Below are 288,358 nucleotides of genomic sequence, written 5' to 3'. Positions count from 1 at the left end.
AGAAACAAGGAGCAGGAAATTACTTTTAAAATTATTAAACAGTCTACAATCATACAATATTATTTCTCTGTTTCATTTTTTTTTCTCGAGACTTTCTCAAGGGGTTGTTTGTTCTCATGATTTCTCATTCCTCTTTCTTTTTCTTCTAAATCCTCATTCCAATGACCCCACATCGCTAAATCAAAACAATGGCCAATTCTCAGTTTTCAGCTTACTTAACCCCATCAGAGTATATGACACAATCAACAGGTTAGTCCATTTTCCTTGAAAATTTTTCTTTCTTTTTTTAAAATATTTATTTATTTGTTTTTGGCTGCATTGGGTCTTCACTGCTGCGCGCGGGCTTTCTCTAGTTGTGGTGAGCGGGGCTACTCTTGGTTGTGGTGCGTGGGCTTCTCATTTTGGTGGCTTCTCTTGTTGCAGAGCACCGGCTCTAGGCGTGTGGGCTTCAGTAGTTGTGGCTCGTGGGCTCTAGAGCGCAGGCTCAGTAGTTGTGGCGCACGGGCTTCATTTCTCCACAGCATATGGCATCTTCCTGGACCAGGGCTCAAACCTGTTTCCCCTGCATTGGCTGGCAGATTCTTAACCACTGCGCTACCAGGGAAGCCCGAAACACTTCATTTAGCTTCCAGACATACTTTCTTGCTTTTCTCCCTAAATCACTGGCCGTATATTCTCTAGAGGTTCTTAGCCTTCTCCCTAATATTTATCCAAGGGCTTAAGACTTCTCTACACCTGTTTCCTTCTGTTCTCTCTACACTTATCTAATATCATGACTTTAAACGCCATCTCTATTCCGATTACTCCCACAGCAGTCCAGACCTCCCTTGCAAACTACAGACTCATATTCTACTGATAACTCCAATGGGTTATCAATATATATATATCAGATCAACATTTTTTACACCTTAAATTTACACAGTGTTATATGTCAAATGTATTTCAGTTAAAAAAAAACAAAACATTGCACTAAGTACCTTAGCTAGAGAGAAGAAACAAAGATAAAAATTGTGAAAGGAAAAAAATATTTCATTATTCACAGATGGTGTGACTGTGAACACAGAAAATCTTAAATACTCTAAATACATTATCAAATTAACAGGAGAATTTAGTGAAGTATCTGGATACAAAATGAATATATGAAAAATCAATTTTTTCCTATACAACAGAAGAAAACAGGGAAAAAAGTATCACTTACAATAGCGTTAAATCATATCAAATTCTGAGGAACAAATAAAAGATGTACAAAATCTCTATGGAGAAAATTAGAGTTTTTATTGAAACTCTATAATAATTAAATTAATTAATTAACCTAATTAATTATATAATTAATCTGTTAGATAATTTAAAAAACCAAAATTAAAAAGAGAAGTAGACCATGTTTGTGGATACAATATTTTACAGATATCAACTTTATCAAAATTGACCTATGCATTCCACGTAATTTTATTCTAAATTTTGTATGATTCTAAAATATATAGGAAAATGTGAAGAGCCAAGAACAGGCAAGCCCTTCTGGAAGAAGGAAAATGTTAGACCAGAACAATCCTTTACCAGATATCAAGATTTATTTGAAGCAATGTTAATTAAAAAGGTATTCTTTTAGCACAGAGAAAGGCAACAGAGACCACTGGAACTGATCAGGAGTTCAAAAACAGGTCCATACTTACATCGATCTGAAATATGATGGAGACAGCATGACATATCAATGGGGAATTGGCAAACTTTTCAACAGATGGAACTAGGACAGTTAGTTGGATGGACACACACACACACACACAAGGATATTTCCAGGTAGATAAAGAACATAAAGACAAAAGGCTAATCTATCAATGTTTAGTCAATAACATAAGATAATATCTTCATGAAGTCAGGGAAGAAGAATATTTCTTAAAGAATATGCAAAAGTCACTAAGTATAAAGGAAAGATCTGTTAACTCAACCACATTCAAACGAAAACTATGTCATGCGTAAAAAAAATTCTGAGGAGAATAAACAGATAAGCCATAGAGAAGGAAGTTGTATTTGCAACATATATTTTAAACAAAGATCTGGTATACACACACAGATCCTAAAGTTATTAATGAAGACCCCCTCCCAAAAGAAAAAATGGCGAAAGAGACTTCAACAGCTTCTCTTCAGAAGAGGAAATCCAGTTACCTGTTTGGGCTGAATTGTTTCGCCCCAGAATTCATATGTTGAAGTCCAATACCCAGGATCTCAGAATGTGACCTTAAGTGGAAATAGGGTTGTTGCTATATGTAATTAGTTAAGATGAGGTCGTACTGGAGTATGGTGGGCTCCTAAATCCAGTACGACTGGTGTCATTATGAAGAGGGAAAATTTGAACACAGACACACACAGGAAAAACACCACGAGAGCATCAAGGTAGAGCTGGAGTGATACATCCATACACCGAGGAATGCCAAAAATGAGCCAGTAAACCGCCAGGTGAGGAGAAAGGCGTGGACCAGATTCTCCCCACAGCCCTCAGAAGGAATGAATCCTGCTGGTCCTTGATCTTAGGCTCGTCACCTCCAGAACCATGAGATCATAAATTTCTCTTTAAGCCATCCATTTTGGGGAATGTCATTTTAGAAGCCCTAGCAAACTAATGTGTGGTCAATAAACCTAGGGAAATGGGATCAGACTAGTGATTAGGGAAATGAAAATAACAATGATCTATGTCTACACATCGACTAGATGGGAATAGTACAAGATCAATTAATAGTGAGAATATAGAGCATGAGGGACTGTCATACACTTCTGCTGACTGCTATTTTCAAACTAGTTTGGAACAACAGTTCGATAACATCCAGTAAAGTTAAATGTATACATAAGTCCTTAAACCAGCAATTCCCCTCTTAGGCATACACCCTAGGAACTAATCAGTGAGCATATGACTTCTCTGCACCAGGATACATACATTAAGAATGTGTAATAAGAAGCAAAATGAGAAACAAACTTGATATAGATATAGATATATAGATATAGATAACAAAATAAATAAACAGATCAGGACAATCTTGTTTTTCATTACGTCATATCTGACATACAAACTTATATTAGTTTCAGGTGTACAACATAGTGATTTGATAATTTTATCCATTATAAAATAAGCACCACAATAGTCCAGTTACCATCCATCACCATATTAGATCAGAATATATTCATACAATGAAATACCTTGCAACGATGAAAAGAAATAAACTAAAGATACATAAAAGAACAAGGATGACTCTCCCAAACAAAATTTTAAGTATCTGATGGGTATGATTACCCAGGTGTTTGCTTCATAATTATTAAACTGAATATATATATATATATATATATATATATATTATGTAGTTTTCTCTGTTTAATTCTATTTCACAAAAAAAAAAATCTAAATTTTTTTTATTAGGCAGAGAAGAGTCATTCGACCACCTTAATTGCACAGAATCTGAAGGGGTAAAAATACGATAATAGTAGCAATGAGATTCTGTTTTAGGAGAAAGAAGAAAACAGGTATTTGGTAAGGCGTTAACAAGTGTCTGCTGAACATATGCTATTCATTATTTGAGATAGCTTGAGTGCAATTATAGTTTTAAAGGTATGTATTTTTTATACAACTGTGTGCATAAATGAAAGCCAACTACTTCATCTGATGGTCAACCAAAAATAAAAGGAGATCTGTTTGAAAACTTGAAGTAGAAATTTGCTACACTGAACTTACTAAGAACCAATATGTCCGCGGCTAACTTGACTCATTTCTAAAGGATTTTCAGGAGACAGTGTGCATACTTTAGGGCTAATCCCTGTGTGAGACAGATGTAGACTATCCCACTTTGTGGATTTGGCTTTTTACCCAACTTGGCATAGTGTTCTGGAGGCTGGCTCCTGAAGTATTTCCTGACTGCTGAAACCCTGAGGATATAAAACAGGCTTACACTTTTCAGGACTTGTCATTGAATTTTCACCCCTTGCCCACTTTTTCTAAATTCCAGAGGTTTTTGGTAATTCGCTTTTTGTAGGTTGTCTGAGTCGACACTTACCCACCATCCCCTTCTCCCTAGTAACCTTCTCTCTAGGGGTGGCCTCATGGGAGTGGAGAGAGACACATGCAGAAGTCTCCTATGTGGGGCTCCTTGGAAAACTTGCTTTCTTGGTACGAAGGGACCTTCTCTTTGTATGGAGTTCTGTAGATACACTGGCAGATGTATCCTTCCACGATGAAGCAGCAAGCTTGAAGACCAAAGCAAACATACCACAGATTGTGGAGCAGAAACTTGGATCAAACCGTGCTCCCTATCAGCACTGCTGAACAGCTGCAGGGACCACCCACCTCCAGGCTCCTGACATCACACACCATCAGTTGCAGAGGTGCATCTCTAAGATAAAGTATTTCCAGAACTATTAGAACGGTAAAATTATTTCTCTTCAGGGAGATAAACAGGCCCCATCTAGAACCCTGTCATATAAATTATTGAGTAACTGTCATTTGAAATTTGACTTAAAATCAATAACATACCTAGATAAAAGATAACTTCAAAAGCAATTTTGAAATAAACTCAGTGAATTATAAAATTGTAATGTCTTATATTTTTTTTAAAAAAACAGTGAAAACTAAAACTAAACAAAAATGCTAGCAATGAAGAAGACTTCCAATGCTGAAGAAATAACACTGGTTTCGAAGCAGTTGTTTCTGAAATTCATTCCAGATCTTTTTTTTTTAACCTTGAAAAAGTTACTTAACATCTTAGTCTCTGTTACATCATCTGTTAAATTAGTTAATAATTTCTTCCTTACAAGATTGTTGTTTTATGTGGAAAATAGCAATTCCAGTCCTGTTACATGCTACTTATTCAATAAATAGTGGCTATCATTGAAGTTTATAAAATCAAGTCATTTTCTAAGGTCACTAGTTATGTTATCTTGAGGTTATTGATTTTCTTCCAAAAAAAAAAGTGGATTGAGTAAAATGACTCCCTAACATAACACGCAGTTGGCCCCTATCATAAACCCACATCACATCAGTGGAGCTGTAGAGAAAGAATATCATCACTGGGTTCAAGTCTCAGCTCTGACCTTGCCCAGCTATTTGACCTTGGGCAAGTCAGTGAAGAAACCTCAGAAATCCTTTTGTGTAAAACTCTGGAGTTGAGTGGATATGATCTCTGATATGACGTGAAAATTCCCTTTGAATTTAAGGGACCAGTTACTTGAGGCAAAAGCACTGGGTTGCAATCATGTGAATGTAAGTAGCTAGCTAATTTCAGAGGAAAAGAGAATCTGAGAAAGCTCCTACTCACATGACAGTAAAAAATGTGACCATGCAAAAGAGCCCACGGCAACATAGCTTGGCTTCGTCTAGTTGTTCCTAAGGAAGCATTATGATGCCCTGTGTGTGTGGTCTGGGTCTCAAGCTAGTTGAACTGCTTAGAAGAATTTGATCTACTATGTTGTACATCTGGTTTATTTGATTTACAAATTCAGTGCTTAGCAAGATGTTATTAGATCTGTATTTGGGAATTTAAAATAAAATCTGTATGTGTCTTGGGTGATTAACCATTTGAGACAATCCAGATATATTGAAATTGTCATCGTAGTTTAATACGTCCAAGGGAATTTGATTAAATATGGAATGATGTTTGAAAAAAGTTTGATATGATATGTCAAATTCAAAAAAGCATCTTTTTCCAAATCCCTATATGTTAAAAATAAAATAAGATCTTATAGAAAAAAGAAAGTCTTAAAATTTAATTTTCAAATGGTAACTTTCACCAAAGAAATATTGATTAAAATCCAAGTATTAGAGAGAATCCTTGTTCTTGCACAAAGTCCCCATCTGTATTATCCCCTTCCGTATTTTTCTTTCTCTAGCTCTGGCTAACTCAGAGAAATTCCCACAGAAGAGGTAAATGATTCCCATTCTAAGCAGGTGGGCACACATCTTTGAAAGAGTTTTATTCCAATGCCTGCATTTGTAGTGCCACCTAGTGTTAAAGAAGGATAATGACATCTTCAGAAGTCAAGCAAGGAATTATTAGGTATAAAATAAGCTACAAGGATACATACAACATGGGGAATATAGCAAATATTTCATAATAACTATAAACGGAGTATAACTTTTAAAATTGTGAATCATTTTAATGTACGCCTGTAACTTATTTAATATTATGCATCGGCTATACTTCAATTAAAAAATTGTTCAAAATTGAAAACAAAAAAAATTCAAGCAAGGGTGGGGTCTAAAGCTCCCATTTTTCCCTCTGACGGTTTATGAAATTTTGTATTTCCTTTTTAATATCCCCATAGCACATTCTAGTTGTGTCACTGACTATATTTCTTGGCTTTAGGATTAGAAAAACTTCTGCCTTCAAAGAGCTTGTGTTCTACTGGAATTTTTATTTCTATCATGGTATTTACTACAGTCAGTTCCTATTGAAATTTTATATATATACATATATATATCCACCTCTCCTCCTGCCTGTGAGCTTTCTTTCCTCCAAAGTACTTCATTACTAAAAGGCTTTGCATAGAGTCAGTATTCAATAAATGCGTGTGGAATCAAATAGGTGTTCAAAAATAATTTACAAATCAATTCATTTGATAATTTTAATGAGCTGGCTTTTCTCTTTAGATCTTTGGTCAACAGCTATTCTGTTTGTCTATTGTATGCTGGAAATCACCCTGCTGTGCACTTTCTGACTAGAATAAGAGGTAAGATAGTGGAATTTCTCTTCCTTACCATGAGAATGACTTAATGCTTATAAAAGAGAATTGTAAAGTCTATGATTCTTAAAAATAATTTGATATTTATACCATTTCTTATTTCTTAATTTATCAAATGTTATGTCCCAGATGAGAAAAAAATATTCAGTGCTATGTTTTTTAAACATCATCTTCCACAAACATTGTCTTATTTTTTTTATAAATATCATTTAAGAATCTCCATCTTGTGTACATCTCATTAAAAGAAATTATAAATTTTTTTAAAGAAAAATTAACAGTAGATGACCTAGAGTAGACATAGAGATAGTAGAATTCTTTATTTGACCCCAAGAGTCCTGATATCACCTGCCATTTTAAGTAATCTCACTTCCTTCTCTTTAAAAAATATAAACAATCTCAAGTAGATTCACAATAAAGAACTTGGTCTGTATGGCTTTCATATATTTGAAGCTCATGCAAGTATAAGATGTAAGAATACCTTATGGTGTTTTTGTTCCTAAAACAATGTCTGCATCCTCACCCGTGGAATCTGTGAAGGTATTACATGGCAAATGGGAATTATGCTGCTTATCAACTGACCTTAAAATAGAGATTATCCTGGATTATTTAAGTAGGTGCAGTACAATCAAAACTGTCCTTAAAAATGGAGGAGAGAAACAAAGAGATGGCAACTTGAGAAGGACTCAGCCTGACTTTGCTGGCTTTGAAGATAGAGGAAGATGTCAGGCAGCTAAGAAATGAAAGCAGCCTCCAAACGCTGGAAAAAGCTAGAAAATGGATTCTGCCCCAAGAGCCTTTAGAAAGAAATCCTGTCCTGCAGACCGCTTTATTTTAGCCCTGTGACACATGTCTCAGACTTCTAATCTAGAGAACTGCAAGATAATAAATCTGTATTGTTTTATGCCACTAAATCTCTGGTAATTTGTTGTAGCAGCGATATTAAACCAGTGCATACCTAGACCTCCCACCAAAGAACAATATAAATGTTGTTATAAGTATAGTCTGTCAGATGTTAATTTTGTGTATGCTGAGTATTAGAACTAGACTCCAATAAATAGTCAAGGAAGGAATAAACAATCTAGTCATTTGATAGCAATGCTTGGAGAAGTTCATTAATTTGGGGTTTGCTAGCATAAAAATGATGATGTATTGAGAAAGGCTGAGAAGGATCACACCCTCCTTATGAAAGAAGAGTTACGTTCATTTTTTTTTTTAAATTGAACTATAGTTGATTTACAATATTGTGTTAGTTTAAGGTGTACAAACAAGTGATTCAGCTATATACATATATCTAAGTAATATATATGTATATAATATATATATAGTCTTTTCAGATTCTTTTCCATTATAGCTTATTACAAGATATTGAATATAGTTCCCTGTGCTCTACAGTAAATCTTTGTTTATCTATTTTGTATATAGTAGTGTGCATCTGTTAATCCCTGACTCCTAATTTATCCCTACCCCCTTTCCCCTTTGGTAACCGTAAGTTTGTTTCCTATGTCTGTGAGTCTATTTCTGTTTTGTAAGTAAGTTCATTTGTATTATTCTTTAAATTCTACATATAAGTGATATCATATGATATTTGTCTTTCTCTGTCTGACTTCACTTAGTACAATAATCTCTAGGTCCATCCATGTTGCTGCAAATGGCATTGTTTCATTCATTTTTATGGCTGAGTAATATTCCATTGTATGTACATATACCACACCTTCTTTATCCATTCATCTGTCGATGGACACTTAGGTTGTGTACATGTCTTGGCTATCGTAAATAGTGCTGCTATGAACATTGGGGTGCATGTGTCTTTTTGACTTAGAGTTTTCATCTTTCCCAGGAGTGGGATTGCTGTATTATATGGTGACTCTATATTTAGTTTTTTAAGGAACCTCCATAATGTCTTCCAGTGTCTGCACCAATTTATATTTGCACCAGCAGTGTAGGAGGGTTCCCTTTTCTCTACACCCTCTCCAGTAGACTTCTTTATGATGGCCATTCTGATCAGTGTGAGGTGGGACCTCATGACAGTTTTTATTTGCATTTCTCTAATAATGCTCAACATCGCTAATTATTAGAGAAATAGTAATCTCACTACAGAACTGTATCTGTATCTATCTATCTAATCTCTCTTTACTTTCCCACTGTTGAAAGCTTTGCTTCCTTCAAAGTGTTTCATTACTAAAAGGCTTTGTATAGAGTCAGCACTAAAAAATGGATGTGGAATTCAATAAGTGTGCAAAACGAATGTTGTTGGACATATATAATATAAATATAATATAATATAAATACATAATTTATGAGTAATTTATTTCAAAACCTCAGTATATAAAGTAAGGTTTTTAAATAAACTTCTCCTTCCTGATAAATCAGAAATGAGTAAAAACAACGTAACAGAGAGAAGAGCTCAGTTAGTTTGCCTTTGCTTTTCCCTTTACCTTTCTAAGTCATATTGACTTTCCCCCAATTTTCCTATGCTGTTCTCATTTGGTGTATGTTGTTGCAACACATTTTCCTGAATCAGAACCTTTACCACAATTTGTAAAAAGTTTTATCATCCATCGTTTTACAGGCTTTCCTTCCTCCATTAAGCTCAGAAAAATGCTAACTTCTTACTTTGCCTGTTATCCCAGGATGACTGCTTTCAGCCTTTCTGGTGTTGCAGCTCTGTGCTGAATTCTGATCTCTGTGCCCTATGTCCCCGTGAGCTTACGATGAAGTTGGGAGAACAAAGTCCTTTAGTATACTGTCTGGTCAGGAGCGTGAGCTTTAGATTTCTGTTTTCATGGGACTTGGAACAAACTTTATTATCCTCCTTATCCTTCCATTTCCTCATCTATACGATGGGAGATATTAAAACACACCTCACAGAGTGGCTGTCAGGGTTAAGTAAGAAAATGTATGAGAACTTCACAGTTAAATAATACCCTCTACTATCATATTAATGGTACACTCTTAGGAGAGAAGAATTTTTGATTATAGTCTAAACTGAAGAGATTAATTTTCCCAGAAACGTTGATGCAATATTATTCCCTGTGTGAAGCTATTAAACATTCCCTCTGGCTACAGAAGTTTAAGTGTGTCAGCATTTAACCATTTCATTCTCAGAGTCACGTGCATTACAGATGTGTACCTGTGTGGGGCTGCCCGGGGAGATGAAAATTCCTGGATGTTCATATTGTCCAAGTCCAGCTTGATGCTGCCTTTGCTTAAGTCCCACCCCCCTTTCACCACGCAAACTTCCAAGTACCTTAAATGTTATAAGGAGAAATTGAAATAATTACCAAATAACTCTTACCAGTAACTCTTAGCTCCTCCAGTAGAAAGCTGGTCCTGATAAACAAGATATCCATGGTTACAAAAAAGGAGGGGAAAATTGTCAACAGTCTGCTAGACAGTTGATCTCCAGACAATACACGAGGTGGACAAATTTTGCTATCTTGTCTTAAAATAGTCAGCCTCTTTCCGATGAGTTTCTCTTATTCTCTGCCGTAAAGGCTTCCTATTGTCTTCTTCATCTGCCCAGTATCCTCTTGTTACTCCTACTTTATTCTTGACAAAACATGCCCTTAGTAAATATCTGTGTCTCATTTCCTCTAAGGCTCAAGTAATTTATATTTGAAATAATGCCGCTGCTTCTCAAAATGTCACGTGTGAATCGCCTAATAAGAATCATTATTGCAAGATGTTTCATTGTTTGAACAGACCCTGATCTGTTTATTTACTCTGTTATCTATATCTCCATCTACTTTGTTTCTCATTTTGCTTGTTAAAAAAGGCAGCTTCCCAGACTTCACACAAATGATTCTGGTTCAGCAAGTCTGTAACAGGATGCACAGAAATCTGATTTTTTTTTTTTTTTTTTTTGCGGTACGCGGGCCTCTCACTGTTGTGGCCTCTCCCGTTGAGGATCACAGGCTCCGGACACGCAGGCTCAGCGGCCATGGCGCACGGGCCCAGCCGCTCTGCGGCATGTGGGATCTTCCCGGACCGGGGCACGAACCTGTGTCCCCTGCATCGGCAGGCGGACTCTCAACCACTGTGCCACCAGGGAAGCCCCAGAAATCTGAATTTTTTATCAAGTACACCAAGTGATTTTGATACACACTAAATTTTGAGAACCAATGAATGGGTTGGCATTTCTATGTGGTATTTGCATCTTAACAACTAATGCAAATTTTAGGTGTCAGGTCCAGAGGAGAGAAGGCTCCATTTTTAGGGAAGTAATATTCTTTGGCGTAAACAGTCCAGTAAACCTACATTTAAACTTCAGATCCACTACTGGAAAACAGAGAAAATAAAAGCTACTTATTTCCTATGAGAATCAAATGAGGTCTTAGGTATACATTAAGTGTTAATAAATACCAACTTCCCTTTCTACAGTTGTTGAAATCATCTCTCATAAGGAGCTGCTTGTACCAACTATCTGAAAAAATCAGGCCAGTTAGTCAGTATTTCTTTTTTTTTTTTTTTTGCTGTACGCGGGCCTCTTGCTGTTGTGGCCTCTCCCATTGCGGAGCACAGGCTCCGGACGCGCAGGCTCAGCGGCCATGGCTCACGGGCCCAGCCGCTCCGCAGCATGTGGGATCTTCCCGGACCGGGGCACGAACCCGTGTCCCCTGCACCGGCAGGCGGACTCTCAACCACTGAGCCACCGGGGAAGCCCAGTCAGTATTTCTTTTCTTACAATAGCAGTGAGTCGGACTTTAGCTTATTTTCTGTTGTAACCAAAATTAAAATGTAGTTGGGCCTTGGTTGGGCTACCAGGTGGAGGTTATGAGGACAAATGTGTTGGAACATAACTGTCTGACAAGGGAGAAACAGGCTTTTCTTTATTTCCTATATTTACCAATTTGGGGCAGTTTCAATAACATTTTGTACCACTTCTTTGATAGAGAATTGATTCACATTATGGTCTCTAATAAAAAAATCTGCTAACATAGCTGATGGAAGATAAATCATCAGGCGATGGCATGACGGACACATGAGTTGTTACTGATTTCTCTACAAGTCCAAAGTGTACATCTAAATACACTTAAATGTCAGGTGTAGGAAGAGCTTTATTTTTTTCTCTTCTATCAATCATTCATAGAGTCTTCTTAGTGAACTAAAATGGAAAGAAACGAACTAAGAACAGGAAGGATTTGTAGGATCTAGTCAGTTCAGTTATCTAGAGAGGTGATTCTTACCTGAAATCATAGAAACCATCTGAAATTCCACCCAAATATTTTTGCCTCTCCTTCCAATTAGATATCTCCCCTCCCCCATTAAAAAACGAGTATTTATTTTTATTGGGTCTGTGCTTTGAATTCTCACGAATGACCCTAACCCAAGGAAGACATGATAGGGGAAATTAAAGATGGAATGATTATAACACTTCTTCTTTTGATTCAAAATATACAGTTATAGCTCTTAAATTTTGCTTTAAAGTAGCTTTTAGCTAGATTACGATTGCTTTCATTCTGGCAATTTTCCCACTCCCTACTTACTAAATCTTGATGAAGTACTGAGAATACTGGACTAAGAAAGGGGAACTTAGCCCAATTCTGACATCAGTAAACTTTGAGACATTGGGCGATTTATAAATAACTCTGGGTCTCAGTTCTTATATGAAACGGAAATGCTAACACCTGACCTGCCTCCCGGTCAACATTGTACAAAGAAATCATTAAGCCTCTATTTACTGAGTTCTAAAGTTTTATGGAAGCTTTGATACCTACCCTTCCATTACCCAGTGTGAATGGCCATGCTGGCTTCTGGCACTTTCTAAGAGGCTCAGGTTGATACGTGGTGCTGCTTCTATTAATGAAGAGGGGGATATTAATATCACACTTCAATATCAGGAATGGTGTGGCTAGAGGCTGGAATAAAATTAAAGTGTATTCAGGGGTCTGCAGCTGTGATTCCTACTCAACCACAGCCACCGTCTCCGCAACCTCTTCCTTCTAGTGCTTTTGGTTTTTCTGGCGCCACCATTGCCAATTATATCTCAATAAAACTGGAAAAAAATTTTAATTAATAAATAAGGAAAGGAAGGCAGGAAGGTAGGAAGGAAGGAAGGAAGGGAGAAAGTCAATCAGGCTCTACATTCAGATCTTAGCTTCCAGGTGGCAAAACACAAAGCACATTGGGTTATACTTCTCAGTTTCCTATAACTATAATGAAGTAAAAGTTTCAAGAGAAATGTTCTTTTTCTGTAACTGAATCTAAGAGTTATTTATTGCATAAAACAGTATGTGAGGCACAATAGCTAAAACAATGGTCAATTCTTCAACGGCGAAATTGTATGAGATAGAAATGTAAAACACGTGCAACTCAAAGTCTATAAAAGCTGAGGTCATGAATTGCATTGTAAGTGAAAACATTTCTACTGGAAACTAGCGAAAAATTGGTCATTATCTAGTGAAACACAAGGATGAATCTCAGAGAAGGAAATGAAATTGACAGTTGATCTCTCCCCTGGCTTTGTCGCTATGCAATACCTCCCTAGAGCTGTTGGAACATGCTATGTCACCAGTTGGTGATTGGAATGTGCTATAACCACCAGCAGGTTGGTGGTTGCATTCTCTCCTAAGTGCCTGCAGTGCCCATGTTTTGTGCGCTTTGGAGGCAAGCTGGGCAGGCAGTGGAGCCTACATTCTGCTGAGAACATTTTTGAGACTAGCTTCTATTCTTATTTTGAACAAGGGTGATCCGTCCCAATTCCACTTTTCATGGAGGAATCAATTTTTTCTTCATTCTCAACAGGCCAATATCAGAAATGACATTGGAGCCAAGAACAGCCCATCGCTTTTGGTTTCTATTCCTTCACTTTTCCCCTTTAACATGTTTCATTGTTGTTTATGGATTGAAGACCAGCTGGGTCTCCAGAAACCATACAGGAAGTGCTTATCACAAAGATTTCCAAAAGGAGTTTTCTGGTTATTTATGGTCTGTTTCAGAATTCATCCCTCAAGTCTAATTCTCTGATGCTTTTTGGTGTTCCTCCAAGTATGTAGGGCCTTAAGCTATCCCCTCATGTTCCTGTACTTCACCTCTTCCTACACTTCATCATTTGAAATACTTTTCTAGACTATGATTAGCAAATAAGATTAGATTACATCAGCTTGGTGCTTTGTGACCACCTAGAGGGGTGGGATAGGGAGGGTGGGAGGGAGCGAGACGCAAGAGGGATGAGATACGGGGATATATGTATATGTATAACTGATTCACTTTGTTATACAGCAGAAACTAACGCAACATTGTAAAGCAATTATACTCCAATAAAGATGTTAAAAAAAAAGATTAGACTACATTTATCAATATTAATGTGTCTATTGTAGATGGTAAAGGGAAGGGTTTCAGACTTGTCAATGGTCCTATGCATTCAAAGAAGTAGGTTATTAGGTTTTCCCAAGCTGTTCACCAATTCATGAGTAAAAAAAAGATATAAAAATCTAGCTATTTGTAAGGATTTTCACTTCCCTGGCTGGAGAAAAAGTGATGGTAGTGTCAACAGATTACGTCCCTTTAAAATTGTCTCACGTGTTTGCCTTAAGTCAGCTTAACATAGATAACCATCCCTCCTTTATCTTTACCATCTTTCGGGTAATCAGATCCTTCACCTTAGAAAAGTGACTCTAGTTATGATCGTTTAAAAGAGTAGAACCTTTGGAGCTGCTCAAATCAATATTTTAAAATGTAAGCCTTTTGAGTCACTATTCATTGAGTGCTTAACAAATGAGGAGCACTGTGTTGCTGGCCACAGGAGAATTCAAAGATCTCGTTCTCATAAGGGAGACAAACATGTACCTATAGATAAAACTCCAGTAAATTCAGTGAATGCTGCCATGGACGTGTGTGCAACCCAGAAGTAAACTTCCTGGGAAATATAATAAGGATTAGCTACTACATGTAGGCTCCAAGTGCCAATATGATATTGTCAAGACTCTCTTCATCTCCTCCTTCTGCTTTTCCTATGCATTGATCTTATTTTCAGGCAAGTTTTCTCTTCCTGGCAGCAAGATGACTAACAATAGCTCCATCTTTTCAGCAAACATAGTAGAAAAAGAATACCTTTTTCAGTGTGTTTCTGTCAAAGTCCCAGGATGAGTTTGGATAGCCCTGGTTTAGGGCAGTTCCTCATCCCTAAATCCAATCACTGTGTCCAGGGGAATATGAGACTCTATTAGCCAGCCTGGTTCACGTCTCCCTGTGGTCAAGGGTAGAGTGAGCTGTATCATAAACGCCATGTGGACCTAGAGGACAGTCGCTGGAAAGATACACTGAGAGAGTGTTGCTGTCATTCTGTGAGAGGATGGGGTTCCCCCTCCCGGAACACACCATCACAGGTCAGTAAGGAGGATGAGTGCAGAGGATGGGGATACAGTAGATCCCCTATATCCAAACCTTCAAGGTGCGAATTTTCAAAGACGTGAATGTGTGTTCGCATGCCCAATCACGTAAGTTCACATGTCTGCATACATTGTCACGTGTGTGCATCCCCTACAAGTGGTTGTGTTTTTGTGTACTTTACTGTACAGTAGTACTGTATGTTTATTTCAAGCCCAGGATGTCCGGAAGCAAGCGTAAAGCTGATTGTGTTAGTTGAGTACCTGGGCTAACTTTGTTGGACTTAACGAGCAAGTTGGACTTATGAACGCTCTCTCAGAGCGGAGCTCATTTGTATGTAGGGGGCCTACTGTACTGCAATAAGTTGCCAGCTACAGGAACTTCAGGTTAGCTTCAGTCTGACTCCAGACTGGAGCTTTGTGAGATAGTTCTTGGGAAAATAGGCACATAACCCCTCAATTATAGGTGAATAAAGAGAGGGGTACCTACTTTTTGCCTAGAGAAACCTAAAGGCAGGAGGCTATGGACTTGCTATGATGACAGGGCAATGTGAGAGGGGACAAACTTCACCCCGACCATTTGTCAAGGCAAGGAGGCCCCCATGGGCCAATCAGATGCCCTGGAAGATAACGAGGACCCCAGTCAAAAAAATGCATCCTGCCAAAATGGGATGATAGAATAGAGAGGCTGAGGACATACAGAGAGTGCATCACCCCAGGCAGAATCCGCAGAGACTGGTCCAGTCGGAATTGTGCGCGAAGCGTGCAGAGTATTCAAAAAATTCATCACAGCCCCACACCAAATGGCAGCATTCAAACATGCGACGAGGTGGGGACCATCCACTGAACGACGCTGGTTGCATTTTTCTGGAAATACACCAACCACTTTCCCTTCTACTCAGAGGGGCCAGGAGCAAAAGAGAAAATGGAGAAGGGGGAGTGAAAGGGTCAGGACAAACAATGAAAAAACAAAACAAAACAAAATTCAGCTGCTTGGATCATTGCAACGGGGCCTTGTCAGGGGGCCCAACAGTGGCTGAAATCCAGCCAACCCACCATGACTGGGGGCTCCTCAAAAGGATCATTTTTAAATACTAAGGTGACTTTTGTGCAGCTATGCCCTCGATCACACCCTTTTGCCCACTACGGGCCCCCTTGCCCTGATTCAGGGCTCGGCTGGGTGAAGGAAACGAGTTTTGAACGGAAGGGGAGATTAAAGTTTTTATTTAGATTTGACTGAACATTTTCATACCTGAAAATTAATCATGTTCTTATAGTACCTAAAAGTGACTGCAAAACTGTGGAATCACCCAAATTAGAATGAACAGATGGGGAAGAGAGGAGACAGAGCAAACACGAAAGTAATGGTTGGAAAAAAAATCTGAAACTATGTTTAGGTTATGCCTTTCAAGTTCAGCTCATTCATTAAACTGTTTACTTGCAGGCATTTATGGTCTCTTTTCCCCATCTCTGGATTTATAAATTTGTATAAGTAATATATTCATCACTCGGCACTCACCGGGGGAAAAAAGTTTTATTTCTTTGAAAAACTAAAAAAATAAAAAAAGGCCCAGAAAGGAAGTTAATAATTACTGATGTATATTATGGATTGTGCAAAAGTCCTCTTTATCCCCTGAATGTTCACGGAAATCCTAAGGCATGAAATTGTTTAACAGTTGAGGAATTTGAAGGTCCAAGATGGTGAGAGATTTGGCCCAAGTCAAAGCAATTGTAAATAGCGGAAAGAGAATTCAAATTTAGTCCTATCTACAGTAAGTCCCCTACATACGAATGAGTTCCGTTCCAAGGTGTTCATAAGCCAAATTTGTTCATAAGTACAACAAAAGTTAGCCTAGTTACCCAACTAACACCATCGTCTCTAGAGTACCGTAACAGCTACATTGCTGCTACGTTTGCTTCTGGACATGCTGGGCTTGAAATAAAGATACTGTACAACTGTACTCTATACAGTACTGTGCAGTAAAGTAGACAAAAGCACAACTACTTGTAGAGGACGCATGCACGTGACAATGTACACCAGACACATGAACTAACTTAACGTGATTGGACACGTGAACGCACGTTCGCATCTTTGAAAGTTTGCAACTTGAAGGTTCATATGTAGGGGACTTACTGTGGGCCTTTAATTTCTGATACACCATCCTGTGAAAGTAACAGCAATTGTAAGACTGGCCGGCCTCGTCTACATCTCCATGGACATTTAGCACTTGTGTTGAAGCATACATATTGGTTCTTCAAACCTCAGTCTGCCTGGAATCACCCCATAGCCTTGACAAAGGCCAAGGTGACTAAGAGGAAAGGGGTGTGCACAGTTTGGTTTCTAATCCAAACAGCTGAAGAGCAGGGAATGTGCTTACTTACTGAACCATAAATCAATAAACTTCATAACAGTTACCCTTTAATGGGGAAGCAGTGAATTTCTTTCCTATTTGTGGAGAAAGACTCTTTTTTTAAGTAAAATTAATGTATTCAAATTCCATCCTCATTCCTGGGAAATGTATCCCTTCAGCTGTCTGTTCCTTTTCCTTTTCTCTTTGATCCACTGAAACAGTGTTTTTTTGATACTATTTAAAAAATGACTCTGTAACATCCTCTTTTATTCTCCTCCTGACAGTTATGTGATGTTTTCTAGGAGACAGGAGTTACATTTCTTCAGAGAAAGTTTTCATCTTCTGTTCCAAGATTTCTGTCTAAGTTGCTCTAGTAATTGGGCACTAGAATCTTTTTTTCGATTTCTCAAGTATGAAATAATATCTTCTGCGTTCTATTTCAGTTAGTTTAATTCTTTTACTCATTTATGTCAATTATTTAGGCCACAGTCAGGATTACAGAATATCAGAACAAAAGGGGCTTGGAAACTTTCTAAACTATGTCTTTTAATATATGAGGAAATAGGAAAGTTGACTGCTATGTCCCATATGACACAACTAATAAGTGGTATTACCTGGAGTGCTGTGCTAAGAGTGATTCTGAAGTCGTATCTGCAGACCTTGCTGAAGAGGGCACCATGACTTACTAGATTATCTGTCATGGGTGTGGTATAGGGTGTGACAAACACTTGCTGTATCCTTTCTACACCCTGCTGTCTCCTAAAGCAGTGCTTCGTAAACTTTAATGTACATACAGGATAAAATGCAGTCTGAGTCAGTAAGCCTGGGGTGGGTCTTAAGTGTCTGCCTTAAATTGGAGATCAAGGGTTAGCAAACTCCAGCCAAATCCAGCCCACCGCCTCCTATTGTAAACAGTGTTTCTCTGGAATGCAGTCCACATCCATTTGTTTACATATGATCTATGGCTGCTTTCAAGCTACAACAGCACAGTAGAGGAGGTGTGGCAGAGACCAGATGGCCTGCAAAGGCTGAAATATTTACCATCTGGCCATTTATAGAAAAAAAAGTTGCCAATCCCAGTCTTGGAGCATGGATTGCCAACCTTGGTCGCATGTTACAATCACCTGGGGAGCTTTTAAAATTCCAGATGCCCAAGCCACACCCCAGGCCAATTAATTCAGAATCTCAGAAGGGGTAGGGCATCATTTTTTTCTAAATCATTTTTTAAAAGTCTCTGAGAAGTTGAGAACTACTGTTCCAGAGCAAACATTCACAAATATTGGTGAGCACAAGAGTCACCTGACCTGACTTAAAAATGCAGATTCCAGGGCCACATTCCAGAGAGTCTGGTCTGATAGGCCTGACATGGGGCCCAGATATCTACATAAATACACAAGTGCATCTCACACAGGGCCCCCAGGACCTCACTTCAGAAGTAACCAAGTATAGCCTTGTCAGTGTCATAGAAACTTTCTTGAAAGTTCTGTATCAGCTCAGGTGTTTACAGAATTATGATTCACAGCAGTGAGTCATTATTATAAAGTACATCCAGTACCAGGGATTGGACTTTTTACCAAGAAAAACGATCCTGCACACAGAATATGTTTCACTGGCGCCCTGATTTTGCTTAACCTCTGAGCTTAACCTCTGTCATTACTGCCAGGTACTACAGAAGAAAAAGACAACAAGTTATCCCAGAATGAGTCACAATCTCTATGATTTCGCTCGAGTTTGCTTTTATAAATATGGAAAAGAGATGTGGATAACATCAAAATGATTCAAAATCTCTTGGAGAAATTTGGATTCCTGACTGGGTTTGGGGTTGTAAAGATTAGTTAGCAGGATTAATAGCTCATTTTCATTCCAATGCAATATTGAAAAAAATATAATAACCAGCTTCTAGGGTATCAGTACAAGTGAACCAAATCTTTAATCAAATATGATAAAAGTATGCTAGATCCCAGCATTTGGTCACTGCACAGTCTGCCCACTGGCAAGAACATCAGATCAGCAGTTTATATGCCCCTTCACTCTCTACGTGTGCAGGAGTGTGTGTGGCAACGGCTTTCAGAGAAAAGTTCCTCCCAGTTTGGGGGCATTACTTGGACAAACAAGGAGATGAAAGCAGGAGGACGATTCCCACTAAGCCTGGCTTTCTCATCTGCTGACAACCAATAGCATGGCTTCAGCTAGGTCTTCCGCGGTCTCATTGAAGAATCCCCATTTCATCACTTATTTATCCTTTGTTTACCTTCCTGTCTACTAACGGTTTGTTAGAATCCTCGTTGGTTTGTGTGTTTAGAAATCTGTTTCAATTGAGGGTGCAACCAGGCAAAGGGAAGAAAAGTGGAAGAAAGAACACGTGACGTATTGATCGTCTGCTTTTGTTTCCTGAGATTCAAAGAAAACAAAATATCTCCTGTATTTTGAACAAAAAGCCTGCCATACACCTTTCTGGCAGCAAAATTCACTGGGGTACGTGAATGGAAGATCCAGCCTTCCACTGGACAAACATTTGTGGAAAGAGTGAAATGTATTATTGTTGTTGTTTTTCAGAAGCAGAGATGCTGAGCATCAAAGGGTGGGGCTGGAAGGGAACAGGCCCCTGCACCCTGCATTGTGATGAAGAAGCACGGTTCTAAAACAGGCAATTGGCGGCGGCTTGCTTTTCCCCACGGCAGTTGCAGAATTGAGAAAATCAACAGATGTCATGCCTCTTTTGGCCACCAGATGGGAGGATTTCAGCACATTCCTGCAGATGAACCCATGCTCTCCCCGCCAGGGTTAATAGACGGTCATGATTTCGGCTTGACTCTCTCCTCTCAAGAGATTTCACACTCTCATAAATGAAATACAAATATGGTTCAAGGACTTACGTTTCATAGTTTTAAGATGTCAAGGGTCAGCCCTTCACATAATGTAGTTGGCATCCACAAACGGAAAGCTATGGAAAGGCTCTGGTTTTATTTATTAACTGGTCTCTCAACTCTCTCATGGCGTGAAGTCTGGGGCCGTTCTCCTCCACCAAGGCTTTCTCAGAAGGGGCAAGTAGTAACGCTGCCATTGTGGACACAGCTTTTGCAACTCCCACAGAAGAGCATGGCGAGAGAGGAGGGGAGGCAATCTTTCATGGTAGAAGTAAAGGTAAATGTGGGAGAGAGGATTGTGTTTGCAAGGGAATGAAGGGCAGACGTGGAAGTGGGTCTTACTGGACAGAAAACTATGAACACGTACAGCTCTACCACATCGATTCATCCGCGTGCGCAACCAATCTTTATTCAAAACTATTGATTTCGGGCTTCCCTGCTGGCGCAGTGGTTGAGAATCTGCCTGCCAATGCAGGGAACACGGGTTCGAGCCGTGGTCTGGGAAGATCCCACATGCCACGGAGCAACTAGGCCCGTGAGCCACAACTACTGAGCCTGCGCGTCTGGAGCCTGTGCTCCGGAACAAGAGAGGCCGCGACAGTGAGAGGCCCGCGCACCGCGATGAGGAGTGGCCCCTGCTCGCCGCAACTGGAGAAAGCCCTCGCACAGAAACGAAGACACAACACAGCCAAAAATAACTAAATAACATAAATAAAATTAAAAAAAAAAAACTGAATAGGACCTTAAAGAAAAAAAAAAACTATTGATTTCCTAGGCAGTGTGATGGTCCCTAGGAATGGAAAGATGGACAAAACAGGGTACTACCCTCAAAAAACTCATCTATATCTAGAGAGGACCGAGAAAAAGAAAATCTGCAAATGACAACTTGACTAAAACACAAAGAGAACCAATTACAGAGCAGTTGGGAAAGAAACTGGCCAAGTTGCAAGCAGGTTAAGAATAACGAGGGCAGCAGGTAGGGATTAACAGGAAGGGAGAGAGGACTGTGAGATCAAATGCAGGATTAGAAAACAAAGTCACCCTAAGGAGTTGAGGGTTTAACATTTGCAAGCCAGTTGGGACCCAATGTGGGACTGAAATAAAAAGCAAAAACAAAACAACATAACACTTAGGTTTTGATAGTGACCCGAGGACTGGCTAGCCATATAAACTTAGCTGTCAGGCAGATCTTTCTGAGTCCAAAGTCCTCCTCTGTAAGATGGAGCCTGCAATGACTAACTCAGGGGATTAGTAAGAATGTTAAAGGGAAAACATGAGTGAGTGTGGCTGGCACATAATTGGTGATTACAGAACATCTGTTGCTTTACTTCTCTGTCAAAGCTTTTACAAAGTTAGCAGAAAATACAAGAAGGGCAAGGGACCCCCAGGCTGGGCACCCAAACCAGACATGCGTTCACCCCAGACCTTCCAGATACTCCTCAGCACTTGGAACTGTAGGAAGAATAATGGTGACGCCCTGGGCTCAGGATCCTGATAAAGACAAGCATTTCACCAGGGAGGCATGGAAAGGAGCCACTTTGCGCATTTAACCAACATAAACATGAAGACACACTCCTTGTGACAGACAGATACAAAGAGAGGCAGAGAGAGTGAGAGAAATTAGACTGTGAATCTTCCTTACTTTGCCATCTCATGTCCCTTTCCAGCAGTCACCACGTGACACTTTGAGATGTATTTGTCCCACTTTGGGGTTGTGTGTGTGTGTGTGTGTCCCCATTTGCACATCTCCCCATAGATCTGTACATATAACCCAAATACTGCTTGCCTCCAGCTAAAAATCCTGTCTTTTCCCCTTTCCAACTTGGAAACTGAATGTAGCATTTTTCTATGGTCTACATAAAGGAAATTCACTCTCTGAAGTACTGGGGGGCTGTGTCAAATTTATCGACGGGTTCCTCTCCCATTTAAATTGTCTTTAAATGTTCTTCCATCACTACCACCAATTGGGGGTCCTCTTCTCTTTGACCTTCCTCCACACTGCACTGGGCCTGAACCTACTCAATCTCCCGCCTCTATCTTACCTCACCTCTCTTCCCTTCCCCATGAATTTTGACCCTGGGGCTCAGGCACTTTCTTAATGTACAGGGGTCTTCTCTTTCAATAAAGGTGGTCTCTTCCCACAAAATGATTCCTGTACCAGTAATTATAAAGATTAATAGTTTGGTTCATATTATAATGTCTATACAAATATGATCACATACCTAATTGTATATATTTATGTATACATTTGTTTTTTAACATAAAATGGGATCATAGAGTCATTTTACACACCCTGTTCTGTGATTTTTCAGTTGCTCCTCAATTTTATATCTTGTTTATCTTTCCAAGTCATTGGAAATAAATCCAACTCATTCTTTTTCATTGCTGCATACAATTAATACTTCAGTGAGAGACAAGGTAGATTTCTTTGTGCCCTACTTTGGTTAATGGAAAGATACAACATAACAATTCAGAGTTACGATGAGAATTCACCAGCTAAGATATTAGAGACGTTCAGTTGCTTAGAATTGAAGAACTATATAAATAATATAAATTATATTGGCTATATATATAATGCTAGTAATGAAAATTGCTAATACTTCATCAACATTTTGCTATGTACCAGGAGCTATTTCTAACCGTTTGTATGCATCATAGAAATAACCTACTACGGTTATTCCACAGGAGTAAGCTACTACGAAGTAGGTTATTCCCATTTTACAGATGATCATTCTGAGGCACAGGAAAGTAGATACGTTGCTCAAGGTAACACAGACTATAGGTGACATTGCCCAACTACAGTAAGTCTGGCTCTAGAGTCTGTGTTGTTAATCCCTGAGCTATATATCGTTATGTCCAACAGGAGATATGCTGTGCAGACTTGGTTGCCAGGGACCCAAATTGGTGGTCATTGACCAAATTTGCTAAATGTTCTCACTTCCAGGTGAGCTCCAGCTGACCATGTTGGAGCCCTCCGTCCTGCTCCAAACTCGGCAGCCAGGCCCCAAGAAGACAGGTAGCAACCAAGAAGAACAAAGGGGGCAAGGTCTGCTGAACAAGGCATGGCTGGAGGGTAAAGTGGGGCAAACAAAACCAAAAAGAACTAAGAGGAGCTGAATGCAAGAATGCAGAGGAACGTTGCCAGGCACCTGGCTCCCCTGAGACAGCCTCTGGGGTGAGCATGGCAAACCTCAGCAGCTCCCAGCTCCAATAGCTGCAAGATGGCGAGCTGCCAGAGAGGCACTTATGACAGCCGGTGCTGGGAGCACTTACTCAGACGCATCCGGTGTGTGTCTACGAGATATTAGGTGGAAATATGTGGTCAACGGCAATGAACTGGCATATGCCCCGAAGCGGGCCAGCCATCGCCGGAAGCCAGACCTCCTGCCAGCTGAAACCTAATCTCCCTTTCCTCTGAGTGCCTGCCACACAGCTAATTGATTCTGCGCGCTTTACCCCTTTATAACAGACTCTCTAACGAAGAGGAAATACTTCTTCCTTGTGATGATTGAACAGAAGTTCAGAGTATCACCTAGCGGGACCACATCCATGTAACACTAGGGCCAGGGATCCAGCAGACAAGGGCAGTGCCCTGCAGACTGCATGTCACAACGCTGCTAGTGTCATCCTTTGCCATCAGCCCCAGGGTGGCCAGCAGAGAAAGCATGAAGCCAGTATGGGGATGGTCAACGTGATCCTTAGAATTGACGAGATTCCTTTTCTGTGAGAAATTCTTACAGATGATGGATTGTCATTGTTGCCAGTTGGCTTCAAGATCTGAGGGGATTGTAGTCTACCAGCTAGCTATCTCAAGGTACTATGGGTGTTTACTATTGTTTTGGGTATTTGTTTTTCTCCCTATAAGAATGCATGACAGATGCTCTTGGTGTCCCTTCCAGATTCCCCTTACCAGGCCAGAGTGCCTATCTTCCAGGTACTGTGACTTGCTTTCCCCTCCAGAAGGTTGCCACCTCACCAAGAGATACCTGGGAAATTTTGCTGTTCCCCCAACTGGTCTATGGCCCATGACAGACTAAAGTGGGGCTTTAACAGCTGGGTCTCCTTGCCTCTGGGCAGGTCAAGACCTGTTGCATTTACACACACAGATTCCCTGTGGGATCTGTCTGAGGTTAAGATTCTCCTAACATTACAATTTTACTTAGCTTCTTCTCCTGCCCTTCCTCCCCTTCAGGTTTTTCCTGAAAGCATCCCCTTAATAAATCACCTGTACAGAAATCCTTGCTTCAGGCTCCACTTCTCAGCAACTTGGCCTAAAACAGCATATAGGACCTTTGTCAACAAAACCCATAGGTTATGCCTATGGCACTGCAAGCAACACAATGCAGTGTTACTCAAACCCTCAGCTATTCACCTACCACCTGCACTATTTGACCATATTTGCATATTACTGACACAACTATTTACCTAACAGTTGTTTTTAAAAAGTTTTCAAACTAACTCCTTTTTAAAACTAATATTTCTTCTTTTTCTATCTTCATTAATTAATTTTTTTAACATCTTTATTGGAGTATAATTGCTTTACATTGTTGTGTTAGTTGCTGCTGTATAACAAAGTGAATCAGCTATACATGTATACATATATTCCTATATCTCCTCCCTCTTGTGTCTCCCTCCCACCCTCCCTATCCTAGCCCTCTAGGTGGTCACAAAGCGCTAAACTGATCTTCCTGTGATATGTGGCTGCTTCCCACTAGCTGTCTATTTTACATTCGGTAGTGTATATATGTCATTGCCACTCTCTCACTTTGTCCCAGCTTACCCTTCCCCCTCCCTGTGTCCTCAAGTCCATTCTCTACACCTGTGTCTTTATTCCTGTCCTGCCTGTAGGTTCTTCAGAACCTTTTTTTTTTTAGATTCCATATATATGTGTTAGCATATAGTATTTGATTTTCTCTTTCTGACTTACTTCACTCTGTATGACAGACTCTAAGTCCATCCACCTCACTACAAATAACTCAATTTCGTTTCTTTTTATGGCTGAGTAATATTCCATTGTATATATGTGCCACATCTTCTTTATCCATTCATCTGTCAATGGACACTTAGGTTGCTTCCATGTCCTGGCTATTGTAAATAGCGCTGCAATGAACATTGTGGTACATGACTCATTTGGAATTATGGTTTTCTCAGGGTATATGCCCAGGAGTGGGATTGCTGGGCCATAGGGTAGTTCTATATTTAGTTTTTTAAGCAACCTCCATAGTGACTGTATCAATTTACATTCCCACCAACAGTAAAAGATTTGTTTGTAGATTTTATGATGATGATGGCCATTCTGACCAGTGTGAGGTGATACCTCACTGTAGTTTTCATTTGCATTTCTCTAATGACTAGTGATGTTGAGCATCCTTTCATGTGTTTGTTGGCAATCTGTATATCTTCTTTGGAGAAATGTCTATTTAGGTCTTCTCCCCATTTTTGGATTGGGTTGTTTATTTTTTTGATATTGAGCTGCATGAGCTGCTTGTATATTTTGGAAAGTAATCCTTTGTCAGTTGCTTTGTTTGCAAATATTTTCTCCCATTTTGAAGGTTGTATATTCGCCTTCTTTATGGCTTCCTTTGCTGTGCAAAAGCTTTTAAGTTTCATTAGGTCCCATTTGTTTAGTTTTGTTTTTATTTCCATTTCTCTAGGAGATGCGTCAAACAGGATCTTGCCGTGACTTATGTCAGAGTGCTCTGCCTATGTTTTTCTCTAAGTGTTTTATAGTGTCTGGCCTTACGTTTAGGTCTTTAATCCATTTTGAGTTTATTTTTGTGTATGGTGTTAGGGAGTATTCTAATTTCATTCTTTTACATATAGCTGTTCAGTTTTCCCAGCACCACTTATTGAAGAAGATGTCTTTTCTCCATTGTATATTCTCACCTCCCTTATCAAAGATAAGGTGACCATATGTGCATGGGTTTATCTGGGCTTGCTATCCTGCCATTGATCTATATTTCTGTTTTTGTGCCAGTACCATACTGTCTTGATTACTGTAGTTTTGTAGTATAGCCTGAAGTCAGGGAGCCTGATTCCTCCAGCTCCATTTTTCTTTCTCAAGATTGCTTTGGCTTTTCAGGGTCTTTTGTGTTTCCATACAAATTGTGAAATTTTTTGTTCTAGTTCTGTGAAGAATGCCATTGGTAGTTTGATAGAGATTGCATTGAATCTATAGATTGCTTTGGGTAGTATAGTCATTTTCACAATGTTGATTCCTCCAATCCAAGAACATGGTATATCTCTCCATCTGTTTGTATCACCTTTAATTTGTTTCACAAGTGTCTTATAGTTTTCTGCATACAGGTCTTTTGTCTCCTTAGGTAGGTTTATTCCTAGGTATTTTATTCTTTTTGTTACCATGGTAAATGGGAGTGTTTCCTCAATTTCTCTTTCAGATTTTTTCATCATTAGTGTATAGTAATGCAAGAGATTTCTGTGCATTAATTTTGTATCCTGCTACTTTATCAGATTCATTGATTAGCTCTAGTAGTTTTCTGGTAACATCTTTAGGATTCTCTATGTATAATATCATGTCATCTGCAAATAGTGATGGTTTTACTTCTTCTTTTCCTACTTGGATTCCTTTTATTTCTATTTCTTCTCTGATTGCTGTGACTAAAACTTCCAAAGATATATTGAATAATAGTGGTGAGAGTGGGCAACCTTGTCTTGTTCCTGATCTTAGTGGAAATGGTTTCAGTTTCTCACCATTGAGAACGATGTTGGCTGTGGGTTTGTCATATATGGCCTTTATTAGGTTGAGGTAAGTTCTCTCTATGCCTACTTTCTAGAGAGATTTTATCATAAATTGGTGTTGAATTTTGTCAAAAGCTTTTTCTGCCTCTATTGAAATGATCCTAAGGTTTTTCTCCTTCAATTTGTTAATATGGTGTATCACATTGATTGATTTGTGTATATTGAGGAATCCTTGCATTCCTGGGATAAACCCCACTTGGTCATGGTGTATGATCCTTTGAATGTGCTGCTGGATTTTGTTTGCTATTATTTTGTTGAGGATTTTTACTTCTATGTTCATCAGTGATATTGGCCTGTAGTTTTCTTTTTTTGTGACATCTTTGCCTGGTTTTGGTATCAGGGTGATTGTGGTCTTGTAGAATGAGTTTGGGAGTGTTCCTCCCTCTGCTATATTTTGGAAGAGTTTGAGAAGGATTGATGTTAGCTCTTCTCTAAATATTTGACAGAATTCACCTGTGAATCCATCTGGTCCTGGGCTTTTGTTTGTTGGAAGATTTTTAATCACAGTTTCAATTTCAGTGCTTGTGATTGGTCTGTTCATATTTTCTATTTCTTCCTGGCTCAGTCTCGGAAGGTTGTGCTTTTCTAAGAATTTGTCCATTTCTTCCAGGTTGTCCATTTTATTGGCATATAGTTGCTTGTAGTAATCTCTCATGATCCTTTGTATTTCTGCAGTGTCAGTTGTTACTTCTCCTTTTTCATTTCTAATTCTATTGATTTGAGTCTTCTCCCATTTTTTCTTCATGAATCTGGCTAATGGTTTATCAATCTTGTTATCTTCTCAAAGAATCAGCTTTTAATTTTATTGATCTTTGCTATTGCTTCCTTCATTTCTTTTTCATTTATTTCTGATGTTTATGATTTCTTTCCTTTTGCTAACTTTGGGGGTTTCTTTGTTCTTCTTTCTCTAATTGCTTTAGGTGTAAGCTTAGGTTGTCTATTTGAGATGTTTCTTGTGTCTTGAGGTAGGATTGTATTGCTATGAACTTCCCTCTTAGAACTGCTCATGCTGCATCCCATAGCTTTTGGGCCATCGTGTTTTCAATGTCATTTGTTTCTAGGTGTTTTTTGATTTCCTCTTTGATTTCTTCAGTGATCTCTTGGTTATTTAGTAGCGGATTGTCTAGCCTCCATGTGTTGGTATTTTTTACAGTTTTTTTTCCTGTAATTGACATCTAGTCTCATAGTGTTGTGGTCAGAAAAGATACTTGACACGATTTCAGTTTTCTTAACTTTACCAAGGCTTGATTTGTGACCCAAGATGTGATCTACCCTGGAGAATATTCCATGAGAATTTGAGAAAAAAGTGTATTCTGTTGTTTTTGGATGGAATGTCCTATAAATATCAATTAAATTCATCTTGTTTAATGTGTCATTTAAAGCTTGTGTTTCCTTATTTATTTTCATTCTGGTTGATCTGTTCATTGGTGAAAGTGGGGTGTTAAAGTCCCCTACTATGATTGTGTTACTGTTGATTTCCCCTTTTATGGCTGCTAGCATTTGCCTTATGTATTGAGGTGCTCCTATGTTGGGTGCATAAATATTTACAATTGTTATAACTTCTTCTTGGATTGATCCCTTGATCATTATGTAGTGTCCTTCTTCATCTCTTGTAATAGTCTTTATTTTAAAGTCTATTTTGTTTGATATGAGGATTGCTTCTACAGCTTTCTTTTGATTTCCATTTGCATGGAATATCTTTTTCCATCCCTTCATTTTCAGTCTGTATGTTTCCCTAGGTCTGATGTGGTCTCTTGTAGACAGCATATATATGGGTCTTGTTTTTGTATCCATTCAGCCAGTCTATGTTTTTTGGTTGGAGCATTTAATCCATTTACATTTTAGGTAATTATCGATATGTATGTTCCTATTACCAGCTTCTTAATTGTTTTGGGTTTGTTATTCTAGGTCTTTTCCTTCTCTTATGTTTCCTGCCTAGAGAAGTTCCTTCAGCATTTGTTGTAAAGTTGGTTTGGTGATGCTGATTTCTCTTAGCTTTTGCTTGTCTGTAAAGGTTTTAATTTCTCCGTCGAATCTGAATGAAAGCCTTACTAGGTAGAGTAATTTTGGTTGTAGGTTTTTCCCTTTCATCACTTTAGATATGTCCTGCCACTCCCTTCTGGCTTGCAAAGTTTCTGCTGAAAGATCAGCTGTTAAGCTTATGGAGATTCCCTTGTATATTATTTGTTGCTTTTTCCTTGCTGCTTTTAATATTTGTTCTTTGCATTTAATTTTTGATAGTTTGATTAATATGTATCTTGGCATGTTTCTCCTTGGATTTATCCTGTATGGAACTCTCTGTGCTTCCTGGACTTGACTGACTATTTCCTTTTCCATATTAGGGAAGTTTTCAACTCTAATCTCTTCAAATATTTTCTCAGTCCTTCTCTTTTCTTCTTCTTCTTCTGTGAACCCTATAATTCGAATGTTTTTGCATTTAATATTGTCCCAGACATCTCTGAGAGTGTCCTCAATTCTTTTCATTCTTTTTTCTTTATTCTGCTCTACAGTAGTTATTTCCATTATTTTATCTTCCACGCCACTTATCCATTCTTCTGCCTTGGTTATTCTGCTGTTGATTCCTTCTAGAGAATTTTTAATTTCATTTATTGTGTTGTTCATCATTGTTTGTTTGCTCTTTAGTTCTTCTAGGTCCTTGTTAAACCTTTCTTGTATTTTCTCCATTTTATTTCCAAGATTTGGGATCATCTTTACTATCATTACTCTGAACTCTTTTTCAGGTAGACTACCTATTTCCTCTTCATTTGTTTGGTCTTGTGGGTTTTTACCTTGCTCCTTCATCTGCTGTGTTTTTCTCTGTCTTCCCATTTTGCTTAACTTACTGTGTTTGGGGTCTCCTTTTTGCTGGCTGCATTTGTACTTCCCGTTGTTTTCGGTGTCTGCCCCCAGTGGGTAAGGTTGGTTCAGTGGGTTGTGTAAGCTTCCTGGTGGAAGGGACTGGTGCCTGCGTTCTGGTGGATGAGGCTGGATCTTGTCTTTCTGGTGGGCAGGACCGCATCCGGTGGTGTGTTTTGGGGTGTCTATGAACTTAGTATGCTTTTAGGCAGCCTCTCTGCTAATGGGTGGGTTTGTGTTCCTGTCTTGCTAGTTGTTTGGCATGGGGTGTCCAGCACTGTAGCTTGCTGGTCACTGAGTGGAGTTGGGTCTTAGTGTTGAGATGGAGGTCTCTGGGAGAGCTCTTGCAGATTGATATTATGTGGGGCTGGGAGGTCTCTGGTGGTCCAGTGTCCTGAACTTGGCTCTCCCACCTCAGAGGCTCAGGCCTGACAGCTGGCTGGAGCACCAAGACCCTGTCAGCCACATGGCTGCTATTTTGATATTCAGACTGGCATCCAGAAGCAAATTTTCAGCTTTTAGATCACGACGAACAGTATTCCAACACTGGCAAAAATAGACAGCTGCGACAATCTGTCTGAACTTCTTACAGGCCTCCTTTTCTGCCATTTTGCCATCAAGACTAACATTTCTGAAACCATAAGTTTGGAGTGCTAATTAAAATTTTAATACACACCGAAATGTATATATTCATCTAAATATCAATTCACCAACCACCATCCTATGCATATGGACCACATGTTTACAATGTGATAACATGATAAAATTAAACATTAAACATAAAATTAAAAGTACATTTCTATCTCACTTGAAAAATCTGTTTTTACTGGTTTATCATACTACTGCAGAGCTGTGCTCATGTTAGACATGGAATAATTTACTGTTGATTTTTTAAAATTCAATACATACTTTTAAATTTTATCTTAATTCCTGATCTTGCTAATAGTCCAAGAGAGAAGATGATGTCATAGAATAAAAAGAGGAAACAAGTATCCATTTTTAAAAAGCAGAAATAATTCAAAAATCCTTTGGTATCTGTGTCTTATCTCCAAAGTTTAAATTTTTCTGGGGTCATTTGACAACATGTTTCTGTTACATAGAAACATCTCATTTAATGATTAAATTGAGCTTTACTTAACAATGAGAAGAGAGCTTCTTGAAACTTGAAACACTTACTGCTATGATGATTATCTGACATCATGAAGCTCAGATGCTTTTCTCAGAGGAAGAAGAGGCAACAGTGTCCATCTGCTCAAGTTACTGGGCAACATAGCACAGACTCTTGACATCATGCATCTTATCCTCTGAGCTGGGACAATGCAGTTAGAATGGGTGCTCAGAGTCACAATTCTCACAGATGGAAACTGATGTCAAGGATATAATCTTCAAAGAGAGACTTGTGGTATGAACTTTATCACAGTGTGGGTAACCAAAGGCAAACAGATAACGTGGAACCTGGGATGGTGGCTCTACCTCCTGACTTTTCCCATCTTGACTCTATTGCCTTTGGAATTTTAATGGCTCTTTTGACAAACAGAGTATGTCAATGTGAAGGTGGTGAACCAGTTGTCAACAAAATACTTTAGGTCAGGACTTTGCACCTCATCTCCAGCATAATGGTCTTTCTCAACCATTCAACCTTCACATATTCCTCCTGGAACAATAGTAGCACTGAGGGGCTAGAAGCCTGAGGTCCACTCCATCTTGAAGAGCAAGCTTTGTACACTTGCAAAAATTGCTAGAATGATGCATGTTGAACCAGATGGGATAAGTTTAACATTAGAGACTGTGAAAAAGCAACCTGCACTACTTGATGTTTTTACCCATCAGTGAATGCCTCATTGAATGATAAAGTCTGCTGACAGCTGAACTTGAGATCCATTAATATATCAATTCATCTCTCTGTGTGTTTTCCTGTGTGAAAAAGTACATAATCTAGGTCTCATCCTGATATTTAATCTTGAAGTAGCAAGGAGTTTTTTTTAATAAGGAATTTGTTTTTATTTTCCAATAGTTACATAAGTTTAAATTTTTCAATATGATCCTTGTATATTCATTCATTCCTAGAAATGTCCTCAGTATTAAGGTTTTAGTCCTGGGTAGATATATTTTTCTTGCAGGCTCTTAATGGTTGCAGTAGTTGCTCACATGACCTGTCTTTGCTTCTATCACTCAGTAGTTATAACCTTGGGAATCTAATTCCCTCTTTTCTTGTAGCCCTCTAATTTATCTGAGTAAGGACCATAACACAAAGCCAAACCAGTCCTCTCTGAGTTGTGAGATATAGATCAAAATATGAGAATTTTGAATTATATATTTTAAATTAAAAAGATAGGCAATTAAGGTTTACTAACTTGTCATATGTGGATAGATACAGGTGCTCAAATTTACTCTGTATATAAGACAGGCTTGTGTCCCATGTGGTGACTGAGGTAAGCTGGGGGAAGGGCAGATTGTAAGTACAAAGAAGATCACAGTGCTGACTTCTTGCCTGAGACTTCATGCAAGAAACTTGGCCTAAACATAATAATTCATAGGTCAACAACAAAAATTGGCAGACACTTCTATTCCTAGTTTGAGCTCTTTATCAAGCACCTCAAGAGGAAGAGACAATGAGGATGTAATCAGATAAGACAAGAAGGAAGCCAAAATAATTCATGATTATTGAGACTATTTGATTCTCACATTAGGTGTATTTTCTGCCTTGAAATGTAAGCTAATGATTATGTGGAGCCATCACAGTTCGTAAGACATTCAGAATCTAAGCAACCAGAAAATGCAGACAAACCCTTACAATTTTTTCCACTGATGTTTCAAGCCACATAAAACCCAATTTGCTGGCCTTTTCAGTGAACACAAGTGACTTGCAGTGATATGCTACCCATAAAATCTGTTTCCTAAAATAAAAATTTTAATCTGTTCCTTCAAGGTAAAGATTTTAACAAGTGAGAACCTACCTGCTTTTAAAAAGAGCTCCTTGTCATGCAAAGTACATTTTGAGAACTGCTATCTGCTAGTGTTTGCATCACTGTGTGATTTTATTTCTAAAAATGATATGTGTGTCATCTATGAAAACTCTCATATCTGTACACTTAAAAATATGACCACAGATTTACTTAAGCTGTTTCAAAAAATTTCCGTTTAAAAAGTTTTGATGCATTTTAAATCGTTTTCTTAAAATAAAAAAACACAACATAGTTCCACTTATTTTCAAGAAGCATGAGTGCATCTGGGAAATACAACAGCTACGTTCCAAGAAAAATGTATGTATAATTGATGGATGGAACACAAAAATCAGTACCATGGTATAATAAGCATGGACGACTACGTACTTCATTCATTTGCATCTCTATATATTTGAAGGCATCTTTTTCAGATGTGATAGCCATTCAAATCAATTTTCAAAATAAAATGAATTTAGGAACTTCTATTTCTGGCAAAGACTGAGTAATAGTAACAAGATTTACCCTCTAGCTTGAAATTGTTTTCTTAATAAACACAATAAATAAAATTATCATTTTCATAACATGATATGCCTGGAATTCAAGCATAAAGAACAGTGTTTCATGACAAATGGTAAACAAATAAAATACACCTATAATTGTGCCAACTTGCTGCTTTAAGAGGTGTCTTGCAGGAGCTAAAGGAGAGGAAATCTAGGTGGAGCCAAGTTGAAGAAACAATCTGAGAGTCAGATTGACAGAGTCAGAAGACAGAGTCAGAAGACAAAAAAACTCTGTCAGATTGACAGAGTCAGAAGACAAAAAAACTCTGTCAGATTGACAGAGTCAGAAGACAAAATCTGACAGAGTCAGAAGACAAAATTGGCTAGAGTTTACAGGACAGAGTACCAGAGAAGAGAGTGCTGCAAAGTGAGATTACCCTAGAGATCTGCAAAAGATCTATTCTCAAGTGATCAGAAGAACACTTATCAGGGCATGCATGTGAGGAAACTACCCATTTCCAAGAAAGAACCACTTGAAAGGATTAGAAGGAACAATAGTCAGTGCTCAAATAGGGTTGGAGATAGTTCTAGTTCCCACTAGCCAGATTGAAAAACCTCATAATGAACAGTGCACTGGGTAGAGTACTCAAAAATCATGAGGTATTGCCTCATGATGGGGATTAATTTGCCTGCTCAGGTCCCACCTAACAAATCAAAACAGTTTCAACAGAATAACCTATTTCCAAATAACTTAATTACTTCCCAGACCTAATCCAAGAATATTTAAGTAGAAATCCAACATTTACAGTGCCCAGCAATGTAAAATTCATAATTTGTGATATCCAATAAAAAAATCACCAGTCACGCAAAGAAGCAGGATAAAACTCACGATAAGGAGAAAAATCAGTTAATTGAAGCTGACCCAGAACTCTAAGAGGTGTTAGAGTTATAGCAGACAAAAACACCAAAGCATTCATTATAACTGTGTTCCATGTGTTGAAAAAGTTAAGTTGATACCCAGAAGATACAAAAAAGACCCAACTCAAATCTTTGGAGGTGAAAAACATAATGTGTGTAATGAAAAATAAACTAGATGGGATAAGCCATAGATTAGACATTGCAGAAAGATTAGTGAATTTAAAGACATAGCAATAGAAACTACCCAAAGTGAAACACAGAAAATGAAAAGAACATCATTAAGCTCTGAGACAGCTTCAAGCATGTAAGTGGAGTCCCCAAAAGAGATGGGATGGTGGTACAGGAATAAATTTTGGATGACATATGGGCAAAATGTTTCTAAATTTGGGGGGCGGGGATATAAATCTAATAATCTCAACAAATGCTGAGTATGTGAAATATGAAGACGATCACACCAAAGCATATCAAAATCAAATTGCTCAAAACCAGTGATAAAAAAGAAAATCCTAAAAGCAATCAGATAAAATAAGAATTGTTAGATACAAAAGGACAAGGAAAAGAAAGACAGCATACTTCTTATTAGAAATGATTAAAATGAGAAGAGAGTGGAGAAAAATCTTTAAAATATGGGAAAAAAAAGCTACTGCCAGCCTAGAATTTTATACCCAGCTAAAATATATCTCAAAAGTGGAGGCAAAATAAAGACTTTTCAGACATAAAAATTAAACTAACTTATCTCCAGCTATCTAAACTTTAATAAATATTAAAGTTAAGTTCTTTGGGAAGAAGGAAAATTATATGACATGGAAATGCAGATCTACACAAAGATATGAAAATCACTGGAAATGTGCCAATATAGGTAAATACTTAAGATTATTTTTATTATTTAAATGTTCTTAGAGAATAGTAGGCTGTTTAAACAAATAGTAATGATGTATTATTGGATTTATAATATATACATAAAAGAAACGTATTACAATAATAGCACAAAGGATGGGAGAAGAAAAATGGAAGTATACTACTAAGTGGGATTGATAGGATAGAGATGTGTACTAAAAACCCTAAAATAACGACTAAAGTAACACAAAAAGAATGGTAGTTAATAAGTCAAAGGTAGATAAACTAGAATTATAAAAAATATACAACTTGTCCAAAGGAAGATAGAAAAAGTAGAAAAAGGAAACAAGGAACAGATAGAAAAAAGAGAAAACAAGATTGTACATTTAAATCAACTACATCAACAGTCATATTAAATGGAAATTATCTAAATACCCAATTAGAATCCAGAGATTGACAGGTTGGATAAAGTAAAACCTATCTATATGTTTTCTCTGAGAAAAGCCACTTTAAAAATAAAGACACAAGTAGATTAAAAGGAAAAGGCTGAAATAGTTTATACTATCACTAATCCAGAGAAACTAGAGCAGCTATGTCAGCACCAAACAAAGAAGATTTTTAGAGCAAAGAATATTGCCATGCATAAAGAGAATCATTTCATAATTATAAAGAACTAAATTCATCAAGAAATAATAATACTAAACTTTTATGTCCCTAATAACAGAGTTTGTATATACATAAAGCAAAAATTGAAACTGTAATGAGAAATAGAAAAAGCCATAATTATTTTTGGAGACTTCAATGCCCCCTTTCAATAATTGATACAACAACTGTACAGAAAATCAGTAAGCATATAGAAGACTTGAACAACACCATCAACAAACCTGAGCTACTATTTGACATCTACAGAGCACTTTACCCAATAGCAACAGAATATACATTATTTATAAGTACACACAAAATGGTTACTAAGATAGACCATGGGGCTACCCTGGTGGCGCAGTGGTTAAGAGTCCGCCTACCGATGCAGGGGACACGGGTTCGTGCCCCGGTCCGGGAAGATCCCACATGCCGCGGAGCGGCTGGGCCCGTGAGCCATGGCCGCTGAGCCTGCGCGTCCGGAGCCTGTGCTCCGCAACGGGAGAGGCCACAACCTCATGAACATAGATGCAAAAAAGTCTTTTAAATTACTTTTAAAATTCCTACGGTTGTTTATGTATCGAAAGGTTCAAAATTATTAAGACGTCCATCCTCTCTCCAGCTGATTTACAGATTCACCACAGTCCCTATCAAATCCCAGCAGGCTTTTCATAGAAATTTACAAGCTGAGATTCAAATTCTTACAGAAATGGAAGGGACCTAGAATAACAAATCAACTTCGAAAAAGAACAAATTTGAAGGACTAATACTATTCATACTATTAATACTAATAACACATAATATAAAGCTCAGTAATTAAAACAGTGTGGTATTGGCATCAAGATAGACAAATAGATCTTAGGGATCCAAAGAAATTTCATAACTGGATCCCTGCATTCATGGACAACTTATTTTCCACAAAAGTGCAAAGGTAATTCATTGGGAAAAGATAGTCTTTTTTAAAAATGGTGATATAAAAAATGAATATTCGTATACTTAAAAAATCTTTAATCCATTTCTCACATTGTATACAAAAGTTAATTCAAAATGGATCACAGACCTAAATGTAAAGTCTAAAACAATAAAAGTTCTGCAAGAAATCCTGGAAGAGAATCTCTTTGACCTACAGTAAGGCAAAGATTCTTAGCTACAACACCAGAAACATCATCCAAAAGAAAAAAGAGCATGATAAATTGAACTACATTTAAATAAAAGTCCTCTGCTACTTGAAAGACACTGTTAAGAGAATGAATTACAAGGAATAGGCTGGGAGATAATATTTGCCAATTGTGTACCTGAAAAAGGACTTTTATCTGAAATATATAAAGAACTCCTGGAACAAATAGTAAGAAAACTAGCAACCTAACAAAAAAATAGGCAAAATATTTGAACACATCACCAAATAAAATAAACAGATGGCAAATAAGTACATGGAAAAATAGTTACATTATTAGTCATGAAAGTAATGTTAGTATGGTAAGAGGTACCATAACTAATATTACAAATTATGAACATACTACGTTTTGGCAAGGGTATGGAGGCACTGGAACTCTCATACACTGCTGGTAAATGTGTAAAATGATACAATCATTTTGAAAGCCAGTTTGATGTTTCTTAAAAATTAAACATGCACCTACCATATGACCCATTCATTCCACTCCTAAAGTATTTACCCACAAGATATGAAAGCACATGTTCATTCAAAGATTTGTATATGAATGTTCATATCAGCTTGATTTGTAAGAAAGACAAACTGAAATTGACCCAAATATCCATCAATGGATGACTGGATAGACAAATTGTGACATGTCAATACAATGGAATTCTATTCCTCAATGAACTATTGACAGATGCAGCAACATGGATGAATCTTAAAATTATGATGCTGAAAGACAGAAGCTAGACAAAAAAAGGGTACCTATTGTATGACTTCATTTATATAAACTTATAGAGAATGTAAACAAGTGGGTAGTGACAGAAAGCAGATTGGTGGATGCCTTGCAATAAGGAAGGGCAGGAGAGAGGATTTATATACAGGTACATGGAAACTTTTGGAGGTGATGAATATCTTTATTATCTTGTGTGTATTCATTATTTCAAGGGTATCTACATATACCTACATCAAAATTTATTTAATTGCACATTTTAAATATATGTGTGTACCTTATGTATATTAATTATACTTCAACAATGATATTAAAAACATTTTAAAAATTAAATTTGGTACAGACATTGAATCACAGAGCATATCACAAAATGTTCAAACTATAATTTTTAATATTAGTGAAGCCTATTCAGTAGCATTGCTCTCACTAAAAATTATTGTTTGTAATATGTTTTCCTGAGCACTGAATGTTTTTATTTTATTAAAAACAAAATACTTAAAATACATTGTTATATTTAGCTATACCTCATCCTTAAATGTATATTTGTGTGTATTTAATAAAGTACATATTTTATTAGAATAGTTATACATTTATATAGTTCATAAATTTAAAACATAATCATACATTAATGTTGCAGTACTTTTTCTAACTCATGAAAGTGAGAGTTTAAAAAGGTTTAGAAGCTATTGCTTGAACAATGTAAGGTTACAATATTAAAGGCAATAAGGATAAATGAAGCTTCAAAGGATATGCAGGTAGGCAAGTGCTATTCGTGTGGCTAAGTACAGAATATAGCTTGAATGAGCTTAGGGAACTAATCTGTCTCTAAAAACAGACACCTCAGTATACATTAGAAACCAGCCTGTTTTCCATTTGGCTACATCAAAAGTTCTTACTTTCCTTCCACTAGTGGTTTTGATCAAAGTTGCCTTGAATTTTTCTGTACCCAAACAGGTATCTTTTTTCTAGCCAGCAAAATGTATTCCCAGTATAGTTTATGTTAGACACATGGCTCTTCTGATTCTCTTCTTCTACTGTGTTATCTTTCTCACGTAGATAACTACCTCTAAACTACATACCTTCACTTTCAGTTTGAGTCAGATATCTTCCATCTTTTTGTCCCAGGGGACTAACCTGTGCAGACTACATCAACCAGCTCACTTACTTTTGATTTGGTCTGCCAGTGGGAAGACTTGGAAGGAGGTTAAAAATTATGAATGTGCAATTAAGAATACATGCAGGGAGGGTGGAAGGGAGGGAGATGCAAGAGGGAAGAGATATGGGAACGTATGTATATGTATAGCTGATTCATTTTGTTATAAAGCAGAAACTAACACACCATTGTAAAGCAATTATACTCCAATAAAGATGTAAAGAAAAAAAGAAAATCAGTTGTAACCAATACAATAATAAATTTAAAAAAAAAGACAGTGAGACAAAGAAAAATAAAAAGAATACACGCAAAGATGTGAAAGTTTCTGGAATGTAATTCTGACCATTTAACTTGCCTGTTGGGCTGGTGCAGAGACAAATAGGTTCTGGGAGAATGGCAGTGAATTATTGCAAACTTAATCGGGAGGTGATGCTAATCACAGCTGTGGCTTAGAATGCGGTATCTATTAGAGAAAATCAGCACAGTTCCTGGTATGTAGCTATTCTGGGTATGGAAATGCCTTTCCTGTGTGCAGGGCTTTCATCCAATGACCAACTGTCTACTTACAGAAAATCTTATTCACTGCTGTGATATCCCATCCAACATCACATCCAGGTGGGATACCTTTATTTCCTTGGAAATGCAGCAATGGACTCTTCCCACAATTCACTGATGTTTCATACATCTCATTACCCAGAAAAACCAAGCAATAGAGTGGTCTGTTGAAGACTCATAATAGCACCAGCTGGCATACATTCCTTGGATGCTATTCTAGGATCAATAGCTTAGGTGCTATTCTGTTGTACATGGTATATATCTTCAGGCTACCAATAAACAGTATATGGAGCTGCGTTCACAATATCCATCAAGGATGGAGGTTAGCCATGGCCTCAACAACCTAGCTGCCCTTTCACCAAGACTGACCTGGCTATCACCCCACCCCTGAGTGCCTAACATGTCAACTACATGAAGTCAGTGCTGAGTCCCTCCCATGGCATTATTTTCCACACTTTGAGCTTGCTACCTCGTGGCAGGTTGATTACATTGGAACTCTCCCATCTTGAAGGTCAGTATTTTGTCCTCTGGGACTGGTTTCTTTTCCTTAGATCCAAATGTTCTCTATCTTCTTTTTCTAAAAGAATATTTTCTCTTTACGTCATTTTCAACATATTCCCTAATCTCTACACAATGAGAGTTTTCTGTAATGCTAAGGTGAAGCAGGAAAAAACGTGTTTGACTCCCTTTAGTGGAAAAGGGATCTTCCTTATTGAGGATCAAACTGAACATCAACCCACTTCAGTTGTGCACGTTTGTGTCTGTGTATTCTCATTGCCTAGCTTCCTAGCAGCAGGAGTTCAGGAATTCTTTTTTTTTTTTTTTTTTTTTGCGTTATGTGGGCCTCTCACTGTCGTGGCCTCTCTCGTTGCGGAGCACAGGCTCCGGACATGCTGGCTTAGCGGCCATGGCTTATGGGCCTAGCCGCTCTGCGGCATGTGGGATCTTCCTGGACCAGGGCACGAACCCGTGTCCCCTGCATCGGCAGGTGGACTCTCAACCACTGCGCCACCAGGGAAGCCCCAGGAATTCTTTTATGTTCATTATACAGTAGCCACAAAAGTAACTGGAAAACAGTAGTAGGCAGAAATATTTTAAGAAAAAAAAAATTGGGGATAAAGATCTAAAATGAGGACCATCTTAGTATTAATTAAAATGTGGTGGTTGCTATTAGTCATTTTGACTATGAAATGCCCACTCTAAGGCTCAGTGACACTTGGCTTTCTCTTATAATAAACAACCATTTGCCATGTTTTCACAGAATAGATTATAGTAAATATATGCCACATACAAGCACACATAATAGATGCTTCACTGCAATATTGAAGGTGATCTCTTCTGTATAGTCTGGACGAATGCTTTCTACACTTTGTAATGATGCTTGGGACAGTCCTGGGGAAAGAAGTCACCTGTGATCCTCCATCCTTTTGTATCACCTGTTTGTAACCACTACTAACCCTACCAGCATCTTTTAGAAAACTGAAGTGAGGAAAGACTACAGACAAAGGGTATATACAGAGCTGGGGGAAGGCTTTGTTGTAGGATGCCAGCCCTGTTCCCATCCATGGGGAAGGAAGGGGAAGGTATATTTCTGGCTACATGCATATGAGTGGCTGGCAGAGGCTCTGAAGCTAATGAAACTTACGATCCATAACCCCTTCCAGAACTCTGGGATGCACCCTCTCAACACGTTGCCATGGTCACCCGTTTTTATAAAATTTGAAAAAGTAAGGTTTTTAAATTGAAGTAGTTAGGACACCTTTCTCTTTACACTCTGACTTCCCCTCCACTGTACAATTTCCACTCCCTTTTGAATGGCTTGGAGCCTCAGTCATTTTTGAGATCTGGCTAAAGGAAAAGTGAAGCGGGAGAGGCATTTACTGTGGGTTTAGAAACATATTTATGTAGGTCACAGTCACTTTCATGAAATAAAAAATTATTGTCAGTGTAGGAATATCTTCCAGGAATCCCCCTAGTACCCACTGTCTGACAGTCCAGCATCATGACGCAAAGACACAGCACCGAAAAGAAATATTATTTACAAACAGTGCTCAGCATATGTGAGCACAGGCGGAATCTGAAAAATTCTTCCAATCATCAGACATTAAATTGTAAGGAGAGGTTTTATCTTCAGTACTGTGTTAACATGGATGTTCTCTCCTGTCAGAAATATTCTTAAAATGTAGCATATACAATTATAAACAGATCACATTGTTTTCTTTCTTGATGGCAATGAAAGAATATGAAATCAGAATTTGTGTCTTTAAGGTCCAAAGCAAATGTTTTAGGCATGCCAAGTATTAACAATAAAATATAAGTTTTGATCATCCATGCTGGAAGAAAAACTGGATTATATTTCTATTCTTTAATTGAAAATGATATTGCAATATTGTTTTCAAACAAAGAGGCAACCAGAGTACGCACCAAAAACCATAGGCAAAAATTATAACAAGAATATGGCAGAGAGGGACTTCCCTGGTGGCACAGTGGTTAAGAACCCACCTGCCAAGGCAGGGGACACGGGTTTGAGCCCTGGTCCAGGAAGATCCCACATACCGCGGAGCAACTAAGCCCGTGCGCAACAACTACTGAGCCTGTGCTCTAGAGTCCGCGAGCCACAACTACTGAAGCCCACGTGCCACAACTACTGAAGCCCGTGTGCCTATAGCCCATGCTCCGCAACAAGAGAAGTCACCGCAATGAGAAGCCCGCGCACCGCAACGAAGAGTAGCCCCCGCTCGCCGCAACTAGAGAAAGCCCGCGCAGCAACGAAGACCCAACACAGCCAAATATTAAAAAAAAAAAAAAAGAAGAAGAAGAATATGGGAGATAAAAGTATAGGTTATTTTTCTGGATTTTTATGATGTTTGTACAATTATTAATTTAAAATTTTATAGTTTGTTATGATTTTTTTCTCGTTCTAAATACATTTACTTTCACGCCTAATTTTGGATTTTCCGTTTTTATTCTTTTTCTTTTAAAAGGCTCCCCAGATTGTATAAGCTTTGAGTTCTTAGATCTACCTCTGGGCTCTGAAGTTGCTTAGTGTCAGTTCACAGAATCATTTGTTCCTCATTAACACACACTGCCGGACTGTCACCATACATAGGGCCTAGTATGTTCATTCTACTTGGCTCTATTAAGATGATTTGGAAATTTGATTTTAGTTACTTCTAGAGGATGAGAAATAGAATTGTTTATATTTGAACTCCCAGGATGCACTGGGCTATGACACATCCCTCACAAATAAAACGAGGTCCTTTTCAATATACTAAATAGACCAATGGAAAATTTTTAATATTTATTTATTTTTAAAGATAGACGTACCTACACTTCACTTGTTTCCTCATGTTTTATGTCTTCAGCGTCAATTTTCTGGAATCTTTTATTAATTATTTAGAAACATTTCACACAAAATATGAATGTATCAAAGTACTTTCAATTCTCTCTGATATGATTTGAGGGTAGATATAAATGAATAACTCTTTCCCTTTGAGATGGGATAAATTATCATGTCCTGAGATTTAGAATATCAGAAAGACAAGTGACAAAAAAAATGCCCTGGAGTAAAAGTTGGTGCTTGTTTGAATCAGAAATATAAACAATGTTTTTTTCCTGTATGTTTTGGAATCAAATCATGCATAGATTTGTGTGTGTGTGTGTGTGTGTGTGTGTGTATATGAAAGCAAGCAACCGAGACACATTTCTTTCTTTCATATATCTCTGCTAACCATAGTAGGTTAATGGAGACATCTGGCTCCTTTGTTTTGATACAGATGTCACTAACTTCTCTCAGACATATTTTAATTGTTAGTTTCTAATGAAATTCATAATCCTAAGGGAAAGTTAAACTCACTGAAGGATCTTCTTGGCGCACTACAGATTATTAAGCAACAGAAATGCCTGATACTAACATAATTAATAATATTACATGGAAAGAAGTTATTCCAAAGGACGGGCAAAGAATTGAATGTATTAGTTATTATACAGAATAAGATAAATTTTCTAACCTATCATCACTCCAATGTAATATGCTTGCTGCAATAATATTGATTTTTTTTCAAAACATGGACTGAGAATACTTTATTTGCAACTCAAAAACTCATAACCATTGTTATATACTTGTATTCTGTCATTGCTGCCTAAGTGAAATTGGCCAACCATGATGGTGGCATTGTTCTTCGTAATGTGGATCTAGTTTGTGGAACTTTTTCCTACAGATATTTATTCTGATAAAATAGTATCTGACTACTCTTTTATATCTATTTCAAATGCATTCGTGGTGTTCCCACTTATATCCCCAATATTTCCAGGTCTTTAGTAAGTAATTCATTCATCTATTTTTAAATTAATCTGTAATGTTCCAAATCTTTCTTATAATTGGTGGCTTTTCTGTGTATATCTATTTTTTGTAAATTTTAAAATAAAGCCAGTGGGCTCATCAAATATATTCTCAATGTAAAAATTTTCAGCGTTACAAAAGTATGTCGAACAAAATATAAAAACTTCCTTTCTGCATCCACTCTGCCCTCTTTAGAAATCAAGTCTTCTGGCAGTTTTTCCTATCCACTTACACAATGAATATTTTTGTACAAATGGCATTACATCATATATAATTTTCTGCAAATTAGTTCTTCTCCTCAACAATATCTGGGTGATCTTTACATTTCAGTATATGTAAGAGCATCTCATTATTGTCAACAAATTTCCTTGGCTTTATTTTATGTTTGCTAACCTTTAAAGTTACATGTGGTACTCATTTATTTTTTAAGTCTCTGTAACACCAAAATTCAGACCAGCAAATTTCAGGGCATTCATTATTTTCCACACTTCACTGGGTAGATGCCACTTTCACAAACAATTCATGGAAAGTGTAACATTTAGTTATTGATCTCTTAGTATTCCTAAATATGTTTTTCTCATTGAGCGCAAGTAATGACATTTAATTTTTTTGCTTCTGGGATGATTTGCATTTTCTGTAGAAGAAATTTTGCATATTAATTATTTCTAAATTCCATTGCCCAGAAGCATGAGGCTTCTATTTCTTAGCAGCTTTGGGGCTTTCTCAGAGCCTGGCATATACTTGAACTTTTCTTTGCACATCTGTAAGTAGACAAATGTCCTTCATGTTGGTATGCATCTTCACTCTTATTTTATGCCCCAGTTCCATTTTGTGACTTGATAACTGGAGGTAATTTCATGCTTTATGAAGAACTTTGAAAGGTTTGGGATATGTTGTTCTTAAGAAATGGAAATGCAGACTGTTTAGTTGCTGCTGTTACAGACATTATGTGACATGGTAATTCAGCATCAACTTAGTTTTTCTACCATTTTAAATTTCAAAGGTTATAAGGAAAATTCAGAAGGGACATATGTTACCCATGCAAATAAATCACTTTTCACTAAGTCATTGTCAACATGGTCACTTAATTTGTGAGAACCAGGAAGTCTGGAAATCGGAAATAAATCTTCTGCAGCTTTTAAAAACATGTTTACCTCACCTTGCAGTTATCTAAAAAGTGACTATTAAGTAACACTGAGGTTTTATATTTAAGCCAATGAAAGCAATAAGAATTCATGATATCAAAGATAGGCCAGTGTATTTAGTTTAGGATCAAGAGCCCAACACTAGTTGATATGGATCAATGGGGACCTGCAAGAATTAGTAGCTTCAGGAGTAAAACAAGGAGATTCCCAGGACATCCTTCGGCTCTTCAAGGGCATTGCCAAAGGACCCCAAGACTCCAATATTTAATTGGCTTCTTATACTCAAAGTAATTGAGCTCAGTTGACTTTATAAAATCTTTAGATATATCAGTAATGGGATTTTTAAAAATCATTTTTATATCAAAGTTTCTGAACATGAAATTTTGCCGATACTGCTGTGGTTGTAAAACAGAGTAGATACATGTATATTTGATTTTTGCATATCTATTTTCAACACTCTAAAAATAACAATATTCACACTTGGTTTCTGCTAAAAATTCCAACTGAGAGTTTTTCCAAGAATAAGGAATAGAAAAATAATAAAAGTAACAATGTTTATAACCACAGGACCTAGCCAAAAATACTGAACAAATAGTAGACACTTAATAAATACTGTTTGAAAAAGAGAATAAATGAGTGAGAGCTTTTGTCTAATCAAGGGTCCAGCTAATGACAAAACAAATACTAAGCCAAAAAAGAATGAAAACTCTATTGACAAAATGTTTAGTAAAGCATGTATACATGTAGACATTTTTATTTTGATACTTATCTATATGTACATATTCAGATTGCTCTATTAAGTTAGGTTATGATATTTATTTTATAAACTGCTCATACTATCATACAGATTTATGGATAGGTAGACAATTTGTCTTCATCCTGATGGAGGGGGAAAAGGTTTTTCCATCCATGTTGCTGCAAATGGTATTATTTCTTTCTTTTTTATGGCCAAGTAGTATTCCATTGTATATATACATCTCATCTTTATCTATTCATCTGTCTATAGACATTTAAGTTGCTTCCATGTCTTGGCTATTGTAAACAGTGTTGCTATGAACATTAGGGTGCACGTATCTTTTCGAATTAGAGTTTTCATCTCTTCTGGATATATGCCCAGGAGTGGGATTGCTGTGTCATATGGCAACTCTTTTCCTAGTTTTTTAAGGTAAAGGAACCTCTATACTGTTTTCCATAGTGGCTGCAGAATTCACATTCCCACCAGCAGTGTAGAAGTGCTCCCTTTTCTCCACACCCTCTCCAGCATTTGTTACTTGTAGAGTTTTTAATGCTTAAGGTGTTTAAAAAATTCCAAAGGACTTCTGAGCATGCAGTAAGGAATATGGGTCTGCATGGGTCAAAAGAGTGTTGTATGAAGACTGCTGATATAACTCTTTGGATCATCTGCATAGATGGGGATTGAAACATAGTCATACATTAGATTGGCTAGGGCACAGATAGAGAGGAAAACAGTAGAGTTTAGGGCTAGGCTTTGAAAATTGCAACATTAAATGTACAGGAAAAAGAGAATGATCCAGCAGGGAGATTTCAAAATAACATCCAGAGATATCAAAGAAAAACCATTAATGTGCAGGGTTATGGAAAGCCAGAGATGAGAGTGTTTCAGAAAGGCGGGAGAAGCCAACATAGCACATACTGCAAAGTGATTCTTAGTGAGAGCAGTGCTGGTGAGATGACAGGGGTAGAAGCCACACCAGAGTGGTTTGAAGAGTCAGCAGATGGTAAAAACAGAATGAAGACAGTCTACGCAACCCTTTGGAAAATATCGCCATGAAGGGGCAGTGGTGAAACATCAAGAGAAAGAAAAGATAGCAGCTGAGAGCATGAATGATTCAGTGAAGGTTTTCTTTCCTTCAATTTTAAAGATATGAATGTGGTTAAAAAGCCAAGGGATGGAATACATGAAAAGGAGGAGGTTTAAAATAAGAAGGGGGGGAAGGCTGGAAAGAATGGGTTCTAGACAATCGGTGGTAGAATTAGACTTAGGTGGTTATTGAGAGAGAGCTGCTTTTTTTTTAAACAAGAGATATAGGAACAGATATGGGTGGGATTATGTTTACTGTCAGTGAAGACAAAAAATGTTGTCATTTTATGGCCTCTATTTTCTCTGTAAGGTAGAAGGTGAAATTGAAAAGGTCTGCAGGGCAGAGAATTGGAGGACTGAAGTGAGTAGAAATGGTTGGAAATGACCCTTGTAGTGTATGACAGTGAGTTAACAGAGACTAACCATAGGCTTGACATACATTGATCCCTGACTGGATTTTATTCAAATCGTCCTCTACCCATATGTTAAATGCTTACCCTTGTAACTTTCTCTGCAGTATCCAGTTACCAAACAAAATGATGAAATTTCTACATTCAACTCCCTCTCCCAAACTGTTCCTTTTACAGATAGTCACACTACATAAACATATCTAGAAATGTACAGCTTCAAAATTATACCTTTTATTTATGTCCCTTTATGAGGAAAATATTCTTCCCTCAGGCACTGGAACTTCCCCCAGAACATTTGTGCCTTCCCCAAAATTTTTCTTCTAGATCCTTCTGCTAAGACACATAACGACACCAATCTATCGGTGGCATCCCCTACTCCTCTTTAGACTATAGTCATCTTCACCCTATCTCTCACAGATTTGAGAATATTATTAACTGTAATTTTTATCATGAAAAATTGATTTGGTGTAATTGACCTGGAGTAAGATTGTCAATATGCAGTATTATTGTGCCTCTTGGTAAAATCCTTAGCAGTTAAGGCAGTGCATTTTCAAAGTATGTGATTAATATTTTCATAGATTCTATGAAATCACTATGACCAAATTTTCCATAATTATATATTGGCAACCACTTTTTAATAACACAAATATAGACACTATGTGTGTCACCTAGTAGACAGTAAATGCTGTATTCCATTTTTAATTTGAACTGAAGTAAAGGAAGAAGAGAAGGAATGATCTGCAGACACTATTTCCACTTAGCAAACAGTATGTCTTGTTTTATTTATAAATTATATTCAAGTTTTAGTCATGCCTTTTGGCCAAGCTAAAGTGAATCCTCCCACGCAAGATGTTAATGCTTTACATTATAATTAGTCAAGAAGGCTAGTTATTACCAAACGTAAAATAGATAGCTAGTGGGAAGCAGCCGCATAGCACAGGGAGATCAGCTAGGTGGTTTGTGACCACCTAGAGGGGTGGGATAGGGAGGGTGGGAGAGAGGGAGACGCAAGAGGGAAGAGATACAGGGATATATGTATATGTATAACTGATTCACTTTGTTACAAAGCAGAAACTAACACACCATTGTAAAGCAATTATACTCCAAAAAAGATGTAAAAAAAAAAAAAAAGAAGGCTAGTTATGAAGAAAAGCTAGATGGTTATATGATAACAATGTCTGGGTGCTCGGAAAAAAATTATTATAAAAGTTCATTAGCCAATGCATATAAAAAAATATAAAATAAAACTGCATAACTTAAAGCTGTTTCATGTATTTTATTTTTTTAATTTTAGGGCTAGTAAAGAAAATGTTAACAACACACAGCATAGAATATAATTGAAAGAATAGTATCTAAAAATGACCATCTGCCTTCCTAACTTAGGATCACTCATCTATAGCCTTCAGTTTGTGTCCTATGTTAAATATCTGCTCATGTTTTCAATCTATGTTTTCTTATTCCTTTGAGTGGATGATTTTGTATCATGAAACCTATACCTTGTAATAAAATACTCTTATTTAATTTTTCTTAAAACCATGTAAGGGTCAAGTAAAAAAAAAGATAGGTCCCTTAATAGAAATTATTTAGGAAGAAAAAAGAGGCAATGGGAAAACAGTTTCCATATAAACGCGAAAATGTCTTTCTGTAGTGAATTTCACTGTTTTTCAAGTGTGGCAAGAATAATAAGTCTTGGCAGTTGGAACATGCTATTCACCTGAGGGCTGCCAATCATTCTCATTTTGAAAGACAGAATTTATGAATTGTCAACACCTCTTTTAGGCGAGAAACCAGTGTTCATCAAGAGAAAAATGAAAACAAATGCTCAGATGAATTGAAAATCAAAATGCTGCCTGGTCATTACATGTAATCTACACCTCCTACGTTTTTTGTTTTGTTTTTTGCGGTACGCGGGCCTCTCACTGTTGTGGCCTCTCCTGTTGCGGAGCACAGGCTCCGGACGCGCAGGCTCAGCGGCCATGGCTCACGGGCCCAGCCGTTCCGCGGCATGTGGGATCTTCCCGGACCAGGGCACGAACCCGTGTCCCCTGCATCGGCAGGCGGACTCTCAACCACCGCGCCACCAGGGAAGCCCCCAGTTCCTATGTTTTAACAATTGTAATATGTGAGATATGGCTGATAAAATGCATGGCTGTTACTGTGCTTTTTAAGTGGATTATATTCCAGAGATCAATGGCTTGAGTTTTTTCTTCATTCTATAAAAAGTAAACTATTTCCCATTGAGCAACTCCCATAAATATGCCTCTGAAACACCGAAACTGCTGACAGCCTGGTAGGCGATTTCAGTAGTGGAAGCCAGGACTAAACACACTGAACTACATTAGAGCTGGTCCCTGGAGGACAGAATTGAACTTCCTTGGCAAGGGCACGATAAGAGTTCCATTTGACTCATTAAACCTCTCATAGGGATTACAGCTCCTTCTCTGTAGCTGCTATTGCTTCTCTTTGTATAGAAGAGATAGATGTGAACACATAGTACTGGGTACTTTTTTACTTATTTAGGAAAAACAGATTAAAAAAAAAAGATCTTCCAGTTTCTTGCTCATTAACCACCTTATTATTATTTCCTAAGGAAGTAGAAAGCTTTATTTCATTTTGTGAGAATTCATTTTTACATGCCTGTCTTAAGGCATGCAAGAGATTCTTTTTTATCTGCATCTATTATTTCTCCTGGAAATGCAGCATTACAGGGGAAACAGTTGGCGATTATGATATCAGCCTTCTTTACCAAGCAGTGTTGTTGTCATAATGAAATCAGAACAAACATTTTGAAGCATACATTCCTATATGCACTTTATGTTTCCCATGGACATTCTCGCTGATTTGGAATCTTGAAAACAGCAAAATAAGATTCACCATCCTTTGGAAGTATTACACTGGGAAACCAACCAGTAGTTCAAAGAAAAACACAGCAGGCTCTATGAATTGAAAACCCCACACAGCTGATGATAGAGCATTCACATTCTTCTTGGGTGTCTCTCCTGGACAGACTCACAAGCCTGTTATTGTTTTAAGTACAAAAAGAAAAAGAATGAAACTATTTTATTCAGCAATGGCTAAGTAAAATACTTTTCTCTGGAGAGAACATTTTCTGTGATTACGAAATAATACCCTCAGTCCTCAGGGCACCTAATCACAGTGTGATTGAATACAGTGTAATGGAATATTAATAATGTTAATAACTAATACTTTACTGGGGAATGCCTTACTCTTATTGTTTATTGCTTTATTGTTCCCCCAAAGTGGTCCATGTGTACATATTTATGAGGGCATAAAGAGCTAAGCAAATTGTGATATAAGTGATAAGGAAAAAAATAGAAAGACAACATAGCAAAATATGATTATTACAAAAACGTGCATCACTGTGAAAGTTCTTTTTGCATTTACAAGATGAATGTATGATTAGTAGGCTATATTTCTAATATCCTACGCACATCAGTTAAGCCTATATCCATGTATCTACACACACATGCATATATATACACACATATGTATATCTTCATATATATCCATAGTCCACAACATGGACACACATACCCTTTAAAATCAAACTCTATTCAAAAGAAGAATTGTTGGCAAATTATGAGTGTGATTTTGTCCCTGGCCGAAACATCTTTTTTGTTCTAGACATAAGATAATTTTAGTGCCACTTTTGGGTGTGGGTGGGAATAGAATGCTGCCTTCTGGTGCTTCAAAATAAAAGTAAAACATACCAAACCAAAGCCCTACAAGTGTAGTCCCAAGAATAAAATTTTCAGATAGCCCATGAGTCTGACCTCGAGGGCTGGAGAAGCAACTAATATTTTCTCAAGAGAAAGAGAAGAATGGACGTAAGGGCACTAAAGTGAGCATATGAAAAGGAAGGTGACAACAAAAGAAGTTTCTAAAGGAAGGCATCAGAGACAATATTCTCACATAAATTCAGACCATTATTCTAGATTTATGCATATAAGAATTTAGCACACATATATACTTGTATAACTATATTCAATCTAAACCTTTCTCAGATACACATACACATACCAGCCGTCTGTACATACAAACATGGAATCGTTATGTTGTACATCTGAAACTAATATAATGTCATATGTCAATTATAGCTCAATAAGAAAAAATGCACAGAATGGCCCCATGTACCTTTCCCCAGTTTCTTCCAGAGGTAACATCTTACAGAACTACAGTAGGTATTAAAACCAGGAAGCTGACCTCGGTACTGTTCACAGACCTTATTCAGATTTCACCAGTTTTACATGCACTCGTGTGTGTGTGTGTGTGTGTGTGTGTGTGTGTGTGTATGTTTCTGTGCAATTTTATCATCTGGGTAGATTTGTGTAACCACCAGCACATTCAAGATACAGAACTGTTTCATCACCACAAAGATCTCTAACATTACCACTTTTAAATTACACACCCACTCTTTCCCCTCCCCCTACTCATACTTTGCCGGTGGGAATGTAAAATGGCATAACCACTCTGGGAAAGTCTGACAGTTTCTTTAATAACTAAACATTTTAAAAAGTATATAAATGTTTATGTGTTTATAAATGTGTGTAATATAATGTGAACCAACCTCCTTCTATATTCCACTCAGGTGTCAAAGGACAGCCCTTAAAATTTACAAAACTTCTGACCTCAAACAGAAAAAATATATACTTGTGTTATTTCCTCCTGGATGAGTGTGGGACAGAGAGAATGAGTGTTTAAATGGGATGAAGAGAGTGGAAATGGGAAGGAGTATCCTCCCCATCACACACACACACACACACACACACACACACACACATACACACACACACACACACACACACACACACACACACACACACACACTGAACTCCATCACTACAATCACAACCACCACTTCCCTCCAAGTGTTAGCTGAGAGCAGATGTAGGAAGATTGGGAAGGGACCGGTGTGTTTGTTTCCTGAGTTGCTGAAGAGGAGTCAGGGAAGCCCCACAGAACTCTGCGTCCCAGGGACTGTGGAAGAGGTTGGGGCGGAGCCTGGAGTGGGGCTTGGGAAGCTGCTGTCACTTTTATGAGTCCGCAGCCCACAGTGAGAGTATCTCTGCTGCCAGACGACCGCGGAGGCTGGGCGCAGGGCCCCCGCCTCTCGCTCACCGCGCGGCAGCCGCGGCGGCGGCAGCGGAGCCTCGCCCACTCCAATCCGCACCCTCTCCATCCTTAGCTGTTAGAGAACAGCAGCACCTGGCACGTTCCTAGAGGACCCAGGGAGCAGAAAGCGAAAGGGAGCTGGCGCGGGGGGACTGCACAGGCAGCATGCGCCCGCCGGGAGCAGCCTCGGCGCCCAAGGTCTGAGGCTGCAGCCCCCGTTCGCCATTGTGAGCCGCCGGGGGAGCCAGCCGGCGCCACCGTTCCCCCGTGTCCCCGTCCACGCCGCGATGGGGCACCTGCCCGCGAGGACGCGCGGCGGCCGCCGCCTCCTGCCTCTGCTCTGGCTCTTTGTGCTGCTCAAGGTAGGGGACCCCCTCCCCCAGCCGCCGCGGTCCTGCCTGCGCCCGCGCTCCGGCGCCCTCGCTCTGTAGCGGGGGAGCGGCGCGCCCCGGGTCGCGATGGCCGGGCTGCTGGCAGCGCCCCCGGTGCACGCTTTGTTGTCCTTGCGTTTACGTGTTCTCCGCGGGCTTCAGGGATGGGGTGGAAGGAGAGGGAAGTTTGCTGCCTCCGGCTTTCCCCCTTTGTGCTCTTGTACCGCCGCCGGCATGCGCATCAAAGGTGGGCTTGTCGGATGGTGCTTCCTCCGACAAAATGAGATCACTTTCCCTTCTGGTCGCTACTGCACCCCGGTGCTGCTTAACCTTTTCTCCCTCCCCCAACGGAATGAGCGGAGGCTTTGCCTTAATTTACCTTCTGCTGGAATTATACACCGGGGGCCGAGCCTCAAATGGACTGCCGGGGCTGGGTCGTGTGCATGGTTTTCTTTGACTAAGGAATGTCAGCTTGAGCCTGGAGAGGACTCCCCTTCCCAAGTCCTCATCTCCAACCTGAGAATACCCTTTACAAAGTCTAGACTTTGCCCCGCTATATTTACAGAGGATGCTACCTCTAAATTTCAATGGCAGACATCTGTATAATTAACTTTTTCGTGTCTTCTTTGGAATGTCCTGCTTCAGGGTTTAACTCTGAGAAAAATAGACAAGGACTGCTTAAAAACAAAAACAAAATACCCCTAGTTTGACAACTATACGGTGCATAATTTTTTTTTAAGAAATTTAAGGTAGATGTCTTTGGAGAAATGTCATGAAGTAATTGTCTATCACTCGTGTCTTCCGTGTGTCTACTTTAGTTCTGTTATTAGTACTTTTTCCGGCAAAGCAAACTCAAGTACGTCGACAGGTGACCGGGAGCTATCCTTTCAGCACCACAGTGATATCTACCTTAGAAATGGACGAAACATTAAAGGATGCAAATGTCTTCTTATCAGTCACTTCTTGCTCATATGCACCCTTAATCGGGAATGTCTGACAAGGAGATAGTGGAACAGAGCCAACGGATTGAGAACAGCATCAGTTTTAAATATTCCATATGTTCATTATCTTAATGGAAAATAGGAAAAATAGTTTCCGGAAGAACCAGCAGCAGAGTGCCTAAATACGATTCTAAATTGTATTTAATATGTTTTTACGTTTTCTGAAGCTATCAACAATAATATTATTTAAAATCTGATAAATAATAAGCTTGGTCATATATTTTCACTCTAAGAGGTTGCTCTTTAAGCAGACACCACAAATATGTACGTTTTATGAACATACACAAACTATGAAGTTTTCTATTAATTTTTCTATGTGTCATATTCTGTCATAACTATATGTCTATGCAACACTTTTCATGAATGCAAAGTGAGAAATTGAACAACCACACATTTTACTATGTATCAGCTAGGACTTACACATATGACATCTGATCCAAACCCAACCTTTGGCACTACTTCAGGTTTCTATTTGAACTCTTCATAGTGAGTGAGAATTTCAGAAATGGTCAAATGATGGGCTTGGGAGTATGGGTAGAGTGCCATAAAAAATGTAAAAATTTGTAGCAAAAGTTCTAATCAAAACTTGATATCAGACTGAGAAATTGCAGTCAGTAATGGCATAGACTGTAATAGATGTTCACCCTGTTCTACATAATAGGTGTTTTCCTGCACATTTGCAGTTTAGTGTCAATTATGATAAACTGCATCGCACAGTAAATACATTAATAAAGCTGGCCTTTTAGTAAATATTGTAATGAGACAAGTAATTTTGTAAAGCAAGTCTTTACTCTTTATTTTATGTAAATGCAATATTTTATGTCAAATGGATATAAAGTATACCAAAAGAAATATATATATATATATATATATATATATATATATAGCCTTCATATAGGTACACTGAATACCCACCATGTGTGCCAGTCAGTCTTCCAGGTATTTCACACATGCTATTTCATTCACTTATTTTGTTACAGATGACAAGAGATGTTCAGAGTGGTAAACTGGGCACACAGAGTAATGCATTTACATTTTGGAAATAGTATATTACATGGTAAATTGGGTTCATAGTATAATCTTTCCATAATTTGGAGATGCTTTTGCATTCAAGGTCCTGAATAAGTGTCAGTAAAACAGACTTAACATGCAGGTGGTGATAGAAACATAACATTCCATTATTAAATACCAAGTTGTCGATTGAATATCAGTGATAAAATCTAAAAAGGTCTATCTGTGCTAAGTCAGAAAGAAACCATTTCCCCAGCCCTCCCCCCAAATCTCTGTAGTTCTCATTATGTCAGATGAAGTATCCTCCACATGAGAGTGAAAATCCCTTAAAGCCATAAAGTTAGAGAAACTCAAATATGAGGCTTGATTTGTAGTTTTATCTTTTCCACAAATCAGAAACAAGCAGCTGGACATAAGTGGTGGGAAAGTCTGAAATTTTGACTCTGTAAGATTGGCTATAACCAGTTTCATTGAGGTAGCCTGAAGGTGCCTGGCTAAGGAAGCCTTCGTGCATTGTTCCCTATCCATGACTTAATGATGGGCACATTTAATCAGTCATCGCCAATTGTTTAAATCATCCACTTTATGTTATGAAGCTAATAGCTGCATAATTGATGTTTCATAAGCACAATGTTGGTTATGAAAATTTCTACTTTCATATCAATATTGATGGTATATTTCTATTTCTAAAAACAGGAAACAAAAGAACTCTGTTATCAAGTATACTGGGAGCCTACCAATCTCAAAGTCTTCTACCCACATGTGAATGTAAATCGAGTAGTATTTATTGGAGTATTATTTATTTATTTAATCACCAGATAAATACTACTTCATTTAGATTTTCCCTCTCATACATCTTCCCATAATTTTAGCAAAAACAATGTAACTTCCCTCACCTATCCTATCTTTGCTACACCTCTCCTTGAAAATTGCTTCCTATATCAGTTCACTCGACATCAGTATTTTGTCAACAAAGAGGCAAGTTGTAGCATATGACATCATAGGAATTTAGATTCTGCCTTCCCTGAAACAGTGCTCATTAGCAGTGAACTGGAAGGTTTCCCTAAACTCACAGGCTTGGCCAGAATCCTTCTTTCTTTCTGAACCTCCTCTTTATATTTCCTTCCATTTCTGCTCTTACGTGATACATAATCAAGGAACATTAAATTTGAAAGGGGCTCGGGCTTCCCTGGTGGCGCAGTTGTTGAGAGTCCGCCTGCCGATGCAGGGGACACGGGTTCGTGACCTGGTCTGGGAAGATCCCACATGCCCCGGAGCGGCTGGGTCCGTGAGCCATGGCCGCTGAGTCTGCACGTCCGGAGCCTGTGCTCCGCAACGGGAGAGGCCACAACAGTGAGAGGTCCGCGTACCGCAAAAAAAAAAAAAAAAAAAAAAAAAAGATACCAAGTGTGCTGGTGGTGTCCATTCTCCTCCAGATCCGTCTACCTCCTTCTCCACCCTCAGCGCCAGGGAGCTTCCCTGTAAAGACTGCTTCTTCAGGATCCCTTGCCCTTTGGCCAGCAGTGAGTTTGACTAATAGGAGGCACTAACAGAAGATTACTGGTAGGAGTCCACGCTGGCTGGACCCTGCTAGTCAATGGCTTCATCCCCTCTTTCAACCCTGTAGTCAGCTCCTCTTTCAAGGCCAAGTTCCAGAAACAGCTTCCTCCCCTGGTCTCTTTAGGGTAATAGCTTCTCGCTGCTGTTCGTCCCTGGGTACTTTGTCATCCCTGTTTAGTATCACTACTCCTGCCCTACACCTTAATTAACAGTCTCTTGATTAAACTCCACAGATTTCCCCTGAGTGTCCTGCTGGGACCTCCACTGCTGTAGTACATGATGAGGTTAGTGGAGGATCTTTTGAATTTGAAGTGCCTAAAAAAAGCAGGTACTTAGATATGAGTCTGATGTCTAGGGGAGAGGGCAGACCTGGAGATGTGAATGGGGATGTCCCAGCAGAGGGCAAAGGAGAGAAGAGCAATGGGCCAGGGTGGGGCCTGAGGAGCAAGTAACATTTACTAAGGAGCCTTAGAAGATGAAGAAGGAACAGCCAGAGAGGTGTAAGAATCAAGGAAAACCAAGGTCTAGGAAATTTCAGGTGAGAGGGATTGGCAAACTGCGTCAAATGCAATGGAGAGGTACTATAAGCTAAAGTCTGGAAAATCTTTGGATTGGGAAATAAGTAGGCTGTTGGTCTCTCAGAGCTTGGCAGGGGTGGTATGCTTCTGGGAGTAGAAGAGTTGAGAACTGGCCTTTTGTTAAAAGGATCGGCATCATTGGGTCAGAGAGAGCTGATTTCAATCTCAGCTCTCTGGACTGTGCCTTTTACCAACAGCAGGATATGGGGGAAATTATTTCACCTCTCTGGGGTCCCTGTGGTGATTGGCTATGTTTATCTCAGAGGATGATTGTCAGGAATAAGTGAGGTAATGACCATAACATATTTTAAACAGTGCCTAGAGTACAGTAAGCACTCAATAAGTGTTGTGTCCAAAAAGAAAAAGAGAAAGAAATAGGACAGTAAAAATAGCCCAAAGCAAAAGTCAAAGAAGAAGAACAATTAAAACTGTGTCTAGAGCAGCATCTTCCCAAGTGTACTCCATGGAACACTAGAGACTTAAAATGTTAACAGATATTATTAAAAATAAACACTTCTGTGCTGACATGAATTTGGGAAGTAATCTGTTTAACTTTGTTTAAACTAGTATTAATTCATTTATTATTATTTTTTGTACCAGGATTTCTTAGAACCTTCCCTATGTTAATATGCATTGTGCTTCCAGTAGGAAGATATAGCGTGTAGCATTTCCCAAGTTTGAGTGCAGAATTTTTTTCTAAAAATGATTTATGGGAATAGTATTAAGAAACAATTAAGTATTAAGTATTGTATTAACAATTAAGTATTAATTAAGTATTAAGAAACAATATCTATATTTGTACACTAGACACTTCTTCTCTTTATCTCTCTCTTTCCTTAATGAGAAAAGTAACTTTAATGATAGGGGAAACATACCAGTAAGATCAATCATAGTCTAAATCTCAGAATCTGAAGAATTTGCGTGAAGGAGCGCAACAATTCCCAACTTTCTTTGCAAGGACTGATGTTCAACTCTCTTGGAAGAAAAAAATGTGTATATTTTCCTTATTTTATGGGTTGCGCTAACTCTGGGTTTGGTGACTGTACATACAAAAATTTCTTTGGCTTTTGACTGTTAAAAAGATAGAAAATTAATTTTAACACGATTTTTAAATATGATTGTCTTAATATATGACTTAAGAGAACAACATATTTTGTTCAGTGTATTTCATTGAATCATAAAACTATACTTTTCAAAGATCGTCTAGTTCAATACTTAAGCTGGTACTTAGATCTTGCCTCTAATATTACTGCCAATTGGTCATAAATGGTGAAATTACTATCAGCTGAGAGGTGGCTCTTCCACTTTTGGACAGTCATTTTGTTGTTTGGTTTGGTTTGCTGTTGAGATGAACTATTTCTGGTTGTATCTTTCACACATTACTTCTATCTCCGTTTCATTTTAGTATGACACTAGGTTGTGACTGCTCCTGCTTTCTTGCATGTTCTGAAGACCTGCTTGCCAACAGACTTGACAGGTTATAAAGATAAAATGTGAGAAGCTTGTCATCTCTCTGTCCTGTCCTCAACGCTCCATCATACTGCTTTAAGCTATTTACACCAGTCCAAGATTTCTGGCTGCTGTCCTTTCTTCTCTTTCATGACCACAATAGCCAGTTGGGTAGAAGACGATTCTCATTCTTCCCAAAGGTGTTCTGTGATGAACCGTGGTAAGGGGCTGAGAGTGTCAATCTCTGCTCAAAGGGTGGTTCCTTAAAATGTCTTTCCTGAACAGCCAATCTAAAAATCAACCCATCACTCAAATTTTACCACTTTTACCCAGGTTTATTTTCTTTAGAGAATGCATCACTCACTACCTGGCATTATATTAGCTCTTTATTATTACTTAACTCCTCTATTGGAATGCTTGTAGGTTCCATGAAAGCAATGTCTTTATCCTTTTTGCTCACTGCTGTATCCCCAGCTGTTGGAAGAGTGCCCGGCGCAGGGTAGATGCTCAGTAAATATTTGTTGAATAAATGGATGAATATTGAATGAATACATAGGGTGAGAAAGGTCAAACGGGAGTTATGGGACAGACTCGAGACAGAGGAAAAACAGGTTGCAAGCGTGCAAGTTCAGGGAACGGAGACGATGCACAGTGAGATGAACTAGGAGAGAGAGTCCATTGGGCAGGCAGTGCTGAGGGAGAGAGTGTAGTCGCAGCAGGGAGATAATCTCGAGATGCTGTTCTATTGGTCTTGTGGAGGTAGCAAAGGATTTATTACCACAAGTGAAAATAAAGTCTTTTAGACATCAAGATAAGGTTCCTCACACATTTTTTTTCTTGCTATTGTATTGTCAGAATCAACCACTGGTAAATGGTGTGTCCTCAAGCAATGAATGGGTTCCCCTGTGTGGCAAATTCTCATCTGTAATGAAGTAAAAACAGCTTTTTTGATCACTTATTCTCTATTTTATTCATTGTGCATAAAATTTACTTTAACTTGTAAACAAAGTAGTTTTGGGGTTTTTCAAATCTAAAAATGTGTTCTTTTTTGGCTCTAAAATTTGAGAATATCAAAAATAAAAATAATTTTTTACATAATGTTTTTTCTTTATTTTTCCCTCACAATGTATATTAATATACTCAGATTGGATCTAGACCTCTGAAGGCATTTCCAGAAACTCACATGACTGACTGAAGCTCAGATGATCATTGTTATTTTTCTTCAATCATTAAAACTTATGAGTCCCTTTATTCCTTAAAATGATATTTTTTCTTTTTTTAAATGCATATTGGTACCTCACAGAAATTTTTTTAATGGATTTCAGACAATGAATGTGCTTTCTTGTTTAAGATCCCAATAGGTAATTTTATACAGAAACAAATGATAATTTTCATACTCAGCTGAATACTAGATAATAAGTATTTTATTATCCAAACATGGACAGACAGTTAAACAGGCTGATTAAATTAGTGTTGTAGTCATTAAAATGTTAGTATATATACACCAAAAACCTGGACTGTCAAGATTTTCAAATGACTAGAATACAAAAATGTATGCATGAAACAAGTACTATTACTTACACTATTTCGCTAGAGAATTGAAAGGTATCACACTGTCTTGTAATATACTAACTTATACCCATAGTCTATTACTGTATTGGTAAAGTGTGGAAGTTTGAGTTAGTTGTAATTTTTTTCTCTATGACTTTAATTTTCTTTTTGTTTGTTGATAAATCAATATCTCCTATAGAGTCAAAAATACAGGAAAAGTTGTGATCAGATTATTTGTACACTCACATAAATGGCTAAAAAGAGATTTCCCCCTCCATGAATGCATAAGGAGAAGTGCACCTAAAGAGTATAAAAATAATATTAACAATTCTGCAATTAATAAATTATTATTTTTAAGTTTAACAATCTTCTTTTTTTTAGTATCAAAAAATTTCTGGAAATCTCCAAGAACACACTTATATGAGTCTCTTTCTCTGTGTGGTGCATCAGAATTAGACTAATTGTCATACATCATTCTTTGTCTCAGATAAACCAGGAATTTCCTATTTAAGTCAAGTTGGTGGTCCAGAAAATAGATAGTCTCGTAATATTGCTTTAGGATGTCGATTTATTTTGATGTTGTGCTGAAAACTAAAGTGTAATCCTAAAAATGAGAGTGTTCTTGACAAATTCCACAAAGTATAACCATCATTTTTACAATAAGGGCCAACAGCGTTACCATAAGAAATACCTTATTACTTGGATGTACTTAAAATTCCTAGATGTTATCTAGGAAGAAAAATTGACTTCTAAAGTTTCTGAATGTTAAGTTGATTAATAAGGTGAATAATAAAAAGCCAAGGGAATTGTATAATGTCTGTAATGTATTATTAAACAGTGAGTCATTTGGTCCTCCTTAAAGGATTTTAGAAAAAGCTAGGTTGTTATAGTGTTATTTACATATAGAGATAGTGATGGGATGTGGCCAAGTTTATTATGCATCATTATGGGGACTTTCTTCCACAGTTTCCCCTAACTAAATTATACTTTTTAATTAGTCTTGCAGAAATAACTATAGGTCTCATTCAAAATGGATAGGTACTTGGGATTTTTAATATGAAGATTCTGGTATTATCAAAACTGTGCTAAAATGATTGCAACAACTTAGAATTAAGCACTATGGACTTAATCTTGAAAACTTAGCTTATGTGCTTCTTTTTAATTAGGTAAAACTGTTAAATCTGCTGAAAGTCAGCCCCCCTTTAGAGGTGCTCCAGGTTCTTTCCTGTTGCCACATCTTTTTACTTATATTTCGAAGGCTAATTGGAAACCTAATGAGACTCTTTCTATTAAAATTCTTGTTGCTATGCTGAGGCCTCCAATTAGCCTTTTCACCATGTGGTTTCTTGTGGTTCTGAAGTAGGGATTTCTTAATTTGAAATCTCAGAGTAAGTCTGAATCTGGCGTGCATCACCAATCATAAGAATTTTATAATGGATTAAAAATTTGAAAACTAATACATGTTCACTGTGGAAAATATATAAAATACAACAGGCAGAAAAGGAAGAAAGTAGCCATTCCTACATATTCAGTTCTAAAATAACTACCATCTGGGGGACATATCATTCCAAATTTTTTTCCTATGTCTGTATACTGGAGTGGGTATGTAAAAAAAAAAAATAGTATCAAATTGTCCCACTATTTTAGCATGCTCTTTTCACTTAAATGTGCTATGATAATTTTTTCAGAACCTGAGCATTTTCGGTCCTTTTCAATTTAGGAATTAAGCCAGGGGTCTGAGGTTCAATTATATTCAATTCCCAATTGTACTTTCACCAGTGAAGGACATAGGGGTGAACATAGGTATTGATTATGACCATGAAATGTTGGGGATCATCACCTACATGTGTGCTTCCCATTAGTGTGATTACTTCAGAATTAGTCACATAAAAAACTTCAGAGGCTATATGGACAGGCATTTATTTTCCATTTCTCCACAGCTAAATATAATGCATAATAAAACTTAAGACTATAGGCTCTGTAGTCAGAAAGGTACAGGACTGAATTTTGGCTGTGCTCTTCCAGCTGTGTGTCATTTGCTAGTATGCCGGACTCTTCACTGAAGACAGAAATTAGAGTGACTGCCCAGATCACCATTCCTCCAATGGCCAAATCTGCCATCTTCTCCAACACCTGCCATCCTTTGAGGGAAACTCCTTTTTAATCCTTATGGTTGGAAAGGATCCTACTTGACCTTAATACCCCGGACAGTGATCAGTCAAGGGGTGAACCCTGACCTAAGCTAAGCCCATTTGGGGACTGTACCTGACTACTGTCTTTGAGATTGGCATGTGATCTAAGCCAAACCTATCAGAATCCATCCCTGCAATTACTTCCAAGCTGGCAACAGTAGGAAAGAGTACTTTCCTCTCCAGTTGTGGAGCTATGACATGAGCTAAGACACAGGAGCTAAGTCATGAGCCTGGAAGCTGTCCCCAACCATAAAACTGAAACACAGGAAGGAACGTTTTCTAACAGAAAAGGAGGAGGCAGAAAAGTAGAGACTTCAGCAAGACTATCTTTCATTGCACAAACACTATCTCATTTCTCATACTCTAGAATCACTCCACTGATGCTCAGAGAGATTACAAAACAGCAATCTACAAAAATGCAATTCTACCATAGCCAAGCAGGCATAGCAATGCTTGGAATCTTTAAGAAATCTGAATCTTGTACACCTGAAACTAACACAACATTATAAATCAACTATATCTTCTACATCTTCTAATCAACTATTTTTTATATTCAGTAAAAAAAATAAATCTGAATCAGAGTGGTTATATAATTTATCATACCAACTGCGGCACTTCCAAGGCTGAAGGGAATCATTATGCCAGGACAGCAGACATAAATCGGCCTGTTCTGGGAAAACCAGGACAGATGGTTACTCCTTCCTGAATATACTAACAAACATATTTGATGCAGTATGGAATCACTAGCTCTTCACCCATGTCATCCATCTCTGAAAACTTCTGCTCTAAACAAGATGATTTGGCTGTGTAAGAGGAATTGTAATTCTCTTCAGCAGAAAACTGAAGCTTGTGCAGGAATGTTTATTGTAGCTTTGTACTAACCAAACACTGAAAATAACCAAAATGCCCTTCAATAGGTGAATGGTTAAACAAACAGTGGTATTTCTCTACCATGTGATATTATTACTCAGCAACAAAAAGGAATGAATTATTGAAACACACAGCAACTTGAACGAACCACAAGAGAAGTATGCTGAGTGAAAAAAGCCAATCTCAAAACGTTTCATACTATCTAATTCCATTTATAAAATAGCCTAGAAACAACAAAATTATGGAGATGGAGAACAAATGGGTGGCCAGCAAGGATTAAGGATTACACGGGGTAGAGGAGAAAGTGTACCTGTCTGTGAAGGGGTGGCATGAGGGAGACTTGTGAAAATGGAACAGTTGTGTATCTTGATGGTTGTGGTACTCACATGAAGTTATACTTGTGATCTAAGTGTGTAGATCTACACATACACAGATGAGTGCATAGTCACTTGTGGAAGCTCAGTAAATTTTACGGATTGGACCAATGTCAATTTCATACTTTGGCTATTTCCTTGCTTGGGATATCTTCTTGTTTGATATGCAAAATATCAACGTTGAAAGAGGCAGGGTGAAAGGTGCATGGGACCTGCCTGTACATTTCTTTGCAACCTCCTATAAATCTATAATTTTCTCAAAGAAAAAGGTTAAAATAACTTTATTTAGTTTGTTTTATCTTCTTCTCTCTCTTTTATTTGTGCCTGGCCCTTGCTAAGTATTTTAACTGACTAACTGGCAGATATAGCTTCTTTCTGATGAGGACAGTCTCTGAAAGACAATAATTATACTTGCAAGGGAGAGTAAGGCTATCTAAGCAAATGTGAGAAAGACAATCAGGAAAATACACAAGGACCTCAATAAAACTATTAGCTGCAAACTCAAATGCATTTCATTATGAGAAAGACTGCCTATTGAACTATGTTCTTACGAGATTTATCTATTGAATTCTGGAAAGGAGCAGATATTAAGGCATTCCCATACCACCAATGTTAACATTTTCATAACTCTTCAGAGAATCAGTTAAAGATGGAGTCGTGGAAATTACCATTTGGGGAAGTTAGGACAAAATACTTTGATTGATGAAGTAATGTCATTCTTCCGTTAACAATTATTAAATAACGTATCTGGAAATAATATAAATAAATTAGAATGAATTCGAAAGTTATAAGAGGAGCTTAGGCGGCTTGAGTAAAACAGGGGAGATGGATGGAGGATATGGGAAGGTGAATAGATGTTTAAGTATTTCAACCAATGAATCCTCAAACATGTATGAAACTGGACATGTAAGGAAAGTGCTGTATTCGTCTTTTTTTTTTTGTATTCATCATTTTTAAGAGTGTAAAACAAAGTTATGCCCTTAGGAAGTCTGTAAGGTAAGGGAAAATAACATAAACATGTTACATGTAAAAGGGCTATAGGTATACGACTTCTTACTTGTAAGAGAAGCCTGAAGTAGTTATATACTAACTTCCAAAGGAATGAGACAGACAACTCTATTCAGTCAAGTGCCTTTCCCTTCAGGTAAGGGAGAACGCGCTTAGGCTTGAGGGAACACTGGTTTCACGAAGGAAGACAAATTTTGATGTGAACCTCATCCGTTGCAATTCAGATAGACAGACTAGGTTAAAGAAAACACTCCAGATGGGAGAAACAGGGGAACAAAAGTAGGAATGTGAGAAAATTGAAGTCCTGTTTAACAAGGTTGAATGAAAGCAGGAAGAGTGGATTCGAGTTGGAAGCAAGGTGGTTTTGCCCAGCCATGAACTTCTATTCACAACCTTCTGTTCAATGGTGCTGCAAAGGCAAACATCAAAATGAACTTTAGCACAGCAGTGGTGTGCAGGAAAAAAAAATGATCATACCTCATTTTAGCTCTAATTGCTTTTATAATTCTGAATTTGCTGTTAAATGCAAAATGCTTAATTCTAAATACGTGTGCTCTGTCTTAATTTAGATAAAATAATCCTCTGTTGCTTGGGTAGTTCAGTAAATGAGTCCCTAGACTTAAACTCGCCTGGATCATGTTGTTTATGCATTAATCTGTATGCACTCTTAAAGATAAATGGAAAATAAATGGATTTTTTTTCAGAGACAAGTCATAACTGTCAGCATACTTTCAAATTTATATCCTCCATGTGTGACATCAAAAATTGCCACGTTTATTATAGTAATTATTATTCACATGTATATTACCCCATACCTGTAAAATTTCTTCTACAGTTTTATATTTTATTTAAAACTACGAGTTAAAATTACATTTTGCTAGCCAAAACTAAATAAAAGATCTAAACCTCTGTTATGTAAATAAACAGGCTGCCAACTCAGCAATCGATGAATTACCGATAGTGCCACATTTGTATATAAGGTATGTCCCAAAGGAAACAACCAGTATAAATATATTGGGCACAAATCAGAAGTTCTTCCAAACCTCACTGCCTTACTGAGAATGATGGTGAAGATACTGATAATCACTACCATTTATTGGATGGCTGCTGTTCAGAGGGCATTCTTATATAACCCCGAGCATCGTTATCACTACTTCAGTAATGGGGAAACTGAGTTTCAGAGAGGTACCGAAGCAGTTAAGAATGAAACCTTTGTTTGACCATAGAAACCTCTGCACACTGTCCCATACTGTTTTGTGTGAAAACTCTGGCATGACTTTTATTTCCCCACTCACTAGCTTACCACTTCTGCCTCTTCTTCTTCCTCTAGAAATATCCTGAGACACAGGTGACCGAATCGGTTTCTAAGTCCTTGGTGGGGACTGCCATCTGAAGAGAAGTGGGGTATGGGGTAGTCCTTGGAGACAATGGATTCCTGGTCATCCAAAATGTTTCCTGCAGTTTCTCCTTTCTGTCAGTCTGTGAGTCACATGTTCCTAGACCAAGGCCTGCTGACTGTCAGAGGACTCCTGCAAATTCACGAGTGCCAGGTTTATGCCTTTGTTTATCACCTTCTTCAGTTTAATGGATCTGTGGCGTCCGAGCTTTGTTAGGTAATTGCACAGAGCTGAAAGGAGTGGAATGTGCTGATGTGGAGAGCCCGGGTTTCAGTTTTTGTACATCCAGAGCTTTCAGAGTCAGTGCTATAAGCACGAGGGAGAATTTTTTGCCCTGGCGTTAGAAACCTGCATGGAATTGTGTGACTCGCTGATTTATGTGACATTTACACCTCAGACAGGCTTTTCCCTCCATGAAAGATACCACCTGGACAAAAACAATTTTAACACTAATGTCTTCCTTTTGATTGCATTAGATTTGCAAATTAAACAGATTAATGGCCGTGTTCTGTGTTCCTCTCAGCTCTTCTGTTTAATACTCTTATCTGACGAAGTATAAACAGAAGACATAATTAATTACTCATAACTTTCACGTCAAGTTGAATAAAAAATTACCTCCCCAAGAGGCCCATTATGACATATCTGACTGTTCTGTGACATTAGTTTTGCAAAGAAAAAGCATACCTAAAGATAAGAGTTTTGTTTGTTTTTCTCTACTTTTTATTTAACTTACTAGAGTATCTGAAAAAAGATATGGAAGAACAACATTAACTGTTAACATAATTTTAAGGAACTTACTTCATTTGCCCAAGGGCATGTTATTTTTCTTTTAAAAAATTTTTGCGTTTGTTCATGAGATACGAAACCCTGTATATGAACGCTATAAAAATGACTATGCTTCTATAGAAGGAGGGTCCCAGAATATGATTACTACCCCTCTAGAATCTGTCCTGCTAAGAAAGTTATTAGCCAAGCCAACTATGGCATACTATCCCCTCCATAAATTGTCTGAAACTTGAGCTGGGTAGTGTACTACAATGACTGGAAAAAAAAATAGAATAATTGTACAGCCATTTCTTCTGCTTCGTCTGTCTAGAGCTGATCTGAATGAAATGATGTTTCTGCTTTAACTGGAGAGCTCAGCATTTCATATTTAGCTCTCAATCTGTTTCATGATAATTTTTGAAGGAACAAACTGCTCATGACAAAATGTGCTATACTATTATTAAAGGTGTATTGCCTATATAGATTTCTATCACTTTGAAGCAAAACGATGGCTGTGAAGAAATTTTGAATGAGCATATTTTCTAAGTTTTAATAGCCATTTAACAACATGTAGTATATGCCTCAGGTTAGAGAAAACCAAGTATTTGATGAAAAACACGTAAGAGCTATCAATAAAACAAGGCAACATAAAGAAAAGATAACTTGCCCACAGTCACTTAGTCATGTCACCTCTCTGTAAAAATGAGAATCATAATCACTTCCACCTCCTGGGATTACAGTGCAGCCCAAATGAGACAATCTGTGAAAGCACTTTTGTAAACTGTAAAGCACGATTTAAATGTAAAATATTCTTATTAAAAAATAATTGCATCCCCTGTTTCATTTGCTCTGGTATAGGAGTGTTTTTCCTTCCCACATTTATATGTAACTGTCCATGTGTGTAGGGTGTATCATGAAAGACTATAATTAATACTTTAATATCAATACATTCTTTTTCTTCTTAGAAAGTAAAGTTTGCCATACCCAAGTTAACTTTAGGTCCCCTGTAATCATGGCTTGATCACATAAAATTTATTAAATGTTTATGTCTCATGGCAAAATGTTTTCACATCAGCTCTACCTCTTATCTACTGATCAGATCATTCCCATAAAAAAGTGATTTTTCACCTAACTTCATGATATAATATTGTTGAGCGTTCTATTCATACAGTGTTTCTGTCCACAATCACTGATCATCTTTCATATATGTTCAACAATAATTCATTCTTTCTTTCAATGAACATTTACAGAGCAACAATTGTATGCTAAATATTGTGCTAAGCGTGCACTGTCTCCTTGGGCTTCACTCCTCTGTGGTATAAATGGGTTCATATCTACAGTAATAACTCCAATTATAAAGGCTCATGAGGCATCTGCCTTCTTTGTACAAAGTGCTCACTCAGCATTTCTCAGACTATAGAGTGGGGCATTAACTATGGAACCCCAGTTCTTCTAGGAACCACATCTGCCCTTCCAGGCCCTACCTTTCTCTATTAGACTCCCCCCAACTCCACCAGGTACTACCCCTGCCAACTCCAACACCTTCCCTGACGCACTCAAAAATATGGGAAAAGAATCTAAAAAACAGTGGATGTATGTCTATGTATAGCTGAATCACTTTGCTGTACACCTGAAATTAACACAACATTGGAAATCAACTATACTGCAATAACACTTCTTTTAAAAAAAGAAAAATATTTCCATCCCTTTGATAGCTAAGGCTTTCTTACTGGGTCAAGCATGTGTTTTTTGTTTTGTTTTGTTTTTCCCCTCGGAGCTTATCAGCTGTAAGCCAATGGAGTTCTGGAATTCCTGTCCCACTAATTCTTCAAGCATGTGTGGTTTCCATTTAGACAGAAGCTTGGATCTCCTCCCCCGAATCCCCATCACATTAACAGTAGCAAAAATTACTTATCTGATTTGATCTTCCTCTTATTTACCTTGTCCACTTTCCAGTTGAGTTGAAGAAACTAGTGAACAGTGAAATAATCAAGTGCTTAGTAGCAAGCTGGAGGATTAAAAAAAAATGAAGACAACATAACTACAAAGAAAGAAAAAAGCCTGTTTTAAATGCATTCTGTGACCTTTTAAAAAGTTTGATGTCTTAAGTGAATGTAAAAATAGATACAAGGTCAAAGTTTATTTATATTTGATACTCTGTCTCAGGTATTTATAAATTTCTCAGTTGTTGAGATATTAAAAATTACTAAAAGCTCTATTTATCTCAGAAGTATTTGTGTTTTATATTAAATGTCTGAAATAAGTAGACATTTTACAATTCACAATTTAATTTTTAAAAAGAAGCTTTATTGTTTTTTGTGTGTTTTTTTGTTTTTTTTATAAATTTATTTAGGCTGTGTTGGGTCTTCATTTCTGTGTGAGGGCTTTCTCTAGTTGCGGCGAGTGGGGGCCACTCTTCATCGCGGTGCGTGGGCCTCTCATTGTCGCGGCCTCTCGTGTTGCAGAACACAAGCTCCAGACGCGCAGGCTCAGTAGCTGTGGCTCACGGGCCCAGTTGCTCCGCGGCATGTGGGATCTTCCCAGACCAGGGCTTGAACCCGTGTCCCCTACATTGGTAGGCAGATTCTCAACCACTGCGCCACCAGGGAAGCCCAGCTTTATTGTTTTTATGAACACATTCTAATATAAAGAATTTTTATGTGACTCTACCTAATCTTTATCATGTCCTGACAAAAATAGAAGGTAAATATAGAGACCAAGCTTGATGTCTTGAAAAAAAAAAGGGAAATAATAATAAGAAATTTGCACCATTTCAAAATTTCCACTTTTTTTTTTTTTTTTTTTGCAGTACGTGGGCCTCTCACTGCTGTGGCCTCTCCCGTTGCGGAGCACAGGCTCCGGACGCGCAGGCTCAGCGGCCATGGCTCACGGGCCCTGCCGCTCCGCGGCATGTGGGATCTTCCCGGACCGGGGAACGAACCCGTGTCCCCTGAATCGGCAGGCGGACTCCCAACCACTGTGCCACCAGGGAAGCCCAAAACTTCCACTTTTGAACATTGTTAATGTTAAAAACCCCAGAATTATGGGAACATGGACACTATGTCATACTGTGAGTGTAACGCTTGCTGATTACATTATTTTCAGAATAATCAGTGAGCGTAATAAAATGGCTCTAAAATACATTTGTTTGGAAATTTAAGTTCAAAGAGAAAATCACCTTCAAGTAATATGATGTATTTCACAAACATGGCACTGACTTTTTATAGCATGCTTTTCCAAAGGATTACCAAATTCTACCAGACCTCCTTCTGCAGAAGTCTTATAAAACTTGGATATATACAAATAAATCAATGAAAATAATATCAATTTCTTCCTCCTAAGTCAGTAACTTAAGATTAATAAACACCTATTAAAAGAGGTGAAAGCAAATGTGGTATGTGTTGTTGAAGTCGTTGCATATTGTAAATTAAAACTTCTATATGTGATCTTTCAGATCATATAAAATTCGTATAATTGTTTCCTTAATGAGATTTTCAAACTACTATATAGAAAAAAATGTGTTTTAAGTTTGTGATTTCATGGCTCTTTTCATATGCTGATCTCAGTTCAATATCAAGTCTCTCTCTTTTCACAAACCATCTGGGAGATTGACAAGTTGCATCTCACCAGATGGCCTAACATACAAACCTCTCACTTCCATGGCAACATACCTTCATGATAAATCCTGGAATGCTTTGATACAATGTCCCTTCTCAGGAGGAATTCCACAGCTCATGGCTTTAAGGTTCATCATTGCCCACTTCATTTCCCAAGGTTGAAATTGGTTATGATTTCCACTGGGCGCTAAACAATTCTAGGGCACAGAGGACTAAAGTGATTCTCCCATCATCCTATCTTTCTACAATTTCTCTTCTTAACCCATCTCTCTCTCTCTCTATTCTCTGGTCTATACTTTTATTACTACTACACTTTATATAGAGACAGTCCTTTCTTCTTTCTTCCTTTCTTTTTTTCTCATATATAAATCATTGGAATATATACATTAAAGCGTCAGAAAGTAACTACACGGTTTTGAGCTTTGTGTGAGGGAAAATATCTTCCTGAATCTAGCATGCAGCTTGTTTATATCTTGTAACAAAAAATTTAATTGCCTGTGTCAATTATTTTACAGAATAACTACATACTTAAAAGTTACTGCCTGCGAAGAGACTCTCAAGGTCCTTCTGTCCTCCTTTTGTCTTTATAAATATCAGGGAGGCCCTAGAGAATTCATGAAGGACAAGGACATGGAAAGGGGTCTTTTTGTTTTCCAGTTTAGAACCCCCTCATAAGTTTTAAAACTTCCTCCAGCTATTTAGTTTTTAAGAACAAAGTGTGAATCAGAAACTTGCACAAATATATCAGTCTTATTTCTCGTGCCTGGGTATCTTTCTTTTTAATATATTGGATTTTAGCTTCTAACGTTTTGCTTCCTTTTCTTTATTCTTTTTCTTTTGGGGACTTCTAGGCTTTAGTGTCTCTGTATTCTCCAACAAACATATGAACTGCCCATATCCTCAAATCCATGTTCTGAATGTCAAGGCTGAGTCCCTGCTAAGTTTTTCTTCTCATCTAGCAGTAATTAGCTGTCGTAAATGTACTACCACTAACGACAAACCCTATCACACAGAACTTTGCCTCCAGGAATTTTATTTCAAATCTCCTTTTTGCTTAAGTTTTCTAAGTGCTGTCTTATGTATTATTTTATTTCTCCCATTGCATGCCCAACTTGGATATGATAATAGTACACCTGCATCATTTTTATGTGTGGAGGTTTGCTTCTCTCTCTATCTGATGCAGAGTCATAGGAAGTTGTCCACAGCTTGCCAGAGACAGAAAGAGCTTGAGGGATCCTCAGCTCACCCTAATCTGATATTGATCTCAGACAAGTTGAATGCTTCCCTCGGGTGTGATTTTGTATACTAGAAGAACGTCAGCCAATCTTTCCTAAGAATCCTGCATGTTCTCTTCCATGTGGAGAAAAGGAGAAATAAGATGATGAATGAAAAAAAAAAAAAGATGATGAATGAAAGAGGACTGTCTTGATGTAGTATGAATAGATTCATTCCAGCATGGGGAATGAACTACCACTAATTCAGTCAGCCAAAGGATAATGGAATTGAACAAGATGAAAGTCCTGTCATCTCCTCTCCCTATTTAAAACACATAAATGGCTTTCCATGGTTCTTTGGAGGAAATCCACACTCCTTCATAAACTTAGCCTCCCTGGTTTATGACTACTCCTCTAGTACCATTTCTTCCCCAAGCCTCACTTTTTATGCTGTGGTCATTCTGAACTTTTCTCAGTTCCTCAACATTGATACTCATTCTTACCATCTTCCAGGCTTTTGTATACACCATTTTCTCTGCCTGGAAAATTCCTTTTTCCCACATCCTCCCCTTAACTCAACAAGTGCATATTCATCCTCCACGTCTTAGCTAAGATGACCCTTTATCCACAGACCATTCCTGACGCTCCCCCTTCTGAACTGGGAGAAGCATTTAAGTTTGTCACTGCTCCCTGGAGCTCTCCTCCATTCCCTTCCTCTATGTCCATCTGGAAAAGTCCTGTTTATCCCTCAAGACACAACTTAAGATCTCCTCTTCTTTGAAACCATCCCAAGCACATTCCAAATGTGATAGATTTCTTCCTCCTTCATGCATCAGTGTAACTTGAAGATATGTCTACCATTGGTTTAATTCCATTGTAGTGGCAATATTTGTCAATATGTTTATATTCCTGACCAGGATGTAATATTAACTTTTAGAGGAAAAAGCTTTTCTTGGAGTATAATATGCCTTTATTATCTTTGTATCCCCAAATCTGTTCTTTTCTATCTGTACTTCCTATGGGTGTAATTACTTAATTACCTGTCTCTAAATTATTCTGTAAGCCTTGTAAGGGAGGGACTGTGTTTTATTTGCCACACTTTATCTACCACATTTCACAAAGCTTGGCACATATAGACACTCTAATACTTTTAGAATAAAAGTATGAGTTTGTAGTAACTTCATACAAATGATAAATCTCTCTGTAATAAGTCATGAAGGAACGAGCAAGAGACTCCTGATGGCTTTACGTAGACTTTACTAATAACATTTATGATTTACGGTAAATCAGTGATTGTAAAGAAATTCATTTGGTCTATTTGGTTATAATTCATTTGCATGATTCCATGAAGGGCAAAGATCTAGAAAACATAATATCTAGAATTTGTTTAAAAAGTTATAGCAAATAAATAAGACAAGAATATCAAATTGTTTAATTTATCTGTGGCCCTATAAAATTGCCTAATATACACCAAGGGCCTAAATACTATTGTCATCTGCATACATTTATTTTGTCACTCAACACACTATTTACTGATCACTTAAAATATGCTAGGCTCACGTGGATGGACCTAGAGATTGTCATACTGAGTGAAATAAGTCAGGCAGAGAAAGACAAATATCATATGACATTGCTTATATGTGGAATCTAAAAGAAAGTGTACAAATAAATTTATCTACAAAACAGAAATAGAGTCACAGATGTAGAAAACAAACTTATGGTTACCAGGGGATAAGCCGGGGGAGGGATAAATTGGGAGACTGGGATTGACAAATACACACTACTATAAATAAAATAGATAACTAATAAGGACCTACTTTACAGCACAGGGAACTCTTCTCCATACTCTGTAATGAACTATATAGGAAAAGAATCTAAGAAAAGAGTGGATATATGTATATGTATAACTGATACACTTTGCTGTACAGCAGAAACTAACACAACGTAAATCAACTATACTCCAATAAAATTTTTTTAAAATATATGCCTCTTTTAAGAGGCAGAATAATGGTCCCTCAAAGATGTCTACACCCTAACCTTGGAATCTATAAATATGTTACCTTATACAACAAAGGAGACTTTTCAAGTGTAATTAAGATTAAAGACCCTACAATACTGAGATTAACCTGGAATTCCAGTTGGGATCCATCTAATCACGTGAATCCACAAAATTGGAAGAAGGAGGTAGAAGTATAGCTCAGGATGCACTCAGAGAGAATCTGCCATTGCTGACTTTGAAGAAGAAGGGAGTCAGGCACAAGCCCAGGTGTGCAGCTAGACTCTAGAATCTGGGAATCTGACAGCCAGCAAAGAAATAAAAGCCTCTGTCCTACAACTGCAAGGAATTCAATTCTGCCAGCAACCTGGATGAGCAGAAAGATTTCCTCCTAGAGTATCCAGAAAGGAAGCCCTGCCAGCACCTTGATTTTAGCCCAGTGATACACATACCAGATTTCTGACCTATAGAAATGTAAGTTGATAAGTGTGTGTTGTTTTAAGTTGCTATATTTGTAGAAATGTGTTATGGCAACAATAGAAAACTAATACAGCACTGTACTAAACCCTTGGGGGAGAACAATGATTAATATACTGTCTTAGTCATAGTCTCTTCTTCAAGGATTCTTGAAGACCACAGAAGGGTCTGGTCAGAAAAACAGATTCATGGACAGACAAGGCCAATGTAATGTAATTAAACCTATTATAGGAATATATAAGTTTTATGCTTCACAACACAGTGATGGCTTTAAGGAAGGAGCCAGCTCTATTTGGAGTGGGATTACGGAAAGTTTCAGAGAAGAGAAGACAATTCTACGATGGATCTTTAAGTGATAAATGCTACTTTTCCAGTCAGCTGGATGGATAAATGGATAGTACACCTGTTGGTAAGACATTAGTCGAAGAAGGGGTGCAGTTTGAGATGCAGTAAATAGATGGGTAAGTGACTTAGTTATCATACAAAATGTTTTTGGATGTATAATGTGAAAAGATGGGCATCTTAGAAAGTTTACTGTAGCAGCAATGTGTAGAATAAAGAACAGAGAAGGGGCGAGTCTGTATGCAGGGAGACTGCTGCGATATGCTTAGCAAGAAAGGATGAAGTCTCTGCTTCCTACCCACTACCATTTGCCAGAACTGTATTATGTACCAGCAGCTATACCAACACTTTACATATATAATCTAATTTAATCCCTATTCTTCAGTCCTGGTAAAGTAGATGTCATCTACGTTTCATAGATTAGGAAATTAAGCTTAGACAGACACACCCTCCAAAAAGATATGCTCCCCAAAGAGGTAACAAAAATGGGATCTAAGCTCAGGTGTTAATGGGGTTAGAACGTGCACATCTAGTCCATTCTGCATGGCAGGAGCAGGGGACAAAAGTAAGGGGAGAGAATGGAGAAATGTAATAGATAGAGTCAACAGGGCTTAGACTCTACTTAGAGTAGATGTGGTAATAAAACAGAAATTAGGGTTTACTACCAGTTTTCTGACTGCAATTATTAGATTAAAGATGGCACTGTTAACTAACAGTCCATAGAAGAAATTTTCTGAGTCAGGGGCAAGGTAAAAGTTACATTTTGGGTGAATTTAAGGTATAAATGGGACGTCCAAGTAGAGATGTATAGAAGCCACTTCGATGTGAGCTCAGAACTAGGACATGGGTTGAAGATAAGGATTTGAAAATCATCTACCTACAGGTAACTTTCATAGACTAGAATATTTCATATGAAAATCTTGGAGAAATCTCCTGTTTCTAAAGGATAATGTATGAATCTACCCATAACTCTGCTCTAAAAGAAATTCTCATCTGAGGCTGGAAGACAGCTCAGCCTAACTCAGTGTGCTGACTGCCAGACTGGGGCTGCTGGCGGAATGGCAGATGACCAAGTGGCCTGGGATCCTACCTGTGTGTCCTGCCTGACAGGGTCAGAGCCCTGTTCCCATGGAAGACCCTCTATGCCACGCGGTTCTGTTGCATTGCCAACCAGCGTGAATGTAAGCTTTTTCCTCTAGATAAAATTTTAACCCCTTCATGAACATATGGACTTCCCACCCCATCCCCCAGTTAGCTGCATATCTGTTAATTAGCAGACTGACAGCTCAGTCAAGAAAACAGCGAAGGCCGGTTTTGCAAAGAATTGTTAAATCTGGTTTGAGTTTTCTAGTGGAAAATGAGAGAAATTTAGGGCCATACCGCTCCCTGTTCCCTGAACAAAATCTTTTAAGTGAAATCATTGCCTTCAAATATTCTGATACAGGATTTCTTGAAACTGCCTGGTGACTTCATTAGAGGGAGAAGCAGCCACTAACTGCAAAAGACTACCTCTGTTGTACCAGACACACAAGAAGAGATTTTCACGATTGCAGAGCTATTTATACACAGCCAACTTCTGTCCTCAGTTCACGCACACACACACACAACTCCCATTGATATCAATGGAAGCTACAGACATGTGGCTGGAACAGAACTTGGCCCACGGAGCTGCAAGGCTTGGCATTCTTTTGCTCACTATGACAACTTCAGTACTGGATCCCTTAGCATATGAGCTTTTAGAGGAGAGTTCTTGATTTCTTTTTTTCTTTTTCCCTCATCATGGCCTTGAGGTACGAAAGGGAAACTTGAGAAACTCCTGGCAGCAATGGGTTCCTTGAAGAGAAGAAAAACTGTGACCTTCCAAATGTCTAGATTCAAAAACTTGACAAAATAGCTTCACTAAGTGTTGAAGTCTCCAAGGCACAGACTAATGGTCTGGCTTCAGAGTCACCCTGGAAATAAAAGCAAAACGTATCTTGAAACAACTTTTGAACCCATCTTAGTAAATTACATTTACAAAATTTTTGTAATTAAATTTTTGTAAATTAAATTCTCAAGTCCAGCATTTAATTTACAAATGACATATTCCAATAAATATTTGAAATCTGTCATGAGTATGTACCTTATATTCTTTCTTATAGGAATTGTTCCTTCTCTAGTCCCAGTGATTCTGTTGGTACTGTCAGCAAGATTCCTGCCTCCATTATAAAATTATATATCAGGCTGGGCAATCAGGGTATCCAGTCCCCTTGGACACAAGAATTGGCAGAAGTGGGCACGTGAACCAAGGAGAGATAATCGTGTTATGCTATTTTAAAGATTTTACAGGGGCACAGGGAAACTGAGACTCTCCGGATATCAGGAGATGAAAAATACAAAAACATTTAGCTCTCTGGGCTAGTTTTCTACCACTTAGAGAAACCTTGACACATAATGAAGCCAACAAAAAGAAAAGTAAAGATATTAAAGAAAAAAACACATATTTGATGATATCATTTGAGTACCTGGATCCAGCCATGCCTCACTGGATTTCCACAATACAAAGAAAATAAATCCCTCTTATTCTTAAGCTGGTTTGAGTCTCTGTAACTTGTAACTACAGAGATTGAATAAAAAACTTTGTTCACTTAAGAGATTCTCTCCTTTCCCAAATATATTTTTCCATCCCATGCAAACAACCATATTTCACCAGCTCTGAACATACCAAAACTTTCCTAAATAAATAACCTCAGAGAAAACTTGTCATTTGCAAATTACTGCGGATGCTCTATATGTTAAAAGAAAATGCAAAGTACACCATGTCTCCATGTCTCTGCTCTACAGGGAAACAGGAAGCCAGAGGAGGCCCAGGGAGAGCCAGAGGCTCTCCCTGTGGAAGTGCTTTAAGAAGCATCCAGTTGTCTTGGGTCTTGGCTTTCACCCAGTGTGGCACCTTGATGGGGTCTGAGCTCAGCATGTAGCCCTGGTAATGAATCTGGCAACAGGGAGAGTGTGTTACAGGGCTCATTCCACTTGACCAGCTGCTATTACGACATCAAGCTCCCCAAATTATTTGAGTGCCATTTTTAGAGAAAGTTAGGAACTCTTCATGGTTAGTAGCTATAGAAGCTACTATTTTCAGAGAAACGAACACCAAGAATACAGGAGTAAGCGGTGGGATTTTCAGAAGTGTGAAAGTCCAGTGGGAATGCAAGTGTCTTCTGCCATTGTGCAGTCGTATTGCTTCGCTCATTCATTCTAGAGGAATGTGATTCAGCTTTGCTGCACAAGAACTGGAAGAAGAGTTTACATAACCAGATTTAGTTATCTTTACTTAGCGTAGCGATGAATCCACATGGAACCTTAATAGTTTCTCCGTGTGGTAGATTCCCATCAGTCAACCAGAAAATATACGTGTTAGGAATATATATCTACTATCTACTTCCTGAGGAATCTGATTGTTGAAGAAATAGTCTGCTTTCAGCATGGTCTGATTTCTGGTACCATTATCAATGTAGGTTTTCTCACACATGATAACTCAGTTTACAGACATTCACCTTGATACTCCTATTCATATGCAGGGTACAACCTCCACTAGACATAGAAGTCTCCTCACCACACAAACACACACACACATACACACATCATAAAGCTAAAAATTGTTCAAGTTTAAGTAGTTTCACTATCTAAGAGAATCGCAAGCATTTATTTGACTAGAGGGGTGACAAGGAAAGCTCGTTTTCCTTCTATTTCAAAGTGTGTGTTTATTTGTTACTGAGTAATAACAAGAGGAACCATTTAAAGTTCCTTGTATAGGTTTTCTTACTGAATACTCACAACAGGTCTATGAGACAAGTAGGGTGACCCCCATTTTGCAAATGAAAAAAACAAGGCTCAGAGATATGAAGTAACCGAGGAAACAGGTTTGACTCCAAAGTCCATTCCCCATAATCACTAAGTAAATTTCAGTACATTGTTGTGTATTTTAATCAAACTTTATAAAGGGTCCCTAAAGACCAAAATCCTCTCTGCATATAGTTACCAGCAAGCCACTCCACCACGCTGCATATTTTCCCCCATACCTTTCCCTTTAGTCTAAACGATCTTCTCAATTCTATGATTTTTGAAAGTCTACGTAGTAAAGAAATTTAGAGGAAGGAGGCTGAAGGGAGAGAGAAAGGAAGAGAGAAGCACAGACTGAAATGAATTTAGAAATTAAGGCAGCTATGATTCATATTGGTGATATTTCTCTGTGCCTCCTAACAGGGCTCTCACCCGAGATGGACCTTTCTCTGTAGGTTGGGTTGAGTATCATTCTGCAGTTCTCGTTGCTTCACTCCCAACTCTCTTCCCTTTCAAAGGACTGAAAATAGTGACCAGAAATGATCTTTTCCATCATTAGTCATAGCTGTTTGGGTTTCATGTAAGAAACTGTAACTGTGCTCTCCCATCCCACTGATTTCCATGTTCATTCACAGTCTTAAGCAGATAACTGGGCTGTGAATCTCTCTTTTCTGTCCAGGAACAGCCCAGTGCTTGCTGGGTAATTTTAGTTCTCACAATTAAGGAAACACTTCAGTATGGACATGTATTACCTGCTAAGACTTTTCCCAAGAACCAACATTGCCTTCACATCCAGGACAAGGAATGTAGAAATTTATTTGTAATCTCTAATTGATTGCAAAAGTGAAGTTAAATCCTATTCTCATCTTTCTCTTCATCTGAAGTTAAAAAAATAAAATAAAATAAAGTAACGCTTGAAATATTGCCCCACAAAAGAACATTTTGGACAGATCTTTCAAACCTGAAAATCATGCCTCTTCATTGAAAGTTACCAGATAGTTTAATGTTTATTAGACTGAAGTGTTACGTTGAAAACTCCTTGTAAATGGACACTGCAGTTTTCCATGGCTATTTATATTATTACATAAAAGAAAAATAACAAAAAATGCTTTTATTCATTTGAGGAGGTAGCTGGTATTTGCTAGCAAAGGAGAACTGCCATATAATTAACTGTGTCAAAATGTTTTCTTTGTTCACAGTTAATCTAAGTGCAGCTGCTAGGAGACAGAATGCATAAATATGACTGTGTACTTTTAATTACAGAAAATGACAGGCGTAAGCTGTGACTGGAGCCTTGCCTGATATTGTTATAGGCAAAAAATGTTGCTCAGAGACTCATTGAATTAATAAGTAGCTTTTTGTTTTTTTGGTGTCAAAATTGTATAGATGTTAATAGTGACTAAAATAAAATTGAAATTCAGAATTTTAATCAGCCAAAGGAGATTTTAATGAAATCAATGTAACATATATAGGGAAATATATATGTTATATTGATTTTTACACAGAATAATATTTCACGCATGTCTTGGAGAAAGAAATGTTCCAAATATGTGAATTTTCTAGAGGCATCTTTAAGAATTAAATTATTTTTCCCAATTTTCCTCTCTATTCTATGCAAAGTCACTACAAATTTTAATTTTGATCCCAGGTGCTCTATTAATAATGAAGAAATAATATTTCATAGTTGCTGATTTTTTTGATTCCAATGATTTTTTTAATGCCCATACAAGGGAAAAATGGGTATCCCTGGGCCCTGGAGTTCATTCACCTCTAAAAGTTTATGCCTATTCAATAGCATTAACTAGAAATGGAGCAGCACTTCATTCTTTGAGACAGTCTTCTCTTCTTCCCCCTCTCTCTTCTCGCTTTACTAGCTGGATGGTATAGCAGAATGTTCACTAGGCTTTACATCAAACAATATGTTTTACCTTCTTTGTAACCCTGAGCAAAGTATTTAAAACCTCTCTGAAAACCAGTTCATTCTTCTCTAAGGATGAAATGGGATAAGCCATGTTTAAATCTTAAATACTGTGGTTGCTCCAAAATGTTATTATTTTTCTTTTTTATGTCTTTCCTCTAAGACTATTGTTTAGTCATCCGTTGTCTTTTATTCTTATCTTTTTTCTGTACAACGTTAGACAGGTAGAGGGTGTGGTTTTGGTTAGAGAGGTTTCAGGAGTCATGGTCAAGGCTGGGATAAGTGCTGTTTTCAGCTTCCTTGTTGCCTTCATTCTACTGTTTATCCCTTTCTGCGGTCACCGTGAGGGTGGCTGTCACCTTGGTGACCGCAGTTTTGTGCAGCGCACGTGGTGTGCACACCAGCCTAGTGTGGAGTATAAACAGGTCCTGCTGTCTCAAGTAATTCACTATAAGCAGACAAGCTATTGCTTTTGTTCTCTTAGCAGCTCTGCCGCTGAAATACACTAATAATAGAACATGTTAGTTGAAATGGTGCCTCTCCACCTCTAATTACTGCATGCCAACGTATTCTGACTGCTAACTGTGAACAGCTGATGGCTGGGGGTGATTGTTTCAGCTTGTGCTCAAGGGGGTTCTTCTACTCATCCTGTCCTCGCTTCCCCGTGTGGCGTGTGCAGTGACTTGACTGATTCATTTCAGTACGCTGAATGGTTTCAATGAAATAGAAATGAACATTAAGAAAATATTTTCAAATCAGCAGATGTTCCTTGCGGGTTGACTCTGTGTAAAGGAAAGTGAACAGTCATAGAAATCTTTCAGTTAACACAATCCATCCATTCTTGAGTCCAACTTCTCTGATCTTGGTGGAGACAATTATTCGACTTAGCCTCTACACCTACTGGCTCCCCCAAGTCTCCAAATATTTCAGACAGTCCTTAAAGCATGAACCTGGCTTTCTTCCTGCCGCAGACAGTCAATTCTGCTCAGTCAAGCTTTGGGAGTCTTAGGGAATCTCTAATCCCCAAGTTTCATAAATGAAAGGAGCTCAATGCTAAATGATTTGTCCAAGTTTTCCCAGTAGTTAAAGCAAAGACAGAACAAAAATTCAGGTTCCCCATCTGTTGATCTAATGTGCTTTCTGCTTCACTTCATTGTCTCTACCTTCTACCTGTTAGTTCATGTCACAGATGTTGCTGATAAAATGTGAACAGAAGTTGTCAGTGGCAGGTACAAATCCCAAGCCGACATGGAAAGTTTGTCACTGCCAGAACTTCTGTTCAGTTTTAGTTACATCTGCTAAAGATTTTCTGCTCAGTTTACATGAATCTTCCAAAAGGCCCTTGGCATTTTTACATCACTTTCCTTTACTCCCTCCTCATACATTTTATGGAGTGAGATCAAAATTTTCTATGTACAGTTTACACATTTGTGCACTCAAACTGAACTTTAGGTGCATCCCAGAATTTGGTCTAATTCTGTAAAACAAAACCTGAGTTGAAACTGGGCTCTTCTCCAAAGTAAGTTTGATATAAGTGAGGTACAAGAACCTCATGCATTTTCCAGAAGATCCAACCTGCTGTTTCTGAAAGAGTACGTGACCTCAGAGACCACTAGAGGAAAATTGTACTTTTTTTTTGCCTTTTTTTAAAAAAAGTATTTATTTTTATTTTTTAATTAATTTTTATTGGGGTCTAGTTGATTTACAATGTTGTGTTAGTTTCTGCTGTACAGCAAAGTGAACCTGTTATACATATACATATATCCACTCTTTTTCAGATTCTTTTCCCATATAGGTCATTACAGAGTATTGAGTAGAGTTCCCTGTGCTGTACAGTAGGTTCTTATTAGTTATCTATTTCATATATAGTAGTGTGTATATGTCAATCCCAATCTCCCAATTTATCCCTCTCTCCCTTTCCCCCTTGGTAACCATCAGTTTGTTTTCTACATCTATGAACCTCTTTCTGTTTTGTAAATATTTAATGGATAGATGGGGGCATAATTAACCTTTATAATAAGATTGATTCTCATCCATGTATAAACATAAGTGTACCTTTCCATGTACTCAGGCATTCTTTCAAGCCTTTCATTATTGTTTCATGAATTTTGAATACTACATTTATTTGCAGATATTTAAAAGTTTTAGTTGCTCTTGTAAATGGATTTATTTCTTTATCATGTTTTTCTGATTTATTTTTATTGACTTCCTGGAACTGAGTTTTTTGGTTTCTTCCATGTTCACCCTGTGCCTAGCGTCACTGCAGAACTCTCTTGTGAGCTCAGAGAGTTTATTTTTTCACTTGCTAACCTCATCTTTGACAGCCCCCCATGGCTTTGCTTCAACCTTACTAACATTAAATAATTTCTAGAGTTCAACCATTTTTCTTCCTCAGAGTCTTTGTTCTTCCTCTTTCCTGTGCCTGAAATATTCTTCAACTCTTCAAGCAGTTAAAGCTCTTTTTTCTTTATCTTTCAACACTCTGTTTAAAAATCAGCATATTCCAAGAGCTTGTTCCTGGTCACACATGTCAAAGGTGGGCCTTCCTTCTATTTCCCCTTTCTAAAATCACCAGCATTGTGCTTCTAACCTTTCTAAAACATTTTACAAGCTGGAAGTGTTTGAGTTACTTCTGTAATTACATTAAAATATGAGTTTCATCAGGGAAGGAACTTATCAGTGTGACTCACTGCTGTCTTCTCTGCACCTCGAATAGTATCTGACAAACAGTCCATGCTCAGAAAAATATAAAAATGCAGGAAGAGTGATCTGAGGCCAATGACTGAAGATCACTGGTTATAGCAGAGAAGATACATTTTCAAAGCATATAGTGATACACTTTGTATCCATTGTTAAAAAACCACAAATAATGTATAATCGTAATGAATATACATGACAAATAAAAATTGTAAAATTTCCTGTCACAAGTACAGTCCCAAAGTAGTATGCAGGAAAGACAACAAAACATTAACATGCTATTAGCCACTAGAATTTAAACAGTTTATAATCTATTTAGTCATATACATATATTTTAACTTGTAACTTCAGTTACACACTAAAAATATATACCAGTAAAACAGAATATGTGATAAATATTTAATAAATAGTTCAGGAATCACTTGCTTCAGAAACTCAAAACAGCAGAAGATTGGGGCTTGTTTGGTCAAGGTTCATTAACAAAGTGTTGTTCTCAGGAACCTTGAATCTGCCACGGGAATAAAAGGTTATTCTGATCCGTCAAATAAATGAATCAAGTATCAATGTACCTGGTTTTGCTGAAGAGCACAAATGACTAAATGAATGAATGAGTTAAAACATTGAGTTAGTATTGTGGATGTTTGACACATGTTAAAAAAAAAAATCTTTGAAAATTTGACACCATGTAGATGCTATGCTGTGTTACATAATATACTATATCTCTCCTAATATTCAACATGAAATCAAACTTATGTGTGGAGGAGAATAACTCTCCCTGCATTATTCCTGTTTTTATACCAAACTCCTCTGGAACAGCATAACCTATAAGCACAAGCTATCCCATGGGCCCCATTTATGAGAACTTTCTCATGTTGCTGTTACTGGCACACACACTGCCACTGCATTCCATTCCCCAAGCTTCTGAAACATCCCTGAAAATCACTGTGGACTCCTGATTCACCCCGAAGTGTGAAAGCCACCAGTAACTACTGAGAAAACAACGCAAAATGAAATGCAACCCTGGTTGGACGGTAGATATGGATTTAGGGACCGAGTCCATATGAACTATTCTCAGCCCTATGCATTAGAGCTAGATTCCAGGTTTTGCACAATAGGGTCACATTTACTTTTATTTTATTTTACAAATACAGTATAATTACAGTATATAAAAGTTTATCTATTCTTAAATGTTTCTAAATATATTTTCTCTAAGTATTTTCTTACATTAGATTTACTTGGAATAGGTCAGGCCTTTGCAAAGCAGACAGCAAATAGAAAATACTTGATATTTACAGAGCATTTTCTCAGGTTAACGTATCTTATTATCACATGCCCTTTCTTCTATGATATAGTTTATAAAGTTCTAGAGTTCACTAGTAAATGAACTGGGAACTAGGAACTAGGTCCAGTAAAACAGGAACCAATACACCAAAAGGAATAGTCTCCTAATTTAGAAGTGACTTAAACTATCATATAAATTCTAGCTCCAAATAAATGAAATTATGGCATGCGTGTTCAACAGGTATTAATAAATTACATGATACTTTATAAAAATGTAAATCTGAATTAAGTATTCTCATTATTATAGACTAATGCATACAGAATTTTCAAATTCCAAATTGAAAAAGTTAAACCTATTTACCAAATGTTTTCACCTGAAACATTTTAAAGCATTATATATTTTTCGTTATTACTTGAGCTTTCTAAAGTTAATTATACAAACTAATATTGGAACACCTTGCAAAATGTGATTGGAATGAAACTTACAAGAAGGAATAAGCTATAAATTCAAGATGGAGGAAATTTGATTTCTATGCCGACCTTGATTACGCCTAGAGAGGAAAACTGGCACTCTCTTAACAAAATAAATCAGAGCTCAGTTACTGTATGGAAAGAAGTTTGAAGTGAATATAGAATGAAAGTAAATATTTGGAATATTAATTCCTTGAGTTTCCTCAATATCTTAGTTTTGCAAGACTTTGAAACTATCTTCTCCAGGGACAAAAGAAAATAATTACCTCTCCTCCACATGGTGTTTAATCATGGTCTATTTTTCAAAGAACAGCTGTGTAACACTGGCTGGGCTACAAATTAAACACACCTCCTTCAACTTGCCTAGATTTAAAAGATAATGAATATGTTAGGTGACAGAATCTGAGTCGAAAAAGATTGGAATAGGCTGGAGCTATAGGCTGAAAACAAGATGAAAGTTATCAAGGATAAATGTAGGATCTTGTACTTGGGTCCAAGAAACCAAGTGAGCAAACACAAGGTTGGGAAGATGTGACTTGATAGCAGCAGAACAGCAGAGTGAATTAAAAAACACGAAATTTAGACGCTTTATTTGACAAGAAGCTAAATATGTCAGTGGTTTGATAGGATTCACACAAAAAAAATGTGACTCATACTACGTAAGTAAAAGCATTCATGGTCTGAAACCTTAGTTTGACACAAGAAAAAATAATTCAGGTGGACTTAAGGCTCTTTGCAAACAAATGCCATCAGTGTTCATTTAAAGTTTCTTTAAACAGAGGTTGAAGGATTTGCACTGACATGATGTTCATTTTACCAGTTTTACTAAAACTCCAAGACTTCCTTTTATGACAGAATTTGTAACCTCATAGATACTTGGTGGCATCAGAATTTTATGCACATGAAAATATTAACTTGTACACAGACATAAATCAGTAACACAAGGTGCAGCAAAAATGAGATTATAGTGGAGAACTATCCATTTGACTTATGCCTCACTTGCTAAATCTACATTTTCATAATTCTGGCAAATACCACAACTGACCATTGTACAATTTAGAAGGAAAAATATGATCTACATAAAAATCACAAGAGGATCTGGGAATATGACATATAAGACATTGTTGAGGCCTCACTCTGGAGCATCAAAAGTGCGACTTGACACACGTGCAGGGAGATAAGATAAACCTCTAAGCATATGTAAAAGAGAGAGGTCATTAGTACCTTTGTGAATATTCATTTTCACAGGATTGGTACATTCCCCAGTATGTTTACCAAAACAGCAAAACTGTTTTCCTAGCTTCTCACTCTACAAATAAATTACTATAGTAAAAACCCTCAAAGGAGTGTCAAGTGGGTTTTCTGGAAGTATTTACCATAATTGATTTCTGTGGGCTCCTAAATGCTTTAGTCCAAAACCTCATTTATCAATGTTCTGTCTATTTCATTGTAATTGCAGGGTTTTCTATTACTATATCATGGCAGCTCAAAGCAGCGCTGTGACAAGGAGCCCCTGTGTTAGGAGAGAAGCACATTCCACACACCAGCCCATCAATCTAAGTTCCTGACTGTAATTAAACTTACAGGGGAGTTATCCTTGTTTGACAGGGAAGGAGGTGGGATGATTTGCAGGACTTATTAAGTCTTAGCAGCGATGCCAGGTTCCTGCCCCCAAACCTTCTTTGAATTTTTGCAGCATCCGTACACATGTGGCTGAATAAGAAAAGACTGGATCATTTTGTTCTGCAACAGAGCAGGGCATATTGATATTGCTGAGCCATCCACTTGAACCCTAGAATCACTGGCCCCATTAATTGAACAATATGAACATGCCCTTCGAAGAAATTGATAAACCAAATTTTGCTATTTTAATAAAAATTCATTGCAGTTAGAGTTTCTGGCCTGGAATCCAGAAACAATGCCATTTTTAATGGGTTGATTGCTAAATCTCTTTTTTTTTTTTTTTTTTTTTTTTTTTTTGCGGTACGCGGGCCTCTCACTGTTGTGGCCTCTCCCGTTGCGGAGCACAGGCTCCGGACGCGCAGGCTCAGCAGCCATGGCTCACAGGCCCAGCCACTCTGCGGCATGTGGGATCTTCCCGGACTGGGGCACGAACCCTCATCCCCAGCGTCAGCAGGCGGACTCTCAACCACTGCGCCACCAGGGAAGCCCTGCTAAATCTCTTAATACTGCATTCTGACCTGTTCTTTTCTTCTTCTGGACTTGACTCATTTTCCTTTTTACAATTAAGCTTTGTCCTCACTCTGCCTCACTTCTCCAGCTTTGACCATCGACTTCTGTCTTTGCCAAGAAACCAGAATCTCATTTTGACTCTACTGCTTTTTCTACACTGAACACGACCATTCAATGGTGGTCTCGAGGAACCTTAGATTCTGGAAGCCTTGGTCTCTTCTCCTTCTTCCATCCAAGATCCCCTTCTCCGAAATGTGGCCAATCCACATGACTATTCAGTTTATGTTCGTGAGTTTCAAACAAAAGTGTAGCAAACTTAGTTTTCAAAAAGTAAAAATAATTCAGACTTCTGTATGTTACTGTTTGAAATGTGTTCAGGTTCTCTGGGTTTCAAAAATTTGCTCATTGCCACGTGGTTTTCCTTTTGCTTAAAGGGAAGAGGGAATGGTTTTAAAATAACTGAAAAGCTATTTTAATATATATCTTCTAAAATAGCAAGATTTTATCTTAGGTAAATGGGAGCAGATAAGAAGTTGTTTTACCTAAATAATACATTTACATTAAAGGGAAAGACCCTTTAAGGGAAATGCATTAAGCTAAGCTAGATACAACCCAGAATAGCTTGGAGTAGCTGAGCAAATCCCTAGACAGTCAGGATCACTTCAAGCTCATCCTCCTGAGCCCAAGGGCCACCAGATAAGAGGCAACCACGCAAGCTCCATTTGCTAACTAGTACTTCCCACTCGCTCAAGCTTCCATGGCTGCTCCAGAAAGTAAAAAGCCCTCCCTATGGAAAATAGCAAGCACTTATCCTGCCGCCAAATCCTGCTTTTGGCTATTGGGTGTGTCATGCTGTCATTGCTCATTTTTATCCTCTGGGGAAAGGAAATGGAAAGCTTTCAACAGAGTCAAAGTTTGAGACAAAGTTGGGAGAAGTGTTAACGAAAAGAAACAGTGTTCCCAGAGTGAGATTTAAAAGGAATTAGACTCATGCTGTCTTTCCTATGTCTGTTTGTGTTGGATCCCTGTGCTGTTTACAGTAATCTGACTTTCTGTCCCTTCTAACATCTTCTGTACTATTTCTTGTGTCTTATTTACTGCAATTCAAAAAGCATGTTTTAAATTCCTAAATTAGTTCTTTATTATTATCCTCATTTTAGGGAAGCAAGGTCACACAGTGACCAACAAGCTAATTAGGAGATGGTATAAACTAACAAATGTATTAAAGTACATACTTGTTTCAGGTAGTGCCATTTGAATATTTTATTTATGTATGTATCTAACATTTATTTCAAATTAACGAAAGATTTTACAATTAAAAAATTAAGGAGATCAAGGAAAAGATGAAAAGTTATTCATTAGCGACAAAACTGAGTGAAGGAGATAATAAATTAACTCCACTCTAGAATACATACAAGGTAAACACTATTACTGAAAGCAGGAGAAGGAAGTTGTGATGATTCATTTCTTCATCCCAGCTAAATTAAGTCAGTACATATTTTTGGAACATCCACTATAGGAAAGCAATTTTCTACGCTCCTCAAGAATGCAGATATGCACAGCCTTTGGTATCATACCTCCAACAATAAAACTTATAAAGAAACATTTAGGAAGCAGGAATCGAATTACAGTGCAAGATAATAACAAGCACTGCAACAACGCACTAAATAAATGGTACAAACCACCTGTCTACAATGACTGAGGAAAACCTTACATAGAAGGACAGAGTTGAAAAACTGGTAGAAGTCTGATGGATAGAAAGAAGAGGGAAGAATTTCCAGAATAATGTGAGCAAAATTTTGTTTTATTTTATGTATTCACTGAGGTATAATTGACATATACCATTTATATTAGTTTCAGGTGTACAGCAAAACAGTTCGATATTTGAATGTACCGAGAAAAGATCACCACCGTTAAGTCTAGTTACCATCCGTCACCATACATAGTTATTAACAAAATTTTGGATACAGCAAAACAGTCTCAAAAATAGTAAATAAAGCAATTTGACTATTAGACCCACATTGGGGGTAATATCTTTTTTCTTTTGAAACTCTATGGGGAATTTCCCAAGCTATTGGGGGAAGGGAGTCCAACAGTTGTTTTAAATGGCTTTCCATAAACCATTCCACTGCATTATAATTGAGCACAATTAGTTCTGTTGGCAATCCATAATGAGCAAACCTAGTTAATAGTGAATAGGTCTTGTGGTTAACAATACCAGTCTGCAGAATGCTAAGGTAATAACTCAGGTCTGGGTCTCCCTAGGAACACCAGATTCACATGTATACTTAATATCTCCACTTGGATGTCTAATAGGCATCTCAGATTTAATACGCCCCAGACTGGGCTTCTCATACTCTCCCACCAAGCCTGTTCGTTGGTAGTATTCCCCATCTCAGTCGGTGACAATTCCATCCTCCCAGTAGCTCAGGTCAAACATGTTGAATTATGCTTGACACATTGCATCCCCTCACACCCTACAATGCCCAATCTCATCTTGAATGAGATGAAGTGGACAGAGTGTTCCTTGGATCCGGTGGGCTGTTGTGGATATAGTTACCATGCTGTAACCCCACCCTGCTCTGAGCCCTGCCTTCAGTGGAGAGAGCTGTAACTCTCCTCTGCCTGGGCAATAGTGCCTGCCCTTCCTTCCTTTCTGGGTCTAAGGGTAATGGAGGAGACAATAAAGACTGCTTGCTTGACTCATTAAATCAATCAATCAATGCATCAATCATCTGAACATTTCTCAATACAATACTTTAGTAGTTTCAGTTCTCATTCAGAAGCCAAGTGCTTACAATGAGCTACCAGGCCCATCGTGACCCTTCTTCAGGACCCCTGTTACCTTTCTGACCCCGTGTGCTTCTACTCTACACTTGGCTCACTCTGTTCCAGCCGCAGCCTTTTGCTGTTCCCCCAAAGTGCCAAAGTGTATGCTTCCACACAGAGCTTTGCCCTGACGCTTCTATCTGCAATGTACCCTTTGCACCTCCTCTCTGCCCAGTATTGCTCCCTTACCATATTCGGCTGTTTATTCAAATGTACCTTCTCAGTACATCTGTACTGGCCACTTTATATAACGGTTTAATTTAACCATCTTCTCATCGTTTGCAAGCGCCATTCCTTGCTTTACTTTCCTCCTTAGCACTTTTGCCGCTGAAACACTTTGTAACCTATTTATTGGTCATATTAATTGATTGTCTTCATTTCTACAAGGTAGAAAGGGGTTTGCCTGCTTTAGAAACCACTGCATCCTCAGCCCCTAGAATAATGTATAGCCCAGAGTAGAATTCAAAAAATATTGTTGAATGAATGCGTTGTTGGAAATGAATGAATAAATATCAAGAATAAATAGATAAATATGACATTTATTGATGAGCCTGGATTTATCTCCTAGGTAAATTTCTCCAGAATGTTGACCTTCTGCTTCTCTTATTTGTTTCTCTTTAAATGTGTCTCCCAAACTGTCCTACTAGATTAAGCACTGAGAATAAGTCATATAATTCTTGTTTATTGCTGCGTATTTAATTCTCGGAAGTAGTTAAGTGGGTCTGGTATATTGAATATTTCTGAGATGAGAAAGAAGGTTGTCCCTTGGTTGATAATATAGTGTCCCTTGGTTGATAATATAGTATGTCTACTATGGCAGGGGTGGGTGGGGAGTGAGGAAGGACAGAGCTAACAACCTTACATTCTTCTTCATGGGACACTCTCGTGCGGGCTGTGAAATCCTGCAGTGGAGAACCACTGAGATGGCGGATTCTGTCTCACTAAGGAAGACGGTCACATGGAAGGAGTTTAGTCTGCCAATGTGCTGCTTCATTCATTCTCTAACCACCCAAGGGGGGTGAAGAGGACGCCATAGATTTTGAAAGAAGTTTTAATTGGCCTTTCAGTCAATATAGTTTTCTAAAACTAAAATTAAAAGAAGAAATCCCTCATTGGAAGGGTTCAGCGAACACATAATCTACAATAGGAAAGAAAGATTTCTTTGAGTTAATGTTATTAAGGCAACACACCTTATAATTAAAAACAACTCTCAGTTGAAAATGTATAAAATGTGAAGAAAGTAGTCATTTTTTTCTCTCCTTGACCTTGAAGCCTTCAACCTCAACTTTCTCATTTACCTGCTCTTACAGATATACTAACAATCAGAGGTGCAGAGCTTAGTATAAACCTACCGAGAAACATATGAAATCTTCTCAGTAATATTCCTATGATTTATTTAAAGAATCCATCCAATTTTACCTCCTCTGCAAGCCCTCCCAAATTTGAAATATATGGTGGGTTAATTAACTAAAATATTCAATTGGAATTACTAGAGTATAAATTTGATATCTAACATAGACTTTAAGCTCTGCATTATATTAGATCATGTCTCTTTCCTCATTAGCTTACTGGTTGCAACAGAGCTACTAATGAAATTAAAAGTGATTTCCAGCCTCTAAAGTTTCCTTCAGTATGTATTCATAATATAACCTAGAATAACCACACAGAGCCTGGAAAACCCCGACAACTGAAAATTCTGACAATTGAGGAAAATCAATCAAAAATTTTAAATTTGTTTATTTCCTCCTCAAAGATTAATATAAGTATATATGTTATTTCAGTTGTGTGACATACTTTAACAGAGGTTAAAATTTGAGTAAACTTCTTATAGACAAAGCCTTTGTGTAAATTTAAGATCTTCACAAAAACTAGTATAAGCATTTACGATATTTTAAAGAAAATCTGGAAAGTTTTCCTGCCTGTTGCTCTGCATTTCTAAAATCTCAGCCCCTTTATGTTAGAATCCATCAATGAGTTACATAAATAAATAAATAAAAAGATAGTAAATAACTCTCTGAATAGCAGCTTCAAGTCTGTCATAACCGTTCGATGAAAAAAAATCTTTAATACCACAATAAATTCCAAAATGATTAAAGAATTGAATTCAATTTAAAACTGTAAAATAATTTTCAAAAATATGTGAGTAGTAATTTAGGTACACCATGTGGAAGACTTCTCAAAGCATAATTCTACAGGCATACAAATTTAAACCTCTGTATGTCAAATTTCATTATAAATAAATTTAAAAGCCAAGAAAAATTAAGGGAAAAGGACAATTGCTATGTATGCATGACAGGTGTCCTAATTTTTTATATTTCTGATACTCTTAATATATTAAGCATTTTTGCACATCAATACAAAAGATGAATATTTCAATAGAAAAATAGGCAAAGGAATTAATGAGTGACTCCAAAACAGAAAGTAAAAATGGCCAAGAGCCATGAAAAATATTAGTGAATACTATAAAAATTTACAAAGAAATTCCTTCTTTGCCTTTTTTTCACAAAAATTATCATAATTCTCTTTGTTGGCAGTGATAAAGGAAAACTTCTATAAACGTCTCAAGAGCAAGTGACATTAAAAATCCAAAGCCTTGGGCTTCCCTGGTGGCACAGTGGTTGAGAATCTGCCTGCTAATGCAGGGGACATGGGTTCGAGCCCTGGTCTGGGAGGATCCCACATGCCGCGGAGCAAATAGGCCCCATGAGCCACAAGTACTGAGCCTGCGCTTCTGGAGCCTGTGCTCCGCAACAAGAGAGGCCGCGATAGTGAGAGGTCCACGCACCGCGATGAAGAGTGGCCCTCGTTGCCACAACTAGAGAAAGCCCTTGCACAGAAGCGAAGACCCAACACAGCAAAAATTAATTAATTAATTAATTAATTCCTACCCCCAGCATTTTCTTTAAAAAAAAAAAAAAAATCCAGGGCTTCCCTGGTGGCGCAGTGGTTGAGAGTCCGCCTGCCGATGCAGGGGACACGGGTTCGTGCCCCGGTCCGGGAAGATCCCACATGCCGCGGAGCGGCTGGGCCCGTGAGCCATGGCCGCTGAGCCTGCGCGTCGGGAGCCTGTGCTCCGCAATGCGAGAGGCCACAACAGTGACAGGCCCGCGTATCAAAAAAAAAAAAAAATCCAAAGCCTTGCAAATATGAATACTTTAAACCCAGTAATCCTACTTACAAGTATATCCTAAGGGGTTAGTGAAAGATGATACAAAGCCTTTGTCAAAGATGACTGCAGTGACACATACGAAGAATGTTCATTGCAACAGTACTTAGATTACTAACAAAATTAAGCAACCTAAATTTCCAACAAGCAGAGATTATAAATTAAGGCATATTTATACGTAGCAAACAAGAACATTAATGTTACATAAGATACCAGCACCATGGAAAATGTTCATGATGTATTATTGCTAAATGAAAAAATAAATGAACTGCAATTACCATAAGGCAGATAATAATATGGAAAGATCTTCACCAAACTATTTATATTAGCTTCCTCAAGTAGGTGAGATCATGATTTTCCAAATTTTCTGCAATGAGCAAGTATTATAGTTAGAAGAAAGCTTCTATCTTGCGACAGTTGAAATACTTTACAACCAGCAAGGTCAGTTAATGTTAAAATAAGTAGCAAAATCTCAAGCTCACATTTTGATTTTAGCCACTGATTACATGACAATGAAAATCCTTAGGCATTCACTAAATCAGCCATATATTGTATGTATGTGTGTGTTTGTAATTTCATTCCATATATGTGTAGGATTTTTATTTTTTGCCAAACAAAATTGTCTTTTAAAGTAGTTTCACTTTGCAAAATTCTTAAATTATGAGCTCCCCTAAAAGATATTCTGTTCGTTAGATGTTCCTTAAGAATTCTTCTGTATGCCAAGTATTTGTGGTATATTAATGGTGGTATATATTCCTAATGTATCACTCGTTCACATGTGCTCAGAATGTTTTCTGCCTTCTTAGCACATTGGGATGCAATTTAAGAATTGAGATAATTGCTTAATATGGAAGATCTTTACTCTTTGCTGTCTGTAGCAAGAGCCATTTGCACAATAATAGAGCGTTCAAGTTCCATAATGCCTTTTATCGGCATAAAAGCATAATGCCTTCTATTCCAAAGTCCGTTATGGAACCAGTTAGGAGATTCCTAGCTACTGTAAAACCCAGTACCTCTGGTTGACCACAGCTGCTATGTGGCCGTAGAAGTTTAATTTGATAGTTTCTCGTTTGTCTTAAGAGAGAGAGTAAAGAATAACTTCTGTGATTAAAACCCCTATGATTTCGTGGGATTTTATTTTTCTTTAAGAGAGAGGACAGTGTAATTCCACAGATTGGAATTCAGCCAAAACACTAAAGCTAAATACTTAAAAGTATTTACGCAAGAGCAGCACCACGCAAGAACTCACCAACATTAATAAGTTGTTGGAGGTGGGGGGATGGGCATGGGAAGGATACCCGGGATTCTGACTTGTGAATTGAACGAATCGCTAAAGATAAGCTAGATATTGATTTTGAAGTATAATGAGAACACTCAGTTTTCCTCTGTAATTTAGCCTGAGAAATAAATAGGCTGTCTTACCAGTGCCCAGAATTTTCACAGGCAATGCTGCCTAGGATATTATTTTGTGCTGGATTCAGACTAAAACTGGTTCAGGCAGGTGGACCATCTATATTTGTCAGTTGATTAATTAGAGTTAGTTCTGAGTCAGTTAATGACAATACTGTCACAGGGGCAAATTGGAGTGTAAGTTTATAGGACAGGCAGTAATTAATGTCCCCAGATGTTTTACATGGAATCTAGTTAAAATACGAGGAAAAATTAAACAGAAGTAACAGCAGTACCTATGGGAAGCTGTTACAATATTCAGATACGTATCTAAAGTGCTAAGTAAAGGGGGCACAGGGGTTTGGTAGAAACAAACATAATTATGTAGTTACAAAGTTGAACATAGGCTTTGCTGCCTTGGACCATTAATCTAGCATGGTGGCTAGTGTTGTCACTTGTGAGAGATTTTCCTGTGAGAGACACACAATAGGACAGGAGAAGAAATTAATTTGGGCCCTTAGATTGGCATCGCATTTGAGACCCCTGAGAGCAATCTTCATCAGTTCTTTTATATTGTTTCATACTGAAGAATCTTTTGGAGAGACAGATCTTAGGATTGGTAGAAATTGAGAGATTTCTAAAGTTTTCCAAAGTTTATTTTGAATCTATTCTCAATATCAGCAGAACTTTTTCATCTGTTTTTCCTCCACCCACTCTGCTGTTTCTTGAGTGTAACGTATTATCATACTATTCTAGTTTTTTTATTTAGAGCAATGTTTATCTGTCAAAAGTTGAGGGAACAGAGAGGCTGAAATAATATAGGTAAAGTAGTATTTATGCAAAATATAATTATCAGGTACCTAATATACACAAACCATTTTATATTACATGATGACTGATATTTAATCATCACTCAATAAATGTTGATTTTATCTTTCTTGTTTACTACAAATGATAAATTTTTTCAGAGACAAAGATGGTAAAAATATAGGAACAATGATTATAAACAAATGTAGCATAAAATGCTAAGAGAGAAATTCTTAATCTGTATTCCAGAGACATCTTAGGGATTCAGGACCATGAACAACATTTTTAAAAGTGTATTTTTTTTCACTCACGTGTGTATATTGGAAGTGAGAGTTCATATCATTCATTATATTTTTTCAAAGATTCTACCACTCCCCAAAGCCAAAGAACAACGATTGAAGAAAAGGAGTGAGGATATTGAATACATTAGAAAATATGCTGACTAGTACAGATATTTATTAATACTATTGCTTTAGAAATATTTAAACATAGTATATTTATTACCTAGTTTGGGAATGGCTCAGAACAATTCCACACTAAGACTAATATCCATAGGAAAGAACTTCTCCAATATAGAAACTGGGTCATTGAAATACTGGAAAGGGAGTAAGGTAAAAATAAGAGTCAATAAAGGGAATTGGAGCTTCTGGGTGAGAACTTATCAGAGTGAGAAATTCTGCAAATCTACTCTATAAAAGAATGAAAACAGAGCCTCCTAGACTTGAGAAAAAAGAATGAAAACAGAAAAAATTATCATTTTTCTCAGAGCTCTAGAAATTAAACAAAGCCTTGCAACAATCTGAGAAGGGTTTATTCAAGAAAAGTTGCTGAACCTCAGTAAGAACAACATTTATGGCTTTTAAACTTGACCTACATTCATCCCCTGCTCCCCAGTTCTCAAGTAGCCTTGAAAACCACCAGACTTGGTTTTCAGCCTCCATGGAGGAGGCAGACCAAGTTTGGAACTCCTCAAAGAGTCTCATCCTCAAAGCATCATCATTATGGGGTTTGTCTCAAAGCTTCCTGGAAAATCTCTGTTCACAAGTCATTGTCACTATCTGACCTGATTCAGAGCTCAAGAGCCCTACCTCCAGGTCATTTGTTGAAAACAATCAGCAGAAATTGTTTAATATCACAGAGGCCTATATTAACAGTTGTGGCAAACAAGAGACTGGACAAAATGTAAAAGGAAGACACGGTAATGAGATGTTCATAGGGGTCTTTGAAAAGCTCTGACGTATTGTTGAGAATTTAGATGGTCATACACATAAGTAGGGCTGTGTGCATGCTGAGGAAAGACCGAAGAATGCCCCAAACTCTCATCTCTGGATGAGGCCCTGTACAAGCAGGAAGCGATGGCCAAGGCAGTATTATAAATTGCCTGAATACTACTAGAGTTTTCTAATACACATGAAGTTCCTTGGCAAAGGGTAGAAGGCTTACTGGTTCAGGCCATTTAAGAAAATCTTTGACCACTCATTTACTGACCATTTAGCTCATCAAACAGAGACTTCAGTAGTGCCCACTTTAGGAAATACAGACTTTGCAGAATTAGTCCCAGGAAATCACTAAACAATAAAACAGCAGCAACAACAACAACAAAAACCAACAACAACAAGCTGTGGGGAGGAGATCTGAATTCTAGATTTGCAGTATTACATAATCTGAAATGTCCAGATTCCAAGAGGAGACTTGCTCAAACACAGGGAAAAAGTTATCAGTTTAAACCATCCCTATGGGACTCAGATTTTAGACTTACTAAACAAAGACTTTAAATCAGCTATTATGAATGTGTTCAAAGAACTAAAGGAACTCCTGTCTAAAATATTAAAGGAAATTGTGACAATGATGCTTCACCAAATGAAGTATATCACTAAAGAGGTAGAATTTATTACTTCAAAAAATTAAAAAGAGCTAAATAGAAATTCTAGAGTTGAAATGTACAAAAACTGAAATAAAAAATTAACTAGAGGGGATCTACAGCAGATTTAAGCTTTTAGAAGAAAGAATTGGCAAACCTGAATCTAGGTCAACTGAGATTACCCAGTCTGAGAGATGGAAAATAAAGAGTGAGGGGGGGGGGAAATAAACAGGGTCTCAGGGAACTGTGGGACATCAGCAAGCATCTCAACATCTACACAATGGGGCTCCCAGAAGCAAAGAAGAGAGACAAAAGGGCAGAGAAAATATTTCAAAAATTATAGTCATAAACTTCCCGAATTTAATGAAAAACATCAATCTATAAATCCAAGAAGCTCAAAAAACTCTGAGTAAGGTAAGGTCAAGGAGAGCCACACCTACACAAACTGTCAAAAGACAAAGAAAGAATCTTGAAATTGATAAGAGAAAAATAGCACATCAACTATAGGAGATCGTCATAAGGTTAATGGCTGGCTTCTCATCAGAAACCAGGGAGGCCAGAAGACAGTGGGATGAAAAATCAAAATGAAAGAGATCGTCAACTAAGAATTCTACATCCAGCATAATTATCTTTCAAACATGAGGGAGAAATTGAGATATTCGGAGGTAAACAAAAACTGAGAGAATTTGTTACCAGCTCTACAAGATTTACTAAAAGGAGTCTTTCAAACTGAAATGAAAGTGCACTAGACAGTAACTAAAATCTGCACAAAGAGATAAAAAGTATCCATAAATGTAACTCTACAGGTAAATATAAAAATCAGCTTAAATTTAATTTTTTGAAAATCTTTTTTACTTCGATATGATTTAAAAGATAACTACATAAAGCAATAGCTATAAAAACTGTGTTGGTGGACTTATATAAAGATATAATTTGCATGAAAATAATAGTACAAAGAGAGTGTAGAGAACAGAGCTATATTGGAACAATTTTTTGATACACTATTAAATTATTGTTAATCTGAACTAGATTATTTTAAATTAAGATGTTAAATATAGTCTTGGAGCAACCACTAAGAAAATAACTTTAAAATTTTTACAGTAAAAGAAATAGCAAAGTAATTAAAATGGTGCACTAGACAGTATCTACTTAACACAAAAGAAGGTAACAATGGAAGAATACAGGAACAAAGATGTAAAAAAATGTAGGGAAAAATTAGCATTATTGAAGATGTAAATCCTACCTTAAACTCTCTCATAAAAAGGCAGTTATTAACACAATAAATTTCATAAATGGTACAGCTATATTCCATCTACAAGAAAGACACTTTAGACTCAAAGCCATAAACAGATTGAAAGTTTAAACGATGAAAGACAAATAGCATACAAACAGTAACCAAAAGCAAAGCTGGATGGAATTCCTAAGCAGAAGATCAACAAAGAAATAGAAGACTTGGACAACACTATAAACCAACTAGACCTAATAAACATCTATAGACTACTTCATCTAACAATAGCAAAATACACATTCTTCTCAAGAGCACATAGATTATTCTATAGGATAAACAATGTGCTAGGTCATTGAACAAACCTCAGTAAATGTAAAAGAATTGAAATCATCAAAGTATGTTCTCCAACCACAGTAGAATTAAATCAGAAGTCAATAATAAAGGGAAATTTGAAGAATCACAAAAATGTGAAAATTAAACAACACATGTCTGAATAATCAATGGTTCAAAGAAAAAATGACAAGTAAAATTTTAAATGCTTTAAAATGAATGAAAGTGAAAACACAACTTACTAAAACTTGTGGGATGCAGCTAAAATAGTGTTACCAGGAAATTTATAGCTGTGAACATCTATATTAAAAAAGAAGAAAAATCTTAAATCAGTAGCCTAATCTTCCTTTTTAAAAACCTGGAAAAAGAAGAGCAATCTAAACCTAAAGCAAGCAAAGGAAGGAAATCACTTAAAAAGTTAGAGCATAAATAAATGAAATAAATAATAGAAAAACAATAGAGAAAATCAATGAAGCCAAAGTTGGTTCTTTGATCGAGAAAATCAACAAAACTTTGCTAAACTGATCAAGAAATAATAATCAAATTACTAAAATCAGGAATAAAAAAAGGAAGACATCACTATTGACTTTACAGTGTTAGGATAAAAAGGATTATAAGGGAATACTATAAATAACTACATGCCAACAAATTAGATAACTTATATGAAATTGACAAATTTTTAGAAAAACACAAAATACCAAAAGTGATTCAAGAAGAAATAGAAAATCTGAACATACCTATAATAAGAAAAGAGATTGAATTTGTAATTTAAGAACTTCTAGTAATTAAAATATCCTAGGCCCAAGTACTTCTACCAAATAAATAGAAGTTTTGGTGAATTTTACCAAACATTTAAAGAAGAAGTAATACCAATTTTACACATACTCTTTACACACACACACACACACACACACATCCAAAAAATAGAAGAGGAGGAACTTTCTAACTCATTCTTGAGGCCAGTATTATTATGATACCAAAACCAGACAAAGACCTCACAAGAAAAAACTATAGAAGGAAAGAAAATATTTACAAATCATATGAAAGGACCTGTATTCTGAATATGTAAAGGATGTTTAACAACTCAATAACAAGTAACCCAACTAAAAATGAACAAAGAATTTGAATGGACATTTCTCTAAAGAGGATATAAAAATTATTAATAGGCATATAAAAGGATGCTCAAATTCCATTGTCATTAGAGAAATACAAATCAAAATCATAATAAGATATTAATTCATACCCACTAGGATGGTTATGATCAAAAGACAAACAATAACGAGTGTTGGCAATAATGTGGAGAATTTGGAACATTCATACATTACTGGTGGGAATGTAAACTAGTATAGCCATTTGGAAAACAATATGACAGTACCTCAACATGTTAAATTACACCCATAGGTATATGCCTAAGAGAAATCAAAATATATGTTCACACAAAAACATATACAGAATGTTCATAACATAGTATTCAAAATGGTCAAAAAGTGGAACCAATCAAAACTTTCATCAAGATAAATGGAGAAACATAACTTGGTATACGCATACCATGGAATAATGACAATGACAATTGCGTGCTACAATATAGATAAACCTTGAAAATATGCTACCTTAAAGAAATCAATCACAAAAGAACACATATTATATGATTTCTTTCATGTATAATAGGGAAATCTATGAAGAGCAAAAATAGATTACTGGTTGCCTGGATCTGAGAGGGTGGGGAAATGAAGCATGACTGCTAATGTATATAGGGTTGCTTTTGGGGAGGGGTGATAAAAATATTCTAAAATTAGGTTGTGGTGATGGTTGCAGACCTCTGTTAATATATTAAAACCACTGAATTATACACTTTAAATGGATGAATTTATGTCTGTGAATTATATCTCAAAACAGCTGTTAAAAAGAAGTTAGGGGCTTCCCTGGTGGCGCAGTGGTTGAGAGTCCGCCTGCCAATGCAGGGGACACGGGTTCGTGCCCCAGTCCGGGAAGATCCCACATGCCGCGGAGCGGCTGGGCCCGTGAGCCATGGCCACTGAGCCTGCGCGTCCGGAGCCTGTGCTCCGCAACAGGAGAGGCCACAGCAGTGAGAGGCCCGCGTACCACAAAAAAAAAAAAAAAAAGAAGTTAATGAGGACCAGTTTATATGTAGTTTCTTGCTTCCATGGGAAAATTTTTCTTTTAGAGTAACATTATACAATGTGGTGAGTAGCAAACTCCAGCCTCACATCTATTAATCACATGACTTTGGACAAGTTACTTGAATTTTCGGAAATCTGGTCTTTCCATCTGAAAATGGAGGAAATAATACCTCACAGGGATTTTGAGAGAATATATTAGATAATGGCACATTTTAGATCCCTAATAAATGTTACTTCCCGTCTTTCCTTCCATCAGGGGCCATAGGCTCAAGAGAAAATTAATAATGCCATGTTCTGTTTTTTAAACTATAAACAGGGAATTCAATAAATAAATGCAAAAAATCAAAGTTTGTACATAAGTTTTATGTTTTTGCCAATAGAGGAGGAAAATAAATAAATATGGCAAGGAGATATAATAAGAGATAGATTGAGACATCTACACAAAAGTAGAGACAGAAAAGTGAGATGAACAAACACAAGGAGACAAAGAATCAGTACTTCATACATATTTTTGAAAGGCACATTTGGCAAAATTAAATGCGATCTTGGATATGTCAATTAAAATTAAAATTATGTTGCCTTTTACTGGTTTAGAGAAATTCATCTAAAGGTGGAATTTGACCAGAGGGCCAGAGAATTCTTTATCTCAGTTTGGCCTGGAATTTGATGAGGTGATTAAGTAGAGAAACGGTAGAAAAATAAAATTTACCAATAGAACTATATAAACAAGTAACCTCTAATACACAATCTAATTTTTTCTTGTTTTAAACCTCGTGTTTTTTGACCTTTCAGTTGTATTCTAAAGAAGTTTGGACCAGAGTAGTTATGCTCACATAGGTGAGAATTTCATTTAAGTGGGTTTCAATCAACTGGTCCTGGAAAAAAGTCATTCAGTAATATTTGATAGGGTTTCACTCCTCTGAATAGATTTTAAAGGTGCAGACACACTATACTGAATGATATTATAGAAGGCAGAATAATCATTGAAGGACCAGTTTGTAGTTTTGAAGATAAAGCATAATCAAATCCTAATAATATGATAAGCTGAAGAGAAGACAGAATAGGCTGAATATTGTGCTCTTATGAGATTCATCTTTGATTGAGAGTAAGTCATCTAATTTCTACAATTGATCAATGGGGTGTTCTTCCAGTTCACGCAATCGAAATGTTTTTAGAATACGATCTTTCAAGATTTTAGTTATATTTGCTTTACAAACTATAAACTTTAATTTTTGCAATTCCATTTGCATTATTCTTTAAATATGGGATAGATAGGATATTTAAGATAAATTCTTGCTATTTAGCATTAATGTTAAACTTAACAATGCTTTTCTCTTCATATCCTACTCAGATCAATTTAAGCAGCATAATCCCTACAAAAAACCTGTCACCATGGCTGTTTTCTATATCCCTAACACTAGTGCTAAAGCCATTAATGTGATCATGTTGTATGTTTTCAGGCAACAGCGGTCAAGTGATTTTTTTCTAAGGCTATGTATCAATTTGTTCTTACCATTAATCCCCTGACAGTTTCAAACATCAATTTTTGCTTTACAAATAACCAAGAGACAAGAAGGCAACAATAACCTCTCATGAACTCTGCTGATACTTCATGATAGCAAATGGTCATATTTATTGGCACATCGTTTCCCCTGTGTTTACTGCCACATACTTCCTCTTTCCCTAAATTCCCATAGAAAATTTGATAACAGACACACTTGCCTTTGCTAATGGCAAAAGTAGACTTAAAACTTTTAATTCCCTTCTCCCTTTCCTTTCCCTAAATGGAAAAGATCTCTCAGGCAGTGTTAATGTTTAAGCTTCAGACTCTTAGTTGGAAGAATATTTGTCCACATCTAATGAACGTTTTGTGGCTTTCTAACATTAGGTGATTTTTAAACTATGAGTTTAAAATTCCCTCATCTCTAAAATGAAGTTATTACAGCTGATAATAGCCTTTTGTGGAAGATTAACTGAGCAAAATAAATTAGGAAAATCTAAAAATATTTCTTATTATTTCTACAACCATCTTTCTAAGCCCAGATTCTCAAGCAAACAGAGCCTGGATGAAAACTCATGTGCTATCCTTTTATTAGACAGGGCAATCTCAAGAAAGGAGGAGGAAGAAAAAGGGAGACAGCATAGAAGTGAGTACAATATATGTGTGATTATGAAGCCTGCCACTGCTTGGTACCAAGCAAACTGTACATATTTTGACAATCTTTCAAGAGGCTGGATGAATCATTGCATCTCACCATGGCCCATTTGGGGAGAGGAACAGAGGAGAATTTATCTGCTAGCTCCCATCTCCCAAAGCTCCAGGATTTACCCCAAGGGACATTAACTTCCCCACATTATCAAGTAAGGGTGCATGGGCTCTGAGCAGACCCTGATATCACATGACTCAGCCCCAACAGGAAAGCCCTGGCATCAGAGGAAAGAATCCAAAAGCACAGGCTGTGTACAAAGAGGAAGTCAGAGCAGACCATCATGAAGTCCATTAGAACCCATGCAGAGCTGGTGGTGGCAGCAGCAGGGGGTCTCAGAGACAGGTGACCCAAAGAAGGAATGAGACAGGGCATCAAAGGGTCTGATTCATTGTCCAATCAAAGTCTCCAAATAGAAACTAGGCAGTATATTCAAGTTCAAGTGACAGATAGGAAGCCCTTTGAATGAATATGTTATTGTTCTGTTCTTGGGAAAAAGGCAGGATACAAAGACTTGATTATAACCACTTCAAAAGGACCATAAAAATCAGAAATTTTTTAGGACATTGCAACTTTTGGCTTTCCTTATAAATCTTTATATGTACTCTAATTCTTGTTGATCAGCTCACTGTATTAGTCACCTTGGGCTGACAAAACAAAATACCATGAACTGGGTGGCTTAAACAACAGAAATTTATTTTCTCACAGTTCTGGAAGCTGAGAAGTCGCGTTCTGTTTCTGGTGAGCACTGTCTTCCTGACATTATCAGTAGTTGCATTTTCACTATGACCTCACATAGCAGAGAGAGAAAGAGACCTCTTTCTTTCTCTTCTTATAAGGCCACCAATCCTATTGAATTAGAACTCCACCTTTATGACCTCATTTAGTCTCAATTACTGCCTAAAAGTCCTATCTCCAAATACAGTCACATTGGAGGTTAAGGTTTCAACATGAGATTTGAGGAGACACAATTTAGTCCATAGCACTCACATATCACAAAGAATAAATCCACTGAAATGTTAAAATAATATAGAATTTGAGTAATCCAAAACATTTGCATGTTTTGTAAATGTTACAATGAATATATCTCTGGGTGCCAACAACTTTGAGTTTTCCCCATATATGACAAAATTTTCTTCCCTTAAAAATGACCTGTGAAAAAAATAGAAAATATTACTGTAACTCTGAAAGCACTGTTCCCTTGTCAATTTTCAGATGAGAATATTTTAGATAGTGCTACTAAATTGATACATATATGATCCAGCAAATGTATCCACACAGATTTATTTGAGCCTAAACATAGTTTCATAACTTTAAACTGAATACATTTGATTAAATTATTTTTACCAGAAATTTCTATGGCTGATTTCCATGCAATCATTCATGTAGTAAATTCAACAATTTATAGGCTGAAAATACGAATTGCAACTTTGAAATCCATTTTATTATGGGCATTATGGCTGACTAAGGTTCCCAGAATCCTCCAGACACAAAATACATTAAAATGTAATTTTGAATAGATGAGCTGAAGAAAAGAGAGAGAAATCCCTGGACTTGAGGAACAAGAAAGAGCAGAGGACCAAGGAGAAGGATAACGCTGAAGCTTCCTCACAACTTGAGGGCAACTATGGGTGCAGTGTTCTAGAATGTGATGCCAGCAGTGTGGGGAACCAAATTGGAGACCAAGCCATACACAACCAGATCCAGAAAGGTCTACACTTTGTTCTGGAGAGCAAGGAGGGTCAAGGGTCATGCAGGGGGAAGGGGGTGACCTATAAAAGAACTTGACCAGCAGTGACAACAAAGACTATATACATATATAATATATATACACATATATAATATATATACATATATAATATATATACAAATATATATACTTTTTTTTTGTCTTAGCCTTTGAGTTTAAAAAAAAATCCTTCCTTGAGATTTTGTAAATACAAGCTAAATTATTTAGTTTGCAACCACATATCATACTAACTGTAGGACCCCAAAACTGCAAGGAGTATTTTGTTTATGGTGAATCTACCTCTGTGGCTCTCTCAAGAACCTGGAGAAATATCAATATATCCTCTACTCAAGCCTATCAGAACTCAGAAATATGAGCACACACTCAAGTTACAGAAACACCTAAGGAACTTAGCTGGTGTAAGCTGAAGACTACAGAAACAACTGACAAAGTCATCAAATGTTTCAGATACTTGCCTAATAAGATTCAGAATTTACAGTAAAAATAGATGGTACATTTAAATAAATTAATGTAGGAATAAAATACAAACGGGAGTATTAAAATCAGCCACTCATATTTGAAAAAGAATGAAAATAACATATAGATGGTCAATTTTAATGAATAATATTAAAATTAACTGGAGAAGTTAGCAGAATACATTCAACTGACAGAAAGATTATAAAATAGATCTGAACAAGTTACAAAGAAGGTAGCATAAGGAACACAGATACGGGAAACCTCAAAGAAAGTATAGAGTGAGAAGGGAAAGGTCCAATATATACCTCATTAAACTTACATAAGGAGTCAATTTTGAAATAGAGTATTTTTCATCATATAAACATACCTTCCTTCCACTATTCTTAAAATAGAATAATCATTTTATTAGGAGTTACAAATACCTAATAATTATTATTCTGATTTTATTATTCTAAAACACATTTGATTCTTTAAAAAAATATTGTCACAATAAATAGTCAAGCCAATTTTTAGTGCTTCTCATCTGTTTCTGTCTCTCTGTCTCTGTGTATATATACAAAGATTAAGAGAGATCATCTGATTATATAAGCTGATAAGCATGTATAACTGATATATATCACCTTATGTGTGTGTGAGTATGTATTGTTTTGAACCTCATGAAACTGTCAATTTGCATGTCAAAAACAACTGCATTCAGGCAATTTCATATGGCTAAGCCTATATATATATATACGTATATACGTACATATATATATACACACCTTAGATTGAAGATGCACTCTATATTATGGGTTTTCCATATAAAGGCAAAAAAAACCCCTCTTTTCCTCTAAATTCAGAGTCATGTCTCATAGTCCGTAGTCTACATAATAGTAACATTTTTTCAGGATTGTAGAACCCACACACAAGATTGTATTGCTTAGTTCCACTCATGATAAGGGTGCTCAGTATTTAACAGGCTTTGTCAGAAACTCGCCTATATGTCCACATCTTCCTCCCTAACAGACAAGTAGCTAGACCTGAGGTTCTTAGTTCCCCTGGAAACTGCTCGTATAAATAGCTATGCCACCCTTACCATTTATTTTTGGCTGCCAGGTGTTAGTAACACCTGATATTAGATTCATCTCAGATGAAGATTGGAGATTCGCTCGAAGTATCAGTTAGAAAGCTTTTCTATTTTCAAATTACATGACCCATGAAAATTCTCGTGAGCCATATCTGTCTCAAAACTAAAATAACATGAGCAACCTAAGGAAAAAATGTTGCTTTCCTTGTAGAGTATGACATTATTGCCCCCAGGAAAAAATCCTAACTTCTTTACATGCTGGTAATAAAAAGTGGGGGGAAGGGGCTGTCGTTTCCCACACATGTTCACTTCCTCCAGAGCCTCCTGCCTTTCCTCATGTTGTTCCTGTGCCCATAAATTGTTCTTACCCACCTGGTGATACCTACTCCTCTTCTTCAAGTGTTATCTCCTCAGTGAAGCCCTTCCTGATGTCCTCAGCAGAGCTGGTGCTTTTTCCTTTATTATTATTTTATTATTATTATTATTTTATTCCTATCTCTGCCTGCCTCCCTCACTTGACCATACATTCACTTTTGGCAGGGGTCATGCCATCTGTGTACATCTGTGTCTAGAATATACCTGGTACTGTACTTCTCCACTGAATGAATGAATGAACTAACAAACGTATTAAAGGTCAATAATGCAAGTTATTTAAATAAAAGAAATAATGCTGAAACACTAATATTTTACTTCATAACAAACCAGAAAAATCTTAAACAGTGGTTTTCAAGCTCAGAAGCATATCTTTCTGATGATACTAGTCTGAGAATGGTTTCTCTGTTATTATTGTCATGCCAGAATTCAAAGGGTTTTTCTGGTTCTTGCAGAGACTATAGCTGTACATCTATAGGACTGGTTATTCCCCTGATTCCACAATTTGGTTTATGTGAATTGCGGTACTCTACAAGGGAAGCAAAAAGAGATCCACTTAGCTGTAAACAGTGCTCATTATAGACCTACCTTTAGCCAGGCCATTACAGAAGGCCTCAGGGAATACTAAGAGAGAGAGTGGATTTTTTCCTTGCAAGCACAAATTATTCTTTAACTGTAAAATGCAATGTGCAGGTTTGTCCCCTAATTTCCATCGGGTGAAAAAATAATATATAAATTACCCGGGAAAGTTTTAATTTTTAAAACAAATTCAAGGAAAAATTATGTAAATTCAAGAGCAAATATTATATATAAAATTTCTATATCTCTTTTAGATACTATAGAAGAGCTATCCACCCACCCACATGCCAGTTTTATTATAAAATTCTGTTTTTTAATTAAAAAGACATTGAGGCTTTTTTTCTTCCCATACTTTAAACTGCTTAGAAATTATAAGATTTGAAAGATCTTTGGTAATAGCCAGAGAGTCCTGCCATTAACAAATGCCAAAAGAATAATAAAACACCTAAAATGATAAGGTACTAGTGTCTGAGCTGAATAGCCCTTTAATTGGAAAAAGTTCATGTGTTAATATTAAACATTGAGCAGTGATTAATAGATGCACCATGTGCTTTTTTTAGTAGTGTAGATAACAACTTGTCTAATTTTAATGTAAATTTAGTGGAAATTTTAATGTGCTCCTCTAAAATGCTCTGATTACTTTCAGAGGAATTAAAAAGAAAAGTCTTTATCAGTGAGCATATCCATAAGGTTTTAACAATAAAGTTCCTTAAAAAATTTTACTCTCTGAAATTGTTGCCATAACTTGCAAGCTTTTCATGTTTAATAAGTACTACATATTTTATCCCTTTTTTAAAAAAGGAAATCCAAAGAAGGTGTTCATTCTTGTCTTCATCCTAGAAAAACTGTGTGAATTCTTTCCTTGCTCTCACTGGCGGATAAAAAAAGGCCTATTATTTTTTTCTGTCTTCTTCAAGAAAGATCTATTTTGACAGTATTTTTTTCCTCCAGGGAGTAAAAAGAATTCACAGAGCAAATGGTACAGTGAATGTGAAAGTAAAGAATGACATTCAGGACAACTTTTACTCAGTTTCATGTTCAGGGAGCTCATTTTATTAATGAAGATATTTGGTCTACCCATGTTCCCCAAATATTGCTGTCACATTCAGTAATTTGCTGTTATTTAATCTGATAAGCTCATCCTTTCTCACAGCTTTATCTATCATCCAATTCCTTCCTTTCACCTTAAATCAAGTCTTATAATGCCAAAAGATTTCTGGGTGAAGTCCCTATTCAGTTACACCATCTGAAAGTAAACTGTGAATCTCCCCAGTCCAACAAGTAGCTCCCCTCTCAACACTGCTTGTTTTCAACTGACACAACCAGTTGCATATCCAGGCTTGAGAAAGTGGCAGACAGGATCTAGCTGCCCCTTCACTTCATACTTCTAGAAAGTCTCCAAAAAAAAAGTTTCCTTCAAAAACTTTTTCAAGTCCTGTGTTAACCTCAGTTTCCCTCCAAAGCAAGCCAGGGATCACTGCTTATACAAAGATAGTTTATTTTATTTGTGAGTATAATCTTAGAGATCAACCATGACGGGCAATGGTTTTGAACAGGGAAAGAAGAAAAACCAATTTGAAGATGTGTTATGGGTAAGATGCCACAAGAGCAACCATTGTTCAGTCACACAGAATCTTCTAGGAGTCCTTATGTTTCACAATTGATGGTTTGGGGGCAATAGGAGGAAGCATTTATTCATTTATCCACATCTCTGTTACTTAAGGTTGGAACTTAAGTGATGCCCTACTGGTTGTACATACGTTAGGGCCAAACATGGTCCCATGGGTATCCCACACCATCGTGCCAAGCAGTCTCATGGCAGGAAATAAGAGTTCCTGGTCCAGGTGTGAAATGAGGTACTGTATGGCTGAACCAGGGTGAGGATTGTTGAGGCACTTAATGGAACTAGTCAGCACAGCAGTGGTTGGGGTAAGAGACGGGCTGAGAGGATATGAAATGGTCTATCTAGCCCATCCCTTGCACCACTCAGATCCACCATGCCCTGCATTAAGTGCAATCTGTCAGAGTCCCCTTCTAGGTAGTAATCAACATTAATCTGTGAGAAGACTTACTTCCAGGATTTATTGGAACAAACTCCAGTCCCCACTTTTGCAGCCAGTACCAAGGTCATTATTGATATTCATCATCTCCCTTCTTTATTATTCATTCTATTCATTTCCTATACCCTTAGCCAACACTTTGACTGGCTTAGGTTTCTGGTTGCTGAGATGACCTTGATTTTCATACTTGAGAGATCTGAGCCCTTAGTTGCTTTTCATTTGAGGGTACATTTGCTATAATTGCCCATTCACATTATCCCTTGTCACAGAAACACAAATATTTACCCCTCATGAATGCTATAGTTCCACACATACTCCTTCCTGTTCCCGTTACGTATCACCAATCCTAGCACCGCATAGAAAGTAGAGTCAATTACCGCCACCAGCCTACTAATCCCCACCTTGACTGCGGCAATGGGCAACCCAAGTGACCGAGCGGTAGCTATAGTTTCAAGTTAAAGTGGAAAATAGGAATATAGTTCCACTCTGTCCTCTGGTAAAATCAATCCCTTTCCAGAAACCAAGGCCACTAATCCTGCAGAACTTATGTTTGTGGCAATGGGGAGCACTCGTTCCACAAGTGAGTCCCTGTAAAGGATGGTCAGATGAACCAATCCTACTTTTACTCCTTGGTTCTGGGACCCACATGTTCTAGCTGCTGGAGACAGTGCCACATATTAGAGCCACTGATTTAGTGCATATACCACACCCTAGAGGACAGCACCTCTGCCTAAAGAGTTTATAACTAAGTTTGTGTCCTCACTGGGACTCTAACTGACCATTCCATTATTCTGCTCCTAGGTGATGAGATATATGGTGAGACAAGTGAGTTGTATATTTTTGTGCCCATTCTTCAATCTCCTGCATCATAAAAATGAGAAAACTTAGTGTGTGAAACCATGAAAATATATATCAGACATCATATAAGCCCCAGGAATATGACAACATTAGTGCTGGTCCTAGTCCTAGAGGCAGAGAAGGCAACTCCATACGCAGAGAAGGTGTCAATTCATAAAAGGATGAACTTCTGCTCCTTTTGGGGGATTGAGTTTGATAAAATCCATCTACTACCAAGTGGCTGACTAGCTTCCTTGAGGAATGATGCCATAATGAGGACTCCGTTTTGCTCTCTGTGCCTGACTGGTTGGCAGTAGGTAGATAGCAGGGAGACCTCTTGTTGAGCCTGCAGAGCTATATCCCTGCCACTATATCCCTGTGGTCATTCTGTTCATGGTCATATTCTACTAGCACTGGGGTTGCCAAAGAAAGAGGCTAACTGACATCCACAGACCTCTACTTGAAGGTTATTGAGCGCCTCTTCTGAGGTTAATGCTCCCTGGTGGCCTTTAACGTAAGACAAAAACAAATGCACACCTTGTGCCCACTCCCGTAGATCCAATCACATGCATCTTCCTAAGATTTCGTTGTGTCTTATCTTCTAATTGTCTTTCTCCTGAGTCCTCACTGAATAGCCAAACCATTCACTCTGCCCAGGAGCCCAAAGCCCAGTCCACTTTTGCTTCCATGCAAAGGGAACTTCCAAATGTTATTTTTGAAGGGTTACTCCCTTCACCATGTCCTTTAGAGCTACCCTTAAATGAACCTAACCTGTAACAATTATCCAGTAAAGCTAACGTGAACAAATCACACCAGTTTATCTGTGAATGAGGCCCCGATTGTTGTCCCCTCTGTCATTTGATCATAAGGAGCCCCACGATGCCACAGCTATGCGTGGTGGGAGAGGGATTGGTACCATACACATGACTTGGGTGTTTCACCACGTGTTTATGTAATTTACTTGTGTCTTTTAGAACTTCTCAGGCTTAATCTTGAATGGTACTTTCATAGTATATCACTGCTCTTTCTGCCCAAACTTGTGGATTAGATAATATATAGCTCTAGTCCCATAGTCAACTGGTGTTCCAAGGTTGGGCATTCAGCCTCTACTAGTATCCACTATCATGCCAGGAATTGTTTTTCAAATGTTGCAGAATTCTCTGCTACTGAAAGAATAGCCTTGCTCTAATACCCTAGGGTTTTTGCTATGAGCTTTTTTCTGCTGAGGTTTGCCCTCTGGTACATAGGCAACTTTTTTTTTTTTTTAACATCTTTATTGGGGTATAATTGCTTTACAATGGTGTGTTAGTTTCTGCTTTATAACAAAGTGAATCAGTTATACATATACATATGTTCCCATACCTCTTCCCTCTTGCGTCTCCCTCCCTCCCACCCTCCCTATCCCAGCCCTCCAGGCAGTCACAAAGCACCGAGCTGATCTCCCTGTGCTATGCGGCTGCTTCCCACTAGCTATCCACCCTACGTTTGGTAGTGTATATATGTCCATGCCTCTCTCTCGCTTTGTCACAGCTCACCCTTCCCCCTCCCCATATCCTCAAGTCCGTTCTCTAGTAGGTCTGTGTCTTTATTCCTAAAATACTGGCCAATTACTACTAGTCATGTCCAATTGCTATTTATGTCAGCAATATAGTAAACCAACACGAGGTGTTGCAGCACATACAATGATCAAGGTCGCTGCAGACTATACAGTGACAGAGAGCAGGAGATCTAGTGTAGCTCTGAGGCAAGAAAATAAATGTATTGATATATTGTCCTTCCCATGTAAAAGTGACCTGGTTTTGACTTCTATTACCAAAGAGGGTTGAGGAGAACACATCCACCGGATCACTAGTAGCCACAAGCTTCCAAGCATGAACATAAGAGGCTGAGTCAATCTATTCCCCCCAAAGTACCATCTCCAGCATGTGGTAATTAGGATTACCACTAATCAATTAATTTTTTTTTTTTTTTTTGCAGTATGTGGGCCTCTCACTGTTGTGGCCTCTCCCTTAGCGGAGCACAGGCTCCGGACGTGCAGGCTCAGCGGCCATGGCTCACGGGCCCAGCCGCTCTGCAGCGTGTGGGATCTTCCCGGACCGGGGCACGAACCCGTGTCCCCTGCATCGGCAGGCGGACTCTCAACCACTGCGCCACCAGGGAAGCCCACTAATTAAGTTTTGATAGTTCACTGTCATATGCCCTGATACATCTGGTTTATTGAAAGACCAGACAAATTAATTCCATGATATTATAAGAGGAATCTCTACTTTTGCAATTCTTAGGATTTAAATGGTGGTATTAATGTCTGAAGCTCTTTTTGGCATGAAGTACAATTTCTGACTGCTGTCTTTGCTGGAGGTGGTGAGGAGGTATGAAATTTCAAGGACTTTTCTTGGCCTTTCCTACCACAGATGTTGGTGCTCCCTAATCAGGTAGGGTTCTCCCACCTACAGGGTATAGCTATCCAAATTACACATTCAGGAATCTGGGGAAATAACTGCAGGGTGTGTCCATGTTCCAATTAGATGTATTTGAGATGGACTTGAACCCAAATTCTACCTATCACCCGGAGAGGACACCACAGAAGTGGAAGAAATCACATAGAATAGAATAGATGAGATCTCTGGTAATACTAGTATTTAAGAGGGAGGCAGAGGGAAAACTCCCAATAAAAGACAGAGAAAGCGGGATGAGAAAGGAGAATGAAGTGAGAGCAATAATCAACAAATGTAGGGAGGAAAATATTTTAAGAGAGAAGTGATAATCAATGTGAAATAAAACTATCACAACTGAATTTAGGATGAAATGAGGCCAATAGGTATAGAAAATAGGAAGACATTTTTCCTTTGTTTGAACAATTAAAGCAGAATTGCAGAGCCAAGTGTCAGATTGCAAGGGGCTGAGAATTGTGGAGAAACCGAGGAAATTTAGGCAATGAGTTTCAACTATTTTAATAAGTTGGCCCTTAAAAAAAAAAAAGTGACAGGATGATGCTTTGAAGGGGAGGAAGAACCAGAGCAAAGTAGTGGCTGTTGCTGTTTTTATTTAGTATTGAAACAGTATGAATGAGTTTTGTCAGATGATGGAGAGAACTCAAAGATTTAAGAAGGTGAAAAAAGATTCCTCTCTCCCCTAAATGCCTTTATTCTTCTAATACTAATGTGAATAATAAGAAATCTTCCCATAGCCCCCTCTTGGAATCAAATCTTTAGTCTCTTATATTGGCTAATTTTATGACCAGCATCTTTTTTCTTTTTTAATTTTTGAATTTTATTTAATTTATTTTTTATACAGCAGGTTCTTATTAGTTACCCATTTTATACATATTAGTGTATATGACCAACATCTTAATTTTATTTTCTTATTGCTTGTAGCTTAGTGCAGGGAGATTTGCAAAATTATGAAATGTTAGACTGCAGCATGAGAAAAGGGAGGCATAATTCCACAATTACCTTGCCCAAATTGAAGCTGTCCAAATTTGAATTAAGTGCTTTTTAAGAGATAATAACCTATTTCATTTTATTGTCTCTTAATGTATGACAGCACTGTAGAATTAAAGATCACATATACTGATGATGAAAGCCCTTGTATTGGAAAATGGGATATTCTGGTGTGTCTGAAAAGATTGATTAAGCAATGAACGAAGACAAGCACATGGTTGTTTCAAAGTAATCAGGCCTTTGGGACTACATAAGGTTATAAACAGAAGCAGGTGTCTAATTCTTCATGAGTCCTTTTTACCATTGAGAACACAGATCACCAATGCATGTGTGTGTGTGTGTGTGTGTGTGTGTGTGTGTGTGTGTGTGTGTGTGTGTAGCATATTGTTTCTGGAAGGTACTGTATGCTATAGAAGTTCATTTCCTTTATTTATTTTTACAAGTGGGGTCCTTCTTTGGATGTGTTCTCATGGAAATGTATCTGAATATATGTGATGTGGGATGTACAAATGTAGGTGTGAATTTGCACATAAATACACAGGTTCATATATATAAAGGTATATATTTTGGTGTATATATTTGTATGTCTGCATGTGCAAATTAAAGTTTAATCATTGTTACCAGACTCATTTCAATCACACTTGTGCCTTCAGTTACAATTTTAAAATTTCCTTTAAACCGTGGGAAAATAATTCAGTTAGGTATGTATGCTTAGTTTTGAGAAAAACTAAGATATTAGTTTTATATAATTAGATACATAATTATATCTAAATAATAGAATTATATCTATTAAAGTATAATTAGATATTGTAAGTAATACTGTAGCCTTAAATGTTACTAAATTACTATGTTTTATTGAGAAATAATTGACACACATCACTGTATAAGTTTAAGGTACACAGCATGAAGGTTTGATTTACATATATTGTGAAACTATTATTGCAGTAGGCTCAGTAAGCATCCATCATCTCACAAAGATACAATAAAAAGAAAATAAAGTTATCATGTTGTACATTACATCCCTAGTACTTATTTATCTTATAGCCGGAAATTTGTACCTTTGACCACCTTCCTCTAATTCTCTGTCCCCCGACCCTCTGCCACTGGTAACCACATATCTGATCTCTCTTTCTATAAGTTTGGTTGGTTGGTCTGTTCATTGAGATTCCACATATAAGTGAGATCACACAGTATTTGCCTTTCCCTGTCTGACTTATTTCACTTAGTATAATACCTTCAAGTTTCATCCCATGTTGTCACAAATGGTAAACTTTCCTCAATTTTTTATGGCTGAATAACTTTCCCTTGTGTATATATATATGTATATACATATATATATTCTTTTTCAGATTCTTTTCCATTATAGTTTATTACAAGATATTGAGTGTAGTTCCCTGTACTATAGAGTAGGACCTTGTTGTTTATCTATTTTATATATAGTAGTTTGATGATACCTTTTATTTTCTTGCCTGATTGCTCTACGTAAGTCTTTCAGTACCATGATGAATAGGAATGGTGAGAGTGGGCACCCTTGTCTTGTTCCTGATCTTAGAGGAAAAGCTTTCAACCTTTCACCATTGAGTATGATATTAACATGGACTTGTCATGTATGGTCTTTATTATGATGAGATATGTTTCTTCTATGCCTAATTTGTTAAGAGTTTTTATCATGAATGGATGCTGAATTTTGTCAAGAGCTTTTTCTGTGCCAGTTGAGATGATCGTGATCATATGATTATTTTCTTTCATTCTATTAATGTGATGTATCACATTGATTGATTTGCAAATATTGAACCACCCCAGGGATAAATCCCACTTGATCGTGGTGAATGATTCTTTAATATGCTGCTGAATTTAGCTTGCTAGTATTTTCTTGTGAACTTTTGCATTTATATTCATCACTAGTAGTTTTCTTTTCTACTAGTGTCCTTTTCTGGCTTTGGTATCAGGATAATGTTAGCCTCGTAAAATGAGTTTGGGAGTGTTCCCACCTCTTCAATTTTTGGAGAAAGTTTGAGAAGGATTGGTGTTAATTCTTCTTTAAATGTTTGGTAAAATTCACCAGTGAAGCCATCTGGCCCTGAGCTTTTCTTCACTGGAAGTTTTTTATTACTGTCTCAACCTTCTCACCAGTAATTGGCCTATTCAAATGTTCTATTTCTTCTTGATTCAGTCTCGGTAAGCTGTATGTTTCTAAGAATGTTCCCATTTCTTCTAGCTTGTCTAGGTTAGTGTATAGTGTATAGTTGTTAGTGTATAGTTGTTCATAATAGCATCTTATGATCCTTTGTATTTCTGTGATACCTGTTGTAATGTCTCCTTTTTCACTTATAATTTTATTGATTTGGGTCCTGTCTTTTTTCCTTGCTTAGTCTAGCTAAGGGTTTTTCACTTTTGTTTATCTTTTCAAAGAACCAACTCTTAGTTTGGTTAATCTTTTCTATTGTTTTTCTGTTTTCTAGCTTACTTATTTCTGGTCTAATCTTTATTATTTCCTTTCTTCTTTCAAGTTTTGGCTCTGTTCTTTTTTTTCTAGTTCCATAAGGCTTAGAGTTAGGTTGCTTATTTGGAATTTTTCTTGCTTCTTCTTTATTATAATTATTGGAGTAAAATTGCTTTACAATGTTGTGTTAGTTTCTGCTGTACAATGAAGTGAATCAGCTATATGTATACCTATATTCCCTCCCTCTTGGACCTCCCTCTCACCCCCCCATCCCACCTATCTAGATCATCACAGAGCACCGGGCTGAGCTCCCTGTGCTACATAGCAGGTTCCCACAAGCTATCTATTTTACATATGGTAGAATATTTATGTCAAACCTAATCTCCCAGTTCATCCCACCCTCCCCTTCCCCCCCGTGTCCACATGTCTGTTCTCTATGTCTACATCTCTATTCTTGCCCTACAAATAGGTTCATCTGTACCATTTTTCTAGATTCCACATATATGCGTTAATATATGATATTTGTTTTTCTCTTTCTGGCTTACTTCACTCTGTATGACAGACTCTAGGTCCATCCACATCTCTACAAATGACCCAATTTTATTCCTTTTTATGGCTGAGTAATATTCCATTGTATATATGTACCATATCTTCTTTATCCATTTACTGGCCCCAAAACAGAAATATAGATCAATGGTACAGGATAGAAAGCCCAGAGATAAACCCATGCACATATGGTCACCTAATTTATGACAAAGGAGGCAAGAACATACCATGGAGAAAAGACAGCCTCTTCAATAAGTGGTGCTGGGAAAACTTGACAACTACATGTAAAAGAATGAAATTAAAACATTACCTAACTCCATACACAAAAATAAACTACAAATGGATTAAAGACCTAAATGTAAGACCAGACACTATAAAACTCTTAGAGGAAAACATAGGAAAAACACTCTTTGACATAAACCACGGCAAAATCTGTTTTGACCCACCTCCTAGAGTAATGAAAATAAAAACAAAAATTAAAAAATGGGACCGAATTAAACTTAAAATCTTTTTCACAGCAAAGGAAACCATAAACAAGACGAAAAGACAACCCTCAGAATGGGAGAAAATATTTGCAAATGAAGCAATAGACAAAGGATTAATCTCTGAAATATTTGAGTTTGGTTCAACCCTAGAAAAGCTTTCTAACCATTAGAGCTACCGCCCAATGGAATGGATTGGATTGGATTTTTCAGGAGTAGGCTCCAAATTTCTGCACATGCTAACAAAGAGGCTGAGTGGGCATCCATCAGGAAAGCGGTAGAGATTTCTAAATTAGTTGGAAATTGTCCAAGGTGATTCCCAAGGTCTCTTCTCTCTCAATGATCTCATAACTCTAAATAGCATATAGTGCTTCATGTAGAAGCAAGTAAGAAAAAAGCAGCTTTGATTTCCCATTGTGTCTTTCACAGGGACACTTGAAGCATTATTCCATCTCAAATTCTCTTGATAGGTAATAATACTAGCGAGCAATAATATAAGCCTGCCGGGCACTATTCTGAGTTCTTTATGTGCGTTCACTCATTTAATCCTTACAACAATCCTAGGACGTAGGTACTACTAGCATTCCTGTTTTACACATGAGGAAAGTAGGTATAAAAAAGTCAAATAACTTGCCCAAGGTCAAGTCAGTAAGTGATGGAGCTGGGACTCAAACCCAGGTGGTCAAACTCTAAATCCTACAGTATGCAGTACAGGAGTCTCATACGATACAATCCTGTTTCTCACAGACCCATAGTCTGTCCCACTAAACTAGAAGTTCATGAAGACACACACCATATCTGTTTATACTCACCGTTTGAACCTATGGCACCTGACACATTATAGGTAACCGATGAATGACTTTCTTAATATATTAAGATTAATCAGGCTCCTATTTTTCATGTCTTTTAAAAGGTATATCGTAGAAAAATGTGTTGTTTAGCTTTTATACCAAGATTATTATTTACCTGATTAGAGGCAAGAAGTGGTTCAGAAGCGCTTGTTTTTACATACTCAGTACCAAAAGACCTTTAAGATGACTTAGGATGAATATAGAAAACATGGTAGGATGACCTAAATTAGAAGTAGGTAAGAACAAAAAGCAACACCAAAGGCAGAATCATACCAAGGAGACAGTTTAGTATCTATACACATGCTGTCCCATACAGTTCCTTCAAGTGGGACACACATTTGTCCTGAGCTTTTCAAAACACAGCCACAGGAAAAGGGAATTTGATCAGTTTCAAATTTTAGCTGTCCTCGAAATATAAAAAGAATATTTCTTAAGTGAAGCAAATCTATTCTTAGTGTCAAACTAGAAAGAAATCTCTTCCAAAGATCTACAAAAGAGACTTCAAAAGGAAACGAACAATGTCTTCCAGAACATTCTGTGAGCATTCTCCCTGCACTGCCTTTTCATATGAGACTAAGGTCTTATACCAAGTCTTGTTAGCAGGGAGGGCACTGTGCAGACAGCAGGTTCCTCCTCTGTAACAGGTTAGTGCTTAGTATCAGTCAGAAGGTTGAGGTAAATTGCTACGCTCCAAATCACTATTTAATTCTGAGTTAGAGGTAGCAATAAATTGAACTGATATGCTGCGTAAACTCCTGTTTTTAAAAAATCCTTCCAGTCTATTTTCCTCACAGCAACCTGAATATAACAATCCCTTCAAATGCTGTCTCCCATTTTCTTAGCCAAAACTTACAATCCTTAACAAGAGCCACAAGGTTCCCCAAAAGCTTCACCCACCACACCTGGTACCACCATTCCGATTGCTCCCTGTCCTTAAGCTAAATCACCATCATTTCTCTTTCATGCCAGTGTCATTCCATGTTAGCGGCTCTGCACGCACCATTCTATTTGCCTGGAACACGCTCTCCCTTCCCAGTCTGCTGCCCCTCACCTACTTCATTCCTGCTTCTCAAAAACCACTCTGATGAAGATGTTGCCTCTACTTCCCTTAGGTGGACTGGGCACCTTGTATCATTACGGAATGTCTTCACACTCTGAACTTTTCCACAGTGAAAAGTATCAATATTTTATGAGCTCATTCACTTTATCCTTCATTTGTTCAACAGTTACTCACAGATGAGCATCTACTTTGCAGCACTAGGTACTTTTCTAGCCCTAAGATACAGCTGTGAACAAAATATACGGAAATCTCGATGTTCACGTAGCTTCCATTCTAGCGTGTGGAACTGTATCTTCACTAAAATACAAGCGTTGTGTGGTCAGTCACTATTTCTGTCTTGTTCACTGACGCATCCTCAGTACCAAGTACAATGTGTTGCATATAGTTTACATCAGAATAGCCTGGGTAATGATGTGAAAACAAACGACCCGGAAATTGTAGTGGCTTAAAGCAATACAGGTTTGTTTTCTGATCATTTTATATGACTGGAATCTCTTTCCATCTTCCCATCACAGTCATTCAGGGACATAGCTCAGTAGAATAGCCATCACCTCAAATACTGCTGGTCATGACACCCGGGGACACTCTCCAGAATTTTAACCAGGAGTAAATGACTCTACAAGATTTTAACCAAGAGTGAAATACTTCACCACCCCAGCAGTGCTGCACAAGACATTTTCCACTTACAACTCACTGGTTAAAATCAGTCACCTGGCCATATCCAGCTACAAGGGGCCAAAGGGAAGAATCATAAGTTTTTGGCAGATGTCACTATTGAGTATAATAGAGAGAAGTTAATAAATCTTTGAGGAAAAGATGACTGAATCACAATGAGAAGTAGTCGTGACAAAGGCAAGAGCTATGTCTCTTTCTCTGTGTGAATTTTTCTGTGAAATACGTGTGCCCATGCATATGTAGTATCTATAGATTAGGCTAATGATAAAATGAGGATGCATTGCCTCAGCTCACATCATCTACTCATAGTTTGATTAAATGGAACCAGGGATGACAAAATTGCTATCCACAAAATATAAAGTAGATATCCTTCGGGCAGATAACTAAAAATTCACTACATATTAAAGTGATTATTCAAATGAACTATAAAATATTTCATAGGTCGGATTTCATTAGACTGGTTCACATATTTTTTTTGGCACCGCCTTGCAAATCAGACTTAGACACATTCTGCAGGGTTGATTGCAAAGCAAGCTCTATTACACATTTTATTCTCCTTACCAACTATAATTTTGTATTTTGCCTGAACATTCAATTTTCTATATTTAATTAAAAATTAATTAAAATTCATTAGAGTATAAATTGTATCTCATCATTTCATTGAATCCTAACTATGGGTCACGCTTCTTAAACACAGAAATGGCCTAGCATTTTATTTCAATATAAGTGGAAGAATTGTCAGGATTATTTCAGTGCCCAGATGGGGATTTGGTATTTGTGTGACTGAATTCTGTCTTTAATTTAGGACATGAAAGGAGCTTTGGGGACTTAAGTTAGAAGGTTTAGCCAGAGCAATAAGAAAACCCAGTAGGAAATTCTCCTTGAGACTTAGGGTATTTTGTGAAATTTTTTTGCCTCTGCTTAGTTGGATTTTTAACTACAGAATTCTGACAATTATGAGCCCCTGTCTGAAGGAATAATCCACAGTCCTATGCCTCAGAGCTGTGCTTCCCACCTGAGGTCTTTGGACATACTCTTGGGGACCTGAAAGTTTCCTAAGTGTTCTGTTTCTATTTGATAATGATTCAAATGCATACAAATAAATATATATACATGTAAATATTCTAGATAATCAAGATGATAAATGCTGACATTCCTTGTATGTCTGATTTTAGTTTGTTTGCATTATATTTATTTTATTAAGAACATAACATGAGATTTATCCTCTTACAATACCCTATTGTTGACTATAGGTATAAATTGTACAGCAGACCTCTAGAGCTTTTTCATCTCACTTAACTTTATGCCTAACTGATTAATTATGTGCCGTTTCACCCTCGCCCCAGCCTATGGTAGCCATCATTTCAGTTTTCTCATATAAGTGGAATCAAGCAGCACTTGTCTTTCTGTGGCTTATTTCACCCAGCATAATGTCCTCAAGGTCCATACTTGTTCCATATCGCAGAATTTCCTTCTTTTTCAAGGTTGGAATATATCACATTTTTTTAATCCATTCATTTGTCGTTGGACATTTAGATTATTTTCACGTTTTATCTATTGTGAATAGATCTGTAATGAACAGGGGAATCCTATTATCTCTTTGAGATCCTATGTCTGTTAGTCTGTTTTACTAACACCAAGCAGTACTACTTTAGCTATTCTAACTATTGAATATATAGAATGCAATAGGAAAATAGAGGATTTAAGCAAAGTGAAACATAAATGATAAGGTAAGTAAAGAGTAGTTGCAAAATAACTAAAATAAGATTGGTGTTAATATAAGTACGTGTTACTAAGAAGAACATATACAGTCACAGTTGGTACTAAATCCAGGCATCAGATGCAATGCAGGGTCAGCAAAGATCATGTGCCACATTATATCAATGTTGACAATTTAAATTTTATCAGTTGTGTAGCTTTATTTCTATTTGATTGGTAAATTTTTATTTTATATTCTATGTGCATAGTAAACGTTTGATTTCTTATTCATTTGAGAGTTTGTATCTGTTTGACATCACACTAAGAGTAAAATTCAAACCCCTTACCATGATCTGTAAGGCCCTGATCAACATGGTCTTTTCCTACCTGGTCCCTTCCCATCTTGCTACACTGCCTTGGGCCACTATGCTCCAACTCCATTGGCTTTTCTGACAATTCTTAAAGCACACCCAGCCCTCTCATAATTCAACACCTTTGCACTTGGTGTTTCCTCTGCCTGGAAACTTTTTCAGGTTCTTAACAGAGCTAGTTACTTCTCATCTCTCCAATTTTAGCTTAATATACCCTTTAAATAGGGGCTTTCCCTGACCTCCATGTCCCCTCTACCATTATTTTCTATCAGAGTCCCCTCTTCATTTCCTTCCTGGTACTTAGCTCAATTTATAAACTTTGTTTATTTTATTTACCAGATTATTGTTTGACTCCCCTAAACACCAAACACACACACACACACACACACACACACAGAGTCCAGAATATAAAGTCCATGAGTACTATGATCCCATTGTCTTATTCTCCCTTTTATCCTCATTTCTTAAAAGAGTGCTTGGTCCGTACAATAAATAATATTGGCTGAATAACAAAATGCATCCCCCGCTAGTCTCCAGCACTATCTTTCTAAAAGTCTTTGCTAATTTCAACAGTGAAGAGTGGCATGTTATTGTTTTATGTATTATTTATTATTTGTCTCTGATTACTCGTGGTATTGAATATTTTCATATGCTTATTGGGCACATATATTTTTGTTGGTAAATTTCATGTTTTTTGCCTACTTTTCGTTCAGGGAAACCATTGCATTAATTTGTAAGCATTATTTATATAGTCAAGACATTGATCTCTTAACCATTTTGTCCATTACAAACATGTGGCTTGCAATATTTTATATTTTTTTTATACCCAATACTTTCTCTTTTTGATATGAAAGTTGTCAGTGTTTTTCAGGTGGATGTTATTAATCATATTTTACAGGTAAATAAACTGAGACTAAGAGAAAAAAGACAACGAACTTATGGTTACCAGTGGGGAAGGGTGGCGGGGAGGGATAGTCAGGGAGTTTGGGGTTGACATATACACACTGCTATATATAAAATGGATAACCAACAAGGATCTACTGTATAGCACAGGAAACTCTGCTTAATATTACGTAACAACCTAATTACAAAAAGAATTTGAAAAAGAATAGATATATGTATTAAAAAAAAGAAAAAAATTTACAAATGACTCAGGTTTAATAAGAACTCTCTAACTCAAAATTCACATTCTTTCCATTCTCCGTGTCAGCTGACTTCTGTACACTTAGAGACACAATATGCCTCAGTGTTTGACAGGAGATAGTTAGCTAAATCTACATTTCTGTGCATATCTTTAAGGGAAGAGGTAAGTCTGATTGCCTTATTGTCACATTCACATGAATATATCACGATGCCATCTATTAAAAGATCTAGGGCTCTGGGGGGAATAAATTAGGAATTTAGGATTAACATTTGCACACTACTATATATAAAATAGATAAACAACAAGAACCTACTGTATAGCTCAGGGAACTATATTCAGTATCTTGTAATAATCTATACTGGAAAAGAATCTGAAGAAGGTGTACAGCAAAGTGATTCAGTTATGCAGATATAGAGATATATATATATAATCTGAAACTAACACAACATTGTATTTACTTATTAAAGTAAATAAGTAAATAAATAAATAAATAAATGAATCCAGGGAATCTCAATTTGAGAAAGGCTGTTCAGGTGTTTCTAATGGAAATTGTTTATTTGCCTGCCTGAAGACCCTGTGGGCCAACTGAAATTTTATATTTCCGAACTTTGGGCTAGCTTATTTTTTTAATCACCTTAGCATGGTAGCAGTGGTATCTTATCCTAATCAGACCCTCTAATTGATAGTCCTATATATCTTTGGCTAACACAAATTACAAAAGGTAATTATTTCCTAATTACCTATAAGGTAGACAAAAATGTTTAATAATACAGAATCCATGTGGGGAGAAGAAAATCAATGGTATTCTTCTTGGGGAAAAAAATAGAAACCATTTTCCAAGATTATCTTTATTTTCACTTGACTCTACAGAGCATTGCCCTTTAAGAAAAAGAATTTTTCTAAAGTGACTGTTCCTCATTTTTTAAAATAATTTTTGTTTATTTATTTTTGGTTGCTTTGGGTCTTCATTGCTGCATGTGGGCTTTCTCTAGTTGCAGCGAGCAGGGGCTACTCTTCGTTGCAGTGCACGGGCTTCTCACTGCAGTGCCTTCTCTTGTTGTGGAGCATGGGCTCTAGGCATGCAGGCTTCAGTAGTTGTGGCGTGTGGGCTCAGTAGTTGTGGCTCGTGGGCTTAGTTGCTCCAGGGCATGTGGGATCTTCCCGGACCAGGGCTCGAGCCCGTGTCCCCTGTGTTGGCAGGCAGATTCTTAACCACTGCACCACCAGGTAAGTCCCTTTCATTTTTAATTTATTGGAAGTCAATTAGTTATCATTATTCTAAATAATATATCTTGAACCACAAGCTTTTTTTTGTACTAGAAGATAAGTTAATCATAAACTGCTTCATTTTACCAAGATTAGTGGAACTAAACAGTCTTACCAATGGAGCAGAACCAAAGAGCAAGACATAACATACAGTGAAAAACAAATGAAAGAGGATGTGAATAGGATACCTACCACTGAGGGATCAAGTACAAGTTCCAAATATTTCTGTATAATTGCTAAAAGAAATTGTATTTTAGATTAAGATATTAAAGTCAGTAAATTAATTTTTCCTTGTGTCATTTAATTATTTTATTTTAATCAGTGGTTCAAACAAGTTGTCCTTTGCTTACCGTAGCCTAAGAAGCTAGTGGTGCACTGGAAACAGAATTCAGGGGTCACCTGAGTCCATTGTAGTATTCTCATAACTATAACTCACTATTTCCAACTCAGAGTATGGTTTGATTTGTGATTATCAAAATTATGTACACAATCCATCTTCTGCTGGCCACTATGTACGCAGTTATTGCCCATGGATATTGTTCAAAGAAATTGCACAAAACATGTAAGGATATATGGCCGGGAAGCGGTTTCTGTAAGCCCAGAAAAGCTATAAAGAACCATGAAACATTAAATGAAATTTATGTTTCTGGAGCAGCCAAATCAATCATGAGCCCTGAAACTTTAGTCCAGGAGCAAACTTTGATCAGCATCAATTCTTCTTATAGTCTTACGTACATTGTCTACCTTGAAATATTGTCATTTAAAAAAAATTTTTTTAATTAATTTATTTTTATTTATTTTATTTTTGGCTGCGTTGGGTCTTTGTTGCTGCACGTGGACTTTTCTCTAGTTGCAGCGAGCAGGGGCTACTCTTCGTTGCAGTGCGCAGGCTTCTCACTGTGGTGGCTTCACTTGTAGAGCACAGGCTCTAGGTGTGCGGGCTTCAGTAGTTGTGGCACGCAGGCTCAGTAGCTGTGGCACACGGGCCCAGTTGCTCTGCAGCACGTGGGATCTTCCCCGACCAGGGCTCAAACCTGTGTCCCCTGCATTGGCAGGCAGATTCCTAGCCACTGCGCCACCAGGGAAGCCCAAAATATTGTCATTTTTGAAAGTGATTTAGGTACCGATTTTTAATCTTCATTTTTTCATATTACATACAGGCTTTTGTTTGCTCGTTTTCTGATTAAGCTGCTTTATATGCATTTTTCCTCCAGTAAACTTCCTTGGTTAAACAAAGGCAATAATGACATGGTCTTAGATTAAGTTTAGTTATGACTGTCTCCTCAAGGGTTTGAAATCAGGTCACAGTAAAAAAAATAAATGCTGTGTCCTGATATAATTGCACTAATAGAGAGTGCACACAAAGGCACATAAATGTTGAGGCTCAAGAAGAATTATTATAATATTTTGTTAACTTTCTCTCAGTTTACATTTGACATAAGGATAAGGACTAAAAAATCATACAAAGAGAAGAATTTTGCACCAACATAAGGTGACGTAGCACAATATTTTGCTTTTCTTGATTTTTGTTTTTACTAGTCACTGAAGTGCTATGGACTTGGAGACTAAATGGTATTATCCCGATTAAAAAATAGACTAAAACAAAGATGTGGAAATAGTCAGTGATTTGGGTACGTAAAGGATTTTACAGCCGTTTGTTATTTGCACTGTTTAATTTGGTCACAAGCTGAGTGATTTTCCCGAGCTTTAGATCACAGGAATAAGAAGGCTCTATTCCCCTCATCATTTACCTTAAGATAAGCTTCATCTCTGAGTTATGGATAACATTATATTCTGACCAATCTAGTGCTTTTATGGACTCAGCATTATTTAGAAAAATGTAAGAACGAGTGTCAGTCTAGACCCTCTATTCATAATCCAATTTATTTAAAGGTTCAGGGAAACTCATTATGTACATAAACACAGAGTTACCAGCTTCTTTTCTCAATTCAATTGATCACCAAATCAACCTGAAAGTATTGATTGAATCCCTGGAATTTAGTACAGTGTCTAATCCAAAAGGCACTCAAGGGCTTCCCTGGTGGCGCAGTGGTTGAGAGTCCGCCTGCCGATGTAGGGAACACAGGTTCGTGCCCCGGTCCGTGAAGATCCCACGTGCCGCGGAGCGGTTGGGCCCGTGAGCCATGGCCGCTGAGCCCGCGCATCCGGAGCCTGTGCTCCGCAACGGGAGAGGCCACAACAGTGAGAGGCCCGCGTACCGCAAAAAAAAAAAAAAAAAAAAAAAAAAACAAAAGGCACTCAAAACTATCAGTCTTTGGGCAATTCTGGATTCTGTGAGGGAAACAGAAAAAGTAGAAGATTCATTTCTCCTCTTCAGGTAGCTTACTATCTACTTAGAGTGCCAATGCAGAACAACGAAAGAACAAAACTATATGCATACCGTACGTATTATAAGCTTCTGTACTACAACCCATGACCAACTTCCAATCCTGCAATTACAACTGTGATTTTTAACTTTCTCTTACCATAACTCCAAACATCTTTACTTTCTCTTCCTCTTTATTATGTTCATCAAATATGAAAATTAGACCTCATAGGATTTCGGAGAAGGAGAAAATGAAAACTAAAAAGGAAAAGCATATCGATTCCTTCACATTTTTCTGTGATCTTTGTGTAGAAGACTTGAAACCATCTATTTATTTATCAGGCTCATTCAGTTTGCCTTCCTAGCAATTTCAAAGTTGACTGCTTCTTCAAGGTAAGGAAATTAAATGATGAGAGAGTAGGCGTGGATGGGATGGGATGCGGGATTTCATCTAAAGGGTTGATTTGATTTCTTTAAAATCTCAGACTGTAGCTTAAGATTATTTTCTTAAGTATTATCCCTTATCATTATTTAATTTTGGTCTCTAGGACTGAGATACTGCTGTTCCAAGAAAGAATACATATTTTATATTAACCATTTGAATATTTACTGCCTTTGGATATATGCCTGAATGTCCCTCTATGTTGGGGGGGCGGGTATTTTTAATGTTAGTCATTACTGATCTCTGCTAGAATCATCAAGTGTCTGTATTATCAAGTATCTCTCCCAAAATAAGATCAGTGACATCCTACGTTTGATAAAAATGGCCATAGCTGTGCAGAGTAGGTCAGTCATGTGAGGTTCCATTCTCTCTTTAGGTTATTTGAAAAAGTTTTTCAAGTTTGATGAAAGTCAAATTTCCTACATAGGTTATTTTCACAAATGTTATCTCTGAGGTGTGAAAATAAAAGAAAATGCACCTTATTTTCCACTTTAAAGGTGACATAGCATACTGTAATTTCCCTTAGCCTCAGTTTTTTTTTTCCTGTAAAATGGCAATACTAATATCAATCTGCTTGAGTTGTCAAGAGCATTAGATATTTATAGAGAACTAAATTTGACACATAATCATCCAATAAATGGTACTTGCTATTGTTTATAATATATTAAGTCTACTTTTTCTTCAAGGTTGAATTTAAGTCCTAGTTCCCTTTAGAAAATCTTCCCTGAAAATTTAACCCTTTGTGATCATTACCTATTCTAAACACTTCTCTGTATTTGTCATATGTCTTTTGGCATATGCTACTTTGTACTTATGTTTGCCTTTTTCATATGTTTGTCCAATCTCCCCAGATAGATTGTAAACCTTAAGAAATAACAGATAATAAATAATGCCACTTTGTATCTCTAGGACCCACTAACAGAGTGCCCTGTGACTAGTTGACTCTCAATAAAAGTTGAGGATAATTCAATTATATTTCCACTTCCTTACTTTCATGAATAAATGGAATTTCTATATTAACCTCTTAGAGTTATTATTTTTAAATAGGATTTTATAATAATAACTCACTTTGGTGATCTAAGTCAAACAGTCCGCGGAATCTACTGAAGATAAAAAGGATCTGGTGGAAGTCAGCCAGTAAATATCACACCTGTGTCAAAATATTGCAGCTGATTTCAAAGCCTGGCCTTGTCTCTCACTGCGCCAAATTACTTTCCCCAAGATGTTCCAACTATAAGGGGCCTGACAACAAAGGGCTCAGAGGTATGGCCAATTTACATAGACCCATGACGTGTCGGTTGCCTCTGCTGAGAAACATGCAGGACTTTTTCTCTCACACTTAGAGTTGGGAAACTGCACGAGCCAAAGAGTATTTGCTTTCATTTGTCAATGCAACATCAATACTTCTTATAAGCGGTAGACAAGAGTGTAAAAGTAATGTTTATTGTAGTAACAATCCATGGGAAGTATCCTTCCATCAGCTTATAAGGTTCTGTTCCTCTCCCTCTTACTCTCAGTGTAGGGACCACCAGACTCAACAAGCTGAGGGAAATGTAGTAGAATAGAGAGCCTCATGGGAATGATGCCTGCCTGAATAAGGTATACCAAAGAGTTACTGAGTAAAGGATAATGGGGAAAAAAGAGACAGACAGACAGATAGAAAAAAGAATGGGAAAAAAGATTTACAGATGTAAGATAAAGAAATAAAAGATTGCATGAAACTGACACTGGAAGTATCAAATCAGTGAAACATTCATAACAAAAATAGTTCCCTACATGCAACAGGATCTTTGGTCTTTGTTTGATGTGAGAGCAAATGTTAATCAGAATTGGCACAAAATAGTTAACATCCAGGACCAATTTGTTTTTCTTCACAGGTGCATAATTATATCAATAGGATTATTGTTGCATACATTACCACTGAAAATCAGTATGGCAGAGGGAAAGAACAAAGTATGCAAAGACTGACGGTCTTGAATTTGAATCAAGTTTGTGTCATTCATTTTCTTAATGTGTAGCCATGGCAGATTACTCTGAGTCTCAGAATCCTAACCTAATAATGGAGTTTTTTTTTCTTCCCTATGATTCAGAGTATTTTAAAACGAATATGCATTCAATATGGTGGCTCCTGTTGTGTTCTATTTGTATAGAAGTTTTGGACTTAGAGAATGATAATCAAATTTAGCATTGTCAGTATTTAGCATTTGATTATTATTTAAGGGATGGCAAGTATAGCTAATGGGGGTGTGAGCTGGGCTAGTACTTTGAGGGAAAACCAGAGAGCTGGAAGAGCTATGAAGGGGACCAACTCTGGGAGGGAGTAAGAAGGATGAATCTTGAAAAGGGAAGAAAGGAAGAAGGTCAGGTATTGGGTACAATGAGTGTGAAGGGCTGGCTGATGGGATATCCCGGGGGCAAGGGAAGAGGTTGCTGGGGCAGAGGTGGATGGTGCAGTGGTGCCGGGGTCAGGGGGTGGGAGGGGAAGGGTAATGCTGATGCTTTTGAAATAGTTAACAAGGGAGGTTCATAAATAACATTGTATTATTAGAGATTCTTTAAGGTAATCATGCTTGCTGACTTTCATTGCCAATGTAAACACCAGGTATCAGTGTCTATTAATTAAACTAAAATTATCAAAATAATAATAATATGTACTAGTTACTATTTATATCATATGGGTTTATGGATTTTCTGTAAGTAGTCAATGTGTTTTCATGACCCAAACATACAAAAATGATTCTGTGTAAATCACTGCTTTATAGCTTGTAAGGACAGGTATTTTTAGATTCTTTTTACCAAAAGAAAAAGAATTGAAAATGAAAGAAGCATGAAAACATGCTAGAAAACCAAGTAGAAGTTAAATATAATCCTATATTCTATATTAAGTTACATATACTTCTGGTGAAAATGGATTTCATTGATAATTTCCAGGTATAATTGCAAAGACAAATTTAAGTTATTCTATGTAAATAGTTTAGTCTATGAATTAGATTCCAATCTGCTTGTCATCATCAGCTAATAGAAAGTCCTGCCAACTGTAAAAATATGATTGCATCCTAATAGAAATGTAAGCATTGTGATAGAGAATACTGTAGTCAGGAGAGTGAAATTTAGAATCGTTCCTAATCAGGAAACCACAGGTTCCTTATTGAAGGAGTGATTTATTATTGATTTCCACATCTAATATAGCTCCTCATATCTGACAGTAAAATTGGAAGGATAGTGGTTTAAATCTTGGCAAGAAGAAATTATGTGACCCTGACAGCTAATTTTCCAAGCTGAGATCAGGATGCTATGCAATTAACTTCCTAAAGGAATTACATGGACAATTATGCAATATTTTTGGTAATGAGGAAATGTTAGCTCACTAAATTAAAGTCTGAGGAAGTAAACTGCTATGAGAAATGTGAAGCTGATGATTACAAAAAATGATATTCAAACTGTATCTTAAAGATAATGAATGCCCTTTAGGTCATTCAGTAATTTGAAAAATTACTTAGTTAAAAAAAAGTAAGAAAAAAATCTTAGACTGTATCTTTTCTTCCAGAGTCAATTAAAGCAATTATTCAAATCTTTGATGCCATCACCTCCTAATTGGTATATTCAGAGAACTATATATGGTCCAAGTTAGTTATTTGCTTAAATTTTTCTGAATATTTGCTTCCACTGCCTACATGTAAAATGTAAGCTATTGTTTCATGTAAAAATAAAATAGAGACTTATGTGCAGGGCTTTTTCCTGGTGATCGAGCTGGTTTGCTTCAGAGGAAGCAGTCCTATTTTTAACTTCTTTAAATAATCTACTTTTCTGGCTTCTCCTGGGCTTATGGCTTACCCTTGGAAAGGGAACAGAAACGGTGAGAATTATCTGTGGAGAAGCTGAGAGCAAAGTAGTGGGGTTCTAGGATCTCAGCATAATCACCAGTGACTGTGTATTGATACAGAATGTTCTACTATGTGCAACTCACTACCATTCTAAAGTCTTAACATGACACTTGACCACATTCAACCCTGATCTAAGAGTTCGGTGGACGCTTTTTTTTAATTTAATTTTTATTTTATATTGGGGTATAATGGACACGTTTGATATTTAAGATAGAAAGTTTAAAGGACCACACTAAATACTACCATGATGTTTAAATTAGACAATCAGAATACAATCTACTTGGAAAATGATTTCATGTTACTCAGTTTTTTTAAAGAGCTTAATCCTCACATAACCTAAGATTTACCACAAAGACTTAACATGATTTGGGGTCATGTTACTCTATTTAACCTAGCCCTATCACAATTCGTGGGAAAAACAGTTATATTGGCCAAGCTGCATGCTTCAAGTGGTCTAAAAATAATCTAAATAATTATCACTGAATAAGAAAAGAGAGAACCATCAAGTCTCCATGAGAGGGGCACGTGGCATATTCTGCCAAGATCAGTTACTACCCTGTTTATTGTCTTCACTCACCGGGCTCAGACCTCCTACATGTCAGCAAAATTGCAGAATGTCTTTGGGGTCACTCACATATGGCTGAAACTATGAAATTTTAATCTGGAAATGCCAGATTTTCTGGTGAGGATAACATTTGAAAGACGCCTTACACTATTTTAAGACACATGGTGTTATTATTTCCTGCCCTAAGGGATACTGTTCCTTTTAAAAACCAATTTTTAGAAATTAGATTTTTTTCAATATTTTGTATGTCCTTAAACCAAGGTACAATATCAGCTATAACATCTTATATACATTTCAAGAGAAGTAAGGCTTTTTCTATTAACATTTCTAAAATCTGGCTGTTAAAATGCTGCAAAATAAAATGTGCTACTGTAAGAAAGGCTATCATGGGGTCATTGGGTAAATCACCAAAAATGTTGGGGTTTTTTTTTCTGCTGTTAAGATATAAGTTTAGCTGCTGCTGCTTTGCGGATGAAGAAAACCCTTAATTAACATTCCTGTAAATTCTATTTTTTTTGTCATCTTATTTATCACTAGTTAAGTCATTATAGGAAAGCAGCTTAATAAACAAACCTAAGTAATTGTTTTGAATAGTGTTTATTTCGTATCTTCTTATAAATGTATGTTTGACTATCTTTATATTCTCCTGAAAGATTTACCTTCAAGTGCTCACCATTCATTACTGGGAACGGTATTACATTTTATAATACATCTTAAGTAGAACCTCCAGGTTGGTGAACACGTGGAAATTTGGGGAGAAAGTCACACTAGGACACAGCACGAACACTCCATACGCCTTCTCCATACCTTTTCCTCTGCATCTCTTCCATCTGGCTGTTCTGAGTTACATCCTTTTATAATAATCTGGTGATCTAGTGTCCTTATAAGGAGACAGAGATTTGACTGCAGAACAAAGGAAGAAGGTAATGTGACAGCTGATGCAACATGGCTTTGAAGATGGAGGAAAGGGCCTCCAGCCAGGGATGCATGGAATGCAGCTCTAGAAGCTGGAATAGGTCAAGAAGCAGGTGTTCCCTAGAGCCTCCAGAAGAAGTATGGCCCCACGAACACCTTGATGCTGGCCCAGCGAAACTGACTTAATCTCTGACTTTCAGAACTCTAAGACAGTAAATGTGTGTTGCTTTAAGCCAAAACAAAATAAAATCTCCCTTTCTGTACTTACAGAAAAATACAGGCCAGCGAATAGATGTTCTCATTACAGTTAATTAGGTATGATTTTTATAGCGGATGACTCTATGCTTTGACTAAAAATATACTGATCGATTTTAAAATCATCACCTTTTTCCTAAAGATTTTAAATAATTAAAGGATTTTTTAAGTGGGAAAAATATTTCATTTGAGCAAAGTGTTCTATAGCTAAAGAGAAACTTTAAAAGGACTGACTTGGCCTCAAGTAACATGTTGAAAATTAAAGTTTGTGTCAATATGCCTCATAAGAATTCCCATTTATCTAATAAGGACAAAACATAAATTGCACAGTAATTAGAAGAGAAACAATTGATCTTTACCCCATCGGGTTTTGTACAGTTATTTATGTAGATCAATGTTTACCAGACTTGTTTAATCATAAGAGTCTCCTGGGTCTCTTGTTAAAATACCGATTCCCAGAAGTAACTGAACACATCCTGATACACGTTTAGGAAACGTTGGTCTCCTGTTTGCATTAGAGGTGGTTGCCTCCCTTTACCTATGAATGATATTTGTAAGATTTAGGAATCTTATTAAAATGCAGATTTAGATACATTTATCACAAGCTCCCAAAAGATACAAACAGTGCTGTTCTGTAGGCCAGCGGTCCCCAAACCTTTCTGGCACCAGGGACCGGTTTCGTGGAAGACAATTTTTCCACGGACCGGGGTCCGGGCGTGGGGTGGCACGGTTCAGGCGGTAATGCGAGCGACGGGGAGCGAGCTGCAGATGAAGCTTCGCTCACTCGCCTGCCACTCAACCTCCTGCTGTGCGCCAGGTTCCTAACAGGCTGCTGACCCGGCATTTGTCCGCAGCCTGGGGATTGGGGACCCCTGCTGTAGGCCACACGTTGAGTTAGCAAAGCATTCTAAAAGCAGACAAACCCCCAGCACAGTGTCTCCTGTCTAGCAGGTTCTCAGCAAAGATTGACATGTACACACTGCTATATTTAAAATAGATAACCAACAAGGACCTACTGTATAGCACAGGGAACTCTGCTCAGTAGTCTGTAATAACCTAAATGGGCAAAGAATCTGAAAAAGAACAGATACTTGTATATGTATAACTGAATCACTTTGCTATAAACCTGAAACAACATTGTTAATGATACTCCAATATAAAATAAAAATTAAAAAAAAAGAATCTAGCTAGATACATTGGTATAAAACATCTCCTTTTCTTTTCTTCTCTATTCTCTCTTTTCTTAAGTCAGTCCTCTGCAAGAAACTGCTTTATTTTATCCTGGTAAACTGAGCACTTATACTTATTCTGTTGGAGCTGTGCCTTTCCTGTGAAATAGCCTTCTAATGATCTGATTCACACTTTTGACAGCATTTATTTCAAATTCTAATTTATTTAGCTGCTTCAATCATAATCGTAAATTACCTTTTAGGAGGGATTCTTTTCCTCACCATTACCTTGATCAGAAATTCAATTATCTGAACACCTGTAAGAGAAGGAGAGTGTCAGCTAACGTTTTATTTTTAAAAGCACAAAAGAAAAGGAGGAAATGGATGTGATTATTTTTTCTTGAAAAAGGAAATTTAGTCATCTAATATAGCCATTTAGAAAAGTACCATTCCTGAATCTGTACTTGATTTTCTATGTTAAATTAGTCTAAATCTATCCAATTATTTTTTAAGCCTATAATGTTACCATGGAGAGTGTGAGGCCATTATTGCCCATTAATTTCTTCAAAAACAAGCTCAAAAGCTAACTCCAGGGCTCCCCTGGTGGCGCAGTTGTTGAGAGTCCGCCTGCCGATGCAGGGGACACGGGTTCGTGCCCCGGTCCGGGAAGATCCCACGTGCCGCGGAGCGGCTGGGCCCGTGAGCCATGGCCGCTGAGCCTGCGCGTCCGGAGCCTGTGCTCCGCAACGGGAGAGGCCACAACAGTGAGAGGCCCACGTACCGCAAAAAAAAAAAAAAAAAAAAAAAAAAAGATAACTCCACCAAGATGGTGTGGAATCTCGTTTCATTCATGAGAAATACTAATAAGAAAAATAGTGACAAGCTGGCATAGCTCAGATGGAGAGGCTACGAAAGAACAGGCAGGATGCAGAAACAGCTGCCGTGCCCACTTCACAGGAAAACACTCAGATTTTGGAAAATCCATAAATAATCTAAATTGTTTTCCTTGCTGCCCCAACCAGCTGCCCAAAGGCAAAATGCCCTAAATGGCCTCTTTGCAGCCTCCCAGATAATCATCAGCTTGCTCAGGAAAAGGTAGGAGAAATTTGCTGTTCAAACTGTCCCCAGCGTTTCCTTTTTCTTTCTCTCCACTTTCTCTTCTATAAGCCAGGGTTTTTGTTAGATGTAACGAATGTATGATACATTCTATTGATTATATAAGCAAAATAATGTGCTAAGAATTAACTATATGTCTTTCTATTATTCTTTGGAAAAGGAAATAAGTGTTAGTTTGAAGAAGCATCGAAAAATAATTATGATAGCCACCTCAATTATTAAAAGGCTGCCATGAAGAAGACAGCAGAAGTTTCCTCTTTGCTATAGAAAAAGAAAATTATATCAACAAGTGTCAATCATATGATATAAAGAGCTTTATTATAATCAGAATCAGAACAAAAGTTCAAGGATTATATAACTCAGACATGGGACAAACATCATTTTATCATATATTTTAACCTCTAATTTGTTTTTCCACCAGTCCCGTAAGCAGTGGACCACTTGAGGCCAAGGACTATTTCTTAATCATCTTTGTATTTCCTGCATCGTACAGCGTCTAGCTCACATTCCCTGAACACATTTTACTGAACAGTACTAAAAGGCACAGATTCAAGACTTTGGAAGCTTTGCCAATGCCATGTCCTTGTCACAATGAATGAATGGATGAGCCATGAGTCTCAAGTGTCCTTAATGTTTCCCACTTGCCATCATTAATGGTGGAACTAAATCTCAGCTCTTCTCAGTTAATCCAATTTCCCAGGCTCTTTATTGCCAGCCCTCTGTTAGGAAGTGAGCAGTTTCTATATATCCTGGTAGTGGTTTTACCACTTTCTTTTTTCTTGGCAACTTGACATGCTAGTCTCTGTGACTAAGTGGAATTGGTAGTTTCTCTAAGTTGTAAACAGCAACACCTGCATTCTCTGGCTTTCTCTTCATTACCTTTATGAATGTGCCCTTGTGTCAGTGGTTGGCCAAAGACAAATAGTAATAGAAAAGTCAATATACCATATGAGGAGAAGTGGGAAAGTGACTGGGATATAAATTTTATGTTAAGTTTCTGTCTATACATACTTATACAGATAGATATAGTTTTATATATATATAAAACTATATATATATAGTTATATATATATATATATATATATATATATATAAGATTCTCTATTTCTTATTTACTGTATCCCTATCTGTACCTTCCGAGAGCCGTGGGACTCTATACTTAGGTGCTTTATGGAAATATCTGAACAAATTTATGGGAATGGTCAGGTCCTTTATTCCTACACAGTCCAACCATATCCAAAGGAACCCAGTACAAGGTTAAAAAATTAGTTAATAATACCTGTGCAAGTATAGATATCAAGAGAAACATGAGTGAATTCTATGCATATTACTTAATGAGTTTTTAATAACCCCGAATATAATAGTTAGACAGAGGATCTCTCATTCATGTTTTCATTAAAACAGAAAAAGAATATATTGAGAATGACTGACCCAGTTTGCTGTAATAATATATGCAGTGAACTGTAAATACCACAAACACCAAGCCTCACGGACTCAACGTGACCCAGTATCCGGCAGCATTCGAATTGTCTGGAAGCTTGTTAAAACTGTAGAAACTAGGGCCTGCCCAGACTGACTAAACGAAAATCGAATTCTTAACAAGGTCCCCAGGAGATCTGTACGCACATTATGTTTGAGAAGCTACTCTAACGAGGGCGTAGTAAGTATTGATCACACTCCAATTCCTTCTCACAAAGGAGCTGATAGTAGGGTCTTAACCAGAGTGATGAGAGGAATGTAACTGAAGGACAGGAACATGGGTCTGTTCGAAATTCTCTTTTGTGTCTGTGCTGCCTCCAAAGTCTACTCTGAACTAGGATTCTTCGGGGCCTTTAACACTAGGATTTAATCTTTCCTTAAGCATGTTCTCAGATCACAGCTTCTGTGGACTGAGTTCACAGTGGGTAACTCTCAGCAAGGTGGGAATGCAGTCTAGAGCAATGCCTGCCAAACTGAGGTCAGAAGACTGTTGCCCACCTGCAGATTGTTTCTTACTGGTCTGCAGCCAGATAAGGCCCTTGGTAGAATGTGCAGGATGACCTCAGGAGCTTGTGCCAGCATATGAATTTCCTGCATCCCTAGGCACACTCTTAATTTCAGCTACTATTTTTTCTGTGCAAGACTTTTTCAATGAAGACAGCAGTGTGTTGACTTCCATCCAAGTACGAGCCCGTGGTCCTCGTCATGGACAAGAACTCTGAGTGGCACGGGCAGAGATTACACGCAGAAGGTTTCTGTATTCACGGCAATGTGAACATGCTTAATCATTCCAAGCTCTTCATACGATAACACAAATTAATTGCTCATATAGAATAATTTCTCCATAAACTGTATCATTTTCAATGCTTATTCACTGCTGGATTCCTGGGACCTAGTACAGAGACGGACTTCAAAGAATGTCTGCTGAACAAATAAACCACCTAACTCAATTCCTGCTGTTGTTGTTTTCCTCTTTTCTGGCTTGGATTATGAGTTTCTTGAGGTGTAGATATAGTTGGTCTTCCTTAAAGGGCCTTCAGCAGAAGTGATTGTAGGGACCAATCACACTGTACACGCACGCAGACACAATATTGTAAGAGAAGTAGACAACTGTAATAGTTTTGAAAGCTTTAGGAGTAAGATCTTTTATGGCAGATGACACATTTTCTACAATGTAAAATTTAGAGCATGACTAATGCATATTTAACCAGTTAGACTTTCAAGTTAAAGTACACCAAAGATCAAAATAGATGCAATTTTGAAAGAACAAAGATGAGTTTGAAACACAGACCAAATAGGCAGAGCTGAGCTATGATTTTTAGCAGACATTCATGTTCTCATTGAGCAAAGCTTCCTTTCCCTTCGTTTGTGCCCACTAGTTCATTTATCATTTTAAGATGTTCCCGTAATGATAAGAGGGGGGCTAACTGACTGATCTAATTTTTCAGACTCAGTTTTGGAGAAAGGTCAAGGTAGCCATAAAGTTCCCCATTAAAAATAACATCTATAAAAGTGTTGGAAAAGAGTACATGCCAGAGGATGAAGCAATTCAGAGCGCTTCTCTCCTTTTTCAAGATCCCTGGAAATAAGTATTTTCATTACACATGAAAAATGTTTCCGAATACTTCACTGAAGCTAAAGCAAAAGCACTTTTTCTATCAGGTCAGGAGAATTTCAAGCCAACCAAACTACAGGATAAAGAGTAGTGATCTCAGAATTTGATTTATGGGATTTTTTTTCTAATTAATAAACAGACTACAGGGGGACTTCCCTAGTGGTGCAGTGGATAAGACTCCACACTGCCAATGCAGGGGGCCGAGGTTCGATCCCTTGTCAGGGAACTAGATCCCACATGCATGCCGCAACTAAGAGTTTGCCTGCCACAACTAAGGAGCCCACCTGCTGCAACTAAGGAGCCCTGGAGCCGCAACTAAGGAGCACATGTGCCTCAGCTAAGGAGCCCACGAGTTGCAACTAAGGAGCCCTCCTGCTGCAACTAAGACCCAGGGCAACCAAATAAATAAATATCAAAAGAATAAAAACAGACTATGGTAATAAAATTACTTGGTGTACCACATTTATTTAATGCCCTTTGAGAGCATATCATTTAAGTAGGCACCATGTGCATGAGGGCACAAGCAAAAGTGAAATCTATTGTGGTTTGTTTTGTTTTTGTTTCTGTTTTCGTGTTCAGAGAAAAAAGAAGTAATCCAACATTGCACAGAATTTATCAAGATTAATAAATGTGCATTCAAAGCATCCGTTCAACAAGCCAATTGAGGCAGTTACATATTGGACATTGGCCCCTCCATTAAAAGATACAATATAGTACAATTAGTGCCTGATTGGCAGTAAGGACCAAACACTATGGTCCTAGAGAGATGACTCAGAAACCTATGAATAGCAAGGTTTAATTTGTGGGCAGGTTGTTATTTCATTGCCTGGGCCAGGTGGGAAAGAAGCAAAGAAATAAAAGTGTGTGATTCTCTGTCATCATGGTGTCAGAGTGTTTATCCTGGAGTCTGTATCTCTACCCCATTCCCAATAAGGTATGATATTATTTATCATTACTAAATGACTCCTATTTTTAAGACTGTGTGACAAGTAGTGTGACACAAAAGAATGTACAAAGCTCAAACATCAGATTGCCTAGGATCCGGTTCTAGCTTGACCTTTACTAGCTCTGTGACCTTGGGCAAATCACCCTGTACTACAGCTCTTCATTTTCAAAGTGGGACAGTCTTAGCACCTACCTCATTACCCTGTTGCGAATACATGACATTCTTAGGACCACACCTGATTCATGATTAAAAATAAATTTTTAATTTTGTCTATTAATGTTAAAATCTAGTTATAAGAGAGCAATGAAATAAATGTAAAGCTTTCCATTTAAGAAAAGAAAAAAAGAAAGAATGATTCCCTTTAAGGTACTTCCTTTCCACAGAGTTGCTAAGCAAAAAATAGCTTGAAAGAGAATTATAATAATTATGTTATCTATAATTGAGTGCCTATTATGTGCCAAATATTTTTTATATTGGGTTGAACCAAATAACTTTGCCAATATTTGATGTTTTTAACCTGAGAAATGGTCATGGAAAAAAGGTTCAGACTAAATACATTGTTTCCACCCCTCCAAATAGAATTCTCCTCTTTTCAGGAAGGAAATCAGGGCTTAGAGAGATTAGGTGACTTGCCTGAACCACACAGCTGCAAAGTGACAGCGTGGGGATGTGGGTCCAGGTTTGGGGGCTCATCTCATTAGTGGCTAATTGCTACATTCTTCACATATTTCCTGGTCATGTAAATAACACAAGACGTAATCAACGTTTGCTATAGTAAATGAGAGACTGGGCAATAAGACATAAAATATTTAAAAGAAGGTAAGTGTGTAGTGATTAATCAAAGACAGCACAAAGCATGCTGCTGCTTTAGCAGAAAATATGGATTAAAGATGGTAGTCGAGGGCTTCCCTGGTGTCGCAGTGCTTAAGAATCCCTTGTCAGTAAATGGAAAGTGCCCCTCCCCTCCCCTCCCCCAGTAGGGAAGGAAGCTTAGCTCCTGACCTACCCTGAACTAACTGCTGTGAACTTTGGGAAAATCCCTTACCTTCCCGGGGCCTCCAATTCCTCTTGTATAAAGTAAGGTGGCTGAACCATGTTCTTCTCCAGATATATGCCCATGAGTGGGATTGTGGGATCATATGGTAGCTCTATTTTTAGTTTCTTAAGGAAGCTCTATACTCTTCTCCATAGTGGCTGTATCAATTTACATTCCCACCAACAGTGCAGGAGGGTTCCCTTTTCTCCACACCCTCTCCAGCATTTATTGTTTGTAGATTTTTTGATGATGGCCGCTCTGATTTGAGTGAGGTGATAGCTCATTGTAATTTTGATTTGCATTTATCTAATAGCAGTGTTGAGCATCTTTTCATATGCGTCTTGGCCATTTGTATGTCTTCTTTGGAGAAATGTCTGTTTAAGTCTTCTGACCATTTTCTGATTGGGTTATTGGTTTTATTGATTATTGAGCTGTATGAGCTGTTTATAAATTTTGAAGACTAATCCCTTGTCAGTCGCATCATTTGCAAATATTTTCTCTCATTCTGTGGGCTGTCTTTTCATTTTGTTTATGGTTTCCTTTGCTGTGCAAAAGCTTTTGAGTTTAATTAGGTCCCATTTGTTTACAAGGACCTATTGTATAGCACAGGGAATGCTGCTCAATATTCTGTAATAACCTAAATGGGAAAAGAATTGGAAAAATAATAGATATACATGTATATGTATAACTGAATCACTTTGCTATACACCTGAAATAACACAACATTGTTCATCAACTATGCTCCAATATCAAACTTAAAAAATTAAAAAAGTAAAGTAAGGTAGCTGAACTAGATGCTCTCTGAGGTTTCTTAGAGTTTTTATAATTTATTGATCTTGTAAAATTAGACCATTAATTATTTTTGAAATGTATGCTTTGCAAAATACTAAGATGTAAGAAATAAACTGGTAAAACGTGAATTAGCTTGTAATTGGAAATATTCTCTGTATCTAATTATAGCTTATTTCTTTTTTCCTTTTTTTTTTTTTCCCTTGTTCATTTTTTTATTGGCCCCAGGTCAACTCTGGGAAGTTTTTTCCTTGCACCTTGGCCGCATCTTCCTATTATCCTCCTTGGAGACTGTATAGCCTTTGTGATCCACTTCCAGACAAAGCCAGGTTATTTTACTTTTAAACATTCAATTAAATCAAGGTTCATGGTTTCTTTGGCAACGAAATTCTCTAAAATACTTGGTAGAGGTTTTAATCTATTTTCTTCCAATTCTACGTGCCAATAACCGCATTCAAAGTTCTTTTTTGTACATAACTTTAAAATCTCCTTTATATCCTCACTTTTTTACCCCCTGACTTAGTCTCTCAATAGTAAGTGCCTTTAGGTCATCTGAAACAATGAGCTGGGTTGGGAAAAACATATACTTAATCAGATTTTTGTCTGGTTTGCAAGCAGAAATGAAAGAGCATAGAGAGGTACCAAGTATTTGGGTCCTTGGTTTTGAGCAAATATCTACTAAGACTTATCATTGTATAGTTTATTTCTTGTAGAAGTGTAAACTGAGATGTGTTATAATTAAACCAATATTGGACCAAAGTGTGAAATAAATAGCTCAGTGCACTTAAATATTTTTGAATAATTGGGAATCATTGACTATTTAGTCCATAAACTCAACTTTACTAACTGCTTAAGCCTTAAGGTAAATGCAACCATTTTGATTCACTCAGATCTATCACATAATTTGGGGGATGCAGAAGTTGTTTTGTTTTTACATTTCTTCAATGACAGCTCAGGTTTATTTGGTTTTAAGAGTTGCTTCTTGGCTTTTAATATCATGCTGATATGGCAAGAAATAGGATAATCATAGGTTCACTGACATCCATTGCTTCTGCCTATCAGTATCCCAATTACTTCTCTATGTCATTTAGGTGACTCAGACTCAATGCCAGGAACACTGATATGAGAGATGCTGCTAGGGATAACTTACTGTAGTTCCATCCTGTACCTGCTTTTACCCTTCCTCCAGCTGAGACTTTAAGCCCACAAGTGTGAGAAGAGTCTGCTCATCAAAAGGGAATTCATTAGCCTTTTAAAATATGACAGGCTGATAGGACAGGCAACCTACAAGGAGAAGCACCTCTGACTTGCTGGACAGCATTTCTAATTATCAGCATTTTTCTGGCATTTTAAGTTGTAACTGAATAGTCTTAAATAAATACTGTAAGAAAATGAAAGGTAGCATATGCATTACCTTTTCAGTGAAATATATTCTTATTTATTTACAGAGAACACATGATATTTTATATTTTATTTATTTTTATATTTTTCACATCTTTATTGGAGTATAATTGCTTTACAATGTTCTGTTAGTTTCTGCTGTATAACAAAGTGAATCAGCTATATATATACATATATCCACATAACCCCTCCCTCTTGAGTCTGCCTCCCACCCTCCCTATCCCACCCCTCTAGGTAGTCACAAAGCACCAAACTGATCTCCCTGTGATATGTAGCTGCTTCCAACTAGCTATCTATTTTACATTTGGTAGTGTATATATGTCCATGCCACGCTCTCATTTCTTCCCAGCTTACCCTTCCCCCTCCCCCATCCTCAAGTCCATTCTCTACATATGCATCTTTATTCCTGTCCTGCCCCTAGGTTCTTCAGAACAAATTTTTTTCTTTGTAGATTCCATATATATGTGTTAGCAAACGGTATTTGTTTTTCTCTTTCTGACTTACTTCACTCTGTATGACAGACTCTAGGTCCATCCACCTCACTACAAATAACTCAATTTCGTTTCTTTTTATGGCTGAGTAATATTCCATTGTATATATATGTGCCACATCTTCTTTACCAATTCATCTGTTGATGGACACTTAGGTGGCTTCCATGTCCTGGCTATTGTAAATTGTCCTGCAATGAACATTGTGGTACATGACTCTTTTTGAATTATGGTTTTCTCAGGGTATATGCCCAGTGTGGGATTGCTGGGTCATATGGTAGTTCTAATTTTAGTTTTTTAAGGAACCTCCATACTGTTCTCCATAGTGGCTGTATCAATTCACATTCCCACAAACAGTACAAGAGGATTCCCTTTTTTCCACACCCTCTCTAGCATTTATTGTTTGTACATTTTTTGATGATGGCCATTCTGACTGGTGTGAGGTGATACCTCATTGTAATTTTGATTTGCATTTCTCTAATGATTAGTGATGTTGAGCATCCTTTTATGAGTTTGTTGGCAATCTGTATATCTTCTTTGGAGAAATGTCTATTTAGGTCTTCTGCCCATTTTTGGATTGGGTTGTTTATTTTTTTGATATTGGGCTGCATGAGCTGCTTGTATATTTTGGAGATTAATACTTTGTCAGTTGCTTTGCAAATCTTTTCTCCCAATCTAAGGGTTGCCTTTTTGTCTTGTTTGTGGTTTCCTTTGCTATGCAAAAGTTTTAAGTTTCATTAGGTCCATTTGTTTATTTTTGTTTCTATTTCCAATTCTCTAGGAGGTGGGTTAAAAAAGACCTTGCTGTGATTTATGTCATAGAGTATTCTGCCTAGGTTTTCCTCTAAGAGGTTTATAGTGTCTGGTCTTACATTTAGGTTTCTAATCCATTTTGAGTTTTTTTGTGTGTATGGTGTTACAGAGTGTTCTAATTTCATTTTTTTACATGTAGCTGTCCAGTTTTCCCAACACCACTTATTAAAGAAGCTGTCTTTTCTTCATTGTATATTCTTGCCTCCTTTATCAAAGATAAGGTGACCACATGTACATGGGATTATCTCTGGCTTTCTATCTTGTTCCATTGATCTATATTTCTTTTTTTGTGCCAGTACCATACTGTCCTGATTACTGTAGCTTTGTAGTATAGTCTGAAGTCTGGGAGCCTGATTCCGCCAGCTCAGTTTTTCTTTCTAAAGATTGCTTTGGTTATTCGAGGTCTTTTTTGTTTCCATACAAATTGTGAAATGTTTTGTTCTAGTTCTGTGGAAAATGACATTGGTAGTTTGATAGGGATTGCACTGAATCTGTAGATTGCTTTGGGTAGTATAGTCATTTTCCCAATGTTGATTCTTCCAATCTAAGAACATGGTATATCTCTCCATCTCTTTGTATCATCTTTAATTTCTTTCATCAGTGTCTTATAGTTTTCTGCATACAGGTCTTTTTTCTCCTTTGGTAGGTTTATTCCTAGGCATTTTATTCTTTCTGTTGCAATAGTAAATGGGAGTGTTTCCTTAATTTCTCTTTCAGATTTTTCATCATTAGTGTATAGGAATGCAAGAGATTTCTGTGCATTAATTTTGTATCATGCTGCTTTACCAAATTCATTGATTAGTTCTAGTAGTTTTCTGGTAGCATCTATAGGATTCTCTATGTACAGTATCATGTCATCTGAAAACAGTGACAGTGTTACTTCTTCTTTTCCAATTTGGATTCCTTTTCTTTCTTCTTCTTCTCTGATTTCTGTGACTAAGACTTCCAAAACTATGTCGAATAATAGTGGTGAGAGTGGGCAACTTTGTCTTGGTCCTGATCTTAGTGGAAATGGTTTCAGTTTTTCACCATTGAGAACAATGTTGGCTGTGGGTTTGTCATATATGGCCTTTACTATGTTGTAAGTTCACTCTATGCCTACTTTCTGGAGAGTTTTTATCATAAATGGGTGTTGAAGTTTGTCGAAAGCTTTTTCTGTATCTATTGAGATGATCATATGGTTTTTATCCTTCAATTTGTTAATATGGTGTATCACATTGATTGATTTGTGTATATTGAAGGATCCTTGCATCTGGGATAAACCCCACTTGATCACGGTGTATGATCCTTTTAATGTGCTGTTGGATTCTGTTTGCTAGTATTTTGTTGAGGATTTTTGCATCTATGTTCATCAGTGATGTTGGCCTGTAGTTTTCTTTTTCTGTAATATCTTTGTCTGGTTTTGGTATCAGGGTGATGGTGGCCTCGTAGAATGAGTTTGGGAGTGTTCCTCCCTCTGCTATATTTTGGAAGAGTTTGAGAAGGATAGGTGTTAGCTTCTTCAGAGAAGACGCTTGATGCCAATATAAGAGTCATTCCATTGTGGTCACATGTTATGGTTCTCCACTCCTTTCCTTGTTCATTTATAGAATTGTCTTCATCCTTGGAGTTCAAAGAATTCTTCTCAATTTCATCTAAATGTACATAGATTTGGAGTTAGGGTGGCTAGACAAAATACCAGATACCCTTAAATTTAATTTCAGATATACAATGAATAAAAATTTTGTCTCAATTGTATGTATTGTTATTTGCTAAATCTGACAATCCTTATAGGCTATTTACAGTTGTTGTTATTATTATTGTTATTATTACTTTATTAATTTAACACTTAGTGGGCCTTTTTAAACTATAGTCTTTTTCTCAGCTCAGAGAAATATTTTTTTATTATTCCTTTGACACTTTGTACTAGGTCAGAACTGATTCTTGAAATCATTGTGTATATTGAATATTATGCCACCTTTATCCCCTAGGCAAGCTGTTCTTAATTTGGTTATCTGCCTTCGGCTCTTAGATGCTCACATAACAGAACAGGAATAAAAATGGTGGGTTTTATTTTCTCCTTTATTCTCTCCATTGTTGTTTTCTGGAAAGACTGATACTGGAAATCCTGATCTATCCTCTATTTCTCACAACTTACTTATTAAGTTTTTATATTTTTATCTTTTATGACATGTTTGGGAAGACTCTTCAGCCAAATTAATTTTATTATTTATACCTTTTGTTAAATTTTTAAATTTTAACAACCATGGTTTTAATTTATAGGAATTTTTCTTGATCTCTATCTCAATTTGTCATTGCTCTATGACTTTTTAAGTTCTTTTCTTTTTTTTAAATGAAGAATAATTTATTTATTTATTTTTAACATCTTTATTGGAGTATAATTGCTTTACAATGGTGTGTTAGTTTCTGCTTTATAACAAAGTGAATCAGTTATACATATACATATGTTCCCATATCTCTTTCCTCTTGCGTCTCCCTCCCACCCTCCCTATCCCACCCCTCCAGGCGATCGCAAAGCACCGAGCTGATCTCCCTGTGCTATGCGGCTGCTTCCCACTAGCTATCTACCTTACGTTTGGTAGTGTATATATGTCCATGCCTCTCTCTTGCTTTGTCACAGCTCACCCTTCCCCCTCCCCATATCCTCAAATCCATTCTCCAGTGTGTCTGTGTCTTTATTCCTGTCTTACCCCTAGGTTCTTCATGATATTTTTTTTCTTAAATTCCATATTTAAGTTCTTTTCTGTTGTTGCATTATCTTGGGTTCCTCTACAGTTAGTTCTGTTTGATCAGCATTCTCCTTTGACATGAGAGTGTTGATTTTCTCAAAAACAAGGTCTGATGACCTTTGGTTGCCCATTCTTATTTACATACTTTCATGTTTATAAATGAAGGATTGGGCTTATCAATAGTAACAACAGTGGTCTTCTCAATAGTTGTAAAAGTCTGTTTTTTGATAGTCCTCTCCCTGAAACTTGAGGTCTCCGGAATAAGGTCTGGGCATCCTGACCTTCCTTTGTTATGCAAGCAGGCGGAGGCAGAAAAGGTGGACATCTTCACAATTGTCAAAGCAGAAGATGTGGTATATATATATACAATGGAATACTACTCAGTCATAAAAAGGAATGAAATTTTGCCATTTGCAGCAACATAGATGGACTTGGAGGGTATTATGCTAAGTGAACTAAGTCAGACAGAGAAAGACTTTCTGTATGGTATCACTTTTATGTGGAATCTAAAATATACAACAAACTAGTGAACATAACAAAAAAGAAACAGACTCAATGATACAGAGAACAAACTAGTGGTTACTAGTGGGGGGGCAATGTAAGGTTGGGTAAATGGGAGATACAGACTATTGGGTGTAAGATAGGCTCAAGGATGTGTTGTACAACACGGGGAACATAGCCAATACTTTGTAATAACTGTAAATGGAAAACAACCTTTTAAAAAAATTTTAATTAAAAATAACAGCAACAAAACAATATAGGAGGGCTTGAGGCAGAGAGCAACATGACCAGTTTTATATATTGAAAAGACTGTCAGAATGCAATGTAGAGAAAAAATGAAAGGGTATAAGAAGTAAATACAGAAATTTCAGTACTCCAGACATCCAGGCATCTAAGAGAGAGGGAAATGCAGGTGGAATTGAGAGCTAAAAAGAATAGGACTTGATAATTTTGATATGACAAGAGAGAGTGAGGGTGAGAGAGGAGTTGGAGGTGACTCCCATGTTACATTTCCAGATTATGCCAAGGATGGATGGAGGACCATCTTCTGAAACAGGGGAATACCAAATAAAGGTTAGGTTTAGGAGCAAGGTTTAGTTTGTTTTAAAAACCTTGAGTTTGAAGTGTCTTTCAGACATTCAAGTAGGTATTTCAAGAAGGCAGTTAAATACACAGGTCTGGAGCTCAGAGGAAATACCAAGGCTAGAGAAACAGATTTGAGAGTTTTCAGCACAGATGGTTGGTAACTAAACCACAACCCTGGATGAGATCACCAGCAAAAACAGTAGAGAGGAGAAAAAATAAGAATCTAGGACATGGGGGAATTTTTGGTGGTCCATTGGTTAGAAGTCTGTTCTTTCACTGCCGAGGGCTTGGGTTCAATCCCTGGTCGGGGAACTAAAATCCTGCAGGCCAAAGATGCAGCCAAAAAAAAAAAAGAATCTAGGACATGAATATAAAAAACTGGCAGAAGGAGGATGGCAGAGGGAGGCAAAGAGACTGAGGAGGGGCTGGGCAGGTAGAGGCTACGTGAGGAGTTTGTGGTGAGATAGAAGCCCATCAGGGAGCCCTCAAGAGCACTAAACAGAGTTGGGTTCTATAGCGGAGTCAAAGAAGATAAGGACAGAAAGTGAAATTTCAGGCTATAAAAGGGGTCTGAAACGTTACTGCGAGGATAAGCTGTAACAAATACCTCTTCAAGTCAGAGATATGTGTGCTGTGCATTAATATCTGGACCACTCTGAAGCCAAACAAATGATCCTAGTAAAGATTAAGCTTTGTTGAGACCAGCACTTCCATAGAATATATGCAAATGGTAGAGTCATTAGTTTCTTAAAACTGTACCCAACACTTTGATGTTAACCTCAATTAAAAAATGTTTATTCAATTTGTGAACTTCCAGTCACTCAAGGGACAAAATGGTTACTTACCGTTTCCAGTCCTAGGGTGAGTTGCCCCGGATAATTGGTCCAGGAGTCCGTAGTTGGTCCTTGATTTAAAAAAAAAAAAAAAAAAAGTGGGTATTGCCCTCAGGGACACTGCAGGATATCACAATATTAGACTCTAAAAACCAGAATTGTGGCCAAATGAGGCTTTCTTTAGTTTCCAAAAGAATGGAGTTGGGTTTGAGAGAGGAGTACATTGACTGGCATCCCTCATCCTCTCAGATGGGATTCATTCATTATTTTACTCACATTGGAAGATTGTGCCTTCAAAAATTGTACCTGTTGGAAAGCCATCCACTTAATCATTTCTCTCCACCCAAAATAGCATGAAGTATTTCATTTTTCTCTCATTTCAGTTCTTCAAAGCTCTTACAATAAGGTGCTGGGTGAAATTATCTCTTTTTGTAATTAAAATATTTTACTGGGTGAGCAACCTGACTGCCAAACTACAAGGGACCTATGGTTATTTTAAGAAGCAATTATCAATTTAATGGTTCTAATCATTATTGTAGTTCAATGAAATAGGTTTTATATGCATGCAACTATAAAAGCAAATTTAAAAATTTCAGATATTTTTCAAAGGGATTATTTACTCTTGTATTTGGCTTTTTAGTTTAGAAAAAAATATTAATATTAGAAAAACTTTGTGCCAGGTTTTGGAATTATAACAAAAAGGATCATATATTATTTCAAAAACTAGTTACTAATGTCTAATAATTTGTTTTACTGTATAGCACAGGGAATTATATTCAATATCTTATAATAACCTATAATTGAATATAATCTGAAAAGAAAACTGAATCACTTTGCTGTACACCTGAAACTAACACAATATTATAAATCAACTATATTTCAATTTTTAAAAATTTCTTTTAGGGCTTCCCTGGTGGCACAGTGGTTGAGGGTCCGCCTGCCGATGCAGGGGACACGGGTTCGTGCCCCAGTCCGGGAAGATCTCACATACCGCGGAGCAGCTGGGCCCGTGAGCCATGGTCGCTGAGCCTGCGCATCCGGAGCCTGTGCTCCACAACGGGGGAGGCCACAGCAGTGAGAGGCCCGCGTACCGCAAAAAAAAAAAAAAAAAATTTCTTTTAAACCTGCATTCGCATCCTAGAGGAACACGCCTCAGCTCTCTCCATACATATGCTGCATTTTACCACATGGCAATCTTAGTTAATATTCCCTGACCACTGAAGCATCTTTAGTTTGTCTAAATTAATGTTCATTGTGATCTTCAGCTCAGCAGCTTAGTTTTTCTTTTTTCAGGACAAAATGTTATCCTGTATCTTATCCAAAGCTCTCTGCCCATTTGCTGAATATCTACTTGGTCTCTGGGTCACAGGGCAGCCATTGAATTTCCTTTGTGTGCCTGATCACAGGTCCTTTTTACCCAGTATGCACAAAAATTGCATATTTGAAAATGAGTAGTCCAGTAAAATGTCCCTCACAGAATTATTTCCATTATTTCTATTACAAATCTTATTAAATTTGCACAACTACAAGAGACTTCAAACCATTTTCAAATTACTGCTTTATCAAATGAAAGCAGATATAGACTCAGATGAAATATCTTATATTCAAACACATTCATTTCTCATTTGACATCAAATTTCAAAATACATGTGGGTCTCCATTTAACCTTTTGGTTTTGATCCACAAGCAAAAAAGTAATTTAATTTGGGTGGCATGTCTCTCCTATAAGTAAAGATAAAGAAACTGAGGGCAGGTGCTTTATTTTCTCTCAAGGTGAATAGTAAAGTAGCAAAGATCAGTATTTTCTGGAAAAGGGGAAAATCTAATGCTTGTGCCAGGGGCCTGCAAATCCGTTTGAATATCAAGCACTGTTCTCAGAAAACATGAAAAGTATGACTCACGCATGATGCATGGGAATTTTTTCCAATTTTTATAGGTGCTACTATGATTAATAAAACACACAATTTATAGTAACCTTCTGACAAACTGACCAAACTGAGTTGATTTCTCTCTACAACCACTAAAATTTCAATCAGGTGAGTGTCTGAGAAATTCTTTGACATTTAAAAGAGCTTTTGAATGCGTGCAAAGATTTAGCTATAGGGACGTTCAGTGTATCACTAATTAAAGCAAAAAATGTGAAACAACTTAAATACATGAAAGTAGGAGTTTGATTAAATAAATTATATCTATAATTTTGTCCCTTTAGGTTGTAAGAACCACAGACACGGCCAATTTCAAAATAATAGGAGTTACTGCAAAGAAGCTTTAGCAGCTGTGCTACAGGACACAGCTCCTGCTCTCATACTTCTCTCAAGTGTCTCTGTTGGCATAGCTCCTGAAGATACCAATGTCCCTAATTTCTCTCTAACTTAACTTGTATAAGCATAGACGATCTGATCAGATTATTCAGTCACTATCATATATGGAACATCTCCCATAATCATAATAAGTGGGCAGGAAGCTGAGATGGGATAATAGAACTTCCCACCTATCAGAGGATAAAAGTAATTGTAACTATCGAGATTATGACATACTTTCCAAAAGGATGTGAAATTAGTCATTCAAATAATGATTTATAAGGCATGGTTCTGTTTGATTTAGGATATTTTTACAAAACACAGTTTTCACCTATCTTGAAAACTAAAGCAAAGAAACCCCATAAAAATTTTTGTGTAACTGACATAACATATGAGTCATGCAGTCTCCGCTTGCTTAGTAATTTGTCATTCTTTCAAAAATAATTTATTTATTACTGTCAATCCTGATGCAGCTTTGCAACACATGGGATATAAATATGTTGATCTTTTAGCATTTTGGCTAAGATTGACAGTAGTTTTTAGTAAATGAATTCATAAAACATCTCCTTTCTCCTTGGCAATCTCCTTCTAAAATGCCTCTTTACCTCTATCAATTTTTCTCTTTCTCTATATTTCCCACTCTATATCACCACTTTTTCTTCTTTCTCCTGATGCTAAATATCTGAGAAAAGTTAGTACAGAGTAATCAGCTATCCAAAGTTAGAAGAAATAACCAGGCTCTAGTGATAAATGAATGGTTCATTACCATGGAGAGCAGAGCACGTGCTTTCCAAAATACTAACCCATTCTCCCCCAAATTTTAGTGGCTATATTATTAAAAACATTCTTATTAGCCAGCCATTGGCTCAGACTGTGATTCCACGCTGAGAAGTTCTAGTGCATCTAGCAAAATTGGTTTCACCTTTGAACTATCTATGTTAAAGGAACAAGTTCCCTTCCCCCAATCCACATGGACCAATACATCCATCAAAAACAAATGTATGAAAAGTTAAATTAAGTTAAAGCAGATATATAAAATACAAGCTCCAGTTTGTTTTTTATTATTGTTACATTCTGTAACAAATTGTGATAAATGATTTCTATGCTTACCCTTAACTGATGTGCCTACTTTGTCCCAGATGATTAATAAATAGTTATTACACTGGCATTGTCCCACAGACTAACCTTTGATTAGTAATTACTGAGGAGCATAGGACTTCTTGCCTCCTTATGGGCTGTGCAGTTGGCAAACCCTATAAAGTTTCAAGCGCCCCAAAGTGGAATACTATACAGTCACTTAAATAAAAGCAGAGAATGCTTATTGATGTGCAGAGACTTTCCCGCATGCTAATTTGTAAAAGCATGTTATAAAGAAGCATAATCCCATTTTTATTAAAGAATAGTAACATGGTGAAAGAGTCAGGAAATATGACAGTGGTTACCTCTGGGTGATGGATTTATGAGGGATTTTTTTTCCCTTTGCTGTTAACATTTTCTTTCCTGTATATCCTTAATTTTTATACCATGATTATATATTTCCTTTATGAAAATAATGGGACTCATGGAAATTAATTATTATTTTTAAGTTGATCGTTCACTCAGTATTTTTGTATTTCAATTCACGGTCTATCACTGTGTCTCTATGTGCTTTGGTAAGTGGCTGGTTTAGAGCCCACATAAATAAAGTATACAGCCTTAGAATGGGAAAAAAAATGTAGGTATCCAAGAAGCATTTATTGTATGGAAGTGGAAGGGCTGACGTTATTTGGTTTTTATTTTCAAAGCATCCAGTTTCAAAGACGTATTTTGTTAAATATCATAAATTTCACATGGCTTAACCTAACATTAAATCAAGTTATAGCTAAGATTTCCTCCCCCCTTTTCTAACGAACAATTAATTATGTGCCCATAACCAATGGATAATCTTTACTCTTATCTATTTTACAAAATATATCTTGGTATCTCCATTCAGAAAAAAAAAATGCTCCACTAAAATGCTCCAATCTGAACTGACACGAACAAGTTCTGCAAATTTCTGCTTGGTTTCTGCACTGTAAGTTATCTTCAATTAATTAATCCTTATCTCCCTAGGGTAGGCCTTTGACAGGTCTGGAACAAAACTCAGCCAAATGTCAAAACAGGAGGGACAGAAACAGCTCAACGGAAACACGTCTGCCAAATCCCACTTAGATAAATTTATTTCTTCTGGGACAGAGGGCATTTATGAAATGGACATTTGCAAAGTAGGATTTGTAGCATATTAATAAAAAGTGCTAAATGCATAGGTTTTTAAAATAGTGAATCACTTAGGACTCTAATGCCTCATTAATAGGGCATTAATCTATTTAGAACCATGCATAACAGAGCCTACTTCCTCAGTAGATTATTCTAGTGTTCAACTTGTAAAGGAATAAATAATCCCAAACTTTTTTCTTAAACTTTTGGGTTTTGTATTTGAAACCATATACATTTTATGTTACTTGAGGTTTAAATTTTACTAATATGCCCACACCTCTGTCATTAAAGTCTCCAGGTCAGGGTAAAGGGAATTGTTAGAAGAAGCATAGTGAGAAAAACATGCTTTTTAAAACCTTCTAGTCCCCTCCAAAGAGATGGGGGCTAGAGGCCCCACAGAGCAGTAGCTGCTGAAACAGCTAAAATAATGGGAGAATCAGACAGCCTTCTCTTATTTACCTGGAGCTCAAAGGCAAAGTAGGAAGAGATCCCTTTAGGTGCCACCAAGATCCATCTCCTTGCTCCAGCAAGGAGTGTTTAAGAAAGACTCTCCTGTGTAAGCAAACTTGTAAAGAGCAGGCCAAGTTTTACTTCCCTCTTTTCTTGTTATCGCCAGAAGGCAAAAAAAAAAAAAAAGCAACACCTGCAAGGATCCTACATTACTCATGCTTGGGATAATTACCATGCATCATTTGTGCCACCCCCCTTCCTGGCATGTTGGCTCACAGCGAGTGGCCCAACCTCCAGTGACTCCTTTGGTATTTGCTTCTTGCAGCCTACATACAGCACATGAATCATCAAGCCCCCCAGCAGAGGGCTGCCTGGAAGAAATAAGGTTTCAGTTAGAGAACCAGCCATATGGATGCATGGTTGACTCTTACCACGCAACTCTTACAGCAAGTGAAACAGGATAACAACCAATGGCCATGCTTTTCTCTGTGCCAATGGATGTCTGGGGGGAAAGGCAGGAGAAAGTGTCAATGTCAATGTCAAAGAATGAATATTCCGTTCCAAAATTGTGATAAGTAAATCTGAAAAAAAAAGAATCACAGCAGCGTCTTATTGCTCAATTCCAGCCCATGTACAGAGAATAAAAAGGCAAAGCAATGTGAGTGAAAAGCAAGATATCAGACTCAGCAGGACTCTGCCGCCTTGGCTTTGAATGCTGCCACATTTATGAGTTTAACTGTTTTACCACCAGCCTTCTCTGATCTCACTTGATCAAGAAAGATGGCAAAGGTTTGGATGACCAAGGCAGCGCTGACACAAAATTAGCTCTAGGAATAAGATAACGCGCTCCGTGAGGAAGGAATTACTAAACGTAAAGCCAGCTAATGAATTCCTGGTAGAATTCCTGATGGATGCATCCAAAAGCTGATTCTTGAATTAGTCACAAACCTATGCCTCGTAACTGTTATTTGCCACACACAAATAAAGGACCCAGGACGCAGTTTTTGAGAGCTAAACTGCCGGCAACATAAGTGGGTTGCATCTTATTCTCTTCAAACAAAAAAGAACAATATAGGTATGTTGGATTGCTGGTTCTTTTGAAACTAAGGATTCAGTGTCTTATGCCATGTTCATTTCAAAAGGATTGTCACTGATAAAAGAGAAATTGTGGATTTCATATGTCTTCTCAGAAAATATTTATTTCATTTTGAAGTATAATTCCAGTTGAGTAAACATGACTTCTGTTTTCATTGAGATCATGATTTCAGTTTTCAAAAAATCTAAATTGTGTTTACTTGTGGTGACTATAACAACAGAGTCACAAATCTGCAGCAATATTATAGCAATGTGGAACTAATCTGAAACATATGATGTATAGTTCATTTCTTTCGCCTATAAGATAATGAAATGCCAAGCATTACATATATATGCACTTCCTCTGCTTAGTACATCCCAATGTAAATTGCTTACAGTTCATGTTTAAAATAGGATGTTTTTTCTAATACTAGGAATTTTCCTTATGGAATCTTATTTTTTTTAATTGAAGTATAGTTGATATACAATGTTGTGTTAATTTCTGCTGTACAACAAAGTGATTCAGTTATACATACATATATATTCTTTTTCATGTTCTTTTCCATGATGATTTATTACAAGATATTGAATATAGTTCCCTGTGCTATACAGTAGGACCTTGTTGTTTATCCATCCTATATATAATAGTTTGCATCTGCTAATCCCAAACTTCCAATCCAACCCTCTGCCGCCCCCACGCCCCCCGCTTCCTTCCCCTTGGCAACCACAAGTTTGTTCTCTATGTCTGTGAGTCTGTTTCCGTTTCGTAATGTCATTTGTGTCATATTTTAGATTCCATATGTAAGCAATATCATATGGTACTTGTCTTTCTCTTTCTGAATTACTTAGTATGATAATCTCTAGGTCCATCCATGTAGCCGCAAATGGCATCATTTCATTTTTTTTTATAGCTGAGTAATATGGAATCTTATTTAAAAGAATCCATCCAGGGTTATAGTTTTGCCTATTCTATTTTCCCCTGTCTAGCAAAATGCACTGATTATAAAGAAAGGGTGGCAAAGAATAGGGAGTTGACATAACCTGTCTGGGCTTATAGGAAGGCCTTATACAGTAGGTTCTGTAAAACACTTGTTGAATGGTTTCCTGCTCAGTGTTCAAATTCTTAGCCTGGCATCCAAGACTTTTCTTCATTTGCTTTAATCTAGCCTTTTTCCTTGTCTCTCATTGCTTCTTCTCATGTGCCACGTGCTACCACTGAGTAAAACTTTTGAACTTAATCGGGTTCTGTACCCAATACTGTCTACCTCTAACAAATTTTCCTCACCATTTTCACTAGCCCAAGGGATCAGACTCATTCTTTCCAAGATCCCTTTAAATTTTGAATTTAATGACTTATGATTCAAGGAAATACCACTTCCTATGTGAAACATTCTTTGATTGCCCCACCTGAATATTATCTCTCCTTTTGTTCCCGGCTCTTATGGATCATGTCTTCTTCCCAATGTTGTATATCTGTGTCCATGTCTTATGTCCCCTGCTGTTTTTGCAAATTCTCTGAGCAGTGCTGCATGACAGTATTCTGCATTCAGGAAATTTCCTCTAATTACATATTGAATTACAGTGAATTACTAAGCAGCAGCCCTGACAATGCAGGAGTTTTATACTGTAGTTTATTTATTAGTTTTGTCTCTCCTGGGTGTTGGAAACCCTCAGCCAGACGTAGCTGAGCTTTTTCCTCAAGGTAATTGAGATTCTCTCCTGCCTTTGCCATCTCAGTTTCATCCTGTGATTATCTGGCCATAATGATGTGACTGCTTTACAGAAAACTTGATGTTATATCACGTGCACAAATTTTGTCTTTTTGTCTATAATTGTTCAATTTCATTCTTAAAGTCCAAGCTTTCTGCCTTTGCTACATGGAGTTCATCACCTCTGCCTGTTGCCCTTTCTAGATTTAAATCTGATGTGACACAACCCGTACAAACCCGGAAATATACAGATGCAACACTCTTTTCTAACTCTTTCACAGACCATTTCCATGCGAAAAGAATCACATTTAACTGCCTGATATGAAAGTTGCTTCATGAATTTTGCAGACCTGGGGTGAGAAAAAGAATATTTAGATCCAAGGCTTGAACGATTCACCCACGCAACTTTCAAACGCACATTCCTTCAATTCTTTTGAACACCTACTGTGTAACATACAATTTCCGGGCGTATTACGTCATTATCATCTCTGAGTTATTCTAAACATAAAGTTGACAAAAACTGAAGCTTAAAAATAAAATTGAGTGAAACCAAGGCCCGTAATCTTTAGTAGGTTAACCTAGATCATAAAGCTAAGTAACAGGATTTCAACTCAGGTACCTAATGCAGAGTTCAGTGCTCCCAGGGGGACACCCAGGGTGTCAAGCAGATGTGTCAACTGTGGTAGCGTGTGGCTAGCGCTTCTCCTGGTTCATTTTAAGCCTCTGAGCCTCATCTTTGTGTTACCCCAGTGGTAAAAGCCACCTCTTCTGAAGACGGCTTCACAATGGTTTATCAGCAAATTATCTTCTCCACTGGGTCACCTGTTTTCACATTGCAAATGCCTCCTGGTTAGAGGCACTGACTTGCTTAGACTCTCGGCTTATCCTACATGGCTCGGGACTTTGCCGATTAACCCATTCATGCCTGCAACCTGCGAGTAAAAACTTTGAAAAGTAAGGCTTTGCTACTCAAAGTGTGTTCTATGAACCAAGAGCATTACTACCACCTGGGAGCTTATTAGAAATGCAGACGCTTGGGGTCCATCCCAGACCATCTGAATTCATACGCCTTTGAATTTTGAGAAGCCCTATCAAAGCACTATATTCATTGAAGCTATTTCTCTCACGATATAATAATTTTTGGTATGTTTGTGACTAAATGCAGTGAAAAAATTCTCAATTTTTTGTTTTTAATTTGTTCGTTTGTTATCAAAAAATGATAAACTCTGCAGGCAGTCTCCATTTCCCCTTGGAAAGTAATCACTTGTATACAACAATTGTCTCCACTCTGCCCACTCATCTAAGAGCCAACTTTGCCTTGTATCTCTACAGAAAGTCCACTTGAGGAAGCTTTATTTCTTATGGTAGAAATGGGAAAAAAATTAATTGATTTGGTAGGTTTGGGAGGACAAAATATCATCATGGAAATATCACTGGAGTGGATTCAAGAAGATCTGCATTCAATAGGAGTCTTCCTCTAACCAGGCAGTTACCCCTGGGCAGGCCCCTTCCCACTTCCCGGCCTTGGGTTTCCTCATCTGTATTAAGGAGTTTGGACAACATAATCTCCAAGGCTCCTTCGTGCTCCGACAGCTAGTTGGGACTTTACTGATACTTCCTTAATAGATTTCTCATTGCCACCCTAGTCTCTTTCTCCACTGCCAAGTCCAGATAAGTCTTGCTTGTTGCCATAGCCTTCTAATTGATCTCTTGCTTCATTTTTGCCCTCTCCCCATCCGAGCTCCATACCACTGCTAGTTCTTTTGTTCTCTAATCATGGCCTTCTGATGCTTAGAACACTTCAACGGTCCCAAACACCTGGACATGACCTGCAAGTCCCTTCCTGTTCCTTGAAGATGCTGTGCTGTCCTCTGTCCCTAAACACACTGCTGCTCCCAGCCCCTCTTGCCTGAAACGTCCCCTACACTCCAGCCTGTTGGCCACTGACTCCTGATAATCTTTCAAGCATCAACTTCATCATCACTAGGTAAAGGTGTTCTTGCTATCAGAGTACATTGTGCATCTCATCATAATATTTGATGCTCATTTAGAATTAATCTTTGTGAGGGCTGAACAAGTCTCCCTTGCTCATAATCGTGCTCTTGTAACCAACACCAAGTAAGCATTACAAATTATTATTTGAATTCCATCCTCTGCTTCCTAGTTATTGATAAACTAACAATAGTAAACTCTAAATATTGCTTTAAGGATTAGGCATAATTAATCTAAAATGCCTAGAACAAACCCTGGCATATATTAGGTATTTAATATATGCTAGCTATTACTACTGTTACTATTCTTTTCTCTCTTTAATTACAGCAGTTAGTACAGGCTTAATTGTAATTACCTGGTAAGTAAAAATCTCTTTGTCACTCTGAATGCTAAAGGGAATACACAAAGAAGTAGATGCATTCACCTAAATAAATGCATCAAGTTAGTGGTTTTCCTTATTCCAATGAAACAGAAAATCATACTGTTATGTACTAAATATATATAACTAATCATATTCATTGTAAATTACGCAGCAATGTATTTGGAAAATACAGTATTGAATTATCACAAAGTATTATTAAATTCTTCCAGTAAATGTTCCATGATTTGTTCCCTTGAAGCTTAAGCTAATGGAAAAGGCTTGAGAGAGATCATCATTTTGAAGAAAACAGATCCTGGATACTTATGACCTAAAAGGAAACCTGGCATGCATCTCTTAATATTCTTAGAAATTACTCATAGGTTCAGCTTTTATTAATTCATAACTCTTTGAAGTTATGAATTGAAAGGGGTCTTGAAGTCCAATCTCTCATCCAATATTTGAATCTCTGTGGCACCATCTTAGCCAAGTGGATGGGCGGCCTCTGCATGGGCAGTTAGATGATTAAATCTCTATTAGTTTCCATAGCAACATATGATTTATTAATGATGCATCCATGAGTCTTTAAAAATATATTGTCTGTAAGTCAGAAACAAATTATAACACAGTCATAGGAGAAGAAAAACAAAGTGGAAGGTAGATAAGGAAACAATTGAGATATTAACCAAACTTTAGTTTGATTTTTTTCTGTCAGATATTAAATAATAACACAGATAGAGTCATGACCAGCAAACATACGAAATGTCAGTCTTATTCTGCCACTGTGTTATTGTTCATTATTACTTATTCCCAGTTTACACCTTTTCTTCATTATCTCTCACCCATTCTTTCTTTATATTCCTTTAGTCTTACCTCTGTGTCTAATTCCTGCTTTCTCACCACTTACTTCCTTGCCTCTCTCCTTGATATCTTTCTTAGTTTGGCCAAGTATTCTTTTATTTCTAAAATACGGTAATATGATTTTGCCATAATAATACAGAAACTGAGCTGTAATAAGAAGTAATCTGACACAGAAGAATAGGCTGAAGAGACAGTAAGAATATGTTGTTAAAGGCTCAGTAAAAATAAGATAGGTGGATGAATGGATAAATGGATGGATTTCAGCTTATAAATATTTATTAAGTTCCAAATAGCAAAGTACTCTGTTAGATTCTGTGATAGATAATAAGTGAGGTCCGATTCTCTGTCTTTAGGAGCTTAAAATCTACAGGAAATTTATACACAGAACTAACCAAACACAGCACAAGACAGACCATGAGCAGTAATATGAAGGGAGAAAAAAATGGGGAAAAAAAGAGAGAAGAAGGGAGAAGTGGAATATTATTCAAGGAAGAGGAAATAGAGTAGTTAGCAAATGGAAAATTACTATTGATTATAAGTATTACATTTCAGGGTATTCAAGAAAGGAAAGGTGTGTTTCAGAACTTAAAGCACATGATATTAATTTTTTAAAAATCATGTGGATTTCACATTCAGCCATGGCCTGTAGAAGTATTGCATGCTACGACTTTATTAAGACTTTATTATGAATCAAATAAAAGCTGTGTAACTAAAGATCTTTTGTTTAACATAAATTGTGTAGATTTATGGAGATTGGCATGAGGTACTTGTATCGGGCCACCGATAATAGCTGCTGCCTTTAAGAACAGAAACTAAAATAGTAAGAAAAGATACAGAAAGAGGTTTAAACATTTCTGTACAGAATCCTATTAAAAAAAAATTCATGTTTACCATTAGATTCTGTACCATCAAAATGTTCTAATGGTAAAAACCACCTTTTAAAATTATTTCAAGCATTTCTGTTTTTCACCTTTTAAATTACATCTTGTACAGGGCAATAAGAAACTCTTTAATGATGAAATGCCAATTAACAACAAGTTCAGTATGTCAAGTAAAAGTAATGATATTTCCTCACCAAATACCACAGCATGATTTATAGAAATGCCATCCTTTCCCAAAGAATGCAATGCTTTCATTTGGTGCGGTAAATTGCATACTGTCTCTTTACAGCTGTTCCCAAAGACAAAGATATTTTTGAGCTTCATTTATAAAACATAAATATCAGATTGTTGTTCCAGCCTTCTTGTAATTCAACATAGCATCAGTGCTGGCTGAATAGTATTCACGCAGTGGAAAGTAAGAAATGGTGACAATTTAAAGTTAACATTGTGAAATGAAGATGAATATGTAAAATGTTAACCTCAAATGGTTTAAGTAGATGTTATGAATACTTAAAGTGAGGAGAGCAGGATCTTGATAAAAGAGCCTTTTGAAATTATTTGCACTTCCTACTGTAAGGGCAATCTGCCTGTTACTAGACTCGTATGATCCCACGTACAGAGTGATGTGTTCTGGGAGAGATTTAGATAGAGGGCTGTGGATTACAGGAAGAGACTGATTCTGTCTGAGGTGGTCACAAAGATGTCTCAAAGAAGGTGGTATTTGATAGAGATACAGTGTCAGAATTGGATATTCGAAGTGAGGGAAGGGATATTTCGGGCAGAAGGAATACATCAATAGGACAAAAGAGGCAAGAAAGCCCCTAGGCAAGTGGAATGGGGAGTTTGACTAGTCTGTGAGGTTCATGGAGTTCTTGACAGAGAAATAGTGACAGATCAGATGAGATGGTAAATTAGGGACAGATTATGAAAGGCTTTAAGGGTCACACTAAAGAATCTGGGTTTTATTGGCTAGTGAATAATAAGCTCAGTGGTATTTTTCCCCAAGGTTTTAAACCCAGAACATTCACATGACCAGAACTGTGCTGTTTATTGGGCATTCAGAATGCACTCAGCTGTGCCAGGTACTTTACAAACATTATCCAATATGGTCATCACAAAAGTATAAAGGAAGTAGTAACCCCATTTTACAGATGAGAAAACTGTCTCAGAGAGGCTATATAACTTGCCTTTGTTCAACAATCTAATAAGACAAATTTTTACCCTAAATTATATGCTCCTTACTCTTCATAATCCTATTGTTTTTTCAAGACTGTAATTTTGTAATTCTCTTACTCTTAATAATTCAGTATTTTGAAGAAAGGAGAAATAAGAGAGAGTTAGGCTTGTTTAGAAGCTATTTTACTATGACAAGAAGAAATAATATTTCTAATTGAATTATATCTATAACTAGTTCAAGTAACAGCAAATCTGAGCTACCACTGTTCCTGAAAAATACACGTTGAAAAATTGCAAGATTATCATTTTAGAGTTTTATTATGATGTTGAGGGTTCTTACACAAGTGAAAACTTAAATTTCTTTTATTATCTACTCAGTTTCTAATGATATTCAGAAAGCTTTGCAATGCAGCTAACAAGAGCTTCCTTAGCCAGATTCATTAAGTGTAATTGCCATTTTTTAAACCATCAAAATTAAGCACTTAGTATGTGCAAGACATAAATATGGCAAGTATCTTAATTCCATTTTTTTCATTTTAATCACAACAACATTGTAAGATAGGCATTCTTTTCCCATTTTCTAGACAAGGATACTAAGGTTCCCTGAGGTCTCTATGGGGTAGTCCATATGTAATGGAACTGGTATTCATGTTGAGCTCTATTTAAGTCACTATTCTTTCCACTACACCTGAATGTCCTGTAACCGCCCACGCCATGTAATAAAGATGAGTGATCTTGAAGTGATGTTCATGCCACATGGTTGCAGAGGAATGAAGTAAAAGACAGTCTGTGGCACAGACTTGAAGTGGAGTGTCATGGTTGTTGGACAGACTTTGAAATCAGAGAAACATGGATTTAACTCTCATGCCCACCACATAAAAGCATGTGACCTTAGGCCATATTACTGAAGCTTTCTGAGGCTCAATTACAAATTGGGAAAATGCAAATAATAATACCTATCTTAGAGGGTTGTTAAAAGGATTAAGCAAAGTAATGCCTAAAAAGTTCTTAACACAAAGTAGATTCTTAGTAAAAGTAAGCACTGTTCATAGTAGTAGTTGTGTTACCACGCTGCCGTATCTCCTCGATTCCCAGGGCTTCAGCTACCATCTCTCCTGCGATCTCTTCCAAGTATTAGATCCAGACCTCTCTTCTGAATTCTGGATGCATATAGCTCATCAGCCACTTGGCATTTGCACTTGGATATCCCACATGCATCTTATACTCGTTGTGTATCAAACTGAACTGAACTAATTATACACATCACCTTCTTCCCACCCTGCTAATGTCTGCTTGCCTGCAGTCGTTTTCATATATGATAATGGTAATGTGTTTGTGTGTAAAATCAACCCCACAAGCAACTACAACCAATCAGATTTCAAGTCACTAAGTTCTGCATTTCTATTTTGGCTCTACTTTTGTAGAACAAAAGTTCTGCATTTCTCCTGACATCATGCTGTTCCTAGCTGCCATCATTTCTCTCCTAGAATACTACCATCACACCCTACATCTGCCTGTCCTTACCAACCAGCTCTCTGTACTGTAACCAGAAGGACCCTCCTACCCACCCTGAGACCTAAATGAAATTGGCTTTAAATCCTTTCCCATTTCCAGTGTTCAAATCCCCTTGGGATTTTTGTCAGTTTGGAGGAGGTTTTCATTCTCACAATTTCCTCTTCCCTCAGGCATCCACCAGCTTCTATGATGACCATTTCTGTGTCCTAACACATGGATGTGAAACTCAGCCCCTTCATCAAGTCACACTAATGAGCCACTCACACAAAACACGTGTGAATGTCACAAACATTAGTAAAGATTGGGGTTTGGGGAGATAGAGAAATGTTTAGGATTCAAAATGCTAACTTCAAGTGAAACATTAGGCTTTCCCAGTTTTAAAATGCTCTTTGACCTCCTCATCATCTGCATATTTCTGTTAGCTGATTGCCCCTACCTGTATCCCAGTATCACACCATCATGCTGGCTCTTCTCTCCATGTTTTTTTTTGGGTTTTTTTTTTTTTGCAGTACGCGGGCCTCTCACTGTTGTGGCCTCTCCCGTTGTGGAGCACAGGCTCCGGACGTGCAGGCTCAGCGGCCATGGCTCACAGGCCCAGCTGCTCCGCTGCATGTGGGATCTTCCCGGACCGGGGCGTGAACCCACGCCCCCTGCATCGGCAGGCAGACTCTCATCCGCTGCGCCACCAGGGAAGCTCTCTCCATGTTTTTTTTTTCCAGCCCCTCCTCTCTTATCTCTCTCCCTTACTTTCTGGAATAAGGCCATTCTTTTCTTTGTAACTTGAATACTAGTTTGACTGTCTTTTTTTGTTTGTTTTTGTTCATTTGCCTAGATTCCTCCGCTCATACCTTTAGAGTGTGTCCTTTTATCCCAAGTGGTTCGTTATCAAGTATTTTTTCATTAAAAGTTCCCCTAATAGGAATTTGGGAGCCAGCAGTTAACATAACAAATGTTTTGCTTCTATTGCAGAATGCAAATCTGTTTCACTCCCCTGCTTAATAAGCTGTAAGTGGCTTCCCATTGCCTTGAGCAATAAGCCTCACCTTTTTTAGAAGGACTTAGAAAGTATCCTGTGATCTAGCTTCCACTATTGACCATTCTTATGTTATTCTGGTTTCTCAAATACATTGTGCTTTCTCCAGCCACCAAATCTTCATATACACTGTTCTTCACACATCATATTTTTTCTCTAAATCTTCAGCAGGCCATCTCTTACTATAGCCTGTACTTACCTGTATAGACTCTTACTCTAGGTTAGATCCTGTTGCTAGGTCCTCTTTTATCATCATTCACTTCTGTACAATGCCTCTTTCACTTGTAATTATTTAAAATGGTATATTTCTTCTCTTCTGTTGTAGACTCCAAGCATCACTGGAACCAGGACCAAATTTCTTTTCTTCACCATCTATATCTTCAGCACCAAGCATACAGCAGGCACTCAATTTTTAAAAAATATTTTTAAAATTTATTTATTTATTTATTTTTGGCTGCGTTGGGTCTTCGTTGCTGAGCGCGGGTTTTCTCTAGTTGCGGTGAGCGGGGGCTGCTCTTCCTTGTGGTTCGCGGGATTCTCAATGCGGTGGCTTCTCTTGTTGCAGAGCATGGGCTCTAGGCACACGGGCTTCAGTAGTTGTGGCACGTGGGCTCCAGTAGTTGTGGCGCACGGGCTTATTTGCTCTGTGGCATGTGGGATCTTCCCGGACCAGGGCTCGAACCCGTGCCCCTGCATTGCCAGGTGGATTCTTAACCACTGTGCCACCAATTTTTTTAAAACTACATGAAAGTACACATTGAGCAAAGCATGTGTGTAAAGTACAGCACTTCATCTCCCTTGACTTCTGGGCTTTAATTTATCCGGCATGGAGGGATCAGTCCTCCAGGAAAATCATAAAATCCCAGTGATGGTGGAGGATACAGGAAACAGGAAACAATTTGCTTTAAAGATCTGAAAGTTCTGTTGTTGACAATGCTAACTCAAGGAGGAGGGGGGTTAAAGGGCAGTGCTTACAAAAGGTCACAAGGATCGCACCTAAATAGGTTGTGAACTATGTGTTTCTAAGCAGAAGGCACTCTTTGTTAACTATCCTCAGGATTTAATTAACTGGTATCACAGTTGGAGAGACACTTCCTGCCTGTGGGGAAATTCAACTGAACTCATCAATTCTAAAATAACTGATTAGCGCCTTTATCTTTCACATTATCTTTCTATAAGTGGGACAGCTACATTTTTACAAGCATCTTTCTGAGGTAAAACCACTTAAAAACTATCAATACTGTTAGGGATAAAGAAGCAGGGTAGAGAATTTAAAAATTCAGGCAAAATAATGTTTGTCAGTATTGCATGTTGAAGTAACACTTGTTATTGAAAATAACACTTGTTTCACAGAATTGACCTGTCAGAGACCCCTATTTTTCATAACATATTAAGCCAGAAGAATGTCACGCATTTTCAGAACTTGCCTGATCATTGGACTGTCAAGAACAGATGTATGTGATGGCTTTCTGGATGGTGGACCCACCTCCTCCCGAGTCTATCATCAACCAGGCAACTTCACAGGTCTCTAAACTCGTCACCATAGTAGGTCCCGGAAACTGTTCCCATGGTAACCTTCAGTCAAGCAGGTTAGCTCAGGCTGTCTCACACAGGTGTAATAATAGAAAAAGAAACTCTTTCATGAGGCCACAAAAAAGGGTAATATTGATTATTGAATAAGTAGACTGAAAGTCAGAGTGGTTATGGAACCATTTATGAACCATGGTGTTAGTGTCCTAAAATGATACATCTTCTAAAATGTACATGTCCCAAAGAGAATCAAGGAGAAAAATAGGTCATAAATACCGTAGCAATAATTAGCTATTGTTTTTGGAGGCTCTACTAAATATCACGGACTCAACTGGGTAATGTACACATATAATCTCACTTCCCTCCCCCCAAAACCTGGTCATAATAGGTTTTAGCTTTTCCATAATTTACCTGAAGCAAAGGAGGCTCAAAGAATTAAAATGAGAGACTTTCACTCAAGTGAGATTTGAACCCACGTTGGCCTACCTCCAAAGTTTCTTTTTATCTCCGAAACTGCTTTTTTTTCATGATATCACACTTTTTGAGCATCTCTCAAGCATAATTAGAGAAATAAATCATATTTGTGCTGAGAGAGTTCACCACCAATTAAGGACAAGTATGAAAGGTAGCATTTGGGCTACCTTTGTGCCTCAGTGTTTTCATCTGTGAAGTGAGATAAAAACTTAATGGGAGGTTCTGAGGATGAAATGAAAAAATGTATTTTAAACCATTTTATAATATATAAAATGTGATATGTGGCTATTGTTATTATCCTACCTGTCACATAAAATCTTGGCGTATCTCCTCAGCCTAAGTTTCTTTCCACTTTAAAAACGCCAGGTTGAGTTCTTTCCTCAAGCTTGTTTTCTTTGATCTCCAAAATTAAGAGCTCCACAGAGCTTCTACCCCAGGTCCATATTGACAGTCGGGAAATAATTACTGCATTAATATATATAATAAAATGCTATTTTACACACACGCACACACACGGCAACTTGCTAAGGAAATATTATTAGTATTTATTTTAAATTAATGCTTCATGGGTAAAAATTGACTTATCATTCTGCACTCTGGTTGTGCAGAGCAGAGTAAGGTTGAAAGCTGAAGGTGCAAAGATAATCTATTTAATCAAGGAAATGGCAAATGCAACAAATTCAAGGGCTGAACCCAGTAACCTACGGGCTGAGACTGGCCTGCAAATGTGGTTTTTTTGGGGGTTTTTTTGGTGTGGCACCTTTTATTTGTTTGTAACTAAACTATTTACAATATAATCAATGCCCATGAATCTATTATGACCCCAAAACAAAGCTAATGTGAACATTCTTCGACATGTTTTTTGAGCACATATCCATTCATTTCTGCTGAGCCTATATCTAGAACTAGAATTGCTGGGTCATGTGTTATGTAAATATTCAGCTTCAGTAGATATTGCCAGTTTTCCAAAATGCTTAAGCTAATTTACACTACCACCAGCAGTGAATGAAAATGCCACTTGCTCTAAATTGTTGTCAATACTTTGTGTTTGTTGTCTTTTTAATTTTAACCACTCTATGGGCATGTAGCTTGTGTTACTCTTTAACTCCTTAAAAGTTGCCTTGTGCTCTCATTATTTTATACTAGTAAAGGACGTGCTCTTAAAGATGTTACTATTAACTTTTTGATGGCCAAGTCTAATGACTTTTCTTCAATCCTTGCCTTTCATTTCTTACCAACATGTGACACCACTGACCCCCACTTTCTTCTTGAAACCATATTCCATTGACTTCCATGATATTACATTATCCTAGAAGGTACATCTTTATCCACAGTCCCAAAATCCAGTATACCCTTTATTTTATGTTTGCCTAGAGACAAACAAATGTGTTTTCTTTGGCCAGATTTTAATGATGCTTTTAGACAATGCCTGTACCCTCCCATTTGCTAACTAATCCATCATTCAATCCTCTTAAACTTGACTGTTTCACACATTTATATTACCTGCCAGACATTTGAGTTTTGGACCCCTTTACCAAGTAAGAGGCAAAAGAGATGAGGGCTCTGTCTCATGAAATCGTAAAGACAGAAATGGATGTATCTGAGCATGTAAAACATGAAAGGCAGTGTTGCCGTGAATGTGGACTCAGGCACTAAGAGAGAGCTGACATACGCCACCTGCAAAGGTACATGTAAGACCCACATACAGACGTCTGGCAGCACACAGCAGCTGGTAAGCACATGCACTCGGCAAGCAGCTTTCAAGAACCTGCTGTACGAGCTTCAGAGCAGTTTCTGGCACCATGCAATAAGCATGATGGAAGTTGATGTTCTTTTTTATAATATTGTCATCACTGAAATCATTATCATTGCTGTGATTATGGGTCAGACGCAATTTTAGGAAGGACAGAGTCACACAAAGCCTGTCTTTCTCTTTACTCCCAAATAGAATATATCCCCAATGTCTTGCACCATTCCTGATACACGCTGGTTGCTCAAAATTTTCTGAAGAATGATAGAATAAATAATGGGAGATTAGGGGGAGGCCATCCTTAGTCTTTGAAATCCACATCCAAATTCTGCTCTGACAGTTTCTGAAAGAAAGAAAGTATCAGGGCTGCTCTGGGACTTTAATCTTCCTGAAGGAACTGAAAGGACAGACTGTCTTGCTGGAAAAGGTTTCCCAGGAGCTGGACAGGAGGCTAAGTGGATGAATTACATAACGTCTGCAGAGAATTATGGCCATTAAGTGCTATATAAGCACGAGACACCATTAATACTACCATCTAAAAGAACTGAGCATCCCATCGCTTCTTATGTGGTAACCTTAGCACAGCAGAATTTTCTAAGTGTTCCCTCTAACGTGCCCTGTCTAATAATACTAATCATTGATTGGTTTGCCAGCTGAAGCACTGATAATGTTCTAGAAGCATGTCACACTGGCAGCTCACACGGGCAGATCTGGGGCAGCCAGCTCTTGTTTGAACTCTGGTCAGGTCTTATGTGAACTGTTACAACATCCTTACTGTGTGCTGACCTTAGATGGGCTCAGTCAGACAATTCCTAACTACACTAGGCCCATCCTTCTAACTATATTGGCCTTTCTAAACTGTGATCTGTCTAATCATGCCACTTCCCTGCATTCAAACAGTGCATGATTTCTTTTGGCCTAAAAATATCCAGATTCCTTAATAAGGCATAACTTGCACTGGGCTATTTGCTCTCTCCTCTGAGCATCCTAGCACTGTCTACCCACTCCAGAGCAACCTGGAGTCTCTTCCTACTTCTCCAGATGACTTTTCTCACTTTTGTTTCCCTGGGAAACTCCTGAGTACCTTTAAAGCATCCCTTCTACCCTGAAACCTTCCCTCATATCCATCTGCAGAAGCAGAATGAATTGCTATCTTCTCTACATGTCTATAACACTGAACAATTTTCTTGTATCAACCAGGACCTTTGGCTGCAAATTTTGGAAGTCCGACTTAAACAATTTAAGCTATAAATTGGGATTTATTCAGTGTGTATCTGTGGCTAGTTCTCTTCCTCGACCCACATCCCAGGGACTCATCCTGCATTTTTCTCCTCTTTAATGCTGTCCACTCTGTCTCCAGTAGCTTTTCTGTCCCAGGACTGGCTTTAGAACAGGTGACAGGCTCCTGGGCTCCCGCTTCCTTGCTGAAGTCAAACCCCTAGGCCCCTTCTTCTGTCTCAAGCAACTTACCTCTAGTTCAGGAAAAAGAAATACCAAGGGGCATCAGAACGTGTGGATCCTAGACCTTATTCTGACATCAATTAGCTGTGTGACATTTGCACCATTGTCCTCTCAAGCGTGAAATGAGGGTGTTGGACCAGAGAAATTTCTATATTAAACTTCGTTATGCAAAGGACATTTCAGTGAAAATATTTTGACTGCAGAGTTGAGCAATACCTTTACCAGTCTCAGAAAAAGAAAAAGAAAAAGTTTTAAACAGTTTTCTATCCACCAAATAAATCAGCATTGGCCTTACCTAAGTTTACCAGATCCATTTTGATTACTTTTAATACTTCCTTTTTGCTCTGCTTCTCAGCAGGGATGACATGCCTGCAACATACATTCAGAATTTTCTCCTGAATGTAGATTCTAGGAAAAGCTGAAGTGAAGGGGACAGAGAAGAAAAAAATAACATAGATGACATTTCTTTTAGGCTCGCTGCCTAGACTGCACTTAGCCTGCTGCCTTATCCTCATTAGTGCCACTGACTGAATCTGATTAGCCCACCCTGATTTATTTTTGGCAACCTGGGAACACATGGGCCAATGCTTATTTTAATGGCTGATACAATCATCCCCAAAGCTGTTGTTCGCATTTGGAAGATCAGTTCCTTTTCCTGGAGGCTTTAACTGTCTACACGGCATCATGGCACATGAGACATAGATTTCTTAAACACTTTACGAAATTGAGTTTATTTTTCCCTCTTTTCATTATCATAAACACTTCCAGTTTATTGGCTGTTAAAACATAGAGCAAAAAATTCTTAGTAATTGTGTCTCTGATGCCTGTAAACGTATTCTTTTCTGAGTTAGTGAATCAACTTCTATAATCAATAATGAATAGAAACCAGATTTCAGTGCTATTGGATACTCAACACTGGGTTTAGCCTCACGTTCCACCTGACCGCTGGCAATGGAGAATGGGTCACATTTCATGTTTGGTCCCCAAAGTACAGAACTCTGTTTTAGAAATCTGCCCATGTATCTGAGGATGAGAGACAAATGTGGATAAAGGACATTTAAAGAGTCAATCTGTACTGACAATCCCGGGTTACATAAATCTTCCCAGGCCTGCCCAGATCACAAACCACCTGGCATATGCCAGGCATTGGTCCTGGAGCTGGAGACACAGCTAGAAATAAGATGCCGTCTCTGCCTAGAGGACTTACAGTCTAGTGTGATAGGAATAGCGTGAACACAATTACGTCTACTAAATGTTAACATAGAATTAAACTTCTCTTAATGGCCAGATAGTCTTTATAGGTCCTAGGACCTTTAAAAACCAGACTTCTTACAAAATGAAATAAGAAGAAAAAAAGGTCAGTATGTTTTTAGGTGTAGACAGTCACTTTTAAAGGATTGATGCATTGCACTCCTGATTTGGTTGCTGACAATATGTGAGGTACCAAAATCAATAAGTAGATTAATCCCAAGAGGAGAATGATCACATATAATTAATGCAATCGGCAATCCTTTCATTCATTTAACAAACAGTTATCAGCTATATCCTGTCTGTCAGACTCGCTGTTAGGAAAATAAGTCAAGAGGACAAGGCAAAGACATGTAGAACAACAGTGGAGCTCAGTCTTGGTACTTGTGTACGGTGGTTAAAAGTCCAAACTACATGTGTGACCTGGAGCAAGTGACTTAATCTTTCTGGCTCTCAGTTTGCACAGTGACAGACTGAGATGGAAATAATAATATCTACCTCGTGAGATAACTCTGAATATCACATGAGATGATCGTGTTTATAGCCTGCCTAGCTTGGTACCTGGATCCTTGTAAGTCCTTGACAAGTTTCAGCAATTTTCCTGTCCCACTTTCGTAGAAAAGAAACCTGAGCCTCAGCACAATGAAATAACTTGTCCTGGACACTACATTCCCAGAAGGTAAATTAAAAACAGAACGGCAAGTGTTAGAAAGTCTATGAGTTTTGTCAAGACCAGAGAACAGAAGAGGATGGATTCTGCCTGTGGCATGTGGGAAAAAATCAGGAAGGAATATTTAAACCAACTACACAAATGACTTTTCAAATACTGTTCATGAGCCTTTATCTGGAGACTCGGAGCAAAGTTTTCAGTCCACTAACTGCTGATTTTTCCATCAACGCCCACGGTTCCTGAGCCTGGTCCTTTCCTCAAAGAGCATCTTAGTTTCTCATATTAAGGACTGGCTAACCTTTAATGAGGATTATCACAGGTTTCTCAGCCCTGACTATTTTAGTTTCCAGAACTGACAGGTGAGACATCAGAGAGGAAATCACTCCCTTGAAACATTCTTCTAGAATTTTCCTAGGACTATGGCAGGACTACTCCCTCCAAAGTAAAATAGTGCTTCTTCAAACCATACAGCTTCTTCAACATAGGTGAAACGAAGTCCTTCCATAGGACTTCTCTGGAAGTCGAGTGCCAAGATGATTTTCATTCATTTATAATTACGCATTTCCATGGTGTTTATTTTGTGTTTATTACATGACACAACCCATGAACCGGAAGCAGCTTTTCAATCAAGAAGAATGCTAAAAGTAAAAAATCCTGAGAAGATCAATTGCCACAGTAGGGTTAATCTCCCTCGTTCTGCTTTTCCTCCTATGCTAAAATACCTACGCAACTCTATTTCACAAAGCAATGCTTATCACAACACTAGTTTTGGGGAAATTATGTCAGTATAATTTTATTGCAACATAATCTGAAATTTGACCTCATTTCCTTTTTCTCTCTTTCCTTAAACAGAATGCTACAACATTCCATGTAACTGTCCGAGATGATAATAGCATTGCTGTCTCTTTAGAAGCTTCAGATGTCATGAGTCCATCATCCGTGTATGTGGTGAAGATAACTGGTGAATCAAAAAATTACTTCTTCGAATTTGAGGAATTCAACAGTACTTTGCCTCCTCCCGTTATCTTTCAGGCCAGTTATCACGGCCTGTATTATGTCATCACTCTGGTAGTGGTAAATGGAAATGTGGTTACCAAGCCATCACGATCAATCACTGTGTTAACAAGTAAGCATCGTGTGCAATATTGTTCTCTGTGTCTCTTTGTTGGGTGTATTCCCCTGGGGGTTCTCATGAAAACAGAGCCCAGAATGGCAAGATCAATTGCCTTGAAATCGAGTGACAAGATTCAAGGTTCTGCTTTACCTTAAGAATACAGTCCCTTGCTGAAGCTGGATCACGTTTTACTGTAACCTTTTGTTAATCAAAATGTGTTTAAACCAAAAAAAGTCAACCTATTTTGAGATTGAATGACAATTTTAGATTCATGATTGGACGATGTAATTTGCTGCTATATAATTTAATAGTATGATTATAGCTAAGTTTTTTTTCTAGAACACATATTCTCATATTAAGCAAATTGCTTTTTGAGGCAATGAATTTATGCTAATATTTAGCTGCCTCAAAATCAAAATTACGGGCTTCCCTGGTGGCGCAGTGGTTGAGAGTCCGCCTGCTGATGCAGGGGACACGGGTTTGTGCCCTGGTCCGGGAAGATCTCACATGCCGCGGAGCGGCTGGGCCCGTGAGCCATGGCCACTGAGCCTGCGCACCGCTCCGGAGCCTGTGCTCCACACCGGGAGAGGCCACAACAGTGAGAGGCCCGCGTACCGCAAAAAAAAATCAAAATTACATAATTTTAGTTGAGAGTAAAAGATATCGTTATTTACCAGTTGCTATTCCTCACCTCACCCTCAAACTAGCCTAGGCTTCCACTGCCCAAGAATAATGCCAAGAAAAAAAAGTCAGTAACATTTTAACCTTCAGCAGCACATATCTTAAGAGGTCATGCTGATATTAGAAATTTTTTAGGAGTGGTTTTAACTACATATGATTTTCATTTTTCTCTCTGCCTTTAATACATAATCTCAAAGTAAAATTCGGCTCTACTATATTTGTTGATGTATGGAAGAAAAACTGTTATCTATAAGATGGTAGAGTTTATCACTAGAGCAATGCAATGTCTCAGCAAAGTTCTTTTTGCTCTTTGTTCCAGTGGTTGCAATCTTTTGTTGTTGTTGTTGTGGCCTCTCCCGTTGCTGAGCACAGGCTCCGGACGCGCAGGCTCAGCGGCCTTCGCTCACGGGCCCAGCCGCTCCGCGGCATGTGGGATCTTCCCGGACCGGGGCACGAACCCGTGTCCCCTGCATCGGCAGGCGGACTCTCAACCACTGCGGCAATCTTTTAATTGCCATCTATACGTGATCTTTCTGGCCACAATTAAGGAAAAGGACATAGTGCTATTTTCTGTTGGGATAAAAGGAAAGAGAAACACCAAGAAGCAAGAACTCAGAATCAAGCTAGAGGACATATTTTTAACATGTCTGTCAAAAATTAATTAAAGTTTCCCTTGGCAGAGTTCCAGGATCCATACTGAGTTCTAAAAACTAGGAATGGCACAGACTCAAGACCTTCAAGGTTTATACATATAATGAACAAATCTAGGACTGAGCTGAATTAAAGGAAGGACTTGCCTGGTAAAATGCTGTCTTAAACAAGCTCCAGAAATGGCGAATTAGGAGCTAATAGAACCAGGCAGCAGATCTAGGTGTATAATGCCTATAACATAACACTTGGAATCAGAAGCTCTGCGTTACTTATCTTCATAATTTCATAAGCATGACCTAGCATGACCCTTATGCTTAAATGGTGATCAGTAAATATTAATTCAATTTAGCTGAGCAAGTAACGGAACCAGGAAAAAAAGGCTGAGACACAGAGCAAAATAAAACTAGTGACCGTTGCGGACCCAACACTCATTAGCAGGCACTCAGCCACTCTGGATCAAAGCTGGAGGCGTCGGCCCTTGAGTTAGTGGTTCACAAAGAAATGTGTTAAGTAAGTAGATGGTGAAAGATTTCTGGAATATCTTGTTGATATTTTAGCATGTGCAGTAAGTTCTACTCAACATGTTTTCAGTTTTCTTTTGTGATTTCTCCTTTGATATGTGGGCTAGGAATTGTGTTGTTGAATGTCCAAAACTTTGACGATTTTGCAGAGATCTCCTTATTGATTTCTAGGTAACTGTCGTTGTGATCAGAGAACATGCTCTGTGCAATTTCAATGCCCAGAAAGTTGTTGAGATTTGCCTTATGGCCCCAAATATGGCCTCTCTTGTGCTTTCTGTGAGCACTTGGTGGGTGAAGTTTCAATATCTGTCAATTAAGTCGGGTTGGTTGTTCAAGTCTTCTCTACCCTAATGATTTGCTGTCAGTTTGTTCTAACAATGACTGACAGAGGGAATGGATTTGTCTGTTTCTCCTTTCACTTCTTTTAGCTTATGCTTTAGTTCGAAGTTCTGTTGTTACGTTGTTAGGTGCAAATACAATACTTTTAGGTTTACCATGTCTTTTTGATGAGCTGACCTTTTTATCTATATACAATGTCACCCTTTATACCAAATAATATGCCTTGTGTTGAGGTCTATCTTGGCTGATATTAATATAGACATTTTAGTTTTCTTTTGTTAAGTATTTTCATGGTATACCTGTTTCATCTTTTTAATTTTAACCTACTTATATCTTTATATGTAAATGGGTTTCTTGTAAACAGCATAGAGTTGGATCTTGCTTTTTTCCCCAATCTGAAAATCTCTGCCTTTTAATTGGAGTGTTTAGACTAGAACTAGCCAATAAAAATAGAATGTTAACCACATACGTAACATTAAATTTTCTGCTAGACACATTAAGAAACTTTCTGAAAAGGTGAAATTAATTTTAATAACATAGTTTACTTAACCCATTACATTCAAAATATTATTGTTTCAGTATGTCGACTAAAAAAAATATGCACAACCTAAAAGTTGAGTGTTATGTTTTCTTCGGTGGACTTACTAAGGACTTCAAGCCCGGGAGGGAGCGTCTCAAGTAACCCTGAGAAAACTGCTCCAAGGAGGTGAGGGGGGAGCCAGGATATACAGGAGTTTTGCAACAAAAGGCAGGTAGTAGGAACAAAAGATTATTGTTAATAAAAGAAAACTAGTTAAGGCATTTAACGTTTTTCTATGTGTGGGAAGATGCAAGGGTCTGGGCTCACTGAAATCATTCCTTTGATACGCACTTCAGCTATCTGGGGCCTGTATCCTCCGTTCTCACATCCTGAGTTTCCTCAGGGCTCACCATGGGGAGTGGCTGCAATCACTGATGACTGTGACATCCTTTGTTTACTGATAAGGCGGCAATGTTTTATTTCTCAAGTATATAATCAGGATATACAAATTTACACATTTTTTACTCTTAAATATAATGAAAATAAATAAAATTTAAAATTCAGTGTCTCCATGGCACTAGCCTTATTTTAAGCGCTCAACAGCCATATGTGGCTAGTGGCTACCAATTTAAATAGTACAAGCTTAGATCATTTATATTTAATGCAATTAAGTATATTGTTGAATTTAACTTAAATCTTCCATATTGCTAGGCTGTTCGTGTGAGGAGTTGGGTCACTCCAGTCAATAGTTGAGCTCAGTTTAAAGTACTATTAACCTACAGTTCATCACAGACTTCAAATTCTTCTGGTCAATGGTAGGTTGCCAGCAGTGACAGAAGGTGTTTCTCAGTGTTCCAGTTCTACCCTCAATGTTCAGCAAGTCCTGAACACATGCACCACAGAAGGGATTCATGATTTTGCCTCTCCCTTACCAATGGACTTTTTACTAGTGCTAACTTTTGGGGGGATGGGGGAGGATCTTGGTTCTCCTCGTTCAGCCTCAGGCTTAGGCAGATGTTGTGATGCTAAGTGGGGCATTCTCAGCATTCCTACCCCTTGCTATACACTCACAGACAAAGTCTACCTTAAACCTGTAGATGGTCTTGGGTTGGAGAGTCTCCTGCCTCTTCCCCATAGTAGCAGAACTCTACCTTCTATCAGTGCGTGAAGATCATGGGTACAAGGCTGTTTCTGCCCTTGACTCAGGAATATACATCTTTTACTTCTACCTGTCCCCCAGAAGGAGGAAGATCTTTGCCAGAGAACTGAGAGGGAAAGAACTTCTACCTCTTGCCAAGGCATTAAGCGTTTTGCTTTGTATTTTAAAAAAGTCCAGGGAATTAAGTTTTCTCCTTGATGTCTTAATGGTGCTAATTATCACTTGCATCCCTGTGCCCTGGAGGGTAGGAGGGTGGCTCTCCTGCCATCAGTATTTCTCCTGAGCACCTGATGGAGGCCCATGTAAAGGGCTAGAGAGAAGTGGGCTCCACTTGTGCCTGGGAGCCCCACTCATTTTAAACCAGCTCTGTCCTATACTTTTGGACAGAACTTTTGGATGATGGAAATGTTCTATATCTGCATTGTCCAGTAGAGTAGGCCCTCATTTTTAATTTTATTTAATTTTGATTCATTCTAAGTTTAATTTAAATAGCCACAGGTGGCTGGCAACTACCTTCTTGGACAGAGCAGTCTAAACTGTTATTTAGAACACACTCCACCTTTCTGGATCAGGGAAATTTTAGTTGCTTTCTTCTTTCCTGCTTTAATGGTGCCCCTTCTTTCTGCCATGCCCTACTAAAGGTAAAACAGTTAATGTGTCCCTTTTCTCCTCAGAGGGGCTTGTCTTTAGAATTTAGTTCATTTGGTTGCCTTGCAATCTTATTTCTCTGATAGACACAAGAAAAATTGTGTCTCATGGATTATTTGACTTTTTCTTCTCACTGTTGGATGTTGGGATGCTGCAGGAAGGGGGACCCCTTCCAGGGCCTGAGAGTGGGCTCTTGTCTAACACTAGGAAATGAATTGTCCGAGGAAACTCATGTGCTGACAAAGCAAGAGATGTGATTGGGAAGGGGCACCTGGGTGGAGAGTTGAAGGGTGAGGGAACCCAGGAGAACTGCTCTGCCACGTAGCTCGCAGTCTCAGGTTTTATGGTGATGATTCACGGTCCTTCCTGGCATCGCTTAGCCAAGATGGATTCCAGCGAGGAGGATTCTGGGAGGTTGGTAGGACATATGGACTGGCATCCCCTCCCTCCTTTTGACCTTCCCTGAATTCTTCCGTTCGTGGTAGCTTGTTAGTTCCACATTCCTTACTAGGACTTCCGGTTTAAGATAACTCATGCAAGCGGCTACTATGGTGCTTGGCCAGGGCGGGCGATTTTAGTCAGTGTTTCCCCTAACAGGAGGATAGCATTGGCTTGCAGTTTTCTACATCTTAAGCAGAAGAGGAAATTTGCATTGATATCTAAAGAGTAAAAATTGATTAATGATGGTTTATTGTCTCTCACCCTCTACTCTATTTTTAAATACTCAATTACACCATCCCAGATTTTTAAAGCAATAATAGGTTGGGAATATAAAAACTGAGGGTTAATGCACAAATATTTCTGTGACATTAGGCACGAGGTGATGGGTTTCAGCTTCCTTCTTTAAAAAAGAGAGTATTAAAATACATGATGACTAAGATTACTTTTGAGCTCTAAAGTTAGCATTATTTATCAGTTAATGATGTATTTTTGCCATCTTTATTTTTCTAAGGGGAAGCTTTTCTTGGAAGTTTAGGAAACATTTGTAGGATCTGCTCCCAGAGTTGACACATTGAGGCTAAAAGGGTACATTTGTTACAGTCATTTATTCTGTGTTAGATCTTTGTCTTCATGAAATAAGCAATGACAAAGCAATTGGCCCTGGGGCAGTCCTTTGATATTTCTCTACAGTTGTTCTGAGTCTGGCACTCTCAGAGAAAGCTGAGGAACACGGCAAAGAATAAATACAGCACAAACAAGTCATTTGGCCAGTTCAAAAGTTCATAACCCTTAGGCTCTGACTTCTGATTAATATTTAATTGATTGAGAACCTTCAGTATATAATGTGCACATTAGAGAGAAGGAGTAGTTTCTCAATAGATAAAATAATACATGAAAACAATTGCTTAGAAATTTGGGAAATGCTATTTACACACTACTGTCTCCTGTGTTTGCAAAGTCCTAGAGATAGTGGCTGCAAACACGGCAGAACACACAAGGGGACACTCTACAAATACAATATTCCATACAAATTCATCCATGATAATAAAAATAATGCATGAGTTTTTATTTTATGTATTACCTACATTCTTTACGCCATGTCCTAGGTGGCAGAGAAATAAAAATAAAATACCCACACTCAGAGATTGTATATAGTAGTGGAAAAGACAAATATATAAGTGCTGTAAAAGAATTATGTAAGAGACTGCCCAGCCTTCTTAGGGAGCACTGGGAAGAAGAAACAATTCTTTAAAAATTATTGAAAACTTGCCAAGTGAATAAAGAGTGGAAGATGTCACAATCAGAGTTAAAGGGAATCATAGGTAAAAAGAATGGGGGCATATGTGCATAGCATGGCACACCTGTGAACTTCAAGAGTGAAGGTGGCAAGAACCTGTGATTCCAGAAAAGAAAGGGAAAGGTGGCTAGAAAATGTGGGAGGAGGCTTGAATACTTTACAAAAGAGTTTAGACCTTAACCTCTAAGTGCTGAGGAATGAGGACACATCTTATGCAAAGAAATGACATAACACGATTTGATTGGGGAAACCTCCTTCTTGTAACAGAACTACAAGCCACAGGATCCTGAATCCTGATTGGAATGGACAAATTATCACACAGATATTTTGAACAGTGGATCAAAGTGTGAACTTTAGAGCCAAAGAAAACTGGAAACCATAATGTAGACGTTGGCAGATTATTACATTCTCTTAGTTTTCTAATTCAATATCTATTCCAGAGGTTAGCAAACTTTTTCTGTAAAGGCCTAGGTAATAAATATTTTATGCTTTGTGGACCATATAATCTATGTTGCAATCATTCAACTCCACTATTTCCGCAGAAAAGCAGCCATAGATGATATGTAAACAGATAAGCACGGCTGTGTTCTTAGGAAACTTTAAAGACACCAGAATTTGAATTTCATATAATTTTCATATGTCATGAAATAGTATTCTTCTGTCAATATTTATCAACCATTTTAAACTGTAAATACCATTCTTAGCTCATAAATCATACAAAAACATGTGGCAGGCCAGATTTGGTTTGTGGGCTATAGATTACTGATTTGGTAGAGGGTGCTATTAAATAATATCAATTTTTTGTAATAAAACATTTTAAAATAAACTCCTTAACAAAGTATGTAGCACCTGGTATAAGATTAATAAATATAATTAATACCGATGGCATTAAATAGAAAATTACTCAACGGGTTGGGAGCAAAAGAGAACCAAAAGAGATCAGGAGGGGAAAAGTCAGTGAGGTGAAGGTGACAGGTGTAAGTCAGAGACTCCGACAAAAGTGAGAGTATCAAGTAGGCTGCAGCCTTAAAAGTTTTGAACCGAAGTAAATAAGAAAAATTAAGATGAGATTGGAGGCAGGAAGAATAATTCAGAAAGCTATTTAAATATTCCAGGAAAGTATCATAGAGGAAGAATTTTCCTCTACGCTTCTAGGTTCTTCTGGCTGGCCTAAGAATTAAATTGATGTGAGACAGATTAGTAAGAGAAAATCAAAACTAAAATGTAATAACATGTATACATGGGAGAGACCCAGGAAAACTGATAACTCATCAAACTGGCCAAAACCTTCACCTTAAAGACCATCTTCAGCTAAAGACAAAAGAGGATGTCGGGGTGGTGGTTTGGGACTACAAAGGGGAGGAAGGCAAGTGACCTGGAGATGGAAAAGTAAACATTTGGTGAACAAATGTTTGCTGGGCCACACAGAGACAATGGGACACAGAGTGGACTCTGATCTCCAGGCCCTGCTGAGTTTCCCCTGCCACTTCCAGCCCATTTTCTGTGCAAATACCTCTGGTGATAGCTCTATTCCAGGAACAGGCCCTCTATCTAAATTCTTTTAGGCAGTTATGGGGAAGATTAAGGGTTCTTCCTGAGTCTTCTTTTTCTTAAAAATACTCAGCCTAAGTTACTCCTCATGCCAAAGAGATACATTTTGGGGTGGCAAATTTTGCTCTCCTACTAAAGAATTGATGGAGACTCAAACTAAGTTAGTGGGTGTAATGGTAACCATCCTCCTGGACCATGGGTGGCTGCTGCAGCCAGCTCACCTTAATGGCCTGCTTGGATATAGCTGAACCATCAGGTCAGGTCTCAAATTATCATCAATACCTATTACAAGAGCTCTGGCCTGGGACTTGGAGTGGTCCCTTTTCCCTACTCCTGCCATCAGAAGTGAGGGACTAATCCCATGTTCATCTCCCTCAAGAGGGCTATGTCAGAAGACACACGTTCTTAGGTTGGTCACATTGAAAGCAAAGGATACTGATTACTGACTCAACAGCTTTTTTAGTTTTAGTTCCTCAAAACAGAACAATCTCAGAAAGAAGCACCTCTTAGCACTTAGCAGATACTAGTAAGTACAAGGCTACCTCTGCTTTCTTGAAACAGTATTTGCTCCACATTTGCTTTTGTTTTTTCATCTTCTAAGAGAGTCACATCCAGAACCTTAAAAATCTTCCTATTTATGATCTCTATGAATGGTTCAAAGGTAATGAAGGAACAGAAAATATTCTTCCATTTGAACATCAGTTTTTATTATATGGAACGCCTAATGAGGAAATAATAATGATATTAAATGTCATTTTAAAGTTTTTTATTAAAAGAAAACATGGGAACTTCATGGTAGGATTTTTAGTAAAAATAATGCAGTAAAGTCCCGCTTTGTCATACACTCTGTGCTCCCACCAAAAAGTGAAAAGAAAAACAGAAGTATATTTCCAGGCTCAAAAATAAGATAGGTGTCTCCATTAATCAGAAACTCAAAATAGGGAAGTAGGCTGAAGTCATGGGGCCCCTGTGCTCTGGGTCTGAAAGGAGACAGTACTGAATCTGGGCCCCTGTAGAGGGGGAAGGCTTGAGTCGCTCTACACTAGATATGGCCCAGAGCCAGACTCTTTCCTTGGAGTAAAGATTCTTCCTGCTTGTGAAAAAAAAGCACATATGGAGGCCTAAGGATACAGGCAAGGGACACACATTCTTACTATCAAGGACCAAGCTTAGTTACCCTCTGACTCAGAGAATGAATCTGTGAAAACCACTATACCATCCACAACATGAAGAACCCCAAACTAATGTTATATGTCCTGGTTCTAGACTGCAGATTCTGGTGAGCTGAAAGGATGCTAAACTGCCTCAAAGCAGTGAGGAAAAAACAAGAAATAGGGCAATGAGAAAACAAAATTTGGCCTAGGGCTTATATTTTAGAACACACAAAGAAATCTATGCTAAAAAAGATAGGCAGCAAAATTATTATACTATTTTATATTTTATGTAGCAATGTAACAAAAATTTACAGTATGTTATGATATACAAAGTGATAAATGAAAGAATTACACCTATTAAAAAAGAATTGGGCTTCCCTGGTGGCGCAGTGGTTGAGAATCTGCCTGCCAATGCAGAGGACATGGGTTCAAGCCCTGGTCTGGGAAGATCCCACATGCCGCGGAGCAACTAGCCCCGTGAGCCACAACTACTGAGCCTGCGCGTCTGGAGCCTGTGCTCCGCAACAAGAGAGGCCGCGATAGTGAGAGGCCCGCGCACCGCGATGAGGAGTGGCCCCCACTAGCCGCAACAAGAGAAAGCCCTGGCACAGAAACGAAGACGCAACACAGCCATAAATAAATAAATAAATAAATAAAATTTAAAAAAAAAAAGAATTAAGGAATAATGAAACAAAAATTGGCAAAAATAAGACAGAAACATATAGAATAAGTATAAATTTTAAAAATAAAAAATACAATCATTTAATTTAATTGGTTAAACTAGATAAAATTAATTTAATTAATCAAATTTAATGTTAATTAATTGAAAAACTTCAATAGATGGGATAAATTCTGTACTAATAAAAATTAAATGAAGTCAGTAAATTGAAAGATGATATTGTGTCATTGTCCCATGATTTAGCACAGTGAGACAATACTACCACAGGTATGGAGGTGGAGAGATTCTAACCAATGAGATTAAGAGATTAAGAAACATATGGAGGGGATGATTCGCATTATATTTGAAGAAATCATTATGGGAATTTCCAAGACTTGAAGAATGACATGAATCCACAGATTGACAAAGCATTCCAAGTACCTAGACGATAATTCACAACTAAGACCAGGGCTTCCCTGGTGGCGCAGTGGTTGAGAGTCTGCCTGCCGATGCAGGGGACACGGGTTCGTGTCCTGGTCCGGGAAGATCCCACATGCCGCGGAGCGGCTAGGCCCGTGAGCCATGGCCGCTGAGCCTGCGCGTCCGGAGCCTGTGCTCAGCAATGGGAGAGGCCACAAGAGTGAGAGGCCCGCATAACGCAAAAAAAAAAAAAAAACTAAGACCATACCTAGATACGTGATGGTGAAACTGCAGATGATCAAGCATAAATAAAAATAAATTAGAAGTTTAGAAGATACTAATGGACAAAAAGCATAGTATCCACAAAGGAATAACTATTAGACTGACAGAAGCTTTCTCTTCTGCAATAATTGGTGCAGGAAGACAATGGAGCAATATCCTCAAAGTGCTGAGGGGAAATCAGACTACCCAGAATTCTATACCCAGCTAAACTACATCAAGAATAAAGAAATTTTTTTTGTATACAGAGCCTAGGAGAATTTAACACCCATACTCTAACTTAAATAACTATTAAATTATATGTTTCAGCAAGAAGAAAAAGGTATCCGGATGAAAGGCACAGGACACAATAAAAAATGACAATGGGGAAGTGATATATGGCAAAGTTTACGTTAGAAATTAGCAGGAAAATATGGAAAAAGAATCCATGAAACAGGCAAGGGTATCAAACAAATGATTTTAAGAAAAGGGAAGCTGAATGACAGATAAACATATGAAAAGATATTCAATCATTTTCTTGAACAGGAAATTGAGACAAAATTTCACAGGCTTCAGAATGACAAAAATTAAAAAGACTGGACTTCCCTGGTGGCACAGTGGTTAAGAATCCACCTGCCAATGCAGGGGACACAGGTTCGAGCCTTGGTCTGGGAAGATTCCACATGCTGCAGAGCAACTAAGCCCATGCGCCACAACTACTGAGCCCACGTGCCACAACTACTGAAGCCCACAGGCCTAGAGCCTGCACTCTGCAACAAAAGAAGTCACCACAATGAGAAGCCCACGCACCACAGTGAAGAGTAGCCCCCACTCACCGCACCTAGAGAAAGCCCACGTGCAGCAATGAAGACCCAACACAGCCAAAAAAAAAAATTAAATAAAATAATTAAAAATAAATAAAAAGACTGACACAAGCAAGTGTTGGAAAAAGAATATGGAGAAACAAGAACTATCACACAAAACTGATAGATAATTGACATCAAGTTAGAAAACATTTTCACAATATCACAAACAGTTGAAGATGTGCGTACTCTACTATCCAGGACTTCCAACCTAAGGAAACATGTCCCAAAACACTTATTGCAGCATTATTTGCAAAAGTGAGTGATTGAAAACAACCTATATAACAACAACAAAAAAAAACACAAATTATATTGTTTGTATAGTTGTAAAATGGATGCTAAATTTTCTAGAGATACACCAAGATGGACAAATCTCAAAAACGATGTTAGGTAACAAAAAGTAAGCTGCAGAATCATACGTACAATATGATACCATCAACATGACATTTTAAAGTATGTGAAGTAATAGTCCATATGAATATTGGACACTTAAAAATATAAAAGTGAAAAACATGCATGGAAAGAGAAACACCATATTCAGAGTAATAATTTACCTCTGGCCAAATTATGGGAGGCAAATGGGATCAGGGTAAGTTATACGGGGGAGTTTCACCTATATTTTGTAATGATTAATTTTTTTAATTAAAAAGGAAAAACTAAAGACAAAAAAGTAATAAATGAAGATAATAAATGGTTTCTATTTTTAAATAACTACATTTCTCTGTCCAGTCTCACCTGGTTCCTGAAACAAGAAAGGGAAGTATAACAGGATAGTTGGCAGAGAAATGAGTAATGAATTAGATCAAGATTTTACCTTGTCATCACTGAAAAACACATGAGTAATTACAGCTCTGGTTTATGCCACATCCCTTAATTTTTCAAAAAGAAAAACAATGAGGGAAGTAACTGGAGAGATGGTAAAATATTTCTAGAGAATGCATTTGAGTTCTAGAAAACAGTAATTCTTGTATTGAATATACCTTAAAAATGCCTGTGCATGGACTTTAGAATTTACAGCTGACCTGGGTTATATATGTTGAAGCTGAGGGAAATACAGGAAGCAAACATGTAAGTAGGCATTTTAAAAATTCTCTTAGTTTAAAATTTAAGTTGTTGGCACAGCTAACAGAAAAATCACAAAATAAAATCTCTATGCTCTAACCCTCTTGTATCTCTTGAATTTCAAAGTTTGACTATGGTTTTGATGTACAGACTTCCTAACTCAGGGCATGAAAGATTGAGTGGACCTCTAACTTCTCTTTCCAGTAGACAGACCCCCGGTGAGGATGTGAAACTGGGCTGCAGCAGTGGAAGAGTTATGGCTCTGTGGCTGCTGTTTGCTGTTAGCTTTCATTTTGTTTCTCATATCCAGAGTCAATAAGTGGATTGTGTAGACTCCCTGGGTTAGTCATTAGACTGAGTTGGAAGAAAGATCTTCAAATGGTTCAAGGCTTCTTTGGGATTAATCAAAGAGAAATACTCAGCGACTTCAGGGCTTGGTTTGCTGGTTTCTTTACATGACACTTAAGTGAGTTCACTCTGTTCTCCCTTTAAGTAGGAAAACCAAGGATGAGACAAAGCTAAAATAGAAACATTCTAACCAGAGAACATTGCACATAGTCTACAGGGACATGATCCCAATATATGTTGCAATCTGAAGGCCTTCCAACTTTTTTATAGATGTTGGCTTGGTTTTTGGTTTTATAGATAGGCTTGGTTTATGAGAAAATTCCAGGAAAAAATTAAGAATTTTAACATGTATTTTCAGTCTTCCCTGGATCTCATCAGTCAAAAGCAAAAATAGGTTGAGAGAAAAAAAAAAAAAATAGGTTGAGATACTGAAGAACAAAATGAAAGATATTTAGCTACAGATTGAGACAAAGTAGGTAATTATTTGTTGAATGAACTAAGTTTTGGTTTCTTATGTTATTGGAACTGAAATTTTCAAAGTATAAAATTTAAACTAAGGATATTTCATTTAGGCTATAGATGTCCAAGAATCCTCTCAATTCTAAAATTTTGAATTAAAATCAATTTTTCTATAATAGAAGAGTTGACTCCAAGCCAAATTATTTAAAATATTTTCTTGAACGAAATGAATGCAAGTAAAACTTATCCATTAGTTCCTACTGAAGGGTGAGGGGCCTCCGGCACTTTACAAGACTTTGGCTGAAGGGTGGGATGTGGAGGAGATGCAGACATACATCAATCACAGTTATTAAAAAAATGAGTATTTACAAAGTTTTGTGATGAATTAACAACTCATGCAAAATAGAAATAAACATTTTAAAATTTCTGTACAAAGAATAGTTTGCTAAACATCATAAACTATAATCCTCACAACATAGGATGGTTGGCAATGTTATACTTGACATAAAAAAAGTGCTAAGTTCACACAAAGAAATAACTGATTATTGAAACATTTATCTTTGGTTAGAGCCAAAATGTATTTTCTGCTACTGGTCTATTATTAATGTCAAATTTTCTTGGCTTGGGGAAAAGAAAAATGAACTAGGAATCTGGAGATACAGACTCTGTCATGTCCTTGTTAAATTACCTTTGACAAGTAATTTAAAGTCTGAGTTATCATTATTTTTATATGTTGAATGATGATATTAAATTTGCTCTTCCTAGATCTCAGGGTTGTTGCAAAAGGCAAATGGAAAAATGAATATGAAAGTTCTTTGAAAGGCACAAATCACTATTTAAAATATGCATCATTAATTACTGCTAAGGAGAACGCTCAACTCAGGAGTACTGAGGAGTTTAGTGTCTTACAGATAATAAAAATATGTGTAAAATTCTAATAGGTGTAATCCTTGGCCCTTCCAAGTATTGATAATGGCCTTTTGCTCTTTCCTTAATTCCCCTTTCTCCATTAACTTTCCTTCTGCAGAACCTCTTCCCGTAACCAGTGTTTCAATATATGACTACAAACCTTCTCCTGAAACAGGAGTCCTGTTTGAAATTCATTATCCAGAAAAATATAACGTTTTCACAAGAGTAAACATAAGCTACTGGGAAGGTAAAGACTTCCGGACAATGTTATATAAAGGTAAGAGGCAAAAAGAAGATGAAAAATGATGACTATTACTTTTACATGATTTTTGCCAAATGGTCTTGCTCTTGCTCTGAAGAGGTCTTATAATTCACTATTTGGTCATAAATGAACGAATAAAAATAGTTACTGATGCGTGAAAATATTGTTATGAGGAGTCTTAGAATGTCTGGTTCTTTAGAGTCATGTGTCATGCGTAAGCATAAGAAAAACTCAAATTATTGTGACTCACATGTTATTCTTGCCAGATATTATTCCTGCATGTCTGGTGCAGGAAACAAATTCAAACTTAAATTTAGAAGCACCTCACGTAACCATTTCTTTCTGAGTGTGTTAGGGCACTTCTAGAACTGGGAAGCTAGAGAGGTGCCTTTCACAAAGTTTCACTTGGAGATGGTCCAAGATTATTCTCAAATGCAAAAGACAATGCTTTTTAGGTCCTTTGTATATATTTATCTGTATGACTAGCTAAATGATTGCATTAATATACAAAAATTGGTTTCACTATTTTTACTGGCTTGATGGGATCTTGAGAGAGAGGAGAGCCTAGGGGAATTAATAATTTCGAAAGAACTCAACTTTTCAGGGGCAGAGGCAGGTCAAGAGGGAGAGGGATAGGGAGAGAAGGAGGGAGGGCCTTTGGGGACTGAACTGGGGAAACGTAAATATTCTCAGGATCAAGCACCATAATATTTATCTGCAGAGAGTGTAGATGATGCTCTCAAATTTGATTAGTTGTAACTGGAAACTAAGTAGAGGACAGGTACTCAACCACATACGGCATGATATCCAGAAATATCTCACTTTGACTTGCTGCTTTTACAAACTCCTGAATCTTCCATGGATTTTTTTTAATGAGACATTGTTTAAAATATATGCAGTGAATTTACAGGGGTTTTAAACTTTAAAAAAAATCAAATAAACATAAATAGACTCCATAAATTACTGCATTCTTTATTTTCAATGAAAACAGATTATCTGCAAATTAATAATTGAGACCTTATTTGCTTTTTGATCACATGCAAATATAAGTTCAGAAATAATTGAAAAGCAGTCACTGAAACTTTTGTTGAGCTAAATGCCATGAGTTTAAAAATAAGTTAATTAATATGCTCTTTTTAAATTTAATTAATTTAAAATTATTTTTGGTTTTTCATTCAATAAATGGTATTTTGTTTCTCTCATTTCTAACTTGGATTGGAATTTTAAATTTATTATTATTTTTCAAAAAAATGTTTTCCAAATAAAATTCAAATTTTTTATTTTCTTCTTTTTTCAAGCAGGTCCTATCCGCCAAATGACAGACAAACTGTTTTATTTTTTAAATAGGCTATATTCTACAAGTGAGACTAGTGAAAACATTTCTTGTAAAATTATTTTTTCCTAAGTCGTAAATTGGCAAAATACCTTGGGTTTTTATCTTAAAGTAAATGGCTAGCAGAAACTTAATCTCTACAATTTCTATATGTTATCTTCTCCACTTAATACACCAAATGTTATTATAATAAAGTTTTAATTCCAATTGTATCCAATTCTTGCAGAAAAAGCCTTTCAGTTTGTGTCCAAAACAATCCAAATTTTCATCTCTAGCCTTATATCAATTTTTTCTTACTGACCATGCCAGGAGTTGCAGGAAATATTATTTTATAGATAGTCATAATTGTTTGGAACTTTCTAGAAGTGTGTGGCATTTAGGAAACTGAAATTTTAATATAATTGTTTTTTTCTTCTCAGATTTCTTTAAGGGAAAAACAGTATTTAATCACTGGCTGCCAGGAATATGTTATAGTAATATCACCTTTCAGCTGGTATCTGAGGCAACTTTTAATAAAAGCACTCTTGTGGAGTACAGCGGTGTCAGTCATGAACCCAAACAGCACAGAACTGGTAAGTCTTCCAAAGAATCAAATTTAGTGAAAAAATAATTAAATTATATATTGTTATATATATACTTTCTATCATTCTAAGGAAAATTCTGTTCCAGAGCTAAGAAAGAAAATAAATATGTATTTTAGTAACCTAAAACAAATTTTCTATCAATGTAAAAGGAATTGAACAAAATATTCAATTCGAAAAATTTTAAATATGTCAATGAAATCATAGATTTATAATCTTTGAATTAAAAAAATTGTGTGATACTACCAAAAGTTATAATTAAGTAATTTAACTGGATCAAGTGCACATCATTTATTCTATAACCTGACAAAATACTCATATGACAGAAGAACAGATGTGGGAGGTTCTACTACAGATTATCAGATTATTAATTTTAGTAGCATCACTAATATGAAGCACAATCATAGGATGGATGGATGGATGGATGGATAGATGGTAGGTAGATGGAAGAATGGATGGGTAATATAAATATACACATACTAAATACCCATTGCCAATACCAATATGACTGATATTTTTCATGCCTAATGTCCTTAAGTATTCAGTAGGAATGCAGGAGACACAATTCATACAAACACTGGGAATGTGTTATAATAGATCACCTCTGAGACCCTGCCATTCTGAAATTCTAAGATGTGTTGAAAAATCTGAATTCTCATTAATTAGGCCAAAGCAAAGAAAATATTTCAGCTAAATTTTATTCACCTCACATCAACATCTAAGATTCTACTTGTAGTTTTTATTATTCAAGTAAAGAAACTAATTGAGCATCTTTCACCTGGGAGTTGTTTAAAGTACTGGGAGAGATGAAGACAAAGTCTGGTGCGATGGCTCCCTGTTCTTAAAAATGGTAGAGGTACTACTGGCACTCATACAAGGCAGAATGCAATAATAAATATTACTAAAGAGGTACAAACTTATGTAACAGCACAAAGGAGGGAGAGGTTAATTTTTATTAGAAGTTCATAGAAGAGGTGAGAGTCGAGCTGCTATCTGCAGGATGCATACAATCTTTTGCAGGTAGAGACCATGCAGTGTGCCTTCATAATTTTCTACAACTACAAAAGTATGATTCCATAGTTCATAAACTCATTTTGTGTGCATAGTTTCTATTTTAGAGAGATGAGGAGTGAAGCCATATTTCCAACATGCATGTTATTGTTTCTGAAGGCAATTCAGACATTTAACTCTCCTAAGTGCAACTATGTCATAGGGAGTATTTTTATCTTGATAGCTATAAAAACACTATAGTTGCTTTTTTTGTAAGAAAGATCTAGTGACAGAGACTCAGTTTTGAAAAAAAGAGATTGTGATAAGCTGAAAAATATGTATGTAACTCTACTTTGGAAGTGGTTAGATCACCACTTGGACAAGCATAGTATCACGAATTAATGTATCAATATTTGTAGTGTGACTGGTGATAAGCTAATGTGTGCACACTGTGTACAAAATCTTAGATGTATGTGTACTTGAAACCACATTTGTTCTTGATGTAAATTATCTATACAGTAAAAGTAAAATTAAACTTTACTTTCTAAATCTGCTTGTATGTTTGACTCATTAATAGATTAAGTATTCATTATAATAGTAAAAATACTTGAAAATGATAATTCTCTCTCTTACAGTCCCCTATCCTCCTCAAAATATCTCAGTTCGTATAGTAAACTTGAACAAAAACAACTGGGAAGAACAGAGTGGCAGTTTCCCAGAGGAATCGTTCATGAGATCACAAGATACAATGGGAAAAGACAAACTCTTCCATTTTACTGATGACACCCCTGAAATTCCCTCTGGCAACATTTCTTCTGGTTGGCCTGATTTTAACATCAGTGACTATGAAACCACATCCCAACCATATTGGTGGGACAGTGCATCTGCGACTCCTGAAAGCGAAGATGAATTTGTCAGTGTTCTTCCCATGGAATACGAAAATAACAATACACTCAGTGAGACTGAGAAATCGACGACCAGCTCTTTCTCTTTTTTCCCTGTCCAAATGATACTGAGTTGGTTACCACCAAAACCACCCACTGCATTTGATGGATTCCATATCCACATGGAAAGAGAAGGTAAAGTAATAGGAAATCAGAGGAAATAAGTAATGGTGCAAAGGAAAGGAAATTGAAGCTTTTAAAGATTACATTTAGAAAGAAAGACTGATGGTAGACAGTTAATATCTAAAGAAAGATGGTAAAGAAAAGGAAGAATTTAATTGAGTATCCAATGCAGACGGAAACCAGAAAACAAAAATGAACAGATTGGGTCAGAATCTGGTTTGGGTAGCTCATACATTGCAAGTACAGGCAACTGTATACATTTCATTACCTGACATTTCACCTACCCCAGGCAACTGAGGAAACTTTATATTTGGAAAGATTTTGAATTAAGGTTCTAACCATAACAAATTACAAAATATCCTGGAGAAATATTCTGTTTTCCAGTACCCAAATTTGTGAAGCACGCAGCAAAACAATCTTGCTGACAACCTGGCTACTTTCCCAAGAGTATCAGACCTGTGTCCTGCTTATCAAGCTACTCTTATTCCCCTTAGCGGGTGCCCCCTGAAACCAGCACCACTCACATTTTCCCAAAGAGAAGCTGGTAGTAGAATAGAAAATACATAACAACTGGTATTTCCACTCTAGCTGCTATATTATATATTGTATTCACTTAGCAACTGAGAGTTATTCTTTATATTTAACTCACTAATTAGCATTCAGTAAATTTGGATCATGAATCATATGTGAATTGTTGTTTGGTAGGTTTTCATAGTTATTTGTTGTTTGTTTTGTTTTATGCTTTCCAGTCTAGTAGTCTGGGTAGCAAAAGTTGTCAAGTTGCCAAACTGTGAGGTTAAATTGACAGCCTTATTTATAGGATAAGGTATTCAAATCATGTAGTCTTATATATGACGTATTGTTTGCCCCCATTTTATTCAATAGAATGAAATACAAGACCTGTGAATTCCTCTATACTAGAGTAGAGAGCAATCAACCATACCCAAATATTATATAACATTGAAATCCTTCGTCATTTCCAATTATCTGAGTCAAAATTCTTAACATTTGCCTGAAATTACTTGTATTGAAAAAAGTTCCCTTAATCTATCTTTTATTTTTCTATTCCTCAATATATTCTATGGAAAATAGGGTCTTATAATGCATACTTTTTTGTAACGCCTCTTTCCATGAAGGTTCGTTCATGCTTTTATCTGACTGTGCTGTGTTGTGCTGTAGTCACCAAATGATAACAACTTCAAATGAACAAGCAGCAGCAGGTGGGCTTTGAAGCAATGCAAAAATCATTTTTACTTTTAAAATTTCTGAGAGCAAATCAATGAAGCAAAAATATTACAAGTGTCAGAAAAATGTATCAAGAGGATTATTTCTAAACAGAGATAATTCAATATATTTTAAGACACTTCTGGATATTTAATGCTACCACAAAGAACTTGTACAACATTTGTTACTGTTTTTTTAATCCTTGTTATCCAAATGAGAATGTTGATTATTGCTATTTTTTCCTAACATTATACTTCTATTTTGTGTATATAACTTCATTGGCTGACAGTAGGTAAGAATGCAGTATATATCCATCCCTAGTTTTATTGATTAGTGCACCATATTTTAATTTGGTTATTTAAAACTATTGTAAAAAATAACTTGAACTCAGTCACCATTTTTTTGGGGGGGGGCGGGGTACGTGGGCCTCTCATTGTTGTGGCCTCTCCCGTTGCGGAGCACAGGCTCCGGACGCGCAGGCTCAGCGGTCATGGCTCACGGGATCTCCCCGGACCTGGGCACGAACCCATGTCCCCTGCGTCGGCAGGCGGACTCTCAACCACTGCGCCACCAGGGAAGCCCTAGTCACCTTTTTTAATAGTAATTTGAGAGGTATAATTCAACTTGACAAAAGGAAGGAGGAAAAATTTAAAAAAATACTTTTTTTTAAATTAATTGACTTCTATAGCCAAGGCTGTTCCAGATATCAATTCATATATATTCTCTTTTTTATCCATGATTTAGAAAACTTTACTGAATATTTGACAGTGGATGAAGAGGCACACGAATTTGTTGCAGAACTGAAGGAGCCTGGGAAATATAAGTTATCTGTTACAACCTTCAGTTCCTCAGGATCTTGTGAAATTCGAAACAGCGAGTCAGCAAAATCACTCAGTTTTTATATCAGTAAGTACCAAAAAGATTATTTTGCACTTACAGAGGAGCTAGAAAAGTGGAACTGGTGAGATTCATGATGTTCAGGCATCGATTATGCATCAAACCTTAGAGACCCTGAGAATTCTTCCAGATCATGAGAGGCCCGGATCCGTGAGATTTTGACAGCAGGAAAATATATGTATGTTTCATAGTAGCAAACCTACCCAGGGATTTAACTTGAGGCTATTTTAAAATTATTGTGGTAATTGAACATTTATTAAACTGACCTTCCACACTAGTGATAACAAAGTCTCCAAGGACGTGGACACATAGTTTGGGAAAGAGGACTCTTGTTCGAGGCCATAATGAAAATTGATATTGTTTTTCTGTGTGAAAAGTCTCATTAGAGTATGAAGCTTACGGAGCTCGAAAGAAAGAGAGATTGAGGTGTAGTGAGACCTAGGTGGTCTCCAAAAGTTAGCACAAGACTGAGCTAGAGCATCATGAATACTCTAATAACAAGTCTTAGGGCATCTTCTACCAATTCCATCAGGGATAATAGCAGAGCAATAACTAGCCTCTAAAAGCTACACAAATAGTGTATGTCTGTAATGTTTTCTGCTAATCTGACTATGCTTACCAGAAGTTGAGAGGCCAAAAACCAGTTTCCTAGCTTATAAGGAGTTAAATGTGCCTCTGACCAGCAGAAAGAAGAACCAGAAGGGAATGGATAAAAACTGAGTTCCGAGAAGGAGGGTCACCATACTCTATCACCTCCTTCAAAAGCAAATTACCACCTTTCATCAGATGATCCTCAAAAAGATGGACAGGGGAAGGAGGAGGGGGGCAGAGAGAAGAGATCAGTATTTTTGTTTGTTTGCTTTTTAAGGAATTTTGCCTTTTTTTTTTTTAATTTATTTATGGCTGTGTTGGGTCTTTGTTTCTGTGCGAGGGCTTTCTCTAGTTGTGGCAAGTGGGGGCCACTCCTCATCGCGGTGCGTGGGCTTCTCACTCTCGCGGCCTCTTTTGTTGTGGAGCACAGGCTCCAGACGCGCAGGCTCAGTAGTTGTGGCTCACGGGCCTAGTTGCTCCGCGGCATGTGGGATCCTCCCAGACCAGGGCTTGAACCCGCGTTCCCTGCATTAGCAGGCAGACCCTCAACCACTGCGTCACCAGGGAAGCCCAAGATCAGTTTACTTAGCAGCTTAAAAATGTTGAAAATATCCCATACAACAATTTTACTTAAGAAACCAAAAATGTCACCACTGGTGAAAAGGCTTGAAATATCCACTGAACGTGCAGAAAAAATATCTGTGATTGCCTTGCATGTCTTTCAGTTATGGGCAATCTTTGACGTGACATCACTTGAGAATGAGAGCAAAGTTTAGTATCCAGTTCTTCCCATGAGGCTAAATATGTTTCATTAACCCAGAGATTTCCTTGTCTGCCAGCAGAGATCCACTGCAAGTTACAGGAAAACTCCCACAACTCCTCTGGCCATTAGCTCTTCCCTTCTCTGAATTTCTACTGTGTATCATAGTGTACAAGACAAAATACAGAGCTTCTCTGAGTGTGGTATTTTTCTAGATGTATTTTATTTGTGTACATCCTGCTTCTCATACCAAATTACAAAACCCTAGGCTGGGGTTAAACTCTTTGCTTATCTGTTAATTCTGTTGCACATTCGACAAACATTTATTGAGCAATTTTCCAGTGTCAAGCACTCTGCCCTGTTCCTAGAGTATCCAGTTGACCAGAGCTGCTGAGAATGTGTCAGAATTGCTCAAACATATGATTATTTCAAAAAGATGCATATTAATGTTCATCTAGGAAAATATAGGGCACTAGAAATTTTGCTATTTCTCTGCCAATAAAAATCTTTTTAGAGCTTCAGATATGATGTTCTGCGGTAATGAGTTATTCAGGTGTACTCTGTATATGCCTTTGATTTTAAAAGGATACTGGGGGCTTCCCTGGTGGCGCAGTGGTTGAAAGTCCGCCTGCCGATGCAGGGGACACGGGTTCACACCCCGGTCCAGGAAGATCCCACGTGCTGCGGAGCGGCTGGGCCCGTGAGCCATGGCCGCTGAGCCTGCGCGTCCGGAGCCTGTGCTCCGCAACGGGAGAGGCCACAGCGGTGAGAGGCAACAGCGGTGAGAGGCCCGCGTACCGCAAATAAATAAATAAATAAATAAATAAATAAAAGGATACTGAATTTGTGTAGTTTTGAAGGTTTTACTCAGAGATAAAAATTAAGGTAGAAATTTACATTAGTCTCCCAATAGCCTCATGAAGGGAATATTTCTCTTATCCCCATTTGTCACTTGAAAAAAAATACTGAGTCACAGAAAGTTTAGCAAATTGGTGTCAGAAGAAGAATTAGATTCTAGAAATATTTAATAGCAAAGTCCATTTCCATGGAGCCTGCAGTGACCTATTATCTTGGGTTGATTATCGGGTCAGTCCTAATGTAAAGACATTAAGTGAGTGAATTCATTTTGCCTCCCCCCACCTTCTCTCTCCATGCCCCCACTACCTCAGTAATCATCATAACAGTAATAACACTTCACATTTAGATAGTTCTCTAACACATTATAATCTCATCTGATCCCATCGACAGTCCTGTGAAGTAGACTAATCAGAGAGTATCATGATAAGTTATCACAAAGCCCCAACCCAGGAGACAGGAGTTCTAGGTTGGTTCCCAAACATTACTAGCTCTGTGACATTAGGAAGTTCATTCACATCTCTGGCCTCCAGTTTCCTCATCAGTAAAACAAAGCATTGAAAATCTAAAGTCCTTTTCAATCCTAACATTCTATGATTTGTCCATTTGACAGATGCAATGACTGAGATTCAGTGTAGTTAAGTCATTTGCCCAAGCTTGCATTGCTAATAATGAGCAAAACTGAGTTTGGGGCCAACTTTCCTGTCTCCAGACCCATGCTTTTCACTCTTTCATAGTGATCCAGGAAGTTTTATACAGGGGTTAAGAGCATGGATTTTGGAACCAGACTTCCTATGCATGAATCCCAGCTCTACTTCTGCTATCTCTGCCTCGATTTCCTCATCTGAAAGTGAAATCAATCCTAGTACTTATCTCGTAGGTTAGTTAAGAAAATTAAAGGATTAAAATATGTAAACACATATAAACTTAAAACAGAGCCTGGCACGCAGCGAGTCCTACCACTCTTTGCCATCATCATTATTATTATCCTTTTTATTGTTGTTTTTTCCCTTACCCAATTAACCATGAGCCTGGGACTGCCCTTCCCAACAGAGCCGCTTTCTCCTTCCCCTCTCCGGGGCTCAGGAATACAGCTTCCCATGAGGGAACTGAGAAATGTACACTAAGCAAATAAAAGAAGTTGCACATTTGCATTTTAACAATGCCTTTCAGGAGATAATAATCACCTTAACATTTCTTGGGTCCTCATGATGTGTCAGGCACTGTGCTAATAACCACTTTGGAAATTTAAGAGAACAAAGCTAATGGCGGGCACTTTCAGGGAGATATTTTATAATGAGGAGCCCACCGTGTCCTCAAATTATCAGCCAGGTTTCCGCCAGCTTCTATAATTGAGCCCGTCTGTTGCCTGTTTCTTCTCTAAGGTAGTCACACCCTGCCTCTTTGATCCTGCTGTCACCAAATTAAAAATTTTCCCATGATTGTGGTAGAGGCTAATTTGAATCTCAACATAATTATTTCTAGAGACTGAAGATCCTAACAGCAAAGGAATTATAAATACTCATGAAATGCCACACTGCCACACATACTGTTTGTTAAAAGAGAAGTAAATTCTCTCTGGTGAAGAATTTACCAGAATAATCTCAGAGGCACGTAACAACTGAAGTGGAGCTTCTGTCTCTCAGTAGAACTGGTTTGGTGGCTGCTGCCAGGATGTTGCTTAGGTCAAAGGGGAGGTCACCCAGTGGAGACTGTAGCTAAGCAGAGAATGTAAAGACCTACCAGCCTGGCTGCCAATATTACTTGGAGTATCTCTGTAAGGACAAAAGGGAAACAACACGATTTTTAGAACTAGAATCTTGTACCTCAACCAGCTCAGCGTCTGATTTGATGTCCAGGTCCTTCAGGAGAGTGGATCGAAGAACTCACTGAGAAGCCCCAGCATGTGAGTGTCCACGTTCTAAGCTCAACCACTGCCTTGATGTCCTGGACGTCTTCCCAAGAAAACTACAACAGCACCATCGTGTCTGTGGTGTCACTCACCTGCCAGAAACAAAAGGAGAGCCAGAGGCTAGAAAAGCAGTACTGTACTCAGGTAAAGGAATTGGAAGGGCAGACTGGCTCACTCACCTCCTGCAGCCCAGCCTCGCGGGGGATGCAAGGGGGCCGCCAATGGCAAAAAGCTGTGCTGAGGTCTCCCAGGTGCGTCCCCGGCAGTGTTACCAAGAGTGGGGGAGGAGCTAGGAAATCAATGCGCGAGGCTCTTCGATCACAGTCGCCTTCCTTTTCCCTCTTAGAACTACCATCTTCCTTTTACTTAATTCCTCATTCAAGAGAATATACTGCACATCTACGATGTGCCGGGTACTGGGATAGATGGTGAGGATCTAGACAATTCTTACACGTCTTGCTTTGGCTGAGTTTATAATCCAGTGAGAACAATGGTAAGTGAACATATAATTACTGCAGAGTATAAAATAAGTCCTAGGCTAAAAGGAAATGATCGAGAGGTCATATGAGCTCGCAGAAAGAAGGGCATGAATAAATATGGATTGGGGCAAGAGGATTTGGAAACTGCTCAGAACTTCCCCCAGGGGAGGAGATAACGAAGCAGAAGGTTTGGGGGAGGTTTTATTTGCTTGTTTTATTTTTTTCCCATTGTTTCTTGTTATTTTAACTGTAAAATAAGGCATGCTCACTGAAAAAATAGTTCAAAAATTTAAAGTACATAAAGTGAAAACTACCCCCTCACTAATCATAACTGAAGGGTTTTGAAGGATAAATAGGCGTTAGCTGAGCACAAGTGGCGGGTTGGGGGGGGAGGGGCAAGTGGAAACACTTGGGAATCAGTAGTTCTGGGCGTGGCTATGGAATGAACACCACTCCTGATCTTCAGTCCTGAATGAAACCACCAGCCTGGGTCCCGGAGCAGACTTTGCTCTCAGATGCCCTAAATACCCACAGGAATCCTGGAGCCCAGTCCTGTTTTCCTAAAACCTGGATTTATTCTTTTCATAAGATCAAAGGTACTGATTCTTGGTGTCTTACAAACACAGTATTTTCTTGCCTAAAGGAAAAAAATTAAACTTTCAATTTGTGTGGAGTACAGTGGAAATATAATACGCAGTCAAAAAAGATGTTTGCTGTGTGAAAGCTATTTAGAGTGTTTCCATTTATGCCATGAAAATTAGGCATTTAGCGTAATTCAAAGGGTGAAAAATTTTTAATTAATAAGATGAATTCAGGAATCACGGCCTTTGGAGCTCTTGAAAGCCTTAGAGGGCTGAGATAAGCCCAACTTGAAGGTGAGGCTATCTCTCGGCTTGAATTAATGAGTAAATATGCTAAACAGTTCAGCTAGTAATCACAGCTCACTGAGAAGCTTATTAGCTTCCTTCCCTGAAGGTATGCAGCATGGCTGACTCTGCATTAATAGAAAATGTGTCCTGCCTGCAGGACATGACCTAGAACTTGACTGCTCTCAGGTGTGGTTTTTCTTGTCCCACCTAATGTGTAAGTTTCGTATGTTAACATAGAAGCCAAAGGCTAAAAGTATAAATAGATATTGTAAATTATAAATGAACCAGAAAAGGCCGGTCTAAGTGCACTTTTTTTTTTTTTTTTTGCGGTACGCGGGCCTCTCACTGTTGTGGCCTCTCCCGTTGCGGAGCACAGGCTCCGGACGCGCAGGCTCAGCCGCCATGGCTCACGGGCCCAGCCGCTCTGCGGCATGTGGGATTTTCCCGGACTGGGGCACGAACCCGTGTCCCCTGTACCGGCAGGCGGACTTTCAACCGCTGCGCCACCAGGGAAGCCCCTAAGTACACTTTGACAATGGCTTCTTGAAATGTAGACATGAAGCTGTTAAGGATTATAGGCAAGGAGGACAGTATTTGAAGTGGAGGGTGGAAACTAGACCACTAGTGCTAGGCGTTATCTCAATTACTGCAAGAAGATTGTGTTATTATTACATCATCATCATTACACACACACACACACACACACACACACACACACACACACACATTTTCAAAGAAGGAAACATCAGTGCAAAAATCTCAAAAATTGGCCTAGATCCATGTACCCATTAATCAAAGGAATCCAGAAGACATTCTCGCCAGGATTGGTCTGACTTAGGTTATTTCTTGAAGCAAGCATTATCCAGAAAGAAAAAAATAATAACATTTCTTTAGTTCTACAGTCAGTGGTACGGTGCTATGTTAAATAGAAAATTCAAAACGCAGCTCAAAAAGAAGAGTGATTCCAAAGCCAAACACAGATGAATAATTAATCACCATGTTTCACTCCCTTATACTTTCATTCTCCTTACTTTTCCTCTACCATCATCTCATCACCCGTACCACAGGATCATTGCTGTACCGATTACCTAGATCGTTCATGAGATTCGCCGCTATTGCCCCTGATCCTTCCCACAGCTTGATTGATTTCTGTGTTCTATAGCGGGTCCTGTGTGAGATGCTAGAAATAAGAACAAATTTGATTTGAACCTTGACTTCATGAAGCTTAGAGTCTGGCCTTCCGTGTAGGTACATTGGTACCCCTTAATTTGAATTTGTCCTCATTATATATATGTTCATCCTGTCTGGTTTCTGTTTTGTGTGTGTGTTTATAAGCAAATGTTCGTGGAGAAGGGAGTTTTGTGATGTAACCCTTCTAACAACCATTGTAGTGCTATTCATTAATAAATCTACGTTGATATGTTAAACGTAAAGCCAGTGCCCAATGTTTTATATGAAGGACCCAGTCAATTCTTTGAAGTAAGTGTGCTTCTGGCATTTTCTCCAAAGTCTCACACACAGTCGTGAACTTCAGAATTAAGAAGCATCATGTAATATATGGATATGCATTTATTTTTATATGTGATCTGCTTGGTCCATAAAAGTTCGGTGACAGTTTATAGGAATGTATAATAACTAAGTGACTAAATCAGAAAGAAAGACCAATCGATCTATTAGCTTTACGAAAGAGGAAATGATAGAGCTAAGAGGCCGAATATTTAAAAGACCTGCCCAAAGTCACACAACTGATTAGTATCAGAGCTGAGACCCCAGCTCAAGTGATCTGACTTCCAGGCGAGTGTTGCTTCTGGCGGATTGCAGGTGATATACTAGGGGAAGGTCGCCCTCACCGCTCATCCTGATAGAGTCAAGAGTACTGACTAAAAGCATAGACTCTAGAATTAAACAGACTTGGGTTTCAGACCTGATTTTAACAGCTTCCAGCTCTGAGTCCCTTTCTTTATAAATCTTAGCGTCTTAATCTGTAATGTAAGGAGAAGCATAACCTACCTCATAGAGTTGTAACAAAGATAAAAGGACTTGATGCTTAATGCAATGTCTGGAACATAGTAATGTGCACCAGATTGTTAACTTTTATTATTATGCAAACCTAACTGAATACTTTTTGTATCAAGGCAAGAAGATATAGAGGTTCTAGAGGTTCTCTGTAGAAAGCAGAGTAACTGTAATGAATGTACAGAAAGGGCTAATGGAAAGAGGATCACCTAGTATAGAAATAAGACCATTTCAGACTGAAAGGAACTCTCACCGTCATCTGGTTTAACCTCGTTATTTAACAGTCTATCAAATATTTCCTATGTTCTGTGGTACATCTTTCCTTCTATTTCTTCAGCTGAGGAGGGATAGGACTGGTGCCTAGCTGGAGGTATATTAGGCTGAACCGATTCTCTGGAATGGAGATTAAGCCAGTCAGAAATGAGAGAGAGAAAATATTGGATTGCAAAGATGGGGTGAAAATGAGGGGAGGAGTGTGGAGTAATCTTCTAGAGAATAAAGCACATGTTATTTAGTAAGTAGCATACAGGAGCATTTCCCCTTCCCACCTCCAGTCCACCTCTAAATAAGTCCAGGATAAATAAAAAGGTATGAAGGAATAGAAGTGATATAGGTAGCTCAGCAAATATTCAAAACTTAGGGGGAAATTAGTTTATAATTTGTCACCAAGGTCTTGGGCAATATCATTTGCCTTCTCATGTTTTTAGTAGTGTAATATATATACACATTGTTGGTTCTTATTTTTTTTTAAGGCAGTGTAATTTTTCTAAGATGAACTTATTATGAGAGTATATTTAAGTGGTTATGATTCCAGGAAGTCATTTGAATAATTAAAATCAACAACTGCCTAAAATATTATCAAACCAAAGAAACTTTAACCTCACCCTGAAACAATCTACACTCTGTGTTATTCTAAATATTCTAAATGAGTGATTAATGAGCAAGGTTCGATTTGCAGGTATGTTCACATGTCTACAATGTTTGTGAAGTTTAAAAGAAAAGTTTGGAGTAATGTCGATAATATAATACCTATATGGTTCAATATCATATTATTTGTGTATATATGTATCAAGGAGGGCTTAGAAGATTGCCTGCCAAGAAGTGGGAAATGGTGAGAGGAGGACAGAAAGACTTCCAATTGACTTCATTTGCTCTTCTATGGTGTGAGCAATTTTTACAATGATCATTATTAGTTTTATTACTTAAAAATACATTCTAAAGAGATAAAACAGTACTGCTGGCTCTGCAAAACATGTGTTCTTATGCGTAGTTTGTCTCTTCAGGAAGTGCTCTATTAGATGAGATGTCAAACTCTGTTTAGATGGCTTCCAGGAGAATCAAAATTCTAGAACATGGGCAAGAAATACTGACATGAGTGTAAATAGGAAAGAAAAGGTGGAAATGCTCATTTATTAACTCAGTTTAATCTTATTTTGATCAAGTTATTGGAAAAGAAACTTTGGTGTGCTGTTTCCTTACTTACATGTAGAACAAGTTGTACCAGTTCAAATTATACAATTTCTACTGTGTAGAATCATTGTTTAGTATTGAAAAAGTTTAACATTTATATCATATAACCATAACTATGTTTTTATAGTTTTATATAACATGTTATATATATATGTTTTATATATATGTTTATATATATGTTTTATATAAAATGTTTTATATAACATTTATATCACATAAACATAACTATGTTTATTCTTAAACTCATGATGAGACACAAAAAACTTACAGCATAGGTAAGTTGTCAACAATATTCTTCTTCATTGATTCATGCTCCTTTCTGTAGCAATTTTACAATTTTAGGTACTCGAGATGCCAAAAAGTTAATGAGTAGTAAGAGTTAACTTTATTGATACTCTAGTTTAAGGATCTAACACTCTACTAGGTATGTTACCTATAGTTTATCAATGAGGAAGTCAAGGTAAGAATTATAAAGAGATTAAAAATTACAAATAAATTCCCATGCTTACAAGGTGTGAAGTCAGGATTTGATCTCAGGCAGTCTAATAGAGAGCCTGTGTTGGTTCCACTAAGCAAAACTGTCTAAAATATCAGAGGCACTAACGGGCAAAGGAGCACATTTCTTAACCTATTAGTTAAACATCAATTCTTATGCATGCCAACATTCAATATTAATAAATACATTTTACTCATCTGTCTGTTCACACTACTTTTCTCTATATGGTATTTTTTCCATAGCTAGAAGGTTTTTTAAAAAGGAACAGTAGAAGAGCTCATCTAAATGAGAGATGTTCTCTACAACATTATTTTATTGGGTCACAGTAGCCTTGCAAAGTGCTAACTGCTATTACCTTTTTTTATTGAAGTATAATAGATTCACAGTATTATATTACTTTCAGCTATATAGCATAGTGATTCAATATTTTTTTAACATTTTTATTGGGGTATAATTGCTTTACAATGATGTGTTAGTTTCTGCTTTATAACAAAGTGAATCAGCTATACATATATATATGTATATGCCCATATCTCCTCCCTCTTGCGTCTCCCTCCCACCCTCCCTATCCCACCCCTCTAGGTGGTCACAAAGCACCAAGCTGATCTCCCTGTGCTATGCAGCTGCTTCCCACTAGCTATCTGTTTTATATTCAGTAGTATATATAAGTCCATGCCACTCTCTCACTTTGTCCCAGTTTACACTTCCCCCTCCCCATATCCTCAAGTCCATTCTCTACGTCTGTGTCTTTATTCCTGTCCTGCCCCTAGGTTCTTCAGAACAATTTTTTTTTAAGATTCCATATATATGTGTTAGCGTAGGTTATTTGTTTTTCTCTTTCTGACTTACTTCACTCTGTATGACAGACTCTAGGTCCACCCACCTCACTACAAATAACTCAGTTTCGTTTCTTTTTATGGCTGAGTAATATTCCATTGTATATATGTGCCACATCTTCTTTATCCATTCATCTATTGATGAACACTTAGGTTGCTCCCATGTCCTGGCTATTTTAAATACAGCTGCAATGAACATTGTGATACATGACTCTTTTTGAATTATGGTTTTCTCAGGATATATGCCCAGTAGTGGGATTGCTGGGTCATAAGGTAGTTCTATTTTTAGTTTTTTGAGGAACCTCCATACTGTTCCCCATAGAGGCTGTACCAATTTACATTCCCACCAACAGTGCAAGAGGGTCCCTTTTCTCCACGCCCTCTCCAGCATTTATTGTTTGTAGATTTTTTGATGATGGTCATTATGACCAGTGTGAGGTGATACCTCATTGTAGTTTTGATTTGCATTTCTCTAATGATTAGTGATGTTGAGCATCCTTTCATGTGTTTGTTGGCAATCTGTATATCTTCTTTGGAGAAATGTCTATTTAGATCTCCTGCCCATTTTTTGATTGGGTTGTTTGTTTTTGTGATATTGAGCTGCATGAGCTGCTTGTAAATTTTGGAGATTAATCCTTTGTCAGTTGCTTTGTTTGCAAATATTTTCTCCCAATCTGAGGGTTGTCTTTTCATCTTTTTTATGGTTTCCTTTGCTGTGGAAAAGCTTTTAAGTTTCATTAGATCCCATTTGTTTATTTTTGTTTTTATTTCCGTTTGTCTAGGAGGTGGATCAAAAAGGATCGTGCTGTGATTTATGTCATAGGGTGTTCTGCCTATGCTTTCCTCTAAGAGTTTTATAGTGTCTGGCCTTACATTTAGGCCTTTAATCCATTTTGAGTTTATTTTTGTGTATGATGTTAGGGAGTGTTTAATTTCCTTCTTTTATTCCAGTTTTCCCAGTACCACTTATTGAAGAGGCTGTCTTTTCTCCATTGTATACTCTTGCCTCCTTTATCAAAGACAAGGTGACCATATGTGTGTGAGTTTATCTCTGGGCTTTCTATCCTGTTCCATTGATCTATATTTCTGTTTTTGTGGCAGTACCATACTGTCATGATTATTGTAGCTTTGTAGTATAGTCTGAAGTCAGGGAGTCTGACTCCTCCAGCTCCATTTTTCTTTCTCAAGATTGTTTTGGCTATTAGGGGTCTTTTGTGTTTCCATACAAATTGTGCAATTTTTTTGTTCCAGTTCTGTGAAAAATGCCATTGGTAGTTTGATAGGGATTGCGTTGAATCTGTAGATTGCTTTAGGTAGTACAGTTATTTTCACAGTGTTGATTCTTCCAATCCAAGAACATAGTATATCTCTCCATTTGTTTGTATCATCTTTAATTTCTTTCATCAGTGTCTTATAGTTTTCTGCATACAGGTCTTTTGTCTCCTTAGGTAGGTTTATTCCTAAGTATTTTATTCTTTTCGTTGCCATGGTAAATGAGAGTGTTTCCTTAATTTCTCTTTCAGATTTTTCATCATTAGTGTATAGGAATGCAAGAGATTTCTGTGCATTAATTTTGTATCCTGCTACTCTGCCAAATTCATTGATTAGATCTAGTAGTTTTCTGGTAGCATCTTTAGGATTCTCTATGTATAGTATCATGTCATCTGCAAACAGTGACAGTTTTATTTCTACTTTTCCAATTTGGATTCCTTTATTTCTTTTTCTTCTCTGATTGCTGTGGCTAAAACTTCCTAAACTATGTTGAATAATAGTGGTGAGAGTGGGCAACCTTGTCTTGTTCCTGATCTTAGTGGAAATTTTTCAGTTTTTCACCATTGAGGACGATGTTGGCTGTGGGTTTGTCATATATGGTCTTTCTTATGTTGAGGTAGGTTCCCTCTATGCCTACTTTCTGGAGAGTTTTGATCATAAATCGATGTTGAAATTTGACAAAAGCTTCTTCTACATCTATTGAGATTATCATATGGCTTTTATCCTTCAATTTGTTAATATGGTGTATCACATTGATTGATTTGCATATAATGAAGAATCCTTGCATTCCTGGGATAAACTCCACTTGAACATGGTGTATGATCTGTTTAATGGGCTGTTGGATTCTGTTTACTAGTATTTTGTTCAGGACTTTTGCATCTATGTTCATCAGAGATATTGGCCTATAGTTTTCTTTTTTTGTGACATCTTTATCTGGTTTTGGTATCAGGGTGATAGTGGCCTCGTAGCATGAGTTTGGGAGTGTTCCTCCCTCTGCTATATTTTGGAAGAGTTTGAGAAGGATAAGTGTTAGCTCTTCTCTAAATGTTTGATAGAATCCCCTGTGAAGCCATCTGGTCCTGGGATTTTTTTTGTTGGAAGATTTTTAATCACAGTTTCAATTTCATTGCTTGTGATTGGTCTGTTTATATTTTCTATTTCTTCCTGGTTCAGTCTCGGAAGGTTGTGCTTTTCTAAGAATTTGTCCATTTCTTCCAGGTTGTCCATTTTATTGGCATATAGTAACTTGTAGTAATCTCTCATGATCCTTTGTATTTCTGCAGTGTCAGTTGTTACTTCTCCTTTTTCATTTCTAATTCTGTTCATTTGAGTCTTCTTCCTTTTTTCTGGATGAGTCTGGCTAATGGTTTATCAATTTTGCTTATCCTCTCAAAGAACCAGCTTTTAGTTTTATTGATCTTTGCTATTGTTTCTTTCATTTCCTTTACATTTATTTCTGATCTGATCTTTATGATTTCTTTCCTTCTGCTAACTTTTGAGTTTTTTTTGTTCTTCTTTCTCTAATTGCTTTAGGTCTAAGGTTAGGTTGTTTATTTGAGTTGTTTCTTGAGGTATGATTGTATTGTTATATACTTCCCTCTTAGAACTGCTTTTGCTGCTTCCCATAGGTTTTGGGTCATTGTCATCTGTTTCTAGGTATTTTTTTATTTCTTCAGTGATCTGTTGGTTAGTTAGTAGTGTATTGTTTAGCCTCCATGTTTGTATTTTTTACAGTTTGTTTCCTGTAACACAACCATAGTGTTGTGGTCAGAAAAGATACTTGATACGATTTCAATTTTCTTAAATTTACCAAGGCTTGATTTGTGACCCAAGATATGGCCTATCTTGGAGAAGTTCCATGAGCACTTGACAAGAAAGTGTATTCTGTTGTTTTTGGATGGAATGTCCTATAAATATCAATTAAGTCCACCTTGTTTAATGTGTCATTTAAAGGTTGTGTTTCCTTATTTACTTTCATTTTGTATGATCTGTCCATTGGTGAAAGTGGGGTGTTAAAGTCCCCTACTATGATTGTCTTACTGTCGATTGCCCATATTATGGCTGTTAGCATTTGCCTTATGTATTGAGGTGTTCCTGTGTTGGGTGCATAAATATTTACAATTGTTATATCTTCTTCTTGGATTTATCCCACGATCATTATATGGTGTCCTTCTTTGTCTCTTGTAATAGCCTTTATTTTAAAGTCTATTTTGTCTGATATGAGAATTGCCACTCCAGCTTTCTTTTGATTTCCATTTGCACAGAATATCTTTTTCCATCCCCTTACTTTCAGTCTGTATATGTCCCTAGGTCTGAAGAGGGTCTCTTGTAGACAGCGTATGTACAGGTCTTGCTTTTGTATCCATTCATCCAGTCTATGTTTTTTGGTTGGAGCTTTTAATCCATTTACATTTAAGGTAATTATCGATATGTATGTTCCTATTACTATTTTCTTAATTGTTTTATTTGTTATTGTAGGTCTTTTTCTTCTCTTGTGTTTCCTGCCTAGAGAAGTTCCTTTAGCATTTGTTGTAAAGCTGGTTTGGTGGTGCTGAATTCTCTTAACTTTTGCATATTTGTAAAGTTTTTTAATTTCTCTGTCGAATCTGAATGAGATCCTTGCTGGGTAGAGTAATCTTGGTTGTAGGTTTTTCTCTTTCATCACTTTAAATATGTCCTGCGACTCCCTTCTGGCTTGCAGAGTTTCTGCTGAAAAATCAGTTGTTAACCTTATGGGGATTCCCTTGTATGTTATTTGTTGCTTTTCCCTTACTGCTTTCAATATTTTTTCTTTGTTTTTAATTTTTGATAGTTTGATTCATATGTGTTTCAGCGTTTCTCTTTGGGTTTATCCTGTATGGTACTCTCTGTGCTTCCTGGACTTGATTGACTATTTCCTTTCCCATATTAGGGAAGTTTTCCACTATAATCTATTCAAATATTTTCTAAGACCCTTTCTTTTTCTCTTCTTCTTCTGGGACCCTTATAATTCAAAAATGTTGGTGTGTTTAAGGTTGTCCCAGAGAGCTCTCTGACTGTCCTCAATTCTTTTCATTCTTTTTTCTTTATTCTGCTCCCTGGCAGTTATTTCCACCATTTTTTCTTCCAGCTCACTCATCTGTTCTTCTGCCTCAGTTATTCTGTTATTGATTCCTTCTAGAGTATTTTTAATATCAGTAATTTTGTCATTCATCACTGTTTATTTGCTCTTTAGTTCTTCTAGATCCTTTTTAAATGTTTCTTGTATTTTCTCCATTCTGTTTCTGAGATTTTGGATCATCTTTACTATCATTACTCTGAATTCATTTTCAGGTAGCTTACCTATTTCATCTTCTTTTTTTGGTTTCTTTTTTTTGATGTGTGGTGCTGTATTCCTGTCTTACTGGTTGTTTGGCCTGAGACGTCCAGCACTGGAGTTTGCAGGCAGCTGGATAGAGCTGGGTCTTGGTGCTGAGATGAGGACCTCCGGGAGGTCTCACTCCGATTGATATTCCCTGGGCTCTGAGGTTCTCCTTTTGGTCCAGCAGTTTGAACTCAGAGCTCCCACCACAGGAACTTGGGTCCAACCTCCGGCCTGGGAACCAAGATCCTGCAAGCCGGTTGCTGGGCGTTCCTCCTGTCCCCTTAGGTGTCCATGGTCCCCCACTGATGCCTGGTTAGTGCCCTAGTTGTGAGGATACGTGAATTCCACATCCTCCTAGTATGCCATCTTGACTCCCGGAATTAGCTTTTCTTTATAATGTTTGGTGGAATTCCCCTGTGAAACCATCCAGTCCTGGGCTTTTGTTTGCTAGGAGTTGTTTTTTTTTTTAATTACAAATTCAATTTCACTACTAGTAATCAGTCTGTTCAGATTATCTGTTTCTTCCTGATTCATTCTTGGCAGGTTGTCACAGTAGCCTTGCAAAGTGCTTACTGCTGTATCTTGCTGCTTGGCCTGTATCATGGAGTAGAGGACAAAATGCTAGGCTTCCAGTCCCAACACTGATCTAGATATGTGATCTTGGCTATTCTCTAGCTTCACTTTCTTGATCTGTTAAATGAGAGATTTGGACTAGATAATCTCTGAGGTAATTTCCATCACTATAATTAAATATTATATGCTTCTAAGTGATGAGAGACTAAAGACATTCCTGCACTGATCTTTGCATGTAATCAGCTGACACTACAATTTAGGATGTCAGACTATCCTTATGTTATTCCTGATTTGATTATGGTTAGAGGCTGATGTGTTTCTAGTGTACATAGTTACAATTGACATTGATGGGTATAAAGCAGTTCACGGGGCTTATTAAATCTAGCCTTAGAATTTGAATGTTCCGGGTTTCCTCCAGTGCTCATATAAACTATATATCATGCTAATTTTGAAATTTGACCTTCCTCAGCATAAGTAAAGGCTTCTGGATTTCAGAGGCATTTGTGATTTCACAAAGTGTCCCTGAAAACGATGTTAGCCTCTGTGTCACATTCTGAAAGCCCAGCTCTAAATAAATCTTATTGGGTGTTTGGTTTGAAGGTGAACTCAAGCAAATCTATTATTGAAAATCTGGTTCCTGGTGCCCAGTACCAGGTTGTGATGTACCTAAGAAAAGGCCCTTTGATTGGACCACCTTCAGACCCTGTGACATTTGCTATTGGTAAGTTGCCAGCCACAAGAATAATACCTTTATCAGAGTACTATTTGGAGGGGTGCAATTTCTAAGCTCAAGTCATTATCATCATTTATGGGAGGTCCATACTTGTTCACCCAATATTCAACCTTCAGAGTAATTAATGATTACAATTGTATACCTGGAAGCCATCCTTAGCATCCATTACTTGGGAAAAAGAAAATCTCAGGCAAATATTTTTAGTTTTTAATGATTGTATCAGAAGAGTGAAAAACCTAGTTATTAGGTAACAGTGTGAAGCTATTGCTAAGATATTAAACATTCCTTCTTGACTTTCTTTTTTCACTCCCCTCCCTTCTTAGTTCCAACTGGAATAAAGGATTTAATGCTCTATCCCTTGGGTCCTACAGCAGTGGTTTTGAGCTGGACCAGACCTTATTTAGGAGTGTTCAGAAAATATGTGGTTGAAATGTTTTATTTCAACCCTACAACAATGACATCAGAATGGACAACTTACTATGAAATAGCAGCGACTGTCTCCTTGACTGCATCCGTGGTAATCTTTCCTTAACCAGCTGTCACATTTTCCTGTGTCAACAGACATGCTTTCATGTACCAAATGTGTCTGAAAAACTTATTATGTGTTATGTAAATTAGACCGTTTTGTAAATACACACAGGTAGCTTGCTACTTGCAAGGTTTGGGGTTGTTTTTGCTTTTAATTTTTTTGTTGTTTTTTGAGAAAGAGAGAGAGAGAATTGTGTGAAACTAGCTTTCACTCTTAATTGAGTGTATTTGCTAATTCACATTTTAGTAGACCTACCAAGTGCTTATTGTTTCTCTCTGCTCCTGAGGAAGAAAACACAGGAGATTTCCTCTAGTCATTCAATAATTAGTTGACACTGCTTAACTCTAATGATGACTTTTCTTGACATTGAAAAATCAGTTAAATACCAATAATGTCAGGCCCTTAGAGGATGTTCTTCAAGAGAGCAGGAAAAGATTGCTCTTTCTGAGACTAGAATAATTTTAAAATTAATAATATATAATATTAATATATATATTAATTACAAATTACACAATTGTCCTCTACCCAGTTGACAACTCTGGTGATTGCCACCCAATATGGATGCATCTTTATGGTCCATACTGGGAGAATACAAAGTTGTGAAAGGTTATTTGCCTTAGAAATCGGAGGACATGTACATACAGTGACGTACAAATAAATACTAATTCACTTGTGTAATATAACTTAGGAAACTGCAAAAGGAAACCAATACTGAACGTATTTGACTCTATATCTTTTGATCACTTTTTTAAATATATTATATTGTGGTACATCATTTTATTTACACGTCATCTCATTCCAAAAAGAATATTTTTAATGGGAAATGGGAAATACAAAAAGGCAAAAGGAAATTAAAAATTATTTTTTCATAGCCTGAGAGAAGTACATAACTGTATTCCAAAAATATGATTTTCCCTCTTAGTCTTTTGTCTTCTTGCTTTTTTCAGAGGATAGCTCATCTGTTGCCAGCATGGTACTACAACTTTCGAGTTACCATGGTAACATGGGGAGACCCGGAACTGAGCTGCTGTGACAGTTCCACCATAAGCTTCATAACAGGTGAGTGTGTGGGAAATGGTCCCATGAGGAGAGATCACTATTTTGAGGAAGTTCTGAGGGGACCCATCTCCAGAAATTGCTAGTCATTCACCCAGGACCGACTGAGTATCAATTTCACAGAAGATGATATACTTGATTCTGAAAATTTATTATTTGTTTAAATAATAGCCTTTAGAAATTAAAATATAATTTATATCCTGAGTTACTGTCCTTAATTTCTTTTTATCCTGAGCCACTGCCCTGGATTTATGCACCCCTGTTCAGAATCGATTAGACTCGAGATGCGGCAGGCAGAGCTTTCAGCTTTACACCACACTCAAATGATTTTATCCATTTTGATAATTGTATTTGGTAGAGTGCCTCCATTTCCTTATTAATTAAGCCATTTTCAAAGTCACAGGCTGACTGCAGTACTGTCCACTGCAGGAATTGAACCAGACCTGGAGACACATAAACTTGGGTGTGTGGGTCACACGTTTGCCACCTTCCACCTGTAAACTCCAGCAAGTTAATTCTTCTAAGCCTCAGTTTTTTTCACGTGAAAAATAGGGATGATAATAGTATCTATAATCTGCTATTATTATCTATTGTTACTTCCCAATTAAAAAAGCTACTTAGCAAAATACATGGCACAAAGTTTAAGTACTCACAAAACTGTTAGTGTTGGATCCTCAGAGCCTAAGATTATGTAGGTCACTATCATATGGCAGAGACAGCAGAGGTGGGCAGAGGTAACAACAAGAAGAGGAAATTCATCCGAGAAACAGTAACCCTTATTGTCTGAACTAAGATTTTTTCAAGAACTTTTGATGGTTCTGCAAAGCCATAATTAAATTTATATTGATGGGCTTCCCTGGTGGCGCAGTGGTTGAGAGTCTGCCTGCCGATGCAGGGGACATGGGTTCGTGCCCCGGTCTGGGAAGATCCCACATGCCGCGGAGCGGCCGGGCCCGTGAGCCATGGCCGCTGAGCCTGCGCGTCCAGAGCCTGTGCTCCGCAACGGGAGAGGCCACAACAGTGAGACCCCGCGTACCGAAAAAAAAAAAAAAAAAAATTATATTGAGAAAAGAAAAGAGAAAGATATTGTTTAGGTGAAGAATAATTTTGTCAAAATAATTTACTCACTGGACTTCTAGCTTTACCCTGTTGAGATTTATCCATTAAAAAAACAATGGAAAGAAATTAATCATGTGAATTCTTACACAATCAACTTACATAGTTCATGACTGTTGTTTACTGGCCAATGTCAAGAGCTTCCTTTGTTCCAGATGTTAATAGTAATATTAAAGTAGAGAAGTGAAAGACTACCATAAAAAGAGAAAATACCAATTATTTGACAAGTCCTGTGTTAGCCTTTTTGACTATATTCATAATCACATACTTAATTATAATTAAACTTCATTGTATCAGTAATTCATACACTTAACTTTATTGAGATTAACACTCTGAGAATGCTCTTTCCTTCTCAGACAGAGCAGCTGTCTGGAAAAAGCCCAGACGTCACATCTGATCACTTGATTGAGCAGCCTTGACCCTGCTAATTTCCAGCTGTAGAACTTTGAGCAAATTATCTTAATGATGCTGGACTTGTATTTTCTCACTGGTAAAACTCAAAACATTGCCTAACAACTGGCTAATGAAACAAAGCTAAGCGTAGGGAACTTGCTGTAGTGAGCCAGGACACTTTCTGGACAGAGTGTTCGTGGTGTCTCCCAAGGGGGACATCAGAAATGGAATATTAATAGGATTTGGAGTTCTGGACTCAAATGGTTTAGGTGTGCCTTTCTAAGTTGGGAACTACCTGGGAATGGGCAAAGGTCATGAGATAAGAGTTAGGTGGACAAAGCAAGTCTGGATATGTAAACTATGGTTAATAAGCAAGCTACTTGCCTAGGTGAGAAGTCTATTGTCTCCAATAAATTGATCTTTGGGAATTTCTTATTTTTCCCTGGGACCAACCACTAAGTCATGCTGACACTGGGGATCCACAGTGTTATCTAAGTGTATTGACACAGATGGTCTCAATTCTCACATCTATAAAATGGGCATAATAATACCTCATAGGGTAGTGTGAGAATTAAATTATGTAATCTAAATCATTACTAAAATACATATGGTAGCTGAGTTTTATTTTTATACCTGTATCTAAAACTAGTTGAAATTTTAGCTTTTGGCCAGGGGGGGCTTTCTTCCCTCATTTCAGTTTTAAAGCAAATAAAGACCTCATACTTTACTTTCGTACGTTTTCCAATTGTAATCCAAATTGCCAAGTTGTGTGGGAATAGGAATAAAGTACTTGAATAAGGTGCGATTTATTAGAACCTCAAGTCTCTTATCTTTGTTAGGCAGTTTGTCTGCAAGTCAAGTTCCTAATTATGCTAGTGTACCAAATAATGTTTAATAAACAAATAGTGACATCTGGCGGCCTTTCAGCAATATGCTGGATTTGAAATCAACAACATGGAGTATAAAAATGTGAAGACTTCATACCTGTGAGCTTTGCAATTTTAAATATGTTTGCAATTTTAAATATGTTCACTCAAATTAGAACTTGAGAAAATATTCTTTGAAGAAATATACATATAGGTTCTTGTATATAGTGAATTATATAAAAATATGTTATAAGGCTATAAAGAAACCAGGGTTATTTTCCTTTATTCAAATTTTCTGCAATATGATATGGGTTTGTGCTACTTATTATAGACATGTTGATATTTCAAGATTTTATTGTCAAACATATAGAAATGCTACTTATACTTAGCATGAAACAGAAATATGTTTTTTACTGTTACACATCTCTTTAGTGAATAATTGTATCTGAAAGCATAGATAGTTATGAATGTCTGTTATACGTATTAGTGCATGTTAAGGAAAATAAGTCTTTTTGATTTGTAGAAATTCTCCTCCAAACGTTGGTTGGTTTGGGACTGTATCTTGGAATAGGACACTTGACTATCTTCAAACCAACATCACATGGAATGTAAATTCAACTGTGTATTTGTTAAAATCTTCAGAATTATCAGTTACTTTAAAAAATAATTCAAGTGTGCTTTCAAAGCTTATGTATTATAAAGCTTGTGATGAACTCTCCTCCCCTATCAGAATTGTTTTAAATTTAAACGTGTAAAGTTATAAAATAAATTCATAAACTCAGTGTCAGGGAGAATTAGGTTTTTAAAGTTAAAAATCTCTTCCTTCCCTCCCTTAATACTTGCTTCAGCAACTTTTATTTAGAGCCTACCTTCCGCGAAGCGCTGCGCTAGACACGGTCAATGCCATTGTCTTGTTATCTTATGGACATAATATTTATTTTTCTGTTCCTCTACTCATTGATCCTACTGTTCTTTATTCCCGTAAACTTCTTTGCTGCCACAATAAAAAAGATTTATTTTTACAGGACCCCAGAGTTTCTAGTGCTGCTTGGAAAATAAGTTCACCAGTGCCTAATAATATTAATTTATTGATCCAACAATAAATTAACCCCAAATTTGACCCAAACATGTGAACATTGTTGGAATCTTGTAAATGAAATTTATGTAAAAAACCTTGCTCTCCTCAGGTATAGGTCTGGCTGTCTTGGGTCTGAGCCATACAAGGTAGTGTCCCACAAAACAAGTGCCCACCTCATACCACCAAACTTCACTATATTATCGACAGGTCCAAGAGTCCCTAGGACCATCATGAGGTGTGAATTTTAATTCTCTAAATTAACTCTATATGGAATTTCATGCTCTGTTGATAAGTACTTTAATTATTCATAGTCTCTTATACTAAAGTGTAGTTCTTTCCTCCCTCATAGCCCCAGTTGCTCCAGAAATCACTTCTGTGGAATATTTCAACAGTCTGTTATATATCAGTTGGACATACGGGGATGACACTACTGACCTCTCGCATTCTAGAATGCTCCACTGGATGGTTGTTGCAGAAGGAAAGAAGAAAATTAAAAAGAGTGTATGTATCTTTGATTCCCAGTATTGGGCATCTGTTGAAAACCATGAAGCAAACATTTATTGAGACATCAAAAAAATATTCGTGTGCCAAGGGGCACTGTTTTTGGTTCTGGAGACAGGATAGTGAACAAAAATTAAATTCCTTCTTTCACAGAGCTTAGCTTTTAATCTTTAGTAGCGAGTAGTAATCATTGTATCTATTGATTATTGATTTCACCTGTGTTTAAAGTTATGACAGAGCTTTTTCTTCAGGATACTAAACATTTTCAAGAAAACCATAGTTATTTCATTATTTTCTCCATATATCCCCAACACCTAAATATACGGATGTGTTGGAAATACAAATTTCTTTTCTCCTGGTTTATTAAGCTTTTTGTTATAGTATTTAGGGTACCAACTAAATGACTGTAACAATATATTTTTTTAAGGCTGTGGATTAAAGAATGTCAACACCTATGTCTCTCTCATAGTACCCAGCACTAACAGGGCACCTCTGCTGTGAGGGATCATCCAGGGGTCCAGATTCTTTCTATTTTGCTGCCGCATCTGCCACTATGTGTAGTCCTCATCTGCACAGGCAAAACTTCCTCATCTTTACAGCCATATTCCAGCCCACAGGAAGGGGAAAAGAGAGGACACAAAGGCCCAGCGCATACAGGGTGTGAACAAAACTATAAGTTGCCCATGGTACCTCCTCTTACCCATGGTTGGAATGGGGTCACATGGTCCCCACTAGCTATAGAAGAAACTGGGAAATATAGTCTTAGTTAAGAAAGCAGATGTCCATAGACATGGTCAGGTTTCTTTTGAGCTTCTCAGCTAAGGCTGAACAATGTTCCTATTAGTAAAACCAAGCAATTGCTTTTTCTAAAATTTGCTGCGAATATGAGGGGAAAAAAATCAGAGCAATACCCATTCCAAACAAAGGAATTAATCACAAAAATGTCCCTTTATGTATTGTGCCTATTTAGGGCTACCTTGCATTTGGCTCAGCTGAGAAATTTATATCATGTTCAGAGGAAATAATATATTCGTAAGGCTTAATCAACTGTAGATTGCAGCACGGAACAGAGAGGGAACATCTGTGATAGCCCTGTAGTTGTTTGGAATGGTATTCTAGTTCAAGGCCATTAGAAGCTTAAACCCTCCATTCTGATGATCTTGCAGGTAACGCGCAATGTCATGACCACAATTCTCAGCCTGCCTCCGGGAGATATCTACAATATCTCCGTAACTGCTTGCACTGAAAGAGGAAGTAATACCTCCATGCTCCACCTCGTCAAGCTAGGTAAGAAAAGTACACAGGTGTGTGTGTGAAAATAATCATGCTGGGAGAACTAGTGGGTGTATCTCTTGGTTTAACATGGTCTTCGCAACTCAGTGAAATAGAAAAAAAAATGGTTTGCTGTCTTTTATAAGTACAAAAGAGACTTAATACTATCAAAAGAGTACATTCAACTTATAATTTCTGTGAGTGCAGTGTTTACTGTGCTGGAGACAAGAGTGTTCATCATTCATAGTAAGGCTAGAGGAACCAACAGGTCTTAGAATTTTAGAGATGCATGGACCTTAGATGTTATCTAGTGCCGTGTTCTCAACCCTGTCAGACACCATTCCCCTTTTATATAAATATTATGCAATGCCCTCATTAATATCTTACATTGAAAGTCATAGATAAAATAATCCACATGTTGATTTTTTAAATTTGATATAAATCCTAACTCTAATTCAAAATCAAAATAAAAGAAAAATAATTTATAAAAAATAATATGGATTCCCTATGTATATGTTCAGGTACAGATTTTAGCTATTCTAAAAGTCATAATGGGACTACCTGATGACTACATACAATGAAAACGAATAAACGTGGGTTTGCAAGAAGTAACAGGATCAGTAGTTCTTCCATACAGGAAGTATAAAAATAAAGAAATGAATAAATCTGTATTAATTAATTTATTATTATTAATTAGAAATAAATTATTTAAGTAATTAAAAATAAAGCATATAAAAGTACAGGTGGACCCTAGAATAAAACCTAGAGTTAGGATAAGTAATAAGAGACTAGACAAATTTGCCTGTGATGAAAGAAAGAGGGAAATAACCTTAGTTAAAGTAGAGATAACATGCTGAGAAAAATAATAAGCCGTGGATGAGGGAAAATGAGGAAACTGATATTATGGCAAATGAGCTGGAACTTATTGTGTAGTGTCAAAATAATTATTTATATTACGAAAAACAACTTGGAATGACACTATATGACACAAAACACATCTCCTACATTCAACAATCTACCATGTATTAAAGTAAATAGTTTCAGGTACTTAAAGGGACCTCAGAAGTAATATCCTATAATCAGCTGCAGGCAAAAGAGGACAGATGGGCAAAAAGTTGGGGTTATCATTCTCAAACTGATACTCTTGGGGCAGTATCAGTTTGAGAATGATAACCCCAAAATAAATGCAGTTCAATATGTAATTTTCACAGCAGAGATCTCATCATTTTTATAGTTGAAAATTTTAAATATATACATAACTAGACATCATGAAATCATTTCATGATCCATACAAATATTGAATCAGTATGTTGTACACCTGAAACTAATACAATGTTGTGTGTCTATTATAAATCAATAAAAAATAAATGTATATGGCAATAAAAATAAATTCAAAACATTTAGTTCAACTTACTGACATCACAGTTTCAGATATCTGCTAATTTATATTCTGTGTCTGTCTGTAAAAGTTTCAAATCGTTTCTGTTATTACACATGTTCATATGTGCAGCTATAAGTAAAGAACAATCCAGGGTGTTTTATTAGTAGCTTAAATACCAGGAGCAGCAGCGCTGACAGCGATGTACCTTTAGAAAACTTGGAAAATCCAGAACCAAACAAAACAATCTTTTCTTAGTATATCCACTAGTTGCATTTCTCTATAATTCAATGCATAAGACACAAAGCCTTAAATCTTTTTTGTCTCTTATTTGGCACAGTAAAAACTAAACTCTTGCACTGAAATCCTTTAGAATTAATTTGGTAATTGAAAATGCATGATGTACTAAATAGACACTATGGGCAGAAAAAGTGAATTATTGAGTAGGTTTTTTTAATAACATTTAAAAAAAATTTTTATTGGAGTATAGTTTATTTACAATGTTGTTTTAGTTTCAGGTGTACAGCAAAGTGATTCGGTTATATGTATACATATATTCATTCCTTTTCAGATTCTTTTCCCATATAGGTTATTACAGAATATTTAGTAGTGTTCCCTGTGCTATACAGTAGGTCCTTGTTGGTTATCTATTTTATATATAGTAGCATGTGTATGTTAATTCCAAGCTCCTAATTTATCCCTCCCCCCTCCATGTTTCCCTCTGGTAACCATAAGTTTGTTTTCAAAATCTGTGAGTCTGTTTCTGTTTTGTAAATAAGTTCATTTATATCATTTTTTAAAATTAGATTCCACATATAAGTGATATCATATGATATTTGTCTTTCTCTGTCTGACTTATTTCTCTTAGTATGATAATCTCTAGATCCATCCATGTTATTGCAAAAGACATTATTTTGTTTGACATTACAGCTGAGTAGTATTCCACTGTATATATGTACCACACCTTCTTTATCCATTCCTCTGTCAATGGACATTTAGGTTGCTTCCATGTCTTGGCCATTGTAAACAGTGCTGCAATGAACATTGGGGTGCATGTATCATTTTGAATTATGGTTTTCTCTGATATATACCCAGGAGTGGAATTGCTGGATCACATGGTAGCTCTATTTTAGTTTTTTAAGGAACCTCCATACTGCTCTCCATAGTGGCTGTATCAATTTACATTCCCACCAACAGTGTAGGAGTGTTTCTTTTTCTCCACACCCTCTCCAGTATTTATTGTTTTTAGACTTTTTGATGAGGCCCATTCTAACTGGTGTGAGGTGATACTTCATTGTAGTTTTGATTTGCGTTTTTCTGATAATTAGTGACGTTGAGCATCTTTTCATGTGCTTTTTGGCCATCTGTATGTCTTCTTTAGAGAAGTGTCTGTTTAGATCTTCTGCCCATTTTTGGATTGGGTTGTTTGTTTTTTTGATATTGAGCTGCATGTGCTGTTTGTATATTTTGGAGATTAATCCCTGTGGGTCGCTTCATTTGCAAATATTTTCCCTCATTCTGTGGGCTGTCTTTCCATTTTGTTTATGGTTTCCTTTACTGTGCAAAAGCTTTTAAGTTTAATTAGATCCCATTTGTTTATTTTTGTTTTGTTTTTTAAAATTACTCTAGGAAGTGGACTAAAAACAGATATTGCTGTGATTTATGTGAAAGAGTGTTCTGCCTATGTTTTCCTCTAAGAGTTTTATAGTGTCCAGCCTTACATTTAGGTCTTTGATCCATTTTGAGTTTATTTTTGTGTATGGTGTTGAATAGTTTTTAAATAACATCTTAATTCCATTTGTGTCCTTCTTCATGGCAACTTTCTTCAAAATTATTTTACATAACATTAAATTTTTTTCCAATATTAATTGCATGATAAAGTACTTATACTTATATTTATAGTGGATTTATTCTGATGCAAAGTTATAAATTCATGTGGAACGTGGGACATGGGACAATTTTTCTCTTTGGAACTTTCTTGATTTTTGCAGGACATCTAGTATTTCTGAGCCCTGCCCACCGAAGTATGGTTAACTTCCTCCATTGTGACTACTAAAAACATTTCTGCAAATTTCCAAGCACCCTCAAGGGGGCGGTACTACTCCTACTGAGAATCATGAGTAGAGTTCTTTCATGCACTGCACACAATCTGCTTTTCCCTAGCAGTCTATACTTGAATTCCAGGAATGTGGAGATCACCAGCTTCCAACATTGCACGATCTATTTATCAAGACAAAAAAAATCACCTGATTCCAACCATTCCAACTCTGATTTTGTTCTCTGTATGAATGTTAGTTCAAAACGTGTTTCCAGGTAACTGGAATTACTTGAAGATCATGCCTGTGTTCCCCAAGACTTTCTTTTCCCAAGCTTTATTAGCAGAAGCAACCATGAGTGTTTCTCGGGTTTCTAGATGCTTCCTCCAACTTATCTGGTTTGTTGGTCTCCCTTAAAGTACAAGTTCAGAAGTGGTCTTACCAAAGTAGTATTCAGTGGCCTATTGTATGTTTTGCTGTCATTTTTATGCGACATTATGGATGATCCGTGAAGCCTCAGGAATATGGGTTAAAGTCATGAACTGGGACAATTACACTCAAACAAATGGGAATGTGAGTAAGAAAACTGTCATAATTTCCCAAACTTATCATGAGGTTTTGAGTCTCCATGTCTCCCCATTAACAAACAGGACTGCCTAAACCAGTTTAGGAAGTTCCTTTGAGAGCTTCCCTGGTGGTGCAGTGGTTAAGAATCCGCCTGCCAATGCAGGGGACACAGGTTCGAGCCCTGGTCCAGGAAGATCCCACATGCTGCAGAGCAACTAAGCCCGTGCACCACAACTACTGAGCCTACACTCTAGAGCCCGAGAGCTACAACTGCTGAGCCCACAGGTTGCATGCCTAGAGCCCGTGCTCTGCAACAAGAGAAGCCACTGCAATGAGAAGCCCATGCACCACAACAAAGAGTAGCCCTGCTCGCCGCAACTAGAGAAAGCCTGCACGCAGCAACGGAGACCCAGCACAGCCAATAAAAGATATAAAATAAAAATAAATATTTTTTTAAAGTTCCTTTGAACTTTTCAAATAGGGAAGACACGTTCCCACAGCAATTATTTCTAGTGAATCATTACCCTTAGAATTGATAAGCTTTTCCACGTTGGTATCTTAATATCAGACAGAATATTACCTCTATCCTGTTCCTCTCTGAAAACAAGACAATCTTTATATAATGTGCCTGTCCTTAGCCCTTTTTTTTCCCCTGAAAATGAAATAACCCTACTTTTTATGCATTTGTCTAAAGGTCTATTTTCCATCCTACTAATGACATTATTGTGTTTTATAAGCTCTTTCAATTTTCTATAACACACACTACCTTGTCTGCTGTAGATGCTTAATAGATATTTGTTGAATGGAATTGAAACTATAGACCTCGAAGCTGAAATTAGTATTACAGTTAATATTTAACCAAAACAAGTTTCAGCTTTCAGAGAAGTGAAACATTTTGCTTTAGTAAGAACTGAACTGCAATTTTTTTCACAAAACATTCATTCTTGCCATTTTTATGTTTCTATACAGCATTCAGTTAGTATACATAAAAGTCAAATTAATTCTACTTTACAGAAAAATACAGCTTTGGCACCCAGATTTTCAGTGCTTGTTTAAATCAGAATGCCATCTTTAACCTAGGAGCAACACTGTTGAACCAACCCTGAGTTTAATTTCTCTGTATAGAGATCTCTTTGGAATGGCTCTACTTGCTGTCATGGAGGACAGGATCTACATCTGGAGAAAGAAACCAGAAATCCAGAACAACATAAATTAATCCAAGATGGCATGTACAAGGGTAGAAAGCTCTCAAAACAGTTGCCAAAATTTTTCAATTATTATGTCATCAACAGACACCCAGAGAAGATATGTGCCATTAGTGGTGCCGTTTGCAAGGCTTTGAGCCAGTCATCCCATTAAGAATCTTAGGCTGCCAGCAGTTTCATGGTACTATGGTGGTACGTGATGACAGCTCACTTTGGCAGTTAACACAAATGTCAATCAAATCTGCACTAAGACTTGTCATTTTACAAGAGCTCGTTGGTCTGCATACAACCGCAGCTTCAACGAGCAACCAGTTGTAACTTCTAGTCTTGGTGAATCTACCTGGAACTCTGGAGAAACTTTAGGAGGATTTGATAAGCTTGCATCGTACAATCAGTTTTCCAACCTAAAAAAAAGGGGGGGGGGGACGAAGGAGTGAGGAAAAGAATCAAGAATGAGAAAGAAATAAGAATGAGATTCATAAAATAGATCTATGGTAATAGAATATCCATTCATTAATTTATTTAACAAATATATGCTGAGAAACTTCTAAGCACTGCTCAGATGCCAGACTTCTTATCATAATAAACCCAAAAAGTTACGTTCATTTTCTGTTCACAAGGAGCTTACGATCTAGTGAAGGGAGAGATGGTCATAAGTGCTTTACAGAGCATTAAAATAGGGTAGTATGATGCAGATGGCTTTGAAGTAAAAGCTTTCTCTGAGTAAGCAACGAGAAGAGATCTGAATAGCAAGGATCATCCGTGAAAAGGTTGAGGAAGAGCACATAGGCAGAAAGAACAGAAGTCAGATTATATGGGACTTGCGGGGCATGGAGTTGAGATTTTATTTTGAAATTGCACATTTGAAGCCATTTAGAGAATTTAACATAAATAATTTGACTTATATTTAAAATAAGCCTTCCAGTTGCTCAAGGGAGAAAGGATTTGGGGGTCAACAATAAAGGTAGGGAGACCAATTAAGGGATTATTTATCATTAGCCTTAAAAACAGCGTTCTAATTAAAATAAGTGCTGTGGGAAATGATGGTAACTTTGACTGAAATGGTAATAATGGAGATGGAGAAAACTGGGCAGAATTCAGGAGCTGTTTTGGAGCTTGTGTCCCCAGAATTTTCTGATGGGGTGAAACAGCAAATGAGAGAAAGAGAAATTAAGAATGTCTCTTAGGCTTTGCTCTTGAGCAACTAGGGTTGTGGGTGGTACAATTTACTGAGATTGAAAGGATTAGAAAAACTAGAAGAGGAGGAAGCTGGAGGAAAGCTGAGAGTCAAGGATTCTTCCTCAGACATAAAAAATCAAAAGGACATCCAAGTGCAGTTTTCAAGTAAAGAGACTGTTGATATATGTGTCTGGAGATCAGGGGAGAATTCTAGGCTGGAAACATAAATTTGGGGGTGTCTGGATAAGATCATCAAGTACTAAGTAGAAACAGAGGAGAGGAGCCCTGGGTCTAGCCAAGAAGAACCACTCTAGCATTTAGAGACTGAGCAGAGGGAGAGGAGTTAGCAAGAGAGACATGGAAGGAACAGCCAATAAAGTCAGAGAAAGGCGAAAAACAGAATGTGTACACCACTGTTGTCAAAGGTCTGCTTTATCCTGACCACCAACCTGCTCAGGCAGGTTCAAGATAAGGACTCAGATAACTTTAGTTCTGGGAGAGATTTGGAGATAATTTAGTGCAATGTCCTCATTTGGGCAAGTTGAAACCTAGAGAAATCTGTTGAGCCTGGATCTAGAAACAGTACTTTTTAATCCATCTGCTGGCTTATGTCTTCCTGGATTTGGGGTGTATTTTTTTTCTAAAAACTTCATTTTTCTATGAACGCATTTAACAGAGCAGGAAGGAGCCTCACACCCATTCCTGTGGCTTTCTGTTCCTGTTTGGGAATTTGAGCATTGTGAAATTGCCTTGATTTCCTTAATCTCCGCCATGAAAGTTTTTATATAGATGAGAAATCTTTAAAACATAATTTGACGATAGATACAGATGTTAGGAATTGGGGGATATTAGAATCTGCTCTCTTCTCTAACTCTCTCTCTCTCTCTCTCTTTCTCTCTCTCTCTCTCTCTCTCTCTCATGCACACTCACACATCAAATTTTAGTAGCTTACAAATAATTATATCCATTTTGATGAAATGTAATTTCTGACTATATAAAAGCCCAGCCATTACAAGGTACTGCCCTTCCTGGTCTCTCTGTCAGTTGAGAAAATTTGTTTAATTCTTATGTTGAAGTCATTGAGTGTACAATTTTGGGAAATAGTTACTTGGATATATGCAGTTCTCATTTTTGGTACGAACTGAGTTAAGTGTTGTGAGTCATGGCAAACTGAAGTCTAAAGTTCCTCTCCCTAGCCACCCATCCCTTTCCTTGAATCCTCTCCCGGTAAGTGACTAACTTGTTATTCCCCTTACCCACCACCAAAACAAACAAACAAAAATGAGTTCAATAAGAAGGTGAATAAATTTGTGTCAATGTAGCACAGAGAGAGGAAAGGAAGATGAACGAATGAATGGATTGAAGAGAGGGAGGAATTGATAAAGGAAAGAAAGTGTGTATATCCTTTATTTATATATATTTACATTTAACATAATTTATATATATATAAACACACTTTACGCAGATATTCTATTAATTTGGGTAATAATATGACTGTCATGGCTGGCAAAAATTTACCAAGTACAACATATATATACCACCAGTCAATTAGAAAGAAGATAATAAAATAACCAAGGTACTATAGTTTTTAAAAATTAACTTATCCTATCAGTCAACAAATCTTTATTTAACATTTATTATGTGCTTCCCACTAATCGAGGTGTGAGGATACAGAAATGAACAAAGCTGACAGAAATTTCTATCCTCCTTCTAGTGGAGAAAAAGAGACAAGCATAAATATAAGGATGCCAAATGGTGATAAGTGTTATGGAGAAAAATGAAGCAGGAAGAGTTCTGTGGTGCAGGTGGGGATGCAGTTTTTGTAGGGATGGGGATAGAGGAAGCTTCACTGTGAAGGTGCTATTTCAGCCGAATCCTGAGGGAGCTGCAGATGCCGAGCAGGTAGCTGGGAGGAGAGTCTGTAGACAGAAGGAACCACAGATGCAAAGTTCAAGAAGCAGCGCTGCGCTTGGAAAGTTCAAGGAAAAGTTGAGAAGGCAATGTCACTGACGTGGAATAGAGACAAAGAAGAGTAACTTAGAAGGCAGAAAGGTAGCAAGGGAACAAATCGTGCAGGGTTTAACCAGAGAGAGATGACGTTCCCCTGGATGGTTCAAGCAGAGGCGTAACATGACCTGACCAGTTCCAGGGATCACATGGGTGAGGGTAAAAGCAGGAGACCAGTTAGATAAGATGACCTTTCATCCCAGTTGCTCCAGATACCAGTTTAGGTCTGTTATGGATCAGGTAAAAGCTAGTCATCTTCTTTAGCAATCCCTTTCCTCCCAAAAGGATTCCAACTGGACACTTTTGATAACTTACATGATCACCCTTCTCCTTAGGGTTAGGAGGCTGTAGCGTCTATCCAGATACAAGCTTATACTTGCTTCCACCAGCGTGATGAAAAGTGATCAGATTCAAAATTTATTTGGAAGGTGGGGCTGAGAGAATCTACTGATAGATTTAGGTGTTGTCTATGAATGCATGAAAGAGGTCTAGGGAAATGACAAGTTCTGGGGTCTGAGAAATTGGAAGGACAAAGGTGCAATTTATTGAGTTGAGGAAGATTATGGGGGAGGCAGGTTTAGGGGGAAAGGTCAGAAGTTTGGTTTGGGATGTGTCAACATTTGAAGGTGCCTATTAAACAATAAAGAACAGTTACTGAGTAGGCAGTTGGAGAAAGGAGCTTGGGTTCTGGGGATTTCAGCACTGGAAATATAAATATGAGGGTAGACAGAAAACAGACTTGATGAGGTTATCAGGGAACAAGTAATGAGAAAAGAATGCTACCCAAGAACTAAGCCCTAGGCACCCCAACTTTTAAGAGTGGAAGTGGTGAGGGAAAACCAGCAAAGGAGCCTGAGAAAAAGTGGTCAGTAAAGTAAGAAGAAGCACATAAGATGTGATGTCCTAGGGCTTCCCTGGTGGCGCAGTGGTTGAGAGTCCACCTGCCAATGCAGGGGACGTGGGTTTGTGCCCCGGTCCGGGAGGATCCCACATGCCGCGGAGCGGCTGGGCCCGTGAGCCAATGGCCGCTGGGCCTGTGCGTCCGGAGCCTGTGCTCCGCAACGGGAGAGGCCACAACAGTGAGAGGCCCACGTACCGCAAAAAAAAAAAAAAAATCTGATGTCCTAAGAGCCAAGCAAAGAAAGTACTTACCTGAGTGAATAGACAGTGATCAACATGTCAAGTTTGTTGATAAGTTAGATGACAAATGAGAATTGATCACTGATCTTAGCAACCCAGAAGTCATTGGTGATTTGCAGAGAAGGCATTTGGGTGGAGTGGTGAGTGAGGAAAAAAAGATAACAAAAGCAGAAAAACTGAAGACAGTTGGAATTAAACTTTTGCGGAGGTAAGACTGTAAAAAGGTGAGAAAATGGGCAGTAGCTGAGGATAAAAGGATCCAAGTTTGTATTTTGTTTTGTTTTTCCTTGCCTTTAAGTGGGTGGAAACAGTTTGCCATTGAGCTAATCAGAATGATTCAACAGAGCAGGGGAAATTGATGATGCAGGATAGTTAGAGGTGAGATTTGTTGGGGTGAGAAGTGAGATTTGTTGGTCCTTAAATGGGCCAAAGGAGATGGGACCAAGGGTGCCATTGGAGGGGGTGGCCTTAGGGTGGGTGGATCTGTAGTAAGACGATAAATGACAGAGTCTATGGGCATTAAGGGGGTGTATGAGTAGGAGGGATTGATGATGGAAGCTTGTGAAAGTTCTCATCTGTTGACCTCTTATAAACACATGCAATTTCCTTAGGTCTGCAGAGGGCCGTAACTGCTGTGCTACTATTCTTTTACATTCCTGATGGCCAGCAGCCCCATGCAAGCATTTTTTTCTGGGTTAGGCTGCCAGGCATGTCACTGTTCCATGGCTCCATTCCTGGGGCCAAGACTAACCGATACCTGTCCTCAATATATATCTCCCCCATTTCTCATTGCAGTGGTTTTCTGAGTGTCACTGCAATTTGCCAACTGCCCATGGCCATGCCACACAATTTCAGCACTTCCCTAAAATCGTTTCTCCCGCCCACCGTAAAGTGACTTGCATGTTTTGCTTGTTGCCCTTGGATATATTTAGAGAATCTGGATGTTGGACTAATATGGCAATGATCATGATGTCTGCCTCTGATTTAAATCCTCAAGCAAGTGCCCACTCTGGAAAAGTTGGTCTTCTGGGCAAAGGAACTTTCCAGAAGACCTCATGGTCCCCAGTTATATGGAAAATGCTCATATGTTTAGGGAGGAAGCTGGGTGCAGGAAGGGGACCCTTACCTAGAGGTACTTGCCTTCACAGTCAAATTGTGTCACCTTAGAAAGATGACCCAGGCCCTCTGAATTTCAGCTGCCTCTTCTACAAAATGAGGGTCTGGACTAAATGATCTTTAATGTTTCTTCCAGTTTTAGAATTTAGTTCATAACTGAGTTCAGAGTAAAGGCAACAAGGCTGATGATACAGTAAGAGTAGCTACTTTTTCTAAGAATTGTGCAATATCTAAGTCCTAACTAATAAAAACGCCAAACAAACACACATATTCCTGGAACCAACAAAGGAGGAAGTCAGATATTTTGTTTTTGTTTGTTTGTTTGTTTGTTTTGTGGTACGCAGACCTCTCACTGTTGTGGCCTCTCCTGTTGCGGAGCACAGGCTCCGGATGCACAGGCTCAGCGGCCATGGCTCACGGGCCCAGCCGCTCCGCGGCATGTGGGATCTTCCTGGACCGGGGCACGAACCCGTGTCCCCTGCATCGGCAGGCGGACTCTCAACCACTGCGCCACCAGGGAAACCCCCAGATATTTTGTTTTAAACTAAGTTCAAAGAGAGATTTCTCTGAAAAATTCTACTAATCTTCAGAAATTACTTGAGCTGGTAATACCATAACTTACTCAATGATTCGCAGAAAAGGATATTACACTTGCAATCATTAAGCTATAAAGAATTTCTTTAAAATGCAATGAAAATGACAGGTATTTCTAATTCCTAAGAAATTTCTATGTTCTGTATATGAAAAGGGCCTAATTGTAATTTATTGCTAAGTATTTGCCTGAATATTTTTATATTCCCCAGTGTTATTTTAAATGTTCTAATTACTTATTAAGTGTATGGAGGAAAAGAATCTCCCAAAGTCGGTAAGAGAATAGGCCTAATAAACTTCAGACCTAACGAAGGTGAGTGTTGTTTAATATACATTTTCCTCTTCTTAATTTCATGGCATATCAATCTTAACTCACCCTTAGGGTTTTTGGGGTTTTTTTTTCTTTTCGAAGAGTGCTTTTCTGCAGATGCTGTTTTTGACCAAGTTGAAGGTAATTTATGCAACTTACACTGCTTAAGTCACAGATGTTTTCTTTGGCCAATTTGAATATACGTTCTGTGGCTTGAGATGAGGAAAATAAAAATCGATTTAAAAGACTTACTCTAATACAGATGTTAAGGACCAGCTTTTGTGTGTGAAAAGGATACTAACAAATTGCTGTCAGTCAGGCTGAGGATTAAAAATAGATTTTGCCATGCCAATCATTTTTTACAATGTTTTTCTATTGAATTCTCCTTATCATCAATGTCACACATTTGTAAAACGACTTACCAAGTTTAAAGGTATGAAATACAAATGGAATAAAACCAGTAAACTTTTATGGATTTAACCTTAGCCTCATTAACATAATTCTATCACCAGCTAAACTAATGGGTCACATTAAAATAAGAAACAATGTAATAACTGTCAGAGAAAGATGGATTTTAGGCATTAAATACATTCCGTTCTGCTCCAAGGCTGAATATTACACCTGACTCCCTTTGGAATTCCCAGGGAAAGGAAGAGCTTTGCTGCCAGAGCAGAGAATGTGAATCAAATACTCGCTCACACTTCACCCAATGTCACCTTCACTTCCCGGAGATCCTGGGCAGCACCGTGAGCTTCTCATAATCCATCCTAAATTAAATGGTAGAGATAGCGTTACAGCTTTCCATTCAGTCCACGTTCTATGCATAGTACTTGATTTTCTTATAAAATTAGGTTGGGGGTCTTCCCTGGTGGCGCAGTGGTTGAGAGTCCGCCTGCCGATGCGGGAGACACGAGTTCGTGCCCCGGTCCGGGAGGATCCCACATGCCGCGGAGCATCTGGGCCCGTGAGCCATGGCCGCACTGAGCCGGCGCGTCCGGAGCCTGTGCTCCGCAACGGGAGAGGCCACAGCAGTGAGAGGCCAGCGTACCAAAAAAAAAATTTTTTTTTTTTTAAAAAAAAAAAAAAATTAGGTTGGATCCCCAACACAAGTAGGAGGGGCTCTGAGGGGGAGAGAAGGAGAGGACCAAATAGTTGAGTATAACACTTGCAATGATTAGCATATTAAAAGGCAAACAACCCTGTATCTATATCCCATTTTGTCAAAATAGTATGTCTATCTCCTTTCTTCACATCCATAGGTTCTCATATCAAATATCATGGATTCTGAAATTATTTTAAACAAAAGGACATCTGACATTATGGAGCAGGGGGAATTTTGAAGAAATGTAAAATGTCATTTAGGGAGATAGAAAATGATAATCAGAAGCTGTTCTGTTAACTAATACGTACATGACTCTTTATATTATATAAAGTGTTTCGTATACATTAAATTAAGGCTCATTTAACAAAATTTAAAAAGGCTTCATGTCTCTCTCCTTTATAAACTACATGGAATTTGATATTTTGAGCAGTAAGAGACCATATTAGTTTGCTAGGGCTGCCAAAACAAAATACCACAGGCCGTGGGGCTTAAACAGCCGAAGTGTATTTTCTCACATTTCTGGAGGCTAGAAGTCCAAGATCAAGGTGTTGGCAGGTTTGGTTTCTTCTGAGACCTCTCTCGTCGGCTTGCAGATGGCCACCTTCTAGCTGTGTCCTCACATGGTCCTTTGTCTGAACCCATTCATTCCTGGTGCCTCTTTGTATGCTTAAACATCCTCTTCTGACAAGGACACCAGCCAGATTGGATTACGGCCCACCCTGATAGCTTCATTTTAACATAATCACCTCTTGAAAGGCTCTATCTCCAATCACAGTCACATTCTGAGGTGCTGGGGTTTAGGGCTTCCACACATGAATTTTAGGGAACACAATTCAGGCCATAACAGAGACACAGACCACTCAAGAGGCTTTTGTGTGTCAATGTATTCCCCACCATATGAAATTGTCTAAACAATATTTAGCCATTCACCACTTTTAGTCTTGTTTCTAAGGATGCAGAACATGAACCTCTAAGCCATCCTAAGCTATGAGGCTGAGCTGACCTTGCCTTCTCATGAGAAGAGATAGACAGCAGAAGGGGAACCCCTCTGACCAGTTTCTGCCAAGAATTTCCAGACTTCTCTACCAAACAGGAAGAACTGTTCTAACCCAGTACTATACAATTCAAATATGGTGAGAGCCACAAATGTAATTTTAAATTTTCTAGTAGTTACATTACAAAATAGTAGAAAGAAATAGGTGAAGTTGAGTTTAATATACTTTATTTAACCCAGTAAATCCAAAGGAGTACCATTCCAACGTGTAATCAATGTAAAGAAATATTAATGAGATATTTTTATTCTTTCTTCATACTAAAGTCTTTGAAATCTAATCTGTATTTTACTCATGCAGCACCTCTCAATTCAGACTAGACACATTTCAAGACTAGCCACATGTGGCTAGTAGCTACTGTGTTGCACAATATAATTCCAATATTTTAATACATTCCCTGGGGCAGATGATGTCTTGAGTAGTGAAATTTAATTATAAGCCCCTCCCAATCTAATTACACCTCCACTTATGAAATATTGTGATAACTTTATTTTCTTTGGAGTAGTAGTGTGGAAATTCTCCCTAATATATCTAGGAAAATATACCGATCCAAAGATCATAAGTCTTCAAGCAGGTGATTTGTGAATGTTACTCATTAACTACTGAATGAGTTGTGAGTCTGTATTCACAATGCAGAACTGAAACGCATTAGCTCTTTCAGAAAAGAATGCAGAGATAATGGGTATAATGATCTTGGAATAATCTATTGCCTCATATACCACCTGAGGGAAAAAAAATGTTACATGGCTGTTTGAGGTCCCAGATCCTTTGGAGATTTTCCTGAGGATCTACTTCTCACCTAGGTCCACATTCTCAGCCAGACTCAAAGAAATCCCTACTCCATTATCTAAATCATATTTCTTGGGCCACTGAGAAAACTTCTAATTCACAACAGTCCTTGACCCTGCCACTGAGAGCTGATGACTTTTTACAAATATAATCACTATAAAAAGGCAGAGAATATCAAAACTCAATGCCTGTCTGGTCTTACCTGATGCTTGAATCCTAATGCCTCTGTTTAATGAATCTTGACTTATGTTTTAAGTCTGTCAATAGATAACATTCATTGAGTCCCTACACTTGGCTAGTTCAAAATAAAGATGAAATAATTTATAACACATGGCTGCCATTCTTAAAGAATCTAATAGGACCCAGTGGAATCAGGACTTCACTCACATAGGTCGCACAGGAAATAGTTAAGGGCAATAGAAGGTCAGAGAAGGGATAGAGCATCAAGAGGCAGTCATCAGATAAGGCTTCAAGGAGAAGGTAAGACTTTTTCTTTAAGATGATCAGAAGAGAAGAAAGAGTACACTGAGGGGAAATACATGAGTTGAGATAGAGTAATACCTGTGTGATTGTCAGTGGGAAGACTGGCTTTACGGGGCAGCATGTCTGTGCGGGAGAGATGGTGGCAATGAGTAGCAAGTGGCCAGTGTACGTAGAATATTTAACACTTGGCATATTTGGATTTGACACCATAGACATTGATCACAATAGATCATTGCACAGATAGGATCTAACTGGAGCAAAGTGGTGTTATAAGACCTTTTAAACCATCGCTGGCAAAACGAAGAAAGAATCAAGTAAGAGGCAGGGAAAGGGAATAAGGGGCTGTTGTAATGAATGCTACGTGTGATGGCAAAAGCCTGGATGTACAATAAAATAAAAGGAATAAATAAAAGGAAGAGATGAAAGGAAGTATTAAAAGATAATGCAATCTGAGACTGAGAAGCAAGAGGAGAGCTTCAAAATTGTCATCTTAGACCATTGAAATAATGATGCTGCTTAGGACAGAATCAGGGGCAGGTGGAAAGCAGAACCGATTTGAGGAAAGGCAAGGACTCCACATTCCATTTTAACCTTATGGAGTTGAGGTTAATAGTGAGATATTTGAGTAAGAACAGATGATAGGTGCTGAGAAATCAATACGTAAAAAGTTGGATCCAGAAATTAGGATCTGGGCAATGTTCATATCAGAGAACTAAACTGATTTTATCTACCCTTCAGGAAAAAATATATAGATGTCCTAGGGATTCTAATCATAGTCCAAGAAACTCACTCCGAGGAGCAATTCCACCGTGTGTATCTTTTAAAGAGACATAGCCCAGGCTCAGCCTAACAGGTCATCTATCTCTGCCTCAGACAACCTCACACTTGCTTCCAAAGATCCAAGTTCTGCAGGAGTCAGAATCACTGGAGGACTTAGTCTCTGACTCATAATGCTATTAGCAGTGACAATTATGAAGGATGTAAGAAGTGGAAGTAGACTTCTGTGTCTCATCAACCGTCTTCATCATAGGGCAAGCGAGACGATACAATGTCTAGAGGAATGAACAATTCATTGCAAATGAGAAAGGGGTCCTGACATCTATTGTGAGTTATACTTGCCCAAGACCAACTCATTTATTTCCTCCTTCAACTCTTGTGCCCAACTTTGTCAGGTTGCCTCTGGAAAGGAAAATGCTTCTTTTTCAGTTGGACACAAGTTTAGGTTACTGCAATAGATCACATCAAGAATGATTCTGACAAACTTCTTGGTTCTGGACATGATGATGATATTCCAGAAAGAAGGTCCAGACCTTCCCCCCACAAAGACATATCACTTGTCAGAAGAGTGAAATGGCTTCTAGGGCTTTTTTGCTAACACCAGGAGCTGTAGAACAGACTTGGAAGGGTGAGGCAGATAATGAAAAGAAATCCAAGTAACAAGCAAACAGTGTGGAGAGCTGTCTGTCAGGGACATGCTGATGGGCAGAGTATGCTATTAGGTGAACCTGACAGCAAGATGTTTGTCCAAACAAGCAATGTCAAGGAGATCTGACAGCAGGTAAGAGGGAGCCTGGCTTAAGAACTTGGATTCAGGCATAGCACTTTGTGTACTGGAGGAACTTGAGGGAAGGGCAATGCCCAAAGGACACGGCGGCAAGGAGGGGACCAGGAGAGATTCAGCAAGTGGGAACAAGACAGCAGACCACCTCCTAGAACTGGGGAACAGACAGGCATTGGTATCAAGCCTACAAGTCCAGTGACTCAGTTATTGGAAAGGCATACGAAAGGGCAGAGATAGAATGGTTTACTTAACTAACGGATTAATTTATTGATCAAAATTAAATGTCTAAAAGAATAAGATAAAGAAATCAGTCCTCTAACATTTTATCAACCATCCAGTCTTCTTCCATCAATCCTCTTCCTTAAAAATCATATTATCTCTTTAGCTTTACCCCTCTTAATTTTGACTAAATTTTCAAGAAGCCATTCCTCTGGCTAAATTATTCCCAATAGTCTCCCGAGAAAGGAAGGCAGGTTTTTGGCTCAGCACCAGACTGAATCTCCCCATGAGAAGGGAGCACACCACTTTCGTTTTTCTCAGTCTTTTCAGTACAGATTTTTGTTTCTCACCCAGAAAATTCGGTATCATGTGGGCAGTGCTAACTCCAGTGTAGATGACACAAAAACTATTAATAGATTATGTCTATAGTAAAGCTGAAGTAGAAAACAGAAGTGTTACAAAAAGAGAAGTATAAAATGAAAGATGCAAAATATTCTGCCTTGCAAGTTAGATGACCGTCTTTGTAAAAGGACATATTTTGAAAGCAATATACACTCTTTATGGTGCTCTTAACTACCCATATTTGGAATTTTTTGCCTATTTTTTTCTTTTGATTAATGAAGGAAGGAAGAATATTTTATATTAAATTAATTGTTTTTAACTTATCTTTGCTCAGAACCAGCTCCTCCAAAATCACTCTTTGCAGTGAATAAAACCCAGACCTCGGTGACTTTGCTGTGGGTTGAAGAGGGAGTAGCTGATTTCTTCGAAGTCTTCTGTCAACAAGTTGGCTCCAGTCAGGATATAAAACTCCAGGTACTGTGTGCTCGGATTTTCCTTTTCTGAGTTAATTTTGATTATCGCTCATTATCCAAGCAAAGTGAAAATCTCCTCTTTCTTTGAATGATATAAAATGAAAATTTTCATGTACACTTTTGGTTTTCAGTGATAGAAATTTAAAATTATTCTTAGAGCAAGCCCGAAACCTGTCATAACCAACTTGCCAAATCACAAAGCTTATTTCCATCTTTGTATTTATCTTGTTTTTTAACATCTTTATTGGAGTATAATTGCTTTACAATGGCGTGTTAGTTTCTGCTGTATAACAAAGTGAATCAGCTATACATATACATATGTCCCCATATCTCCTCCCTCTTGCATTTGTCCCCAGTTCTTAGCCACTCCAGGTCATATTGAGGTTAAATTGAGGCATCTTCTTATTAGCCATTAAACTGATGGAAGGGATAAAGACACTGCCATATAAAATATAATTTAACAAATATGAACTAATTGCCGCTTATGAGAAAGGCATTGTATGGGACACAAATCACGGAATCAATACTTGCCTTCAAAAAATGTTTTTCATTTAATTGTGGATATTTCACTTGAGTAGAAATAATTAAAATAAAATATAAGTGCCAGAAGAGAGATCCATACTACCAAGAGAATTTAAAAGAAGTTAGTAAGGAGGACGATTTTGTTAGGGAAAGTGAACGCTGAGAGAGGTGATCGTTAAAGCTTTAGAATCACAAATAGCAGATATGATGAATACTGAGTTTTTCACGGGGTTAAATTGAATGGAAGGAGAGAAGTGGACCTGGGGGGGTGGTAACGAAAAAACTATGTTACAGCCAGACGTGGAAGGAAAAGGGCAAATTTGTGAGGGATGTCGCAAAGTACAGTGCAAAGACTAATACTATGAACATGAATAATTGATGTTTTTTAAATAATGCAGTTCATGAGATTGAAAAGAAAAAAGGATTTCTGGGAGTACGAATCTTTTCCTATGAGTGTTAAGATAATTTGCTTTGATTTCTTTCCCCTTTTGATAGTCTGTTCTGCAAATGTATCTCTTTTTGATCTGTACTGAACAGCTGAATCTTTTTTCTATCCTAAGAATACTTTTGGAAAATAGCTACTCTGCCAGTAGTGAATTTTCTTCTCTGCAACTACAGTAATGCCTCCCTTTAAGAAAACAATGGTTACTACAACTGAGTCCTGTTAGCAAAAATCTTTCCTTAGAATCATTCTTTTATGGGATCATGAAAGAGATGGGAGTGGGAAATCCGTGCTCATGGCTCTCACCTATTTAGGCAGAGTTGTTTTCAGATCCTTGTTTTGGAAAACAGTATTATGCTGCCTCATGTTTTTATACTGTGCAGTTTACTTATCAGTGTCTGGCCATTGGCGCACCAAATTAACAGCTTCTTCTACTCAAGAATAAGTTAATATTAAATATTTTGGAGAATACAAAGTCTTTATGCCTTTGGTGGATGCTATTTAAAAGCCGAGGATGCAGACAAAGGGGATAGTGTTCTTAATATACAAAGATCTACTACAAATGAAAAAGATAAAGACCAACAAACCAAAACAAATATTTCATAGAAAATAAACACAAAATGTTCTTAAACATAGAAAAAGATGATCAAGCTCACTCATGGTGAAAGAAATGCAAAATAAAACTATAATGAGGTACAACTTCCACTAATAAGATTAGAAAAGCTCAAAAAGTTTGCAAATTTGTTGTGTAGGGACAGATGTAAGGAAACAGGCATTGTCACACACTGATGGTAGATGGGTCCCTTGGAAAATGTCTATGGAAGATAATTTGTCAATAGCTTACAAAATTAAAAATATATAACTTTTTGAGCCAGCAATTCAACTTCTAGGAATATGAGTGGTTGTATATGTATGTATATTCATACATACATACACACACATATGCACACAGGTTTTGTGTATATGAATGCATATCTGTATATATACATACATATATTAAATGAGTGTGTGTACATATACATATGTTCCCATAATTGTGAAGTTATATTCGTTGTTGCATTGTTAATAATAGCAACAAATCAGACACTGCTTCAATATTTATTAATAGGGGACTGGTTAAATAAAGTATGTTCTTTCACTGGATTTCTATGCAACCCCTAAAATGAAATAGCTTTATCTGTGCTAATATGGAAAGAGTGCCAAAATGTACTGAGAAACAAGATAAAAAATAAGCAGAATGATGCGTAAACTATGTTAGCACTTACATTTTTAACTATATTCTTTCATGTTTATACATCCATAAAATACAGATGGGAAGAAAACTAACCTACCTGACAACAATGGCTGCTTCCATGGAAGAGAATTGGGTAGATGGGAAGTACAGAAAGAAGGAAATATTTTTCACTGCTTCCTTTTTGGTTTTTTAAATTTTTTACTCTGTGCACACACGTTACCTACTCAACTATGAAAAATACTGATAATTTAAAAACCAAAATAGATGAAGATAACATAACATTTATCTTGTTTTCTGCATCTCCAGGAACCGATTTCTGTTTCTTCTCATGTCGTGACCATCTCCAGCCTCCTTCCTGCCACTGCCTACAACTGTAGTGTCACCAGCTTTAGTCATGACAGCCCCAGTGTCCCTACATTCATAGCCGTCTCAACAATGGGTAATTACAGGCATTAGTGGACTCTGGTGTCTTTGGAAATTATATCTTTCCAGATTTTCCTTACGTTTTCTTTTTAAATATATATAATCCATCTTTTTTAAAAAATAAAACTCAGCTTTCATTGAAAAATTCCAAGCTTTGACTTCAGGGAGACTTTAATTCCAATCCCTAACTGCACTTATTAGTTATGTGATTTAGGAAAAGATATTTACTATCTCTGAACCTTTGTTTCTTCATCTGTAAAACTGGAATAATAATATGTACCTTGTTGAGTTGTTTTCAGGCTTAGAAATAAAGTACATAAAGCTCTAGCACATGCTGTCTAAATGCTAGTTGTTATCATCAATTTCATCGTCCCCCATCATCCTCTTCAGTGGTACCCACAGTACCCTAATCAGGTCAGGTGCACCTATTCTAGCCTTGACCTTTAGCTGTCACTGATCAAATAATGGTGAACCTAAAGTACTGGGTCAAAGCAGAAAAATTTCCAATCAAGCAGAAAGTATAATTGCGGAAATTAGATATTAATGAAAAGTCCAGAATAACGCTATTTCCTTATTCTTTTTTCTGAGTTACATTATTTGTTTTACTTCCCTGCTTGAGTCTAATTCTGTAATCTGAGACCCTCTCTGAAGCTGCCTGTAATAAAACCACTCTTACCATCACATTATCCCTTTACTGGTTCGTTTTCATTCACATAGCATTAATATGTTTTGCCACTACATCCAGTGACCACTAGAATAGACTTTTTTATTTTCTGTTTTTAGTTTTTGCTTTTTCAGAAGTGAGGGCAAAAATGGACCTGAAAAGTATATTAATGGTCTCTCATTTTGACATCCTTTTACATTTTCTAAAAATACTTTAATGTTCATGATTCCTTGTCATCTGTACAGCAGTCCAGTGAAACAGGTGATATTATTAAGCGTACTTGCAAGTGAGGAAAATGAGGCCAGAAGAGACTGGTAAAATAGCTTCCCCAAATGGCAGGTAATAGTCAAGTGAACTTGAACCGTCTCTTCTGACCATGAGTCTAATGTTCTTTCTGTTCAAGTACTTCTACCCATAAACTGGAGCCAGGCTGGCCCAAATGGAATGTGGAAAATACCAAAAGCCTTAGAGATTGCACAGGCCAGCCAGTTCTGTGACTTTGTGACCAATGCAGAGGATGGTATCTCCTCTTTTCCTCTGGTCCACTTTTAAGAGTTTTATAAAAATATTTGATATACATTCCCACCTTTAACATCTTGGTCTTCCAGATGCTGTGTGAAGTAGGCAATGTGTAAGTACCATTGAAGATGGATCATAGAAGACCTAGTATATGAGAGCAACCCCTGTTCTTAAGGACCCTGCAACTTATTAATAAGTTTAATCTCTTGAGCTGTGCAGATGGAAACACCTCGAAACATATGGTTACAGATCATCAGAATGCCTAGTGCTAGCGATGTGTTAAGTGCTGCAGCAGATGGCAGCTTGCTAATGCCTTTTTCATATACATTATTAGTTGTGAGGGAAATATACAGCTGTGCTTTCTGACTTTAAAGTCATGGGCATAAGATAAGAGCCTCCCCCTCTCTAAGCTTTTGAAAATGTTCAACAGTGATAATACATGATAATGACTTCTAGATATTTTTTTCAAGTGAACCCAAACCATGGCAGAGGCATTCTTTACATTTCACAGTTTCCTTTGATAAGAACATCCTGAATATGGGCCTTTGAAATGGACTCAATTCTTCCAGCCACCCAAACACTATTTGTCAATCTACGTTACTAGTTAAGAGTTGACCGGGAAGAGGCCATTGCTGGCTTGGAGAAACATCATTGTTGCTGTTGATGTTATCATCATAAGTTTGTTAGTCTTAAGGTCAGATGAGAAACAATGAATGGTCCTGTTAGTTTCCATGTCATGGAAGCTACAATGAACATGTATGGCTTTTCTCTTTAGTTACAGAGATGAATCCCAACGTGGTAGTCATCTCCGTGCTGGCCATCCTTAGCACACTGTTGATTGGATTACTGCTTATTACCCTTATCATTCTTAGGAAAAAGCATCTGCAGATGGCAAGGTAAGTTGTGTTTTGCTCATCTTTCACCCACAGCCTTTAAAATATTTTTGTTTCTCATACACGTGTGGCTTTTGCAGACCTAAATTGTACAGCCGTGAGTTTGCTTTCAGTTTCTATTTTGTGTTTTCTAAATAGACTTTTCAATATTATTTTAGAGAACATTACCATTGAAATAGTAAAGCAAAAGTTTGTTTGTTTACACAAAGTCAGACCTCTTACTATCAATCTTGTCATTTTAAGTAGCCCATACATTGGGATTCATTCATTATATTTGGATACTTCCAAATATATTTTGGTGTAAAAGAAAGATCTATGCCTACTCAGTACAATTAATGAAAGGAGTTAATATATATGGAGACCACAAGAAAGAAAAATAATCCCTTCCCTCATTAGTTCTGTTGAAGCTGTTTAGGAAGAAAATATTTTTAGAGTTTATGATTAGGTCCCTTCAAGTCCCACTATTAGTTCCTACCCAGGGCTGCAGGCAGTTTCGTTTTGCTTGCAGTTAAGAAAGTCTTTTGATTTATGATTTTGTTGATTCCCTATTTTCTTTGACCACTGATGCGCTTCTTATCAGAGCACATTTGCAAGTACTTTCTGTGATCCTCTATATTATCAAAACAATCCATCAATTCTCTTAAAAAAAAAACAAAACTATTGCCTAGTTGAGTGTTACTGGGTTTGGAAAATCTGTATAAAATTTATATTTGCCCGATGCTAGCCTGCTGAATTGTCAATTAACATCCTTGTCCTTTCTCAGAGTTCTATCATTTAGTTATTCATAAATAAACTTATCCATCTGATAATGAGTCAATCACTGCCTTAGAAAGCACAATCAAAGAAAAATCAGAAATCCAAGCTGTCCACTAGGAAGTTAGCACCTAGCTGGAAATACATGAATAAATATATTTAAAGGTATAAACTGACCTGTAGCAGAAAGGAGGTAAAATATTCATTAATTTAACAAATATTAATGGATACCTGCTCTGTGTCAGACTCCCCTGCATGCTTGGGATATGGGCTGCATCAAAAACAGACAAAAATCTCTGCCTTCGTAGAGCTTGTATGCTCGTTGAGGAGGTGGACAAGAAATAATAAAGATGAAAGTAAGAAGATGCTGTGGTGTATTAGCAGATGATAAGAAAAAAAACAATAGAGTAAAGGAGATTAGCATTCAGGCATGAAGGGGATGAGAGGAGCCCTGGAAGGCAGGTAGGCCTCACTGAAATGGTGACATTTAAGAAAAGACTTGAAGGACGTGAGGAAGTTAGTCATGTATTATCTGGAGGAGGCGTGTGCCCAGTAGAGGGAACAGCCAGAGCAAAGGCCCTGAGGCAGAAGCACGACTAGCAGGTTCAAGGAAGAGGTTCGCGTAGCTAAAGCAGAGGAAATGAAGGGAAGGATAGCGGGAGATGATGTAAGGTCCTATAGGGCTTCATAAGCCATTATCAGGACTTTGACTTTCATTCTGAGCAGAGGGCAGCCATTGCAAAATTTGGGGCAGAAGATATGACTTCTATTTTAACATTTTCATTTTGACTTTCATGTAGAAAAGAGTCTGTATTGAGGCAAAGGCAAAAGCGAGTATATTAACTGGGGGAGCCAGCTAATCCAGGCAAGAGGTGATATTGGTTCAATCCAGAGTAGTGGCAATGGAGGTAAGAAGAAATGATCCTCTTCTGGATATATTTTGAAAATAGAGGAGTTTACTAACAGGATTTGCTCGCAAATTGAGCTTGGAATGGAAATGATTAAGAGTCAAGGATGACGTCAAGCTTTTCGGTCCTACCAACAGAAAGGATGGAGTTGCCATCAACTCACATAGGATTCTAGGTGAGGATTTCAGAGTTGGGGGAACATCAAGACCCCAGTTTTAGAAATGTTAAGTTGGAGGGGACTGCAAGTGCAGGTGTGGAGTAGGCAGATGAACATAAAAGTCTGATGTTCAGGAAAGAAGTCTGGATTGAAGATATACATTTGGGAGTTCTTAGCATACAAATGGTATTAAAGCTGTAGACTGGATGAAGCCTGGGAATTAAGCGTATATTAGAGAAGAGACCATCAGCACCATCTAATATTAACATTTTCAGAGAGAAACTAAAAGATAATGGCAAAAAAAGAAAGACTGACAAGGCATCCAGTGGAGTGGAGGGAAAACTAAGATTGTGGTAGCCTGGAAGCAAGGGAAAGAACATTTATCAAAAAGAAATGAGGGCTTCCCTGGTGGCGCAGTGGTTGAGAGTCTGCCTGCTGATGCAGCGGACACGGGTTCGTGCCCCAGTCCGGGAAGATCTCACATGCCGCGGAGCGGCTGGGCCCGTGAGCCATGGCCGCTGAGCCTGCGTGTCCGGAGCCTGTGCTCCGCAACGGGAGAGGCCACACAGTGAGAGGCCCGCGTACCGCAAAAAAAAAAAAAAAAAATGATAACAACCCCACATTAGTGGACGGTTAGGAGCAATACTGCAGTAACAGCATAGTGTCATAGGAAGCATGCAATACATGTTAGCTCATAATAGTAATAGTGGAAGGAGTGGTAACAGAGTAGAAATGGAAGTAGTGGTATTTGTGATGGCATTATTGCAGGAACATCCTTGTGATGCATACAGCAAAACATTTAGGAGAAGTGCTTCTACTTCAGCCGCTGCTCATTAGAGCAGAGATTCTTAACATTTTTTGGGCATGAGTCTCTCTGGCAGTCTAATGAAGCCTGTAGATTTCTTCCAAGAATAATGCTTTCTTTCTCAGTGCATAACATAAAACACATAGGATTAAAAAAGAAATTAATTATATGAAAATATGGTAATCAAAGTATTCAGAAAACAAATGTGTTATATGCTTCTTTATTAACACATTAGATAACACTATTTAGTAGAGTATCTAAGCAATCTCATAATTTCATCAGAGTGATGACGATGAACAATATTTCAACATCTGCAGCAGGTCTATTGTAGAAAAATATCTTCCGTTTCTATTAGCAAATCTCACAAGTGCTGATGATGTTATCGGGGCTTGTTGCCTACTTTAATAATTGAAATAATTGTTAAATTTCAGTTACAGGTTGTGAAAATAAAGATGTACTTTTTTTCCCACATATGTTCATAGAGCCCTAAATTCTATCCTCGGACCCCAGATTACGAAGCCTTGAGGTAGAGTAAAATAAATGCCATATACAGGAAACTGACGCAGGAAAATTAATTGATATCTAATTTATAATACATGCAGCACAAAATAATGAAATGTTAGTGTATTTTTGTGTTTTAATAAATTTATTTATATTTGGCTGCTTTGGGTCTTCGTTGCTGCGCGCGGGCTTTCTCTAGTTGCGGCGAGCAGGGGCTACTCTTTGTTGCGGTGTGCGGGCTTCTCATTGTGGTGGCTTCTCTTGTTGCGGAGCACGGGCTCTAGGCGCGCGGGCTTCAGTAGTCGTGGCTCGCAAGCTCTAGAGCTCAGGCTCAGTAGTTGTGGTGCACGGGCTTAGTTGCTCCGCGGCATGTGGGATCTTCCCGGACCAGAGATCTAACCCGTGTCCCCTGCATTGGCAGGCGGATTCTTAACCACTGCGCCACCAGGGAAGTCCCTGTTAGTGTATTTTTCAAGGAAGAAAGTTATCCTTAGAACACTCAAGTTAGAACAGGCAGATAACTGAAGTAATTAGCACATTATGCCAATGTCAAAATCTCTGCTTCAATTCTGAATAAGTCCATCAATTTCATATAGAGGGAAAAAATGAGAGGTATGCACCCCAGTGAGCTATGTTATTTATGCATGATATTAAACAAAAGGTGGAGAAAGCATGAGAACTGTATTGACCTTTTTCCTCCACTTCTGGGAAAAAAAACTAACAGTATTTTCTACTGACTCTGTGAAAGCCAATCTACTTCAGTACGTATCACTCTTTTCCTCTCAAGTGATGAATAGTATGGGCATCACAACATGAGGGGAAATTTTTGAAGGAAGAAAACAATCCAGTTTGATCCACTATCGTTACAGAGAGGAAATCAAAATGCTATAAAAACAAAAAATATTTGCTAAAAATGGAAAACCCTTAGTCTATCTAGGAGAGTTTCTATACCTTACTATTGAAGACTTTGTAAAAAATATTCTGCCCCACATAGTTCAACGATTTATGTTAGCATCATGAGCGCCCTTTGGTAAGTGTTGTGAACTGAATCCTTCTGGTTTCAAATAACTTGATTTGGGTGTGTGCGCCCTTGTGAAAAATTGTTTTATTTTTCTATATTGCATTGTATCGGAAAGAGGAATACATGCAACTTATATTAGCTTTTTTAAAATTTAATGCTGTGATGATTAGCCATTAAAGGCTCTCATGTCAAGGTAAAGAGTGCTCTGTGAAGCACTAACCTTGATCTTGTGGTTCCTTTCCAACAGGGAGTGTGGAGCAGGGACTTTTGTCAATTTTGCATCCTTAGAGCGGGATGGAAAGCTTCCATACAACTGGTGAGTATTGTTTCAGAACAAGTCTCTAGATGGCTTACCTATGCTATGTGTGCTCTCAACTTGATTGTACTATCTTTGGGCGATAGAAGGTTTTGCCTGATAATCCTTTCATAATTTCGGTGATAGTAGACTTCAAGGTGACATCTACTTCACAGAGCATATTAGTATATGTACGTTTAATTCAGGTAAGAAGGAGAGAAAATGAGGTAGTCTGCTGGGTATTCACTATATTACACAAAGGACTGATGCAGTCGTACAAGTTGCCCACAACTGGGCTGAAGAAGGGTTAATAATACAGGAGCCTCGTGGAACAAGTGTGGTTGAAGGCAGGAGGGGAGACTCCAGGGAAGCAGTGGGAGACAGAGCAGCGTCTCTATTTAAAACTCACATTTCAGTGCCTGGGGATATGAGCTACCCATTCTGTTCAAAAATCAAGCAGAAGTATACAGCCCAGGGCTCTCAGGTCTTACACTTACAGGCAGATAAATATCAAAGCTAAGAAAGTTCCCTGAGAAACATAGCCTCATGTTTCTTTATGCTTGAGTATTAAGGAGGGAGGATGTATTCTGAGAATTAAGAAAGCATTGTCAAGAGATTGAATTTGTTGATGTTATACCTAACAGCGATCCATGGGAATTAACATATATATTAATATATTAATTAATATACAGAGCAATTAATACCCAACAAAATTGCTGATTAACTAACCACTTAATATGAAGCCAGCACTGCTTACGTGATCCAGTTTGTTTCTTTCACAAGCAACCATGCAAAGCACATTTAAATATATACATTTCATGTTAATCCTCAGTAAGTGATTTTTTTTTCTGTTTTCCTAACTCCCCCAAAATGGTTACTCTGACAGAAATAAATATGTAGAGACAGGAAATTTTAGCAGTGGAATTAATGAGGGAGGAATGGCCTTATTTAAACTGTAAATTCTACTTCCCTAAGTGGGACACTAGTTGAGATCCACTCTAGGTGAAAAATCTAGGTGAAATAGGATTCTCTTTAACCAGAAAATATGTTGTACTAGTCTAAAAGGTCAACCAGAACAAAATTCCATTTTGCTATTCAAATTTTTTTTGCTATTCAAATCTGATTAATTTTGCTATTCAAATTTTGCTATTCAAATCTGATTAATTCAACTGTCAAGAGAAACCCATAAACACTTGCTGGTAAAAAGTTAGAAAACATTTCTAGGTTTGTCCAAATGTAATTAACACCTTTTCCAAGATTAAGAGGCTGACTCACTGATGTTTGTTTCTTGCCTGGCCTACCCTTAAGAAAGGCCCAGTCATAGAGCAGTGACGAGGGGCCCATCTAGGAATTGATCCCATTATACCTGTGACTCAGGAGAGCTACGTATTGACTAACTACACAACTGGTCACAATTTACGGAATTTATGAGAGAACATTTATGGGAGAACTGAGGCAAAAGAGAATTCATTTCAGGACATTTCTATAAAATTAAGAAAATTCTCTTGCAGCTCTGGGCAAAGACAGTTTTGCCAACACTGACATTTTCTCGTTAACTGAGAAGACATATCTCAGGGGATATTTGTAATAACTAAAGTGACAAGGTGACATCATTTTTCCCCTAATTCTCAGAATAACTATAGATACAACCATAGCCTATTTTAAAATCTGCATTAATAGATGTTCTATTTTAAAATTGGTCTAAATATCTGAAATTTGATTCAAACCAGGCATTTAAAATTAACAGTCTGCATTAGTGTTAATGTGAAGCTAAGTAATTTTGCTCCCACTCAACTGAGTATAAGATTAGAAACTAGGGGCTTCCCTGGTGGCGCAGTGGTTGAGAGTTCGCCTGCTGATGCAGGGGACACAGGTTCGTGCCCCGGTCCGGGAAGATCCCACATGCCGCGGAGCGGCTGGGCCCGTGAGCCATGGCCGCTGAGCCTGTGCGTCCGGAGCCTGTGCTCCGCAACGGGGGAGGCCACAGCAGTGAGAGGCCCGCGTACCGCAAAAAAAAAAAAAAAAAAAAAGATTAGAAACTAGACAGCTGATGAGCTACTTATTTTAAATGAATGATACGTGGGTGTCATACCATACCTCTGTTTTAAGGATTATTTTTTGGAAGTGATATATTAATTTATACTTAAAATAATATAGAAAGTCGCACCTAACAGTGCAGTTTTATAAGAATGTGTCCTGAAAGCTTGTTTACCAAAATCAGTATACACAAACTAACCATTTGTATTCCATACACAAGCTGCTGTTAGCTGTCAAATGTTAGATTTCTTAAAATAGGCTTAAGCATCGCAAGGGTAATACCCAAGAATAAGACTCGAGATAACGGATGAGGCATTTCGGAGCCGAATTGAACTGAATGCGAAACGTAATCACCTAACAGCAGGCTAATTGACACAAACCAAGTTGAAAGAAATATGTCTGATTACAATAAGATGTGAATAAAACTGATTTTGGCAACATTATAGCACTTAAGTCCTCTCGTTTAAATTTCAGAGAATGGAATATTTAATTGTAATTAACGTGCTTGTCATTTTAATTGATCCCAGTAGGTAATGTACTGTTCACAGTTTGTATTACTAACTCTTGCCACTTTTTCATCTTTACATCTGTTATCTATTAATGCTCACAGGCGTAGGAGTATATTTGCTTTCTTAACTCTGCTACCCTCATGTCTTTGGACTGATTATCTTTTGGCATTTTATATTAATCCTTGGTAAGTGATTTTTTTTTTTTACTGTTTACAAAGTCTTTAAAAGTTAGCTTTCAGGAAGTAAACCAAAGGGAAAATCCTTTTTAATGATTTTATGTGTTTGAAGCATGTAAAATTATTAATTATGTATTGAAATGGATTAAAGCAGCTAATGGTACCAAGATGCTAACTATAATGTTTTCCCAACTGAATGTTCTTCTTGTGATGTTCTTGACAAGCTTTTCTTCCATTTATTGCTAAGTTATTTGTTTCTTCATTGAGTCAGTCCATGGCCTCTCATCTTTATAAATGATGCCCTTCATTTTTCTCACCATTTCCATTGATTAGCTCCCTATTTCCAAGAAGGAAAAAATGTAATCAGGTAAAGAAACCCAGAATACTATGTATTTGGGGCCTTCGTGGTTTTATAATAATGCTCACTCAGCGAATATTAAACAACTGGCTGTGTGCAAGCCTCTTAGTATAATCTTCTCATTTAATTGTCCACACACCTCTGCAGAGATTATTATCAGCACCATTTTACAGATGTGGAAATAGAGGTATAAGGAGACTAACTATCTTAACATCATATGACTATATAGAAAATTCAGGTTCTAAACCCAAGTGTCTCTGAAATCTATTCTTTCCTCTCTAAAAAGCAGCCTCCTATAAATTCTTATTTTCTTGACTTTTAAATCATTTTAATAATCAAATCTCAAAGAGTATCCTTTACAGTTTTTATAATATACAATAATAATGATTTTCAATTCTGAGATTAAAGTATCTAGAAGGGCTGTTTCTTTTTCTGAGCCATAAGTATAAAGGTAGCAGAGGGAAAAAAAAATCATTATCCTTAATGTTAGTCCATGATGTTTAGGTACTAAATTATGTACAGACAGATCCAGAAACCTGGACAACTTGAGAAGGACTCAGATAAAAGCAATAAAAGTAGTTCATGGACTGGGGAAAAAAAAAGTTCATGGAGGGTTGGGGGCGGAGTTCAAGATTTAAAGCAATCCGGAGAGTTAGCTATTCAAAAAGACAATTGATCAAACATTCTTTGGCTTCTCCGAGACAGAATAAATACAGTGGGCAAAGTTAGAATTTGAGTTGCAGTGGGAAAAGAATAAAAAAAGAACTTTCTCACAGTGGAGATTGTTAATACCGCAATCTGTATTTTCTTTAAAAGAGAGCTAGGTGAAAAACTTGTGAAATATGGTAGACACTGATGTATAAGCAACAAATTCAGAAGAATGTACTGGATGATGAAGACCCCTTCACCATTATTCTAAGTTGATTCTTAATAACAAGTCTCCAGTATAGGACTTCCCCATGGTCAACCAATATTTTAAGTACTTAACATCACATGATACACATCAATTCCATCTTGACTTTCAAAATATACATTTACTTTGAACTTAACATCTACTGATCATCCTCAAGTATTCTACCTATCATTAGAATACTTGGAGCCAATACTGTTAGCGTACCCTCTACAGATTTCAATTAAAACGAAAGAAAGACGCAGGTAATGTTATATTCCTTTCCCTACTTAATTCTCTTTCTCATTTTCCCTAGTTTGTTTTAAGCTTATATCAGGCAGGCCTATGCTTGTTTGTATGTCTTTCTTAATAGGTCCCCCTGATGAACACATATTTTGGAATTCTAGCAACTCCTTCAAGGTCTGCTATTTATAGTACTGATCAAATAACATGAGACCTAAGTAAGGGGGGAAAAAAAGCCCTGCAGTAGTCTTTTGAAGACTGGTCCTGAGGCTGAAAATGGTTTTCTCCAGGTGAGAAGAGAAGGCAAAGCATAGAGCCCCAGGCTTTCTACACTTTTCGTAAACTACACACATATTAACCAATGAAAAGATACCGAACGTAAACTGTTTTCAGCCCTAGACTTGCGCTCTGCCAGAAATAAAAGAGGTAAAATTCATGGTCCCTGATCCTTCAAGTCCGACTCAGCAAACTCACAAATTCACCCGAATTCCCTACTCTTTGCTACTTTTCTCTACATCTAATAAGTTGTGGGTATTCTCCCCTGTTTTCATTTCTATACAGTCTTTTAAAATCCTCCTCTAGATGTGTTTGTCTTCATATTTCACCCACCCGTTAACAACCACCCCAAGAAACAGAGCCACACTCTCTTTTCTTAACACTGCCCGGCTTTGTCTCTAAACTATCAACTTCTTGGAAAGATATGTTCCTGTTGATTGTCTAAAATCCGCCTGATGCCTCTGATGGTTGTGTGGAAATCCAGAGACTCTCTCCCTCATAGGTTGCTCAAACCTTTTCCCAGGTGGTGGCAGAACCGGTGTAGAACCTACGGGCCCCATTGGCTTAGTCCCAAGATTGTATTCTGCCAGGATTTCTGACTTTATTGATCTCAGATTGTATTTCCTGTTCAAAGAAAACCATCTCAACTGGACCAGCTCTATCTGGATTCAGTGTTGTTACTCTCATTTTTTGCTATCATGGTCCCCTCACGCCCTATTCACATTCATCTGTCTGTTCTAAATCCTCAGCAGTTGGCATTTTAAGCGTGATGCAATATTTAGTTTAAACTGCTCAGCTTTCCTCTTGTTGTTGCATGTTCAATTCAGAGAATGACATAACTCTAAAGACCTTTTTTAAGATGTGGGGATGATCTTTGTTTAGCTCATGAAAGAGTAAGTAATGCTTAGGAATTTGTGGTCATTTAAAGTTTTTGACTTTACGGTTTTGGGTTTTCGTTTCTGTTTGTTTTTAACCACTGTGAACCCCATGTCTCTGCCATTGCCTCGTTTTCCTCTTTGGAATGAATTTCATTCTGGCGGGCTTTCCAAGATGGTCATAACCATAAAGAACTTATAAAGAAATGTATCTTAACTTCTTGACGTCATTAGGGTTTTGAACCTAATCTAGTATAAGGGAAAGAGGAAAGGTAACAGAAGCACATCATCCTGTATGCATATATACTGTATGTTGGATGGGTGTTATCAGTTATTCAGAAAATCTTTCACAATGATAAGATGATGTCTTCAACATCACCCAAAATGGTCACTGTGGCATGCACACACACGAGCTCTTTCCATAAAGTGCTAAAGTGAACATTGCTAGCAAAACCTGAATTTACATGTTTAAAAGTGAATTATCCCTTGATTTGAGTCTTAGGATCAGCACGGCAATTGAAAAATGCAGGAAAATTCTATCAGTGTGGCTGTGGAGTCTCATAATTCAGTCCTGTCTTGTACCACAGCCTTAAGATACAAGAACCCTTTGGAATCTTCAGGAATTCAGCAAAATCCAATCAGAACAATGAAAGTTGCACGCAAATCATGAAGACATACACTTAAAACAAGAGGTCATACAAAACATGTGGTAGAATTTCATATTATATTTAAGGTTCATTCAATTAGTGAATGAGACTGAAAGAAAAAAATACTGCCTCTAAAAAAAAAAAAAAAATACTGCCTCTCTTCCATGAATCAGGTTTCCACACAGCTGTGGAATAGTAGTGACTTAATATTTCAGCACTGAATGTATTCAGTGTCACCCTACCACATACATTTGTTTCTTCCCAGTTTCCCTTAGAGTCTGTTTGCATTTGGAAAGGTTTTGTGTTTTTCTTTTTTTAATTTCACTCTGAATCACAAAACATGTTGGCAGCCTCCTGACATTATCAGAAGTGTTCCTTATTATGCTAACATTATGTTTTCATCAAGCACTAAAGTAATGGGCTCCTACTATGCAAAGTAAATGTAGGATTCCTAACGTTAACTAAATTAGCATCACGAGAGCAGAGTAAAAGAATTATTCAAGAGGTACACCATGACAGTGGTCTTTTGGGGGGATGAGGGAGAGGTGAAGTAAAACTAGAATGTCTATTACCTCTAAATCCCAAGTATGGAAAACCAAGAGAGGATGAGGGAGAAAAAATAGGACAAGAACTATTAAAATGTACTGTCTTCACTCAGAATTGAGAAGAAATAAAAACTATCTGAAACTAGAAAAGGAAAACCAGGAACACCACTTGCCTTTATGGATATTTCCTTTGCTGCATTACTTCCTCTCCACCCCCAAGTGCCATTTCCCCAGTGGGATCCCTCAGGAGCCCAAGTCTAATATCAAATCCTTAATTGCATCATTAAAAAAATTGTGAGGATGACATAACAAAGATGTGTTGTTTCAATTCAATTAAATAAGCATTTATTGGCCACCTGCTAGTGTTCCATTAACTGTGCTCAGCTCTGGGGGACAAAGGACAGTCTAGCAAGGAGCACATATACAGCTGATGGTCAGACCACGTAAGAAATACTCATGAACCAAGTGCTATGAAAGCCCGAAGGAAGTAGTGCTTCGTTCCGCTAAAGGCTTTCCAGAAATGCGGCTGCCCAAGCATTCCTAATTTTCAATATAAATAAATATTTTGGCACATAAGAGTACTCAGATCACACCTGGCTATTTACTATCGATCGTTTATGTTCTGAAAGTCTGGGTGCTTCCGTCAATAGTTCAAGACCTTTGAAAATTACTTATAAAAATTGTCACACTCAATCATGTATCAATATCATTTATATAAGACAATCTAAACACAATAATGAAGCCCTTCAGCAGATACTATCTTAGCATTAGCTAACTTAGGTCAGTTATCTTATGTGTTGGTAGAAAATAGTTCCCCTTTTAATAAAAACCTTAAAAATATAATAAACTGAAACATACGTTAGTATTACATGTGTCTGAGCTTGCAGACTAGCAATGAATTCAGAACAAACAGGTAATAGGTATAGTTCCTCAGATAGCTGAAAAACTAGTTCAAAACAGAATAAGAACAACGCCGTAATAGAATACATGACACGTGACAACACTGATAGCACAAATTCACATTCCCGATGAAAATGTCCGAAAAGGTTGTTTTATTCCTTAATTTAAAAACCATTATGTCCATCCTCCTTCCACCAGTTCTCACCTTTATTCCCTGATTCTTTCCTTTTGCCTGTAGAATCTGGAGTATTTAGACAGGAAATACTTTATATATTTACAAAGCACTTCAGCAACTTAATCACCAGGAGCAAGAAATTATATTTCTAGAATTCAGCTTTTTGGCAAATCTAGAACATAAAGTGTAGGTATGGCCCAGAAATCTAACAAGAGTTTTAAAACATGACTCTGGAATTTTTATCATTATCTTCTCATTTAAGGGGAAGTAATTAAACAAACATGAGGTATGTTTAATAAAAATTAAATAAAATGGCAGTGCCTGATGTAATTATTTAAAGTTCTTCAAGTTTAATCATTTTGTTAATCAGTTCTTTTGCCCAGATAAATTTGCCTCTCTTTTCTTAATTCACAGGAGTAAAAATGGTTTAAAAAAGAGGAAACTGACTAAGTAAGTTTTTCTTACTATTTCATTTAAAAATATTCTTTATGATGATCTTCACTTTCCAAACTGAAAAGTTTGCTGTCTTTAAATAGAAGGGATGCTTATGAAAGAGGCAAATGCATATTAAAATAGCTAAGCTATTATGCGTAGGTGTGTTTACACATATGGATGGCAGTGACCACCAAGAAAGTGTACCAACAGAAACCATGTCAGGAATAAGGAAAATTCTCACCACGTGAAATCTGAAAAGGAATGGGTTGTTAGGAATTATAAGTCTTACAGAAGGAAGTCTACTATTCTAAATCTATAAGGAATCTAATATTTAGCTACATCAAAGTAGTACAAAAACCTTTGACATTTTGTATCTTCAAATTTCGTGCCTATTGCAGGGAAAGGCTGTTACTCTGTTTGATGTTGTAACAAATACTTGGATAAATGCTGTCTCAGGAAATCTTTATAATAAACAGAAAAGGATAATTACTTTAGCTAACCTGTGGTTTCACTTATCTACTGAACTGTTACGTCATAAGAGTTATAATTCTGATGGGTGAAAATGAACAGTCAGTTGATTTCAAAAGCCTAATTAGAGTATCACCTCCAGGCCTTTAGTTAAAAACTCTTCATATAAAGAGTGGATCATTCCTATAAATAGAGTTCATTCTTGATACTTGCCTGGGATAGAATATTGGTGAATTCATTAAGGAGGCAGTTAGGGGTCCCAGCCAAATCTATGGTATCTGCGCTAATGGAATACATAACACAAGAGAAAAATTGATGCAAAAGATTTCTCTTCAGCTTTGAGTGACATATAATATTTTGGCACATATAGGTGACAGAATAATTTTTTCCTAAATCTATTTCAAATCAGTACGGATTCTATTGGCATATATCAAGTGATGCAGGAGAGATGAGACCAGCCAAAGCAGAGGAGAGGTGCTGTCAGCCCAAAGGAATGATTGGACAGAAACGGAAAGACTTTCTTGCCCAAAATTATTAGTGGGGTTGTTAAGTGAAGTACAGAGGCATAGACGAGAGCAGTTAGAGGACACGGTCTTGGGACCCAAAGGGAGCCCAAGACCCAAGCAGAGAGAAGAAGCAGGATGTGGACCAAAGTTTGAGTGGAGCGTAGACATGGTGGAACCTGCCCGCAAGCCAAAACCTCGAGTCAAGCCCGCTCCCGCCTTCCCTCTTCTCACTTTCCTTCTCATCCTCCCTCCTTCTCTACAAACCTTTTTTTTTTTTTCCAGTTTCTAACGTATTGTTATTGATAAAAGTAGAGAATGGTAAACTTTGTGAAGTAGACCCACGATGGAGAAATGGCAGTGGATCTGGGTATCAAGCAGTGGATAAGCTTCTACAAGCCATTTTTGAGGGACTCCTCCCATCTTTCCATTTACTTTCTCTTTACCTTTTCTCTTTCACTCCAAATGCCCCCCCACTGCCACCACCGTGCTCCTTGGCTCTCCTTGCCCCTTGCCCCTTACCCTTTACCCTCGCCCCTTACCACAGTAAGCCCTTACCTCGCCCCTCCTTTCCTCACCTCCTCTCCCTCTAAACCTTTGTCCCACTGATAGATCTCTGCTCCTTCCCAGTTTTCTTTCTCTTCTCCTTACCATTCTCTTCCTCTCCCTGATGTTCATTCTTCTACTTCCTGGATCCTTCCTCTGACTCTCTTTCCCCTCTCCATCCTGCTTTTGCTTTTTCTAACCCCATTTTCCTCTTAATGAGATGAGAACCAGCATCATCAAGTCCAACTTTAAGGTCAACGCACTGCCAAGACAGCAGGGAAGGATCACCCCCCCCCCGCCCCCGTTTAGCTGTTTCTTTTGGAAGGGTGGCAAAGTTGAATGACAAAGCTTTTAACCAGGAGTCCTTCTCCTGCTTCTACCCAGGGTCCTCCAGCTTAGTAGCCCTGAGATCTTGAACTACTCATTTGACTGTCTCAGCCTGGGCTCTCTGTGGAGTTCCATCTGGAGTGTGGGGCTAACGTTGTCCATGTCTACCTTAACCATCAACCCAGCAAGATGACGCATAAGAGTATTTAGGGTGTCTTAAGGGTACAAGGCATTCATGTTATCATTATTAAGTAAAACCATTAAAATTTGAATGTATTATCTGGGAGGTATAATACCCTCAAAAATCAACTAAAATCTTAACATAATCTATCAGGTTAGCTAATCGACAACTTTGAACAAATATCTATCATATACTTTGTATTTGCTAATAGGGCATAAGACCACAGATAGATGATATAAGCGGAGTAATTTGCAGCAAGACGAAGGGAAAGGTCAACTCTGTGGACCCTGTCAAGGTGGAAAGGCTTGGGTTAGGTGACAGTGCAGCATCCTGAAGAAGCTCAGGGAACAGGTTGGCACAGGTAGGCTCTAGAAGAGATAAGCAGCTAGGGAAAACCACAGGAAATAAAACCGAATTCTTATTCAAAAAAAAACCAAAAAACAAGGAGGAAGGTGAGCACTTCTGCTACTGATACAGAAACATAAACTCAGATGTGTTACTTGATTGTCCTGAACCATTTTGCTATGCAAGACTCTGAACACAACTCTGAGAGAGAGAGAGGGAGAGAGAGAGCGCTGTGAGAGCTCCCTGGAGAAATGTTTCCTGCCAGGACACTGCCTTTGCTCTGGGAAGACAGTGCAGCACAATTCCTTACACTTGTAAAGCTGTTTAAACTTCCATGTTTCTGTAATCTGTAACATACTGTGTGTCAACCTTGTGATGTAGGTATCACTCTGATTTTTCATAGATGAGCATGTTAAGTCTCAGAAGAGTTAGGTAAATAAAGTAAAACTATAATTTGAACAGGTCTTCAGACTAATCCTTTGTTTTTTTCCATAAACTGGAGTTTTCTAGAAACAACACATATACCTGTGAGTGTATGAGTGTGTGTATATGTAATATTTTACTGCTAAAGTAAAAGCCAATTAAAAATCTAGAGGTTTCTCCTATCCTCATGGAAGTTTAATATATAGGGCTCTCTTCTTAATTATAATATATTAGCGACTGGTAACTTTAACCAAAAAAAAAGAGTGTTAACCTCTGAGGAGTAAGAAGAAAATTGTTCATGTTTGAGAAGTATGGTGTTAAACGCTATATGACACCTATCAACAGGATTTTTAAAACATACCTTTCTTTGTATTTGACAAAGCCCGGTGCAACTGGATGACTTTGACGCTTACATCAAGGATATGGCCAAAGACTCTGACTATAAATTTTCTCTTCAATTTGAGGTGAGTGAGTAAAGTTTTTCCTACCCTCTGTGGGCAGGGGAATTGGGCTTTATACCAGTGTCATTCCCCTGCTCACTAGGCAGTGCTGGTGGTGTGGTTCATAATGGACCGGATGGTAACTGGGCTTGGGGGTACCTAATGTGCTGGTTCAGAGCCAGGATGTCAACCCTTAGTTAGGAGGTCAGGGTTTGGGTGGCACGAATGAAAGAAAGAAGAGAAGAGATGCAGGTACTGGGGGTGCTGGGGTGAACAAACATGGTAACAGGAGAAGTTTTCAATGGTAACATTGAAAACCAGGGGGATGGAAAGTGCAGGGAGAAAGCAAGCTGAGGATTGAGACCTGGAACGATTTCTCTTTCAGGGGATTTTTAGTGTGTTTCTCATGCCACTTAGGACACAGTAAGGGTGGATGTTGGATGAATTGCACCCCTTTGTCTCCTGAGCGTGTAAGAGCCTGGTGTCTCTTTTGCTGTAGGACTCTTGGCATTCTACTGCACATGTCTTTGTGGGGTTTTGTTTTCTTTTCTCGGAGAAATTGGAGAAAGAGAGTTACACATGCTTTGGGTAAAAGAGGAATAAAATTGGCAACATCTTTTTCTGAAGCACACATATTTCTTTGATTCCGAGAACATGTGTCAGAGTAGATGGAAAAGGGTCTAGGATCTCAGTAGTGTGAGGGATCCAACTGGTCCTCAGGTTTTCTTCCCACACATTTCACAGCTCAGAACAGTCTGGATAGCTTCCCATTCTTCAGGCTTCCAGCAAGGCTCAAGGAGACCAGGGAGAAGGGAAAGATAAAGTGACTTTTCTAAATTATGTCATTTTTTTTTTTTTAAAGCCCCTCAGCTGCTTTTCCTGTGAGACACCAGGTGGTAGAATGTAGCTGCTCTCTCCTCATTATCCATATTCATTTCTTTCCTCACATCAGCCAAGGACAGCTTTGTTCTGCAAGAATCAGCAGGAATCCTGGTATGGGTATTCATTCTAACAGGGCATTTAAGGATGAGAAGGATGTTATACATTATCAAATACAAAGCCCCCAAACTATCACCTGTGTCACGAGAAATGCCACATAAAGCCTGGCTCAGTCATCCATTGTACGCAGGTACATGAGAAGTTATAAATGCTACACCAAATGCTATAGCTCGAAGAACAGAAACTCAATTTGAAATGGAGAACTATGGTGAGGATGGCATTTCAGAAGAGTATACCAACGAAAGGAGGACACTTTTTATAAGAAAACATAAGCCCAAACTCAGAAGAAAATAAATATCTAGATAATTCTGATAAAAATTATATTGTAGTTACACCTTCTATTTTTTACCTTTTTTTTTTTTTTTTTTTTGCGGTACGCGGGCCTCTCACTGCTGTGGCCTCTCCCGTTGCGGAGCACAGGCTCCGGACGCGCAGGCTCAGCGACCATGGCTCAGGGGCCCAGCCGCTCCACAACACGTGGGATCTTCCCGGACCGGGGCACGAACCTGTGTCCCCTGCATCGGCAGGCGGACTCTCAACCACTGCGCTACCAGGGAAGCCCAGCCACAGTCTCTTAATTCCTACCAGATGATATGACCTTGGTGGAACAGCCAGGGTCACTGCCTCTCCTGGAAGGATTAGGAGTACCCCCAGTTCATGTCATCAAACCCCAGTGTAACTATTACTGTGCTTCTGAATTGCATCATTATAAAAAGAAATTCAGTGAATCATTTTCTGGTAAAAAGAAAATATTTTTTTCAGTTGTGAATGACAGAAATACAATTCAAACTAGTTTAGACCAAAGAAGAAGGGAGTTTGTTCAAAGGATAACTAAGGTATCTCATATAATCAAAGGAAAGGTTGAATAGCTAAACCAGGAGGAGAGCAGGGAAGCAGCTCAGTCTCAGGAATGGCTGGAATCAGGGGCCACACACCTGAAGAGACCCCTTCTTTTTATTTCTCATTTCTACTTCTCTCTTTGTCTTGGCCTCACTTTCTTTGGCTGCAAACCAACCTCTTTCTCATAGTGGAAAATGCGACCGCAATCAGCCTCGGAGTATCACACCTATGGTTGCCAAAGGGAGTCATTGACTGTCTTTCTTGTTCGTAGTTTAAAAAATAACAGGGGAGGATTCTGATTGGCTGGCATGGCTAATGATGTCTGCTCACACTGTCTGCAGCCTGGGAGGGCAGAATTACGGAAGAAAAGGACAGTTCTTATTGGTACCATGTGGATTAACCAGAAACCAAGAGCATTATACCCAAAGAGAGGACCACGCAATAAGTGATTAGATCTGAGCTTCAGCTGCTTCAAAAATGTGAAAAGTTGAATGGTCAATTTTATGACTAAATATTCAGTTTACAATATGCTGAGGGCTTCTATATATTCAAGGTATAAATGAACACATGCAAGCTTATTTCATAGGATTTATAACGCAGATAGGAAGGTACCAAACTGAGAGTCCAAAAACCTGGATCCTCACTACTGCTTTGCCACTAATTAATATAGGAAAAAATCAGTTTCTCATCACCTCAGTTTCTTCATCTCTAGAATGGGTAAGTTGAACACAGAGTGGTTCTCAGCTGGACCTGTACCAGGCAGTGCCCTAGTGGGAGTTTGGGGGTGTGTGGTCATCCTAATGGCTTGGGAGTAGTATTTAATGGGGAAAGGGACAGCAATGTTAAGTGTTCTGCAATGAGTGGGACAGTCTCACACAATAAAGAATTGTCCCAAGCCAGTGGTATTCCATGGAGAGACACTGGACTAAATTGGGGACAAGGTTACATCGAAGCTTTATAATTCTTACATATTAGTCAGTGTTCTCTAGAGAAACAGAACCGATAGGAGACATATACATTATATATATATATATATATGTATATACACATTTATACATATATATACATACATATATATGTTAACTATATTATTATATAATTATATTATATGATTATTATATAATTATATTTTATAATATGAAGATCCTATATATGATAATACAATAGAAGATAGAAGCTGATAGATAGATAGATAGATAGATAGATAGATAGATAGATAGATAGATGGAGAGATTTATTTGAAGGAATTGGCTCACACAGCTGTGGCAGCTGGCAAGTCTGAAATCTATAGGGTACCCAGGGACGAGCTGATGTTGCCACTCAAGTCCAAAGGCAATCTGGAAGTAGAATTCCTTCCTCCTCAGGAGACCTCAATCTTTTAAGGCCTTCAACTGAGTGATGAGGTCCACTCACATTATGGAAGGTAATCTGCTTTCTCAAGTCTACTGGTTTAAATGTTAATTACAGCTAAAAAAATACCTTCATCCAACATCTAGACAGATATTTGACCAAGCAACTTGGCGCTATGAGTAGCCAAGCTGACTCATGAAATCAGCCATCACTCCATGACCTGAACACGTGTTTAGTAATTTTTGTTTATTTTAAGGATATTTTTCCATATCCCTTTGTTCTTAGAACATCATTGGTCAAATATGTAATTTATTTCGTGCCAAGTCCTGATGTTGTATCTCTGCTCTGGTGAGAAAATACAAATTACTCTCCAGAAGTCTGTTTTAAATCACAGGCTCAGACTGTAGGTTTTGGACTAACATTTGCTTAAGCAGTGACCTAGTGGTCTGACTCACTTCCTTTTTCATTTGACAGCCTCCCAGGAATTGCCAACCTCCAACTCCACCCAACCGCACATCCTCAGGTTCAGTGTCAGAGTAACCCCATCTATTTTCAAAGACCCATTGTACTTTCATACCTGACTTCAGGGTGAATGTCAAACCTTTCACGTGGCAGCCCTCAAATTTTCCTGAACTTGATAATTAATGGAGGCTTAAGAAAAAAAAGTGTTTCTTGCTCTAATGGGACCCCAAGAGGGTATAGAGATGACTGAATCAATTGGGCTAGCTAAATTCAGTATCGGACAGTTATTTGTTCTGTTTCTATTAATGCTTAATACCTGTATTCATGTTGACACTGACATGGAAAGATCACACTCATATTGAGACATTATGTCATTTATAAACATCATGCAAATTGAAACTGTCTGGATTTACATGTATTACCAGTACCAGGCATACATGAAGCTACACGAGTTGCTAATTTGCATTCACTGAATAAATTCCTTTTTCACTCTGTATCTGATTTCAGATCTGTTGGAAAGATTGATTATCCTTCTGATGAAAATATACATCTTTTCTTAAGGAGGTTTGGGACTCGGGGATTAGATTCAATTTCTCATTTCTATTGTCTCATGTTGAGAACGTTTCAAAAAGCCAGAATTTAGAGCTTGGAATCTCAGATCCCATAAGACATAGCACGTATTGTTAATTTTGCCATTAATTTCTGTACTTTGTGTTTGATCAGGATGCTAGGAAAGCCCTCGCTACCTTTGTTTGGAGATGTGGCTGCAGAGGTTAGAACAAAACTATATCACTCGCCACATAGTTCATAGGAGATGATCTTTGATTTCTGGTAGTAGCTCCCATTTGTAGCTGTTTTTGTTTTTATTTTAAACCTTAACTATTTATTTATTTATTCTTTTCTTGGCTGCGTTAGGTCTTCGTTGCTGTGCATGGGCTTTCCCTAGTTGCGGGGAGTGGGGGTTACTCTTCGCTGCAGTGCGTGGGCTTCTCATTGCAGTGCCTTCTCTTGTTGTGGAACATGGGTTCTAGGCATGAGGGCTTCAGTAGTTGTGGCATGTGGGCTCAGGAGTTGTGGCTCACGGGCTTAGCTGCCCCGCGGCATGCGGGATCTTCCCAGACCAGGGATCGAACCTGTGTCCCCTGCATTGGCAGGCAGATTCTTAACACTGCACCACTAGGGAAGTCACTGTAGCTGTTTTTATTTGCGTTTCAGTCCAGTTCCCTGGAGATCTACCTGCAGCATTGCTGAAATAAGTCAACTCACACGCTCTACAGCAGTTCTTACAGAAGGGGTCTTACTTTTTTCCCAGACCTGAGTTTCCTCTGCTCTCATTCCTCATTGCCTAAGTTTTGGTCTCTGTTTCCAAGTGCCTGTACTAGTAATTTGTCTAGTGATTGGAACGTTACCCATCCTGGAGCCCAGGGCCCTACTAGCTATTGCTAGACTGTCCTGAGGTTGACATCCTTCTTACCCAGTATTACATCAGGTGTCCAAGTTTCCCATTCTTCCTTCAGAGTACCTGTTATAGGTGTCGGAGCCCTAATTGCGTAGTTCTCCAGAATGTGAACTTATTTGGAAATAGAGACATTGCAGATGTAATTAAGATGAGGTCATCCTGGAGTTGGGTGGGCTCTTAATCCAATATGTCTAGGGTCTTATGAAAAGATAGCCATGTGAAGACACAGAGACAAAGAGAGAGAATCCCATGTGATGACAAAGGCAGAGATTGGAGTCATGCACCTGCAAGTGAAGGAAAACCAAGGATTGCCAACAAACCATCAGAAGCTAGGAAGAGGTGAGCCCCTGCAGGTTACAGAGGGCATATGTCCCTGCTGACACCTTGATTTCCGATTTCAAGCCTTCATTATTATAAGATGATAAATTCCTGTTAAGCCAGCAGTCCCCAACCTTTTTGGCACCAGGGACCAGTTTCGTGGAAGACAATTTTTCCATGGCCTGGGGGTGGGAGTGGGGGTGGGGATGGTTCAGGCAGTAATGGGAGCGACGGGGAGCGGCAGATGAAGCTTTGCTCGCTCGCTGGCCCGCCGCTCACTTCCTGCTGTGTGGCCCGGTTCCTAGCAGGCCGTGGTCTGGTACCGGTCCGTGGCCCAGGGGTTGGGGACCCCTGTGTTAAGCCACCCAGTTTGTGGCACTTTGTCATGACAGCCCTAGGGAACTAATACAGAACATCACTAAATACCTTGCTCTAAATCCTTTCTTCTCCCTTTGCGTTTACCTGAAAAGTAACTAGCCATTGCCCTATCCCATTGGACCTTTCATTGGCCACAACACAGGTCACATTGTTTCTCCTGACTTGTCCTGTAATCTAGTCATCTATCTCATCTGATTCTAATGTCCAACCTCATCCGAAAGTAAACAACAAATGCTTATCACCTGTTGACATTGTTACAGACTCTAAAGCCAGAATAGAGCTTGTGCTCTTCCGAGAAGATGTGGTACATGTTATGGAACGAAGGTATACCCCACCTTCCCAAATTCATATGTTGAAGTCCAAGCCCCAGTGTGATGGTATATTTGGAGATGGGCTCTTTGGGAAGTGGTTAGGGTTAGATGAGGTCATGAGGATAGGGCCCTCATGATGAAATTAGTGCCCTCATAAGAAGAGACACTAGAGACCTTGCTTTCTCTTCTCCCCAACCCCACCACATACACACAAAGAAGAGAGCATCTGAGCACACAGTAATACGGTGGCCATCTACAAACCAAGAGAAGCCTCATAATGAAACCTACCTTGCCAGTACCTGATTCTTGGATGTCCTAGCTTCCAGAACTATGAGGAATAAATTTCTGTTTCATCCACCCAGCCTAAGGTATTTCGTTATGGCAACCCAGGCATACAGTGCGTGCGTTTGTGCCCCACTTTTCAAGACCGTATGCTTCAAACACAGCCAACACAACACATACTGTCATTGGCTTCAGTGACTGTATCGGTTTCCTAGGGGACTGCCACAACAAATTACCATAATCTTGGTGACTTAAAACAACAGAATTGTACTCTCTCACAATTCTAGAGGCCAGATGTCCAAAATTAAAGCGTTCGCAAGGCCATGGTCCCCCTTTGAAGGCTCTAGGGGAGAATCCTTCTTTGCCTCTCTGGTGGCCCTGGGCGTCTTTGGCTTATGGCTGTACAGCTCTAATCAATGCCTCATCCTCATATGGCTTCTCCTCTTCTCTCGTTTATAAGGACTCTTGTCATTAGACTTAGAGGCACCCAGATAATACAGGATGATCTTATCTTATGATTCTTAATTACACCTGCAAAGACTCTTTTTTCCTAATAAGATCACATTCACAGGTTCTGGGGGTTCCGACATGGACATATCTTTGGAGGGATCATCATTCAACACTATGGATGACTATGTAACCTAGAAAAAACCCCACAATGATAAATTATATTAGAAACAAAACTGGCAAAACAAAATTCAAAAATGACTTATGTTGGTTTCAGGCCATCACCTCATACTTCGCCTTCATGAAGACTGAAGTCTCTGGAGTTTCCATGTGGTTGGAAAAAAAATAACTGCAAAGCTACTGGGCTGGAAACTTAGTATTTGATTTTCCACTTAGTGACAGGCTGAATTACAAAAGATTGCAAGGCATTTTGTGTATACGTGCCATTCCTGCTTTGCTACAATTTAACTTTGGCAATTTACATTTACAGTATTCAGCCAATTAAGTCACTCTTAGCAACTTAGGGCATTTACAGCAGGGAGGCAACACACAATTAAAGTCCTATCAGTTAGTCAGCTTCCGTATGTGCTCCCGCTCTCAGCCTCAATCTGTTTCCACAGTTTCTTTTGGTACCGGAGGGCTTTTCCTGTGGCTTATCTGTCTGTCCTCAAAGTGGGGCTTTACTGGGGGAGAGTTGTTCAGTTAGCACAAATGGCAAAGGAGGGAGAAACTATGGAGTCAGGCAAAGCTAAACAAACAAAGAATCATAATGGAAGCATTTCACAATCACGATCAATAGTGCTGCATTAATATTTATTGAGTTTAATCATTCCATTTGATAGTCACTCTATACCAGTGAGGTATGGAAAAATTATTAGCCTAATCTTACAGATAATTAAACTGATGTTAACGAGAGTTGAGATACTTTTTCAAGACCCTGCAGTTTATAAGCGGTCCACCAAAATAAGCCAGATGTTTTGACAAACTATCTATAAAGACACTCCCCAAAGGAGGTAGATTTCCAAAATATTTTAAGCAATGGAAGCATCATTTAAGTACACTTATAGCTGCCAAGAGGAGCTAACCTAAAAATAACACTGATTTGGTTGAAGTTTGCTAAAAATAAATTTTGTTTCTTATAAGAATAATATAATCAGTCTTTGACAACCCTTTAAAATGGAAAAAACAGTTATAAAGGAAAAATGACAAGCTTCTGTTTAAGGGCATTTGGCAAGCAAGGGTTTTGCCCGAGATGAAAAAAAACTTCTAAATTTGTAAACTGAAGATCAAAGTCAGCATAGTTGGTCTTTTTTTTTTTTTAACATCTTTATTGGGGTATAATTGCTTTACAGTGGTGTGTTAGTTTCTGTTTATAACAAAGTGACTCAGTTATACATATACATATGTTCCCATATCTCTTCCCTCTTGCATCTCCCTCCCTCCCACCCTCCTTATCCCACCCCTCTAGGTGGTCACAAAGCACCGAGCTGATATCCCTGTGCTATGCGGCTGCTTCCCACTACTACCTTACGTTTGGTAGTGTATATATGTCCATGCCTCTCTTAAGATTGACTTCGACTTGGGCCAAGACCTCGCAATTTTGTGAGCTTGGATAGCCAACAGTGATGAGAAATCAAAGGAAGAGAGAAATCTGGACAATTAGATCAGTTCATCCATGTTGACTGCAGCTTGCATTCCAATGCCATTAAACACACACACGCTAAACTACCAAAGAACTTCTATGTGGACGTGGCAGACATCCCAAGAACTGGGTGTCTACAACATTTGCTTTGCACGGGCACTTGAATCAAGACACTGAACGCACACACACCAAAAAAATTCCCTGCTCAATCTCTCAAAACATCATCAAATGTTTCCAACTCCCTTCAAAACTCTTTCAAAGACTTTCCAAAATTCTTCCCCCAGAGAAGTATTCCTCCAGCTTATGATTCTTTAAGGTAATAATTGGGAGGAATCATGAAGAATAGCATCCCATACACGTAAATTAAATTTCCAGCAAGTGGTGTCTCTACTTGTTCACTTAATAGTCTTACAGAAAAATGCATACTATATATGTAACCCCATTCCTAGATGGTTAGACAGACCGTTTACTAATATTGCCCTCGGATTTGTATGGGATTTGCTGCATTGGTTATGCGCTGCACAATTCCAGGGAGCACCATTTACGTAGACCACAGAATAATTGATGCCCCCGGAGAAATCCAGGTGGCTTGACTCCAACCCCTATTTCCTATCAGACACATGTCATAGAAGCTTAGAAACCCCCTTTTCCAGTAACATAGATTTTCTGAAGTATCTTTGTTGTCTGTTTATATAAAAATTGCTTTATCGGTGCACCTTCTGATAATAGAATTTATGAGTAATGATACACACAAACAGATACTTGGATGTTCCTATTTTCATGGAAGGGTTTGCCTACCCACTACTGCGTCATCCTTATTTTGGGGGTTTATTACCAGATTTTAGTGACTGTCAATCCTATATCTTGTAACGTGGAGAATGTGCCCTACTTCTTGTTCCTCACTCTCTCCTTTTCTACCTTCTCAAAAGCTCATCGCCTTCAGGAGAAATACCTACAATTCCTCATAGAATAGGAAATATTTATGCAAACTGCATACATTTCAGTTACCTTGTACCTCCAAAAATCTGAAACCTACTTCTGTTTTCAAATTCTCCATACTCCTGAGTGTACTGCACATAATTCTTACCTTCTCCAAGTGATCACTTAGCTATCCAAGGTCTTCATGTATTACGTCAGTCAGCTATTACTGCAATAATGCTATATAGGAAACGACCTCAAAACCTCAGTGACCTACAACACTTATTTTTCTCACTTGTGGCTCTGTGGGACAGAGGAGATCATTCTACTTCAGGCTGTGGGTCAGAGTCAGGTCTGTTCCATGTGTCTTCTCATCCTGGGACCAGTAGCTTTCCTGGGCATGTTCTTTGCAAGCAGACGGCAGAAGCACAAGAGAGCAAACCAGGCTGAGCAAACACATTTAAAGCTTCTGATTGGACGTGAGTTCTACCCAACGTCACTGGCCAAAAGCAAGGTGGCAACAGTAGGATGGAGAAGTACACTCTGCCCCAAAAGGGAGCCACTGTGACAGCGTAAAGCAAAGGGGGTGTGATAATTGTGATCATTCTATTAGAGGCAGGAAGTGAAGAATAATCCAGTATGAGCAATAAACCGATGTGAACAAGAATGCAATCCATACCATGTATGGGAACCTCAAATCTATTCTCTGTCCTTTACAGGAGTTGAAGTTGATTGGACTGGATATTCCACACTTCGCTGCAGACCTTCCACTGAACCGATGTAAAAATCGCTACACAAACATCCTACCATGTAAGATTGTCAATAATGCCGATCCTACTCATGTCTTCCAAAGGCTGAAGGGCTGTTACTGAAGAGTAATCAGTTTCAGGGACCTCTGGCCAGACCCAGTAACGGTCTGTTATCTTCAAAGCCATCTCTGTGATTGCATTGATCACATTGGTGTTTGATGTCATTAGATCGTGTCATATGGAGGAAAATTTATTAATTATGCTTTTAAATAAATCGTATCTGAACAGAAAAGACCGACCATTTGGCTTTTTGGAGATCAAAAAGTATTCGCCAAATTAGGGACAAGGTAATCTGTGCTCATAATCTATTTTCAGTCAATTCATTGACAATGGAAGGAAGCAAATGGAAAGGGAGGCAAGGTATGAAAAAACCTCTCTTCTTACTTCTGGCAAGTTCTGCCATTCCTTAGCATTTTGTAATAAAAGCAACATTCAAAGAACAAAATAATGCCATTTGCAGCGACATGAATGGACCTAGAACTTGTCATACTGAGTGAAGTAAGTCAGACACAGAAAGACAAGTATCATATGATATCGCTTACATGTGGAATCTAAAAAATAGGGTACAAATGAACTTAGTTACAAAACAGAAATAGAGTCACAGATGTAGAAAACAAATTTGTGGTTACCAAGGGATAAGAGGGGGAGGGATAAATTGGGAGATTGAGACTGGCATATACACGCTACTATATATAAAATAGATAACTAATAGGGACCTATGGTATAGCACAGGGAACTCTACTCAGTACTCTGTAATGGCCTATATGGGAAAAGAATCTAAAAAAAAAGAGTGAATATATGTATATGTATAACTGGTTCACTTTGCTGTACAGCAGAAACTAACACAACACTGTAAATCAACTATACTCCAATACATTTTTTTTAAAAAAAGCAACAAAGAAAAAGTAATATAAAGTACTTACAGGACAATTAAAATACCTTCCAATATAGATTTAACTTTCCTCTCTGCTACACTCTAGGGGGAGCTGGGAAAGAAGGGAAAAGTGCAAAGCTCTAGAAAAAGAACTCCCTCCTTTAAAAAGGTTCTTGACAAAATTAAGTAGTATTATCATTACAACACCTTACTTCTGTACACATTTCAGGATTTACTTTTTTCATGTGAAGTCCGTTTACATAAAGACCATCAACTCCATCTTCTCTTCTCAAGGCTTCCCAAAAGTAGTGAATTCTCTGGATGTCCCTGAGTGAAATGGAAATCCTGTGTTTAGGATACATTCTATGGCCTTCCACGTAACCTACCAAATATTTTAGTTCCTGTACATATTCTCCACAATCCCCAAAAAACCTGGAGACCACTCTTTCAAGGAAAGGAGGGCTGAGGGGAGGAGATATTGGTGGGGAGATATTTATATATTTATTTAAACCAGAAGCTAAGATTGAGATAGGCTAAAATATTGAGCTAAAATAAATTTTATCTACCTAGCATATCACTGACCAATTTGACTTGGCACTGAGTGCAGCTATTGAGTACAGAATTGTCCTGACAAGTCTTCCTTCCACTCTGATTTTTTTTTTTCTGGTTCATTTGTTTTGTTTTATATCTGTTAATCCCGAACTCCTAATTTATCCCTCCCCACCCATTTCCCCTTTGGTAACCATAAGTTTGTTTTCTTTTTGTGAGTCTGCTTCTGTTTTGTAAACAAGTTCATTTGTATCTTTTTTTTTTTTTTTAGATTCTACGTATAAGTGATATCACATGATATTTGTCTTTGTCTGACTTACTTCACTTAGTAAAATAATATCTGGGTCCATCCATGTTACTACAAATGGCATTATTTCATTCTTTTTTATGGCTGAGTGATATTCCATTGTGTACATATACCACATCTTCTTTATCCATTCCTCTGTTGATGGACAGTTAGGTTGCTTCCATGTCTTGGCTACTGTAAATAGTGCTGCCGTGAACATTGGGGTGCATGTATCTTTTTGAATTAGAGTTTTCATTTTTCTGGATATATGGCCAGGAGTGGGATTGCAGGACCATATGGTAACTCTATTTTTAGTTCTTAAGTAACCTCCATACTGTTCTTCATAGTGGCTGCACCCTTCCACTCTGACTTTTAATATTTTTCTCCTTATGCTTTACAGATGACTTTAGCCGAGTGAGATTAATCTCCATGAATGAAGAGGAAGGTGCAGACTACATCAATGCCAACTACATTCCTGTAAGTAATCAAAATTTTAAAAATCAGGCATCCAAATTCTAACCCAGCCAGAGGAAGACTATTAGGGCTTCAGGGATGTGTCAAACAGTTCAATAGAGAGCCGTTCTCCACTAAGCACTCCCACTCTAAAGAACAGTTTCCATTATTCCATTTTAGAATAAAGAATAGGGGAAAAGGGCTCCCCTGGTGGCGCAGTGGTTGAGAATCCGCCTGCCGATGCAGGGGACACGGGTTCGTGCCCCGGTCCGGGAAGATCCCACATGCCGCGGAGCGGCTGGGCCCGTGAGCCATGGCCGCTGAGCCTGCGCGTCTGGAGCCTGTGCTCTGCAACGGGAAAGGCCACAGCAGTGAGAGGCCCGCGTACCGCAAAAAAAAAAAAAAAGAATAGGGAAAAAAAGAAGCCCAGAGACTAGTAATATACAAATTTCTCTGAAAAAGATTAGTGAAATTGAAAGTAGATCATTATACTAAAGATCATCTTTCTTGTGCTTAAATGTCAGTGTCAGCAACCAAACTCAAAGGGCTCCACCTGAGCACCTGTGCTTTTAAAATGTATCTGTAAAGACAGTGGTTGTTATTGTAAAGACGCGTGGGTGTGATTTCTAGCCTTCCCCCCCCAATGTGTCCAATCGTATGGATTTATACAGCCAGCTACTATGACTGCCTCCTTGATGAAAAAAGGAGAAAACATTTCATACATGCATGATCCCTTGCCATTTTATCCCCAGTAAATTTTCAGTTTTTTCTCATTTGTGTGAAACGGCATTTGGTGTTGACTGTAGCTCCTTAGGTGACAACTTTGTCACTTACCTTCCAGGGATACAACTCACCCCAGGAGTATGTTGCCACACAGGGGCCTCTGCCTGAAACCAGAAATGACTTTTGGAAGATGGTCCTACAACAGAAGTCTCAGATTATTGTCATGCTCACTCAGTGTAATGAGAAAAGGCGGGTAAGTGCCTAGTGGGGTCAGCCCCACTTAGCAGCGAAGCCTGTACCAGCCACTGCCATGGATTAAATGCCTACTGTCTATTGGAAACCATTCCACTTGCTTCATTCTTCATCCTCACAATAATCCTATACAATGCTTCAGAGGCAAGTCATTCGCTTTCCCTAAATGAGTACAGACTATTTCCTCCCTAGCCTGTTTGTTTTAAAAGGTTGTGCTATTGTCCCCTCAGGTGAAATGTGACCATTACTGGCCATTCACGGAAGAACCCATAGCTTATGGAGACATCACAGTGGAGATGATCTCAGAGGAAGGGCAGGATGCCTGGGCCTGTAGACACTTCCGGATCAACTATGTAAGTCACAGAGTGTGGGTTCCGGAGCTGTTCCCACGCTGAGGGAAGCCCCAGGGTCAGGAGACCAGTCCCCCTTCATGGGAGACCATGAGCACCTCAGACTTGGCAACATGGCTTCCTCCAAGAGGAAAATCCCAAGTGTAATGTGCTTGTTTCCTAACTCCTCGAGAATGGTGGGGATTAAATACTTATCCTGGAGAGCCCGAGGAGATGGAATCAGAAGGCTACACCGTTCCATCTCAGATTTCAGCCAGGGTCATAGAAGACACGGTGACCCACTGCTCACCAGGCGTGACTGAGGAGAGAAGTGTTGTCATACTTATATTAACCATATATGGGTATATTTAGGATATACAAGCACCTGCATTATAAATTAAAATTTAGTTTTAGATGTAGTGGTTTGGGTTTTATTTCGCTTTGTTGGGCTTTGTCCCTTACTTTGTTGTAGTTTGGTTTTTATTATTTCTAAGCTACTTCTGGACCTTAGTAATCATGGTTTCCTAGCTCCTTTGAAATGCTATTGAATTCTGATTATTAGAATGTCAGAAAAGTCTATTTTTTCCTGTAAGGACTGCTACATCTCTGCTGACAGGCAGGCTAAGTTTTACTAGTATTCTCCCCTAAACATGGTCTCTGTTGAGGACAAACTTAATACTAAAGTCCTCATTAAAATGTGCTTCTCTGCTTAGAAACAACATTTTCTCACAGTGTAGATCAGAGGATGAACAAAAGACCCTGCTTCATGAAGTCCATGAGCTAAGAATGAATTTTACCTTTGTAAAAGTTGGAAAAAATTAAAAGAAGAATAATATTTCACATGAAATATTATATGGACATTAAAAAATTCCAATTTCAATGTCCATAAATAGCATTTTATTGAAACATAGCCACAGATCTGTTTACTGATTCCTATGACTCTTTCTGTGCTACATCAAGCTTGAATAATTGCCACAGAGACTGTATGATCCACAAAATCTAAAATATCTACTATCTGCCCTTTACAGAAAAGGCTTGATGACCTTAACATAGGCAATGGAAACAAGGATCGTTCATTATCAGTGCAACCCAAGCACTCATTAACTCACCATTTATTGATATTTACAAGAAGCAAATCACTTCTTAACCACTACTAGTTAACAGTGGCTTTTGCTACATTGAGAATTTAGGCAAACCCCAGTGTAACTGTTAACAGACTGCTCCAGGCTGTTCCACCTCTTTGAAATGCCCATCTCCTCCTGTTCCTCAAGCACACTCCTACTCAGAATTTCAGCTCAAGTGTTAGCTCCTTTATCAAGCCTTCCCTAGTCTCAAAAGACCTTTCTCCCTTTCCTCTCCTGCCCTAGTTCATATATATCACTCCATCACTGTGCACCATACATGGTTATAATTCTCTCATTTCATGTCTGCCTTCCCATCTCCCCCCACCCCATGTACTGTAATGGACTCAAGTATCCTGCTTTAATAATCCTTGTAATCTTAACCCTTAGCCACTTAATAAGTCTTCATGGCATTAATAAATCAGTGAATGAATGAATGTTTTCAAAAATAATAAATCACTTAGAAAACATCAACAGACTTAGCCGTCAGAGAAAATGTTTGACAATCTCAATTCCATGTGAACTCTCCTTTCTTTCTTGGATATTTTACCCAGGAAGCCGGTATAAACTGCTATACAAATACAGAGTAAATCTTTCCCTAGGTGTTGCATCTGGGAGAAAAAAGTTGCAAAGCAAAAATAAGGTCTGTTCCCTTGACTGGGAGAAGTGACATCGATCACTGTGTGATCAATACTATGTCCTTGTCCTTGGTCTTAAATAATAACTTTTCAATGACAACCATGTGAAGGGCTTGAAACATAGGAATAAAACGCTGAATAGTAGACGTTTCTGGTTTTTATACAGTAGTTGCAAGCATCTGATCCCAGAGCGCCCCCTTTTGGCCATAAACAAGTTGAATCTAAATTTTAAGCTCCTGCAATGAAGGTTAAATTACAAAAGAACATTGCGCTGTGCCGATGAATACCTTTTTCTATTTTTTTATTTTTTGCTTATACACTTCTTTATTCCCTCCATGTTGATATGTGGAAATTTTCAGAGTACAACCAGATAAAATTACACAAGTGAGGAAATCAGAGTATGAGAAATGTTGGAATGGTTAAGTAAGATGTAACCAGCAGGGTTTTCTCATTTAATAGGAAAGGAGGAAAATGACGATAACGCAAAATTTGTCACTTTCCAGTACTTGAAACTTGGCATGAACTGAGTAAGAACTGGAGACTAAAAACCAGGAAAAACCTGTTTGTTCCCATTACTTGTGCCTCACTATTCAGCTGACAAGAATCACCCATCTGATACAAGACCTCTGCCCTGCAGCTGCAGAGAGACTAATCACAATTTAAAGCCTTCTTAATTTTGAACCACCTTGCATATTTTAGCTGGATACATTTTCAGATACATTTTAGAATATATGTATTCTAATATAGTTATATATATAGGTATATATATGTATGTATGCGTGTATATGTATATATTCTGTCAATGAAAATAACCAGTAAACAATCTACAATAGGAATATTTATTTGAACCAAACTGAGGACTATAGCCTTGAAGACAGCCTCTCAGGTAACTCTCAAGAACTGCCCTAGAGAAGTATGATTTTCAGCACAGTTTTCTATCTTGTCAGAACAAAGAATATTAAACAAGTCAGGGATACATTCCTTCAAGATTTCAAAGAAAATCCAGATCAGCACACACACAGCAAGCCATATGGCTTTGACACCTGGGAAGGGATTCTTACCACGGAAGGAGGACCAGCATGGGCATCCCAGGAAGAGGGGCATTTATCTTTATTCTCAACATGGACATTCTTTACTTCCGGCCAATGCGCCCTTTTCTTTAATAATTAAAGCAAGTGTACAATGTATGTTTGATAGGCCACAAACAGGCCATTCTGGTTAGCATAAAATTCAAGTTAACTCATGTATAACCCAGAATGGTTTCCCGTACTTCAATATGTAAACATTTCTTTTATCAAAACACACATATCCTACAATGTATGAGTCTTGTGCTCAGCCTGTGATCCGCATTTGGAAAGAGCGAGCATTTTTGTGAATTTTTCTGGGCAACCAAAGTTATCTGGGGATAGAGTATCCTTAAATCCTCCAGGTGCTGAGTAATTCATTCATTCTGCACAATTTATTATGCTTGAGTTACTTTCTTGCCATACTTCCTGAGGACAGCAGTGAGGTTGGCCAGCATCTTTGTAGATTTCATGTTCCACGTGTCGAAGACAAAGCCCTTGAACTCGCTCATAGAGAGAGACATTGCGTATGGCTGGGGACATGTGGCCTTAGGCCAAGGAGACAGTGGGTCTAGTTGAAGTGCTGACATTTATATTTATACAAATATTATTATATTTGTATTTATACATTTATTTATATTTCTAATTTTGACCTCACCCAAGACCAGTGACACTTTGAAATTCATTTCTCTCTAATACCTGAAAACCTAAACTTTAACTCCAAACTCATAGCCAGACCAAATTCTTCCAAAGTATGATATAGTATTCTATCTCCTGAGTGGATTCTAGGGTCTTAGCAAATTTGAGGGGTGAGGGATGCATTAGATCTTTGTGAGGCTTGGATTTGGAATATTTCTGATAGTTGATAGTTGATAGTAGGGACTTAAAGAAGTAAATCTTGGAGGACGCACATCCTAGCTGATATTTACGCAGGTCAGAGGGAACAACAATGTATTTGGTACACGGGTTCATATGAATGGGAAAATATACAAAACATACCCATTTACTGGGATTCCCAGAACCACCCATTGAAATGCACTGAGCTGGATGACAGCAAGTGGTAGTAATTATGCTGTAGTAGTGATGAGGCTATCTAACAGATACCACCCTTCACAAACACAATCACACTTAGTCTCCGCAACAACCCTTGTTAAAGATATCATGAGACCATTTTCGAATGAGAGAACACTGGTATTCAGCGAGTCTGTCTTCGTCAGTTCCCCTAGCATCCGATCCCAAGACACGGATTGTTATATAGGGGGTTTTTTGAAAGTGTAAGGTTGGGTAAAATCTGTCCAGGAACAAAGGAAGCAGGATAGGACAGGAGAGTTGTCCCATCTTGACTTTTTGTGCCCCAGTATCGATCACTCATTAGCTGCAGGCTGCCCTCAGCCTGAGAACGCCATCTCTTAGGCACTTCCCAGCAAGGTAGCTCCCTTCAGTGGGAGACGCCTGTGAAGAGTGGGGTGCAGCTAGATGCTATTAGCAGCATCAGGGAAAGGGGGTGCAACAGCCTGGCCCAGTGGACCCAAGCGGGTCACCAACAGAATCTTTCAGTATTTAATTCATCGCCCAGAGCTGATGTAACTTCTAAATGGCAGAGCCGGGATGCAAACCCTGATCTGCTTGAGCTCTTATTGCTACAGAGGCATAGATTAGCCTATTTATCCTACTATCTGAAGCTTTAGACAATTAGTATTTTTTTTTTCAGGGCCTGCTTTGTGCCAGACACAATGCTGAGAGCTGGAAAGGGAGATCTACTGACCAGGAGTGAAATGTGGCTTTACCGTCGCTTGTGAGCTGCTTCCGAGGCCTGAGCCATCCTGACGGGGGACTGAGAGGTTAACACTTGTTTTTCTCCTACAGGCTGACGAGATGCAGGATGTGATGCATTTTAACTACACTGCGTGGCCTGATCACGGGGTGCCCACGGCCAATGCTGCAGAAAGCATCCTGCAGTTCGTACACATGGTCCGACGGCAAGCGACCAAGAGCAAAGGCCCCATGATCGTGCACTGCAGGTAACCTCATCAAATGCCTTGTCCGTTAGAAATCATGGAGGAAGTTGCCCCCCATTAAACCACTGATCGGACTGAATGAACAGTTAAATGAATTATGATTTTTTTAAGTGTACGATTAACTGAAGTCTTATTAGATACATGATTTACTTATAATACAGCTATTTATATCCTGTAGTATATGAGATTAATAATATTATTGCCATTATCAGATTAAAAAAAAAAAACAAACCTAAGGAGCAGAAAGATTAAGGGAGTCACAAAAGTTCACGCACCCAGAAAATGAAGGAGTTAGTATTCAAATCTAGGCGCACCGGTCTCCAAAGGCCAGGCTTTTAAGCACCAGGTGATGGTACCCTATCCTATCAAGGATTCTGTGGGGTTTATAACAGAGCCAAATACAAAGTCAAATTAAAACTAGCCCATCACAACCCAGAGTAATATAAATAGACATAAAACGCAAGTTGAAGGAAAGGTGAAATAAAAACATTCAGCTCATGAAGATAAACATATTTGCTAGGTTCCCCTTCCAGATTATCTCTAAATTTCCAGATGGTGCAGACAAAAGGGGCTATATGATCTACTGCATTATCAAAAATCAAGGACCACGCTAATCCCTTACAGAAAGAGTTATCTTTGAATTTAAGCTTTCTTTCCTACCATGTGAACAAAGTTCCATCAAAACCCAGCAGTGTCAAAAAAAAAAAAAAACAGCAGTGTGACGTAATGTCGTTGTGACGTGTTTATGCAGCCTCAGAAGAGCCGGGGATGTAAATGCACTCCTGTTTTGTATCAGCAGTAGAAGCGGAATAAAGCTGTCAGAGGAGGCATTGGCAGCCAATAATCCTGGATCTAGTACCTTGGTCTGTGAACTAGAATGGCTAAGGGTGTGTGTGTGTGTGTGTGTGTGTTTGTGAGATAGAGAGAGAGAGAGAGAGAGAGAGAGAGAGAGAATGTGTCTCCCTGGAAAGAAACTACCAAGGTTCTGATTAGGGAGACTACCCTTGCTGCCAGTCATTCCCAGGTCAAAAGTTTTGCTTCACCAGATGAAATTATCTCATCTCAAAATGGTTCTTTCCAAGAGCAGAAAATAAAGCTGCTCGACCCTGGGGTCAAACACATGGACTCCTTTCACGCACGTAGCAGGGTAGCGGGTATAGTTCTGGATGTGACTTTGCAAGTGTTCACCCAGACACAGAACGTTTTATCTGAGAAGATAAGTCCTAAGAGGGAAGAATTGTCTGGTAGAAGAAGCAAACCATGGCTCTGAACTCATGGTTTTTCCTGTTGGATTTCTCTCTCAGCAAATCCCACATGTAAATTGGTTTTGATTTCTATTTCCTCATATTCCCTCATAATCCGGAGTTCACTTCAGTCTGTGAGTGACTGGAGGAAAAGGACGGCTGACTTTAGCTGTAACCCTGGGGACTGTGGTGGAGAATAGGTCAGCCCATATCACTCCACTTCCCTCTATGCTCTGAGCCCTGGGATTTGGGGACTGGGAGAGACTGGGTCCAAATATTAAATCTGATTTTGAGGCAACTGTCTGGGAGAATGAAGCAGACTAGCACCCACTAGCAGGGAGGATGCACTTTAAGGAAGGTCTGAGACGATGAACTTGACCTAGGGCTGAAGACGCACAAATTACCAAGGCCCCAGCCCTAGAACTAGGGTGTGGACATCTCAACTAAACTTTCTAGCTGGGTGTGAGGGCTTAACTCTGAGGCTACTCGGAAGACTGGAATTGTTTACGTTTATCAGCTCCCTGGGGGGCCAGACCTGACTGTCCAGGAGGCTCCACATGGAATCCTTACTTTCCTAAGGAACAGAAACCCTGGGGGGCGGGATGGGCAGGTGTGGCCAAGGCAGACCCACAGCTCTCTAAGAGAGGTAGCAGTGGTAGAACTGTGATGTTAGGAGACACATCAACCACAGCTGCATACTCAAACAACAGTTGAGGGGGAAATATTGTCAGTTTAGTCTTTTTTTTCAATGATGCTACATGTAGTTTTGGTGTGTTTTTGGTTTTTGCTTTTGGTCTTTTTTCATCGCCAATTTGTTTCCAACGGTGTAGAAGCGCTAAGTGATGTGCTGTCGGAACCTCTTTTTCAGTGCTGGAGTCGGTCGGACAGGAACATTCATTGCCCTGGACAGGCTCTTGCAGCACATTCGGGATCATGAGTTTGTGGACATCCTAGGGCTGGTGTCAGAAATGCGGTCATACCGGATGTCTATGGTACAGACCGAGGTAGGAACATAATCACAGGTATTTTTAAATTTGCCCTTGACTGAAAAACTTCCCATTATTCAATCGCATATGTCAAAACCATTGTCTCGATTTTTTTTTTTTTTTGCATCTGCCGTTCCCAGTTTCTTATTGTGCACATTCAAACTGCTCCAAGGTATAAAAGAAACAGATATTAGTCTCTAGAAATCCATTTGGTATACTGTGCCCGCACTTTTATTGGTGTTACAGGCCCTTCAGTAACCCAGAGCACATGGGTGTATCTATAATGGAATAAAAGCTCTTTGAACAGACTGAGAGTTCGGTGAAGGTGACAGCCATCTGGGGAAATGCCACCAAGTGGAGACTTTAAAACCGATGTGATTTAATTTCTATATAAAATGCTAGATTTGACTCAATAAGTTTGTCATTAGTTTGCCGTTCATATGGCTCAATTCACTTTTGATGATAATATGGGTTGACTTTGTGCTTTGTGATGAAATAAATCCTTACAATTTTAAGGATTTCCAGCCTCTCATCCACCAGCACTGCCAATCCCTTGAGCTAAATGAATGGAATCGTCATTGTAACATGGAGGCATCCCCAGAAATATACACCCGCGTTACGTGCTTCCCTTTCTCCTCTTCTCCCAGGTACTCTCCACCTCAAAGCCTTAAAATGCACTCAGGCTGGAGTGGCAGCCGCAGACAGCATCACGCTGCCTCAGAGCAGCCGTGGGTGCGCACCCGTGTGGGTTCACAAACCTAAGCACAGTAGTTTCTTCGTAATCCTAGTCACCCAGCCGTACTCGCAACTTCTTAGCTTCAGGCGAACACTAATCCTTTTTCTCGAGGAGTGTGTGTGGGAGGAACACTTATGGACTGGAACCCAGCCTGGCCCTGACCTCTGACCCAGTTCCCAAGGGATTAAAACCTGCCTTAATCTTCCTCATGTTTTTCCCAACAAACACCACTAGATGTCAGTATAACGCAAAAGTCCACAGTCCGGGCTGCCGTCTCAACGCTTCCGGGTTCCCCTTTCCCACCCTTTTTACTTTTCCTCCTGCCTCCCCATCCTGTCTGACCAAGGCTTGGCACAGACGTTCCAATCTGTTTATTTCTGAGCTCTAGCAAGATCATAGCACTTTGGAAAGAGTAACTCATTCACATTCAGATGGCTCAGGGATGATTAGGAAGCAAGACATCTATTAGTGTGCTCACTTCCTTGAGATCACTCACTTTCCAGTCCTGCTACCTTCTAATTTACCACTGTGGAGACATAGACATTATCCTATTATCATAAGTTTAAAATGTCCTGGTTTCCCAGACAAGCCCAACTACCTAGTGATTAAATAGTGTGTTATGGGGATTCCCTGGTGGCACAGTGGTTGAGAGTCCGCCTGCCGATGCAGGGGACACAGGTTCTTGCCCCGGTCCGGGAAGATCCCACATGCTGTGGAGTGGCTAGGCCCGTGAGCCGTGGCTGTTGGGCCTGCGCGTCCGGAGCCTGTGCTCCGCAACGGGAGAGGCCACAACAGTGAGAGGCCTGCGTACCGCAAAACAACAAACCAAAAATACCTGCGTTATGAATCTGTCCATATTTTTGGCTTTCACTTCCATAAATCTATATCCCCCTATGTGCTTAAAACTCTCTATTATGTATATTGATCTCCAAGCTTCAAAGGGCCACTCCTTATTTTAAGTATTTTGGATTTGATGAACTGTCTGCCCCCACTGACTTAATGCATACCTTTTATAATTTTATAGACTGTGATTACAGCCTGTTGGCTTTCAACTTTCCAACAACAGAATCCTAATCCCTTTTTCAAAAGTCTACCTTCACATGGTAGACCCTCTCGCCAATTTTCAGTGCCATTATCTTTCTTCATGTGTGGTAATCCCAGGACACCAGGGCCACCACCATGTGCCTTTCTGTAAAGCTGAGAAAAAGTTGGGTTTTCTCTGTAACTTCCTTTCCTCAAATTTTGATTGCTTCTTTGTTTATGGTAGTATTTTAGGTTGACATCTCCAGGGAAACAGTCTTTTTTAAGTACGATATCCCTTCCCTGAACTCTCGTGGGAAAATTCAAAGTCAGCAGAAGAGGCAGAGGTCACCACGGGTCACTTATTTTTCCCAACTGTTCCGGTTCACTCTTGAGTTCCCTCAGGATTTTGCAGCGATCCTCTCTGGTTCAAGTTATTTATTTATGTCGGTTTTGTCAGTTGTGTCTGGAACCACTCGTCCAATGATTTACCTCTGTTTTTCCTCATTCCTGTGCTCTTCGTGGTTCAAACTGTAACTTGAATGTTAGGATTTCCTTAACATCCTCCTTGAGCTCATTCACGCCCCAGTCCTGCTGCCTCCTAGTTTACTGATGCTAATAATAAAGAGCAGAGTAAAAAATTATTTTTCTTCATCATCCCAGAGCACTCCTTTGACACTAATGGTTTTCAAGAGGCCAGAATGATTCTCCAGCGGAGTCGATGTATATACAGAAACCACAGTGTGTTGTGTACAGGTTACCTCCCATGCTGGTTTTTCATTTTCCTATGCCCTCTTGACAGCCCATTGCCTTGATTCTAGTGCCCCACCCCCTCTACAAACAGCAGAAGTCACTGATTAATTTGACCATATCCTCAGATGCATGTTTCAGGTCCCTGCAACATGCCACATGGGCCGTATTTTGATGAACCCTTTTCCCCTTTCTCAGCTGACCAGGCACGCCGTGTGGACCCCTGCAAAAGAGGAGCGAGGGGTAGTCAGAGAGTAGGGTAGTCAGGCCAGACTCCGAAAGAGGCCCGGGACCAACCCTGACCACTGTACAACTCACTTCACCTCTCGAATCTCCCATTCCGATGAACAGATACACCCTACTATATATAAAATAACAAACAAAGACCTACTGAATACCACAGGGAACTAGACTCAGTATTTTGTAATAACCTATAAGGAAAAGGATCTAAAAAAAGAAATAGACATAGATGTATGTATAACTGAATCACTTTGCTGTACACCTGAAACTAACACAACATTGTAAATTGACTATACTTCAATTTTTAAAAAATTAAATAATAGGACTTCCCTGGTGGCGCAGTGGTTGAGAGTCCGCCTGCCGATGCTGGGAGCATGGGTTTGTGCCCCGGCCCCGGAAGATCCCACATGCCGCGGAGCGGCTGGGTCCGTGAGCCATGGCCGCTGAGCCTGGGCGTCCGGAGCCTGTGCTCCGCAACGGGAGAGGCCACAGCAGTGAGAGGCCCACGTACCGCAAAAAAAAAAAAAAAAATTAAACAATAAAAATATATATTTTTAAAAAGCTCCCATCCTTCATCTGTAAAACGTGAAGGACAACGTTCATTAGTTGTTTGTTGTAAAGTATACATCAGGTGAACCGATATCATCAAGATACGTGCTTTGAAATTGTGAAGTGCCACATGTGGATGGCCTTCGCCTCTCCTGGGCTCTCTTCTATTTTTATCAAAGGTTTTTTTAATTTTCCTCTAATAGGCTTTCCCCGGAGGTCAGGCCTTGCTTTGAGCAGCTGCTTCTCCTTATCGGCAGCCTCCTGATTTCTCAGGAACTCTCAGAGATGCGTCTGTAAATAGTCTTTTATTTACTTTTCCTGTGGCCTAGCTACTTTATTTACTTATTTATTTAGACACAAAGTTTGGCCACTGCGTAGGTATGGGTTGAGAAACCAGGCAGTCTCTGTCCTTATCGATGCTCTGTGCTTGACTCAACATCAGAAGCAATGGAGGGATGTGTCATAACAAGAAAGGGAAGCTCAGTTACTGATGTGATGTTGTCACAATTTAAGGGAATATATTTTCCCCAAATTTTGTTGAAAAATACATGTGAGTCCAGGGAAGTTTGAAGTATTTAATTTTATCCTTTGTATGAAGTTGTCATACAAAAGGTCCTTGAAATCCTGTGGTTATCTTAACTGGTTCTTATTTAAAGGTTATTCTTAATGGTATTACTTAGAGAGAAACTCCAGCAAATAAGGAAAAAAGGAGAAATGACCTTGACTTCATGGCATAAAGACAGCTACTCTCAATATTTTGGCGTACCTCATCTCGGCCTTCATTCAAGTATAATGTTCACACAGTTGTGCTCATATGCCCTATACACATATGCTAATTTTACATTCTGATTTTTCACTTAATATTTTGCTACCTGTATCATCCCAAATTGCCTAAAACTCTATAACTCATTTTAAAGACTGAATACTGTTTCATTTTATTTATTTATTTTTTTTATTTATATTTTTAAATTATCTTATTTACTTATTTTTGGCTGTGTTGGGTCTTCATTGTGGTGCACGGGCTTCTCACTGCAGCGGCCTCCCCTGCTGCAGAGCACAGGCTCCAGGCGCATGGGCCTCAGTAGCCGCGGCACACAGGCCCAGCAGCTGTGGCTCGTGGGCTCCAGAGCACAGGCTCAGTAGCTGTGGCACACGGGCCCAGTTGCTCCGCGGCATGCGGGATCCTCCCGGACCAGGGCTCGAACCTGTGTCCCCTGCACCGGCAGGCGGACTCCCAACCCCTGGGCCACCAGGGAAGTCCCATACTGTTTCATTTTAGATATGCTGTTGCTTACTTAAAACATTCTCCTTTTTATAGGACATTAAATTGGATTCTTTCCTTTCTTACTTTTATCTGTCCACAATGCCATTTATTAGCATTTTATTAATTGTACCTCCACCAACTGTAGGTAAAAATGATTGCTTCAACAAACTCAATCATCACTGAATATTATTTTTTTCCTTTAGGTTTGCTTACTTTATATATAAAAAAATTGTTTCAATTTACAATTTTTTATTACTTGGCCATTTTTTGCATATGGTTTAATATTTTCTCAGTTTACTTAAACATTTAATAAGCACAAACTAAGTGCTGGGTATTAGGAATAAAAAGACACGGTCCCTGCTTTCCAGGAATATTTGGTCTAGTGGTCAGTTTATTTTATTTGTCACTTTAAGTGTGCATGTTACTGATGTGGATGAATTTTAAACAAAGATGAAGGTAACAACATTTGTCATAATTCTAGAAAATATTCCCTCTCAGTTTCTGGTTTGCCCTTTATTTTATTCTTTTTACTGCTTTTTATATACAGTAGTTTGACATTTTTATTTGTAACTTATTTCATTGTTTAAAGTTTAAAGTTTAAAGTCCTTCCTTAAAGTAATCAGAGAAAAATGAACCTATATTTTCCTTTATATTTTTATGGCTTAGTTCATTAAACTTCCTGGAATTTATTTCAGTGTATTATGAGGTGATGTGCTACTTTTTTTTCAAATAGCCCCATGATTTATTGTTTGAATATTCATTGCCTTTAGCATTAAGTAGTGATAGTCTAAGCCCTATTATTAATCAAACTATTTCTACAGTTGATTCTCTTGGATTTTCTAGTTATAAAATTGTGTCATATATATGGAATCTTAAAAAAAAAAAACTGGTTCTATGAACCTAGGGACAGGACAGGAATAAAGACGCAGAAGTAGAGAATGGACTTGAGGACACGGGGAGGGGGAAGGGTAAGCTGGGACGAAGTGAGAGTGGCATGGACATATATACACTACCAAATGTAAAATAGATAGCTAGTGGGAAGCAGCTGCATAGCACAGGGAAATCAGCTCGGTGCTTTGTGTCCACAGAAGTAGAAGTAGAGAATGGACTTGAGGACACGGGGAGGGGGAAGGGTAAGCTGGGACGAAGTGAGAGTGGCATGGACATATATACACTACCAAATGTAAAATAGATAGCTAGTGGGAAGCAGCTGCATAGCACAGGGAGATCAGCTCGGTGCTTTGTGTCCACCTAGAGGGGTGGGATAGGGAGGGGCGGAGGGAGACGCAAGAGGGAGGGGATATGGGGATATATGTATGTGTATAGCTGATTCACTTTGTGATAAAGCAGAAACTAACACACCATTGTAAAGCAATTATACTCCAATAAAGATGTTAAAATAATTGTCTCATAAATAATGAAGAATGTTTCCCTTGGCATCACATCATAGCATTTAATACTGCCATAGTATTAAAATATTATATTTTTGCACAAAGATATCTTGCTCTAAAACCTGTCTTTGTCTTTTGCTCCAGGAGCAGTACATTTTTATCCATCAGTGTGTGCAACTGATGTGGATGAAGAAGAAGCAGCAGTTCTGCATCAGTGACGTCATCTATGAGAATGTCAGCAAGTCTTAGTTCAGAATCCAGACCAGTAAGTGGAGAGGAACCCATCATGGACACCCTGTCTTAGCACAATGGGAGAGGGCATGATGGGATACGACAAAGGCAGCAGTGGCTATCTGTGCTGACTCTGACCCCACAGAGGTGGTCACAGGGAGGTGGTCATAGGGAGAGACAAATACCGTAGCAGATCTTTGAGCTTCAGTGGGCCTAGGTTGGTGGGTGTGGCATGCAAGAGCTTCAGCAACTCATGAAGATTTGCCCTCCATTCCCTCCACCCTGAACCTTAAATTATTCTGATATTGGATCTGTGCCTGCAATATCAGGATATTACCATCCAATGCTATTTACCTAGATACTTTATGCAAACATTTTACTGACTACAAGGGCCATACAAGGGGCTACAAAGAAGACATGAGCTAAAGTAGACACCGAAAGAAGAAAAACAATATTGACAATAGTCTTAGGTTAGCGGAGTTTTCAAATGCCTTGATCTCATCTATTACGTGAGTACTGACTTGAGAGCATCGTGAAAAAAAATCGTAACACAGTCAATGCCTTGTGCTTACGTTTTAACTAGGACATCAGATTTCGGAGGTATAAGTAATCTTGGCTAAAGTAACAAGTAATCTTCTAACTCAACTCAGTTAACAGAGCATAGAATGTGTATGAATATATTTAGGTTGGAGGGATCACTGACAGGGAGAGAGAGGACAAGGGTGCCTTGAGGAAGAAGTATGGTAGGATACGGACTAGTGAGTACCAGGATAGGGTTAGCATCAGACCATTACATGCATCAACAAAGACAGACAGAAAGCACAAGGAGGCAGGAAAGATAAAGAATAAGGAAAGACAGACAGAGACAAATTTGCAGGTAGAGGGAAAGACAGAGCCACAGAAAGGAGGACTTGCACAGAGAAAGATGCACAGATAAGCCCACGTCCACATGGTCTGTGGGGTTGAGTGTAATGAGAGCTAGTGATGGAATCAGGAGGCGGTCGCTGTACTTCCAGCCACAGAGCTGTTGATGAGGGGCTTTGCTCTCCCAGGCTGCTTACCGTCTTCCTCTGTCTCTCATTTACAGGACAGGACATGATGTGAACCCATCCTCCCTTGCTTCCAAGAGTTTTTTGGAGGGGCTCTACTAGCCATTTGCTAAAAAGAGCCCTGCTTTGCAGTACGTGGCCAAGATAATTTATCTCATAGAAGCAGCGGGAAGACTTAGCCTTAAAGAGCCTACAGTGTCTTTCGGACTCTCACTTCTGGACATTCAATAATGGACCAAATTCAACCGGACACCAGAAAGGTCCAGACGCTCTGCAAAGGGCAGGAAGCACAACACTTCTGAAGAGTTTCGCTGGCCCTTTGCTGGTTGGGCTGAGTTTTTTGCTGTTGTTTTTAAGTGCAATAATTTTTGTACGTGTGTGATTTTATCAGAACGTTGAACTGTTTTCTGCCCGCACTATTGATCAAGCTCGTAACCCAAGAAGGATCAGGCATAGTTGGTGTCAAATTATACCTCACTGTTAAAAAGAGGCATGCCCACACATGAAAAAATGGCAATCCTGCTTCAAGGAAATTGAACCAGTGCTATCTATAATCCAACATAAGCTTACTGGATCAGGAATGGGGAGGGTGGATCGGGGGAGAGAGAAAGGTTCTTCCCACAGATCAACTGCGTATCTTTTCCAAATATGAAGAGCTGTAATTCAGCTTCAAAGTAGAGTAGAAAAACTATTTAAGTCTTAATTGTTCTAGTTCTTGATGTTTTTTTCTTATTAACGGTTCAGTGTTTCTTCCTTGGCCCTCTTGGACTAATGTCACTGTCCAGGTTCCTTTTCAACAAACTAGATCTGGTTCAGAAGACTTTGAAGTCTCACTCTTTAGACTCCACTGCTGTCTGAGCAATCTTGGTGCCTAGAGTTTGCGTTCCTCTTTCTGTTGACCTGCATACACGTAAAAGCTATTTCTTTGCGAACTATAGGCTGTGAACACGCACTTTCCTTCCCCCAAAGAGCTGGGAATTTATGAAGTTGTGGCAATGAACTGCAGCATGCTAGGACAATGATTTGCCTACATTTTGGGGGGGGTAATATTGTCAAGCACCTCTATGGATTCTGACAGAGATAACTTTCTGTTTTGTTTTCTTTGGGGTTGTCAGTTTCATTTTAACCTGTGTAACTAGCAGCAACCTATTCTTTGCATTTTGTATAATTGCAGTACATAATTGTGTCTTGTGACATGAACACTGTCAGAATGGACACAGATGGCATCCTGAAGCCTGTTACTTTGTGTCGCTTCCTGAGAATGAAGAGGTGACGGATATACAAAGGAAAACATTTTGAGTTGAAAGTAAACACAAGCTTGCTGCTTCGCTGGAGCAGTTGGCTGTCCTGAGCCTTCCTGTGTGTGTTTCAGGAGGCTGTGTCCCCCTCTCTGTGCATCCGCCCCTCGCCCTGGATCCCCGCTTTCCTGCGCATCTCCATGAAGCCATGCACGCAGTTTCACATTTTATCAGTGACCTTTGTAAAGGTAAAGGATGCCAAGTGAACAGCTCTGCACCCCACTGTCTCTTGTCACCAAGGCCTGGCCACAGCGGAGCCTGGCACAGTTCTTTGCAAGACCTGGCCAGGCAGGGAGTCTCAGGTTCTCCTCGTGGGGAGGGGGGAGGAACGGCAGAGGCTGTCCAGACCCCACAGGTTAACAGCTTGGGCTCCCTGGGTGTTGTCAGCTTTGACTCGCCCCCACCTCTTCCTCCCCTTCTCACCTCCCTGCTGCCACCTTCTCTTCTCACTCCCACCCCTTTAAGTCCCTTCTTGGACATGTTAATAATGTACCACTCCATTCCCAGGAGTACATGTGGCTAAAGAAAAGTAGCAAGTGTATGTGTGACTTCCTTAGGTTTTCACACACGGACAGGTCAGGAGTGAAGTAAGCAACGTTGGGTGAGCTGATAAGACACCTGCTGGTGCAGGTGCATTTCCCATGTTCACAGACTGGAACTTTACTTCCCTGAAACTTAAAGCACTTTGTAAATATTTTATGATTTTCTTGAGCACCCCTTCCAGGTAGGAATCAAATAGTCCCAGATCAGTTTTCCCAAAAGAGAAGATGAAGTATCCAGAGTTAGACGGAAGCCTCAGAGTTTAGATGACAGAAAAGTCACACCAGGCACTTAACCAGATCCTTCCTTCCGGGGTCTCCACAGCCGTCACTCTGTACATCACTGGTACACCGGTGCTCCTGAAGTGTACAGTTTATGATGGGAAAAGCATCTATCTGTCTGAAGCCTTGGGTTTCAATCCCAATAGATGACTTTGAAATGTATCTGTCCTAAGTCTCAGTTGATGAACTGTAGAATTACCTACTAAAAGCACCATATTTCACAGGTGTAAAGGGTATCAGAGCTGATAATTCACACAAAGGTGTTTTGTATTTTATTCTTTCACGTACCCTAGGGGCCCCTCAAACCAGCTTAATTTTCACTCCAGGATTCAACTCTAAGAATTCAGACAGGAGGCAGCTAGGGCCTCTGTGTTTTAATCACAGTGTTATTCGTAATCATCTGTGAAGTGCTGCGGTGCACCGAACATAGAGGCATAAGCACAGGCATTCACAGTAGCCTACATGGTGCATAGAAAGAGCTGAAGATTTGGGAATAACAGAATATTTCACTTTGAGCGCTGCTGAGATCAAATTCCTTGGCTGCAAAAGCCAATTTCTGAAGTTAATTGAGAAACTACCACTAGACTCTAATTTATACATTTAATATCTAACACTAATACATCCATACCTATACATTCATTATATGGCTTTATTTAACTTGAAAAGGAAGGAAAGGGATGGATGGCAACCTTTTTGGGGGGACAGTGTTCTAATTCGGGGCTGACAATTTTCCACTACAAAGTCAACACTGCCCCCCAAATTTAAAATTAGAAAAATTAGTAAGGTTTTTTTTTTCAATTCTTATAAAATCTTTAATCAGATTCTATAATCGCTCCCCTTTTCTAAAAGCTGTCCCTGACCCCGGAAAGGGGATACATCTCTCCAAGAAGGCTGTGGTGTCAACGTGTAAAGCAGGGGCTGGAGACTTTGGAACTGAGTCTTTTGCAGACCTTATGAGAGCTACTTGCTAGGGGATTGGCCGTTAGCCAAGGGAGTAAAGTTACTGAATCCAATCTCTAGGAGCCAAAATCCTCCCTGCTTTCTAGCAAGGAGGCCTTCCTTTCCACCTCAGGAAATGTCTGATGTGATGTGCTTCAAATTAGCTGGCGCATTTCCTAGCTCACTGATCGCTAGCCTGGGGCCTGGCCCAGGCTCAGAGCTCAGAGGCCATACCCAGGACTGAACAGAACAACCACTTTGGCCAAAGGAGTTAGAAAGCAACAAAACCTAACACACACAAACTTCTACCTTTGGTTTTTAAATCCTCTTTTGGGTGCATTTGAAGGAAACTTGAGCCATGATCTCTCTGACTCTTGGCCTTCCACAGCAGCACGAGTTTTCAGTTTCAATTGATGCTTATCACAAGGCCTGATCCTGGTGGGTCACTCAGTTAAAGATGGAGGATCATGTTTAGTTCTGGAAGTTGTATTATGAGGGACACGAACAAACTGTTCGGGGCAGGGTCACCTGAACCCTTACGACCTTGTGGAAAACAAAGGCCATAATCACAAGACCTGGGGCAAGTGGGGCTCTAAGCTTGGGGTCAAGGACGAGTCCCTGGTTCATCCAGTCATTCATTCAACAAATATACGTTCATCTAATCCGCTGAGTGAATAAAGCAATCAATCAAGGAAAGATTTTTTGACCACTTGCAATACACCAGGCACCAGAGACACAAATGGTACCATAGGCTAACTTGTAAAACTATGTTATGGAATCAGAGTCTGGTTGTTGTTGGAAGGACTAAGCAAGCATTAGACAAGTCTTTTTCAACATTTTTCACTTGTATAGCTCAAATGTGGTCAACCTTCTGCAGTCACACCGTAATAGTGGTACACACCTTTTTTCCCAATGGCTTAAGGACAGAAACACCAAGTTCTCATAGTTTTTGTTACTCATCAGGCACCACAGACCCTGACATGGTCCCCCCTTGTCGATGAGAATCAGCAAGCTAGCCTTCTCTCCTACTCAAAAAGACTCTCTGTCCCTGGCAAATGGTTAATCCTTTTCTACGGAACACTTCCAGTGAGCTTCCGGAATTGTCACCTCCAGGGCAGCCCATCACTTCATTCCTCAGAAAGCACTTTCTTCTCTTGGTTACACATCTAAGGAACTTACTAACTTTAAGGATGGGGATGGGATTGAAAGTTCTAACCTCCAACCAGCCCCCATGCTTCGGTGCTTTCCAAAAGTTTTCTCATTTACATAAGCTCAGGTGTGGTTGAAAGGGTTTTGTTCTAAATACCCAGACACCTTTACTGCTCTTATCACTTGGGAAACTCCACGGGTTTTAGGAGTTCTAAATATATATTTAGGAGCTCTAGGGACAAATCAAAATATCACGGGTGTTCAAAGCCAAAGTGAGAAGTAAAATCCAGTTCTTCTGATTTCCACCCAGGTCCCAAGCTGTCTGCTATATGCGTGATTCTCAATGATTAGAAGTTTCTAACTTTAGTCAAATGTTCATTCATTCACCAAATGCTTACTGAGCAAAAATGCTATGGACCAGGAACTGGCCTGGGCCCTAGGAACACAAGGGTAAGTCCCAGTGTCTCCAGGCAGACAGCAGGCGGAGGTGAGGCTGATAGGTTTAAGGCAGGTAAATGAGATGAGACACCCTGGAGCCCCCGGGCCCTCCCTCCACTCCTACCCATGGTTGAAACCAGCAAAGGGGTGATCTTCAGAGCCCGGGAAAGCCCCGCACATTCTTGGACCGACGTATGGCTCTATACCTCTCATGGATAGAGGCTTGAAGTCCAACTCGACTTTCCCATTTTGGTAAAAGGGCAGGCACTGTGGCACTGACAAGGACTGCCATGACAGAGGTTGACTTTTAAAACTTTCCATTTGAGAAACAGTAAATTTCTAGCCCTCAAAGAAAATCTTTTGTTGACTCAACATCCCATGTCAGGCACCGTGGAAGCGGCTGGGGCTATGAAGATAGATGAGACAAGGTCTCTGCTTAGAGGAGTTTACATTCTAATAAGGGATACTAGAATGGAAACTAAGGGCAATAGAGTGGTACAGATGATGTGATAGAAATACATAAAGCAGCCAATGCAGTACCAAGAGGACAGGTGATTTCTTTCTGGAAGGGTCAAGGAAGACTATACAGCCACGTTCAAGTATTGAAGACTGCCGAGCCACATTAAAGAATACTAACGCTGTACGCTCACCCCTGGCAGCGAGCATTCGTGAAACACCCACGGCATCAGTGAGCGGGGCCCATGGGGATAACCAAACCTCCGAACCTACCTTCTGAAGCTTTTCTTCTTGGTTGACTCCCAGGCCTCCACAGACAGCTCCTGTGCATGTGTTTTTCGGCAGAATCAAGCAGGTTTACTGTCACTGCAAGTGTAACCATGCATACTGGGGCTACATTGCCCAGGCACATGCAGTCAGTTCTGTTCACCGGGAGGGAGAAGGGGTAGGCTGTACTCCCTGGCCCCTAGGCCCTGAAAATCTGCCAGGAGCAACCTTCCCTACCTCTCCCTCCCTCCCCCCTCCTCTACCTACCTATCATCTCCAGATAGAGACGGTGGCGCCAGAAAGACGGAAGGGGGCTGGGTCCCTGAGTTGCCACCTGGAGGAGAAACCCCTGCCCGCAATGGCCCATGATGTGATCCAGTAACACATTTCTATCGCGTCGCCAGGAGATGCTAGCATCGTCAGCTAAGGCAGTCGACGTACCCTTAACTAATATGGCAGCCCGAGGATAACCTTTACGACCATGTTCCATCTCAGTAACGGTGGGAGTTTTTCAGGGCAGTGGTGTGTGACTACCCAATAAAATTCCCAGGAGACAGGTTAAAGATGAGACAGAACAGAGAGAGGGTAACCCACAAGGCAAATACGGGCTCAGGAAAAGGCCGCAGAATCATGATGGATTCTTTTAATAAATAAACTTTTCTATGGAAATACATGTACTCTTCTCCAGAAGTGGTTTTCCTCCAAGTTAGATCTCTCCTTCTCTCTCTCTCTTTTTTTTTCCAAACCCCGTAACAAGACCATTACTCAGGAAACCCACTCAGATTTTTGAACCACGTGTGAGGGTACTGACTCTGAACCTGAGTCCTGGGTTTCAGTGAAAAATAGGCCCTGGAGTAGGGCCACATCAATGAAAGCTCAAACGTGCAGGAGGCCACGAGGCTTGGGGTGTGGGGAGATCCTGAGCCTGCGTGTCATGGTGAGTCCAGGGCAGTGGAAAGGAGTTCAAAGCCAGCTGATACGACATAATTTCGTTCAGTTCTGAGAACGCCAAAACATCCACAGGGCTGTTTCAACAGGAAAAGTTAACTGCAACCACTGCTGCCTTTACAAACACAAATAACAAAATCGTCTTGGAAGGGTTCTTTCATGTTCAAAATCACCCGAATCACATCCTCCCTTAACCAATGAACTTGGGAAGCAGGACAGCACAGGGCCCAGCCGTACAGCTGATGGAATGGTTTAGAACAAGGGACTGTGTGGGTGGAGAGAAATTCAACTGAGACTCTGCCCCTGAGTGTGACTCAGTGGCCTCATCTGTGAAATGGACACAGTGATGGTAGGTTTCTCACAGGGCTTCAAAAAATAAAGAAGATAATGTGTGAGGGGCTGAAAACAATTCCTCGAATAACTTAGTATATTACATGGCTCTTCAGGACAAGCACACCTCTCACCATCTCCAAGGGCCATCTTGGGATTCTTGAATACATTTGATAAGAGCATCTGAGGCCGGTGCCTGTGCTGGGCTGGCTCAGTTTCCCCAGGGTGACACCTGAACCACCCCCTCCCATTCTACCCCCAACAGTCACGGACCTTGGGATATAAAAGAGATGCAGCCTGTGACCCAAGGAGGACCCTCATGCCATAGGCCTATGGTGCCAAATAGGAGCTGATCCTCTAGATCAGAGCCCTGCACTGCCCACACCTGGCTTTCCACTTTGGTTCTCTGCTACCAAGTGCATCACGAAACCCACACTAGCGGGTTTCCCAGCAAAGCAATGCCAGGGCCTGGTTCACATCCAGTGAAAACCTCTGCAATAGTGCAAGCAATCTGTGCAAGTCTGTTGCACTAACACTCTGTCTGAAAAGCTGGCTACTGTTCTGAAACCAACAAGTCAATTTGTACAAACTGCAATATGTAAGTACACCTGGGCAGGTACCACTTGTGAACACCACTGAATGCCCCCGTGAACCAGCTGCTTTGTTCGCCACTGGGCATAAGAAGAGCTTCCTCCGCAGGGCTGCGCTGACAGCTCCTTGCTGTCGGTGCCTGGTGGTTTGGGGAAGCAGAGTGACGTGATTGCAACAGTATAGACTTGCGAGTCACAGTGCTCTGCCACCTAGCAGCCCTGTGCCCTTGAGAAGTCACCCTACTATCTCTGAGCCTAAGCGTCCCCACGAAAGGCAAACCTGGTCTAATTGTTGCCATGGAATGATCGGCTCCCTGTTCACCAGCGAGGGTCTTCATGGAGGAGGGACTCTGTGGGCTCTGGACCAGTGATTTCCAAATGAGGCTCCAGGCCTCCTCTCTGCAGCTTCAACGAGAGAAACTGCTTTTACCTCTTTCATATGGTGGGATACTATCTAAAATTTCATACTTTAAAAAATGCTATTTCTGCTTAAAAAAAATTTTATATACTGACCTATGATATCCGAGAGAAAAGATGATTTGCAGCATATACAGAAGTTGCAGAGTTAGTCCAAATTTCAGTCGTTCCACTTACTGTGTGACAAGCTACTTAACTTATATCTGAGTTTCAATTTCCTCATCTATAAAGTGGGGAATATAGGTGAAAGTTTTCAGCACAGATGAGTTTAGTTCTTGCTTTCCTTTCTTTAAGAATAGATGGGAGGGAAGAAGCCCTTAGCATATGATAGCAGCTCAGAGTA

General features: G+C 38.2%; 1 protein-coding gene and 1 long non-coding RNA gene across 2 annotated transcripts; one reads left to right on the top strand and one right to left on the bottom strand.

The window, feature by feature from the left end:
• Positions 1 to 52,446: 52,446 nt before the first annotated feature.
• Positions 52,447 to 281,020, top strand: PTPRO (protein tyrosine phosphatase receptor type O; the record flags this gene model as incomplete). Its single annotated transcript, XM_079936966.1, has 27 exons — positions 52,447 to 52,521; positions 170,825 to 171,098; positions 185,144 to 185,302; positions 187,040 to 187,192; positions 188,827 to 189,270; positions 191,227 to 191,388; positions 195,445 to 195,641; positions 207,452 to 207,572; positions 207,908 to 208,101; positions 209,061 to 209,172; positions 212,972 to 213,123; positions 214,290 to 214,410; positions 231,807 to 231,946; positions 234,450 to 234,582; positions 236,525 to 236,645; positions 241,035 to 241,103; positions 243,730 to 243,813; positions 249,127 to 249,162; positions 252,323 to 252,404; positions 262,506 to 262,596; positions 264,705 to 264,781; positions 265,599 to 265,733; positions 265,963 to 266,085; positions 270,751 to 270,905; positions 273,015 to 273,150; positions 279,227 to 279,347; positions 280,401 to 281,020. 26 exons carry the CDS (start codon positions 52,447 to 52,449, stop codon positions 279,329 to 279,331), a joined length of 3,651 nt encoding a protein of 1,216 aa, XP_079793092.1. The 3' UTR covers positions 279,332 to 279,347; positions 280,401 to 281,020.
• Positions 68,212 to 152,698, bottom strand: LOC307194111. Its single transcript, XR_013830515.1, has 4 exons — positions 152,672 to 152,698; positions 147,268 to 147,326; positions 133,181 to 133,241; positions 68,212 to 68,294 (listed from the first exon to the last, which is right to left on the bottom strand). It is a non-coding gene; the product is annotated as an uncharacterized lncRNA (long non-coding RNA).
• Positions 281,021 to 288,358: the final 7,338 nt, after the last annotated feature.

The sequence above is a fragment of the Stenella coeruleoalba genome (assembly GCF_951394435.1).
Source record: "Stenella coeruleoalba genome assembly, chromosome: 11".
Classification (NCBI taxonomy): Eukaryota; Metazoa; Chordata; class Mammalia; order Artiodactyla; family Delphinidae; genus Stenella; species Stenella coeruleoalba.
Note: the sequence above shows the minus strand (reverse complement) of the source record. Positions and strands in the feature narration are given on the sequence as shown.